Source organism: Lithobates pipiens, unplaced genomic scaffold, assembly GCF_037356315.1.
Source record: "Lithobates pipiens isolate NorthernLeopardFrog02 unplaced genomic scaffold, aLitPip1_a1.2 Scaffold_19, whole genome shotgun sequence".
Taxonomy (NCBI): Eukaryota; Metazoa; Chordata; class Amphibia; order Anura; family Ranidae; genus Lithobates; species Lithobates pipiens.
In genome coordinates this window covers 332,765,956-333,054,313 of record NW_027507764.1, presented here as the reverse complement: position 1 = coordinate 333,054,313, position 288,358 = coordinate 332,765,956, and the positions used below count along the sequence as shown (strand labels likewise).

The window sequence follows — 288,358 nt, the reverse complement described above, 5'->3', positions numbered from 1 at the left end:
TTAAGGCAGACAGACTCAATAGAATAATGGGATACAGCCACACCTAACAAACTCATAGTGTCATGATCAGTATTATTGCCTGGGTCACCTGCTGGTGGCACTATTGCTTTCAGCACCAAAGAGTTTAATTCTGATAGCCACCAGCAGGTGTATCCCAGTAGATGGACTTTTCATTGATCAAACTGCACCTGATGTGAGCTGTTGGGAGTATATAAGCCCGCCCTTCACTGAGGCTCAGGGCTTTAGTATTCCCTCTGCAAGCCTTGTCCCTGCCTGATCTGATCCGTTGCCTGAAACCCGTTCCTGATCCGCTTCCTGCCCTGTCCTGGACTCTGTTTCCTTGATTCCTGCTTCCAGCTCCCCCTTGCTTCTGCTCCCTCTATCTGGCCTCCTGTTCTCCTTGTCTCTTGTCCTTGCCTTGTTGATGTATATATGTTCCCTTTACTTGTGTATGTATACTGTATATATATAATATAGTTAGTAGATTACATATTTGGGGTTGCTGTATATTATTTCAATTTCTTGCTTGTTCATGGTTGGCTGTGTTTGGTTTTGCCCGTGTGTCTTTATCTTTAATAATATATATATTTTCACTTACCTTTGTGCCTGATTCCTTTAGTGCATCCCACTGATCTGTTTAATCTGTGCTGGATGCCTGCATTAGGCATCTCTTCCATGACAGAATACTGAAGCCATACAAACAGATCGGCTGTACTTAGGAATTGGGTCTGGGTAATCGCTATTGCTAAAAAAAAAAAAAAAAAAAAAAAAAAAAAGAAGATATTCTGTATCTTTTGCTCCTGGCAACAGATGACAGAGATTTTTGTCATCAGAAATTAAGGGGTTGATTTACTAAAACCGGAGAGTGCAAAATCTGGAGCAGCTGTGCATGGTAGCCAATCAGCTTCCAATTTCAGCTCGTTCGGTTAAGCTTTGACAAAAAAAAAAAAAAAACGGAAGCTGATTGGTTTCTATGTACAGCTGCACTAAATTTTGCACTAAGTGTATACACTAGAGAGCAGCTGCTGGAATGAATCCGTATACCCTATGTTTTTGTTGATCAGGGCAGTTTTCTGTTTGAGGACGTGCAGCCATTGATTCGGATCTGTACAGAGTTGGCCCTGTCTGATGCCTCTAGTGGAGGTGATGACTATACACCCCCTTTTAGAGCAGCTCAGGTAGAGTCTTTGGCATGGCTGTTGGAGGATGACTCAGCCTTTTTCTTTGAGCAGTACTCAGCTTCTCCTAAACAGGTGCTTGCAAAATATATTAATTCAGTGCATTCTCTGGTCAGACAAACAGTGTGCAAACCTGATTTTGTGCAATCATTATTTCAGGCCTGGTCAAGTTTGTTGTACTAAGCCTCTGTCAGCTCCCAACCACCCATTTCTGTGTTTAGACACCAGCCTGCTGGGATGTCTTCCTCTCCTTTTACCCCAACTACCACAGTTGCTGACCAATACACCCTGCTAACAATAAAGTGCCAGTACCCTGTTTCCTTCTGGTGCACTTACCCTGCCTTTAACCCTTCTGCTTCTTCTCGGCTGTCTCCATCAGTTCCACCAAAATCCCCTTCAAAACCTGTGCCCTCTGTTTCACCATCCTTCCGTTCTTCACCTCTACCAGCTGCACCCATTATCTACAGCCCTGTATCCACATACAAATCTTCAGTGGCTAAAACCAAGAAGAAGCGGAAGTTTTTCCCAACCCATACCATCCTGCCATCACCCAATCCTGCCTCCATACCAGTTAATCCACTCCAGCCTGATGTTCCGATGCCTGCTGTTCAGCCTTTTGTGCCAGTGTCTCTGCCTGTTGTCCAGTCTGACATTCCAGTGCCCACTGTTCCATCTGGTGTGCCCGTTGTTCAGTCTGATGTCTCGGTGCCTGTGTGCCAGCTTGAAGTTCCGGTCCCTGTGTCCCGGCCCGAAGATCCGGTGTCCCAGCCAGATGTGCCACTGTCTGCTGCCCAGCCTGATGTGTTCCTGTCTGCTGCCCAGTCTGATGTGTTCCTGTCTACTGCCCAGCCTGATGTGGTCCTGTCTGCTGGCCAGCCTGATATGGTCCTGTCTGCTGGCCAGCCTGATGTGGTCCTGTCTGCTGGCCAGCCTGATGTGTTCCTGTCTGCTGCCCAGCCTGATGTGTTCCTGTCTGCTGCCCAGCCTGATGTGTTCCTGTCTGCTGCCCAGCCTGATGTGTTCCTGTCTGATTCCCAGCCTGATGTGCCAATGCCTGTGCCTGCTGTCCAGTTTGAGGTCCCAGTGCCTGCTGCTCAGTCTGTAATACCAGTGTCCATGTTCCAGTCTGATGCTCCAATGACTACTGTCCAGTCCGATGTACCTGTTGTTCAGCCTGTTGTGCCAGTACCTGCTGTTCTGCCTGTTGTGCCAGTGCCTGTGCCTGCTGCCCAGTCTGAAGTTCCAGTACCGGCTGCCCAGTTTGAAGTTCCAGTACCTGCTTTCCAGTCTGATGCACCTGCTCTTCAGCCTGTTGTGCCAGCACCTGCTGTTCTGCCTGATGGGCTAGCACCTGTGCTTGCTGCCCAGTCTGAAGTTGCAGTACTTGCTGCCCAGTCTGATGTCTCGGTGCCTGCTGTTCAGTCTGATGTCTCGGTGCTTGCTGTTCAGTCTGATGTGCCTGCCTTCCAGTCTGATGTGCCTGCTGCCCAGTCTGATGTGCCTGCTGCCCAGTCTGAAGTTTCAGTACCTGCTGCCTGGTCTGATGTCTCGGTGCCCGCTGTTCAGTCTGATGTCTCGGTGCCTGCCTTCCAGTCTGATGCGCCCACTTTCCAGTCTGACATGCCTGCCTTCGAGTCTGATGTGCCCGCTTCCCAGTGTGATGTCCCAGCACCCACTGTCTTGCTGGATGATTTGATCTCTGATCTGCTCAGTGATCCCGTGCCTGGTATCCAGACAATCCAGTTCCTAATGGTCCCATTCTGGATACCCTGCCTGGTGATTCCTTTACCGCTGCCCAGCCTGATGAACCAGAACTCGCTGCCCAGCCTGATGACCCAGAGCTCGTTGCCCAGCCTAATGTCTCGGAGCTCGCTGCCCAACCTGATGACCCGGAGCTCGCTGCCCAGCCTGATGACCCAGAGCTCACTGCCCAGCCCAATAACCCGGAGCTCACTGCCCAGCCTGATGACTCAGAGCTCATTACCCAGTCCGAGGACCCGGGGAGCTTGCTGCCCAGCCTTATGATCCTGTCATGGTACCTGCTAAACCAGTTCCTGGTACTCAGCTTGCCGCTGATTCTCCCCTGTTTGATTATAAGCCTGACTGTGATGCTCTGTCTACCCCCAATAGATTCATGCATGTTGCCCTACCTGTTTTCCTTACCTCTCTAGATCCAAACTTCCCGACCCTGGTGGTGGGGTGCATGTTCCATTTTCGGATTTGGGTGACACTCAGCCCATTAGATTAAGAGACTCTGGCCGGAAAAGCACAAAGAAGTCTGCAGTCACAGGGAAGACTTTTTGGGACTTTTCTGCACCTATATGCACTGCCAGGTCATGGGCAGAATGGAGTGTCCGGAGGCCACTCCTTGGGGGGGGGGGGGAACTGTCATGATCAGTGTTATTGCCTGGGTCACCTGCTGGTGGCACTATTGCTTCCAGCACCAAAGGATGTAATTCTGGTTGCCACCAGCGAGTGTCTCCCAGTAGATGGACTTTTCATTGATCAAGCTGCACCTGATGTGAGCTTCTGGGAGTATATAAGCCCACCCTTCACTGAGGCTCAGGGCTTCAGTATTCCCTCTGCAAGCCTTGTCCCTGCCTGATCTGATCCATTGCCTGAAACCCATTCCTGATCCGATTCCTGCCCTGTCCTGGATTCTGTTTCCTTTACCCTATTCCTGTGACTTGTCCCCTGTTTCCTGCTTCCAGCTCGCCCTTGCTTCTGCTCCCTTTATCTGGCCTCCTGTTGTGCACGTGTCTTTATCTTTAATAAATATATATATTTTCACTTACCTTTTGTGCCTGATTCCTTTAGTGCAGCCCACTGATCTGTTTACTCTGTGCTGGATGTCTGTGTTAGGTATCTCTTCCTTGACACATAGCAACCCCGCCCCACCTAAAACAATCTAACAATGGTCTTTGATGAACGGTGGACTTTATCTTCATATATTCTTGAGGTTCAGACTGGGGTTCTCAGTAACCCCTAATAGACACAGCGTGACTTACACATAGGAGGGGCTGGAGGGAGCTGGACAAGGAGCTTCTGGTGCTCTCCAAGGTACCCTGGGTTCCCCAAGCCCCCTGCCCAAAGTGGCTCCCGTCACAAATTTGTTTGGGACAACCATAAGCAATGACAAGTTTCTGGAGCAATGGAAGCGTTGCAGTTTGATCTGCATGTTTGCAAGGAGGAACAAGTCAACTTCAGTCCATTGTTTCCCCAGGACAGGGGATCAATGAAGTAAATCTGTTTCTCTCCCCTCTTAATCAACCAGGTGGAGTACTTTTGCAATGGCCATTGTGACACTTCTCGACACACTGTACAGTTTCCTATTACAGTCTTTATCTTGTCCTTGGGTATAAGCAATCCTCTCTGCTGTGCCCATTCATACATTGCTTTCTGCCCCAAATGTCCAGATTGCTTGTGGGCCCCATTGGCCAAGTTCATCAAGACAGGATCAATTGGCACAACTGCATTCACCTTGGCAATTTCGTCTGCCACTCCGTTATAGTTCTCAAAGTCTGGGACTAGGGGCACATGTGCATCAACATGCCCCACTTTTATGGTGAACTTCCTTCCAGATGTAGTCCCAAACTTCCATGCCTCCACACACCACCTTCCTATGAGTCATCCATTCATTGGACTTCCACATGAGCATCCAAGTTGTCAGTCCTTTAAAGACCGCCTAGCTATCAGTGTATATAGTGACATGGGAAAAAGGATCCTCCTGAAGAGTAATCGCTACAGTTTTCAATTGCATACTCTATACAATAATGCATACTGGCTCAACCCTCCAATTCTGGTCTCCTGCAGGACTGTGTCTGTACTAGGGTTGTAAGCTGCTGCTGTCCATTGGTGCCCAGACGAGGTGACTGTGGCTGAATTATCAGTGAACCATGCTGACTCTTTTATGTCTTCTGACAGAGACTCAAAGGGTGGAGCCTCTTGAATGGGGGCTGACTGCAGCACAGGCATTTCTTCTTCTGGCTGGGTGCTGTTAAAAGTAACAAGCCCTGCCAACTGTTTTGACATCCTCAGCTGCAATACACCCTCTTTCTTGAAGGTACAACTTCCATTTCATCAGTGTCTGGCTCTGAGCTACAGTTGCCCTAGTGGTCAGTCCATTATCTCTCATCCTGCTATTGGCAATGCAGTATGGATGGTGACTGTGTCCTTTCCTGTAATGGTCACTACATGTTGAAATGCTGTGTAGGCCCCAAAAAGGTACTTCTCTAGGGGAGTGTATCTCTTCTGTGTCCCTGTCAGTTGCTTGGACCAAAATCCAATGGGAATCGCTCGCTGTCCCTTCTTTTCATTTGGCTGACCATACTGACCGCAGATACCTTCCTGCACATTCCTACCAAGTGGGGGGCAGGGTCTGGCTGTCATCTCGCAGTGGCTTACGGTTTAGACCTTTCTTCTAATACTGTATGTGTATTTCAAATGTATTTCATGTCTTCTTATTAAAACCTTTGGTATGCAACTGCTTTACCACCTTGGTACCATATCCTCACTCTGTTCAGGTTGAGAACCATGAGGAGTATGGGATACAATCTATCATTGATTCCTGTTGGTTACATGGGGGCATACAGTACCTGGTTTATTGGAAAGGGTATGGTCCGGAGGAACTCTCTTGGGTCTCATCCTCGGACGTATATTCTTCTGTCCTTCTTGCTTTCCATAGACGTTTTCCCCTCAAACATGGTGGTCCCCTGAGGGGGGGGGGTCGTTGAGGAGGGGGTACTGTCAGGGATGGTCTCAGCCCTTCCTTCTCAGAGCTCTGTGCTCAGCTGTCCATTATTTGCCAACACTCTTCATTCCACAGGGACTCACCTGGTCTTCATTTCCTGCTCGTCAGCTAGCTATTTAAACTGCATGCATCAGATCTACTGTGCCTTTGCCTTGGTCAACATATCCAGACTCTCACTGCTGTGTTTTCCCATGAAACACTTTTGCTTTGCTGACTTTCCTTCTAGTTCCTAATCCTGTTTGTTGCACCCGACTTCGCTGATCTCTGGACTCCTGTTTCTCTGGCTTGTTCTGACTACCCATCCTGTTTACCAAACTCTGGCTATGTTTTGACAACGTTTGCTCTGTTTATACAATTTTACCACTTTATTAAATAGTGTGATTTTTACTGCACTTCTGTCTCAGTCTGATTCATGGTTCCTGACAGTAGGTCAGTGTAATGGTCAGGTAGGTCAGTGTATGCTGCACACAGTATATGTTGCACAGTGCATTCTGAGCATAATGCATTCCTGAACCTTGCATTCTGAGCGTAACGTATTCCTGAACCCTGTATTCTGAGCGTAACGCATTCCTGAACCCTGTATTCTGAGCGTAACGCATTCCTTAACCCTGCATTCTAAGCGTAACTCACTCCTGAACACTGCATTCTAAATGTAACGCACTCCTGAACCCTGTATTCTGAGCACACCTCCTTCCTGAACCCTGCATTCTGAGTGAATGTGGCAGAATCGTACGTTTTTGGTCCCTTAGGGCTCATTCAGAGGGACGATCAGTCTCATTCTCTGTACAAAGCCACTGGTAGGTTTAATTCTGTGTTGGAACTTTGAAATAAATAAGTTGGTTTTGTGTCACTGTTTGGGCACTGGGGCTCAAAAAGGTTCGCCATCACTGGCCTGGGCCATCTTTATGTAGAGCAATAATTCTTTTTTTCAGATCCTGTGAGCATGGGCGTCCGCAGAACTTTTTGCAGGGGGGGGGACATCATTTTAGGGTAACTCATGCACCGCCCCTTTTCAACAATGTTATTCACATTATCATGGTCATAAACTGCAGATGTAGTACAGTCAATAGGATACCAGACCCCGCAAAACTACAGCAGTGTTTCCCAGGCTGCAGTCTCTCAATCTCTCTCTTGATTGAGCTGTAGCCTCCTCCCTGTGGAAAATGGGGCCGCCAATCTTTGGAACTACATGTCCCATGATGCTCTCCTCTCCTAGTCTCCTTTGATAGCCTCTCAGTTATGGCCAATAGGGAGGAAACAGAGTGGGGGAAACCTCTGATAGCCGGCAGCTCACCTTTCTCCTGTCACATCGCTGCCAAGTTCTCTGCTGGACTGAGCATGGAAAAGAGCCCGAAGTCACACTACACTAATGAGGGGGCTTGATAGCACCTTGATGGTGTCACCCCACTGGTGGGTGGCACCTGGGTGCGGACTGCCCACACGCTAATAGCGACGCAACTGTGCTAAATTTAAGATCCAATCCCTGATTCCAGGGGGGGGCACTTGACCCCCCTTGCCCCTACCTGCGGACGCCCATTCCTGTGAGAGTTCTTTGCCATGAGGCGCCATGTTGAACTTCAAGTGACCAGTATGAGAGAGTTTGTGCTAGAGGACTCTGGGAAGGAAGAAGCAGTAAGAAGACTCCATCACCAGGAAGAATCAAGTCAAGTAACTGTTTAGTGTATGCTTATCACATGCATTGTACATGCTTGTTTGCTAGGATAGATAGCTTGTGCATGTTGTAGGCATATTTTATGATACTTGTAGTGAATTGGTTTCCCTACAGTTGTATGTGCAACATTTCTGTTTAGTAAATCATATAAATACACTACAAAGGATTTATTTGCTTCTAACGCAAAAAGCCTTAAAAGATGCAACACAAAACAGTGTTTTGCAAGATGGGATGAATGGGATTAATGGGATGAATTTTTTCTCCATAAATATATATCTGCCCACATAACCCCAAGGGGCTTGAGGATTTTGAAGACTTGTTCATTCTTAGATCCTGCGCAAAAGAAGGAATGGTCCTCAATTTCCGAACTTTGTACAAATAAATGGATTAAAATAATTGCCACACAAAGACGTATTAGATATGAACAATTAGTACATCAAATACAGATAATTTTTTCCCAAATTTCCGAGATTACTTCACAGTTACCATCTTTGTGGCTCTCTATTATTACTAATAAAACCAATAGGAAAGAAGACCTACTTATTAAAAATAAATTAGGAAAGTTTCGTAGAGATTTGAAAGATTATAGCAATGATAGAATTTTTTCATGGAAACGTGGATCTATCACTGATCCACCACCCCTTATGAGCATCAACCCATTCGCTACTCCGATTCATCGGCCTATAGATCGCGCACAAGAAAAAACATGCCCCATATCATTTAAACAAGTGAGACCATCTAAAAAGGTGAAGACCAACACTGCGCCTTCCCCACCGCCAGTTGTGTCACTAATAACTGATACAGATTCCCAACCCAAGATTTCACAGGAGATCTCGTCTGCCGCATTGGCAAATAGTAAGTCCCCACCTCATCCTTTGGTTCCCCATCCGGTAGCCCCCTCTCCCCTTTCTCCTTCCCATACCCATTTAAATACTGGTGCCTGTGATGGTGCTGCATCTGTTGATGTTGCTAGTGGAGTATTACCTGGTCCATCAGTTTCATTTGGTCCTAATTCTCTACTTGCGACACTAACTACTAGCACTTACTCTCTTGACCCTTCTGCGGTCTCTTTTTTAGTGCCCGACCTCCCTCGGTCCAAGCCCCTAAAAAGAAAATACGAACTAGAGGCTGCCGAGGTAGAGGAGGTTGACTCAAGTCCAGACCCGAGGAGAAAGAGAATACTATAAAAATCTTTAATCTTTCTACCCATCTTCTAACTAATGATGAGATATCATTACTTAGTCGCGGTCTTAATTTTGCACCTTCTGCTCAGCCCAATCCTTTTCTCCTTTTCAAGGATTTAAATAAATTTGTTCGATGCCTTACTCTAAAAAGATTTTACGACATTCAGTCTAAGAAACAGAATCGCAGTTACCCTCAGGTTAATTCTAGTTCCATTTCTGTAAATTTTTCTTGTAATGATATTGTAACTTCCAATGATCCAGATTGTCTTGCTGTTCTGGAAGAACTATATGCTTATAGTACAGAATCTAGTAATCGGTATAATATTCCTCCTTTTCCGTTTGACGGCTCAGAAACAGATCAAATTCTGTATACCCAACACCTTATGACTTCTCCACCTGTTAAGAATACAAATTTTAGACCTACATCAGTGTTCTACCCTACTTATTCTAAGGGCTCCTGTATCTATGCTTTTTATCGTATTGTGTATGCAGAGATACAGGATATGTGCAATTCAGCAAAAAATAAAAATAAGACCCATTCCAATCTCACGTACCCTGAAAAGAAAGCTCTAGATGCTCTAACTAAAAATTATGATATGGTCATTAAAAGTGCAGACAAAGGAGGAGGCATAGTTGTACAAAATAGAGCTGACTATGTTAATGAAGCCAACAGACTCCTTTCAGATACTAATACGTATGTTAAACTAAAAACTGATCCATTGCCCAGGTTTACATTGGAGGCTACTGCCCTTGTTAAAAATGCACTTAGTGAAAAAATTATTACTCCACAGGAAGCCTCTTTCTTGATTAAGGATGTACATTTTACCCCGTACCTATATCATTTACCTAAGGTACATAACAATTTGACTAATCCCCCTGGACGTCCTATTGTGGCAGCCATGGGTAGTATTACCAGTGGCTTGTCACAATATGTCGACCAGTTTCTTCAGCCACTTGCCCAATCCCTCCAGTCCTACATTAGAGATGGCACCCATTTGCTGGAATTGCTTTCTCCCTACTCTTGGGAGCCCAGTTATCTCTGGGTCTCCCTAGATGTCCAATCGTTGTATACTTCCATACCGCACGATGTGTGGGATTGAGCGCCATACAATCCTTTTTGTGTCAGGACCCTATGCTGAACCTCCTTTATTGTTGAGGCTACCTCTTTCTGTCTCACTCACAATTATTTTAAATTTGATAACAATTTTTTTCTTCAAGTGAATGGGACTGCTATGGGGGCAAATTTTGCACCTTCATATGCCAATCTTACTATGGAGCATTGGGAATCCTTGCACATATGGCAAAACAATCCTTTTCTCTCCCACATTGTGTTCTATGGTCGTTACATAGATGATGTGATTATTATTTGGCATGGCAGTGCATCTTCAGTCTTAGATTTTGTTACACATTGTAACCATAATAATATGGGCTTACAGTTTACCTCTGTTCTGGATAAAGATAAGTTAGCTTTCCTTGATTTGGAATTATTTTCTGTTGGCAAAGATATTCATGCCAAGAATTTTACCAAACCTACTGCAGGGAACTCATTTCTCCACTATAAAAGTTGTCATCACCCCCAATGGCTCAACAATATACCTAAGAGCCAATTTTGCAGACTGAAAAAGAATTGTACTAGAATTGATGATTACGATAATCAGAGTAAGACTTTAAAAGCAAAATTCCTTGATAAAGGGTTCCCAGTAAATCTTGTGGAAACAGCATGTTCTCAATACAAAAATACAACTCCCTCTTCATATACCTCTATCCGTGGTAGTAAAAATCTTAATGATTTACGCTTCATCACTCAATTTCATTCTCATCACAAACAGATGGAGAGTATTGTACGGAGACATTGGCCCTTGCTGCTTCAGGATGAGCATCTCCTTCCCGTTGTTCCCAATAGGCCAAATTTTGCGTACAGGAAAGCACCTAATATTAAAGTGGTTCTGCACCTAAAAAAAAAAAATTAAAATCCAGCAGCTACTAATATTGCAGCTGCTGACTTTTAATAAAATCACACTTACCTGTCCCGGGGTCCAGCGATGTCGGCGGCAGATGACGAGCGATCGCTCGTCTCGCTGCTGCCCCCGCCGCCATCCTCTGTCAGGGAATTGGGAAGTGAAGCATTGTGGCTTCACTGCCCGGTTCCCTACTGCGCATGCGCGAGTCGCGCTGCGCGTCTCTTCTGGTCCCCGCTGTGTCCTGGAAACGGTGTGTTTCCCAGAACACAACGGGGGGGGGGGCGTCTGCGGGGGTCTGCGGCGGTCTGCCTGGAAGTGGGTGCAGATACCTGGATTATCCCTCCCCCTGAAAGGTGCCGATTGTGGCACATGAGGGGGGAGGGATCAGATTAGCGGAACTTCCCCTTTAGGGTGAAGAACCGCTTTAAGAGCAAAGTGGCACCAAGTAAACTTAAAGAGAAACCTCCTCCCCCTGGTAGCTCTATTCCCACTTTTCTAGCTATCTCGGGTATGCACCAATGCCGCAAACCATTATGCAAAACCTGCCAGTGTGTGAGACATGGCCAGAAGGATTTTGTTGTAAAAGGAAAAACATACCCTATCAAGGGTTTTCACACATGCTCCACTGACCATGTGGTATACTGTCTAATATGTCCTTGTGGCCTGTTTTATGTAGGGAGAACCATTAGGCCACTCCGCAAGCGTTTCGGCGAGCATCGCCGTTTCATCTCCGGTGTATTAGATAATCACAGTGTTCCTAGGCATTTTCTCAAGTACCATCAAAAATCTACAGATAGTTTAAGGGTCTGGGTCATTGAGACAATGCCAAAGAACCTCCCCTCCGCCGAAAGTTTCAGAAAACTCTGTCATAGAGAAATGTTTTGGATTTTTACTTTAAATGTTCTTGCCCCTGGAGGGTTGAACGAGGACTTTGAAACTAGTGCCATTCTCTAGATTCCTCCTTTCCTAATATATTTGTGCAAGATTTTTTATTAGTATATAATTTTCTATTAAGTATATTATTTTAAATATGGTAAATATTTTTAAATAATTTTAACCATTTTGGGAAATATATATATATATATATTTTTAAAAACAAATTATTTTTATTTTATTTTTTTAAATATATTTAGCTAATATATTTATACATATTTTTTGCCCTAGATATTTTTCAAAATATTTTCTCTTTGTCCCTTTATTCCCTTTCTTCTTTTGCCCCTCCCTTTTTTTCCCTACTCCCTCCCCTTCAGTCTTATATATATATGCCTAGTCTTAAGCATTATTGATGATTGTGTAAAAATATTGATTCTCATTTTCATTTTATGTTTTTTTGTATTTTTAAATGTCGCTTATTGGTTGTTGTTCTGTATGAAATCATATATTTTTTTGTTTGGATAGGGATTTTGTTTCTGTTTCTCCTCCTGTCCTATACCTTTTATATTGTGATAACGCTCCATTTACATATTCCCGCCCCTAAGGTCCACCCAGGTAGTATAAATTAGTCCCATACACACACAGTCATCAGGTTGATAAAGGAACCAATGAGATGTTCCGAAATGCGTCCCTCTTTGATGACTGCTTCCTGTTTTGCTTCCTGTTTGTGGTCCACGCTGGTTGCTGGTTATTGTCTTCTGCCGCTGACGTCACTTCCAGGATCCTCATGTTTTGATTGGTTTCTCATTGGTTTCTGTGATTGCGGGCTGGCCTGTCAGTTCTCTTGGAGCTCTTTGCTGTTTTTCCCGTTGGCATCCCCTGGACCTCCCTGCTACTGGACACACACAGCCTAAAGAACTGGTATATGCCAGTGACCACTGCATTCATGCCGGACCACCTACATGGATATTAATGATATGCTCTGCCAGTCTACATATCCTGTAAGTGTTTTTAACCCTTTTTGGGGAAATTAAAACTTTAATTCTACACTTAGAGGCGCCTTTTCTTTGTTTTTCTGTTTCCTATTCAGAGATTGCTTCTCTCCATAAGTGCAGCCCTAAGTGTGGAAGATACCCTATTATAGACTTTCTGGTTCATAGAGACATCTGTTTTTGCTTGGTCCTGAAGTTCAGAGCGCCCTTACAAACTGTATCTGCAAGATAGTGCCAGAGAGTTTTCCACAGGACACAGTTGAGTACTTCTCATCCACTGTCCTGAGATTCTACCCAGTGGTAGAACTGGCAAAATGCATGTAAGGATAAGAAAGAGAAATTTTGCCCATACACCCTGGTTTTATGTAAATCATGACTGACAATACCACCTGGGAATGTGGCAGTGTTTGAAGTTTACACCTTTACCACCAGTCTGTGAAACAGTACAATCCTTGAGAGTTGCACCTAGAAAACCTAGAGGGGCAACTCCATGTGGAGGAACAGACTGAGGCCATGGTGATGGTTCCTTGCTCTTCCTCCTATACCTTTTGAGAGCTTTGGTTTGTTTTCCCCTCTATCTTTAGTTTGAAATGTCCACAGGGACTCATTGGTCTCCTTCCTTGCCACTAAATAATGCGATGCCTGGCTGGCTAAACTACTACTAAACGAATCTACTAGTGATGGACGAACTTCCGACGGGACTTTTCGCGAACGCGGCCGATAGTTCGCGAACCGGAACGTTCGCGGCGGGCCCCGTTGACTTCAATGGGAGGCGAACTTCGCAAACCTACAGGTCAAATTTGCAGCCACAAAATAATTAATAGCTGTGCAAACATAGTCCCACCACATGGCCAATGACATAACACATGTATGAGGTGAATCTGGGATCGACAACTACAAGCATTCTTTTTTTATATGGGAAATTGTTGTGACAATTCAGGACTGTGGAGCGCATGAAGGCAATGGAGGAGAGGGAAGGTCAGGGTAGGCAAAGAGGGTGCAGGAGATGATCACCAGCAGCGTGACATACAGCAATGACACCTGCACCGTGATACAGTCATCTGACAACAGCACCGTGATAGAGAGCACTGACATCAGCAGCGTGACATAAAGCACTAACACCAGCACCGTGATATACAACACTGACAGCAGCACCGTGATAGAGAGCACTGACATCAGCAGCGTGACATAAAGCACTAACACCAGCACCATGATATACAGCACTGACAGCAGCACCGTGATAGAGAGCACTGACATCAGCAGCGTGACATAAAGCACTAACACCAGCACCCTGATATACAGCACTGACAGCAGCACCGTGATAGAGAGCACTGACATCAGCAGCGTGACATAAAGCACTAACACCAGCACCGTTAAATACAGCACTGACAGCAGCACTGTGATAGAGAGCACTGACATCAGCAGCGTGACATACAGCAATGACACCTGCACTGTGATAGAGTCATCTGACAACAGCACCGTGATAGAGAGCACTGACATCAGCAGCGTGACATAAAGCACTAACACCAGCACCGTGAAATGCAGCACTGACAGCAGCACCGTGATAGAAAGCACTGACATCAGCAGCGTGACATACAGCAATGACACCTGCACCGTGATAGAGTCATCTGACAACAGCACCGTGATAGAGAGCACTGACATCAGCAGCGTGACATAAAGCACTAAACACCAGCACCATGATATACAGCACTGACAGCAGCACCGTGATAGAGAGTACTGACATCAGCACCGTGATATACAGCACTGACACCTGCACCGTAAGCAGCCCCAGGAGGAAGTCAGCATAGCACATGGATGGTGGGAGCCCCTCATAATGAGCATAGCACAGGGATGGTGGGAGCCCCTCATAATGAGCATAGCACAGGGATGGTGGGAGCCCCTCATAATGAGCATAGCACAGGGATGGTGGGAGCCCCTCATAATAAGCAGCCCCAGGAGGATGTCAGCATAGCACAGGGATGATGGGAGCCCCTCATAATAAGCAGCCCCAGGAGGATGTCAGCATAGCACAGGGATGGTGGGAGCCCCTCATAATAAGCAGCCCCAGGAGGATGTCAGCATAGCACAGGGATGGTAGGAGCCCCTCATAATAAGCAGCCCCAGGAGGAAGTCAGCACAGCACAGGGATGGTGGGAGCCCCTCATAATGAGCATAGCACAGGGATGGCGGGAGCACCTAAAAATATGCACAGCAGAGGTACAGCCCCAGGAGGAAGTCATCACAGCACAGGGATGGTGGGAACCCCTCATAATATGCACAGCAGAGGTACAGTCCCAGGAGGATGTCAGCACAGGGATGGTGGGAGCCCCTCATAATAAGCAGCCCCAGTAGAAATATGACACCGCTCAACCTCTTCAAAGAGGAGGGTACGGGCATATAGTACGGTGTGCTTTTTTTGGACAAGGAAGTGAGCCAAAGAAAGAAGGTCTCTGTGCTCAATTAAAAAAATTGTTTATAGACATATACATGGTCTACTGGTCACATGTGTTGAATTCCTCCGAGATCCATGCCTCATTCATTTTTAGAAATGTGAGGTAGTTAACACTGTCGTGAGCTAGGCGAGTACGCTTATCGGTCACGATCCCCCCTGCTGCGCTGAACGTCCTTTCGGACAGGACACTGGATGAGGGGCAAGCCAACAGTTCAATTGCAAATTGGGCAAGCTCTGGCCAGAGGTCAAGCCTGCCCACCCAGTAGTCCAGGGGTTCATCACTCCTCAGAGCATCCACATCAGCCGTTAACCCGATGTAGTCGGACACCTGACGGTCTAGGCGTTCCCTGATGCTGGATCCGGATGACACCTGTCGATGGGTCGGCTGGAAGAATGACCTCATATCCGAAGTCACCAACACATCTTCAAACCGGCCTCTTCTTGCAGGCGCTGTTGGATTGGTACCCGCAACTCCTTCTTTGGGAGTGGGAATTGCTCCTCTGCCAGCGCACGCAAAGGCAGAATGCAGCATTTCTCGAAGCAAGGCCTGGAAGTGTTCCATTCTGCCAGCCCTCTGTGATGGCAGTAACATTTCCGCCATTTTGTGTTTGTACCGGGGGTCTAAGTACGTTGCCACCCAGTACTGGTCCTTGACCCTTATGCTTTTTATACGGGGGTCCCTATTAAAACACTGGAGCATGAAGGCCCCCATTTGCACTAAAGTGGAAGCGGTGTGGTGGCCTGGCTCCTGCTCATCATCCAGGATAATGTCGTCCTCTTCATTCTCCTCTCCCCATCCATGCACAACAGGGATCCCAGAAAGGTTTAAAGCATGCTCTTCTTGCTGCTCCTCATCCGCCCCGGCACCATCCTCCTCTGACTCCTCTTCAGATTCCTGTTGCTGACTTGTCTCAGATAGAGTAGCCCCCCCTGGGAATTCATCCAGCATTGCGACTTCCTCATCTTCCCGCTCCTGCTCCTCCACAGCTTGATCAATGACACGACGCAATGCACGCTCCATAAAGAAGGCATAAGGTACCATGTCACTGATGGCACCATGGCTGCGACTGACCAGTTTGGTGATCTCCTCAAATGGGCGCAGAAGTCTGCATGCGTCGCGCATGAGCAGCCACTGGCACGGTGAAAAAAAAAACAGCTCCCCAGAACCTGTTCTTCCGCAGAGTTCATACAGGTAGACGTTAACTGCACGTTTCTGCTGGAGCAGCCTATCAAGCATATAGAAGGTTGAGTTCCATCGCGTCGGGCAATCGCAAATAATAAGTCTGACCGGCAGATTGTGTCGCCACTTAATGTCAGCAAGGCGAGCCATGGCCGTGTAAGATCTTCTGAAATGGGCCGAGATTTTCCTTGCCTGACGCAAGATGTCCTGGACCCCAGGGTATTTGACAAGGAATCACTGCACGACCAAGTTTAAGACGTGTGCCATGCATGGCACGTGCGTGATTTTGCCCTGTTTCAATGCGCTAAGCAGATTGGCACCATTGTCACACACCACTTTACCAACTGTTAAATTGAGCGGTGTTAGCCACTGATCTGCCTGTGAACGCAAAGCTGAAAGGAGTGCCGGGCCAGTGTGGCTCTTGGCTTCCAGGCACAACAGACGCAGCATGGCATGGCAACGTCTCACCTGGCATGTTGAATAGGTTCTGGGGAGCTTGGACGGTGCAGCAGAAGAGACGCTAGCAGCGGAAAAGGAGGAGCCAACCGAGGAGGAGAGGGAGGAGGATGGAGTAGGAGGAGGAGGAGAAGAAGAGTCAGGCCTGCATGCAATCCGTGGCGGTAAAACCAAATCTACACGGGTGCCACGGGTTACATGCTTGACGGCCGTCAGAAGGTTCACCCAGTGAGCAGTAAAAGTGATATACCTTCCCTGCCCGTGTTTGCTAGACCACGTGTCTGTGGTCAGATGTATCTTGGCACCGACACTGTGTGCCAGAGATACATTCACTTGCCGCTGAACATGGCCATATAGCTCTGGGATGCCCTTCTCTGAGAAATACTTCCTTCCTGGGACCTTCCATTGTGGTGTTCCAATGGCCACAAATTTGCGAAAGGCCTCCGATTCCACCAGTTTATATGGCAGTAGTTGGCGGGCTATGAGTTCTGACAAGCCAGTCGTCAACCGTTGGGCAAGAGGGTTATCCGGCGTCATCATTTTTTACGCTCGAACATTAGGCCCACGGAAGCCTGCCTTTTTGCAGAAAAACGTGAGCTTGGCGTGATGGAAGGTGGAGTGGAGGACAATTGTGAGGAGAGAGGAGAAGGAGAAGTAGAAGACGAGGCTGGACAGTGAGAGCCTGGAGTGTGGCTTTGTGTGTTCCGTTGCTCCCACTCGGCTTGGTGATGGCTGCTCATGTGCCTTCTTAAGGCGGTCGTCCCTAGGTGAGTGTTGGGCTTACCGCGACTAATGCGTTGACTGCAAAGATTGCAGATGGCAACGCTATTGTCAGCAGCGGACACGTTAAAAAAAGCCCACACTGCGGAGCCATGTGCCGGTGTCCTGGGAGCGCCAGATGTGACCGTACATGGTCGATGACTCGCTCCTGATACATTTGCAGTCTGCTTTGTCCCTCCTGTGCAATGTAAGTTATTCCTGCTTCTCCTCCCTGTCTGCTGGTCCATATCTCCCTCTGAACTCCCCTCCTCTTCCTCTCTTGTGGGAACCCACGTGACATCACTAGACACGTCATCGTCGATGTCACCTTCTCCACCGCTATAAGTAGAGATCTCGGAGTAGGCAGCAACACCGGGGACCAACCTCCTCCTTGGGCTGATCTGGGTACTGTCGTCAGACTGCTGAGTAGCGGTTGTTGCTACCTCCTCTTCCTGATCCAATACCAAGAGTGGCGGCGCATCAGAAATGTCTTGATATGAATCGGAAAATAATTCCTGTGACTCAAGCGGAAGGTATGTGGTGGTGGTGGTGTTGTTGGTGGTAGTGTCTTTGGGGGTGCACATAGCAGAGAGTGAAGAAGAGGGTGCAGATCGAGAGGATGAGGAGGGTGCAGAAGAGTAAGGCTGAGTGAGCCACTCAACCAAGTCTGGTGCGTCCTTTAAAGTAATTGAACGCACCTTCTGCAACTTCCCACTTTGGCTCAAGCCTGTTGCTCCTGCCCTATCCCTACCACCCCTGCGGAAGGGCCTGCCTCTTCCTCTGCCTGTCATTTTTTAAATGACCCTGTGACAAAACTCTCAGTCCCTATACCGATGAAGGACTGCTGCAGTATAGGGCAGCGGTCAGCAGTAGTGCACCTCAACCCTATGCATTGTGGACCTATACCAGTCCTTATAGAATGGCAGACTGTACCTCACTCAACCCTATGTACTGTAGTACCCTATACCTTACCAGTCCTTATAAGGACCTTTGTGGAACAAGTAGGTTGTGTGTGAGTGATTAGTAGACTGTACGTCAGTCCCTATACCGATGAAGGACTGCTGCAGTATAGGGCAGCGGTCAGCAGTAGTGCACCTCAACCCTATGTATTGTGGACCTATACCAGTCCTTATAGAATAGCAGACTGTACCTCACTCAACCCTATGTACTGTAGCACCCTAGACAGACCAAGTTACCAGTCCTTATAAGGACCTTTGTGGAACAAGTAGGTTGTGTGTGAGTGATTAGCAGACTGTACGTCAGTCCCTATACCAATGAAGGACTGCTGCAGTATAGGGCAGCAGTCAGCAGTAGTGCACCTCAACCCTATGTATTGTGGACCTATACCAGTCCTTATAGAATACACCTAACACCTAACACATATACCAGTCCTGAAAAGAACTTTTGTGTACCAAATAGCTAGCTATTTGGGTCACTGCAATCTCTCCCTGCTCCACACAGCAACCTCTCCCTATAGTGACAGAAGAAAGAATGTAAAATGGCCGCCAGATCGGGTCTATTTATAAGTTAGGGGGAATGTTCAAGTGTCCATGTGCTGTAATGTCTCAATTGGCTGTCCTGTACCCCATGATGGATGTGTCATCATAGGTCAAAGTTCTTTTACACAGTAAACACGGAAGTCCGCCGGGCGAACGGCGCCAATAGTCCGCCGAACGGGCGGACCGTGAACAGCCGAAATTCGCCGCGAAACGACCGCCGGGCGAACCGTTCGGCCATCACTACTATCTACTACTACTATTAGGCCTCTTGCACACAGGAGTAAAAAAACACCACTTTTTACTGTTCTGGGCACAGGTGCATTCTTGTCTACAGAACAATGCACACAGGGGAAGGTGGCATATGCAGAAATTTTGCACATGTACGCATGGAAAAATCACTGACTGGCTTGGAAAAATGTGATATTAATGCCAATGGGACGTGAAAACAATATGGCTCTGACAATATGGCTTTTCACGGGCCTGCAGTAAACAGGGCTAGATGACTGCATGAGGTGGTTATCATCTGAGCAGTAGGGCTCCTGAAAATATTCAACTGCCCTCCTCACCTGACCAGAATAGGGCCAGAAGGGTGATGGATTGGATGGACATCTGCTCAAAGGAAACTCAAAGTTGAGCCTGGGAGAGGAATAAACTTTTGTGACCTTTGGTTCAAGATACCTTCCACAAAGGATCCAGGACATGATTTACTGGGACCCATTTTGAGGGTGGGTCAATAATGGAGGAGAGGCCTTGGTGTGTGTGAAAGAGTCAGAGAGGATGTGTGTATGATAACAGACAGAACCCTTCCTTCCCCTGTCTATCTCCATCCCCAGTGTTGTACTATAACTGTAACTACAGAGCCTTGAAAAAGTATTCATACCCCATTTTGTCATGTTACAACCAAAAATGTAAATATATTTTATTGTTTTTTTTGTAATGGACCAACACAAAGTGGCACATAATTGTGGAGTGGAAGGAAAATTACAAATGTTTTTCAAAATTGTTTTCAAATAAATATCTGAAAAGTGTGGCATGCATTTGTATTCAGCCCCCTTTACTCTGATACCTCTAACTAAAATTTTGTGGAAGCAAGTGCCTTCAGAAGTCACCTAATTAGTAAATAGAGTCTACCTGTGTAATTTAATCTCAGTATAAATACAGCTGTTCTGTTAAGCCCGCCGAGGTTTGCTAGTGAACAGACAGCATCAGGAAGGCCAAGGAACACACCAGACAGGTCAGGGATAAAGTTGTGGAAAAGTTTAAAGCAGGGTTAGATTATAAAAAAATATCCCAAGCTTTGAACATCTCATAGAGCATTGTTCAATCCATCATCCAAAAATAGAAAGAGTATGGCACAACTGCAAACCTACCAAGACATAGCCATCCACCTAAACTGGGACAACTATTAGGACAACTATTAGTTGTGCACTCCACAAATATGGCCTTTATGGAAGACTGGCTAGAAGAAAGTGTTGAAAGAAAGCCATAAGCAGTCCTGTTTGCAGTTTGCGAGAAGCCATGTGGGGGACACAGCAACACGTAGGAGGTGCTCTGGTCAGATATGATTGCAGCGAAAGGTGGTTCTACAAAGTACTGACTTGTGGGGGCTGAATACAAATGCACAACACACTTTTCAAATATTTATTTGTAAAACAATTTTGAAAATCATTTATCATTTTCCTTCAACTTCACAATTATGTGCCACTTTTTGTTGGTCTATCACATAAAATCCCAATAAAATACATTAAAGTGGAGGGCCACCCTGAAAAAAAAAATATAAAAAATTACAAGAAAATCTAAAAAAAAAATGAAAAAATATTTTTTTTTTACTTACCAGAAATGCCTGTTGCTAGGCACATAATCCTAATTTTCCTCTTCCTCCTCTGCGGAGATCTTCTTTCTTCTCTCCTCGTCGCGTTGTCTTCTGGGTAATGGGTCGCGCTGTGTTCTGGGAACTGTGTGTTCCAGAACACAGTGCGTCCCATTCACAAAGCGCTGCGTGACTCACGCATGCGCAGTAGGAAACGGGCAGTGAAGCCGTAAGGCTCCACTGCCTGTTTCCCTTAAAAGGAATGGTGGCGCCGGGACCCGAAAGCCGAGGGACGGGTCGGCCTCGGGCGGCCGACATCGCGGGCGCCCTGGACAGGTAAGTGTGCTTATTAAGTCAGCAGCTGCAGTGTTTGCAGCTGCTGACTTTTAATTTTTTTTTTTTTTTTTTAAACGGCCCTCCTCTTTAATGTTTTTGGTTGTAACATGACAAAATGTGGAAACTTTCAAGGGGTATAAATACTTTTTCAAGGCACTATATATCTCTATTTGTAAATAAATCCAACCCTTATTTTTAGGGCCGGTTCACACTGCGAGGCGAGGCGAGGCGACACGGCTCGCCTCGCCTCGCTCCCGCAAGTCGCCCCCATTCAGTACTATGGAACCGTTCTGAGAGGAGCGACTCAGAAAAAAGGTTCCTGTACTACTTCGGGGCGACTTCGGGGGCGACTTGCATTGACTTCTATGCAGAAGTCCTCTGCAAGTCGCCGCTGACCCCCCCTGCAAGTCGCGGCGAGGAAGTCGGAGACGCCTCGCCGCGGCTCGCTGTGTGAACCGGCCCTAAGAGTTAGTAACCCTTCTTTGGAATCAAGCTTCCCCCGAACACAGCACATTTTACACAATGCAGATTTTTGTTTTTCTTTACTAATCTAAGAAAAATGCCAGAACGCCTAAAAACTTGGTGTTTCCAACTGTTCTGTATGTAAGAGGCCAAGACGCCAAGTTTTTATTCCTTCAAGCAGTATTTTTTACTGATGTAAATACTTTCTATTGTTTTTAATAGGCCTGTACACACAGGGGCATAAAATAGATCACATGTGCACCTATACCACACTCCCTTGATCAAAATAAAGCTAGAAGAATTTTTACATGTGTGTAAGCATGCAAGTGTTATACAGCCCATACGTGCATTTTTTTTCTGCCGGGAATGTCTGGTGTTCATACATCAGTACCCCTTGCAAGTACCCATAAGAGCAATAATACAGCAATGAGTACAGAGCCACAAAAAAAAATAGAAAATTTTACGCTTGAAAGCAATAATTTACACATATACATGCACAATGATAACTTAGGGGTGAAGAAGAATTTAAGGCATGTATGCACATACACACGTTTACATGTTTTTACACAAGGTCTTTAGGAAACATTTTACTCAAGATCGTTCTGACAAGAAGAATCTGAGTCTAAACATCAGTAATTTTTTACGTCTGCATGCAAGAGGCCCTTACAGCGGGATTCCAAAGGTTGTCCGCTTTCCTGTGGGAGAGCAAAGTTGTAACCAGTTTCCTGTGGAGAGTGGAATTGTAACCAATGTTCCAGACTAGGGTAGTGGCCCAGCACCTCCTGAAGAAGTGAGGGAGCCCTTGGAGGGCTTGACTGATATGTTTTGAGGCGGGATATTCACTGCTTGCACAACTTCAGTTGGGCCAAGTAGAAAATTCCCTTATGTCTTAGAGGGGATATGCGTTTACACCAAACAAGACTGGATTAATCTGTATGAACAGGCAGTGTAGGAATTCCTGGGTGTCCCCTGCTAGCAATGTATCAAATCTGAGGAAAACTCAGTAATTCGATGTTACCGGGAATTCAGCTTTGGCCATCATATTTTCTTTTCTCAGATTAAGAATATTTTTAGTAAGTACAGAAAATACCTATTGATCTTATCAGACATGCAAGGTCCTTGTCAATTTCTGTTGAGCTGAGCATAAAGCACAAAAAACTCTCTTTTTTAATACCAGATATAGTGAATGCAGGGTCCTGGGTTTAGTAACACTTTAAAGATTGCCACATAGCAGTTTTACTCCTCTCCTTCAGTAACTAGACAAACATATTCCACAACGTCCATGCTTATGCTGTGCCGTGAGGTCTAGATTCTCCATCTTATTTATTTCTTCCACTGTGTTAAGCCAGAGTCCAATGATCGGTGGTTGCAGGCATTTCCAAGTAAGAGGAATGCAAGGTTTGGCAGTGTCGATCAGGTGAAAAATGATATATTGTTTTGTATGGTTAATTGTATTTTAGCTGGGATGTTGGAAACATGGAAAAGAAAAAAGGCTGGATCATCCAGGACCTCATGATTTGTAAATTTTTGAACAATCTTCTGAACCTCTCATCAGAAATGATCAAGTTTGAGGTGGGCTGACATTTCACCTCAGGATAGAGTCCTTGGGTTTTAGTGAGAGTGTGAACAGATGGGTGTCAGTCACTTTAAAGTCAAAATTTAGAAAATCATGCTTACAGCCCTGACGGCTGGGCGGTGGTTGTGTTATCCTTACTGAACTTCATATGACGTCCAGCAGGATAAGCTACGATCGCGCAGCTCGGAAGTCGGTGGTGTGGTGTGTCACTCTGACACATCGCCACTCCGATCATGGTAAAGAGCCTATGACATAGGCTGTTTACCATGTGATAAGCTGTGACTAATCACAGCTGATCATAGCGTGTAACCAGGAAGTGCCGGTAAATGGCTTTTCTCGGTTCGCGCTGACAGGTAGAGCCGATCAGCAGCTCTCCTGCCAGAGGGGGGTCTGCGCTGATAATCAGCGCATTGATTATCAATGCAGCCCCCATCAGAGGTGCCCACCATAGCTCCAAATTAGTGCCCGTCAGATGCCAGTCAGTGCCCATAAAACTGCAATCTGTGCCCACCAATGTGCCAATCAGTGCACATTAGTAATGCCTGTCAGTGCTATAAACAGGTGCCAATCAGTGCCCATCAGTAATGACTGTCAAAACCTCATCTTCAGTGCTGCCTATTAGTGCCATGTATTAGAGCCCATTGGTGCCGCATGTCAGTGCCAACCAGTGCCGCCTATTAGTGCTGCATATCAGTGCTGCCTATCAGCGTCCATAAATTCTACATATTAGTGCCTACTCATTAGTGCCACCTTATCAGTATTGCCTCATCAGTGCTCGTCAGTGCAGCCTCATCAGTGCCCGTCAGTGAAGGAGAAAACAAAATTGTACAACAGAAACAAAGAAAAACGTTTTTTCCAAAATTTTGGTCTTTTTTAGTTTGTTTAGCAAAAAATAAAAACCCCAGGAGTTGATCAATTATGACCAAAAGAAAGTTCTATTTGTGGGAAGAAAATGTTAAAAATGTAGTTTGGGTACATTGTTGTATGGCTGCGCAATTGTCATTTAAACTGTGACAGCGCTGAAAATTGTCCTGGGCAGGAAGGGGGGAAGTGCCCTGTATTGAAGTGGTTAATGCACGACGAGCACATCACTGTGCATATTGCTCTCTGCTGCAGTACTTGCCAGACTGCTGAATAAAATAGGGCATAAAAAAATAATTATTACCCTTTTAGAATTTGATGATTTTGGAATGAGCAGGATGTAAATTAATTTAGATCTTTTTTAATGCAGATGAGTAAAAAGCACGTTTCTTTGTTACTCCTAGGTTAGTAATTCAAGAGAGAGTAATGATAACTACTGGGTGAAGAGCTCATTGTTTCTATGGGAACAAAAACTCTCACTTTGTGAGAAACGAAACTGAAACCTATCTACCAATAATGACAGTGATTCTGCTGTCAGTGCCAGTGGTAGACTCATTTCTCTGGAAACAAAACTAAAGATTGTATCTGATGTACAACCTTTCACTCAATTGTTTGGGCAAATAAAGCTTGTGTAATTATATTTTTGGCATATTACTAATAGCATGGGTCCAGTAATTATGCACAGGATGATTATATTTTAGAACACAGCAAAATAACCTTATCTCAGACTTTTTTCCCTTTTTTTTCTTTTTTACACAAACTGGTTACTCCCTTTTCTTGTTTTTTTTTTTTTGTTGGCTGTGAATTGCACTGAGTATTAGTGATGAGCCGAACACCCCCCGGTTTGGTTCGCACCAGAACCTGCGAACGGATCGAAAGTTTGCGTGAACTTTAGAACCCCGTTAAAGTCTATAGGACTCGAACGTTCAAAATCAAAAGTGCTAATTTTAAAGGCTAATATGCAAGTTATTGTCCTAAAAAGGGTTTGGGGACCCTGGTCCTGCCCCAGAGGACACTGACTGCATGGTGTGAACTAGAGCCATTGGAATACATGGAAAACACTGTGCATACATTTTTGGTGCAGAAAAAAAGCACACGGAATTGAACAGAACTGTAGCTGGTGTGAACTGGCCCTTAATGATGCTTAAAGTGAAATAAAAAGTGAAATATTCCTTTAAATATCGTACCTGGGGGGGTGTCTATAGTATGCCTGTAAAGTAGCATGTGTTTCCCATGCTTCGAACAGTCCCTGCACAAAATGGCCTTTTTAAAGAAATAAAAGTCATTTAAAACTGCTTGTGGTTTTATCCACTTCAGCCCCAGAAGGATTTACCCCCTTCCCAACCAGAGCGTTTTTTGCGATTCGGCACTGCGTTGTTTTAACTGACAATTGCGTGGTCGTGCGACATGGCTCCCAAACAAAATTGGCGTCCTTTTTTCACCACAAATAGAGCTTTCTTTTGGTGGTATTTGATCACCTCTGTGGTTTTTATTTTTTGCGCTATAAACAAAAAAAGTGCGACAATTTTGAAAAAAACGCATTATTTTTTACTTTTTGCTATAATAAATATCCCCCAAAAATATATAAAAAAAATAATTTTTCCCTCAGTTTAGGCCGATACATATTCTTGTACATATTTTTGGTTAAAAAATCGCAATCAGCGGTTATTGATTGGTTTGCGCAAAAGTCATAGCGTCTAGAAAATAGGGGATAGTTTTATGGCATTTTTAGTAATATTTTTTTTTTTACTAGTAATGGCAACCATCAGCAATTTTTATCGTGACTGCAACATTTTGGCAGACACATCGGACAATTTTGACACATTTTTGGGACCATTGGCATTAATACAGTGATCGATGCTATAAAATTGCATTGATTACTGTAAAAATGTCACTGGCAGTGAAGGGGTTAACCACTAGGTGGCAGTGTAGGGGTTAAGTTTTCCTAGGGGCATGTTTCTAACTGTATGGGGGTGTGGCTGTGTGTGTCACCACACTGATCGCTGTTCCCAATGACAGGGAGCAGACGATCAGTGTGCTGTCACTAGGCAGAACGGGGAGATGTTGTTTACATCGGTATCACCCCATTCTTGAGCTCCGTGACACAATTGCAGTTACCCCCACAGCAATCGAGTCCACGGGACCCGCGACCATGGTCACGGAACTCTCAGCAGGCGCGTGCGCACACCGCCGGTGGGAAATTCAAAGTAACGTATGGGTACGTGCCATTTTGCCGTCGTATTTATACAGGAGACGGTCGGAAACCGGTTAATGTAATGTCTGGTCCCGGCAATATGGATGAAAATCAGTTAGACAAACGGCATGGGTACCCCCCCCGCCTCCCAGTCCATTACCAGCCCCTTTGGGTCTTGTATGGATATTAAGAGGTGCCCCGCACCCAAATTAAAAAAGGAAAGGCGTGGGGCCCCTAGGCCCTATATACTCTGTCTGAACAGCAGTATACAGGCGGTGCAAACAAGACAGGGACTGTAGGTTTGTTGTTAAGTAGAATCTGTTTGTAATTTTGAACTGGTACATTTATAAAGTGTAGCTGCAGCCAAAAAATCTATTTTTAAGCTTTTTGGAAAACATAGAGAAGGGTTATCACCCCTGTAACATTTGTTTTACTGTCTGTGCATCTCTTCAGAAGATTTCACCTCACTTTCTGTCCCAATGAAAAGTGTTTTTTGTAAATTTGGGGTTTTTAGTGAATCAAGGATTGGTGATAAAGCATCAGTGGAGAGGAGACACGTTTTTTCCCATGTCAACTCTTACAGGAGAGATTTTCCCTTCCTAGGGGTAGATTTCATCTCACTTCCTGTTGTCTCCTTCTGTTTGCAAGTAGGAGTCGTTTGTAAGTTGGATGTTTGAAAGTAGGGGCCTGCCCTATATGCTCTGCAGAAATTTGGGCCTAAGGTGTTGGTGTTGCCACAACACTGTAACCTCTCACAGTTACTCTTGGTGGGCTCTGGAATGCCATGCTGTGAAATATTATATCAAGAATTGTAATTACATGCCATTGTTGAACAGTGGTAGAAAAATTGGGCCTTTGGTGGTGGTGGTGCTAGTGCCACAACACTGTAAGTCCTCACAGTTACTCTTGGTGGGAGCAGGAATGGGCCCTGCTGTGAAATATTAGATCAAGAAATGTAATTACATCTCTCTGTTCAACAGGGGCAGAAAAATTGGGCCTTAGGCACTGGTGCCACAACACTGCAACACCTCACAGAAACTCTAGTTGGAGCGCAGGAATGAGCCCTGCTGCAAAGTATTGCATCAAAAATTGTAATTACACTCCCCTGTTAAACAGATTAGGCAGTTCTTGGGCAGGTTAAATTCCTTTGGAAGGGCAACCTGCTGATCACTGGCATTATATGACCGCCAGAAATGCACACAGACATTCCTGGCCGGCCTCAGGACATCCTGTAAGCCCAGGTACCTGCCCAAGAACCACTGCACCACCAAGTTAAGGACCTGAGCCAAACAGGGCACATGGGTCAGTTGTCCCTGTCGGAGGGCGGAGAGGAGGTTGGTGCCATTGTCGCAAACTACCATTCCTTTCTTAAGCTGGCATGGCGTCAACCACCTCTCAGCCTGCCCCTGCAGAGCTGACAAAATCTCTGCCCCAGTGTGGCTCCTGTCCCCCATGAACACCAGCTCAAGCACCACATGGCATCTTTTTGCCTGCGTACTTGCGTAGCCCCTTGAATGCCTACGGAGCACTGCTGGTTCTGAGGACAAAGCACAGAAAGAGGCCATGGAGGAAGAAGAAGAGGACAGGGTGAAGGAGAGAGGTGTGTCACAATCGCCAGTAGTAGTATTTTGGAGGCGTGGTGGCGGAACAACCTCCAACACTACTGCACCTTGTCCTGCATCCTTCCCAGCTGCCAGCAGAGTCACCCAATGCGCCGTGAAAGATAGGTAATGTCCCCGTCCATGCCTGCTGGACCATGAGTCACAGTAATATGCACCTAATATGCACCTTACCACTGACTGCCCTGTCCTTCAAGGCCAAGACATTGCCTTCCACATGCCGGTAGAGAGCTCGAATCGCCTTCCATGAGAAAAGTAGCGCTTGGGAACCTGCCACTGAGGAACCTCACATTCCACAAACTCACGGAAGGGGGAAGAGTCTACTAACTGAAAAGGCAGCAGGTGAAGTGCTACCAATTTAGCCAAGCTAGCATTCAACCGCTGGGCATGTGGATGGCTGGGAGTGAACTTCTTTCGGTGGTGCAGCAACTGGGGCAGGGAAATTTGCCTGGTACAATATGACATCGGTGTACAGATAGCAGATTGCCTGCAAGTGCTTGGCTGTGGCACACCTAATTCTACACCTTCATTCTTCTCAGTGCAGGTTTCAGAGAGGACTGAAGGTATAGTGGGGTTGGAGATGCCAGCTTATGAGGAGCAAGGAGAGGTCCGCTTTGTTCTTTGGTGTGGGTCTTTTAGGTATGCTTGCCAATGAACTGCATGGCAGGACGACATATGTCTGGTCAAGCATGTGGTGCCCAAGCGGCTGATGTTTTGGCCACACGAGATACGCTTGAGACATATGTTGCAAATAGCAGCGGTGCGATCTGATGCACTCGTCTCAAAAAAGGCCCACACCAAAGAACTTTTGGAATAATGTGCAGAGACAGCAGCGCCCTGCACATGCGGAGTTCTGCGGTGTGATGCACTCAGTGTGCTGCCCTTAAGCTGGCCCCTGGAGGGCATCCTGCCTCATTGTAGATGTGCCTCCTCCTCCTCTCTCCTATCAGGCACCCACGTGGAGTCAGTGACCTCATCATCCCCTCCCTCCTCATCACTGGAGCAAACCTGGCAGTATGCTGCAGCTGGGGGAACATGACTGCCAGATTGCTGTCCTTCTTGGGCATCCCCTCTCTCTGGTTTCACGTTACTGCCTTCCTCTAGCTGGGTACCATCATCAGAGCCTTCAAAACGCAGGGCATGCTCCTGGAGAATGTACCCAACACTGTGGTCAAACAGTTCGGGGGACTCCTCAGTAGGACATGGTGGGGCTAGGGAAGGAGTGACTGATGCCACTGAGCTGAGGGAAGAGGCCGCGTTGGCAGCTGCTTTGCCAGACAAAGTACCCTGAGCTTGGGTGAGAGGATGAGGATGGCTTGGTCATCCACTCTACCAAGTCTTCTGCATGTTGCGGCTCAACACAGCCAGCTGCCGAAAAAAGGACAAGCATGTCCCATGTGTCAGGAACCATGAAACAGACAGACAGAAGTACAATCAAATCACACTTGTTTATTAATAAAAATAAAAAGGTAAATAGAAAAAAGCGTAGTCAAGCATAGCCATAGTCCAGTAGCCAGATCGGGTAGTCAGCCAGTCCAAAGTTCATAAACCAGATAGGGTAATCAGTCATTTCAGACGTCAGGGATCCAAGGAGAGCAACTGCAAGCAGGATAGAAGCCAGGAGGGATGTCAGCAAGCCAGTCTTGAAACAAACAGCAGGAGATGGTTCCTAGTGATGTGACCAACGCGAAGGCAAAGAAAAGAGTGAGCTGGAAGGCTTTAAATAGGCAGGTCAGACAAGCATCATCGGGAACAGCTGGTAACTGTGGAAAGAGAACAGAGCTGGCAATTAGCCAACAGCTGAGCGGCCAGCCCAGAGGAGGAAGGGCTAAGCCAGCCCTGACAGTACCCCCCCAATGACCCCTCTCCCTCGGAGGGCCACCGGGCTTGAGGGGAAACCGTCTATGGAACTCGCGGAGGAGGACAGGGGCATGTACGTCAGAGGATGAAACCCAGGATCATTCCTCCGGACCGTACCCCTTCCAATGCACCAGGTACTGTATGCGCCCACAGAACCTACGGGAGTCAACAATGGATTGTACCTCAAACTCCTCATGGTTCTCAACCTGAATAGGGTGAGGACGTGGCACAGAGGCGGTAAATCGGTTACAGACCAATGGTTTCAATAAGGAGACATGAAACACATTTGAGATGCGCATACTAGGAGGAAGGTCCAACGCGTAAGCTACTGGGTTAATCCTGCGAAGGATACGGAAAGGCCCAATAAACCGAGGTGCAAACTTCAGTGAGGGAACACGAAGCCGGAGGTTGTGAGATGACAGCCAGACCCTGTCCCCAACCTGGTAGGAAGGCGCAGGCAGGCGTCTGCAGTCAGCATGGAGTCTGTACCTATCATTAGCATGACGCAAAGCCTCCTGGACTTGTACCCAAGTGGAACGAAGACCATGGAGATGCTCCTCTAACACAGGAATACTCTGCGGAACAAACGAGTCAGGCAACATGGGAGGTTGGAAACCATAATTCACCATAAATGGAGACAATCGGGAGGCAGAATTCGAGGCACTGTTGTGAGCAAACTCTGCCCAAGGTAATAGGTCAGACCAGTTGTTATGATGGTCAGAAATATAGCAACGTAGGAATTGCTCCAAGGACTGATTGGCTCGTTCTGTGGCCCCATTAGACTGCGGTTGATACGCAGAAGAGAACGCAAGCTGGATTCCCAACTGTGCACAAAAGGCTTGCCAGAACTGGGAGACAAACTGACTGCCCCTATCTGAGACAATCACCTTGGGTAGCCCATGTAAGCGAAAGATCTCCCGAGCAAAAATGGAAGCCAGTTCCTTAGAGGTGGGCAACTTCTTAAGTGGAATACAATGACACATCTTTGAGAACCAGTCAACCACCATAAGGATAACAGTGTTGCCTTGGGAGTTGGGCAATTCCACAATAAAATCCATAGACAGGTGAGTCCAGGCCCTCTCTCCATTGGGTATGGGTTGTAGGAGGCCCACTGGAAGGTGTTGTGGAGTCTTACTCTGAGCACACATGGGACAGGCAGCTACGAAGGCAGTAACATCAGCCCGTAGACTAGGCCACCAGAATTGTTGGGAGATGGCCCAAATGAGTTGATTCTTCCCAGGACGGCCAGCTGCCTTGGGAGAATGGTAAGTCTGGAGCACTGCAGTACGGAGACTCTCTGGGACAAAGCAGCGGTCACAAGGTTTATCAGGAGCAGCATGGACCTGAGCAGCAAGAATTTTGTCACCCAAAGGAGAAGTAAGACTGGTGCGAACCGTAGCCAAGATACGATCAGGAGGAATCATAGGAACCGGAACCGACTCCGACTTGGAAGTGGAGGAAAATTGTCGTGACAAGGCATCAGCCCTTAAATTCTTAGTACTAGGTAAGAATGAGACAATGTAATTAAAGCTCGACAAGAAAAGAGCCCATCGTGCCCTTCTGGGAGAGAGTCGCTTAGCCTCAGACAAGAATGTAAGATTCTTATGGTCAGTAAGAATAAGAACAGGCACAGTGGTACTTTCAAGGAGATGTCTCCAGTCTTTCAGGGCTAAAATGATCGCCAACAGCTCTCTGTCACCAATCTCATAATTGCATTCAGCAGGTGACAATTTCTTGGAAAAGTAACCACACGGATGCATAGCGCTCTCAGAGTTAGGACGTTGAGACAGAAGGGCGCCAACTCCAGTCTCAGAAGCATCAACTTCTAGGATAAAAGGCAACGTAGGATCAGGATGTGCCAACACAGGAGCAGAAACAAAGGCAGCCTTGAGAGTCTCAAAGGCCTTAATGGACTTCGGAGACCAACTCTGTGGGTTACCGTCCTTTCTGGTCATATCAGTCAGAGGCTTGACCAGAGACGAGAAGTTACGAATAAACTTCCGATAGTAGTTGGCAAAGCCCAGGAAACGCTGCAGAGGACGTAAACCCACGGGTCGAGGCCACTGTAGGACTGCCGACAGTTTCTCTGGGTCCATCGAAAAACCAGCAGTGGAAATGACATAGCCCAGGAATGTAACCTGTTCACGATGGAACTCGCACTTCTCCAGTTTACAATAGAGACTGTTCTCCCTTAGTTTCTGAAGTACACGGCAGACATCTGTGTGGTGGCTCTCCAGGGACTTGGAAAATATGAGGATATCATCGAGATAAACCACCACACACAATTGCAACAAATCTCAGAGGACATCGTTAAAAATTGGAAAACTGCCGGGGCGTTACAAAGGCCAAAAGGCATTACCAGGTATTCATAACGGCCTGTTCTGGTATTAAACACAGTTTTCCACTTATCACCCTCCTTAATGCGCACGAGATTGTATGCCCCTCTCAGGTCAAGCTTTGTGAAAACCGTTGCTCCCTTGAGGCGGTCAAATAATTCTGAAATAAATGGAATCGGGTAAGCATTCTTAATCGTGACACGATTGAGACCCCTATAATCTATACAAGGTCTCTGTTCACCGCTCTTCTTTTTTACAAAGAAGAAACCAGCACCAGCAGGAGACGAGGACTTGCGGATGAAACCGAGAAAGTGCGTCAGCAACATACTCCTCCATGGCCTTATCCTACAAGACCGACAAAGGGTAAACCCGGCCACAAGGAGGTATGGCACCAGGTTGAAGGTCAATTGCGCAATCATAAGTCCGGTGTGGAGGCAAACTACCGACTTGACCTTTATCAAAGACATTGCCAAAATCACGGTACGCTTCCGACAGGGAGGGGAGAGAAGCGGTGCACAGGACCTTGGATACCTTCAGGAAGCATGTCTCACTGTATTGTGGTGATCAGGAGAGAACCTCAGCACGGAGCCAATCAAAAGAGGGGTTGTGCCTCTGTAACCAAGGATAACCAATAACAAGCAGAAATCTGGGTGAGGAAATAACTTGGAATTGGATTATCTCATGGTGAAGAGCCCCTACGGCCATGGACAAAGGAACCATCTCATGAGTCACATGGGCAGGCTGTAAAGGTCTTCCGTCAAGAGCCTCAATGGCAAGTGGAGTGTCACGCAGCTGCAGCGGAATCGAGTGCTGCGAAACAAATGCAGAATCAATGAACAGTCCTGCAGCCCCAGAGTCGATTAGCACCTGTATCTCGATGGATGACTCAGCCCAAGAAAGGGTGACCAAAACCAGGGGCTTATCCTTCTGGATAACTAGGGACGAAACAACGCCACCGAAGGTCTGTCCATGACAGGACCTCAAGGTTCGGGCGTTCCCTGGACGGGTAGGACAAGACTTCAAAAAGTGACCTGCCTGGCCACAATAAAGGCACAATCTCTCCCTCCTCCTAAAGGCTCTCTCATCCGCGGAGAGACGTGTGAAGCCCAGATGTATGGGTTCATCTTCACTGACCAACTCTGTACCAGGAGGCATGGGAGGTGAGGAAGGCATGGGTGGGACTACAAAGCTTGGAGGCAAACATACAGGAGGCTTCCGCAAGCGCTCCTTAAGAGAAAGTCTTTCTCTGAGTCTGGAGTCAATGAGGATGGCAAACAAGATCAAGCTCTCCAACTCAGTGGGTATATCTCGGGCTGCTATCTCATCCTTGATGGAATCTGAGAGACCATGAGAAAAAGCAGCCACGAGGGTCTCATTGTTCCAAGCAACCTCTGCTGCCAGAGTACGGAATTCAATGACGTAGTCGGCAACAGTTCTCGTACTCTGTTTGATGGACATGAGGCACTTGGCAGCAGAAGCGGAGCAGGCGGGAACGTCAAAACCCCTTTTAAAGGAGGCCACAAACTGAGGGTAACAGGTTTTTGCGTCTCCCATAGAGGGTTAGCCCAGGCCAAGGCTCTCTCAGAAAGCAAAGATATCAGGAAACCTACTTTGCTTCTGTCCGTGGGAAATGCCTGGGGCAGCATTTCGAAGTATATCTCAACCTGATTGGGAAACCCTCTGCATTGAACTGGATCACCCCCAAATCGCTGAGGAAGCGGAGCAGAACCAGACATATCTCTTATAGAGGTAATACTCGAGGCAAGTGCCTGCACAGAGACTGGTGCAGCAGCAGGGATGGCCTGTGACTCAGGTTGTACCGGAGCAGCCACCGCGGGGGATTCCAGGTGAGCCGTGCGATTCAGGAGCGTTTGTAACGCCAAGGCAAACTGATCCATGCGGTGATCTTGCTCATCCAATCTGGAAAAAATATTACCAACAAGTGAATTGACTGTATCTTCTGAATTCATGGCCTTCGCGTACTGTCAGGAACCATGAAACAGACAGAGACAGAAGTACAATCAAATCACACTTGTTTATTAATAAAAATAAAAAGGTAAATAGAAAAAAGCGTAGGAACTACAAGGAAGGACTAAGCCAGCCCTGACACCATGGCCACGTGCTGATGAGGATGCATCGTGTCCACGACCAGCACTGTTGCCTCTAGACACAGAGCCTGTTTGCCCTCTTTTATTGGCTTGTGACTGTCTGCCTCTCCTTGTTGGCCTTCCAGACATACTAATGGCCTGCAGGGAGATTTATCTGCACAAAGCTGGGACATATATATATTAGACATGTGCGATTCGTTTCGTACGAATCTCAAATTCGTACGAATTTCCCTAAATTCGTACGTACGGGAGGATCCGAAATACGAATTGCCATGCGTCCAAATTTTGTACGAAATACGAACTTTTGTTTACGAATCCCCAGGAGGAAATCAGCACAGCACAGGGATGGTGGGAGCCCCTCATCTAACGAAAATTCGTATTTCGGATAGGAAATTCTTCAACGGAATTTCGTATTTCGGATAAAAACCAAACTTTCATCAGCATCGACTGTCATATTGAGGTATATTTTTGCCTTTAAATTCATCGTAACGAACGTTCGTACAAGTTAACGAACCTAACAACAATTCGTATTTCGTACAAATTGAAATTATATTTCGGACACGAAATACGAAGTACGAATTAATTTTAATACGAACCGTAACGGAACAGAGTGAAACGAATTTATTGAAGGTGCCCATGTCTAATATATATACTGATTATACTGCAGCTAGCAGAATCAATTGCCTGTGTTTATTATTAGACATGTGCATTCGTTTTCGTCCGAATGCATTTTCGTCCGAATTTCAGCTATTTTCGTTTTCGTTTTGCCAAACGATAACGAAAGCACAAAATCCGAAAAACGAAAGATCCGACATAAATAAATGCTTTATTTTCGTTTTCATTGTTACAACAGTTCGATATAGAATAGGAGATTCGATGTGACTCTGACAACGTGTCTATAGAACCTGTGTTCGAATGTGCCTAACCTTACCTCTATTAGTCCAAGATTATATAGAGAAAATATTCGACAGAGAAAAAAGATTTGACAGAGAGAAAAGATTCTGCAAGATACTGTCCTAAAAAGTGTTTGGGGACCCGGGTCCTGCCCCAGGGGACATGTATCAATGCAAAAAAAAGTTTTAAAAACGGCCGTTTTTTCGGGAGCAGTGATTTTAATAATGATTAAAGTGAAACAATAAAAGTGTAATATTCCTTTAAATTTCGTAGGGGGGGGGTTGTCTATAGTATGCCTGTGAAGGGGCGCATGTTTCCCGTGCTTAGAATTGTCCCTGCACAAAGTGTCATTTATGCAGGAAAAAAAGTCCTTTAAAATCACTCGCAGCTATAATGAATTGTCGGCTCCCGTAATACAGAGAACACTCATTGAAAGTCATTGATAAAAAAATAAATAAATAAATAAAAAAAAAGCGTGGGGGTCCCCCAAATTCAATTACCAGGCCCTTCAGGTCTGGTATGGATATTAAGGGGAACCCTGCCTCAAATTTAAGAAAAAATTTGACGTGGGGTTCCCCCTAAATATCCATAACCAGACCCTTCAGGTCTGGTATGGATATTAAGGGGAACCCCGCGTCAAATTTAAAAAAAAATTGACGTGGGGTTCCCCCTAAAAATCCATACCAGACCCTTTATCCGAGCACGCAACCTGGCAGGCCGCAGGAAAAGAGGGGGGGACGAGAGAGCGGCCCCCCCTCCCTCCTGAACCGTACCAGGCCACATGCCCTCAACATTGGGAGGATGCTTTGGGGGTCTGTGACCCCTCAAAGCACCTTGTCCCCATGTTGATGAAGACAAGGGCCTCATCCCCACAACCCTGGCCGGTGGTTGTGGAGGTCTGCGGGCGGGGGGCTTATCAGAATCTGGAAGCCCCCTTTAACAAGGGGACCCCCAGATCCCGGCCCCCCCCCTGTTTGAAATGGTAAGGGGGTACAAAAGTACCCCTACCATTTCACAAAGAAAGTGTAAAAAATGTTTAAATAAAACAAACACACTTTTGAAAAATTCCTTTATTAAAAATAAAAAAATACGGTCATATCTCCAGCGATGTCTAATATCATCCAGCGCAGCGCAGCATCCTTCTTCTGTCTCCGTGGAGGAGACACTACAGGCATTCCGGCGGCTGACGTTTGTTATATACGGAGGGCGGGGCCACCCGTCACCTGACCCCGCCCCCTCTGACGCAAGGGGAAACCCGGGGTTCCCCGTGACGTAGGGGTGACCCGCACCCCTCTGATGTAACACAGGCAGGTTTCCGTTACATCAGAGGGGGGCGGGGTCACCCATACTTTTTTTTTTATTTATTTATTTATTTTTTTATCAATGACTTTCAATGAGTGTTCTCTGTATTACGGGAGCCGACAATTCATTATAGCTGCGAGTGATTTTAAAGGACTTTTTTTCCTGCATAAATGACACTTTGTGCAGGGACAATTTTTTATTTTTAATAAAGGAATTTTTCAAAAGTGTGTTTGTTTTATTTAAACATTTTTTACACTTTCTTTGTGAAATGGTAGGGGTACTTTTGTACCCCCTTACCATTTCAAACAGGGGGGGGGCCGGGATCTGGGGGTCCCCTTGTTAAAGGGGGCTTCCAGATTCTGATAAGCCCCCCGCCCGCAGACCTCCACAACCACCGGCCAGGGTTGTGGGGATGAGGCCCTTGTCCTCATCAACATGGGGACAAGGTGCTTTGAGGGGTCACAGACCCCCAAAGCATCCTCCCAATGTTGAGGGCATGTGGCCTGGTACGGTTCAGGAGGGAGGGGGGGCCGCTCTCTCGTCCCCCCCTCTTTTCCTGCGGCCTGCCAGGTTGCGTGCTCGGATAAAGGGTCTGGTATGGATTTTTAGGGGGAACCCCACGTCAATTTTTTTTTAAATTTGACGCGGGGTTCCCCTTAATATCCATACCAGACCTGAAGGGTCTGGTTATGGATATTTAGGGGGAACCCCACGTCAAATTTTTTCTTAAATTTGAGGCAGGGTTCCCCTTAATATCCATACCAGACCTGAAGGGCCTGGTAATTGAATTTGGGGGACCCCCACGCTTTTTTTTTTATTTATTTATTTATTTTTTTATCAATGACTTTCAATGAGTGTTCTCTGTATTACGGGAGCCGACAATTCATTATAGCTGCGAGTGATTTTAAAGGACTTTTTTTCCTGCATAAATGACACTTTGTGCAGGGACAATTCTAAGCACGGGAAACATGCACCCCTTCACAGGCATACTATAGACAACCCCCCCCTACGAAATTTAAAGGAATATTACACTTTTATTGTTTCACTTTAATCATTATTAAAATCACTGCTCCCGAAAAAACGGCCGTTTTTAAAACTTTTTTTTGCATTGATCCATGTCCCCTGGGGCAGGACCCAGGTCCCCAAACACTTTTTAGGACAGTAACTTGCAAATTAGCCTTTAAAATGAGCACTTTAGATTTTGAACGTTGGAGTCCCATAGACTTTAATAGGGTTCTAAAGTATGCTATATACTAGCTCCGTCGAATCTTCTTTATACATTCGACAGACACCATAAGCCTTCAAAGACAGATTCGACCGTGATTCATGTGGATTTTCGGACGAATGCAATTTTTGAACGAAAAATGAAATAAATAAAAACGAATTTCGGGAGTAACTAAATAAATTAAGTTTTCAGACGAAAACGAAATTCCGAAACGAAATATTTTACTCTGCACATGTCTATTTATTATTATTTGTATGAGAACACCGGCAATTGTATTCAGGTAAAGCTTTAGGTGCACACTGTGCAAAGGACACTAAAACAAAATACTGCAGCTCCCTGCCTGTATTTGTATGAGAACACCGGCAATTGTATTCAGGTAAGCTTTAGGTGCACACTGTGCGAAGGACACAGTACACTCAGTGAAAATACTGCAGCTCCCTGCCTGCCAGTATATTATGAAGAGAATAACAGGAACAGATCTAGCTAAACTGAATACAGTGTATAAATATATATACAACACACCTGGGATGCATATATATCCTCTACACACTGTAACTGAAGCTAACTTACTCGCCTGCCTACTCTATCTAACTCAAATTAAATTACACTGTCTCTATCTCTCTATGTCTTTAACCACCACCGCAACACACTACACAAGGCCGTCACGCAGGCGGCCTTATATAGTGTGAGGCATGTACTAAACCCCCTGAGACATAATTGGCCAAAGCCACCTTGCGATGCCGCAGTGAATTATGGGCCGTGACGCACCACTCGAATTTGGCGCGAATGGCCCATAATGTTCGGAATTTGCCGAACAGACGATGTTCAAGTCGAACATTGGTTCAACTCAAACTCGAAGCTCATCCCTACTGAGTATGTGCACTGGGACACAGTTAACAATAAAAGCCATTGTACCACAACACACATGCAGTGCAAGGTCAGGCCTTACTGTAACACTGTGTGTTGTGGTGTGAATGAGCCCCTAGAACACATGTCAATCACAAGGCCGCATGTCAATTCTGGCCTGCCAGGCCATTTCATGTGGCCCTCGCAACCAGGGCTCTTGTTTCAGCTGGAACGTGGCGGGACTCCATTCCGTCACCTCTAGCATTTGCCCTCTTCTTACCAGTGTCACTTGTAAACACAGAAGCCTTCGGGGTTTACAAGGACAGCTTTCCTCTCTGTGGCTCTCACAGATCCCTGCCTGCCCTGCACAACAGAAACAAGGAAGCTGCAGGTGCAGTGTGGGATAAGGCATCACGTGGTAAGCTGTGCATGGGGGCACAGAAGCCGGCCAGTGATCTCCCTGCAAATGAAAGAGGCAGAGTTGCCTACATTGCCGCGAGGTACTTGACCTGGGTCAGGTAGGTGAGATATGAGGAAGCCTTTGGGATGGAGAGAATTGCATTTTGTGCATAGGGCATCCTTGAAACTGCACTCTATACATAGCGCACCCCTGAACTTTGCACTCTGTACCTAGCACATGCCTGAACTTCGCTCGTAACATACTCCTGGTATTTATTGCATCTTTAAGAGCCTCCTACTCAGTGGCTGCTGGTGGGCAAAATTTTAGGGGGAGGGGCGCAAACAAACTGAAAAATACAGAAAAAAAAATTAAAAACAGCCACTGTGCCATCAAATGCAGCCACTGTGCCATCAGTTGTAGCCACTGTGCCCATAAAATGCAGCCACCGTGCCATCAATTGCAGCCACTGTGTCCATCAAATGCAGCCACTGTGCCCATCAAATGCAGCCACTGTGCCCCATCAAATGCAGCCACTGTGCCCCATCAAATGCAGCCACCGTACCCCATCAAATGCAGCCACCATGTCCCATCAAATGCAGCCATTGTGACCTATCAAATACAGCCACTGTGCCTATCATATGCAGCCACTGCGCCCATCAATCCAATAGGATCGCCTGTACCTTGAGCCAATCAGGTGACAGGTATTAGACCCGCACTTCCTGGCGGACAGGTGGTTCGGTTCAAATGAATATTTGCTTTTCTAAAACATCTAGGTGGGCTCATATTACAATGTTCTGCTCTACGAGTGGGTGGGCTCATATCACAATGTTCTGCTCTACGAGTCCACCTTTTTTGAAGCCTATTATAGCCTATGGCTATAATCAGGTGCTTAAAAAAAATACACCCGCCACTGTAATTCAGGTGTTGGGAGATTCATGCAATGTATCCATTCTACATATAGGACGCCCCTACTCCTACTGTTAATGCAATTTGGTCACACCTGGTCTTCCTTCTGGTTTTGTTATGACTGATTTCTGATTGGGACTCTAAAACAAAGTTAATACTGCAGCTGCAGGAACAGATTCACAGGACTCAATCACTGTGTTTAAAATGTCCGTTCAGTGTCAAAATTTATTATTACATGTTATTTTATACATAGATAAGAAAGGGGTGGTGTGAGATGTTATTAAAAACTAACAAATAGAAATATGTTATTAAGAGCTAAACAAATAGAAATATATTATTAAAAGCTAGCGAATAGACAATTGCAAAAGTAAAACATTGAGAAGGGAGGGGGGAGTAGAGAGTGTTTAGTAGGAGAGGTTTCTGTGTGTTAGGTGAAGGTTACAGAACACTAAAGCAGAGGAGGACAAAATGGAGTCTCTTGTGCTTAAATGAACAGTACAGTGAATGTCCATGTCATTTCCCTCCTTTTGTTTATTTGACACCATTCTTCTCCACGTTACATTCAGCCGATTGCTGGTAACTCCTGTTACATTGGCGCAGAGAGACGGCGTCCTGTTCAGCTCTCTCCTAACTTTCTCACAATAATGGGTTCATCAGGGCTGGTGGACCATTTGTCGGTACAGCGGGTAGTCACACGGAGGCACAGCCTGATGAGGAAGTAAATGACAAATATGAGAAATAGGAACATCGCAATGTAAGCGCCTAGTTTCTGTAACCATGTTGCTATACCATATAAAAAGTCACCAAAACCTCCTAAAGCCTTAAAGGGGTTCCATCCATCTTTAGCAATATCTCTGGCCTTATTCTGTAGTTCTCTTATCTTAGCAAGATGTCCTTTTATAATGTCCTCATTATCAGAAATGTATATACAACAGTCGGTGCGAAATAACTTACACATCCCACCTTGAGCTGCAGTGAGAAAATTCAGCGTTAATCTGTGCTCTAATACTACTTTTTAATCTGAGCCATTTCTTCACTTAATAAACCTATATCAGTGGTCAGTGGCGGAACTACCGCCATAGCGACCCATGCGGGCGCTATGGGGCCCGCAGCCGATCGAGGGCCCGGTGAGTGGCTTTGCTGCGCGGGTGCGGGCCGCACCGGGTGACACCCGCCAGCGGGGTGACACCCTTGAGTAGCGGCAGCCGCACCACTAGCACCTGTGCCTTCGGTGCTCGAGCGCAGGCTGAGGGACGCAGCAGCGTGGACCTAAGCCTCCTCCCCTCCTCTCTGTTTACATGCACAGAGGAGGAGGAGCCTGCGCTCGAGCCTCCAGGAACACACACCGCTGTATGTGGAGAATGTCAGCGCTGTTGTGAGGTATGTAAGGGGGGGGTCTGCTCTGCACTACTGAGGGGGGGGGTCTGCTCTGCACTACTGAGGGGGGGGGGTCTGCTCTGCACTACTGAGGGGGGGGTCTGCTCTGCACTACTAGGAGGGTCTGCTCTGCACTACTGAGGGGGGTCTGCTCTGCACTACTGAGGGGGGGTCTGCTCTGCACTACTGAGGGGGGGTCTGCTCTGCACTACTGAGGGGGGGGTCTGCTCTGCACTACTAGGAGGGTCTGCTCTGCACTACTGAGGGGGGGTCTGCTCTGCACTACTGAGGGGGGGGGGTCTGCTCTGCACTACTGAGGGGGGGGTCTGCTCTGCACTACTGAGGGGGGGGTCTGCTCTGCACTACTGAGGGGGGGGTCTGCTCTGCACTACTGAGGGGGGGGGGGGTCTGCTCTGCACTACTAGGAGGGTCTGCTCTGCACTACTGGGGGGGGGGGTCTGCTCTGCACTACTGGGGGGGGGGGTCTGCTCTGCACTACTGAGGGGGTCTGCTCTGCACTACTGAGGGGGGGGGGTCTGCTCTGCACTACTGAGGGGGGGGGGTCTGCTCTGCACTACTGAGGGGGGATCTGCTCTGCACTACTGAGGGGGGATCTGCTCTGCACTACTGAGGGGGGGTCTGCTCTGCACTACTGAGGGGGGGTCTGCTCTGCACTACTGGGGGGGTCTGCTCTGCACTACTGAGGGGGGTCTGCTCTGCACTACTAGGAGGGTCTGCTCTGCACTACTAGGAGGGTCTGCTCTGCACTACTGAGGGGGGTCTGCTTTGCACTACTGAGGGGGGTCTGCTCTGCACTACTGGGGGGGGGGTCTGCTCTGCACTACTGGGGGGGGGGTCTGCTCTGCACTACTGGGGGGGGGTCTGTTGTGCACTACTGAGGGGGTCTGCTCTGCACTACTGAGGGGGGGGGGGTCTGCTCTGCACTACTGAGGGGGGATCTGCTCTGCACTACTGAGGGGGGATCTGCTCTGCACTACTGAGGGGGGGTCTGCTCTGCACTACTGGGGGGGTCTGCTCTGCACTACTGGGGGGGGTCTGCTCTGCACTACTGGGGGGGTCTGCTCTGCACTACTGAGGGGGGGTCTGCTCTGCACTACTAGGAGGGTCTGCTCTGCACTACTAGGAGGGTCTGCTCTGCACTACTGAGGGGGGTCTGTTCTGCACTACTGGGGGGGGGGTCTGCTCTGCACTACTGAGGGGGGGGGGTCTGTTCTGCACTCCTGGGGGGGGTCTGCTCTGCAATACTGAGGGGGGGTCTGCTCTGCACTACTGAGGGGGAGTCTGCACTACTGAGGTGGGGGTCTGCACTACTGAGGTGGGGGTCTGTACTGAGGTGGGGGTCTGTACTGAGGTGGGGGTCTGCACTACTGAGGGAGGGCCTGCACTGCTTGGGGCCCTGCACTACTGAGGGGGAGTCTGTGCTGGGGGGGTCTGTACTGCTGGGGGGGTCTGTAATGGGGGGTGTAGGTACTAAGGGGGATGTCTGCATTGGTGGGGGGTCTGTACTGATGGGGGGTGTCTGCACTGAGGGGGGTCTGTAATGGGGGGTGTCTGTACTGCTGGGGGGGTCTGCACTGAGGTGGGGGTGTCTGTACTGCTGGGGGGGTCTGCACTGAGGTGGGGAGTGTCTGTACTGATGGGGGGGTCTGCACTAAGTGGGGTGTATGTACTAAGGGGGGTGTCTGCACTGCTGGGGGGTCGGTACTACTGAGGGGGTCTGCACTGAGAGGGGTGGGTTTGCACTGCTGGGGATGTCCTGCACTGAGGGTGGTGTCTGCACTGAGGGGGGGCCTGTACTGATGGGGATATGCATGTGTGTCCTTCAGGGGCTGCATACAGTATACTGCATACTTTGTTGGATGAAATTAATATAAGCTGTTGCCTGGGTACTGTGCTACATGAGTGTGGTAATCTGTTGTTCAATGGCATTAGTTCATTTTTTATTGTGGGGGGGGGGGGGGCCCATGCAACATTTTGCTATGGGGCCCTGTGATTTCTAGTTACGCCCCTGTCAGTGGTAGTAAGGTTAATAATCTCATCTACAATTCTAGTGTAATTATTTATTCTTTTCATTGCTTCAATTCCCCATCCTGTCCAGGAAGGGAACCATGACCATGCCATGTCACCTTCAGTGAACAGCTCTCTTTTGAACACTAAAGGGTATTCCGGACTTTGATCTGCTCGCACTGTATCTTTGCGAACAGCCAAAGCAGGTGCTAACTTCCCAATATAACATGTACCTGTAACATTAGCAGGAAGCCAGGCGTAAGCTTTATTTCCACATATATAATATAACCCTCTACGTATGGACGGTATGCCTGCGCCTAAGAAACTGGAAGCAATAACATGGAATCTCAGGTAACCGATATTTTCACATATTGGGAACTGTGAACAATTTGTACTATAAAGGGTTCTATTTAGTTCTGGATCTGGGATATAATAATATTGACCATGGTTTCCTCCATAAACTGTAATCTTTGCCCTGGTGCAATCTGAATTGCCCAACCGTGTACATTTAGTGTTAAACAGGCATGTAATGTTTAAACAAATCTGTGGAGTGTCTATCTGTTTCGAAACCATCAAAGTTACTGATCTGTGCTCATTAGCTGTGGAGACTATGTATGAACCATTTATTCTGGTCCTGTTTAGATCAGTGAATTTGAGAGGCATTGCTATCATGGGTATTGTTCCTGTTTGGGGATGTAAGTGAGAACACACCCAGCAGTCACTAGCGTTGCTATGGGTTGCATACAATTTTAACATTTGTATGAAAGGGTTATGTTTCCATGTCTCAGTTCTCACAAACAACAAAAAGAAAAAGAACAACATCATCAATTTTTCAAAGGATATCATCACTTCAGGATTTTCTTGCAGTGACTGGCGTGAATCCAGGAGGGCTTTCCTTCCAACTTGACTGCGGAACCGGTTGTCAAAAGCACCAAATGTGGTCCGTCAAATTTTGGTTCTAGCGGCTTTCTGACGTGTCGCTTGACCACCACCCAGTCACCTGGTTGGATTCTGTGAATACCTGAAACAGAATCTGGGTCGGAGATAGATTTATAAACACCTTCATGTATTTTATTCAAAGTTCTTTGCAAAATCTGAACATATTCTAACAGACTAGAGTGAGAAGCCTGCAACTGTTGGGGAAAATATAGCCCTGTTTTGGGTGGCCCTCCAAATAAAATCTCATAGGGGGACAGCCCATGTGGTTGTTTAGGGGTAGTTCGTACAGAATATAGGGCTAATGGCAAAGCTTCCACCCATCCTTTTCCTGTATCTGCTTTAATTTTTGCACATCTGTTTTTCAAAATTCCATTAAGTCTCTCAACTTTGCCACTACTTTGTGGATGATAAGGTGTATGGAAAGCTTGCTGTATGTGAAGGGCTCCCATTACCTCTTTCATTACTTCCCCAGTAAAATGGGTTCCTCTGTCACTCTCAATAGTTTCAGGAACTCCATATCTACAAACTACTTCATTCAAAATTTTCTTTGCTGTTGTTTTTGCATTTGCTTTGGCTACCGGCCAGCACTCTGGCCAGCTTGAAAACATGTCAATACAAACTAAAGCGAACTCATAGGTGCCTATTCTGGGCATCTGAATGTAGTCTATTTGAATTCTTTGGAAAGGGAAATCTGGCCTAGGAGAATGCTTTTGGGGAACATGGACAGGCCTCCCTGCATTGTACAGAGCACAAGTGAGACATGAAGCACAAAACCTGGCTGCAAATGCACTAAATCCAGGTGCTATCCAATAGCAGTCAGTAAGTGCCACCATCGCGCCCTTAGCAAGATGACTGACGCCATGTGCCAGTTGTGCTAAAACTGGGTACAAACTCCTGGGTAGACACCACCTGTTGTCAGCGCTCCACAGGCCCTGCTGATTTTGGGTAGCATTACATTTTGTTCCACTTATCCTTCTCTTCATCAGGGGCCTGGTTCTGCAACTGAATTAGAGTTTCTACATCCCACTGCTCTTGATGAGGGGAATCTGTCCCCGCTACCTGGGCAACCCCTACAGTGGGTGTGACTCCCAATGCCATAAGGGCAGCATCCTTTGCCGCTTGGTCCGCTAAAGCGTTTCCTCTGGCTGTCATGTCATTTCCCCTTGCATGCCCTTTTACCTTCAAGATGGCAACTTCTGCTGGTTTCTGAAAGGCCTCAAATAGCCGCTCTATGAGTTTTGCATGTCTCACTGGCTTCCCTGCACTAGTCAGGAAATTCCGTGCTTTCCAAATAGGCCCAAAATCGTGAGCGATTCCAAACGCATATCTGCTGTCAGTGTAAATGTTTCCCCTTTGATTCTCTAGGAGATGACATGCTTTGACTAGAGCACACAACTCCGCTTCCTGTGCTGACATCTGGGGTGCCAATGCCTCCTGGTGTAAAATGGTGTCTGTAGTAGTTACAGCAAAACCTGTGTGTGGCTGACCATCATCGGTGTAAAATCTGGAACCATCTACAAATAAGTGTGTGTCACAATCTGATAAAGGCTCATCTTTTGCTGGTGTGACAGAGGCCCTTTCTACCTCCATCAGAGCCATACAATCATGAGAAAAACTCTCTGATTCTACATCAGTACCATTTGTTGCATCTTCCTCATCAATTATAGGAAGAAGAGTAGCCGGATTTAAAGTAACACACCGTTTGATTGTTAAATTCGATGGAGCAAAAAGAGCAGACTGGTACTTGTCAAATCTACTGGCAGACACATGTCTGGTATTTACTTGATTCATGATTTCCTGTACTGCATGTGGCACATACAGGATCAGAGCAGAATCTAGTACAAGCTCAGTTACTTTGTCTAGCAGCAAAATGCAGGCTGCTATGGCTCGCATACAACTGGGGGAGCCTTTAATGACAGGGTCTAATGAGGCTGATACATACATCACAGGCCTCTGTTTGTCTCCATGTAGCTGGGTGAGTACACCTGCAGCAAATCCATTGACTTCATGACAGAACAACGAGAAAGTCTTATTATAGTCAGGAAGTCCAATGGCGGGAGCTTCAGACAAAATTTTAATAAGCTCCTTCATCTGCAATTCATTTTCCCATGTGAGGTCGAAAGGGTTTCTAGTGGTAGCCTCATATAGAGGAGCCATAAGTTCTGATGCATTTGGAATCCAGTCCCTACAATATCCCACTAACCCCAGGAAGGCACGTAGTTGCTGTACATTTCTTGGCTTTTCAAATTTTTGTAGAGTTTTAACTCTATCTGGGGTTAGGTGACGGATTCCATGTGAAATGCAGTGACCCAGGAAGATCACTTTCTCTTGGCAGTATTGTAGCTTATCTTTGCTAACTTTGTTGTTACTGTTATAGAGAAACATGAGAAGGCTTACGGTTTCTCTGCTACAAATGTCTTTTGTATCAGAACAAATAAGCAAATCGTCTATGTACTGAAGCAAGACTGTGTTTGGGTGTGAGGGGGACCATTGGTCCAATACCTGCTTTAACGCAGTATTATATTCAGAAGGGCTACTCACACAGCCTTGGGGCAATCTTGTCCATGCTAATTTTTGGGCGTCATTGGTAAAAGAAAAAATATGCCAGCAATCTGGGTGCAGAGGCACCGAAAAGAAAGCATTTGCAAGATCAATCACTGTAAAGCAGGTGCTGGAGGCAGGTATTCCACTTAGTAAAGTGTGGGGATTGGGCACAATCGGGGTATCTGCCTCAATTATTTTGTTAATGGCTCTCAAATCATGCACCATGCGGTATGTCACCTGCCCACCCTTCTTGTCTGGCTTCTTTGCAATTGGGAACAGGGGTGTATTGACTTGGGACTTAATTGGTACAACAACCCCTGCGGCTTTCAGTTGAGTGATTTGATCCTTTATCCCCTCAATCTGAGCAATACTCAGTGGGTACTGTTTAATCTGTGGGAGATGGGCTCCTGGTTTAATTTTTATCATGACTGGGGTGCAATCCAGCAGACCTACATCATATTTGCTGGTGGCCCATAATTCAGCAGGAATCACTTTCAATTCTGGTGGAAATGCTTGGTGGAGTCTTGAATTAAAAATACTCCACACGCGATATTTAAAACTTCTCCTGACAGACTACTGACCACTTGGACTCCTGTAGGAGTGTAGTCTATGTTTGCTAAAATTTGATTCAAAATGTCAGCTCCCAAAAGATTGGTAGGAACTGTGTCTGAAACTAACACTTTAGTGACAATTTCTGTTTGCTGTCCTAGCCTGAGTTTAAGTGGCTTGGACTCAACCAAATCAGTAGAGGTCCCGGTTAGGCCAACACCAGAGATAACATTTGTAGATAATAATCCTGGAGGTAAGTCCTCTATATTAAAAACACTTCGGCTTGCACCAGTATCTATTAAACAGGTTAATTCTGTTTCTCCTCCAGGATAGGGGAGTTCTCGTAAAAATACTTTTACTCTGGCCTCGGGACCATTGTCTCCCCTATTTAACATGATTGATACTGGCATGCCATTTTCCTATGCCTGATCCACTGCTTTTGGCAGAGAACTGGGATCAGCATGAGGTGCCTCTGAGCTCTTTTCCAGTCTACGGTCAGGAAGATGGCAGTATTTGGCTATGTGTCCTTCCCCATCACAATTGTAGCATATGATTGGTCCCCGATTGCCACGATTTCTGACATTGCCTTTACCTCTTCCTCTACCTCTCTGCTTCCCCACATACATAACCTTGGGTTTGCTGTCTTTTTGGTTAATCCTGTTTTCTATGGATAACAGGATAGGCAGGACGTCTCGAATAGACATATTGCCTGCCTCAGGCCTTGCTGTGAACAACTTTTCTTTCAACTGGGGTATTAAACCATCAAGAAACCTTTGTTTCACCAGTTGTGTAGATGGACTTGCAGTTTCTCCCACCTTCTCTTCCTCTATTTTAATGCCTGCTTCCTCAGCCATATCACTTAACCTCCTCCAATAAGCCCCTGATGCCTCCTCTTTCCCTTGCTTGGCATTCATAAATTCAGCATGTCTGGTTTGTCCATATATTTGGGGCAATTTTTCCTTCAATTTCTCACAAACCTCCCGTCCACTAACCATCTTACCTAGATTTTTGATGTCTACACCACATTCTTTAAGTATATAACCAGACATGTTGCTTCCCACTGCTTTAATAAGAAGCTGATGAATGTCAGTAGCAGAAGCCTCATATGCTTCCTGTGCAGCGCTAAGTTTGTTTGCAAACCCAATTGGATTCTTTCTAGGGTCTCCCAATCCCTCTAATATGGATCTCATATCTTGGGGACTAAAAGGTACATGCCATTTAATTTGAGACTTACTGTCAACAGCATTACCTTCAAAAACGAATTGGGTTCCGACAGGATAAACTGCAACAGATTGATCTATGACCGGGGCAGAAGGGGCGGCATCTCCCTTCTTTCTCTCTTCATCTTGCTGCCACAATTTGGAAATTATGGTTTGCTCCGGAAGTTCAGACTCTATCTCTCTTTGTCTGGCCAAAGCCTTAAGTTCAGAGAGATCTAGTTTTGCATATGTGCCTTTGGATTTATGCCAATCATCTGTTTCTAAGATACGAGCCAAATCCCTCTTTGTAGGTTGATATGGGGCTGTTAAACCTCTGCTCTCTACTATATTGCCCAGCTCATCTTTTGTATGTTCCATGTAATCTAGTTCTTTTGCTTTTGTACGTGGACCCCTTAAAGCCAAACTGGCAGCCACATAAGGTGGGGGGTCCTCCTCTACAGAGTCTTCTGGCCAAACGTAGTAAATTTGGGCAGTACTTTTATTAAACATCTCCATCAAGCCAGTTTGATTTGCTACTTTAGCTTCTGTCTCCCATGTGCAAGCTATTCTCCACGTTCCTTCACTGCACAGTAGTGGGCCATAATCGTGCAGAAAAGTTTGCCATACTTGTAAATCAAAAGTCCCTTCAGATTTTAAAGGTTTAGCTGTTCCTTTTGTCCATTCTACCCATTTATCTAGGGGCTCAGTATAGGCGGAACCGTACCTTCGGTTCATATATTCTCTAGCGCTCATCTTGCGCTGGGCATTTTCTGAAGGCTTCTCTCCCTTCATTCTCTTACTTAAATTAATGCCCATAATGACTGGCCAGTCTTCTCTATCTGTGCCTATACACTCTTGCCTCTAAAACAAATAGTACAGCAAATCTGCAGATTTACAAGAAAAGTCTCCACTTATCTACGTGGATAGAAGGGGTTTATGACAATAGACAAAACACTCATTAAGAGACCCTCCTCGTCTCTTCTCTTCTCTGAGTTTTATCTGACCCTACCATGCGCCTCTGACCCAGGTCGCCCACAAGGAGTCAACGCAGGGAACTGCAGAGGATTCTCCCTATCCACACACAGTCCAGCCCGTGAAGGGGGACACAAACACATTCACACACACACGTTACCCAACCAGAAAGGTCCGAGAGTGGTCTGGTTTCCTTGAGAACCGACAGATAGGATACATAGGAAAGGCAGAAATATAGCAAGCTTAAGGACAGCTTACCTAGCCGGCGTTTAGATGTCTGCGTTCCCGATGATCCAGATCAAAGCGCGGTTCCTTCTGGAAACTCTGCCAAGCTCCTGGCTGGCTCGCCAAAATTGTTATGACTGATTTCTGATTGGGACTCTAAAACAAAGTTAATACTGCAGCTGCAGGAACAGATTCACAGGACTCAATCACTGTGTTTAAAATGTCCGTTCAGTGTCAAAATTTATTATTACATGTTATTTTATACATAGATAAGAAAGGGGTGGTGTGAGATGTTATTAAAAACTAACAAATAGAAATATGTTATTAAGAGCTAAACAAATAGAAATATATTATTAAAAGCTAGCGAATAGAACAATTGCAAAAGTAAAACATTGAGAAGGGAGGGGGGAGTAGAGAGTGTTTAGTAGGAGAGGTTTCTGTGTGTTAGGTGAAGGTTACAGAACACTAAAGCAGAGGAGGACAAAATGGAGTCTCTTGTGCTTAAATGAACAGTACAGTGAATGTCCATGTCAACGGTCTCCAGACACTTGAATGGCTAAGCCACAATGATGTCACTCCTGTGCATGCACATGGGAGTCATGACCACAGCACAGAGCTCTGAACAAATGCCATAAGTATGCCAAACTATTTTATAATTGTGCCATTTTATTTTCCTGTGTAATATATAAACTCCAAATAAATGATGCATGAAAAATAATGTGTCGCCCCGCCAGCCAATCACCATCCACATAAAGTGCATCTTAATCCATCTGCTCCTTATGGAGCTCAAATCCAAAGGACGTGCCACCGCAACATGCTCCCCCTTTAGATGTATTCTCACCTTATACTGTACAATATAACCTCACACCTAAATTTGGTCATATAGTGCTTTTTAGCCTCTCCAGGGCTAAAATCAATACAGTCTGGGTTTCCTCAATTCTCTCCCTTTGTGACATTGCCTCACAGTATGCTGGTAACATCAGAGTGCATTTAAGCAAAGAAAACTCCAATAGTGCTTATACAGTAAAAAAACACTGGCTTTTATTAAAACATAGAAGAATTAGGTACTCACAGTACACTCACAGACTATACATGCTATGTGCTCTATTTGGTATCTCCATTCAGTTATACAAGCCACATACATTTTTTACTGTTCTTTTACTGTTTTGCAACACAGATATATTTGTTATTTATGAAAGTAAACATAAACTCAACTGATAACATTTTACAAGATTGTAAGTTCTAACAAGCAGGGCCCTCTGGTTCCTCTTGTACCAAATTGTATTGTAACTGTAATATCTGCTTTCATTTTGTAAAGCGCTGTGAAAACTGTTGGTGCTATATAAATCCTGTATCATAATAATAAAAGCATTAAAGTGGAGCTAAGCTCAAAAGGTAAAGATCTGCTGTATTATAAGGAAAACATAGAAATGTTAATTGTGCCTAACAACACCCTAAATGACCAAGTCTCTTGCTCCTTCACCACATCACATTGTAGTGCAAATAGCCACAGACAACATGCTGTTTTGAATGCAGTATAAGTGCATGTATGTGTATGAGTTGGCAGCTGTTGCTGCGATGTGTCATTGAGCTCACTGAGCTCAAATCAGGCTCTTTGCTGCCACCTTTGGAAACTTCCTGCATGTGCACCCCTCATGTGTGCTACCTGTAATGTATCCTTGATCTACAGATCCTTTCTGTGTCTCAGCCACATGTGGAAACAAGAGCTGGGACTAGGAAGACCACCTTTCAAGTAAAGGCTGTTGTACAAGTGAAGGGGGGGGGGGGGGGTGTACGTGTCAGTGTGTGTACATGTGTGTATATGTATGTGTGTGCATGTGTGTACATGTCTGTGTGTATACGTGTGTGTGTGTGTGTACATGTCTGTGTGTATGTGTGTCATAAATACACGTGAGGGGGGCTGGGGGCATACAGATGTGGAGGGGGGCTGAGAGTGTACAGGTGTGAGGGGGGCTGAGAATGTACAGGTGTGAAGGAGGCTGGGAGCGTACAGATGTGAGGGGGCTGAGAGTGTACATGTGTGTGGGGGGGGGGCTGAGAGCGTAAAGGTGTGAGGGCGGGTGAGAGCATACAGGTGTGAGGGGAGACTGAGAGCATACAGGTGTGGGGGAGAGCTGAGAACATACAGGTGTGGAGGGGCTGAGAGCATACAGGTGTGAGGGGGGCTGAAAGAGTACAGATGTGAGATGTGAGGGGGGCTGAGAGCGTACAGATGTGAGGGGGGGCTGAGAGTTTACAGGTGTGAGAAGGGCTGAGAGCGTACAGGTGTGAGGGGGGCTGAGAGCGTACAGATGTGAGGGGGGCTGAGAGCGTACAGATGTGAGGGGGGCTGAGAGTGTACAGGTGTGAGAAGGGCTGAGAGCGTACAGATGTGAGGGGGCTGAGAGCGTACAGGTGTGGAGGGGCTGAGAGCGTACAAGTGTGAGGGGGGCCGAGAGCATACAGATGTGAGGGGGATTGAATGAATGCTTGGTTTTAATGCTAAGAATCACATCTTTATACAAATTTTGGACAAAGTATATTGCACAACTTAAAGACAAAACAGGGAGGGAGGACAGAGTTCATCACATGACACATAATTCCTATACAAACATATGTAGCATCTCAGACATAGTCTAAACTAGTATTATAGCTGACAAGGGATATTATCTAAAAATATAATTGAACTATTTAATGCTGACGTTCTGACTTTGTCTGAAGACATCATTTGAGAACCAGTTTTTACCAGACCTTATCTATGCTGTGGTCATCATGCATAACAAGATCCCTAAAATAAGAGATATTCTTCTATCAGCTATATTAAAGTTTTAATCATGTTAACTCTTTCTCCTCCTTTAATCCCCTCTTATATCACAAACCGCGATATCACCATGTTCACTGTGTGGGGTCATTTCATTTCATTGTATAATTATAGATACATTGAATAAGCTTGAATAATATATAACAAGGATAAAAACCAGAAACATTAAAATTAATATTCTTGCCTGTCGAAACCAAGAGAAAATGGAACCAAAAAAAATCAACAAAACTTCCTAGTCCTTTAAACGAGTTCCACCCATCTTTGGCAATATCTCTCGCTTCAGCTTGGAGGTTTGACACCTCCTTTCGGTGTTTATCAATTATATCATATCAATCAGGTATTTCAATACCGGTATTATGAATCCATGTGCAGCACTCCGTTACTTCAGAGTCCAATCAGCGCAGCACTGGATTTGATAGCTTCTTCGTGCATATCTAGTTGTTTACGAATAGCCCTTTGTTTAATACTTAACAATTTGATGTCTACAGAATTATTCATCCATATTTTTGAAGTAGTTATTCAGTCTTTTCAATATTTCTTTTCCTCATCCTGTCCTCGAGGGAAACCATGCCCAGGCTTGGTCTTTATCAGAAAGCAACTCTCTTTTCTCTATGTGTTTAAAGGGGTACCCGGGGTATGCGCTAGCTTTCAAAAGATGTCGGTGCTTTCCTTTTTCATCCCCTATGATTCCTATAACTGGAATCAATGAGGCCAAATAACACCACCCATGGGTACCAAGCGGTATCCATGGATAGGATTCTTTGCCTCAACATACATATACATTATCCCCCCAGGGAAAATGATGATTGGCTTATAGTATCCTGAAAACGTTCAGAAACGGCGGCAATGTCCAAAATGTTCAAAACAAAACTCACAGGGTTGTTGATACCAGCTCCCTGATTCAAGACGGCATTTAAATTTGTATTAAGTTCTGGGTTTTAATTATAGGGGCAGCTAAGAGAGGAATTTGGAGTGTGCTTGGATGCAATTTACTACATACCCAACATTTGTTATAACCTGACCTCTGAGGAAAAGAATACTTATACTGAAGTAATAACATTTTATCAGTAGGAAGTTTGAGTCCTTTGGGCCCTCCACTATGGATTCCCTCCTTTGCCTAGTTACTGTTTCATTAGAAGGGGGGCTGCATATGGTCTTTAGGGTGCCCAAGTCCTCAGGATGATAGATACAGTTAGCGATGATCCATGTGGGCAGAAACGCCATCAGTGTCAGCATAAAGAATAGTCACAAAGCTTTCCGAAATGTATGTTGTGAGAGAAGTGAGGTTGTCTTTTTCAGTCTTATTATCACGTTTCACTCACTTTTTAAGGATTTGCATTACTTGCTTGACCTCCTTTATCTGTGTCTTGCTTCGGGGTCCTTTGTGGTACTTTCTTTACCCTTTCGTCATGGATTCAGGCTCCGGATTGTTCTGTGAGGACAGCAGTTCAGGTCACTGCTACTACGCAAGTGGGCGGGCCAAAAGGGTAATCTTGCTTCTTGGTCTGGTTCAGCTGGCGAATTATGACCACATCTTCGGCTTGGAACCTGTGTGTTGGTTCCTGTGAGGGTAATGGAAAAGAATACTTTACCGTAGGTGCCATTCAACTTCATAATCAAGCTACTACAATATTCTTCCTGCATCAAACTCAGATCTCCCCTCTCTATTACCAAGGGTTTCTTAATGCAGGGTGTGGGAAAAGGTCGACCCACCAGGATCTCAAAAGGGTACAAGTGATTGGTCTTGGAAGGGTTCATTCTTATTTCTGCTAAAACCACAGGCAGCACAGTTTTCCATTTGGCAAATGTGCCACCTGTAGCCTTCCCTTATTTTATCTTTATGTCCTATGCCATGTTACTATGAGGTTAATAAAGGTGCACTTGCTTTTGGTATGCCTGGTTTCCCCTCTTTGGCAATGAGTTCTGTCTCAAGGGTGAGCTACTGCACATACTTTCAGTTTATCCGGCCTGATCGTATATGAAAGGATTTATCAAAAAATATACTCTGACCACATAGTCTTTACATGTCTCTCTGGTATTAGGTGAGGGGTATTCTTTACTTTCTCCCTCACCCATTCTTAATTTGGTTACAAACAACATCGCCTAGAGGCGATTCAGTTCGCATTGTGCGCTATACAAGTATTTCATTCATTCATTCAACAATTTATACAAACTTACCAAAGGGTCGTTGTCTTACCTTACAAGACCCTCTTGCAATGTACAACAATAATATAAGCTCTAAGCAATATTCTTATACAGTACAATATTCTTATACAATATAATATTCTTATACAGTACAATGCAATATTCTGCGATAGAAAGAGAAAGCGAAAGGTTGGTAGAATTCCACTGATTGCTCCTTCCTTAAGAGCCTCTATTTTAGTCTCCCAAAGACTAACATTAATGTGCTTGCCAAAAGCACAGCAGTTTACAATTAACCTCTCTACAATTTTGCACTATTAGTCTACCAAAGATGGGGGGATGGCAGAGAGCATGGGGGGAGGTGGAGAGTATGGGGGATGGCAAACAGTATGGGGGGAGGTGGACAGTATGGGGGGATGGCAGAGAGCATGGGGGGAGGTGGAGAGTATGTGGGGATGGCAGAGAGCATAGGGGAGGTGGAGAATATAGGGGGATGGCAGAAAGCATGAGGTGGAGGTGGAGAGTATGGGGGGATGGCAGAGAGCATGGAGGGAGGTGGAGAGTATGGGGGATGGCAGAAAGCATGGGGGGAGGTGGAGAGTATGGGGGATGGCAGAGAGCATGGGGGGGAGGTGGAGAGTATGGGGGGATGGCAGAGAGCATGGGGGGATGAAAGAGAGCATGGGGGGAGGTTGAGAGTATGGGGGATGGCAGAGAGCATGGGGGGAGGTGGAGAGTATGGGGGGAGGTGGAGAGTATGGGGGGGTGGCAGAGAGCATGGGGGGAGGTGGAGAGTATGGGGGGGGGGTGGCAGAGAGCATGGGGGGAGGTGGAGAGTATTGGGGGATGGCAGAGAGCATGGGGGGAGGTGGAGAATATAGGGGGATGGCAGAAAGCATGGGGGGAGGTGGAGAGTATGGGGGTATGGCAGAAAGTATGGGGGGAGGTGGAGAGTATGGGGGAATGGCAGAGAGCATGGGAGGATGTGGAGAGTATGGGGGTGGTAGAAAGCATGCAGGGGAGGTATAGAGTATGGGGGGATGGCAGAGAGCATGGGGGGAGGTGGCAGAGAGTATGGCTGCGGTGGAGAGCCCAGGGGGGAGCAGCAGAGAGAAGCAGGATAGGAGGAGGGGTGGGGGCAGCTGCATATAGAAGAATAATTATCTCCATCCTCCTCCTGCAGTCTCTGAATGCCTGCTTCTCCTCTACCTCTCGCAGGCATTCTGCAGGTGGAAGATGGAGAGAATTATTCTTCTATATGCAGCCACCCCCACCCCTCCTCCTATGCAGTTTACAGGGGGGGGCTGAACTTACATTTTCTTTTCCGGCACTTCTCGACAGAAGACCGGCTCCAAGATGTCTGCTCTGGCTCTCCTCCCGGCACCAACGGCTGACCTATACGGGCGCCGTGCAGCCGCACAGAGGCCGAAGGCATCTCATCTAGCTCCTCCCCCCGGAGCAGATGGCTGAGCTTAACTGGCAGCCGGGCAGCCGAGGAGAGGCTGGATGAGTGGCGCAAGCTCAAGCCTTGAGCCCCGCAAGGACTTGCAGCCTGGCAGCCGCGGCTAGTGCCCGGTTTGCCCTATGGCTAATCCGGGCCTGGTTGAGAGCGTACAGGTGTGAGAGGGACTGAAAGCATACAGGTGTTGGGAAGAGCTGAGAGCGTACAGTTGTGAGGGGGGTTGAGACACTGAAGGACTTGGTGGACAGGCCCAGGGGGGCCCAGGCCTAAAGATGCATAAGGGGCCCCACAATTTCTGATGGCTGCTCTGAGCAGGATCAATAGGTATTTGTGAGACTTTTCCAAGGGACTAATGAAAATGATAAGTGCTGATGCACTTACAATTAAATGCTGCTTCAGTTTTTTGTTTTTTTTTAACAGAAAAATATAGTCTTTTTTTATTATAAGGCCGCGTACACACGGGCAGATTGTCTGCCCAACTTAGTCCGCTGAACCGTGTTTCAGCGGACAATCCGCTCGTGTGTGGGCTTCAGCGGACTTTTTCAGTGGACAGTCTGACGGACTTTGTCTTTCGGAATTTCCGTAATTTTGTCCGTCCAAACTTGGTTTTGTCCGTCCAAACTTGGTTTCAGCGGACAGTCCGCTCGTGTGTAGGCAAGTTGGACGGACTAAGTATGGCGCATGCTCAGAAAGGATTTACACGGCCGAAGGTTGCATTGCAGTGTATTGGACGTCGTTTTTCTAGTCCCATCGTATGTGCTGTACACGTCATCGCGCAAGTTTTCAGCGGACTGTCTGTTCATCGTGTGTGGTCAAGTCCGTTCATTCAAAATTTGGACGGACTGTCTGTCTGATTGTCTGACGAACTTAGTTGGGCAGACAATCCGCCCGTGTGTACGCGGCCTAAGGTGTTTTTTTTTTAGATTGTTGTATAGAAAAAAAAACACAGAGTATATAACAGCCTCTAAGCTGGATACAAGTCAAAACAACACATGTATGTTAGAGTAAAGATGAAACTCTAGTTAACCACTTGCTTACTGGGCACTTAAACACCCTTCCTGACCAGACCAATTTTCAGCTTTTAGTGCTCTCACACTTTGAATGACAATTACTCAGTCATGCAACACTGTACCCAAATGAATTTTGTGTCCTTTTTTTCCCACAAATAGAGCTTTCTTTTGGTGGTATTTGATCACCTCTGGGGTTTTTATTTTTTGCGCTATAAATGAAAAAAGACAGAAAATTTTGAAAAAAAACGCATATTTCTTTGTTTCTGTGACAGAATTATGCAAATTATTAATTTTTCTTCATAAATTTTGGCCACAATTTATACTGCTACATATCTTTGGTAAAAATAACCCAAATTAGTGGATATTATTTGGTCTTTGTGAAAGTTAGAGAGTCTACAAGCTGTGGTGCGAATCGCACAAAATTGATCACATCTGATGTACTGGTGGCCTATCTCGCTTCTTGTGACCCGAACAAGTCAGGAAAGTACAAATACCCCCCAAATGACCCCTTTTTGGAAAGTAGACATTCCAAGGTATTTAGTAAGAGGCATGGTGAGCTTTTTGAGGTTGTCATTTTTTTCCCACAATTCTTTGCAAAATTAAGATTTTTAATTTTTTTTATTTTTCTCCACAAAATTGTCATTGTAATAGGTTATTTCTCTCACATGGCATGTGTATACCACAAATGACACCCCCCAAAACAATTCTGCTACTCCTCCTGAGTATTACAATACCACATGTGTGTGACTTTTTCACAGCCTGGCCACAACATGCAGGGAGCGCCATCACGTGTTCTAGGAGCATAAATTACACATCTAACTTGTTGACTACCTATTACACTTTTGAAATACCAGGACAATGACACGTGACACTGATGACAGATGGCACTGATACGTGGCAATGATGACACGTGGCACTGATGACAGATGGCACTAATATGTGACACTGATGACAGATGACACTAATATGTGGCACTGATGACACGTGGTACTAATACGTGGCACTGATGACACGTGGCACTAATACGTGGCACTGATGCCACGTGGCACTAAGACGTGGCACTAATACGTGCCACCGATGACAGATGGCACTAATACGTGGCACCGATGACGCGTGACACTGATGACAGATGGCACTGATAAGTGGCATTGATGACACGTGACACTGACAACAGATGGCACGTGACACTGACAGGTGGCACTGATGACAAATGGCACTGATACGTGGCACTAATACGTGGCACTGATGACAGATGGCACTATGTGGCACTAATGACTCGTGGCACTGATGACAGATGCCACTTATACGTGGCACTGATGACAGATGGCACTGGGGACAAATGGCACTGACAACAGGTGGCACTGGGGACAGATAGCACTAGGGACAGGTGGCACTGGGGTGGGGTGGATTGCACTGGGGTGGATTGCACTGGGGTGGATGGCACTGGGGCAGGATGGCACTGGGGGAGGATGGCACTTTTTTTTTCTCTGTGCACTGACGGCTGCTGCAGCCGTTCATCTCTCCCCTCTCACACGCTGTCTGTGTGAGGAGGGAGAGCGGCGCTGAGAGATGATCTCATATGTTTACATATGAGATCATCTCCCATTGGACACGCCGATCACGCTGTAAACGGCCGCTGTGATTGGCCGTTTACAGCGATCTGTGTTTGCCTGTCCCCGGGGGACACGGCGAACACAGAACTTCCGCGATGCGCGCCCGCGGCGGCGCGCATTGCGGAAGTAAACAACAGGCCGTCCAGGGACAGCCAGTTGCAGGAAAGCGCCTGCTCTAAGGCTGTAAATCGGCTATAGGGCGGACGCGAGGTGGTTAAAGATGGAACTCATAGTTAAACAGTACCAAGAATGGCATTACATAGTCTGAGTTACAAACAAATCAAGTAAAAATTATGAACAGAACTCAACCATACACACACCCCTCTCTTCCCCCAAGTGCATTCCAAAATTTGAGCAGTGCCTGGAACAGTGCTCTAAGAAATTTCATCCAAAGAGGGCACCTCCAACATAGTTATCTTTAACTATTTGTTGTCCGTCTGCCTGTTGTATTAAACAGCCAGTAGGCTCCAACCTGAGAGCAGGGGGCCATCTTAGAGTGGATACTTCTTGTGCATTCCCTGTGATCGCTGAGTCCATTGGACAGTGCAGATCGAAAAGCAAATGCTCAGCCAATTAAATTGGTCCTGTACCACATATTCGCTGTGACCAATTACATTGATTACAAAGTTAAACAAAGGCTGCATTTTGCACCCACCTCTCTGTTTCCTCTCACACACTAATCAGCTGTGAGAGGAAAGAATGTTCCTGACCTGTGGTTGCCAGCCACATATTTACTGTGTCACCAAAGAAAGCACAGCCAGTCATAGAATCCCTGATCACTAGCCACACCAGTCCCAGTGTCACCAGATAAGTTTAAGCCAGCACCAGTGTTCCTGATTAGGGATGAACCGAACACCCCCCGGTTCGGTTCGCACCAGAACTTTCGAACGGACCCCAAATTCGTACGAACTTTAGAACCCCATTGAAGTCTATGGGACTCGAACGTTTGAAATTAAAAGTGCTAATTTTAACGGCTAATATGCAAGATACTGTCCTAAAAAGGGTTTGGGGACCTGGCTCCTGCCCCAGGGGACATGGGTCAATGCCTAAAATGTTTTTAAAAATGGCCGTTTTGGCGGGAGCACTGATTTTAATGACGATTAAAGTGAAAAAAAAGTGAAATATTCCTTTAAATATGGTGCCTGGGGGGTGTCTGTAGTATGCCTGTGAAGTGCCACGTGTTTCCTGTGTTTAGAACAGTCCCTGCACAAAATGACATTAAACGGAAATAACATCATTTAAAACTGCTTGCGTTTTTAATGTTATATCTGGTTCCTGCAATATGGTTGAAAATCATTGAGAAAAATGGCATGGGTAGCCCTCCCTGCCCATTACCAGCCCCTTTTGGGTCTTGTACGCATATTAAGGGGAACCCAGTACCCATATTAAAAAAAGGAAATGCGTGTGGCCCCCAGGCCCTATATACTCAGAACAGCAGTATACAGGCGGTGCAAACAAGACAGGGACTGTGTAGGTTTGTTGTGTTAAGTTGAATCTGTTTGTAATTTTCAACTGGTACATTTTTAAAGTGTAGCTCCAGTCAAAAAAACGATTTTTAAGCTTTTTGGAAAACATAGGGAAGGGTTATCACCCCTGTATAATTCGTTTTGTCGTACATCTTTTTTCATCTCACTTGCTGTTGTCTCCTTCCGTTTGCAAGTAGGAGATGTTTGTAAGTTGGATGTTTGAAAGTAGGGGCCTGCCCTATATGCTCTGCAGAAATGGCGGAACAAGGTGTTGGTTTTGCCACAACATTGTAAGCCCTCAAAGTGACTCTTGGTGGGCGCTGGAGCGCCCTGCTGTGAACGATTATATCAAGAATTGTAATTACATGCCATTGTTGAACAGTGGTAGAAAAATTGACCTTTGGTGGTTGTGGTGCTGGTGCCACAACACTATAAGTCCTCAGTTACTCTGGGTGGGCACAGGAACGGGCCCTCCTGTGAAATATTATATCAAGAATTGTAATTACATGTCCCTGTTAAACAGTGGCAGAAAAATTGGGCCTTAGGCACTGGTGCTGGTGCCACGACACTGCAACCTCTCCCATATGCTCTAGTTTTATTGCAGGAATTAGCCCTGCTGCAAAGCATTGCATCAAAAATTGTACTTAAACGCCCCTGTTAAACAGGGGCAGAAAAATTGGGCCTTAGGCACTGGTGCCACGACACTGCAACCTCTCCCATATACTCTTGTTTTATTGCAGGAATTAGGCCTGCTGCAAAGCATTGCATCAAAAATTGTAATTAAACACCCCTGTTAAACAGAAAAATTGGGCCTTAGGCACTGGTGCTGGTGCCACCACACTGCAACCTCTCCCATATGCTCTAGTTTTATTGCAGGAATTAGCCCTGCTGCAAAGCATTGCATCAAAAATTGTAATTAAACGCCCCTGTTAAACAGGGGCAGAAAAATTGGGCCTTAGGCACTGGTGCTGGTGCCACCACACTGCAACCTCTCCCATATTCTCTAGTTTTATTGCAGGAATTAGCCCTGCTGCAAAGCATTGCATCAAAAATTGTACTTAAACGCCCCTGTTAAACAGGGGCAGAAAAAATGGGCCTTAGGCACTGGTGCCACGACACTGCAACCTCTCCCATATACTCTTGTTTTATTGCAGGAATTAGGCCTGCTGCAAAGCATTGCATCAAAAATTGTAATTAAACACCCCTGTTAAACAGAAAAATTGGGCCTTAGGCACTGGTGCTGGTGCCACCACACTGCAACCTCTCCCATATGCTCTAGTTTTATTGCAGGAATTAGCCCTGCTGCAAAGCATTGCATCAAAAATTGTAATTAAACGCCCCTGTTAAACAGGGGCAGAAAAAATGGGCCTTAGGCACTGGTGCCACGACACTGCAACCTCTCCCATATACTCTTGTTTTATTGCAGGAATTAGGCCTGCTGCAAAGCATTGCATCAAAAATTGTAATTAAACACCCCTGTTAAACAGAAAAATTGGGCCTTAGGCACTGGTGCTGGTGCCACCACACTGCAACTTCTTCCATATACTCTTGTTTTATTGCAGGAATTAGCCCTGCTGCAAAGCATTGCATCAAAAATTGTACTTAAACGCCCCTGTTAAACAGGGGCAGAAAAATTGGACCTTAGGCATTGGTGCTGGTGCCATGACACTGCAACCTCTCCCATATACTCTATTTTTATTGCAGGAATTAGCCCTGCTGCAAAGTGTGACGAACGCGGGTGTCAGATCCCTGCCCTCCTCGCTAACTGGTGACAAAGGACTGGCCAACCTCACACCCCGCTGTCACTTACGTAACAATGCCACACTCAGCTGCACCCAGCACAAAGATCTTCCAGCTTGCGGGACCACAATCTAGGTGCAGGCAGCCTGGGAGCGATTGTCACTGGGCTAATTACACAATTAGCCCCTTAACTGCCACCACCCCCGTTTAAGAACAGAGACGGGGGGACTCGTAATTTTAGCAATATCAATTATAAGTTTAGAATAAGCGCCTCAAACACACACTGCCACCAGAGACAGGTCTGCTCATCGCCACAGTAGCGCCCTTTTAAGAGACAGGTTCGTTTATAGTTTGCATCAAGAGCTTTAAAGACAAGGTTAACACTTTTCAACATAAGGGTTTATTATGAAAAGGTCAAGGTTGGTGCGAATAAAACATTTACAGAAAAAGGATGTTTCAACAAATAAAGACAATATACAGCCACAAAGAAATAAGGTAGAATTGAGAAGGAAGAATACTTGCAATTAATGTCCGAGGGTTGATCAGAGTTCGATCGATGAGCAAAGGTAATCGGTTCTCATACTTGGCAGATGTTTTTGCTTGGATGGTAAAAGGAGAACTGACCATTGCCTTGGCCTCTCCTCTTTTCTGTCAAATCAAAGGGGGTGTTGACAGCGACCAGTGACCAATCGTCTGGTCATCTTGTTTAGGGGTTGGTTGCTGGGAGGTGTCTACACTCATGACCCTGTCCCAGGTACACTTTATGATACATATTCATATCTCTGCCTCTCTATTGTTTATAGACTGCAGATATCCATTTTAGTGATCAGCATGATATTTGCTTCAAAACAAGCCCACACATGACAGGTTTCCCATTTCAGGGTTACCTAGGAGGAGTAAGGGGTCCCAGTGGCTTCCCATATGACCTGACATAGGGGTGTCTAGACTTGAAATGTTAGAAATGATCTGAGGAAACTAAATATATCCATATTATGGCTGTGCTATGATGGCTTTGAAAGTTATAAAAAATTTTGAAGTTTCAAAACTTTACTAATCTGTCTGCACGCTATGTGGTCTGAGGAATTTATGGCGGGTATCTGTTGGTTCTCTGAATGGAGAGGGTGACAGTTTTACGACAGGCCGGAATATCTTGCCAGGCCACATGAGCCTTGTTTATTGACCTAGCCTGGTTCTGCTTCCTTTGCTGAGATAACCTTTCTTTCCTTTTGAAGATTTTAAAAGCTTTGGAATTCCTAAGACAAGGGAGGGGGGAGTTCAGATTCTTCTGTAAGTTTACAAGGTAGCCAAGCTGTCATGGCTGCGTTCCAAACAACATGGCGACTAGTTACAATATATCCTGGCTCAGACGTGATATCGTTAGACCTCCCTCCTTAGGTGGTTGCATGGGAGGGAACTACAATTTCCCTCCTGACGCAACCGACTCTTGCAGGCTCGGCTTGTCGCGACAGCCCATCAGCATTGCCATGGGTGCTGCCTTTCTTATGCTGGATGGTGAAATCGTATTGCTGTAGAATTAAGCTCCACCGATGTAGTTTGCCATTCTCCCTAGCCACACGATTTAGCCAGCTCAAGGGATTGTGATCTGTGATCACAGTGTAGTGCCGTCCATAAAGGTACGTTTGTAACTTCTGGAGAGCCCACACGATCGCAAGACACTCCTTTTCAATCGTGGCGTATGCTACTTCCCTGGGAAGCAGCTTACAGCTCAGGTAGAGGATGGGATGCTCCTCTCCGGCATCATCCACCTGGCTCAGGACTGCACCCAATCCATAGGCAGAGGCATCAGTGTGCACTAGGAAACGGCGGGTGAAGTCTGGAGCCTGTAGCACAGGGGCGCTCCTTCAAGGCCTGAAATGCTTGATCACATTCTGGTGTCCAAGACACCCCCTTGGGCAGTTTCTTTTTGGTTAGGTCAGTCAGAGGTTTAGCCAGGCTACTATAGTTACATACAAACTTCCTATAGTAGCCAGCGGTCCCCAAGAAAGACATAACCTGCTTTTTGGTTTGGGGGGTAGGCCATGCCAGGATGGCATCAACCTTCCCTGTCTCGGGTTTCAGGGTGCCTCCTTCTACCTGGTGTCCCAAGTACTGCACATCAGTCATGGCAATCTGACACTTACTGGGTTTGACGGTCAGATTGGCAGCTGTCAGTTGGTCCAGGACCAGTGACAGGTGCACCAGGTGTTCTTCCCGCACAATTTCCACAAGTGTCTCCATCTTATCCCTGAATTTTAGGATGTAATCTACAACAGAGACCTCTGGGTCGACAATCTTGCCCTCCCAGGTCTCACGGATTAGGTCCAGCGGCCCTCTTACCCTCCGTCCGTACAGAAGTTTAAATGGCGAAAAGCCTGTGGACTCCTGAGGCACCTTTCTGTAAGCAAACAACAGATGAGGCGGATATTGTTTCCAGTCCTTGCCCTGAGAGTGCACAAAGGTGTGCAACATTTGTTTCAAGGTGCCATTGAAGCGCTCGCACAAGCCGTTTGTTCGTGGGTGATAAGGACTGGCCATGATATGCGTCATCTGTATTTGCTGACAGAGAGCTTGCATCAAGTCAGACACAAACTGAGGGCCTTGATCGCTAATGAGCTTGGCTGGGAATCCCACTCTTGTGAAGATTCCCAGCAGAGTATCAGCGACCTTGTCTGTCCGGAGGCAGGAGAGAGCCACCGCCTCTGGATAACGCGTGGCATAGTCGACAACTGTAAGGATATAACGTTTGCCTGAACTGCTAGGGATGGCCAAAGGCCCAACGATATCCACTGCCACCCTCTTAAAAGGTTTGTCAATCACAGGCAAAGGTTTTAGTGGAGCCCTGTGGACATCCCCTACCTTGCCAACTCGCTGGAAGGTAACACAGGACCGACAGTAGTCAGCTATGTCTGCAAGCATCCTGGGCCAATAAAAGTTATGTATCAACCGCCCTCGGGTCTTAGTGATCCCCAAGTGCCCTGCGAGGGGAATCTCATGGGCCACTTTTAGCAGCTGTCCCCTAAATTGACTGGGTACCACTAGCTGTCTGCCACCTATGTCAGCCTCATTCCCCTCTGCAGGCAAACTTTCTCTATACAGTTTCCCTTTGTCCCAGTAGACCTTTTGTTTGTCATTCTCTGCAGGGGGGCGATCAGCTAGACTTCTGAGCTGTGCTAGTGTTTGGTCTGTCTGCAGTGTTGTTTCAAAAGCGGGACCCCAACTCTCAGCCAGCAGTCCTGTGGCAAACAAGGACGGCCGCTGAGGCTCAACAGAGGTGGAGTCCACTGGGTCAGAACAGGGAGAGGGCCCCGAGACCTCCTCCTGCTGTTCTGCGATCAGTGCCTGCACCTCAGCTGCCTTTGCAGCACTGCGAGTGACCACCAATACTGGCAATGCATCATCATCATCATCATCATCATTATCGTCATCATTGTCATCATCATCATCACATTTAACCTTTATCAGTTCAGCAACATTGGAACATACATCAGGTACCTTCACTAGCAAGGGGGTCTCCTCTCCTGTCTCTGAAGAAGGAGGACCTTGCACTTCAACTCCACCCTCCCCCTCCCTCTGTCCATCCACAAGTTGCCCAGATATTACCCCAACATCTGTAAACCGTACCTTGTTAGGTCCAGAGAGTTCCGTGGGAGCATCCTGGGTGCTCTTAGCAGGGGCATAGTAAGAAACAAGGGTACCTAAATCAGAACCCAACAACACAGCAGTGGGGATCTCCTCCAAGACACCCACCTCTCTCATCCCACTTCCGGCACCCCAATCCAGGTAAACATAGGCACGGGGTACATGGGAACAGGTTCCCCCAACTCCAGTCAGGGTAAGGTACTTCTCTGGGAGGATGTCTGTTTCTTCTATCACCTCTGGTCTGACCAAAGTGACTTCAGCTCCAGTATCACGAAAGCCTGTTACAGTTCGGTGGCCTACAATGACTGGCTGCAAGTTGGCATTAGTTCCTGGAGGTTTTCCACCGACGAGCAGCACAGCAGAAGGGTTGCTGGCTGGATGGCCAGGGGTTGTCATCTTCTTCTGCTCAGGGCACTGTGTCCGGAGATGTCCACCTTTCCCACAGTTATAGCATTTGCGGTTGTCAGTCACAAAGGCTTTGGCTCCAGGAGCTGCAAGTTCCGACCGCTGAGGAACTTGGTTGGTAGGCAGAGGAGGGGTTGCCATGTGTGATTTCCCTCCTTTCCAGCCATTCGGAGGAGCCTTGCGATGGTCAGATACCCGAGAATGGATATAGGTATCTGCCAGTTCTGCTGCTGCTTTGGCAGAGGTTGGCTTTCGCTCCAGCACAAACTGTCTGACGTCTGTAGGACAGATGTGCAACAGTTGATCTTCAATCATAAGATCTTCCAAGGACTCAAAAGAATCGGCTTTCAAGCCTTTAGTCCACTGCTGGAATGAGGTCCGTAAGCGACCTACCACATCCAGGTATGAGTCCCCAGGCCCCTTTTGCAAGGACCTAAAACGCTTCCGGTACACTTCCGGGGTTAGCTGAAACTTTTGGATGATTGCAGCCTTTAGGGCCTCATAATCACCTCCTTGCTCTTCTGACAGTTCTACATAAGCATCCAGGGCCTTGCCTCGTAGCCCTGGCGTCAGGTACCGGGCCCATTCTGCTGGGGGCAGATGGTACTGACGGCAAGTTTTTTCAAAGGACAGTAGATACACGTCAATGTCACTGTCCTTTTCCATAACTGGAAATTTGGCTGCCGGGGTCACTGGCAGAGAGGCATCCCTGTGCTCTAGGGATCAGAGGTTCTGAGCCTGTCGCTGCTGCTGGAGCCTAGCCATCTCCAGTTCGTGCCGACGATCAGCCTCCTTCTCAGCCTGGCATTACACAGCCCTGCGTTCTGCAGCCTCTCTGTCAGCCTGTCGCTCAAGAAACTGCAGGTATACCACAGGATCCATCTCCCTGAGGTGTTGTAGCGTTTCCTGCATTTGAGGACAGTCTATTCTGGTTCCAGGCAATCTGATGCTGGCCTGCTCTGGCGGTGGCTTGTAGGTAACAGTCCGTGGTATTCCAGTGTCAGTCTCTGCTTGCCCATCTGGTGAGGCCGCCTCTGAAACACTGGGCTCTGGAGTAGCGGAAACCCTTTCTGGTCCAGTTTCCCCCAGGTTCTGTTCTGCACGGATATCAAACTGCTGTAGGGCATGTATCAAGCCATCACGATTTTTGCCACCGACATCAATTCCTCTTTCTGTGCACTCAGCAGTCAGTTCATTTTTGCTCATCTTTTTATATGCTGATACCCCAGACATGTTGCAAGCAGAAAAGATAGAACAGAAAGCAGAGATAGGAAGAAGGTATAGAAAGGAGCTGTTGCTGTATATCTCTCTTTAAAAAAAATAAAAAAAATGTGCACCAGCTTGTCTCTAAGGACTGTTTCCACAAAGGTTACAATCCTTCAGTGCAGAGCTAATTCCTAACAATGCACTGAATGCTCTTAATGCAAAACTATCCCGCTACGCTGCCAGCCAATATGTGACGAACGCGGGTGTCAGATCCCTGCCCTCCTCGCTAACTGGCAACAAAGGACTGGCCAACCTCACACTCCGCTGTCACTTACGTAACAATGCCACACTCAGCTGCACCCAGCACAAAGATTTTCCAGCTTGTGGGACCACAATCTAGGTGCAGCCAGCCTGGGCGCGATTGTCACTGGGCTAATTACACAATTAGCCCCTTAACTGCCACCACCCCCGTTTAAGGACAGAGCCGGGGGGACTCGTAATTTTAGCAATACCAATTATAAGTTTAGAATAAGCGCCTCAAACACACACTGCCACCAGAGATAAAGACAATATACAGCCACAAAGAAATAAGGTAGAATTGAGAAGGAAGAATACTTGCAATTAATGTCCGAGGGTTGATCAGAGTTCGATCGATGAGCAAAGGTAATCGGTTCTCATACTTGGCAGATGTTTTTGCTTGGATGGTAAAAGGAGAACTGACCATTGCCTTGGCCTCTCCTCTTTTCTGTCAAATCAAAGGGGGTGTTGACAGCGACCAGTGACCAATCGTCTGGTCATCTTGTTTAGGGGTTGGTTGCTGGGAGGTGTCTACACTCATGACCCTGTCCCAGGTACACTTTATGATACATATTCATATCTCTGCCTCTCTATTGTTTATAGACTGCAGATATCCATTTTAGTGATCAGCATGATATGTGCTTCAAAACAAGTCCACACATGACAGGTTTCCCATTTCAGGGTTACCTAGGAGGAGTAAGGGGTCCCAATGGCTTCCCATATGACCTGACATAGGGGTGTCTAGACTTGAAATGTTAGAAATGATCCGAGGAAACTAAATATATTCATATTATGGCTGTGCTATGATGGCTTTGAAAGTTATAAAAAATGTTGAAATTTCAAAACTTTACTAATCTGTCTGCACGCTATGTGGTCTGAGGAATTTACGACGGGTATCTGTTGGTTCTCTGAATGGAGAGGGTGACAGTTTTACAACAGGCCGAAATATCTTGCCAGGCCACATGAGACTTGTTTATTGACCTAGCCTGGTTCTGCTTCCTTTGCTGAGATAACATTTTTATTTCCTTTTGAAGATTTTAAAAGTTTTGGAATTCCTAAGACAAGGGAGGGGGGAGTTCAGATTCTTCTGGGAGGCTGGGTTCACACCGCTGCGGGTGGGAGACCCGGATGTGATTCGCACCGCAATGCAGTGCAAATCACATCCGATCTCTGTGCGATGCGAGTTCAGCCATACAGATAGTATGGCTGAATTCACATCGCACCCGCCGCAAACTCGCACAGGACCCTTTTTTTGGTCCGCAGCAGAATCGGATCGCATGGGTGTTCACACCATGCGATCCGATTCCTGTCCGAGTTTGCAGATCGCACTGCGATATGCGGACTGATCTGGGGGTGTCATTAAGATTTCATTGACACTCCCAGCAGTACGCATAGGGCAGTGTGAACTGCCGGCGGGAGGCATGCGATGCGGGAAACGCCGCGGATTTGTGGCGTTCCCGCATCGCTCCGGTGTGAACCTAGCCTAAGTTTACAAGGTAGCCAAGCTGTCATGGCTGCGTTCCAAACAACATGGCGACTAGTTACAATATATCCTGGCTCAGACGTGATATCGTTACACAAAGCATTGCATCAAAAATTGTAATTAAACGCCCCTGTTAAACAGGGGCAGAAAAATTGGGCTGATGGCATCACCCAGAACCAGAAATGTTCTTTCAACATATCAGCGGAGGAGGAAGAGGATAGACAATCAACATAACAGGACAGTCACTCAGCATCAGCATAGGCAGTCTTGAAGGGATGTGATATTTCAAAAAAAATTATTCGGTTACATCAGCTTCAGGTGCTTGGTAGCTGTGGGTGATCCAAGACTGATTCATCTTGATGAAGGTCAGTCTATCAACTGATTTGGTGGACAGGCGCACCCTGTGATCGGTAACAAAGCCACCAGCAGCACTGAAGGTGCGTTCCGAAAGAACGCTGGATGCAGGACAGGCCAGTAGCTCAATTGCATACTGTGCAAGCTCTGGCCAGTGATCCATCCTCAAGACCCAGTAAGCCAGAGGATTTTCGGTGGGAAAGGTGTCCAAGTCTGACCTTGCCCCTAGGTATTCCTGCACCATGTAAATCAGACGCTGGCGATGGTTGCTGGAACCGATCATACCTTGGGGCTGCGGACTAAAAAATTGTCTGAAAGCATCAGTCAGACGGCCACCTTCTCCACCGCTCCTTCTGACCGATGCCTCAGCAACACGTTGTCCAGGACCAGGAGTTTGTAACCTCCCAGTCTCTGGGAACGCGTTGCACAGACCTTTCTGCAAGGCCTCCCGGAGATGTCTCATCCTCTGCTCCCTCTGCGATGGCAAGATAAGGTCGGCAACCTTACCCTTGTACCGTGGATCAAGGAGAGTGGCCAGCCAGTAATGGTCCCTCTCCTTGATCCGAAGAATAGGAGGATCCTTCCGCAGGCTTTGCAGGATCAGGGAGGCCATGCAGCGTAGGTTAGCTGAGGCATTCAGTCCGGAGTCCTCTGGGTCACTAAGGACAACATGATCCGCAGCTACCTCCTCCCAGCCACGTACAAGTCCACGTGTTTCTTGGGACTGTAAATCATCCCTACAAGACTGCTGCTGCTGCTGATGCTGAGTACCAGCCTCCACCCCCATGCTGACACAATCATCCTCCTCCTCCTCTTCCTCTTCCTCATCCTCTTCCTGTGTGATGGGTGGCACAGCAGGAACACTGTCTGGATAAACGGGGCCTTGAGAGGCAAGGAAGTCCTCCTCTTCCTGCCTCTGTTCTGCCTCAAGTGCCCTGTCCATTATTCCACGCAGCGTATGCTCCAAGAGGTGGACAAGAGGTACAGTGTCACTGATGCATGCACTGTCACTGCTCACCATCCTTGTGGCCTCCTCAAACAGTGACAGGACAGTGCATGCATCCCTGATCATGCCCCACTGGCGTGGTGAGAAAAAACCGAGCTCCCCTGACCCTGTCCTGGTGCCGTAGTCGCACAGGTACTCATTGATGGCCCTCTGCTGCGTGTGCAGCCGCTGCAGCATGGCCAACGTTGAGTTCCACCTGGTGGGCATGTCACATATAAGGCGGTTCTTGGGCAGGTTCAATTCCTTTTGGAGCTCAGCCAGCCGAGCACAGGCATTAAATGATCGGCGGAAATGCACACAGACTTTCCTGGCCTGCTTCATCCTGTAAGCCCGGGTACCTGCCCAAGAACCGCTGCACCACCAGGTTAAGGACGTGAGCTACACAGGGCACATGGGTCAGTTGTCCCTGTCGGAGGGCGGAGAGGAGGTTGGTGCCATTGTCGCAAACCACCATTCCTGGCTTAAGCTGGCGTGGCGTCAACCACCTCTCGGCCTGCCCCTGCAGAGCTGACAAAACATACACCCCAGTGTGGCTCCTGTCCCCCAAACAAACCAGCGCAAGCACGGCATGGCATCGTTTTGCCTGCGTACTTGCGTAGCCCCTGGAACGCCTACGGAGCACCGCTGGTTCTGAGGACAGAGCACTGGAAGAGGCCATGGAGGAAGAAGAAGAGGAGGGGGTGGAGGAGAGAGGTGTGTCACAACCAATAGTAGGATTTTGGAGGCGTGGTTGCGGAACAACCTCCAACACTACTGCACCTTGTCCTGCATTCTTCCCAGCTGCCAGAAGAGTGACCCAATGGGCCGTGAAAGACAGGTAACGTCCCTGTCCATGCCTGCTGGACCATGAGTCAGCGGTAACCTTACCGCTGACCGCCCTGTCCAGCGAAGCAAGGACATTGCCTTCCACATGCCGGTAGAGAGCCGGAATCACCTTCCGTGAGAAAAAGTGGCGTTTGGGGACCTGCCACTGAGGAACCGCACATTGTACAAACTCACGGAAGGGGGCCGAGTCTACCAACTGAAAAGGCAGCAGTTGAAGTGCTAGCAATTTAGCCAAGCTAGCATTCAACCGCTGGGCATGTGGATGGCTGGGAGTGAACTTCTTTCGCCGGTACAGCAGCTGGGGCAGGGACATTTGCCTGCTATAATCGGACGTGGGTGTTCTGCTAGCAGAGTGCCCGGAAGCACTTGGCTGTGACACACCTAATTCTACACCTTCATTCCTCTCAGAGCAGGTTTCAAAGAGGACTGAAGGTCTAGTGGGGTTGGAGATGCCAGCTGATGAGGAGCAAGGAGAGGTCCGCTTTGTTCTTTGGTGTGGGCCTTTGAGGTACGCTTGCCAACGAGCTGCATGGCAGGTCAACATATGTCTAGTCAAGCATGTGGTGCTCAAACGGCTGATGTTTTGGCCACGCGAGATACGCTTGAGACATATGTTGCAAATAGCAGCGGTGCGATCTGATGCACTCGTCTCAAAAAAGGCCCACACCAAAGAACTTTTAGAGTAACGCGCAGAGGCAGCGCCCTGCACAGGCGGAGCTCTGCGGTGTGATTCAGTCGGTGTGCTGCCCCTAAGCTTGCACCCGGAGGGCATCCTGCCTCGTTGGACATGTGCCTCCTCCTCCTCCTCCTCCTCTCTCCTACCAAGCACCCACGTGGAGTCAGTGCCCTCATCATCCCCTCCCTCTTCATCGCTGTAGCAAACCTGGCAATATGCTGCAGCTTGTGGAACATGACTGCCAGATTGCTGTCCTTCTTGAGCATCCCCTCTCTCTGCATTCACGCTACTGCCTTCCTCTAGCTGAGTGTCATCATCAGAGCCTACAAAACACTGGGCATCCTCCTGGAGCATGTACCCAACACTGTGCTTAAAGTGTTCAGGAGACTCCTCAGGAGGATGTGGTGGGTCTAGGGAAGGAGTCACTGATGATGACATTGAGACGAGGGAAGACGATGCGTTGGCAGCTGCTTGGTCATCCACTCTACCAAGTCATTGGCATGTTGCGGTTCAACATGTCCAGCTGCCGAAAAGAAGGACAAGCGTGTCCCATGGCCACGTGCTGATGACAATGCACCGCGTCCACGACCAGCACTGTTGTCTCTAGACACAGAGCCTGCTTGCCCTCTTTTATCGGCTCGCGCCTGTCTGCCTCTCCTTGCTGGCCTTCCAGACATGGTAATGGCCTGAAGGGAGTTGGGTAAAACAGCAGTTGGGTAGTGTATATTGTGCTGGAGTCACACAACACCCACTAACTCCTGCAGATGCCTTTATTATAGAACACCAGAGATAAAGGGGTATACTGTAATGGAGTCACACAACACCCACTAAGCCCTGCAGATGGCTATATTAGAGAACAGCAATAAAGGGTAGATACAGGTGTTTATTGTGCTGGAGGCACAAAACACCCACTAACTCCTGCAGATGCCTTTATTATAGAACACCAGAGATAAAGGGGTATATACAGATGTATACTGTGCTGTGCTGGAGGCACACACAACTTCCAATAACTCCTGCAGATGGCAGATGGCTCAAATAGAGAAGAGCTATGTAGGTGGATATAGCGGTGTGTACTGGGTACAGAGCATGCAGACAGCATGCACAATCTCCTAACACTACTGACTGCAAGCTCTATTATAAAAGATAGATCACTAGCTATATAAGTGAGGTGAATATAGCGGTGTATACTGCGGTCAGGGCACGCAGACAACAACCACTACAGAGAAGCAAGATCGAAAATCGGCCGATAACGATCGGTGTATACTGTGTTGAAGGTACACAGAACACCCACTAACTGCTTCAGACGCCAACACACTACACAAGGCCGCCGCGCTGGCGGCCTTATATAGTGTGGGGCGTGTACTACACAGCCTGAGCTATGATTGGCCACAGGCATCCTGCCTGTGGCCAATCATGGCTCTCCTCGCTGCTGTCGCTGTGATTGGCCAAGCATGCGGGGTCACAGTGCATGCTTGGCCAATCATGAGCCAGCAATGCACTGCGATGACGCAGTGCACTGTGGGCCGTGAGCGCCACACGAATTTGGCATGAACGGCCCATAATGTTCGGAATTCACCGAATGGGCGAACAGCCGATGTTCGAGTCGAACGTATGTTCGACTCGAACACAAAGCTCATCCCTATTCCTGATCACTAGCCACACCAATGCCAGTGTCACGAAAGCCAGTGAAGCCAGCAAAAATGTCCTGATCCCTAGCCACACTGGTGCCAGTGTCACCAGAGCCAGTAGTAATGTCCTAATCAAGGCCATACCAGTACAGTGTCACCAGTGTAAGCCAGCATCAGTAACTCAATCGCCAGCCACACCAGAACAGGATCATCTAATGCCATTGTTAATCATGTCCTGATCGCCAACAAGCATCAGTACTAGTGTTATCAGGTGCTAGTACAGCCACTGCCAAAAATGTCTAAAAAATGTACACTAGTTAGGAGACATTTCAAACTCTGATTATGACTGAGAACAGTGGGGAGACCTCACAGTCAGATTAAAAGTATGAACCTGTGGAAAACAGCAGTTCATTATTGTCCACTTCTGATTCAGAGGATGAAGTAGTCCCTGCTAAGAGCCATGTGTACTACGTTACCAAGTACTGAACATCCTATTGAATTGCAGCAGGCAAGCACCAGAAATGCAGTACATCCTGGTGAAGTGTCAATCACAATTAATGGGGTGTAACAACCTCAACCACAAAGAATTAGGACCCATACTGGTGTCTCAGAGGCACTTTTAAATCTCATGTGGTTAACCCCTACCTATGTAGCACCTGTCATTCCCCCATTTACAACCCAACCAAGTATTCTGGAGGAAAGACAAAATTTGTGTTCAAAATCTCTTTGTTTTTCACTGAAGAATTATTCATTTTATTGGGAAGCAATGTACAATGTTTGTGCAGTGGTTAATTGCCAGTATCCCCAATTCCTTTTATGCCCAACCATTTGAGTGGATACCGGTCACTGTTTGCAAATATAAAAGCTTTACCCTAAACATGGGAGTCACAAAAAAAAGAACTGCCCTGTTTGCCATATGCCAATATATACTTCAGTTATATCCAGGGCATGCTATAAATGAAAGGGTAGCTCCACTTTTGTGGGGAATTTTTTTTAGCAAATAAAAATTTTTATATAGCATATACAATTGCAAAATGACCTTTCCTTTTCTTGTCAAAAAGATTTTATTGAAGATACAATAGAGTATTTGACAATAGGTTAATTACATTATATACAACAGAAGTAATGAAGCTCAGAGTTATATATTCAATACAATGTAAATGATATATTGAACTATAATTACTACTATAACAATAACGCATATTAATGGTATGGTTTATTAGAGCAATTAGCTTCTGAAGTAGGAAAGAGACCTTTAAAATCATAATAGGAATAGATAGAGAAGAAAGGAAAGATAGGAAGAGAAGAAACTAGGAAGGGAAGAAGAGAGGTCCGCAGGGTCGAGTTGATGGCCGCCATATCACTCAGAATCCATATACTGTAATCACTTACCCATCAGGTCAGCTACCATGGTAATAGAACTTCTTTGTTAAAATTTGATGGTAAATAATTTTTTATCCATGGATGCCATACGTTTTCAAATTTGATAAACGTGTCAGCTTCAAGAGCTGCCATTTTGGCTTGCGTCATAGTGTTGTTCATCCTATTCACTACCTCATCCACAATCAATGAAGGGGATTTCCAGGCTCTTGCAAGTGTTTGTTTTGCTGCAGTGAATAAATTAACAATTCATTTAAATTGGGTGTGTGTTAGAAAGTCTGGCTTTCGATTGATGAGTGCCATTGAGGGTTCTGGGGTAATGGATATTCCTAACATTTTAGATGCTATAGTAAAGATCTCATTCCAATAAATTTGAGCCTTGCGACATGACCACCAAATGTGGAAATGTGTTCCTGAGGGCCGGTTCACACAGCGAGGCGATGCGAGGCGACACGACTCGCCTCGCCTCGCTCCCGCAAGTCGCCCCCGTTCTGTACAATGGAACCGTTCTGAGAGGAGCGACTCGAGTCGCTCCGACTCAGAAAAAAGGTTCCTGTACTACTTCTGGGTGACTTCGGGGGCGACTTGCATTGACTTCTATACAGAAGTCCTCTGCAAGTCGCCGCTGAGGTCCCCGCAGGTCGCGGCGAGGCAAGTCGGAGACGCCTCGCCGCGCCTCGCTGTGTGAACCGGCCCTAACTCAGCGCATCCACGGTAACAATCTGATGAGTAGTTATGCACATATTTCGCTATTCTAGCCGGTACAAGATACCATCTTATTAGTACTTTATAATTCGCCTCTACCGCTAATATATTGGGAGAGGCTGTTTTGGTTGTTAACCAGACTTGATTCCATTCTGTGGTTTCCAGTGTTTGTTCTAAGTCCACCTCCCATTTCTGGACATAAATTGGTTTCACTGTTTCAGGTTTAGCTAACAATTAAACATATAAGGTTGAGATTATGCCCCTAGAATGAGGGTCATTTTTAGAATATTTTTCAAAGTTAGTTATATTAGTTAGTGAACTGTCTGTGGTTAAAAGAGGCATAAAGACATTTTTGATCTGGAGGTACCTAAATAGTGTTGATTGCGGTATTCCATAATTATCACAGAAGGTGGGAAAAGGGATAAAGGACGAGGAATTCACAAATTTGCGCATTTGCAGCATATCACTTCTAGCCCATGCTCTGAAATATCTAGGAGATACCCATGCTGGGTAAAATGCAGGGTTTTTGTAAAAAGATAGTAGAGGATTATGTAATGATTGCAACTGATTTCTGAATTTGTATCTGTCCCATAGAGAAACAAAATGTTTTGTAATTGGATTACCCAACCCTCTACGATCTCTTTTGGTGAGAGCCAAATCAGGTTTGCCATTGACAAGGGATCACATTCAGCAGCTTCAATCGATTCTTGTAGTGCATGATATTTAGTTAATGATGCTATATGTGCTGCTCTATAATAAGATGTGAAATTAGGACAACCTAGACCTCCATTTAATTTAGGGAGGTAAAGTGTGTGTTGCTGTGTACGTGGTCTAGAAGAACCCCATATAAATGCATTTGCCTTTTTCTGTATAATTCTCAGGTAATAGGCAAGGTAATAGGCAAGAATTGGAATTGGTAAGACTCTGAAAAGGTACAATAATGCAAATTGAAATTATATCATATGCAATATGGAAAAAATAATGAAATTGGCTGTTTGTTAGGTGCATAATAAGAAACCACAGTTACTTCTGTGTCCAAAATGTGTCCCGTAAGGATTAGATATCTTCCTTCCGGATCCTTAATTTCCAAATTAATTGTAAATGGAGTGGACTGGTGGAAAGCCACAAGAGTTCCACGTTGTTTGGTATTGGCCGAGGCAGTGAATATTTGTGGATAGGATGAACTAAAAAATGTAAGCATTGATTTTACTGTAAATGAGTCTCTTGCAGGCACACAATGTGTGCATTTTTTGCTTGGAATGACCTGAACGCTTTAGTGCGTATCTGTGGTACATTGAGTCCCTGTACGTTCAGTGATAAAATGTTTAAGGGGGCCATGGTAGCTGAGTCAATAGGCAGCACTCACCCTTTTTTTCCGACCTGACAATTTCTCAACTCAACCCATACGGACTTGAAAAGGGAAAAAAGAAAGAAAAGTCCAGTGTTATCTAGATTAGGAAAGAAGAAATATACAGATACGTTTACATTACCTAAGCTTAAAGCGGGAGTCCACCGGGACTCCGCGTTTTTTTTTTTTTTTAAAAGCCAGCAGCTACAAATACTGCAGCTGCTGACTTTTAAAATAGTGACACTTACCTGTCCAGCGTGCCCGCGATGTCGGCACCCGAAGCCGATCTCTAGGTCGTCTGTCGGGTCCTGCCGCCGCCATCTTGGGTATGGGAATCAGGTAATGGAGCCTTTCGGCTTCATTTCCCGGTTCCCTACTGCGCATGAGCGAATCGCGCTGCGCAATAAGGACGCTCCCCGCTGCCTCTGGGATCTGTGTGTTTCCCAGCAGGCAGCGGGGCACTTGCGGGAAGGGGCGGGCACTTGCGGAAAGGGGCATAAGTTACGCCCCTTTCCGCAGAGAGCTATCCCGGAAGTGGGTGCAGTTACCTGGATTATCCAGGTAACTGCACCCCCCTCCCCCCTGAAAGGTGCCGATTGTGGCACCGGAGGGGGGGAGGGTTCCGATGAGCGGAAGGTCCACTTTAGGGTGGACCTCCGCTTTAACCACTTAACAACCGCCCATTGGCGATTAACGGCTTCAGGGCGGTTGTTTAACTCTGAGAGGCCGTTAATTAACGGCCTCCCAGAATTCTGCTCTTGCGCGCGCCCCCTGGGGCGCGCACACGAGAGCATCCGTGACCGCCGGGTCCAGTGGACCCGGCGCATCACGGATCACCGTAAACAGCCGCTCATCGCAGCCGATTACCACGTGATCGCTCCGTCAAATGACGGAGTGATCACCTGTAAACAAACCGGCGTCATGTTATGATGCCGGTTCCTCCCTCCCCCTCTCTGTACCGATCGGTACAGCGGAGGGGGAAGAGATCGGTGTCAGCAGCGCTGTGGGCTGCATCTGCAGTGCCCACATCGCTGCTCACCGAAATTTAACCCCTCAATTCCCTGCCATTACTCTGCAATATCCCGCAACACTCTGCAATACCCTGCAACACCCCACAATACCCTGCAATACCCTGCAACACCCTGCAACACCATGCAATACCCTGCAACACCCTGCAATACCCTGCAATACTCTGCAACACTCTGCAATACCCTGCAACACTCTGCAATACCCTGTAACACTCTGCAACACTCTGCAATACCCTGCAACACTCTGCAATACCCTGAAACACTCTGCAACACTCTGCAACACCCGCCAATACCCTGCAACACTCTGCAATGCTCTGCAACACCCGCCAATACCCTGCAACACTCTGCAATGCTCTGCAACACCCGCCAATACCCTGCAACACTCTGCAACACTCTGCAACACCCGCCAATACCCTGCAACACTCTGCAATGCTCTGCAACACCCGTCAATACCCTGCAACACTCTGTAATGCTCTGCAACACCCGCCAATACCCTGCAATGCTCTGCAACACCCGCCAATACCCTGCAACGCTCTGCAACACCCGTCAATACCCTGCAACACCCGGCAATACCCTGCAACACTCTGCAACACCCGGCAATACCCTGCAACACTCTGCAACACCCAGAAATACCCTGCAACACCCGGCAATACCCTGCAACACTCTGCAATGCTCTGCAATACCCTGCAACACTCTGCAACACCCGCCAATACCCTGCAACACTCTGAAATGCTCTGCAACACCCGCCAATACCCTGCAATACTCTGCAACGCCATACTCTGAGATACCCAGCCATAGTCGGTGATACCCTGCAATACCCAGCCATAGACACCCCCCCTCCCGCCGCCCTCCGGTGCTTCTACCGACTCGCCAATACGATCAAAGCCAGAATCTTTTTTTTTTTTTTTTCAGAGATGAGATGCGGGGTCTTATTGACCCCATATCTCACTGTAAAGAGGACCTGTCATGCCATATTCCTATTACAAGGGATGTTTACATTCCTTGTAATAGAAATAAAAGTGATCAAAAAATTTATTTTTGGGGAAAAAAATGTCAAACTAAAATAAATAAAGTAAAATGAACAATAAATTTTTTTTTTTTAAAAGCGTCCCTGTTCCCATGTGCTCGCATGCAGAAGTGAACGCATACGCAAGTCCCGCCCACATATGAAAACGGTGTTCAAACCACACATGTGAGGTATCGCTTCTAGCCCTAGACCTCCTCTGTAACTCAAAACATATAACCAGTAAAAAAAGATTTAATCGTCGCCTATGGGGATTTTTAAGTAGCAAAGTTTAGCGCCATTCCACGAGCGTGTGCAATTTTGAAGAGTGACATGTTAGGTATCTATTTATTCAGCGTAACTTCATCTTTCACATTATGCAAAAATTGGGCTAACTTTACTGTGTTTTTTTTTTTTTAAGCACAAAACTATTTTTTTTCCAAAAAAAGCATTCGAAAAATTGCTGCGCAAATACCATGCGAGATAAAAAGTTGCAATGACCACCATTGTATTCTCCAGGGTGTTTGCTAAAAAAAAATATATAATATTTTGGGGTTCTATGTAATTTTCTAGCAAATAAATGATGATTTTTACATGTAGGAGAGAAATGTCAGAATTGTCCTGGGTGCTCCAGAACGCCTGATGGCGCTCCCTGCATGTTGGGCCTCTGTATGTGGCCACGCTGTGTAAAAGTCTCACACATGTGGTATCGCCGTACTCGGGAATAATAGCAGAATGTGTTTTGGGGTTTAATTTGTGATACGCATATGCTGTGTGTGAGAAATAAACTGATAATATGACAATTTTGTGAATAAAAAAAATCTTGATTTTGCAAAGAATTGTGGGAAAAAATGACAACTTCAAAAAACTCATCATGCCTCTTACTAAATACCTTTGAATGTCTTCTTTCCAAAAAGGGGTCATTTGGGGGGTATTTGTACTTTTCTGGCATGTTAGGGTCTCAAGAATTGAAATAGGCCGCCAGTACTTCAGGTGTGATCAATTTTCAGATATTGGCACCATAGCTTGTGGACTCTATAACTTTCACAAAGACCAAATAATATCCACCAATTTGTACTTATTTTTACCAAAGATATGTAGTAGTATAAATTTTGGCCAAAATTTATGAAGAAAAAATTACTAACCTAAATTTTATAACAGAAACAAAGAAAAATTAATTTTTTTACAGAATTTTCTGTATTTTGTCTTTTATAGCACAAAAAATAAAAAACCCAGCGGTTATTAAATACCACCAAAAGAAAGCTGCATTTGTGTGAAAAAAAGGACAAAAATTTCATATAGGTCCAGTGTTGCATGACTGAGTAATTGTCATTCAAAATGTGAGAGCACCGAAAGCTGAAAATTGGTCTGGTTATTAAGGGTGTTTAAGTGCCCAGTGGTCAAGTGGTTAATAATATAATATGAAGGTATTCAAAATGTACCCGTGGTGAAGGGTAAAACCCCCCAACAGGGGACAAGAAGCCCTCGTCGAGTCCCCCCATATTATGGGAGGGGATCCGAGGAAGACTAGGTGAGGCATACGGAACTTCCATGAATAGTAGAACCATTTTGTTAAACAAGAAACAAAAAATATAAGTTAAAAAAAACAAAAAACTTTTTGCATTGCTAGGATACATATTTATAGCCCTTATGGCTTAATAAAAGTATTATCTATTTTCTATAATAGGTTTCCCAAGAAAAAATAAACAAAATAAAATAATTAAGTTTTGAACCCCAAATTTCCACCGGGTATGTCGAACACACACTTTATGCTCCTGTGGGATTCCGGGAACGTCACGGCAGCTGGATTTGTAAAAGGGGATAGATGGCCCACCATTGAGGAATTGTTGGACACTACTGGACCTTATAAGCTCACATTTTGGACAGCAGTACAACTGTATCACTTTCTCCAGACATTGAAAGATCCCCAGGCATATACCAGACACCTCACCTCATTTGAGGAATACTGTTCTGGATTGGAACCACTCACAAACGTCATTTCCAAAACATATACCTTGCTCAACACTCCACCGGAGCAACCGAACCTCAGCTGCATAGCGAAATGGAGTATAGATCTTCAACGCACTTTTTTTTTTTTCAAATAACAATTTATTTATTTTTCGTAGTCTCATGAAAGAGAAAGCAGTACAAGCATTCAGTAGTAGCAGTATGGCTCCCAAATTGTGAGAGGTCAGAAGCAAACAAGCAGTGCAAAACGACACAGTATGGGGAGGTGCAGCAAAATTAAGCGGTCTGACCAGGGGTGCGCAGCCGGACAGAAGACACCATAAGTCAGCTATCCATGCCAACAACCGCATGGCCACCCAAGGTCTGCTACTCAGCCTATACGCCTAATTCGGAACATAGCAAAGACCATCAGCATTATGAACAAAGAGAAAAAGAGAGGAAAGGATAGAAAGAAGTAAGGTAAAAGAAATAGAGCACCAGTGGTCTACATCACCATGCCAGCATCGGTTCGCCATCAGTCCTCCAGTAGCCGCCATCTCCCCCAGTAAGTTTTGTAAGAGTTCTCTTTGTACAGTGTACACAGAGAGGACTGCGTCATACCCCCTGCCAAGCCTCAAGGGGGAGCGCCTCACCCAGTTCCCTCTCTCAGCGCTTCATGTATGTGTGTTTACCCTTCGTTTGGAAATGGTGTGTGTTAAGGATACGATAAATATCGGAAATCAGCCCCCTGCGATTCCGTCCTTCCAGGATTATCTGTTCGAATGGGGAGGGCAGAGAGAACTGTAGGTGTGGGGCTATGGTCTGTGCAAAATGTCTGATTTGTAAGTAGCCATAGAACGTCTGTCGGGGGAGGTCGTGCTTAACCTGGAGCTCCGAGAAAGTCAAAAGCCTTCTCGTTCTGGGGTCCACCAAGTGCCCCAAATGGAACAAGCTCCGTGAAGCCCCATGGCCAGGACATCTGGTGGGTCAGACTAGTCGGCAACTTAGGGTTACAGAGAAAAGAGGTCATCAGGGAGAACTCCGAGTGGAGACTGCGTTCACGAGACAGCTTCCGCCAAAGCAGGCGGAGCTGAACCATCGGCCCCAGTAACCGACCCGAATCTATATCTACGCTCGCACCCCATAGGAAACTGTTCGGGTGTACCGGAGCTAGCCAAATTTTTTCAATCTCTGACCACTTATTATAGGACCTCTGTGGGAACCAGGAGACTATGGCCCGTAGCTGGGCGGCCTGATAATAACGAACCAGGTCAGGGAATGCCAAGCCGCCATTTGAGCGTAAGGCTGTCATGACAGAGCCAGGTACCCGGTGTTTTTTATAATTAAAAAGTCCTTCTGAAGTGTGCGTAGATGCGCGTATGGGACTGGAATCGGCAACGTCTGAAATAAGTATAGGAGCTTAGGGAGGATCACCATTTTTATAGACGTGATCCGTCCGAGGAGCGATATGTGGTGTGCCTTCCATTTGTGGACTAGTTCCCTAATTACCCGGTAGAGGGGGGGGAATTGGCCTGGTATAAAGTATGAAACGATGGTGTGAGAAAGACCCCCAGGTATTTAAGGGAGGAGCTTTCCCATTTGTAAGGGAACGTGGAACGCAGGTGGGTTGTCTCGTCCGTCGCCATATTAAGCGGGAGGGCCACCGATTTGGACGCGTTAATCTTGTATCCCGAGAGCTCTCCATAGCGGTCCAGCTCAGAGTGGAGGTTGGGTAGTGAGATCCTAGGCTGAGTCAGGGTGAGGATGACGTCGTCCGCAAAGAGCGATATTTTAAATTCCCTGCCCCTGACCGGGATCCCCCGAATGTCTGGGTTGCCTCTAATGGCAGCCACCAGGGGCTCTACACACAGCGCAAAGAGCAGAGGGGACAGCGGACAGCCCTGGCGGGTGCCATTAGCAATAGAAAAAGTAGAGGACGTGGCGAAGGGGGTCTTAACCTGTGAGGAGGGAGTAGTGTAAAGGTGCTGTACTGCGCACAGGAATGGGCCCCGAAAGCCCATACGGTGTAACGTAGCCGTCATAAAGGGCCAGCTTAGGCGGTCAAACGCCTTCTCCGCGTCCAAACTAAGGACCAGAGACGCTAGGTTGTCCCTGTTCGTAACATCAATAAGATCAATGATCTTCCTGGTGTTGTCTCCTGCCTGTTTCAGAGGGACAAAGCCCACTTGATCCTTATGTATTAAGGAAGGGAGGATTGCATTTAAGCGATTTGCTAAAATTTTTGTGAAAATTTTTGTGAAAATTTTTAGATCCGCGTTCAGTAGGGCTATGGGCCTGTAACTAGCGCAGGAGGTCGGATCTTTATCTGGTTTAGGAATAAGGGAAATAAATGAGCCCAGTATTTCGGTCGGGACCGGGGACTGTTGGAGAAAGGCGTTGAATAATTTGGTTATATGTGGGCTCAGGAGAGGCAAGAACGCCTTGTAATACTCGTAAGGGAGCCCATCCGGCACCGAGGGTCGGGAGAGCCTTCACGGTCGCTAGTAGTTCCTCCTCAGTGATAGGGGCATTCAGTTCTCGGAGGTCCATGTCCTGCAGTCGGGGTAATGCTATATCTTCTAAGTACTGGGTTATATGGTCAGTCAAGCCCGGGGTCGGGGGATTGTGGGGAATATCCAGCTTATTGTACAGATCTGTGTAGAAATCTGCAAACGCGTCCACTATCGCCTGGGGGTGTGTCAAAAGGTCTCCCCTCCTATTTTTTATTTGGGCCTGCGCGGAGGTCAGTGTGCGGTCCGCTAATTTCCGGGCCAACAGCGACTGCGCTTTGTTGCCCTTGTCGTAGTAGAGTTGTCGCAGGCGGATTAGTGCCTTTTCTACTGATCCCAACGCTAAGTTCCGGAGTGTCTGTCGAGTCTGGACAATTTGCTTAAGGATAGGGATAGAAGGAGATCCCTGAAGATGGGCCTCGAGGGCCTTTAGCCGCTTTTCGGCCAATAGTCTGGCGGCTTGAGCGTCCAGGGCTGAAGATAGGGCGATGCAGCGACCCCGGATAACCGCCTTGTGGGCAGCCCACAGGGTGGCGTGCGAGATGTCTTTTTCAGCAAAGTAGTGCCGGAGTGAAGACTCCAACTCTGCCTTCGCCAAAGAATGCTGCAGGAGATAATTATTCAGCCTCCAAGTACAGGGCTTACGGAGGGGGAGATCTAAATCTAGAGTTAAAGTTATGGGGGCATGGTCAGACCAAGAGATGGGCAGTATGCGTGCAGATTGAGGAGCAGAGTAAAAGGTGTACTGGCGGTCCTGTGGGTGCAGGACTCGCCAGGCATCAAAAAGGGCTCGTCTTCTGGTGATCTGGCGGAAAAGCTTGGAGTCCCTCAGGGCCCCGGCCTGAGGCGCCCGGGAAGTCACCGCCAGGAGATCATAGAATATGGATTGAGTAAGGTTAAAGTCCCCCCTATCACCAGAAGCTCGGGGACATTTTAAACAGGCGAGAGACAGAAATCAGTGCTGGCGAACATTAGGGGCATAGAGGATGCACAAGGTCATGGCCCGTGTACGCCATAGGCCGTGGAGAATGATGTAGTGGCCCAGCGGGTCTAGGTGTACTGAGGTACAAGTAAAGGGGGCCCCCTTCCAGAAGAGAATGGCTACTCCCGCCCTCTTACATGGGTTAAAGGCCTGATAGATCTGAGGAAAATGTCTGGAGACAAATGTGAAGGAATCTCCCTGGTTAAAGTGTGTTTCCTGAACCATCACTATATCCGCCCCTGTCTGTTGGAACTCCCGGAGTTTTGTTGGAGTTCAAGCCATGTACGTTAAGGGACAGGATCTTAGCTATGGTCAGATGGGGGAGTGTACAAGTTATACTTACCTTAGTTTGTTGGAGGCGTACGCGCCTCAGGAGGGGTGGCGACCACCGGAGGAGGTGAAAAATCCCTCTTTGGAGCAGGACCATGATGTGGACAAATACGCAGAGACAAGGGTACAGAGACATAGTTTGACCTACCGACATGGCGCACCCAGCTTGCCATCCTCTCCTCCTCCTCTCCTCCTCCCCTCTCCCCTACTTCCCTTTCATACTTTCTTCCTACCTGCACTTTCTTCTTCTCTCCTCCTCCTGAAAGGTTTACTCTATAACTATCTAGAGGAAGTTACGGCGGATACACACAGCAGTCCCTCAGACACAGAAAGGAAACGGACATACATAGGCCTCCTTATACTTACCTACGGTAGTATACCGGAAGAATGACCCTTGATGTATGACCTTAGTTATAGCACTGTGGGACATCTGGCAGACTTGATTGGAATTATTCCCATTTTAAAAGCAGTATCCATCCATTATATTTTTGAGGCTGTGACATATTTCCACGTCATGTACAATGTAAACCTGTTTTGCACCCTTCTTTTTGTTTTTTTATGTATCTTCTTTGTAATGTTTCTTAGAAAAATTTATAAACCGATATTTGAAAAAAAAAAATTAAGTTTATTAAATTCCTGCAATACTAGAAAGAGTAGTCTATCTAATCTAAAAAAGGTAAATGGGATATGTCTTTTATCAAGAACTTAGACTTCTCTAAAACTTTGTTTCTAAAGCCTATATAAATACATCAACCCTAGAAATAATTTGTATAATTTCAGTCATGAATGAGTCTCCTTATTTGTTAAATGATAATATTATGCAACTCTATGTTGCAAGTAGTAAATAAGGAGAGCTCTTTTAACCATTCTATTTAGGTAAAGAGAAAAATAAACTTTGTTTCATATATTGGAGATAGCTGATGAAAATGAAGTTCCCATATGATTGTGCTTTGCATATTCAGGAGTAGCCTTAGTAGGTAATTTCCCTTGACCCATAATGTATTCTATTCATAGGATACAGGTGCAGTATGCAATTTTTAGTCAAATGAGCATAGTTAATGAGTTCAGTATGTTATAGTTCCTCTGGGAACATATCTCCCATATTAGCTTATAACTGTATTTTTTAAAGAATAGCCTGTAAGTCCATTGGATCTTCTTGGCCCTGTGGAGGGGAAACATAGCGACCCCTTTTATGTGTGTGATGAACCCCATTTTTCCTGGTTGCATGGGATGAGTTAGGTAGGGAAGAGGTAGATGCTGTTCTTCTACATGAGGTTGTAGCTGCAGATGTTCCATCGATCAATTTAAGGTCAAGTAAGGCTTGTTGAAGTTCGTTCGGTAATCTACAGATGTGTTTGGTACCTTTGTAGCTGAAGCGTATGGAGAATGGAAAACCCCATTGGTATGTGAAGTTATGACGTTGTAATTCCATTAAATATGGTTTCATGGCACGTCTTTTAGAAATGGTTACTTGAGAGATATCAGCGAAAATCTGAAAATTGTGACCCTGGAAGGTTAGGTTGTCTTTCTCTCTGGCTGCATTTAAGACTTGTTCCTTTGTGCGATAAAAATGGAAGTTTGCTATGATGTCACGTGGGGGTCCATCTGCCTTTTTAGGCATGAGAGCTCTATGCACCCTGTCCATTTCCAGCCTTTCAATCGGTATTCCTGGTTGCAATTCTTGGCATAATGCTGTTATTGTGGCAGGTTAGTCAGTGATCGATTCATGTATGCCTCTGAATCGCAAACTGTACCTTCTTGCACGGTTCTCATAATCTTCCAGTTTATTTTCTAGTATAATGTTTTCTTCTTTAAGAAGATCTATTTCGGGGCGTGGCCTGGAGCTCGGAGCGGATGGCAGCAGACTAGGTGAGCTCCGCTAAACCCTCAGCCCCGATAGCACGTTTACCACCGTAACCACCGGCAAACATGAGCAGGCTCACCCGCCACAACTCAGGCAGCCGCCCGAACCGTCACACACCGACCTCCGGAGCCAGGAACATCCCGGACATTTTTAAATCACAGCCTCGCCGCACTAAGGCCTTGCCCAAGATGGCGCTGCCTCGTGGAGAGGACGAGCTCAGTGATGATTCGCAATCCGCTTATGAGGAGGAGGTAAGGGAAGCGCAAGCCGAGCACCCCCTTACACTGACTGACATGATGAAAATAGCGGCGGACATAAAGGGCACATTTTCATCCGCCATTACCGAGCTGAAGGCAGACATTCTCTCCATATCAGAGAAGCTGGAGGGGGTGGAGAGGGCAGGCTCCAAACGGGACAAAGCCATCACGCGCCTGGAAAGAATATCGGATTCCCACACAGCCCATCTCATTGCGATGAACAGGCAATTAGAGGACTTGGATAACAGGGGGAGGAGGAACAACGTTAGGGTGAGAGGCATACCAGAATCGGTGGAGCCCGATAACATCCCCTCCGCCCTTCAATATGTATTCAACGACCTACTAGAGAGACAAACCGACACGCCAATAGACTTTGTCCGGGCACACCGTGCACTGAGGGTACGACCCGCAGATACAGCACCACCGAGGGACGTAATATGCTGTCTCTCTGACTTCAAGTTGAAGGAGGACATTATGGCCAAAGCAAGGAATGCTGCACATATTTCGTTTAATGAAACTGAACTTTCCATTTTTCAAGACCTCTCGCCCATAACTCTGAGTAACAGGCGTGCGCTGCGTCCCCTGCTGGAAGCCCTACGCAGGCAAAATATCCCATACAAATGGAAGTTTCCCTTTGCCCTACATGTCACTTTCATGGGCAGGCAGCTGTTCTTACGCACGCCGGATGACTTACCGGATTTTTGCCAGGCAGTTCAAATTCCACCGATCGATCTCCCGGATTGGTACAAGGACTTTCACTATGTCCCAGCAACTCAGCCCTCACCGGATTCCCCCAATTCCACGCCCTCTAAGCCCCCACACAAGAAGGGGAAGTTCCAGAGGCTACCGACACCGGGCCGGAGCACCACACCCAGGCACTCCTCCGCTCCGAGGGCATTACAGATGAATCCACCTCAGGAAGGTTGAACGGTCGGTAAGATGACCTCTTATATCACCCTTAGGATCTTACAGGCGGTTATGCTTGGAATAGAGTAGTGGTCCGAACGGCCCTCCTTCTCTCTTCTTTTGTACACCGTTCGTTGGTTCGCTTCGTACCCAGTTTATACCTTTACGTTGTTGCGGTACCTGCATGTTTTTGCGGACCTTACACGGACGCACCCCTGCGATGGATTGGACGGATCAGCCGATCGATTTCTACGCCTCCTTCTTTGTTAAGGTGTCTACAGGCTTCTTCGGAACTCACACGGACGCGCTCCTGTTACAGACCGGGCGGACCGTCCGACCGGTTGTTATGTTCCCTCTTACCTTTTTTTACTCATCGCAGGAGGACAATAGCTGGCATGTAGCTGTGACTGAACTGCTTTATTCTAGATAAGTACTAACACTGTGATATAAGGTTTTTCTTTTTTACACCCAACGAATGGGTTGGTTACGGTTGTTAATTTTATTATGCACGAATATAATTAGGCTTCATATTAAGGGGCTGGGGGGATGCGGAGAATGATTGGCAATTGCAGACGGATTAATCACCCCGGGTTGACTGGGTTTCTGTCTGTTGGCATTGCTTTGAGTGCTCTCCCACTTCCCCCGCAAGGGGTTTCGTGGCTTGGTGCCCTGGGCGGCTTCACTGGGGCTCTCTTTTGCCCTGGGGATTGTCGCTGGGGGGACCAATCTACGGCCCCCACTTTTGGATATTGCCTCTGGGGGACACCCCCCTGGAGGTTGTTAACTGAATTTTCTTGACCCACTCTCTTGGTGTCAGTTAGTGGGCTTCTCTACTCCCCTTCTCTCCCACTTCCTCCCCTTTTCCCTTCCCTCTCCCTCCCCCCCCCCCCCCTCTCTCTCCCCCCCAATCCCTCGTGCCTCTCTGGGCCTCCCCTAAACCTACTCCCTTTCTTGTTCCTATTCTGATCTATTTCCTCTTCTTTCCCCTCCCTCCTCTATTTATTACATAATGATTTATTCTGCTCTAGGCCAGAACCCGACTGTGGTCTCACACAATGTGCGCGGTCTCAATATACCGCATAAAAGAACGCAACTGCTCTGCCACTTGAGGAAGGGGAGGCCGTCCTTCGTGTTTCTGCAAGAAACTCATTTTAGGGCTGATTCCATTCCTAAAATGACTGACAAATTCTTCCCTAAAGCCTTTCATGCGGCTAACCCTGACTCGAAGACTAAAGGGGTCTCGATATTGTTAGGGAGAGACTCTGGATTCGAGCTCACACGGCAGCTGGCGGATCCGGGGGGACGGTACCTATTCCTCAAGGGCACAGTCGGGAAGCTCCCTGTTACGTTAGCATGCGTTTATTTTCCAAATACAGCACATGTGAGTTTTTGCCAAACTATGATTGATGAACTTGCTGGGTTTGCCGCCGGGTGCATAATCCTGGGTGGGGATTTCAATGTTCCGTTGGATCCCCTCCAGGATACCTCGGACGGCAAGTCCGCTATCACTTATCGTAAGCTCAAAAAGATTAGAACTATCTTGAACTCTCTAACATTGGCGGACTCATGGCGAGTTTTGCACCCACTGGACAGAGATTACACCTACTTTTCCACTGTACACGACAAGTATACTCGTATCGACTTTCTATTTGTGACACAAAGGGACTTGAACAACCTTAAAGAGGCGCATATCGGGACGAGATCGATCTCGGATCACGCACCGATATCTTTGAACCTCGCATTACAACCTTCACGCCCACAGTCGAGCGGTTGGAGACTTAACCCAACACTACTGACGGATCCTACAATCCTAGACCAGATCAGAGAAACTATACAACACTACTTTAGTGAGAACACCACTGAGGATGTTTCCCATTTAACTGTATGGGAGGCACACAAGTGCGTGCTCAGGGGCAGGCTGATAGGCTTGGCAGCACAAAAGAAAAGAGCGACGGAACAGGACTTGAAAGAGGCTTTTATAAAAGTGAGGGATTTAGAAGCTCAACACAAACGATCGATGGCGATTGCTCGGGCTGATGACCTGCTTCTTGCGCGCAAGGCGCTCCAGGATAAACTGGACTTACAAGCTAAACGGATATTATTTTTTCGACGAGGATTCTTTTATGAACACGGGAACAAAAATGGCAAGTTTTTGGCACGAGCTTTGAGGGGCGTACGGTCTTCTAACACCATTATCCAGATTAGAAACAAGGAAAACAGGCTCATACACGATACGGAAGGCATTGCGGCGGAATTCCATAGGTTTTACTCTAAGCTTTACAACATCCCACCCTCACACAAACCGGCGACGGTGGATGGGCAGAGATGTGCGATCATAGACCAATATCTACGTAACAGCGGCATGCCAGGCCTATCAGTGGGTGACGCCACAGAACTAGATAAACCCATTGAGGAACCGGAACTAATCCGGGCTATTAAATCCTTGAAAACGGGCAAGAGTCCGGGCCCAGATGGCTTTTCCGCTATCTACTATAAGACCTTTATACCCTTATTGACGAAACCATTGCTCCGCGCTTTAAATTCCCTCTCAGCACCCCAGGAACCCTCACCTTCCTTTAATTTAGCGCACATCACAGTGCTCCCTAAACCTGGGAAAGACCCCAACTCCTGCTCCAGTTACCGACCGATTTCGTTGCTCAATTTAGACATAAAGCTCCTATCGAAAATTATTGCTACCAGGTTGAACACTCTGCTACCCGATCTAATCGGGCCGACATAGGCGGGTTTTATGCCAGGGAGGGAGGCGCGGGATAATGTGGTTAAGGCGATAAACCTTCTCCATTGTATGAAGGGAGATGCTGTCGAGGGCCTTCTCCTGTCCACGGACGCGGAGAAGGCCTTCTACAGAGTGGCATGGGACTTCATGTTTGCAGTATGCAGGTGGGTGGGTTTCCAACCAAAATTGATGGCCTGGATCTCCGCACTCTATCGCAGCCCGACGGCCCGGCTCAAAATCACTGGAACCCTTTCGGAACCAGTACTTATACGAAACGGCACGCGTCAAGGGTGCCCTCTATCCCCTATATTATTTATCCTAGCATTAGAACCCTACATCCGCACAATCAATGCCAATCTGTCGATCAAGGGCCTTACGTTAGGACAAACGCAATTCAAAATAGCCGCTTACGCGGATGATCTCCTATTTGTCATAACCCAACCCCACATTTCAATCCCTAACCTCTTGAAGGAATTTGAGCTATTTGGATACATCTCCAACTTTAAAATTAATTACGAAAAATCAGAGGCTCTGAACATCTCCCTAAACCCTACCCGCCTGCTGTCTGCCAAAGCTAACTGCCCCTTCAAGTGGGTGGACCACAGACTTAAATATCTGGGGATCTGGCTAACACCCGACCTGGACAACCTATATATACAAAATTTCCAACCCCTCCTAAATGAACTCCGCACAGATCTTCAGGATTGGCACCGTCACCCACTGTCATGGTTCGGAAGGGCGGCGGCGGTCAAGATGACGGTTTTGCCACGGGTACTGTACCTTTTTCACACTCTGCCCATCAAACTACCTAGGCGGTTTTTCGCACATCTGACAGCGTTAATAAGGGACTTCATTTGGGCCGGGAAAAAACCCCGAATTAGCTTATCGACCTTGACATTGCCAAAAGTTAAGGGGGGGATTAATCTACCGAACTTCAAATATTACTACTATGCGGCACACCTGGTTCGTATCCTAGACTGGAATTGCCATGCAGCATCCAAAGACTGGGTGGGACTGGAAGGACGACTGACAGAGACTCCCTTGCGGTTTCTGCCTTGGGTCACCAGGGAGGCCCGTTCGACCTCACTGTCCTCACACCCCCTGATAGGGCCCACCCTGGAGGTCTTTGGAGAGGCTTCACGCCAATGTGGACTGGCCTCCGACCCGGGCCCTTTGACACCCTTAGCCCACAACCCTAGCTTTGCATCAGGACACACTACGGTTTCGTTCCCGCACAGAAATGATGGGACGCCTGTGACAATAGCACACTGCGTAGAGGCAGGCAAGCTTAAGTCTTTTCAGGACCTCTCTGGAGACTTAAGAGCAAAACATTTCACACACTGGCAATACCGACAACTGCACGACTTTGTACACTGCCCGACCAACAGACCGCATGTTTTGAGGGAACAGACATGGTTTGAGCAGCTGTGCATCACGGGAGAACCAGTCCGGAAGACGACCTCTCTGATTTACAGTTGGCTACAGGCGACCAGGACAGACCACTCGACCAAACATAAACGAGACTGGGAGAGGTTCCTCTCCACAACCTTTACTGATGAGCAGTGGAAACATGCCTGCATATTGGCGCATAAGTGCTCCATAAGCACTAGTTCCCAAGAAACAGCATACAAAGTCTTGTCAAACTGGTATTTTACACCAGTCAGACTTAGCAAATGGTATCCAGGCACGTCAGAACTCTGCTGGAGATGTGGAGGGGCAGGGGGTGATATGATACATATTTGGTGGGATTGTCCACAGTTGCGGAATTTCTGGATTGAGATCGGTGCACAGATCAGGGCCATCACCGAAACCAAAATTACTCTCACACCTGAGTGCTGCTTGCTCCACATCTCCAACTACTCTTTGGGCAGGTACAAAAGATCAGTGGTACGCCATATGCTGAATGCGGCTAAGACAATCATTCCTCGGCACTGGAAATCGCCTCACCCCCCTTCACTGCGGGAATGGCTATTAGAAGTAGACTTTCTATATAAGCTAGAAGAAACCGTGGCGATGGCCTCGGAAAAAACCGATAAATTTCACAAACTATGGAGACCCTGGTTTATTTTTAAACTCACAGATGGTTATGCAAAACTCTGTACTGGTTGATTTGTGACAATCAGCTCGTCTACCTATTTCTCTGACTAATTGTAAATGTGATTCTGCCGAAGCTGGCTATTATGATGTTCGAATATGCAAAATGGTATCTCTGTCCACCCCTCGGGTTCGGGGCCAATGGAATTGGTACCCCTCGAACTACCCCCCCTCCCCTCTATCACCTATTCTCCTGTCTTGATCCTTTACTTCCCTCTTCTAACCCTTTTTCAGACACTTCAAAAATTCCCACCCCCACAAATGAAAACATTATTCTGTACGAGTCTCAGGGGGTTTTTGACTTTGACACTGATGTTTTATGTTGAGATTCACGTTTCTATGGAGACCCTCCTATGGTTTGTTTTTCTTATGTACCAACTTATAACACTGGATTGTGCGGTGCTCTATAGCGAACTTATGTAATAGAACAACATGTTTTTTCCTTTTTCAATGCCATGTGGGCTGAATGTTGATGGATATACTTGTTCTTTTTTTACAATGTATCAAGCTGTCAATTGTTCAATAAACTATATTGTTCATAAGAAGATCTATTTCATTCAAGTATTCAAGTGTTGAGTTTTCTATTTCTTCAACTTTAATTTCCAGCACAGCTGTGCGATTTCCCAATTCTCTGATTTCTTTAGTCAGATTACTGGTTATTTGTTCTGAGGTAATCTTTAATGCTTTGTTCAGCATCTTCTCAAATTGTTTCATAAGGCTTGGGGATGCAGTTAATTCATGTGAAGATTTCTGTGACAGAAATAATTCAGTGTCAGATTCTTCTGAGGAGACTTGCTGTGACCGCTGTGTCTTTATCACAGGAATGTTCAGACAGAGTTTTTGTAAGAAATAATTTGGAATAAAATGCAATGCAATATGGCTACCTGGAGGCATTCTGTACACATTTGTACACATTTGGTGTACAGAATGCCCCCCAGATATGTAATTTCTTGCTTGTGTGATTGGCTCACTAATTTTCCATGAAGTCTGCACTAAGATACAAGTCCAATTTCTGGCACCCCCTGCAATGAAAATGTCGTTTTTGGTTTGATACTCTCAAAGGAAAATCACGTTTAAAGGGATGCAGACCCAGCAGCTTTCCTCATTAGAGCCCTGCATGTGCAGCAGCTGATTGAGAAATATAATACCACTCCCATGCAGATTCACTCTGCACATGGACACAAGCAAACAGCTATTTTCATTAGAATAACAACTGCAACAAAGTTTGTTAAAATCCTTGTTATGTACATAGATCATTCAGATGGGAATATTTTTTCTCAACAAAAATAAAGTTACTTTTTATTAATATGATTATTGCATTTCACAAATCTCTGTGCCCTCTCTGAAGTGATGCTGCATGTGGTAGGCTCCACAAAAATAGGCCACTTATTAATGTATATGTAAAATGTATATCCTCACAAAAATATCTGCAATAAGGAGCCCTTTATACATCTCAATGGTACTGTAGACTTAACATCAAACAGTATCAGAGAGATAGCTGGAGTCCCCTGGATGCCCATTTTAAATGGGTAGCAACATAAGGATGGTGTGGGACTCTGTCACCCTTATTTCGTATGTGGACAATTTCTATTCCAGAGTGCCACCTTCCAGACACATATTTCTCCAAAACAAACTGTAGCTTATGATACAATGCAACCAAATCGCAAAGTCTTTCCACAAAGACTTTTCCCCACATAGCTGAAAATGGGGCAATCAGCAAGTTTGCGTCATGAGGAACTTTTGGCAATAAAATGGAAGGATAAGCAGAATGTTTTATGTTCTTTCATTCAGCCACCCTCATACCTCAGTACAAATTCAAGGAGGGTCTGGTCTGGTTCAAAAACCTCTTTGGGCTCATGAGTACAATCTTTATTTGGGAGTAATGGATTTCAACAACCAGCTGATGAAGCTGGCAACCCAAAGATCAATTTACTGGTACAAAAGAGTGGTACAATTAGCCTTGTACAATTCATATGTCATCTATAAATTTGCAGGAAGACCTGACTTCTTCCTAAAATATCAAGAAGAAATTTTAACTGCCGTCAAGGCTTTGATTTTTTTTATATAGTATAATTATCATACTGCTTTAAAAATAGTGTAAAAAAGACAGTTCTTTATACAAAGACTTCTTTCCAGTGGAGGATGAGGTCAGTTCCAGCATGACATTCAGTGTTGTAAACCACCAACGTGCCCATGTTTTCCTCATCTGTGCCTCCTTTACATACAAAAAGGAGACATTTCTGATGAGATTGCAGGGACATTTTTGAATGAGTTTTACAGTAGTGTAGCAAATTGAACTCTCTTTTTTAAATCTATTTAGCTGGTATGAACTTTACATAGAACAGTGCAAAACACTTCAGAACATGCAGGGCTGTTTTTTGGTAGGAACGCAGGGGAACGCAGTGAATGCATTTAATGGCAAAGGGTTCTGGAATGTGGAGGAATGTGGAATTATTGATGCTGGCTGCTGGGTAATCTATTGCTGCTGGAAGGGATCTATCTTATGTTGCTGAGGGACAATCCTTCCTGGGAAGTATCTACTGTTAAGGGAGGGGTCTATTGTTGTTGACTGATGGAGGGTCTATTGATGCTGGCTATTGGGAGTCTATTGCTGCTGGGGGGATTTGTTGGTGCTGTGGGTGTTCATTGTTGCTAAAGGGGATCTATTTAACTGTCTTTCTTGTTATCAACAAATTATATACAAATTACTTAGCACCACAAAGTTATATTTGGTTCTGTATTTTCTAAAAGGGGCATTACTGGGCAGTGGGTAGGGGGTGGAACCATTGAGTGGTGTTCTGAGGCGGGTAGGGGGTGGAGGCAAGAGGTGGCTCGGAAGGGGGTAGTTGCTGTACCTATTCGCTGAGAAAAAAAGCCCTGAGAACATGTAAATACGGTATGTATGTTTGATAATCTATTTATATGACACGATGTATGATGCTAATAGAATTTTACAGTTTCATTCCTAGAAGGTTAATTAATGTCAAATAAACCGATGACATAACCTGGGGTATGTTCTCTGGTGGGTCTGCAAAAGCTTGGTAAGTAGATCTCAGTAGACAGCATCTGTGTGGTATTGTCCCCCCCAATGTTTATAATATATTTATTCTTACATGTATAGCATTTACATTATGAATGCCTTTGTAGCAACTGTGAGCATACGCTTCACAAATGTAAAAAATATTTGCTAGAGCTAGACCATAGTAGATAAACACTGTTTTTAAACCCAGAGCAGGATTCCAAGGAAACATTTAAACTAAAACAAATCAACTGCTGTGATCCAGAGTGTCTTCATACTGTTCTGTTTATGCAGCGGATATGCTCTTGGTTTGCATTTAATGGCAGTCTTTCACATATTTCCAGTGCATTGTTAGTCACAGCTGCTTTCCACTCCAGTAGATGCTGCCAGTACATTCTTCACAAAATACTAGTGAAAGGTTTAGCTCACTGTACTATTAAGCAAAAATACACTATTCTACAAAGATATAAAAGCTGTTCCTATAGCATTGTAACAAACAGTAGATTACATTTACATGTTACTGTTTCTCCCTATAAATGCATATTTTATTTAGAAATCATAGCTTTAGAAACATTAGGACATTAAAATATCTTTGTAAATGTGGTAATAGTAACTCAGTTTGAAAAAACATTTATTACCTATCCACCCCTCTCTTTTTGGTGGAATGAAGTTAAGACTTATGCCTGGTACACACTGTAAGCTTTTTTATGAACAAAAAAACCCCCAAAAACTGAAGCGTTCGGAAGGAGATCCTGTACAAACAATCCGATGTTTGTACAGCAATATCCCTCCGCTGATCTATTGTGTTCTGACGACAGGGAGACGCCCCCCGCCAGAACACACCAGTCAGCGCTTTCAGCCATTAGCTCAGTCTTTTTGGTGGAATGGAGTTAAGACTTACTGTATGCCTAGCACATACTGTAAGCTTTTTTTTTTCGTTCAATCCCAGCAGGGTGAACAAAAAAAATGGAAGACTTTGGGAGGAGAGACTGTACAATCTGATGTTAGTACAGCGATATCCCCCCGCTGAGCTATTGTATTCCGACAATAGGGAGACTCCCCCGCCAGAACACACCAGTCAGCGCTCTCAGCCATTGGCTGAGAGCACTGATCGTATGCCGATCAGCAGACCTTTTTTAGTCATGCCCTGAACGTCCAGCTTCTGCCGTACACATGGGCCGAGTGTCAGATGATTTCTATTAATCTAGCCAATGCTGCCTGATATTCGGCCCGTGTGACATCTTTGCGCTGTCCTGTTGCCTGACAATTTCAAAGCCTTGTGCCATAGGCTTGCAGGAGCAAATGGAGTTGTCTGCAGGGTGTGATATGGAGCTGTTTAGCTCAGTGGTAGATGTAGTTCAATGAGTCCACACTAATCCGAACTGTAGTTAAGGACTTGCCAGCCCACTTTTATTACTGCTTGCTGGCCAGCCACAGTGCATTTACTGCAGCAGGGCAGCAGGGCCAGGCAGGATCACGTACATGTACATGATTCTGCCTCCCGGGTTAGTTGCACGCAGCATGCCTTTTCACCGGACACAGCAGATTACTTCTAAACCTGGTTAATGGACCCTACAAGGACATATAAGCATGGTTACCTTAGCTGATTTCATACCAAAGAAATGTCAGCTGTTACCAACTAGTCCTCTGTGGCAGAAAAGGCAAGCTCTATAGCTAAGTATTGTTGTTACATTTTTCATTATTCCATTTGTCATCTGTATCTGTCGTTACTTATTTAAATGTTATATCTACTCTTTGCACATCTGGAATAAAACCCCAAAAATGTAAACTATCACGTAACCTTGATAAAACAAGTTGTGTTTCCTATAGTGATGCTGTTATTGTCACACAGCTATCACATGGTACCTGGCCCAATCACAGCACCCTGTACCATGTGATAGCTGTGAGCCAATAACAGCACACAATAGAAAAATCGCAGCTGTTATGAATATAACTCATTCATGAAAGTTTAAATATCACTGCAACAGCAATCAAAATGTAAAACAAAAACCTTGGTTTTTGGTTCCCCAACACCAGTAATAGCGCTAGGCTATTAGCCCTCAACCACTCATGGGAAATGTGATTTTTTTTTTTTTTAATCAGCGGTTGTGCAAAAACCTACAATCAGAATAACCCCTAAGTGTACAAAAAATGTGCATTTGAACACACAACAAAAGTGCACTCTAGGGTGTGCTTTAGTCCACCCCCCGAAGGAGGTACACTGACCCCTGTGGCGCAAGGTCGTACCTTGATGGGGGCATAGGTTTACATTGTCCGCCTAGCCAGGAGGCCTGGCAGGCCCTGTACTTCTTGAACAGCCAAAGCGTCCTCGAATACTAGGTCAGGGGAGCTCTCCCGAAGAGAGATCCCCCAGAGGCAGGGGAGGAAGGAACCTGAGGGCGACACATCCTCCCCCTAGATGTCAGGGTAAGCCTGAGGACTCACACCCTTCATCCAGTGAAAAACACACATAAAAGTGAAAAGGTGACAAACGTGGGAGAAAAATAAATAAAAATAATAAAGTGGCCATGTCAAATAGTGCACTGGCAGGGCCCTGAGGTCTCATGGAAACGTGAATGATGCAGTTAAAAAATTATCCATAAATAAAGACAACTAATACAAAACAAAATTGGGGGGGGGGGGGCTTTATGATCAGGTAGCCCCTATAGCTAGACAAAAGGAACTGAAGACCTAGGGGTGCTGTTGTCAAAACAGGGATTGGGCTCCATCTGTAAAACAAAGACAGGGGAAGTGAGGGAGACAGAGCGACCACTCTGGTGTAGTAAGTTTGAAGAAGGTTTGTTTATAAAGAGTTAAGAAGTTAAAAATGAATATTCACAAAGTATAAAAACCTTACATGTATTTATGGGAGTACAAGGGAGAGTGTAAGGCTGTGGTGGAGGCACAGTCCTAAAAGGGTGCAGCTAGATGGATGGATGATAAGCTGCTACAGGCACAAAGTCCGGATCTCTGTGCCACTGGCTGTTAATGGGGAAATGGCTCTGATAGCCCAGTAAGCATGTGTAGTGCCACGGCTTCCTCGTTCCTGGTGGCAATGGCCAATGGATAGTAATGTCCACCTGGAGTCCAGGGTCAGAGGACACATTTCGAGGGACCGCCCTCTTCCTCAGCTGACCCCAAATGGGCTACCCACTCTGTTTAAGTAGCCCCCCCCCAAAAAAGAAACTACCCAGGAGTCCAGACACCTGAATGAGCTGTCTCAATTACTGAAGCTCTAGGCTAACTACAAGATGCAGACTGGAGCAATCCATCCTAAGCACAGCCTGTTCAGGCAGCCATCCAGTCTCCCTACACCCTTGGCAGCGCAAAGGTGTAGGGAGACTGGGTGGCTGCCTGGACTGGCTGTGCTTAGGATGGATTGCTCCTGTCCGCCCCAATGCACCCCCCCATGTTGAGGTCATGTGGCCTTGTATGGTTCAAGAGGGGGGGTGCTCATTCGTCCCCCTCTTTCCTGGCTTTCCAGGCTGCATGCTTGTATAAGGGTCTAATATGGATTTTGGGGGGGACCCCATGCTGTTTTTTTTCACATTTTGCTATTGCCTGCAATTGGTTCTTATTCATTCAGGTGTCAGCAGGGAAGCCCATTGACAGCTGTTGAATCATCTGTTAAAGACGCAGTGGTCGGCTTCCTAGTCCCACTCCTTAACAACCAGCTACTCACTATGCCCAATCAGGTCTTAGAATGCACTGTGCAGCGCTCAGTTTATTGTAGGGCGCTCGGCGGGAGAATTTGGGTGTTTGCTGAAAGGCCATTCATTTCTATGGGAATAGGAATGCACCAAAAACACGCACATATGCCCAATTTAAACTACAGAAAAAGCTCCCGAACTTTTTTTTGAGCTTCAGGCATTTGGCTTAAGGCGGCTTGGACTGGAGATGAGAACCAACGCCATCGAGAATAATTGATTTTTTCTCCTCCATTGTTTTGGAGCTTTGAACCTCAAGCTACAAAATGCTGAGGTGTGAATGGGGCCTCAAACATGACTGCAGTTTTTTGGAGCCCTCTTATGGAAGTTATTGGTATTACATCATTTTCTTTTTGTAGCAAAGAAATTAAATCATGGCATACCTTACCTAACTTCACAAGTTTACAGGGATCAATCGTGACCTGGCATAACATCCAGTAACATTATCATTTTTCAGAAATGATATGGTCATGTGGGCCATTCTGAAATGATAGGTTAAAACTGGCTGTATAATTGCCACAATTGTCACACATTCTTTTTGTGTTTCAAGTAGCTAACGTCCCTTGTCTTTTTATACATGAAATATTTGTTTAGTTCTAGTGACTGCTGTCTTTGGGCTCTTCTATTAGTATTATATTAATATTATATAGAAAAGGGTAGGAGTGATGCCATGTAAATAACTTCAGAAACCTTCAAAGTCACAAATAATTCCCAACATTCAAAAATATATACAAATGTAGCGATGTGGACTGTAACCAGAAAGTTTCGTACCTTCCAGTGTTTTGAATATTGTTTGCCCAGTGATTATTCCGCAGTCGGTGACCTCATACCTGTGTGCCAACGGAGTGAGTTATGGGACATATAGTCCTTCTGGAATCTGCTGTTATACATTCCCGTACCCTAAGACTACAAATCCCAGGGACCTTTGTAGTGGCCTGAAGGTTGCTGGGAGCATGGGCGTCCGCAGAACTTTTTTCAGGGGGGGGGCATAATTTTAGGGTCACCCATGCGCCGCCATTTTTCGACAATGTCATTATCACATTATCATGGTCAGAGACTGCAGACGTAGTACAATCCCTATGATAAGTAATGGATAATGGCAAACAGGCCCTCTTACCAAACCCAGCGAAACTACAGCAGTGATCCCTCCGGTCAGTGGTGTAGCATTTCTGTACCCTGGCAGTGGCTTAGTCTTTCTCTCTCGTGCTGGCAGCGTGTCTCTCTCTGTTGGCGCGGGGCAGTGTAGCTCTCTCTCTGGTGGCGCTGAGCAGCGTGGCTCTCTCTCTCTCTCTCTTTCTCTGGCTTCTGACCAGCACACTCCTCGTTTTTTTCCTGTAGCGCTCTCTCGCTCAGCTTTTTTCCAGGCTGCAGTCTCTCAATCTCTCTCTTGATCAAGCTGTAGCCTCCTCCCTGTGGAAAATGGGACCGCCAGTCTTTGGGACTACATGTCCCATGATGCTCTCCTCTCCTAGTCTCCTTTGATTGGACCTCAGTTATGGCCAATAGGGAAGGAACAGAGCGGGCAGGAAGCTGGGCGAGGAACCTGGTGGTAGCCCGCAGCTGCCTTTCTGCTGTCACAGCATTGCCAAGTTCTCTGAATGACTGAGCAGGGAAAAGTGCCCGCAGTCGCACTACACTGATAGGGGTGCTTGACAGAACCTTGATGGTGTCACCCCACTGGCGAGTTGCACACGGGTGTGGGCTGCCCGCACCCCGATAGCGATGGAACTGTGTTGAATTTAAGATCTGATCCCTGATTCCAGGGGGGGGCACTTGACCCCCCTTGCCCCTACCTGCGGACACCCATGGCTGGGAGGAATGATAAAAGGAGCTAAGGCAGCCGGGCATGCTCTCTTCCTCCTGGGCCTGACATGAGATTGACCTCTCTTTGTGACAGAGAGAGAGGTCACGGCCTACCATGCGGAACATTACTTCCACCACGAGACCTGAGAGGCCGGGTCCTGTTACTCACTGACGGATATCCTGTTACTTGCATCATCTACAGCGCCTACCCAGCAGTGTGGAAAATGCGATCGTGTATATGCTCCATCGGACTTTTGCTGGCCAAACTTCATCCAGCAAAAGATTGAGAGCATGTTCTCAATTTTTCAGTCGGAAAAAGTTCCTATCCAAAAATGCGTTCATGTGTATGCAATTCCGACCCGCAAAAACTCACGCATGCTCAGATTCAACTACGAGAGGGAAGCTATTGGCTACTGGCTATTGAACTTCCTTTTTCTAGTCCCCTCGTACGTGTTGTATGTCACTGCGTTCTTGGCGGTTGGAATTTGGTGTGACCGTGTGTATGCAAGACAGCTTGAGTGAAATCCCATCGGAATTCTGTCAGGAAAACCATCAGAGCTTTTTCCGACCAAAATTCCAATCGTGTGTATGTGGCATCAGGCCTACACTACTTGGAATCTATTGTTTCATCTGCAATCCTATGGATTACAATTAACGAGCTCCACCTAGCTAGTGAAGAATAACAGATCTGCCACGTGGAACTCTACTGTCATAATTTATAGGAAACCTGTATGCATATGTATACATATATATATAACATCAGTGGGAGATTAGCTCTCCCATGAATATAGCATTGGCTGTTTAGATTGCATTTATCTCAGTGTGGCCACAAGTGTAGTTAACTGAAACAGCCATTAGAAGGTGACCTAGGATCTGAATATAGTGTACCTCTATGTATATACTATTATTCATTGTTCAACCATTGTGTTTAGGAGAAGTCTGTTTGCTGAGTTGGTGCTGTTATCACAGCTCAGCGGATTTACTCCTTTCTTTGTGCAATAACTTTTACTATTTGATTCAAATAAAACATTTCAGAACCTTATACTATTGAGTTGCTTGATTCTTGCTTTATAGGTATTAACAGGATGTCTGAACCCAGAGTGTCAGGTGGGTTAGAAGGTTCACTTGGTCATGGCTGTGCAGATGAGCAGGTAATTCTTTGCAGTCCTGAAGGGGGCAGTGCTACACAAAAAAGTATACTTAAAAAAACAAAACACTATGCTATTTATTGCTAAAAAGCTATTTTTGGACTCCAGTTAAATGATTGTGCTTAGGAAAGGTGTCTTCAGGTCTATCGAGGAAAAGCATTTTGGGAAAAAGATGTCTTCTCGGTCTTGAGTAGGCAGTATGTATTCTTTTTCTCCCCATTGATCTGGCTGGCAGCTGTTATGTCTTTATTATGGCTGGTCACATGGTGACAGGTAGAAGGAGTGCTAAGCTGTATGAGTGGGGTAGATGTTCCTGCTGGCTGTTCATACGGTGAGCAGGGGCACTAAGCTGTGTAAGTGTGATTCTAAGCTGCGTAAGTGTGGTTCTAAGCTGCGTGAGTGTGGTTCTAAGCTGTATGACTGTGGTTCTAAGCTGTGTGAGTGTGATTTATTTTTACAAAGGGTGAGAGGCAGTAGATAGACTGAGATGTGTGAATATGGCAGATTTTCCATTGGCTGGTAATAGAATGAGAGACAAAAAAGGGACACTGAGCTCTATAAGTGTGATGGATTTTTACACTGAATTTTTAGTACTTACTTTCTTGGAAACCACTGAATATCGATCTACGAGGACTTCACATCCTATAAAACTATTACGTACTGATACTTAACATAATAAGAACCTCCTAAAGAAATTACTGACTTTTTGTAACTTTGGAATGTATTTTTTTATTATCTGTACTTGAAGTTGACCAATTTTGTATGCACATATTGGACTCTATTTTGAAGTTAATGTGGTTTATTTTGCAATGTTATCGATACAATTTTTGTATAAGAGAATTCAAGACCCAAACTGCTAGCATAGATTGATGATGTGTCCCTCCTCTGATTCACTGAGCTGCGTGAATTTTTCAATCCTTTCTTTTCAAATCTCTTCCAAGTGTAGCATCATCCTTGATAGGTTTTAGGTTAGGTAAATTTAGTTATGGCCCCCTGTATTCAGTGAAGCTGCATTTTATTGCTAGACAAATTTAGCTCTGGCTCACTAGGGATGGGGGGGGGGGGTAGCCATATGGAGGCTGGGAGTGTTTATAAATTGTCACATACTGTACCTGACTGGAGTCTGAGGTAATGTGAGGGCTCTGCTTGCGGCTGAATGCAGTGTACCCCTAAAGGTGGTGACAGAGGGTGCTATGCCCAAAGAAAAACACGATCTGCTGTTGGTTAAGCTGCCTAATGGTTCCAGAAGAGAGGCCACCCAAGAGCAGAGAAGTAGACACAGCAGACGATTCTCTGGATTAACTGATGGATCTTGACAGATGGCTAGAGCAGAAAGCGAAGTCAGAAGTCAGGGCCGAGGGGCAAACACAGGATGTCAATCAGGAGCAGGTGCAAAAGCATGGTCAGGATCAAGCCAGGCTCAAACACGGGATGTCAACCAGGAACAGAGGCAGGACTAGATTCGTGGAGCAAGCTGGGGTCCAATCCAGGAGAGAAGCCAGAACAAGTCAGGGTTAAGCCAGGTCGGTAACAGGTAATCGCACAGAAGCACAGGGTAAAGGAACACAGGATACAAAGGCTGATGATAATCTAGCAAATGATGAGGAGACTGCCATCCTTATATAAGCCACAGGACACTGGCAAGTATCGTACTTTACGTGCGCCTATGCGCACGCAGATTTACCACTACGTGTCCTGTGCTAATGCACAAATGCAAATTAGTGCGGCCATACTAGCTATTGCCATATTTGCCAGGTCTTCTCCAAATCCTTCCCTGACATAAATGCTCTGAGACTAAGAGCAATGGGGTATTTTTCCCTAAGGAGGAGTTCACAGCCTATTGAGGATTGTTTTCAACAGGCAACAGGGCCTAAGTTGAGCTAGCTGGAGGCCTACTTTGCTGAGAGTTTAGTGAAGCTTCCCGAGGGGCTGTTGTCACAGGATCTAGTATAGTATCACGTGATGAAAGTGTATTGGAAGGAGGCAACCGATCATCCAAGGACATTATTGAGCACAGGCTAGTATGAGAGATCCTAGAGACTGTGTGCTGCTGCCATCCCTCTTATAACAGACGAAAAATAAGCTCTGGACTGCCGCACTCTTCAGAAAACCACTTTCTTTTATTGGAAAATCACATCACAGCTCAACAAACACAGCGAACAAGGAAAAATTGCTGACGTTTCGCACTAGCTTTAGTGCTTAACCAGTTGCCGACCGCCGCACGCCGATGTACGTCGGTACAATGGCACGGGCAGGCATAAGGGCTTACATGTACGTCCCTTGCCTCCCGCGGGTCGGGGGCCCGATCGGGCCCCCGCCCGGTGCCTGCGTCGGTCGGTATTCGTTCGGGAGCGATCCCGGACGAGGGGACGGCCATTCATTCATGGCCACCCCCTCGCGATCGCTCCCGACGAATGAAAATGCTCGGTGACATCACTTCCTCTCCTGTAATGTAAACACAGGAGAGGAAATGATGTAATCTCTCCTCGTGTCGGTCTTTTTCGTTCCGGCACGGAGGAGAGAGGATCGGTAAGTTGCACCCAACACTACACTTACAGTAGAACACGCCAGGCACACTTTTCACCCCCCCCCGATCACCCCCAATCACCCCTGCCCCCCCCAGTCACAGTGACACCAAGTGCATTTTTTTTTTTTTTCTTTTTTTTTTTTTTTTTGCATTGGTGTCATTTGTGACTGTAATAACTGTTAGGGCAATTAGGGCTAGCCCCCTTTAGCTCTAGGGTGCCCCCCTAACCCCCCCCAATAAAGGTTTAACCCCGTGATCACCCCCCGTCACCAGTGTCACTAATAAGCGATTTTTTTCTGATCGCTGTATTAGTGTCACAGGTGACCCTAGATAGGCAGGTAAGTATTTGGGTTCGCCGCAGCTTTTTATAGCGTCAGGGACCCCCATATACTACCGCATAGCCCCCTGATTGCCCCCCAGTTAACCCTTTCACCAGTGATCACCATATAACTGTTACAGGTGACGCTGGTTGGTTAGTTATTTTTTTTTTGTTTCAGGGCACCCGCCATTTATTACCTAATAAAGGTTTAACCCCCTGATCACCCGGCGGGTGATATAAGTTTTTTAGGGTCAGATAAGGCCTGCGTCGCCCCAGCGTCAGGTTAGTGCCAGTACCGCTAACACCCACGCGCAAAGCATACACCTCCCTTAGTAATATAGTATCTGATCAGATATATATTATCGTTGCCAGCATTTTAGGTTTCCCAAAACGCATTGTTAGCGGGATCAGCCCAGATACCCGCTAGCACCTGCGTTTAGCCCCTACGCCAAGCCCAGCCCAGCCCACCCAAGTGCAGTATCGATCGATCACTGTCACTTACAAAACACAACACACATAACTGCAGCGTTCGCAGAGTCAGGCTTGATCCCTGCGATCGCTAACAGTTTTTTTTGTAGCGTTTTGAAACAGTCGCTGACAGGCTAGGTGCTTTTTTACCTGTGAGTCTCACTAGTGTACCCCTAAATTTAGAGCCCAAAATGGCAAAGCGAAGGTACACTAGTGATGAGGCCTACACGTTTCTGAGCATGACAGATAGTGAAGAGGACGTCACTCATCTGTCAGATTCAGGCTCAGAATACGATCCTGTAGAGGACAGCGGCTCCATGACAGATAGCTCTGACGACGGAGATGAGGCCGCTGCTAAGAACAGGTGTGCCCAATCCCGTATGTATTCTGTTGTTGAGGTGCAGGAACCGCAGGTCACTCGTATGGAGCAGAGACGTACTAGAGCCGCTCAGCCTTCTGGTGAACTGGCAAGCACCAGCGGCCTAGTACACCCTGGACCTACATCCAGCACTGCAGTAACACGTGGTGACGTGGCGAGTCCCATAAGTGCAGTTCAAGCTGGCGAGGTGGCAAGCACAAGTAGTGTCCCGCTGCCACCAAGAAAACAAAGACAGGCCCGTCGTACCCATAGTGCCCTTCCTGCAGAATTCGCCAATCCTATTTGGGTGCCCACCACTTCTGCAGAACCCGTACTTCCCCCATTCACTGGCCAACCTGGCATTAACGTGGAAACAGTTGATTTTACGACACTTGACTTTTACTCACTGTTTTTCACCGAAGATCTCTATAGATCTATTGTGGACCAAACCAATTTGTACGCTGCTCAACACATCGCCACTATTCCCCAGTCCGCCCTTGCCAGACAATGGAAACCAGTTACGGTTTCCGAATTTAAAATCTTTCTGGGCCTCTCCCTCAACATGGGCATAACCAAAAAGAGTGAGTTGCGGTCATATTGGTCCATTGACCCAATTCACCATATGCGCGTGTTCTCTGCTTCCATGTCCAGGGCACGATACGAGATGATTTTGCGGTTCATGCACTTCAGCGACAATGAACTCTGTCGTCCTCGTGGAGACCCTGAGTACGATCGGCTCTACAAAATTCGGCCCCTCATAAACCACTTCAACCAACGTTTTGCAGCCTTGTTTACTCCCGATCAAGTTGTCTGCGTTGATGAGTCCCTGATTAAATTTTCTGGTCGCTTGTCATTCAAACAATACGTCCCCAACAAGCGTTCCAGATACGGGGTCAAGATGTATAAGCTCTGTGACAGGGCCACAGGCTATACACGTAGTTTCATGGTTTATGAGGGAAGAGATAGTCACGTAGAGCCGGAGAACTGCCCTGACTACATAGGAAGCGCTGGCAAGATAGTGTGGGACTTGGTGTCACCCTTATTCGGAAAGGGGTACCACTTGTACGTGGACAATTATTACACAAGCGTGCCACTGTTTAGTCACTTGTTTGATCATCAGATTGGAGCATGTGGCACCGTGCGACCTAATCGCCGGGGCTTTCCCCAGCGGCTTGTAGAGTCCCGTCTTAGGCTGGGGGAGAGAGCCTGCTTGCGCAGTAATAATTTGCTCGCTATGAAGTGGAGGGATAATAAGAATGTTTTCGTTCTTACCTCCCTTCATGCAGACACGACGGTCCAAATTCCTACGGCGACTGGTATTGTGGAGAAACCCCTCTGTGTCCACAAATATAACCTTAACATGGGAGGGGTGGACCTCAATGACCAGTTGTTGGCGCCGTATCTAGTTGCCCGTAAGTCCAGACGCTGGTACAAAAAAGTGTCTGTTTATTTATTCCAATTGGCTATACTGAATGCTTATGTACTACACAAAGCTTCAGGACGGACTGGATCCTTCCTCAAATTCCAGGAGGATATCGTCAGAGCCCTTCTGTATCCAGGCGGTGCTCCACCTCACCTTCCCCTACCAGATGCAGTAAGCCGGCTGCATGAGAGGCATTATTCTTATGTCCTCCCGAGTACCCCTACCCAACGAGCCCCCCAAAGAAAATGTCGTGTCTGCAGAAAGCGCGGATTTAGGCGTGACACCCGTTCTTATTGTCCCCGCTGTCCTGGCCAGCCTGGTCTTTGTCAGGGTGAGTGTTTTGAACGCTACCATGAACTAGTTGAGTATTAGCGTAGGGTACAGCATTGCACAAGCTAGGCACACGTTCACAGGGTCTCCCAAGATGCCATCACATTTTGAGAGACCCAAACCGCTGGAACCGTTACAACAGAAGTGTTAAAGTTACATAAAAAAGTGTTAAAAAAAAAAAAAAAAAAAAAGTAAAAAAACCAAAAAAACCAAAAAAAATATAAAATAAAAAAACCAAAAATAGTTGTCGTTTTATTGTTCTCTCTCTCTCTATTCTCTCTCTATTGTTCTGCTCCTTTGTACTGTATTCTATTCTGCAATGTTTTATTGTTAACCATTTTTTGTTTTCAGGTATGCCATTCAGCTGTAGCGTGGATTTATTTATCTTGACAGCAACAGCGTTTGCTCCCACGATACGTAAAGCCACGACTCCAGCGCTGTCGGAGGTGATTTCACCACCACAGTTAAAAAAGAGCATATATGCCGAAGCATGGGGGCATAAGGGGTGGAGGAGCGATTTTGTTCCTAATGCCACGTACATACAGTCAAAATTCCGACGGAGGGCTTGCCCGTGGAAAAGTTTGAATGTATGTACGCGGCATAACTTTTTTGCGGGAGGATGCCCCCATGCTTCGGCATATATATATTTTAGGCACAGATTGTGTTAAATGTGTTATTTTTTGCGATTTTTTTTGTATTTGCTTTGCAGGTATGGTAAGTCCTACTGTTATACTGTAATGTTACTTTGTTTTATTGTTAACCATCATTTGCTTAGCAGGTACGCCATTCTGCTGCAGAGCGGATTTATTTATCTTGACAGCAACAGCGTTTGCTCCCATGATACATAAAGCCGCGACTCTAGCACTGTCGGGGGTGATTTCACCACCACAGTTAAAAAAGAGCATATATGCCGAAGCATGGGGGCATAAGGGGTGGAGGAGCGATCTGCTCCTACCTTTTGCGGGAGGATGCCCCCATGCTTCGGCATATATAAATGGTGCATGTATGCCCACCATTAGAAAGTGGGTGGATGAAGGGTGGTATCTAATGGTGGGCATACCCACCGATCAATATTTTTTTTTCGTTCAGCCCACAGGCTGCATGAAAAAAAAAATACAATATATGCCCAACCAGTTCCAGCAACATACTGGTATGTTGCGGGACTTTGAGTGCTTATACCAGAATGATGCCTGCAGGTTTAGGTATCATCTTGGTATCATTCTTTTCAGCCAGCGGTCGGCTTTTATGTAAAAGCAATCCTAGCGGCTAATTAGCCTCTAGACTACTTTTACAAGCAGTGGGAGGGAATGTCCCCCCCCCCCCCGCACCATCTTCCATGGTTTTCTCAGGCTCTCCTGTCCCAACAGGGAACCTGAGAATGCAGCCGGTGGTTCCGCCAGCTGACCATAGAGCTGATCAGAGACCAGAATGGCTCCAATCATCTCTATGGCCTAAGACACCGGAAGCTACGAGCATTTCATGACTTAGATTTTGCGGGATGTAAACAGCGCCATTGGGAAATTGGGAAAGCATTTTATCACACCGATCTTGGTGTGGTCAGATGCTTTGAGGACAGAGGAGAGATCTAGGGTCTGATAGACCCTAATTTTTTTTAAAAAGAGTACCTGTCACTACCTATTGCAATCATAGGGGATATTTACATTCCCTGAGATAACAATAAAAATCATAAAAAAATATATATAAATGAAAGGAACAGTTTAAAAAAAAAATAAAAAAGCAAAAAAAATAATAAAAAAAAAAAAAAAAAAAAAAAAACACCCCTGTCCCCCCCTGCTAAGGCGCAACGCGGAACACAAGCGTTGGTCTGGTGGCATATGTAAACGGCAATTGCACCATGCATGTGAGGTATCACCACGAAGGTCAGATCGAGGGTACTAATTTTAGCAGTAGACCTCCTCCGTAAATCTAAAGTGGTCACCTGTAAAGGCATTTAAAGGCTTTTAAAAATGTACGTAGTTTGTCGCCGCTGCACGTTTCTGCGCAATTTTAAAGCATGTCGTGTTTGGTATCCATGTACTCGGCCTAAGATCATATTTTTTATTTCATCAAACATTTGGGCAATATAGTGATTTTTAGTGCATTAAAATAAAAAAAAGTGTGTTTTTTCCCCAAAAAATGCGTTTGAAAAATCGCTGCGCAAATACCGTGTGAAAAAAAAAAATGAAACACCCACCATTTTAATCGGTAGGGCTTTTGCTTTAAAAAAACACTTCATGTTTGGGGGTTCAAAGTAATTTTCTTGCAAAAAAAAATATTTTTTCATGTAAACAAAAAGTGTCAGAAAGGGCTTTTTCTTCAAGTGGTTAGAAGAGTGGGTGATGTGTGACATAAGCTTCTAAATGTTGTGCATAAAATGCCAGGACAGTTCAAAACCCCCCCAAATGACCCCATTTTAGAAAGTAGACACCCCAAGCTATTTGCTGAGAGGCAGGTTGAGTCCATGGAATATTTTATATTTTGACAAAAGTTGTGGAAAAAATACATTATTATTATTTTTTTTTTTTTTTTTGCACAAAGTTGTCATTAAATGATATATTGCTCAAACATGCCATGGTTATATGTAAAATTACACCCCAAAATACATTCTGTTGCTTCTCCTGAGTACGGGGATACCACAAGTGTGAGACCTTTTGGGAGCCTAACCGCGTACGGTACCCCAAAATCCAAGCACCACCTTCAGGATTTCTAAGGGTGTAAATTTTAGATTTCATTCCTCACTGCCTATCACAGTTTCGGAGGCCATGGAATGCCCAGATAGCACAAAATCCCCCCAAGTGACCCCATTTTGGAAAGGAGACACCCCAAGCTATTTGCCGAGAGGTATGGTTAGTATTTTGCAGACCTTCATTTTTGTCACAAAGTTTTGAAAATTGAAAAAAAGAAAAAAAATATACATTATTTTTTTTTTCTTCATTTTCAAAAACAAATGAGAGCTGCAAAATACTCACCATGCCTCTCGGCAAATAGCTTGGGGTGTCTACTTTCCAAAATGGGGTCATTTTGGGGGGTTTTGTGCTATTTTGGCATTTTATGGCCTTCAAAACTGTGATAGGTAGTGAGGTGTAAAATCAAAAATTTACACCCTTAGAAATCCTGAAGGCGGTTCTTGGTTTTCGGGGCCCCGTACGCGACTAGGCTCCCAAAAAGTCCCACACATGTGGTATCCCCGTACTCAGGAGAAGCAGCAGAATTTATTTTGGGGTGTCATTTCACATATGTCCCTGGCATGTGTGAGCAATATATCATTTAGTGACAACTTTGTGAAAAAAAAATAAAAAAAAATAAAAGTTTGTAATTTTCCCGCAACTTGTGGCAAAATATAAAATATTCCATGGACTCAACATGCCTCTCAGCAAATAGCTTGGGGTGTCTACTTTCTAAAATGGGGTCATTTGTGGGGGTTTTGTGCCATCTTGGCATTTTATGGCCTTCAAAACTGTAATAGGTAGTGAGGCGTGAAATCAAAGATTTACGCCCTTAGAAAGCCTGAAGGCGGTTCTTGGCTTTTGGGGCCCCGTACGCACCTAGGCTCCCAAAAAATCCCACAATGTGGTATCCCTGTACTCAGGAGAAGCAGCAGAATTTATTTTGGGGTGTCATTTTACATATGCCCATGGCATGCGTGAGCAATATATCATTTAGTGACAACTTTGTGAAAAAAAAAATAAAAAATAAAAAGTTTGTAATTTTCCCGCAACTTGCGGCAAAATATAAAATATTCCATGGACTCAACATGCCTCTCAGCAAATAGCTTGGGGTGTCTACTTTCTAAAATGGGGTCATTTGTGGGGGTTTTGTGCCATCTTGGCATTTTATGGCCTTCAAAACTGTAATAGGTAGTGAGGCGTGAAATCAAAGATTTACGCCCTTAGAAAGCCTGAAGGCGGTTCTTGGCTTTTGGGGCCCCGTACGCAGCTAGGCTCCCAAAAAGTCCCACATATGTGGTATCCCCGTACTCAGGAGAAGCAGCAGAATTTATTTTGGGGTGTCATTTCACATATGCCCATGGCATGCGTGAGCAATATATCATTTAGTGACAACTTTGTGAAAAAAATAAATAAAAAAAAAAAAGTTTGTAACTTTCCCGCAACTTGCGGCAAAATATAAAATATTCCATGGACTCAACATGCCTCTCAGCAAATAGCTTGGGGTGTCTACTTTCTAAAATGGGGTCATTTGTGGGGGTTTTGTGCCATCTTGGCATTTTATGGCCTTCAAAACTGTAATAGGTAGTGAGGCGTGAAATTAAAAATGTATGCCCTTAGAAAGCCTGAAGGCGGTGCTTGGTTTTCGGGGCCCCGTACGCGGCTAGGCTCCCAAAAAGTCCCACATATGTGGTATCCCCGTACTCAGGAGAAGCAGCAGAATTTATTTTGGGGTGTAATTTCACATATGCCCATAGCATGTGTGAGCAATATATCATTTAGTGACAACTTTGTGAAAAATTTATAAAGTTTGTCATTTTCCCGCAACTTGTGGCAAAATATAAAATATTCCATGGACTCAACATGCCTCTCAGCAAATAGCTTGGGGTGTCTACTTTCTAAAATGGGGTCATTTGTGGGGGTTTTGTGCCATCTTGGCATTTTATGGCCTTCAAAACTGTGATAGGTAGTGAGGAGTAAAATTACATATGTATGCCCTTAGAAATCCTGAAGGCGGTGCTTGGCTTTCGGGGCCCCGTACGCGGCTAGGCTTCCAAAAAGTCGACCACATGTGGTATCCCCGTACTCAGGAGAAGCAGCAGAATGTATTTTGGGGTACAATTCCACATATAACCATGGCATGTGTGAGCAATATATCATTTAGTGACAACTTTGTGTAAAAAAAAAAAAAAAATTTTTTTTTTGTCATTATTCAATCGCTTGCGGCAAAAAAATAAAATATTCAATGGGCTCAACATGCCTCTTATCAATTTCCTTAGGGTGTCTACTTTCCAAAATGGGGTCATTTGGGGGGGTTTTGTACTGCCCTGCCATTTTAGCACCTCAAGAAATGAGATAGGCAGTCATAAAATAAAAGCTGCGTAAATTCCAGAAAATGTACCTTAGTTTGTAGATGTGACAACTTTTGCGCAAACCAATAAATATACAATTATTGACTTTTTTTTTACCAAAGACATGTGGCTGAATACATTTTGGCCTAAATATATGACTAAAATTGAGTTTATTGGATTTTTCTAATAACAAAAAGTAGAAAATATCATTTTTTTTCAAAATTTGCGGTCTTTTTACGTCTATATCGCAAAAAATAAAAATCGCAGAATCAGTCAAATACCTTTAAAAGAAAGCTCTATTTGTGGGAAGAAAAGGACGCAAATTTCGTTTGGGTACAACATTGCATGACCGCGCAATTACCAGTTAAAGCAGCGCAGTGCCAAAGTGTAAAAAGACCTCTGGTCATTTACCAGCAAAATGGTCCGGTCTGAAAGTGGTTAATCATAGCTATGAGTCCAGAGCTTGTCCAGAGCTTGTTTTTCGTCTGTTGCTAGTGGTAATAGCCAGCACCTGTGGCTTCCCAGCCGAAGAGACAGTTTACAGCCTGCACGTGTGCTCCTGGAGCGGTGAGATCCCTTCTCTGGCATCCCTCTTATGCTAGAGTCAGCGTGTTTAAAGGGGACATTGCGTCTGGTGTCCTGAAGAGTTAATTCTTAGGGAATGGACTCTGCATGGATTTCCAGGAGGAAGAATAATCTCCTCAGGTTGCTACTACAAAGTTCAGTCCATCATTTACTTGTGAAAGGACTTGGCTCACAGTTCTAAAGGAGAAGTTTAGTGTCCTCAAATTACTACTAAAGGTTACTGGAGTATCCCACAATTATGCACTACCTATCCACATTCACATTTTTATTTAGGCTACTTCACACGGGGGCGCTGGGGGCGTCGGCGGTAAGGCCGATTTACTGTCATTTTAGCATCACTATTCGGCCGCTAGCAGGGTGCTTTTAACCCACGCTAGCGGGTGAAAAAGGATTAAAACCGCCAGCAAAGCACTGCTGCAGCGGCGGAGCTGCCCATTGATTTCAATGGGCAGAGGTGCTTTAGGAGCGGTGTATACACTGCTCCTACAGCGCTGCAAAGATGCTGCTTGCAGGACTTTTTTTAAAGCGGCTCAGTGTGATAGCAGCCTAAAGCACCCAAAAAGCATACCTCTAGACCAGTGTTGCCAACCTACCAGATTGAAATTTACTGACATTTACTGAAATTTACTAACGCAGCCAAGTTTTTACTGACATTTCTAAAAGCTACCAAATTGAAGTTTTAAGTGCAAATTTCAGTATTTAGGCTACAAACAAACAATATGCAATTGGCAATGTGATTTAAGGTAGATATTAAAGGCATATAACATATTTTCTATTTTATTTTCGATCTAGTAAGTAGCTCAGGGACAGGACTCAGAAGGGCAAGAAATTAGAATGGGCAGGCACACATAAAATGTACTTTCACAGTAACACTGACTCAGTGTGAAGCCGCACAGATGATGATGACACCTCACCGACATGACATGTCCCCTCCTGAGTCACAGCGACAGTCTCTCTCAATGCCAGGTGGTCCCTTCAGTCCACTCCAGTCCTAGAAGCACTGACAGTCCCACTGCTGGCTTGCCTTGGTCCTGTCCCACAGACCCACACACAAGGTTCCAACCACTCTGCTTTAGATCAAAACATATTCATGTGTTAGAATGGCCCAGTCAAAGTCCAAATGAGAATCAGTGGTAAGACTTGAAAATTGCTGTTCACAGACACTCCCCATCTAATCTGACAGAGCTTGAGCTATTTTTCAAAGAAATATGGGCAAACATGTCACTCTCTAGATGTGCAAAGCTGGTAGAGACATCCCAAAAAGACTTGCAGCTGTAATTGCAGCAAAAGGTGGTTCTACAAAGTATTGACTCAGGGGGGCTGATGTCACGCCACACTTTTCGCATATTTATTTGGAAAAAAAAATTGAAAACCATTTATCATTTTCCTTCCACTTCACAAGTTTGTGCCACTTTGTCTATCACATAAAATCCCAATAAAATACACTTACGTGCACATATTTTGGTCCTGTTCAAAGCTATCCTATTTCTGGTGTACAGTCAGGACCATTATTCAAAAGTTCACAGAGTACGTCGTCCCACATGACCCGGCCTTTTTCCTCCTACATGTCAACACAATGTCCACTAAACGATACAAAAATTCGGTAGTATATCGCCAGACCCCGCCCTCAGTGGCATCCTGGATCCGGAAAGTTGAGGACATCAGTAGAATGGAGGACCTGGAGCTCACCGTGAAACACCAGCAAGAAAAATTCAAAAAGACTTGGGCACTGTGGCACCAGTTCATCTTTTCGTCGGAGGGTGTCTCCCTTAGAACTCCGTGTTGAGGCCCTTAGTTTGGCAAACGCAAGCATTAGGCCTCCGGGTGGGGGGTTTGTGGGTTTGGGTTTTTTTTCCTGCTTCTTCTTCTTCTTCTTCTTACTCCCCCCCCCCCCTCCCTTGCCCCTCATGGGAGGTGGGAGATGCCTATGACCTTCCCACATGAACCGCCTCCCCAGGGAGGACCATCTATTCACGAGGGTTTAGACCTCATGATGTCAGGTTGAGCGGGATCTCCTATCCGACGTCTATTGATATATTTGGGATGTATGTGTCGTCTGCCTTTCCTCCCTTGCATGTGAGGGGGGTAGCATGCTTATTGTTTATTTATGTATGTTTTCCCTCCCCCCCCTCCCCGCTCCCCTTCTGTAAATGTATTGTTGTGTTAACACCCATGTTGGGTATCTATAAAATGAATAAAGATTATATTTGAAAAAAAAAAGACACTTACGTTTTTGGTTGTAACATGACAAAATTTGGAAAATTTCAAGGGGTATGAATACTTTTTCAAGGCGCTGTATATTACAAACCATGTTTGTAATACAAAACATTACCTACTTTACTGCTTCTGTCTTGAAAATTCAAGATCCAGAAAGCATAAATCCACACTGACCAACATTTTTGAACAAAGCTTCCCTCTGCAGTAGCCTCTGGATAAGAATGTTCTATGTTAGATAGATACAATGGTAATGTCTTCATATGCTGGGGATGATGATGTAGTCAAGTTTTTTGCCACTAGATGTCCTCAACAGATTGAATTATGATTTGTTACATTGTTACATTTGAATTAAGGTTGATATAATTGAAAAACAATATCTCTATAACCCACTCCATGTGTTACATGAAATGAAATTGCAGTTTTGATGGTTACCAGCTTTAAAGGGCGATCTGCAGTACATTAAAAAAAAATGTTTCAGAACCTGGTAAATTTCATGTACACATTTGTTTTCAATTAGTGTAAAGGAGCTTTCACAAGGGTGGCAGCTGTTTCAATCAGCAGGTGATCCGTAGAAAAATTCCCTGCTGAATCAGAGCAGAACGGAATGGAAGACAGTTTTGTGACCTCTGTATCCATTCAGTTCTTTTCTCACAAAGCATAACAATCACCTATTTACATCCACCCTTAAATTTTTCACTCTTTGTTATATTGCAGCCATTTGCTAAAATTATTTAAGTTAGATTTTTCCTCATGAATGTACACGCAGCACTCCATATTGACAGAAAAACACAGAATTGTTGACATTTTTGCAGATTTATTAAAAAAGAAAAACTGAAATATCACATGGTCTTAAGTATTCAGACCCTTTGCTGTGACACTCATATATTTAACTCAGGTGCTGTCCATTTCTTTTGATCATCCTTGAGATGGATCTACACCTCCATTTGAGTCCAGCTGTGTTTGATTATATTGATTGGACTTGATTAGGAAAGCCACACACCTGTCTATATAAGACCTTACAGCTCACAGTGCATGTCAGAGCAAATGAGAATCATGAGGTCAAAGGAACTGCCTGAAGAGCTCAGAGACAGAATTGTGGCAAGGCACAGATCTGGACAAGGTTACAAAAAAAATCTGCTGCACTTAAGGTTCCTAAGAGTGTCCTCCATAATCCCTAAATGGAAGATGTTTGGGACGACCAGGACCCTTCCTTGAGCTGGCCATCCGGCCAAACTGAGCTTTGATGAGAGAGGTAAAGAAGAACCAAAAGATCACTGTGGCTGAGCTCCAGAGATGCAGTCAGGAGATGGGAGAAAGTTGTAGAAAATCAACCATCACTGCAGCCCTCCACCAGTCTGGGCTTTATGGCAGAGTGGCCCGATGGAAGCCACTCCTCAAGACACATGAAAGTCTGCATGGAGTTTGCTAAAAAAAAAACACCTGAAGGACTCCAAGATGGTGAGAAAATGGAAAATTGTATACTCACCTTTCTGTACTTTTCCTTTCCTGATGCATCCCCATGGCAGCACACACTGGGTTGTGACTCCCTCCCCCCCCACAACCTGACGGGAGTAGTTAGCTATAAATTTGAAGGAGAGGCACCCCACTTTAACTATCATCCTAAAGAAGGGGTGGGATGCTGTGTGCTGCCATGGGGATGCGTCAGGAAAGGAAAATTACGAAAAGGTGAGTATACAATTTTCTGTTTTCCTGACGCATCCTGACAGCACACACTTTGAAAATAACTTGCCAGTCGGGTGGGTGCAAGTTAAAGTAGTAGTGTTTCTTATATAGCTGAAGAATTGGCTAGAACAACGGCTCTTCCAAAATCTACCGTTGATAACTGAGCCGAATCCACTCTATAGTGGGAAATGAAAGTATGCCTGGAGGACCAGGTAGCTACCCTGCAAATTGTCTCGGGGGACACTCTACAATACGCTTCCCAGGAAGCTGCCACTGCCCTTGTTGAATGAGCCCTGATGCCTCCGGGTACCTGCAGATTCTGAATTTCATAAGCTTTCTTGATTGTCTCGACCAACCAAAATGCGATGGTGCAGGAGGATGCCATCTGGCCTCTTCTCCCCCCATGGGGAATCACTAATAGACTCTTGATCTTCCTGAAAGAGACGATAGTGTCCATGATGCTTGGAATTGGTAGATTTAGACCTGGAAGGGCTACCAGAAATCACATGATTAGCGAATATGCACTCTTTTTTCTCTCCTCCATACCTACCATGAATGCTGGCACCTCTTACCTCATATAATGTGGATGGTCTGCTTGGGCAGTGGCTTCCATGAAACTGCATCAGAAGACAGTATCTAGAAAGCATACAGTATAGGATTGCACAAGTATTCACAGATATAAAAAGATCACTTATTAACACAAGCAAAAGAGATGTGGATTTACCTGAGACTGAGGGCAGCAAAAACGCCAAGGAACCTTTTGTAATATACCTGTAACCATTACAAAAAACTGACAGATTACAAGGCTTTTTACATTTCCCTCCTCCATCGTGCTGGAAATGACATCACCGCACATGTGCAGTAGTGCATACATACAAAAATGAAAGGAAATTACACACTTACAGGAGTGGAGAAAGATAGGAAGCCACTACAATTTTTTTAAGCTTCTTTAACCACTTAACAACCCGCCCATAGCTGATTAACGGCTTCAGGGCGGTTGTTTAACTCTGAGAGGCCGTTAATTAACGGCCTCCCAGAATTCTGCTCTCGCGCGCCCCCTAGGGCGAGCACACGAGAGCATCCATGACCGCCGGGTCCAGTGGACCCGGCGCATCACGGATCATGGTAAACGGCCGCTCATCGTGGCCGTTTACCACGTGATCACTCCATCAAATGACGGAGTGATCACTTGTAAACAAACCGGCGTCATGTTATGACGCCAGTTCCTCCCTCCCCTCTCTGTACCGATCGGTACAGCGGAGGGGAAAGAGATCGGTGTCAGCAGCGCTGTGGGCTGCATCTGCAGTGCCCACATCGCTGCTCACCGAATTGAACCCCTCCATACCCTGGCAATACTCTGCAATACCAGCTAATACTCTGCAATGCCAGCTAATACTCTACAATACCCCCCCAATACTCTGAAATACCCCCCAATACTCTACGATACCCCCCAATACTCTAAAATACCCCCCAATACTCTGCAATACCCGCCAATACTCTCCAATACCCCCCAATACTCTCCAATACCCGCCAATACCCTGCAATACCCACCAATACCCGCCAATACTCTGCAATACCCCGCCAATACTCTGCAATACCCTGCCATAAATTGCCATACCCAGCCATACTTGGAGATACCCTGCAATACCCAGCCATACACGGAGATACCCAGCCATACTCTACAATACCCCCCAATACTCTGCAATACCCCCCAATACTCTGAAATACCCCCCAATACTCTCCAATACCCCCCAATACTCTGCAATACCCGCCAATACTCTCCAATACCCGCCAATACTCTCCAATACCCCCCAATACTCTGCAATACCCCCCAATACTCTGCAATACCCGCCAATACCCTGCAATACCCACCAATACCCGCCAATACTCTGCAATACCCCGCCAATATTCTGCAATACCCTGCCATAAATTGCCATACCCAGCCATACTTGGAGATACCCTGCAATACCCAGCCATACACAGAGATACCCAGCCATACTCGGTGATACCCTGCAATACCCAGCCATAGACGCCCCTCGCCGCCAGGGCCGCTGATAGAAATCATGGGGCCCCGTACAGCCTACCCGATGGGGCCCCCTTCAGCTCCACCCTGGCCCCGCCCCTGGTCCCTCCTTCAGCCACGCCCTGCCCCTGGCCCCTCCCCAGACCCCGCCTTGAAACAAAGTGCAGGTTTGTCTACAAGTGATAGGCATGGGTGGCACTGTCTGCAGCACATTACAGCATTGGCGGCATGGGTGGCACTGCCTGCAGCACATTACGGCATTGGCGGCATTGTCTGTAGCACATTATGGCATTGGCGGCACTGTCTGACACTGTCTGTAGCACATTACGGCATTGGCGGCAAGGGTGGCACTGTCTCTGCAGGCAGCACATGCGTTTTGGGCCATAATGCATGTGCTACCGGCAGACAATGCCGTAACGTGCTGCAAACAGTGTCAGCCGTGACACTAATGGCATAACGCATGTGCTACTTGCTGACAACGCCACCCATGCCACCAATGCCATATTGTGCTGCAGACAGTGCCACCCATGCCGCCAATGGGATAATGCCATTGGCAGCATGGGTGGCACTGTCTCTGCAAGCATCACATGCGTTATGACATTAGCGTCATGGGTGGCACTGTCTGCAGCACAATATGGCATTGGCGGCATGGGTGGCACTGTCTGCAGGCAGCACATGTCTTATGTGCCATAACGCATGTGCTAACTGCAGACAGTGCCACCCATGCCACCAATGCCATATTCTGTGGCAGACAGTGCCACCCATGAAGAGGCATTCTTTCGCACCCAAAATAGAGGAAATAGTCCCTCTCCTGCCGCCACCTAGTCTGCGGATAGCTATCTGCACCCAAAAAAAACAAAATGTAAAAATAACCGGGGGGTGGTGGGGGCTATTTGGTTGGTAGTTGATTCAGACGGACCCTGATCGGCCATGGCTGGTGGATTTCTTTTATATGAATTATTTATCTGCTCAGCTTGCCCGGGCCCCCCTGCTGGCCGGGCCCGGTACAACAGGGCCAGTTGTACTGGCCTATCAGCGGCCCTGCTCGCCGCCCTCCGGTGCTTCTACCAACTCGCCAATACGATCAAAGCCAGAATCTTTTAATTTATTTTTTTATTTTTATTTCAAGCTTCCCAGCCTAGAGGTGAGATGTGGGGTCTTATTGACCCCCAGATCTCACTGTAAAGAGGACCTGTCATCCCATATTCCTATTACAAGGGATGTTTACATTCCTTGTAATAGGAATAAAAGTGATCAAAAATTTATTTTTGGGGAAAAAAATATCAAACTAAAATAAATAAAGTAAAATGAACAATAAAAAAAAATATATATTTAAAGCGCCCCTGTCCCCATGTGCTCGCATGCAGAAGTGAACGCATACCTAAGCCCTGCCCACATATGAAAACTGTGTTTAAACCACACATGTGAGGTATCGCCGTGAACGTTAGAGCAAGAGCAATAATTCTAGCCCTAGACCTCCTCTGTAACTCAAAACATGTAACAAGTAAAAAATTTTTAAAGCGTCGCCTATGGGGATTTTTAAGTAGAGATGTTTGGCGCCATTTCACGGGCATGTGCAATTTTGAAGAGTGACATGTTAGGTATCTATTTACTCAGCATAACTTCATCTTTCACTTTATGCAAAAATTGGGCTAACTTTACTGTTTTGTTTTTTTTAAAGCACAAAACAGTTTTTTTCCCCAAAAAAAGCGTGAGATAAAAATTTGCAACAACCACCATTGTATTCTCTAGGGACTTTGCTAAAAAAAATACATAATGTTTTGGGGTTCTATGTAATTTTCTAGCAAATAAATGATGATTTTTACATGTAGGAGAGAAATGTCAGAATTGTCCTGGGTGCCCCAGAACGCCTGATGGTGCTCCCTGCATTTTGGGCTTCTGTATGTGGCCACACTGTGAAAAAATCTCACACATGTGGTATCGCCGTACTTGGGAGTAATAGCAGAATGTGTTTTGGGGTGTAATTTGTGGTATGCATATGCTGTGTTTGAGAAATAAACTGATAATATGACAATTTTGTGGGGGAAAAAAAAAGGAAAAAAAATCTTGATTTTGCAAAGAATTGTGGGAAAAAATGACAACTTCAAAAAACTCATCATGCCTCTTACTAAATACCTTGGAATGTCTTCTTTCCAAAAAGGGGTCATTTGGGGGGTATTTGTACTTTTCTGGCATGTTAGGGTCTCAAGAATTGAAATAGGCCGTCAGTACTTCAGGTGTGATCAATTTTCAGATATTGGAACCACAGCTTGTGGACTCTATAACTTTCACAAAGACCAAATAATATCCACCAATTTGTACTTATTTTTACCAAAGATATGTAGTGGTATAAATTTTGGCCAAAATTTATGAATAAAAATTACTAATCTGCTAAATTTTATAACAGAAACGAAGAAAAATTCACTTTTTTACAGAACTTTCAGTCTTTTTTCTTTTATAGCACAAAAAATAAAAAACCGAGAGGTGATTAAATACCACCAAAAGAAAGCTCTATTTGTGTGAAAGAAAGGACAAAAATTTCATATGGGTACAGTGTTGCATGACTGAGTAATTGTCATTCAAAATGTGAGAGCACCAAAAGCTGAAAATTGGTCTGGTTATTAAGGGTGTTTAAGTGCCCAGTGGTCAAGTGGTTAAAGCTTGTATGTGGCAGAAATCCTTGCCCCTGAGACCACCAGAGTGGGGCTCTCTCCATAAAGACTCCTTTAGAGGCTGAACAGGAGAGAATTCCAGCCAGGAGAGGCTAACCTGGTGGGGCAAATATGGTAGAGGTGCAGTCTTGTCTTTCCAATCTTGTCGGATGAAGAAAAAAAAGAGAATGAAGTGGGGTGCCTCTCCTTCAAATTTATAGCTAATCAATCCTGTCAGGTTGGGGGGGTGGAGTCACAACCCAGTGTGTGCTGCCATGATGCGTCAGGAAATAAGACTCTTTGGTCTGATGAGACCAAGTTCGAACTTTTTGGCCTTAATTCTAAGCGGTATGTATGGAGAAAACCAGGCACTGCTCATCACCTGTCCAATACAGTCCCAACAGTGAAGCATGGTGGTGGCAGCATCATGCTGTGGGGGTGTTTTTCAGCTGCAGGGACAGGACGACTGATTGCAATCGAGGCCAAGTACAGGGATATCCTGGATGAAAACCTTCTCCAGAGTGCTCAGGACCTCAAGCTGGGCCTAAGGTTTACCTTCCAACAAGATAATGACCCTAAGCACACAGCTAAAATAACGAAGGTGTGGTTTAACAACAACTCCGTGACTGTTCTTGAATGGCCCAGCCAGAGCCCTGACTTAAATCGAATTGAGCATTTCTGGAGAGACCTAAAAATGGCTGTCCACCAACGTTTACCATCCATATACAAGTAAATGCGCAGTGAACCAGATCACTAAGAACTTTTTTACACACACAGAGCAGGTAGCCTGAGATTATATACACATGCTGTTTAAGCAAACAGAGTCCATATAATGTAAAGTGTCCATAAAGGATTTTAGTTAGAGATGAGGATCCGGGGGCAGGGAGTTCATACACACAGGGCAGCCCCAAAGGAAACAGAAACCATGTTCCAAACTGTAAAAGATACACAAAAGGAGAGGCGCCTCTGGGTGTAGATCTAAAAATAGTTTTAATCACATAAAGTTAAAAAATTCACATTTCAAAGGTTAAAAAAGGTGCGATGGATAAAACAACGTTTACCATCCAACCTGACAGAACTGGAGAGGATCTGCAAGGAGGAATGGCAGAGGATCCCCAAATCCAGGTGTGAAAAACTTGTTCCCAAAAAAACTCATGGCTGTATTAGATCAAAAGGGTGCTTCTACTAAATACTGAGCAAAGGGTCTGAATACTTAGGACCATGTGATATTTCAGTTTTTCTTTTTTAATAAATCTGCAAAAATGTCAACAATTCTATGCGTTTCTGTCAATATGGGGTGCTGTGTGTACATTAATGAGGAAAAAAATAATTTTAGCAAATGGCTGCAATATAACAAAGAGTGAAACATTTAAGGGGTTCTAAATACTTTCTGTCCCCACTGTAGTAGCAATAAATTCCTCATTATTCAAATGTAAATTTGACCAGTGTGGGAAGGGGACCTCATTTTACATGCCAATGCTGAATGGACACAGCAGGGCATCTGGGAAAGGTAGAATTATTTAAAATAGAATAATAAAAGCATTTTTGTCTGTTTGTGTCTATTTTTCTTACCAGAAGGACTCTGAAACTAGTTCACAAGAGGGAGACAGGTGGGTGGTGCATAAGTAAAGAATACATTAGATAACGCTTCAATACAAAAATGTCCATAACAATTTGATGGCTTTTGTCATAAGTAAAGTTATCAACGCATTTGTGGTCAATGCTGCTTCTTCAGGACTTCATATTCACATATGACATGTGCCTTGTACATACATAAAAAAAAATAAACACAAAATGCATAGGTCCAATCTAGGACCTGCATCAATATGCAAACCAACTGCTGAGCACCGATGTTACAACCCCTGCGATGTAACAAGTCACATGGGGGTGTTTCAGGAAAATCTCAATGGATCTGCAATATTGTGAGATTGCAATGTTGCTGATGTGCTGATGATGGAGGCATGGCAGCAGGATGAATGGACTGACAGCATGCAGCGTTTTCTGTCAACGTCATCAAGTCAATTAAACTCCTGGAATATTGATCTGATCTGATCTGGTCAGCAACAGATGCACTAGATGGACAATAATGAGATGGCCTCCAAAACAGGAATGGTTTTACAGGTGGGGGCCACTGACATTTTTTTCCCTACGCTTTTGACAGTTTTTTACTAGTTTTGGTTGGGGTCAGTGTCACTACTGGTAGCATGAGGCAATACTTGGACCCTATAGAGGTTGCACAGGCAGTCCAACTCCTCCAGGATGGCACATCAATATGTGTCATCGCCAGAAGGTTTGCTGCGTCTCCCAGCACAGTCTCAGGAGCATTGAGAAGATTCCAGGAGACAGGCAGTTACTCTAATGCCGTGTACACAGGACCAGACTTTGACGGACTAGGTCCGACGGTCTTCCCGATGGACTTTCAGCGGAGGTCTGACGAACTTTCCAAACAAACGGACTTGGCCACACATGAACGGACTAAGTTCATTTGAAAGTCCATTCGTTTTGAACGTGATGGCGTAAGATGGGACTAAACAAGGAAGTTCAATAGCCAGTAGCCAATAGCTGTCCTTGCGTCAAATTTGGTCTGTCGGACTAGCATACAGATGAACGGATTTTTCGACCGGACTTGAGTCTGTCGGAAAAATTTGAAACATGTTTTATTTCTAGGTCCGTCTGACTTTTGGGAAAAAAGTCAGCTGGAGCCCACACACGATCGAACTGTCCAACAGATTCTGGTCTGTCGGACCTAGTCTGCCGGAAAGTCCGATGTGTGTACGCGGCATAAGAGAGCTGGACAGGGCCATAGAAGGTCCATAACTCATCAGCAGGACCGGTATCTGCTTCTTTGTGCAAGGAGGAACAGAATGAGCACTGCCAGAGCCCTACAAAATGACCTCCAGCAGGCCACTGGTGTAAATATCTCTGACCAAACAATCAGAAACAGACTTCATGAGGGTGGTCTGAGGGCCCAATGTCCTCTAGTGGGCTTTCGATGTTGGTTTAATTGATTGCTTACAAATTTTTGGAATTTCATTTTTAATTATTTTCATATGCATTTATCTATATCTGATTTATGGAATGTTGGTTTGATAGTAAGAGAATGATTTTACACTAGAGGACAAATAGCCCCACAGCTTGTGTTGAACAGGTTTAGCATTCTTCCTAGACAATCATGAAATTTGTAATTAGAGGGGAGGTAAATTGACAACAATTTACCTCCCTTCTTCTTACAACTTTCATACCAACTCAACATAGTGAAGATTTGGGGGGTAGGCAGCAGCCACACCTGTTTTACCACAGCGCGGAAATTAACAAACTCCTTCCAATCATGAAATTGCAATAATTCTGCTGCTTAAAGCGGAGTTCCAACCACAAATTTCATTTTTTTTTTAAATATATCTGTTACTATCATATGATATTGTTTTTGCATTGGCATGTGTTGTTAATAGCACCGCTTTAGTTACTGTTTAAATTAATAACTCACCTTTATATTCCTTATGAACAGGCATACCCATCTTGGTTGTGGACAGCGAAGTACACAAGCCTAAACTTCCGAGTTTCAGTGCTGATGAATAACCAGCATGCACCACCCGTTCTCGCGCATGCACAGTAAGCTCATTTAGCAGCGCAGGAAACTTCTCAGGTTGCCAACACAACGGGCAGCGTCGTCGGAAGTGCCCACCCCATTGTGATAGCAACCATGATAAGTCTATCAAATACTGGGATTCTAGCCTTCAGCGCTGCCCAGTGACTCCTGGGAAATGATGACACACATCTCCCAGGAGCACTAGCGAACACAGGCGTTGAGAGAAGTGATGTCAGGCACTGTGGTGAGGAAGGGGGCAGATTACAAGAGACCCCATAGCAACAGCCCTGAACAAGTATGTAAAAAAAATTAAAAATTACTTGTTTTTTCTGATGTTTTTTTTTTCCAGTTAATTCATTTGAAGTTGATTTTGTGGGTGGAACTCTTTAACAGGCAAACTTATAATAGGCTGAGGGAATGTCAGGCAAATTTATAGGAAAAGTTAGTTGCTTTTTTTCCTACATAGGGTGTATGTTACATAAAAGATCCTTTCCTACTGTATTGAAAAACAATAGTTAGGTAAATGTTGGAATACATTTAGCTACTTTGGATTGATCCGTAAGGTAAATATCAAATTTTGGGCCAATCTTGGGTGAGTACTGGGCTAAAAGCATTGATAAATACACCCCCAAAGTTATACAGGGGGCCATTATAATTGCTAATTAATTGTTTTCCTCATCTAGAGCTTTGCACACTTTGTGAATCATTGCCTTATACTAAACTTTATGACATGCATTGGAAATTAAAAATGTACATTTATGTTTCTATCACTAGGGTTACTGGGAATCTTTTTTTTTTTGTCCTGCTTCCCTTCTAAATGTTCTTTTCCTGAAAGGCTCCATGGCAGCATACGTGTGGGTAGCCCCGCCTCCACGATTACCCAATAGGACCCAACTCCCATAAATCTTTGCTCCTGGCTACTATCAGTGTTCCTTTTTTGTCCTCCCCAGTAGGACCAGATGGTTTCTTTCCTGGAAATAAAACTTCACGACGATCGATTGGCTGATTGACTGAGAATTTTTCCTCCGATAGGCCCTGACTGTTAAGCAGGGTATGGAGAGTATTTGCAGAGTAGCGCTGAAGAAAGGATTTCCTACCTGAGTGCGCACGGTCTGTGTCCCGTTGCTATGGGTGACCATTATCTGCTGGAGGTATGGCGTGTGTGTTCCAGTCCGTTCGGCCAGGTGATCGTTGGTGGAGTGGTGAGCCTTTTATCTATCCATGGCAGCATTGTATTTGTGTGTATTTCCTTTGTTTGTCTTGCGGTCTCCTCCATGCCGTTTGCGTTCGCTTCCGCGTTCCAGCAAACCTCTCTCCTACTTCCGGGTTATGCAGGCGTTCTGCGCATGTGCGAACCCGGTATGAGACCGAGGCTTGGTTCCCGCGCATGCGCGCGAGCGCCTCGCGTCTGACGTCGGCGATGACGTCACGGGCGCCAAATTTAAAAGGCTTTGGAAGCTGTCAGAACCCTGGGAATGTTTGCAGTGGTCGCAGCGACTTCCCGGGGCTGTCAGCGCGGCGGTTTAAGGTAAGAGCATGTCCCTTAGGCTGGGGAAATGCTTTTAAAAAAAAAAAATGTGTGTTTTATTTTTCTCTTTGGTTGCAGTGTTTCTTAAACTGTGGGTTTATTGTGAATATGGACGCCTTACTGCCTCCTAGTGGCCAGCCCGCTCATGTTAGGTAGGTCTTTAGTATTTATGCTTTTTATATATTGGAGAGAGTGTTTGGCATAGGTAGGATTGACTGTTTATCCTTTTCTCTCTCTGTCTGTTTTACCCTTACAGCCCTTCTGGGTCTGATCCACAACCTATCACTTCTAGACGCAGTGGATCATCAAGATCACACCGCCATAAATCCTCCTCAAGATCTAGCCAGCATAGGTCAAGATCTGAACAGCATAATTATTCTCACCCCCCTGCTGCTCACTCCAGCAAGCGTACGGAAAAATCATGCTGGGGGTGCAGGATGCCTGTTCCTTCGGACGTATCCTTATGCGATCATTGCTTCTCCAAAGCTGCAGATGAAAGGGATGATGCAGACCAGCGTTTGGAGTCAATAGTAAGACGGGTTGTGAAGGAGTCTCTGCAGGAGAGGGATGCTCTACAGCTGTGTGAATCCCCGTCAGAATTATTGGCTCCTCCACCTGGAGAGAACCCATTGCAGGAGACATGGGAATCCTCTCAGCCAAGCCGCCTATCTGCTCCCATCTCAGATAGTGAATCTGACTGTGAGGATCCTGGTTTAGGTTTTGACTATGGACTGGTGCCTTCATTGGTCAAAGCAGTGAGAGAGGCTCTGAAGTGGGAAGACCCTATTACTTCCCCACCAAAGCAGAGAAAGTTCTTTAAACAGCTCAATAAGGAGCGACAATTTTTTCCCTTCCTTTCAGAGTTGGGTGACATTATTACCGAGGAATGGAGCAAGGTGGATAAAAAGGGTTCCATGCAGTCAAAAATCCTGAAATTATATCCCTTTAAAGAAGAGGATGTGAAGCACCTGGAGTCAGCACCACTGGTGGATGCAGCACTCATGCGTTTGGTGAGATATGTAACCCTACCCTTAGAGGATACGGTATCCTTTAAAGATCCTTTGGAAAGGCGGATCGATTCAGACCTTAAGAGGATATATCTGACTTCTGGAATGGCTTGCAAACCAGTGCTTGCAATGGCAGCGGTATCCAAGGCCATAGAATCATGGGCTGACTCTGTAGAGGAATTCCTGAGGGGTATTTCTATTGAGTCAGCAAAAGACTCCCCTATTCAAGAAATCAGGATGGCGTCTGCCTTTTTGGGGGAGGCATCTATTGATGTTATCCGCCTGATATCTCGGGATATGTTAGCAGCAGTCTCAGCTCGCCGTGCGTTATGGCTCCGTCCATGGCTGGCGGATCCAGCATCCAAACAGGCCTGGTGCCGTATTCCCTTTGAGGGGTCATCTTTGTTTGGTAACAAGCTGGATACTGCCATATCCCGGGCTACAGGTGGGAAATCTGGGTTTCTTCCCCAGGACAGACGTCTTCAAAATCAAAGGCGTCCATTTCCTAGAAGACAAGGCCCTGATCGTGCCAGGGAGGCGCGGAGCTATAGACCTGGTCGAGAATTCTCAAGGTCATGGAGATCCAGGCAATCTTCTTTCAAAAATACCTCAAAAGGGGGTTCGTCCGGCAAGCAGGATTCCGCGAAATCCTTTTGAAATTGGGCCCGCTCAAACTTGTCAGGTGGGGGCTCGTCTTCTCCACTTCAGGCATGTTTGGGCGGCCTCAATTCGGGATTTTTGGACTGTAAAAACAATTTCCTCAGGTCACAAGTGGGGTTTTATCAGCACCCCAAAGCTAAGATTTATTCCCACAAATCTTCCAGAATCAAAAGAGAAGAAACAAGTCCTATTGACCTACGTGAACTCTTTACTGGATCAAGGCGCAGCCGTTCCCGTTCCAGAAGAAGAACGTGGAGAGGGCATGTATTCCCCTTTGTTTCTGGTTCAAAAGAAAAACGGCACATGGAGGCCGGTAATAGATTTGACCCATCTCAATTCCTTCATTCGCAAAGAGAAGTTCAAGATGGAATCTCTGCTTACCATCCAGCAGTCCGTGTATCTGGGGGACTGGATGATATCAGTCGATTTGAAGGACGCTTACTTCCATGTTCCCGTGGCAAAGGAGTTTCAACAATACCTCCGCTTTGCAGTAGGCATTCAACATCTTCAATTTACATGTCTTCCCTTTGGGTTAACAACGTCCCCACGGGTCTTCTCCAAAGTTCTTTTGGCAGTTGTGGCCTTTCTCAGAGTCAAAGGTGTTCGTCTCCATCACTATCTCGACGACCTTCTTCTGCTATCCCAGAACAAAGATCAGCTCTTGGAGCACAAAGACCTAGTCATCTCCACTCTACAGGAGTTCGGGTGGCTTCTGAACTTAGAAAAGAGTCACCTAGATCCAACTCAGTCTCTTGTTTTCCTAGGGGCACAGTTCAACACAGCAGAAGGTACTATCGCCCTTCCAGAAGAGAAGGTTGGAGTCATACGAGACAGGATTCATGCAGCCCTTGCAGCATCCCATCTCTCGGCTCTCCAATGTCTGAGGGTGATTGGCACTATGTCAGCCACCATTCCCATGGTAAAGTGGGCCCAGTGGCACACTCGTCCCTTTCAGAAGGGGTTTCTACAACAGTGGGACTTATCCAGCCAGATACAGCGCATATTCCTCACTCCAGCCATGAGGACGTCTCTTCTTTGGTGGCTACAGGGGAAGAACCTGCGCAACCACCATTCAATCATTCCCATCTCATGGGTCACGGTAACTTCAGATGCCAGCAACCGAGGATGGGGCGCTCACTGCCTTTCGGAGGTCGCTCAGGGCAGGTGGACGTTTCCATCACAGAGAGTCGTCTCCAATGTTCTGGAGCTAAGAGCGGCCTTCCAGGCGCTTCGGTCATTCCATCATCTGACAGCGAATGCCTCGGTCATGCTAAGGTTGGACAACACAACCGCGGTGGCATACGTAAAGAAGCAAGGGGGAACTCGCAGCTGGTCCCTGTTACAGGAGACGGAGCCAATAATGAATTGGGCTCAGAAGAATTTGTCCAACCTTTCTGCAGTCTACATCCCAGGGGTGCAGAATGTTCAGGCGGACTTCCTATCGCGTGTCGAGTTGGACAACAACGAGTGGTCTCTACACCGGGAAGTATTCGATTGGCTCCTGACCTTAGGATTGTCCCTGGAAGTCGACTTGTTCGCTTCCCCGTGCAATCGGAAGCTTCCGAAATATTACTCAAGGTTCAGGGATCCCCAGGCATATGGGATAGATGCCCTCACAGAACATTGGAAGTTTCAGACAGCTTACGCCTTCCCTCCAGTTCCGGTGATCCTGCAATTCCTTCGGAGACTCAGGTCAGAGAAGGCGGAGATTCTCGCAGTGATTCCTTTCTGGCCCAACAGACCTTGGTTCCCTCTACTGCTGCTCCTCAGTTTTCAAGAGCCAGTTCCCCTGCCTCTCAGGTCGGATTTGCTATCTCAAGGCACAAGGTTACATCCATGCCCATCATGTCTGAACCTCAAGGTATGGTTTTTGAGAGGGAAAGGCTAGAAGCTCTTGGTTGTCCGGAAGAGGTCATCCCAACCCTTCTCAATTCCAGACGTGGGAGTACTAATAGGGTATATGAGCGTATATGGTCCAAGTTTTCGGCCCATATGTCCACCAGAGAAAATTCTTGCAGTTCTCCAACAATACAAGACATACTAAGCTTTCTTCAAACAGGCCTTGATTTACCTCTAGCTATCAGTTCATTGAGAGTCCAAGTATCGGCTATTTCAGCCTTTACGGGTATTTCCTGGGCAAACCATGCACTGGTACAACAATTCTTCAAGGGAGCTACCAGGCTCAGACCCCAAAGAAAACCAAGGTTTCCTAAATGGGACCTCCCTTTAGTGCTGGATTTTCTCTCAAACCTTGGAAAGGATTCTACGGAACCTCTGTCCATAAGGGATCTCCCTCTCAAGACCATCTTCTTGGTAGCTATAACCTCAGCCAAGAGAGTTTCTGAGATTAGGAATCTAGGTTCGGAAGAACCCTTTCTGACTTTCTTTCCAGATAGGGCAGTATTGATTCCCATGTTGGGATCGCATCCCAAAGTAACCTCGGTCTTCCATGAGAATCAGGAAGTTGTGCTTCCCACTTTCAAAAACTCAGAGAGTCAGGATGTTCATCCTCTGGACGTAGGACACGCGCTTAAACAATATTTGGAAGTCACAGCTCCCTTTAGACAAACGAAATTTCTTTCTGTTCTCCCTCATGGCAAGAATAAAGGATTGCGAGCTTCGGCTAGATCTATCTCTACCTGGATCGTTCAGATCATTCAGAGGGCGTACAGAGCAAAGGGCTTGGCTCCTCCTGAGGCATTAACGGCTCATTCAACACGGAGTATTTCAACATCGTGGGCAGCTTCTCGCCATGTGGCGCCTGAAGTTATTTGCAGAGCGGCCTCTTGGTCTTCTATTAATACCTTTGTTTCTCATTACTGTGTAGAGCCAGCGGCTCTGTCTTCTGTTAATTTTGGTTTGCAAGTTTTGTCGGTTGACAATGCTAAATAAACTTTTGTTCTTTGCTCGACATTTTGCCCACCCGGGTGTGTTTGGCGAGTTATTTCCCACACGTATGCTGCCATGGAGCCTTTCAGGAAAACGGAAAATTTATATCAAATACTTACCGTAATTTTCCTTTCCTGATAGGCTCCATGGCAGCAGGAGTTCCCTCCCAAATGTCTGGAGTCGGCTAGTTACGGAACACTGATAGTAGCCAGGAGCAAAGATTTATGGGAGTTGGGTCCTATTGGGTAATCGTGGAGGCGGGGCTACCCACACGTATGCTGCCATGGAGCCTATCAGGAAAGGAAAATTACGGTAAGTATTTGATATAAATTTTCCGTTATCCAAGAAACACTAGGGGGCACCAATGTCATAAAAATTGTTGGTGTAATTTGCAGTAACAAACACAAAACCTTAAAAAAATCATCTTTTTAACATTTAATTTCCCTGAGTATAAATGAAAACAAATTATACAAAACATTTACAGTGTTTACATTTCTATATAAATTTGTACAAAGAATTGTCATTAAGAACAAATATGCTTGCGCAAATTAAATGAGTAGGTTTGATACAATGATACATTTAAATAACGTATGTGTTTAATTGCTACAGTGCAAACCAGGCACTGCTTGTTACAGAATGCACTAAAACTTCAGGGAGGCACATTAAAGGCCATTGGCCACAATGAGAGGCAGATACCAGAGCAGAAAGAAAAATACATCTGCCTGCTTGACATATATTTACAGCTAGAATTCTATTTTTACAGAGGGGCTGTTATTTTTGGAATCCCTAGCATAAACATTTTCTCTGTGTAAGGGAGGATTTGCAAGGAAAGATATACGTTTGACAATCATAAATATTAGTATGCCACAAACTGAGGCCTCCATTTTGTACAACGGCTTTCTACAAAAAAATCGTAAATGCAAAAAAAAAAAAAAAAAAAAAAAAAGAAGAAAAAAAAAACCACAATATTTGCTCAATGTTCTTGGCTATCTCTGACTATGATGTGATGTGAGTTATTTTAAAAGAAAGTGCATGCAGACAAAAAAATACTAAAAATACTAGTTCCCTTACCAACATGCTGATTCAGTGCAGATTAGGTGTTCTGATTTTCTGATGCTTGTTCCGGGCCTGTGCCATCAAACACTAAACCAGAAACTACCAGGCAACAGGCATTTTTAGAAGAAGTCAGTGATGACAACGGCATTTTTTTTTTCGTCTCAAGATATATCTTTAAAGTGGAACTTCAGTCATTTTTTCATCTTTCCATCTATTAAATCTTCTGCTCTTGTTGTTTTAACTTTGGAATAGTAAATGTCTTTCTGACAGTAAATACCTTATACAGCCCACTTCCTATTGCTTGTCTGGTAAAAAGCTAGGCTTATTACATCATGCACAGCTCTCTTTCTCACTCGAGAGAGAGTTTGCCAGGAAGGGAGGGGGAGGTGAGTCATAAGAGGGCCAATGGGAGCTGCAGAGCTGGAGGTGTGTGTCTGTGTAAATCCAGGAGGTTAACAGGCAGAAGCTTTAGCTGCCCACAATTGGGTCTCAGGAACTGCTTCCTGATTGGCTGGGAGGACGAATGTTAATTCTCTATTGTCACACAAGTGGGTGGGTTTGGGTCCCAGTGCTCTGGGCCCCGAGCCCACCCTTTTTTTGAAGCCAATTGGAGCCTCAGGCTCTTATCATGTGCTTAAAAAAAAACCCATTGAAATCCATGTGTCCAATGCCCTGCATGTAGATTAGGGGGCCGGACACATGCGCCCCCTATGGATGGGCCACCACTGTTCTGTTATCAGCATGATAACTTCTGACAAGCTCTCCGACACAGGAGATAAAAGCAGCTGGAAATTTGTGTCAAGGAGGTAACTTAGAGACAGATAAGCAGAGAGCTTGTCTATTCACAGTACAGCTCTGCAAGTTTTTATGTTCCTCTGCCTATGTGGAGGGGGATGTGTCCCTTTCCTACAATCAGTTGTCACACCGTGTATGCCCAGACTCCCCTCCCACTGCTGAAACAGGAAGAAACATTTCTAACACAATGCGCACTTTCTAAAGAATGTAGAAAGCTGAAGACAGCAGCTATACATGTAAAACTTATGTAGGGAGATTAGTTTCATCCCTGTGCATCATCTGAGGCTGTTTACTTCATTGAGTATAGGTTTTACATCCACTTTAAATAAGGATCAGCCATCCATCAAATAACAATCTGAAATCTAGGACTACAAAAACTTCTGCTGCATTTGTGATACTAGCAATTTCTACCTTCATTGTGTAATAATTCCAATTAGTTTTACCATTTCAAAAAAAGACTACACCATAAAATAATAAAGACAGTTAATAAGGCTTTCCTGCATCTCAAGGACATACATCTCACTTAGCCCTTGTACACACAGTCGGACATTCCGACAACCAAATCCGTCGGATTTTGTCCGACCGATTTTGTCCGAAACTGTTGCATACACACAGTCGGACAAAGTTGTCAGAAAATCCGATCGTACTGAACGTGATGTTGTTATTTCGTTAGGACGGGACTACGTTCAAGCTAGTAGCCTATAGCTTTGGTCTAGGAATTTGATCTGAGCATGCGTGGCACTTTGTCCGATCGGAATTCTCTACACATGATCGGACAAAGTTTGATCGGATCATATTGTCGGAAAATTTTATAGCCCAGCTGGAAAACTTGGTCCGTCGGAGTATCAGTCCGATGGAGCCCACACACTATCGGATTATCCGACAACGCGGTCCTATCGGACATTGTCCATCGGAATGTCCGACCGTGTGTACAAGGGCTAAGACTTGTGAGATTAGTAGCTACAATATTCTCTTGCTGGTAGAAAGGCTGCAGCCTAAGGACTTGTTCTCACGGGTGGGCCGGAGGGATGTTAAAGCAGGAGGTTGAGCCATGGTTTTACTCCATTTATTAAAATGTTTTTAGATAGAGTGGTGAAAAGTTAAAAGTTCCGTCAAATTTTTATTTCGGTCATCAACAGTGTTGGGGAGATTTTACTTCACTTTCTGTCCGTGTGAAAAAATAAGGGAGCTGTTTCACCAGGACAGGGAAGCATACACAGCAATAAAAACATTATCAGCAGTTCTAACCCTTTCCCAGTATACAGAAAATATATTCTTGTTTTTGTCTGTGTCCCCCCTATGGGGAAAAATCTCTCCAACAGGGATACAGACAGCAATGAAAACCTGATAGAAGCTCTAACCCTTTCCCCTCACTATCCAAAACAAAATAAAATGTTTTGGTTGAAGTTGGGCTTTACCAATTCCACAGTTAACAATTCCACGCTTTTATATATAATTTCCTTTTAAAAAATGCAGAAACTTTTTGAAGAATCCTCATATTGTTTTTTAATGTAAGAGCTCTTATCCAGGGGTTACCTTTGTGAATTTCTTGCATTCTCAGCAATGTAATTGACCGTTTTCAGTCTGTTTTTGATACAGAAGATCCACTGAGAGTTAACAGTACAAAATACTTTTATAGTTGAGGGAGAATTACTGAGTGAAGGCCCAAATATGATGAGAGATAACTGATGTTTACGGAGTTACATTCAGTATTCTTGTAATATTATAGTGAAAATAGATGCATCTGCTTATTGCTGCTGAAGTTGAATTCCAGGTATATTTTTTTGATCCAGCTTGGATCAATGTAAATATACATGTTCCATACCTGTGGGAAGCATGTGGAAGTAGGCAACTACAGTGATCCTCACGTCTTTTGAGTCCCGTGCTAAGTGACTGACCTTCATAGGGGACCTCTGTCTTGCCTAGGTAAGAAAGGTAGCAATATGGACTGTATTCCACCAAAAAAAAGGCAATTTTCAAAAAAGATTTTATGTCTACAATTTAAATGAGGGGAAGGAGAAACGTTCTTCAAAGTTGGGGTGCAGGTCCACTTTAACTAAGAATTAGGCTCCGTAATAAAGTGACATATGCCAGAAGTTTGCACTGGATGATGCTAGTTCCATAGTACAAAGGAGAGCAGCACTGTGCAGATTTATTTTGTTCCCTATGCCTCAATGGTGGTAGAACTTGTAGTAGCCTGCTCATTGTCATTTATCTAGTAATATCATACTTGCACACCAACACATTACTGCCATCATTATTGAATCACTCAAGCACATTTCTCTTTTTTATTAGAAATGTCTAAAAAAGGTCTGATCGAATTTCTACAGTTCCCTTTATTTCTACAATAAAGGGAACTGGAAAAGGAAAAATATAATATAAGGGACCTTAGACATCAACATGTTCCTAACTAAACACTGGAATCATTTTCCCACAGCCACCAAATATATTTAATCTTTCAAGGAAAGCCTGGTGCTGATTGATGGCTAAGCAGTAATTCCTGTTTTTGCTAAGAACATGTTAATACATGAGGGCCCATAGTACAGTACTGTAAATTTCAAAGAAATGTGCACTCACAAAACAGTGAGAAGAGCAATGCGCATTAGCAGATAGTAGCAGATCTTCAGTTATCATTTTCATGCTTTCAAGGTTAGGCAACCTGTCATACTGTCAAAACGTTCTCTCCCATTTTGGGAGGAACAACTTTTCAGCAATGCATTGTAATGTAATAGTCACTGAATGTAGACATTTCACCAAACATGGGGACAAATCACAGCAAAATAAATAAGAATAGTATAGAAGAATCCCCAATAAAGGCAATGGAATTCCAGATCATTTACATGGCTGACCATAGTTCATTTGTCAGACAGTTCTCTGGCTCTGTAGTCAAAAAAGAGCCTATATATGTTCCCTTTACAAAGTTTTATGGTGACAAAAATGTTTTTAATTTGTTGAAAAATTTATATAACTTCTATATGGTAAAATTCCGGCTTTCCTTCCTCTTGTACAGGTAGAAAGTCTGTGTTTTGATAGTACATAATATCACTAAGGTCTTGACTGGACGTGACCGGACAGTTGGAGTCTCTCAGGTTAACCTCAGCTTCTGGACAGTCTGTATCTGGCATTGAGCAGCAGGGAATGTCATTGTAGTTGTACAGTGGTGTGTTTGCTACAAAGCTGTCACAATGGTCCTGCCTTTCTTCTTGCATTGGACGCTTAATGTTTTCTTCATTTTCACAAGGTGCATGAGCGTCCTGAGAGACTCCGCTGTAATAGACTACTACCATATCTGTTTTAATGTTCATTACTGGAGCACTTGAAATTACCGTTGTGTTGTTATTTCCGGTCACATTTCCTGGGTTGAAAAAAAAAAGAAGGAAATGTAATTAATTATTAATTTATTTGGCCAAAACGAAATTCCAAATTCACACATTATTCCAAAATGTCAAGTGGCCCTACAGTTGTAATGTATAAATATAATTTATTACAAAGGGGGGTCCAGCCTGTCAGTACTCAGGCCATACGCCACACACTGCATCAAATTAGTTTGCATGGCTATCATCCAAAAAGGAAGCCTCTTCTAAGATGATGCACAAGAAATTCCGCAAACAGTTTGCTGAATACAAGCAGACTAGAGACATGGATTACTGAAACCACATCCTGTGGTATGATGAGACCAAGATATACTTATTTGGTTCAGATAGTTTCAAACTCGTGTGGCGGCAACCTGGTGCAGAGTACAAAGACAAGTGTGTCTTGCCTATAGTCAAGCATGGTGGTGGGAGTGTCATGGCCTGGGGTTGCGCGAGTGCTGTCGGCACTGGGGAGCTACTGTTCATTGAGGGAACCATGAATGCCAACATGTACTGTGACATACTGAAGCAAAGCATGATCCCTTCCCTTTGGAGAATGGGCAGTATTCCAACATAACGACCCCAAACACACCTCCAAGACAATCACTGCCTTGCTAAGGAAGCTGAAGGTAAAGGTGATGGACTGGCCAAGCATGTCTCCAGACCTAAACCCTATTGAGCATCTGTGGGGCATCCTCAAACGGAAGGTGGAGGAGCGCAAGGTATTTAACATCCACCTGCTTAGTGATGTCGTCATGGAGGAGTTGAGGAGGACTCTAGTGGCAAACTGTGAAGCTCTGGTAAACTCCATGCCCAAGAGGGTTAAGGCAGTGCTGGAAAATAATGGTGGCCACACAAAATATTGACACTTTGAGCCCAATTTGACCATTTTCACTTGGGGGTTTACTCACTTTTGTTGCCAGCAGTTTAGACATTAATGGTTGTGTGTTGAGTTATTTTGAGGGGACAGCTAATTTATTTACAAAAATGTGAGGGGTGTACTCACATTTGTGAGATACTGTATCTTCAGATATTTCACTTTTTTATAGAGCACTGTAAACATCTTCCCCTGCAGATGGCCACAGTGACGGTTCCATTGGGGCCAATTAAACCTGCCATGCAGGGATCTGTAACCTATCTATTGTTTGTATTATTCAGTGCAATGTCATGTTTTTAAATATTACAATAAACAGCAATACATTAGCTGTTTGCCTCTGTTCTGTTCCATATCTATAAGACAAGCTGTTCTCAACCAAGATTTCTCCGGAGATTACTAGGGGTTCCTCGAGCAATTTCTGACTCTTAGATAAGTAACCAACCATGTTTTTAGTTGTCGGAAAGTGGTTATTCATCCCACTGTCTATGATTGTAAAGCTGCCATAGATGGCTTGTTTTTTTTCTTTTGATCAGCCAACCAGCTGATCAAAAAAAAAAAGCCAATTTCCCCATCCACACATTCAAGGTGGATGGGGGAATCCTCCTTGCTGCACTCAGGATACACCGATCAGAGCTGCAGCTGATTGGACCTAGGGTAGTAGGGGCCCCTGTTAGGAAGGCTATTAAAGAAGACAAATGTGTTAAATTGTATTTTTTTTTCTATTTTTGAATTTGCACCTTTGCAGCCACATTGGGAATACGCCTATTTTTTACATGTGCTCATTCACATAACATAGCAAACATTTGCATTTTACCTTTTTATTTGTTCTTTTATGAAAAACTCCCAAACATTTCCCCTTCTAGGTAGTGTTAGGGAGGGACTGGGGAGTTATTTTTGCCCTGCTGACAGACCTGATTATCAATTGTAAACTAGATCTGCACACCATGGGGGAGAATTACTAAAACTGGAGCACTCAGAATCTGGTGCAGCCGTACATGTTAGCCAATCAGCTTCTAACTTTAGAATGTTCAATTAAGCTTTGAACTGATTGGTTAATCTGCAGGAATCTGTATCTTGCAATTTATTCATAACAATACAAGTTGTCTATATCCCTGTTCCAAAGAAAGAACTAGAAAGGTAAGAAATATATATATTTTTTAGATATGCTGTGTGAATGGGATCGAATAATAAACATATGGGGAGGGTGTTTTTCAAATTTGACTGCAAAAGGTGGAAATAAAGCTTAGGTTCCAGTATAGAAAGGCTGACGTCAGACCCAAGTAAAGTCCATAGCCACGGATCCCTAGAAGCATTTGCATAGCTGTCTTTGTATTGTAGATTTATTGCCCTTTGAACTTCTGTTACATACTTAAATGAATTCTGTATGCCTAATGCAGTCACAAATTCCAGGGTTTCACCTCAGCTAAAATTCTATAAAACAGCCAATATCATAGTTTTATGGTTATTGTTATTTATGGTACTACAACTTTTATCAACAACCCTGGTCCCTTTTAGCCTACTGACAAAGCTGACTGTTTTCTAGCTTCCCATTTTTGATTTTGGTATACTTTGTCAAGATCAATAACATGTATTGCCACAGCTGAGGGATAGCTTATCAAAATGTTACTATGGGTTACCATGATTTTAAGTTGCGCCTCAATCTCATGTATTACATATGAAGATACTATTAAAGTTAGCAGACATTTTATAAAGGTTTCTTTTGAAATAAAAGTAGATACTTCCTCACTTGACTCCCTTCCAGGTGGACTATCTGTTATTACCCACCTTCTTTACCCTATCCTAAAGAGCAGATGTTTTCAAGCTTTATAAAATAGCCTCAAGACCCCTACACTTGGGGCTGCTCAACCCTGTTTGCTTACAGCACAGCCACCTGTGTGAAGCTCTTTAAAAACAATATGTTCCAAGGAACTGAACCAAGTTAAAAAGATGTTTTTGTGGATAGAGTGAAGAAGGGTTCAGAGTTTCTGTTGGCTTTTTATTGCTGTCATTGGTTTTCCTTCACTTCCTGTCTAGGACACATGATAGAAAATTAAAGCAATTCTCTCCAAAGTGAGGAAAGTCTCCCTTTTGACATCTGTCACCAGAAAAGTTCCCATCATCTCCTTATCCAGGGACAGTTATCAATGGTAGGATTTTTCTCTTTGGTTTTTGGTCCAGTGACAACTGTGAAATGGACTATAAATGAGGACAAATCTCCTAAAATTGACACTGGGGTTGAATTACTAAAAGTGGAGAATACAAAATCTGGTGCGGCGGTGCATGGTAGCCAATCAGATTCTAACTTCAGCTTGTTCAATTAAGCTTTGACAAAAAACATGGAAGCTGATTGGTTTCTGTGCAGAGCTGCACCAGATTTTTCATTCTCCAGTTATAGATAAGCAACTCCACAGCCAGCAGTAAAGTTTTGACCGATCTTCTAACCTTTCCATACTCTAACCAAACGAATAAAGCTTTCTATAATAAGATATATGTTCTTGAAACACTGTTAGCAAGAAAAGCTTTTCTGCCTAAATGACATTTGCATGTATTTCCTGACATAATACAGTTGAGATTCACAGATCCTGAGTCCACTATGTTTCCTATATGCATAAAATAAATCTGTTACAAATATAGTTTTTAATTACTCTATGTACTGTTTCTCAATAGTGGATGTAATATTCAACTGCCAATAGGTTACATTTGTGTTTAAATCTGCAGGCACTGGTGTGTGTCTATAAAAGCAGTATGGATTCAATATGCAGTTCCTCACCTGATGGCGTTGGTGGCGTCTCTGGAGACGACATGTTGTCAGTGCTATTTTTACTGCTGCTTCTTGTGTACTGAGCATTGGTGAAGCAGGAACATGGCTCCTTGTCAGTATTTTTCTCCGGCATATGGTAATATGGTTGTGGGTAAATATGGAATTCATGACGAGAGCTATGTTGACCATAGTTTTTGTCCACTGGATCAGGGATGCAGTATTCCTCTGTCCGATTCCTAGGAGCCTCTTTTGCAGACTGACTACAGTGATGTTCTGGGCATGGTAGAAATGTGACCTCTTCATTGGGAAACAGCAACCTGTCTGAGCTAGTGTCTGAGTAAGCATGGGAGGTTCCCAAAGAGCCACTCTCCAGGTCTGATAATGCCTCCATGCCAGCAACCATGCTTCCATTTTCAGGCTCAGATGATCTTCTCTGGTCCAGGTATTCATCTTCCGTTGGGATCAGTCTACCTCTTGGGGTCTCTATTTCTTTTACATTTCCAGAATTTATATTTTCCACTATATTTCTATTTGTTATTATAGTGTAAATAGGCTTAGTAGTATTTGCTTCCCTGTATTGTGATTTTTTCTAGAATAAATAACAGACAAATTATGATCACTAGACAGAAGACGCTCTGTATAGCTCAATTTCAGCCAACATAACATACTGTACATTGTGTTTCATTTCTCCTAGTGCCTTCACCAACCAGACAACACTGGGTGGAATGTATAGTACTATATCATGCAGGCTCATCTAAGATATTTATACAATAAATGATGACATTTCTAAAGAACTAGCCAGGTTACTGACTGTTTTGGGCTACTACTGTAGCTTTCCTTGCAATATTTTGCTTTATATACACATTTGCATATGATCTAATTATATTTAACCACTTCCCGCCCAGTCTATTGTCAAATGATGGGCGGGCGGGATATTTGTCATTCCGGGTAGATGTCAATGGCTTTCTCTTAGGCCACGCAGTGGAATTTGTCACTGGCTGTGTTCACCGGACACAGGCGATGACTGACCAGTGTACCAGCCAGATGCATTACCATGTGATTGCTGTGACCAATCACAGCAGATCACATGACAATTGTACACAATGGATGTCCTCCTTTCATGCCATTCATTGTGTACAATTGTGTTGCTATCTGTGATTGTTCACAGTAATCACATGGTACATACAGGGCCAATCACAAAACTTTTTTTCAAAATAATTAGCTCTGGACAATCACAGCTAATCACAACAAAACACACTGAATGAATCAATTTCATTCAGTAAAAATGGTTGCTTATGCCAGTGTAATTCACTGGTATAAGCAATCATAATGTGTAAAAAAAATAAAAAAATCCTGAGCACTTCCCTAGAGTAGTACAGTGTTACTAGGGGGACACTGTATTGCTCTGGTCACAGTGTTTAACAAAAAAAAATAAAAAATCATAAAAAAAGAAAAAATGTAACATAAAAGAAAAAAAATTGAAATAAAAAAAATCTATCTATCTATCTATCTATCTATCTATCTATCTATCTATCTATCTATCTATCTAGCTATCTATCTATCTATCTATCTATCTATCTATCTATCTATATATATATATATATTTATTTATTACTATTTTTTTTTTAAAAGGGGTAATTTGAGGGTATTTGTATTGTCCTGCCATTTCCAGGCCTCAAGAAATTATATATATATATATATATATATACCATAGTTTATGAACTCTATAACAATTTTCATATTTTTATGTTTATTTAGCAAAAAATAAAAAAACAGCATTAAAAGGGGTTAAATATGATTCACACTTTAGAATTATAATGGGTGTTCAGGGCAGACTGGAATTAAACAAAATAGCTAGCTGACATTTGTATATGTCAACAAAATTTACCAAGCTTGATGCAGCAGTAAAAAATAATTACAACATTGTCTGATCCACATCTGTAAAATATTTAGGAGTTTGAGAAGAGGGGGGATTCTTTAATCCTAACGCACTATTTGTCCTAGGCTAACAATGCTGTTCTTCCATAGTGTTGTCACCCTGGACAGGGTGTGTTACTGGCAGGACCACCAAGTGAAAATTAAGGAGAAAACAACTGGTGAGCCATACAGTATCTATTTTAATGGTGTATTTGTAATTGTTCACCTGCTTTCAGCTTTAATATTTACATATTAATTATATGTAAGTAAAAATAAAATGAAGGATTTGGTTTTCATTATCCAGTACTGCAATTGATATTTACTAGTTTATAGGCTTATCCTGCTTTGCTCTGTGTTACTAATAAATTGGAAGGAGAAAAATTAGTGGAAAATTGATAAAATCCTTACCTCTGAACCACTTAGCTTGTCACAAGTTTCTCGTATATAATCTTGAGGTGCTATAACAGACAAAAGATTATATGAATACTGGTTTCTACGAGTTCTAAGATTGAATTCTAGATTATTGCACTCTAAACCATACAGAAAGCTAAGTTGCCTATATTAACCAACTTTTTTAAACTAAATAGTGACTTAAATTACACAAGATTGTGCATATTACCATTCTAAAATACAGCCGCGGCCAAATGTTTTGAGAATGACACATATTAAATTTCACAAAATCTGCTGCATCAGTGATTTTAGATCTTTTTGTCAGATGTTACTATGGTTTACTGAAGTATAATTACCGGCATTTCATAAGTGTCAAAGGCTTTTATTCAGTCAATATTTGCAGTATAGACCCTTCTTTTTCAAGACCTCTGCAACTCACCCTAGCATACTGTCAATCAACTTCTGGGCCACATCCTGACTAATGGGATCCCATTCTTGCATAATCAATGCTTGGAGATTGTCAGAATTTGTGTTTTTTTTTGTTCACCTGCCTTTTGAGGATTGACCACAAGTTCTCAATGGGATTAAAATCTGGGGAGTTTACTGGCCATGTACCCACAATTTCGATATTTTGTTCCCCAAACCACTTAGTTATTACGTTTGCCTTATGGCATGGTGCTCCATCATGCTGGAAAAGGCATTGTTCATCACCAAACTGTCCCTGGATGGTTGGGAGAAGTTGCTCTCAGGGGATGTTTTTGTACCATTCTTTATTCATGGCTGTGTGTCTCAGGATGCTTTACTGTTGGCATGACGCAGCACTTATGGTTCATCTTTTCTTCTCCAGACCAGGTTTTTTTTCAGATGCCCCAAACAATCTGAAAGGGGATTCCTCAGAGAAAATTACTTTACCCCAGTCCTCAGCAGTCCAACTCCCATACCTTTTGCAGAATATCAGTCTGTCCTTGATGTTTTTCCTGGAGAGAAGTGGCTTCTTTGCTGCCCTTCTTGACACCAGGCCATCCTCTAAAAGTCTCTGCCTCACTGTGTATGCAGATGCCCTCACAACTCTGCACTGGTGGTGCCCCGATCCCACAGCTAAATCAACTGTAGGAGATGGCCCTGGCACTTGCTGGGGACCCTGAAGCCTTCTTCACAAATGCAGTAGAAATGTTTTTTTATGGGATTAAGTTCATTTTCATAGCAAGGAGGGACTTTGCAATTAATTTCAATTCATCGGATCGCTCTTTATATCATTCTGTAGTATATGCAAATTACCATAAAAAAACGGAGGCAGCAGACTTTTTGAAAATGTATATTTGTGTCATTCTCAAAACCTTTGGCCACAGCTGTACATGTATTTTGTTCTGCCCCATCAACAGTGGCAGTTGGTGCTCCATTTTTTTGAGGGGGGCGGCAAAGAAACCTGGCCCCCTCACTACCACCCCCCAACTTCGGAGGCTTCCCCCCTGCATCTCCTACAGAGTCCCGGCGCTCGCTTCTCCTCCCAACCAATCGAGTCTTAGGACTCCCGGTCAATTGGGTCTTAGGACCCGCTTCCTGATTGGCTGGGAGGAGACGCAGTAAGACTTTAGGGAATATTAATTTACTAATGTCACACAAGTGGGTGGCCTCAGGGCACAGTGCTCTGCGCTCTGAGCCCACCATTTTTGAAGCCAATTAGAGCCTCAGGTGCTAATCATGTGTTCAAAAGAAAAAACCCAATTGAAATCCATGCATCCAGCACCCTGCATGAAGATTAGGGGTCGGGTACATGGATTGGGGGGGCGGTGCCCCTGCGCCCCTTATGAGTGGCCTGCACTGCCCACCATCATGTCATTTTTTGTGTTGCATTGAACTGCATTAGGCTGTTTTTGTTTTGTGGTATGCTGACATTTAATGGCTGTTTTGGGCCATTGCAACTTGTTTACTAATGTTATTTTGGTATCTTCCTCTGCCCTCCGTCCTCCCTCCCATTTAGGGCTAGTTAGTTAAACCCTTCCTATTTCCTTCATGTTCCCTCACTCAGTAATAGTTATTCAGAGAGACAGGGCTTAAAAATGTCAGTGTCTTCTTAGCCCTTGTACACACGGTCAGACATTCCGACAACAAAATCTGTCGGATTTTTTCCGACGGACTTTGTCCGAAAGTGGTGTTGCATACACACGGTCGGACAAAGTTGTCGGAAAATCCGATCGTTCGGAACGTGATGCCGTTCATGCCTTGCGACGGGACTACATTGCGGCTAGTAGCAAATAGCTTTGGTGTCGTAATTTGATCTGAGCATGCGTGGCACTTTGTCCGATCGTAATTCTCTACAAACGACTGGACAAAGTCCGATCGGATCATGTTGTCGGAAAATTTTATAGCCCAGCTCTAAAACTTTGTCAGTCGGATATTCCGACTGAAACTGTCCAATGGAGCCCACACACGGTCGGATTATCCGACAACACGGTCTGAGCGGACATTTTCCGTTGGAATATCCGACCGTGTGTACAAGGGATTACACTTCAAAAGGCTGGAAAAACATTCTCTGTACTGCAATTAGCTGAAGTAAAAGCATTGAGTTTAACTTCTGTGTCTTACTGAGGCGTTAAAACGGTTGTATACCACTGGCCTTTTTTCTCTTCCCCCCCCCCCCAAGGTAAAGCGCATCGCATACTAGCACATTATGTGAAACTTGTCTTAGAACAAAGTTTTTTCCAGCACCACGATGTCAGCGCTGCAGCCACTTCCATCTTCACCTGTCTTGCTTCCACATGTGTGTGGGAGCCACCGTTCACAGGGCTCGGAACGGCACGGGTGGCTGTTCCTTCAGAGCATATGCGCCAGTGATGTCACTGGCTGCATTTAATGTAAATATCTCCTAAACGGTGTATGTTTAGGAGATATTTACACTACCTATAGGTACGCCTTATTATAGGCCAGTGATGGCAAACCTTGGCACCCCAGATGTTTTGGAACTACATTTCCCATGATGCTCAACTACATTGCAGAGTGCATGAGCATCATGGGAAATGTAGTTCTAAAACATCTGGGTGCCAAGGTTATAGGCTTACCTATAGGTAAAAGTCAGAAAAGGAAGTTTACTTCCTCTTTAGGCTGGTGCCAAGTCAGTGAGTGACCATACTGTGTGGACAGACTGGGTTTGAGGACATATATGCATAAAGGAGCATTTGAAAAGAACATAGTTAATATATTATCTATTTCTATGCAAAATTAAACAGTATTTTCATGTTTACACTGAATAAGGCTAGGTTCACACCTCTGTGGCTGGGGAATGCATGCAAATTTGGAAGTGTCCCTAACTCATAGAAAAGCGCTGCACTTTAACGGTTGCATGGATATCCATGGTACGTTTCTGCATGCTCCGCACAGTGCTGCAGTCTTTTGATGAATGGGCTGCCATACCCACAACATGCTCATGCAAATATGCTTGAACATATCTGAATGGAGCCTAACACACCTCTTAACATTGAAATTTGAAAACAAATTCCTAAAGTTAGTGTATGGATCTTGAGCATATGGAAGAAGTGGGTGCTGATTTACACAAACTGAAATTACACAGTGTTGTCTGCAGCAAGCAGTCATGTTCCATTGGTCAATTCCTTGAGAACACTTATGCCGCGTACACACGAGCGGACTTTTCAACATCCAAAGTCCGACGGACTGAGTCCGTCAGACTATTCGATCGTGTGTGGGCTGCAACGGACTTTTGATTCACCAAAGTCTGACGGACTTTAGAATATGGAACATGCTTCAAATTTTCCCGACGGAACTCCGCCGGACCCGGTCCCCTTAGAAAAATCCGCTCGTGTGTATGCTATTCCGACGGACTAAAACCGACGCTAGGGCAGCTATTGGCTACTGGCTATGAACTTCCTTATTCGAATCCAGTCGTACGTCATCACGTTCGAATCCGTCGGAGTTTAGTGTGATTGTGTGTGGCCAAGTCCGCTCCGCCGAAAAGTCCGTCAGAACTCCGTCGGAACTCCGTCAGAACTCCGACGGAACTCCTTCGGAAGTCTGTCGGACATAAGTCCTCTCGTGTGTACGCGGCATTAGAAAGAAAGCAAGCATCTATTTTAGTTTCTAAGGAGTGCCCCTTCTTTCTCCCTTTCCTCTAGATTCTATACATAAGGCCTGAGAGATTTGCTATCTCTACTTTCTGCAACTTAATCAATGAACAAACTTGATCATAACTAAAGTCACCTATAGTTATCAACAATAACCATTTTTTAAAAATAATTATTTCCAACTGAAACTGGAGCTTTGACACGTGAATGAATTCACAAAGCTATAATGCTTGTGTTATATGCGGTGGTTTCAGCTTTCATTCACTATCATTGAGAAGAATTAAAATTATTATGGCAACTCCTTATTAGAATGTATAACTTAATAAATTGAAGCTGGTGTGTCACGAATAACAAAATTGTCTATGTGGCTGATCACCAAAGAAAACTGCCTATACATTCTTTCAAAATACCAAATTCAGATGTACTTGATACATTCATCAAATCCCTATATTATTCAAAGGGTACGCATGCTTTTAATAACAGAAAACACTAAGCTTCTCTCCTTATGATTTGTTATATAAGTAAGTTTGGCAGCATAAGTAGACAAACCAGACTTACTATAGGAAGTGTAATGCAAAAGTAGCCAGGTAGTATTGGACTTTTAAGGGGAGGCTGAGCGCTGCTGGGTACAGACTCCAGCTCTGAGAAAAGCTCACTGACGCTGCTGTGAGCTATGCGAGCTATGCGATGCACTGAATTTGCACTGCATCCCCTACCACAGGTCCTTTTGTTTACCTTATTGTGATAATATAGGATTATAGGTGCACATTAAAGTAAACCTGTAAGTCATTTTATTAAATTTAAAGTGGAGGTCCTGTCTCTGAGACTTCACAAGATTTTGTTAGATCTTAAAGGCTAGCAATACATTATACAATTTTTCTTGTATAATTCTCCTTTAATCCGGCCATTGATGGTTCAAATCTTGGAGATTCGAACCATCTGTGGGCAGGCTGATTGTACCTAAGTCAATCTATTGAGCCACTTGGATAAAACCAGCATGTCAGATTTATACATGCAATTATTGCTATAGCCGGAAGCAATTATCACTGTGTTCTCCTGGTTACAAGAAAGAAAATCACACCATCTATAGCAGGCTTTAGATTTACCAAAACCATATAATATAGCTATGAATAATTGCCAGAACAAGTCATGGCTTGTTTATGCTGTTTTTCCATTTTTGATATGTGATTGTATTTCCATTGCCATTTCTCTGACGTGTGGCCATACAGGAACTTTTTCTATAAAAAAGCCCCACCACCTGCTATTCCCCTGTACAATGACAGCACCCTTACTGGCCATGCAGGCACTCTCATTAGATAGGGGATGGCATTTGGCAGGTCTTTGCCCTGAATGCAGCCCCCTGTAAAACTAAGCACACTAAAGAAATGTATTAAGCTAGCAAGGGTCATAATACATCTTAAAGCGGAGGTCCACCCTAAAGTGGACCTCTGCTCATCGGAACCCTCCCCCCCTCCGGCGCCACAATTGCCACCTTTCAGGGGGGAGGGGGGTGCAGATACCTGTACAGTACAGGTATTCTGCACCCACTTCCGGGATAGCTCTCTGCGGAAAGGGGCATAGATTACGCCCCTTTCCGCAAGTGCCCGCCCCTTTCCGCAAGTGCCCCGCTGCCTGCTGGGAAACACACAGATCCCAGAGGCAGCGGGGACCATCCTTATTGCGCAGCGCGATTCGCGCATGAACAGTAGGGAACCAGGAAATGAAGCCGAAAGGCTCCATTTCCTGATTCCCATACCCAAGATGGCGGCGGCAGCACCCGACAAGACGATCTAGAGATCCGCTTCGGGTGCCGACATCGCGGGCGCGCTGGACAGGTAAGTGTCACTATTTTAAAAGTCAGCAGCTGCAGTATTTGTAGCTGCTGGCTTTAAAAAAAAAAAAAACGCGGAGTCCCGGCGGACTCCCGCTTTAATGTCTGTTTTTATTGAGGACTTCTACTTTAAAACATAGCAAATGGCTGACAGTTGTCATCTAATGCAAAACTCATATGTTACTTCTTATTAGTGAGCTGAATCATTCAGTGGCTTCCTATATCTTTCATGGAATACAGTCATGAACTTCCCCAATAGAGTTCCCAGCTCTGCCCTCCCACTATAAAGAGTATGTCCGCTTAAATCAGTGGTTCTCAACTCCTGTCCTCAGGACTCACTAACAGGCCAGATTTTAAGTATTACCCTGGGGAGATGCAAACTAGAATACTGCAATCACTGAGCAGCAAATTATATCACCTGTGATGTATTTCAGATATGTTGCAAACTAGACATGGGCATTCGTTTTCGTCCGAATGCATTTTCGTCCAAATTTCAGCTATTTTCGTTTTCGTTTTGACAAACAATAACGAAAGCACAAAATCCGAAAAACGAAAATCCAACATAAATAAATGCTTTATTTTCGTTCGTTTTCGTTGTTACAACATTTCGATATAGAATAGGAGATTGGGTCCTGCCCCAGGGGACATGTATCAATGCAAAAAAAAGTTTTAAAAACGGCAGTTTTTTCGGGAGCAGTGATTTTAATAATGATTAAAGTTAAACAATAAAAGTGTAATATTCCTTTAAATTTCGTAGGGGGGGGTTGTCTATAGTATGCCTGTGAAGGGGCGCATGTTTCCCGTGCTTAGAATTGTCCCTGCACAAAGTGTCATTTATGCAGGAAAAAAGTCCTTTAAAATCATTCGCGGCTATAATGAATTGTCGGCTCCGTAATACAGAGAACACTCATTGAAAGTCATTGATAAAAAAATAAATAAATAAATAAATAAAAAAGCGTGGGGGTCCCCCAAATTCAATTACCAGGCCCTTCAGGTCTGGTATGGATATTAAGGGGAACCCTGCCTCAAATTTAAGAAAAAATTTGACGTGGGGTTCCCCCTAAATATCCATAACCAGACCCTTCAGGTCTGGTATGGATATTAAGGGGAACCCCGCGTCAAATTTAAAAAAAAATTGACGTGGGGTTCCCCCTAAAAATCCATACCAGACCCTTTATCCGAGCACGCAACCTGGCAGGCCGCAGGAAAAGAGGGGGGGACGAGAGAGCGGCCCCCCCTCCCTCCTGAACCGTACCAGGCCACATGCCCTCAACATTGGGAGGATGCTTTGGGGGTCTGTGACCCCTCAAAGCACCTTGTCCCCATGTTGATGAGGACAAGGGCCTCATCCCCACAACCCTGGCCGGTGGTTGTGGAGGTCTGCGGGCGGGGGGCTTATCAGAATCTGGAAGCCCCCTTTAACAAGGGGACCCCCAGATCCCGGCCCCCCCCCTGTTTGAAATGGTAAGGGGGTACAAAAGTACCCCTACCATTTCACAAAGAAAGTGTAAAAAATGGTTAAATAAAACAAACACACTTTTGAAAAATTCCTTTATTAGGCCGGGTTCACACCGCTGCGATGCGGGAACGCCGCGAATCCGCGGCGTTTTCCCGCATCGCATTACTCCCGCCGGGAGTTCACACTGCCCTATGCGGATGGCTGGGAGTGTCAATGATATGTTAATGACACCCCCAGATCCGTCCGCATATCGCAGTGCGATCTGCCGACTCGCACAGGAATCGGATCGCATGGTGTGAACCCCCATGCGATCCGATTTTGTTGCGGACCAAAAAAAGGGTCCCGTGCGAGTTTGCTGCGGGAGCGATGCGAATTCAGCCATACTATCTGTATGGCTGTACTCGCATCGCTACGGAGATCGGATGTGATTTGCGGTGCGAATCACATCCGGATCTCCCCCCGCAGCAGTGTGAACCCAGCCTTAAAAATAAAAAAATAAAAAAAAGATTCCAGCGGCGGTAATCCACTCTTGCTATCCAGCGACAGACGGTCATCTCTCCAGCGATGTCTCATCTCATCCAGCGCAGCATCCTTCTGTCTCCTCCACGGAGACACTACAGGCATTCCGGCGGCTGACGTTTCTTATATACGGAGGGCGGGGCCACCCGTCACCCGACCCCGCCCCCCTCTGACGCAAGGGGAAACCCGGAGTTCCCCGTGACGTATGGGTGACCCCGCCCCCCCTCTGATGTAACGTAAACCTGCCTGTGTTACATCAGAGGGGTGCGGGTCACCCCTACGTCACAGGGAACCCCGGGTTTCCCCTTGCGTCAGAGGGGGGCGGGGTCAGGGGACGGGTGGCCCCGCCCTCCGTATATAAGAAACGTCAGCCGCCGGAATGCCTGTAGTGTCTCCGTGGAGGAGACAGAAGAAGGATGGATCGCTGCGCTGGATGAGATGAGACATCGCTGGAGAGATGACCGTCCGTCGCTGGATAGCAAGAGTGGATTACCGCCGCTGGAATCTTTTTTTAATTTTTTTATTTTTAATAAAGGAATTTTTCAAAAGTGTGTTTGTTTTATTTAACCATTTTTTACACTTTCTTTGTGAAATGGTAGGGGTACTTTTGTACCCCCTTACCATTTCAAACAGGGGGGGGGCCGGGATCTGGGGGTCCCCTTGTTAAAGGGGGCTTCCAGATTCTGATAAGCCCCCCGCAGACCTCCACAACCACCGGCCAGGGTTGTGGGGATGAGGCCCTTGTCCTCATCAACATGGGGACAAGGTGCTTTGAGGGGTCACAGACCCCCAAAGCATCCTCCCAATGTTGAGGGCATGTGGCCTGGTACGGTTCAGGGGGGAGGGGGGCCGCTCTCTCGTCCCCCCCTCTTTTCCTGCGGCCTGCCAGGTTGCGTGCTCGGATAAAGGGTCTGGTATGGATTTTTAGGGGGAACCCCACGTCAATTTTTTTTTAAATTTGACGCGGGGTTCCCCTTAATATCCATACCAGACCTGAAGGGTCTGGTTATGGATATTTAGGGGGAACCCCACGTCAAATTTTTTCTTAAATTTGAGGCAGGGTTCCCCTTAATATCCATACCAGACCTGAAGGGCCTGGTAATTGAATTTGGGGGACCCCCACGCTTTTTTTTTTATTTATTTATTTATTTTTTTATCAATGACTTTCAATGAGTGTTCTCTGTATTACGGAGCCGACAATTCATTATAGCCGCGAGTGATTTTAAAGGACTTTTTTTCCTGCATAAATGACACTTTGTGCAGGGACAATTCTAAGCACGGGAAACATGTGCCCCTTCACAGGCATACTATAGACAACCCCCCCCCCTACGAAATTTAAAGGAATATTACACTTTTATTGTTTCACTTTAATCATTATTAAAATCACTGCTCCCGAAAAAACGGCCGTTTTTAAAACTTTTTTTTGCATTGATACATGTCCCCTGGGGCAGGACCCGGGTCCCCAAACACTTTTTAGGACAGTAACTTGCAAATTAGCCTTTAAAATGAGCACTTTAGATTTTGAACGTTGGAGTCCCATAGACTTTAATAGGGTTCTAAAGTATGCTATATAGTTAGCTCCGTCAAATCTTCTTTATACATTGACAGACACCATAAGCCTTCCAAGACAGATTCGAACGTAATTCATGTGGATTTTCGGACGAATGCAATTTTTGAACGAAAACGAAATAAATAAAAACGAATTTCGGGAGTAACTAAATAAATTAAGTTTTCGGACGAAAACGAAATTCCGAAACAAAATATTTTACTCTGCACATGTCTATTGCAAACCTCGCCTGTTAGTGGGTCTTGAGGACAGGAGTTGAAAACCACTGGCTTAAAGAGAACCTGACCTGACCTGAATTGCCTTGGTAACATTGATACCGAAGTGCACACTCTCTAAGTACCTATGTCACCATTCAAACTGATACCTGTGTCCTAAAGAAGCACCTTGAATAGATCCAGGCTGCTCATGAACCTCAACGTTGTTTAAGGCTGCTCATGGGACCTCAATGTTGTCTAAGCATAGCTCGCAACTGTCCCTGATTTTGAGGGACTGCCCCTTATTTGAAACAAAGTCTCCCTCTCCTTCTATACTCCTCATTTGTCCCTCATTTTGGTCTGATCTATATAGTTGTATATAAAATACACTTTTTATATTTTTCAGTGGTAAACCTTTCATCCAATTTATAAATGGCTGCATTTGTAAATTTCAAAAGCCAGTATAACGGAACAGTAGTGGTAAAAAAAAGCACTTGTGGGCTTAACTAATCATTTTTTTTTGTATAATTCTCCTTTAAGGGAGTATGGCAGGTGAGTATCCTATGCCTACATGCTTTTGATAATAGGTGTCCCTTGTTCCCATCTCAAAAGGTTGGGAGGTATGCTTAAGTAATGTGCTGTAGAAGCTCTCACATTTGATACCTGAATGACTGGGCGTGTGGCTTGGCATTGGGAGAGGGCATGGCCTAATAACAACTTGGGCAGATGCTGAGGCTTTATGTAAATCCTGGGTGTAGGATCCAAAGGTGTTCCAAAGGGTACACAGAGATCAGTTTGAAGACAACAGAACAGTAAGTGGTGTGAAATCTCCCCAACAGTAATACAGACAGCTAGGGCCAAATTTACCATTTGGTATAGAAGGCATGTGCCTAGAGGTGGTGGTGGCAAAGAGGTTGCTTTAACTTCATATTTATATGCCACACATTTATTTTTCATCATCAGTATAAATATAGTTTCATATACTGTAAGCTAATTCACATATTGTTACAAGCAAGGTTTGGACCATTAAAACATTGGATGAAGTTCTTCTTTAAAGTATAGCTAAAGGCAAAACGTCTTTTTTCGTTTTGAAAGAGTGGAAAGGGATTAGAACCAATGGTGGATTTCTATTGCTGTCTGTGCCTCCATTAGAGAGATTTATCCTCTTGATTTGTCCTGTTTACCATTATCGTTGAAAGTAAGCCCTTGTACACATGGTCGGAGATTCCGACGGAATGTGTCCAATCGGACCGTTTTGTCGGCTATTCCGACCGTGTGTGGTCTCCATCGGACTGTTTCCGTCGGAGTATCCGACGGACCAAGTTTTTCAACTTGTTGGTAAAATTTTCCGACAAAATGCTCCGATCGGACATACTCCGATCATGTGTAGAGAATTCCGATCGGACAAAGTGCCACGCTTGCTCAGATCAAATTCCTACACCAAAGCTATTGGCTACTGGCATGAACGTAGTCCCGTCGTAACGAAATAACGTCATCACGTTCTGTTTCCAACAACTTTGTCCGACCGTGTGTATGCAACAGTTTCGGACAAAATCCGACGGATTTGGTTGTCGGAATGTCCGACCGTGTGTACAAGGGCTTAGAGAAAATTCCAAATTTTGGGCTGTTGCCAGAAAAGTAAGAGGGAAAATCTTCCAATGGGGACACTAGTTCCTCTCACTTCCTGTTTTGGCTATGGGACAGGCAGTGAAGGTCAATCTCCCCAATTCGACACAATTGGCAAAAAAAAAAACTGACAGGAGTGATAACCCTCCCTTACTCTATCCAAAATTAGAAAAAAAATGTTTTGCCGATAGATACTTAAGTTTACCATGGTAAATCCTGATATATAGCTGACCTTTTAACTTTCTAAAGAAAGCATACATACCTTTCAAGGGACTGTATTTCGTCATACAACACAAAATAAAGATGAATAAAAACACAGCCAGTGTTACAATGAGAACAGAGATAAGAATGATCATCTCTACCGCTGTAAAATAAGGAGAAACAAAGGTGTTTATTATTAAAAATAGACTTGATTATATTTTTTCTTTAATCATATAGATGTGGTGTATAAACTACGTAGAGCCTCCATTAATGTGTTCCATTTATTTGTGTTTCTATACATACAGTATCTGTGAAGGGGGTAACATAAAAGTCTACAACATATGTGTAATACAAATATATGGGAATGCAAAGCTCACCGTTAAATAACGTTTTATGATGGAAGGATGACACTTAACACTATAAAAAACAAATTATCTCACAATTCTAAATCAATGACACACATGCTTTGTACATTTTCTTATCAATACAGGACACACCCTTACAAGTATTTTTGAGATGATCACAAACAGCATCAGATATGTTGGTGCCAGGTTCAATCTCTTGAAGTCCGAACTCAGAACAGCTGTAAAATTACAAAAAACAAGCTTTACTATAAAGATTGCTAATATTATAATTCTCGGCATACAATAATATTAATTTTGAGAATTTGTTCTGGATAAAACTTTCTTTAGAATGGAGGAGTATCTCTAATTGGTTTTTATTATTGTCTGTGCCTTCACTGGGGAGGTTTCTCACCACTTCCTGATCCAGTGAAACAACCGGAAGTGAAAGAAAATCTTCTTAATACAGTCACAGACAGGAGTAAAAACTTCATAGATGGTCTAACTCAGGGTCGGCAACCCGTTAACAGCCGGCAGGTAATGGGGAGATCACGAACGCGTCCCTGCTTTGCCATCCTTGCCCTCAGTCTCCGCCACTCTCATCCTCACAGCAGAGCTGAGAACGGGAGGCCGAACGGTTCTGGATAGAAGGAGCTGCCCCAGTTAACCATTCAATTTAAAGACAGGTAATTGGTTTCTAGGATGCAGGAGGTCCTAGCAAGCAATCACCAGCTTGTTAATATGATTAGTTAACTCTGGCAGCTCCGCTCCCACTTTTCATCCAGAACTCTGCTGCCTGGTTCTCCACTCTGCTGAACATCTGTGTAAGGTTGGAGAATAAAGCTTGGAGCTAGGACACTGCTGTGGGTGATTTGAAGGGGGCAAAGGACTCTATGGGGGGAGGGGGACTGCTACTGGGGTTAGTGGACATTATTGTGAGGGAAGCGGACAGAAGACAATGCTTTGGGGGGGGGGGCACAGGACACTACTGGGGGCAGAGAAAACTACAGTGGGGGGATGTGAAGGGGACAGAGGACACTACTGTGTGGTTGAATATTTGAAGAGGGTCAGAGGGACAAAGGGCACTACTGTATGTGTGTGTGTGTTGTGGGGTGGGGGGGGTGATAATGTGAAAGGGGGTAGAGGAAACTACTTTGAGGAGTGAAGTAAAGAGAGCAGAGAATACTACTGTGGGGGGAGTGTTGTGAAGGGGGGCAGAGGACAATACTGTAACACACTATAGGGTAGATTTACTAAAACTTGTGCACTCATAAAATGGTGCAAATGTGCATGGTAGCCAATCAGCTTCCAAGTTCAGCTTGTTCAATTAAGCTTCAGCAATAAAACCTGGAAGTTAATTGATTTCTATGCAGAAGTAAGCCTGACTTTTCACTCGCCAGCTTTAGTAAATAAACCCCTATGTGTTCTTCATTCTGTCTTATTATTGGGGGCTTGATAGTTTTAAAAAAACATTTTAGTTATTTTTTTTTTTTAAAAGGACACTGCATCCCTGTAATCTTTGATCTCTTCCATGTTGTCCAGGTATAGCTCCACCTCTCAAAGGTTGCCTACCGCAGGTCTAACTTTTTCCCAAATTATCTAAAACGGGAGCCAAACACGTGTGGCCTGGATTAATAAGGTCTAATAAGGGCTTTTAGTGAGAGCTAAAATATATGGCTTGCAAATAATATACTGTATATGTAGTGCGGAGCATTTATTGGGCATTACTTTTTTCAGTTAAGATTTAGCTAAGTCAAAAGACACTTATTCAGTGCATTCAATCTAATACAGAAATGTCATAATTGGGCGGCTTTTCCTTTGAGGTAAACCTGCATTATCCACTAATGTGTATACAATATTACTGCAAAAAAGGGCATCTTGGTAGGTGTAAGTACTTATCTTTGGAAAGGTTTCCTTGTCCATGGGGGGCACACTGTGTCCTAGGCACAGGCTGTAATGAGGGCTTCTCTCAAAAATCTTTAAAATTAATCACAACAGGCATGGGTGTAGCTACAGAGGTCCCATGTGGTCTCCCTGGCACATTAGATTTTACGAAACCTGAGCAGAATTGGAGGCAGCATTTACTGCAACCAATCCCCCATTCTTCTTACAGCAACTGAAAAAGACAGCTTCTCCTGCTCTCCCTTCTTCCAGCATTTAGATCACTCACTGTGTTCATTCATAACTGAAGCATAGTAAACTGTAGTAGACTATGTCTTCAATCTACTTTCTCTGCCTCAAAAGTGAGACATCACGAGTCTGTTTAGACCCCTAACATTTCACCAAAGCCCCCCCCCCTCCCCCAATAGGATGCTAAAAAAAAAAATAGTAAAAAATAACAAATAACTTAAAATTGTAAAAAATTATAATAATAAAAATCCAAAACTGTTGACACTGTCCACTGCTTTACTGACTTACACTGTCAACTGCCCTACTACATTAACCACTGCCCTACTGACACCATCCATTGCACTACTGACACTATCCACTGCTCCACTGACACTGTCCAATTTAAAGGTAGGCTAAGTTTATATTTTTACAGTGACAATTATATTATTATATATTTTTAAAATGTCCTTACGATTTAGTTAGTTATTGCTAGTTATTTCCAAAAAAATAAAAAAGGGGTCTGAACCCTGGTGATCTCTGATCTCTTTCACAGTATTCAGGTAGATCGCCATCTCTCAGAGGTTGTCTACCCCTGTTTTACAGTGTCTCTGAGGAAAAGGCTTTCCGTGTCACCCTGCATAGGTAACTCAGAGGGGCCGGGCCCTCTGAGTTTCTGGTTTTACCTACAAAGTTTGATGAGACAAGCCCTTTCCCTCGGCGGTTACTCTCTGCTCAGCCCCCCCACTCAGCCCAGTACAGCCCCTCACGCCCCACCCTGCTTGACTGCACACATGTACACAAGGTGGGGGCAGGCAGGCCACGCTCTAAGCTGGCAGGTAAAAGTGGTGGGTTTGTCTGTGAATCTTCGCAGGTAGTCATGGGAGAGCCCAGATCAACTTTTGCATCGGAGCTCACAAACTTCAAGTTACTCCTCTAACAACAGGGCTTAATGTGTTGTTCAAGGCAAGTTCACCTAACTGTCACCCTCCCCAGAAGCATATACTTACCTTTCTTTTCCTCCCATGCTATTCCATTTGGCTGTCAGGAGCGAACAAAGAAAGCTCAGCATAAGCTCTAAACGGCATAAGGCCAGTCACCAAGCAATGATGCTATCACATGGAGGTAGAGGGTGAGTCACATGCCCCTAATACTTGGAAGTAACAGAAACTTCTCTTCAATCATGGCAGATGTATTTGCAGGGGAGGGTAGCTATTAGGTAAACCAGTTACTTTTCATTGCCTTATGCAAGCATACTTCTGAAATATTTAATTTGGCCCTTTATATAGTTTTATTTTTGTGAGCTTGACATTTTGGAGGAATGTCAGTAATCAGAGGTCACCTCTTTACTTCCTGCTCTCACATACTCTTGGGTGAGAATAAGACTCAGTCATATTAAAAGAACTCCATGGCAAGAAATGTTCTCTCAAAGTCCTTGTTCACACCACAGTGTGCATTATTGTGTGCATAATGTGTGGGTGCTGCCATGCACTGCTTTGTTATAAGTTGCAGTGCTAGTTTTATTTTTCATTCCTTTGTACTTCTGTGTTAATCGATGCATTGCAGCCAATTCTAGCAGGTTGCAGCACATCAAAACATGCTGTGCAAAAATAGAACATGTTGCACACCACAGAAGCCTTAGGACATAAAGCAAATATCCTCATTCTTGCATTGAGCTATGCTGACCAGCGCAACGCAACAGGACTGGTAAGAACATACCCAAAGATTTTTCCCTTTTTATTTTTCAAAACTTTTATTGAAAATGAAAGCCAACACAAACCTGGCATACTCCATTATTTTAAATTGAGAGAAGTTCCAAGAAAGAGTGTCATAAAAATAGCAATGCTTGCACTTTTGCTACATTTGTGCTGTTCTTTCTTCACAAATGTTTTTGCAAATCTAAATTTTTACTTCATCAGTAATTTTCATCAGTAGATTGCACTTCAACACTACAACTTTCCTTGACAATCCTATATATTTAAGTGATAGTTTATGGCCAAAAGAAAACAATCATGTTGCCAAACTTTATAAAAAAGTTAATACTCTTGTTGCACTTGGTTACATTTGCATATAGCAAGTGTGCCCTTTCCTTTACACGAAGGAGTGCTTCGAAAATTGCTGACTGCCAGTTTAGCTGGGTAAGACATGTAGTATCTAGTGCAGGGTTTCTCAACCAGGATTTCATGGAACCCTAGGGTTCCTCCAGAGGCTACTAGGGGTTTCTTGAGCAATGGACAATATTTGATTTTCAGATAAGTTCCCGCTGACACCATTGATCTTTTTAGCAATCTGTAAGGGGGTAACTCTTTCCCATGACCACAAGTGTAAGTACTTCCCAATGACCATCACACTAATGTATCATGACTTGTAGATATAGTAATTTTTAGCGGGGGTTCCAAAGACTGGAAAGTTATTACAAGGGTTCCTCTGTGTTGAAAAGGTTGAAAAAGGAGGATCTAGTTGAAAAGGTGGCACTCCGAAAATGCAAAAGTGGTAAATGGTGCTTGACAACTGAGACCAGTTTATGAAACACTGACAGCTACACAATCAATAGCAGACTAACACTGGCAATTTACGTCCTGACTAATACAAACAAAAAGTTGGCCACAGATTTATTTTTATCCTTAAAACCTTTCTGATCTTTTATATTTAATGAATGATGACTTACTTTGTCCACGGATGGCATTGCTCTGTTGTTGAGGACGTGTTGGAAAAATATCCCTCTTGGCATTGTATGCATACAGTATTTTTATTCCGCTGAACTATGGGAAAAAAATAAGCAGTCTGTCAAATACAGATTTGGAAGACTGAATATGTAATAAGGACAGCTGCTATGAAACAGATGAGTGTCTCAAGTCAACCAGCTTACTCAATAGTAGGCGCAAATAAGATTGTGGGTCAAATTGAATGAAATTAATCTTCAAGGGTCAATATTATGTCTGCTTAGGGTCACATCAACTTTATTCCAGAAAGAAGAAGCACTTTAGTACTTAATATTCTAATAATAATTGCAATTTATATAATCTTATTCCAGCGAAAGAGAACTTTAAACCATTTTCTGATGCATTAGGCTGCATAATGACTTAAAGCGGAGGTCCACCCTAAAGTGGACCTCCGCTCATCGGAACCCTCCCCCCCTCCGGCGCCACAATTGGCACCTTTCAGGGGGGAGGGGGGTGCAGATACCTGTACAGTACAGGTATTCTGCACCCACTTCCGGGATAGCTCTCTGCGGAAAGGGGCATAGATTACGCCCCTTTCCGCAAGTGCCTGCCCCTTTCCGCAAGTGCCCCGCTGCCTGCTGGGAAACACACAGATCCCAGAGGCAGCGGGGACCGTCCTTATTGCGTAGCGCGATTCGCGCATGCGCAGTAGGGAACCGGGAAATGAAGCCGAAAGGCTCCATTTCCTGATTCCCATACCCAAGATGGCGGCGGCAGCACCTTACAGACGATCTAGTGATCGGCTTCGGGTGCCGACATCGCGGGCGCACTGGACAGGTAAGTGTCACTATTTTAAAAGTCAGCAGCTGCAGTATTTGTAGCTGCTGGCTTTAAAAAAAAAAAAAAAACACGGAGTCCCGGTGGACTCCCGCTTTAAGGAAGTGTCGTTTTTATTAAAATGGTAGTAATCCTTCCTTGGACACACAGATACAGGTAAGCTTATAATGAAGCTTACCTGTAGGTACAAGGAAACATACACCCTTGAGGAGATATTCACTGTGTCTGCAGCCAGTGCTATCACAGACGCACACGCTCTGAAAAGTCAGCATGCCATCAGAGCTCTGTTCCAGGGTCATGATTCCCATGAGCATGTATGGGAGTGACGTCATCATGGCTCTGCCATTCAAGCGGCCCAAGCTCTCGAATCCGGAAAGAAGACAGGGCGAAGATTGAAGCCCTGTCAGCAGTGACAGCGCACTGCTGGAGGGCTTCATCTTAAGGTATGCTTTGGCCGATCACAGCGTGATGTGAGAGCCTTGATTGGCCAAAGGCAGGGTGCCTTGGGTCAATCATGGCTCAGGGGCTAAATCCACGCCTCACACTATATAAGGCTCCTTACATGGTGGCTGTGTATAGTGTTATGAATGAAGAGAGATTAGACAGGTTATTTAGTGGATTGAGCGTGCAGTCAGTGTAGAATATATAAAGCAGTGCAGAGTATATAGTGCAGTCAATATAGTGTATATAACGCAGTGCAGAGCACATAGTGCAGTCAGCGTAGTGTATATAACACAGTGCACAGTATATAAACTATATAGAGTATGACAGAATTACGAAAAAAAACACATGCCCCCCCCCCCCCCCCAAAATCCGCACCAGACCCTTATCCGAGCATGCAGCCTGGCAGGCCAGGAACGGGGGGGGGGGGGGGTTTTGATGGGGACAAGGGCCTCTTCCCGACAACCCATGTGACGTCAGAAGGGGCAGGGTCACTTGGTTACATTACCAGATGGCCCCATCCTTGCTTATATAACAGCTGTTAAAGCAAAGAGACAAGAAAAATGACATATATATATATATATATATATATATATATATATATATATATATATATATATATATATATATTTTTTTTTTTTTAAATAAAGGAATTGTCAAAAACTGTCTCTTGTGGTTTTTACTTTTTGACACTTTTTTTGGTGAATGGGTAGGGGTACAATGTACCTGATACCCATTCACATAGGGGGTATGGATTTTTTTTTTATATGTTTTGACACCACGCCATTTTTTTCATCTATATTGCCAGGAGCCAGCAATATGTTACAGCCGCAAGCAAGTTGAAATTAAATTTTTTCCTTTAGAAATTTCATTATTGCTGTGGCATGTTCTATACATTGTACAGATGCGCCACTTCACAGGCACACCAAGGGGACCCCCCTAGGATATTTAAAGTGATATTTTATTTTTATTGTTTAACTTTCAGCATTATAAAAATCACTGCTCCTTTAATAATGATCATTTTAAAAACTTTTTTTGCATTTTTGTATGTCCCCCAGGGCAGTACCCCGGTCCTCATACACTTTACGGAAATTACTTGCATATAAGCCTTTAAAATGAGGACTTTTGATTTTTTATGTTCATGTCCCATAGACTTTAATAGGGTTCACATGTTCGCTAGAACTTTCTGCCTGTTCGAGGTGCTCTGGTGTGAACCGAACTGGGGGGGGGGGGGTGTTTGGCCCATCCCTACTGCCTGCCTATAGATGGATTGAATCTAGGACTGTCCCCACTGAACTGGTCGAGATTTGTTTCATCTATGGCCAGCTTAAGTTAAGGATTTTGCAGATGCTAAGTGCAGGAAGAAAGACTTTTTCAAACATTGCTGTGTGATGCATAACTGATGTATGACTTGCCAGTTCCAATTACCTGTACAATTTTACAGTCAATAAAATTAAGAAAAAACAAATCAGACAAGTGTCTTTTTTTGGGATCTCACTTTTTTAGAACAAATATATCTTTTATTATTCATTTTAATTCACTTTTGTTTATTTGTCATATAATCTAATTTCTACGTTGAGGACCCCTAAACTTGAAGACTTCCTAGGTCTAAATTTCACTGTAACTGATACCATGTGTAGCAATAGTGTGCTAACATTACATTCTGTACAGAATAAACCAGCATTTCTCCTTCCTTCACATCACTTTGCTCACTTTGTATTTGCTGTTTGCCTCTACAGTAGGCTTATAATAGGTGAACTAACTAAAAATATATTCATGTTAAAAAAAAAAAAAAAAAGATTATTCCTTACAGAACCGCACATTACAATACCCAACCTCCTCAAGGATCTAGACACATTTAAATACATCTCTAATTTACAAATCAATTTTAATAAATCCGAAGCTCTCAATATTTCACTCAGTAAAAACGCAGTAGAACAATGCCAAATAAATTTCCCTTTTAAATGGAGCAACTCGACAATCACGTACTTAGGCATAAAGCTACCCTCTAATATCAATGACCTATATTCATGCAATTACCTTCCTCTACTTCTGAACATCCAAAATGATCTTAAAAACTGGTCCACGGGGATTTTCTCGTGGTTTGGCAGGGCTTCGATTGTTAAAATGAATATCTTACCCAGACTTCTTTACTTGCTACAAACGATTCCCATAAAGCTTCCAGCGGCCTTTTTCAATTCCTATAAGTCTATCTGCACAAATTTCTTATGGAATGGTAAAAGACCTAGACTTAGCAACGATAGACTAACTCTACCTAAAGCGAAAGAAGGAATTGGCCTCCCAGATATTAAGAAATATTATTGGGCTTGCCATCTGTCCAGAATAGTGGATTGGAAAATACATGCCTCTACGAAAGCATGGGTACAACTGGAAAATACACTTTCCCTAGTTCCTACAAGACACTTACCCTGGTTAGACCAGAAACACATCCCCCAGATCTGTAAACAATACCCGTTAGTAGCTCCTACCTTACAAGTGTTTAGATCAGCATGCCAAACACATCATGTCTCCTCCCACCGCAGTCCCCTGACCCCCATCAGACATAACCCAGACTTCTGAACTGGCCAATCCGATACTTTCCTCAAAAACATATGGCCTCACCCAAATATACTTACCCGTAATTTTTTTGCCAATGGACATCTTTTACCGCTTTCGGGCGTTCCAAGTAGTGACCCCAGACATCCTATTCCACAGTGGGTGTACTTCCAAATAAGGCACTTCTTAACCTTTCATCAGCAACAGCAGGATTTTTCCAGAACACTCACTCCTTTTGAATCTCTCTGTGACATGACTGAACCACAAAGACACCTTATATCCAAAATATACACCATCTTCTTTTCGGAATGTAATCCCAAGTCTACTAAATCCTCTCGCAGATGGGAATCAGATCTAGCCTTGCCCTTGACGGACAGTGAGTGGGAAACCATTTTTTCCCATATACACAAGGGATCTATAAACGTGTCAGTTCAAGAAAATGGTTTCAAACTCGCCACAAAATGGTATAAAACCCCATCACAACTGCACAAATTTGACCCTAACACACCCTCTACATGCTGGAGGTGCTCCCAGGACGAGGGAACCCTCCTGCACATCTGGTGGTCCTGCCCCCGAATTCAACCATTCTGGTCAGAGGTCCACCGCCTTACATGCAAAATTACCACTCTCCCCATAGAATTTTCCCCAGCACAACTACTTCTCCATCATACCCCTATTTCAAGAGCAACATACCAACGGTCCCTAGCCCAACATCTTGTTAATGCAGCAAAAATGTGCATCCCGGTCCTTTGGAAATCCATTGCCCCTCCCTCCATTACAGACTGGTTCCAACATATCTCCAAAGTGGCTGAGATGGAAGAACTCATACATCAAACAAGAGATACTCCACTTGGCTATTGGAAAGTATGGGCATGTTGGCATCACTTCCGAAATTCACCGGAATATTCAGCGCTAATTTCCTAAACTTTAGCTTTTGCCTCTCCCCTTAGCTATTTCCTGGGTTCATGGTAATTGACACATACAACTCTGCTAAGTGTTACAGTAATCTCTCTTCCTTTCTAGGAGGAGACCAAAAGAGTATGAACATCAAGTTTCTCGGTACTTTGTTGGCCTACTGTTTTTACCATTGCGTTCTCCTGACTTTTTGACCATTCATAACTCTAAGTATAGTCAAGTTATTTACTATTATTGTAATGAGATAGGGGATTCAATCCCTACTATATTCATCGTGACCGAACTACTTATTTTGTATTTGGTACATTCTATTCCTGTTACTTGCTTTGTTGATTTCTCTTGATATTTTCAATAAACATTTGGAAAGAAAAAAAAATATATATACCGTATAAGCCGAGATTTTCAGCCTCTTTTTTGAGGCTGAAAGTGCCCCCCTCGGCTTATACTCGAGTCATCGCTGTCTGCCCGCTCGATCAGCGTGTCGAGCAGACAGACAGCGGCCATTCTATAATTCAAAAGCCGCGCCTCCGGCTCCGCCTTCGCCTGTGATAGGCGAAACACTGAATTTCCCAGCAGCCTGTGTTCCGCCTATCACGGACATCGTATCATCCTCGTACTACGGACGAGGATGATACGATGTACGTGATAGGCGGAACACAGGCTGCTGGGAAATTCAGTGTTCCGCCTATCACAGGCGAAGGCGGCGGCGCAGCTTTTGAATTTTACAATGGCCGCCGAGGCGCCGACGAAGAGGGCACGGGACGGAGGCAAGGCAAGGCACGGCACGGGACGGGACGGGACGGGACGGAGGCAAGGCACGGCGGCAAGGCACGGAGGCAAGGAGGCAAGGCACGGGACGGAGGCTCGGGACAAAGGCTCGGGACACAGGTAGGCTGGACACACACACACACACACACACACACACACACACACACACACACACACACACACACACGGATGGATACACACACACACAGGGATGGATGGATGGATGGAGACACACACACACAGGGATGGATGGATGGATGGATGGAGACACACACACACAGGGATGGATGGATGGATGGACACACACAGGGATGGATGGACGGACACACAGGGATGGACGGACACACAGGGATGGACGGACACACAGGGATGGACGGACACACACACAGGGATGGACAGGCATGTCTCACCCTCGGCTTATACACGAGTCAATAAGTTTGCCAGTTTTTTTGGGGGTAAATTGGGGGCCTCGGCTTATATTCGGGTCGGCCTATACTCGAGTATATACGGTATTCATGTTTATTGTACAGGTGCATAAAGTCAGAAATGGACCAGTTAAAGTCTGCATAATTATAAGGGGGCTCCAAATGTGAATTTGTCCTCAGGCTTTTGGGCTCTCTTAGGCTCTCTACAATCTATACAATCAGATCTAAAGGGCCGTTTCATAGTCTGGCTGGAGAGTTAATAAATAATTACCTGGGATCTGTACTCCAAATCCAGGAGGACAGTTTGTGTTTTCCATGCATATTTCTTCATTGGTATAAAAATGGTGTCCGTCAATGCATACACATTCTCGAGGATAAGTGCTGTTCCCATTGTGAAGCACGTGCAGGGCTTTTCCTATAAGAAGCAAACATATAGGGACACATTTTATGAAGGCCTGCAGACCAGGCTGGATTTATTGTACAGCCTACAAAGGATTAAGCAAAACTTATACATAGCAAAATACAGAGGCTATTATTGCTTACCTCCTTGAAAAAATGCTAGGAGCCTGACTGTCTGTGCCTTCGATATTTTAAAAGAGAGATGAAACAAAAATGTTGATCAGGATATTCAAAGGGGAATTCAGAACTAGTATTTCCAGAAGAAGAGGTAACTAATCACATTCTCCATACTTGCTCACTACAGGTTTCCTTCAATTCTAACAATGTAACATTTTAGAGATAACAGAGTGGCTTTTGTGTTAACCATATTGTGTTTTGCTATGTACAAATTCCAGTACAGATCATTTGCATTAAACATACTGATTTTACATATGGAATCCAGATGTTGGCAATGTGAAGAAAAGAAATGGCATTGAAAAATTAGGTTGGCTTTCTGTCTTTTATCATTCTGAACTAACCATTAATTTTTCACTAGTAAAGTATATTTATATACAGCTCTCTTCTATACCACTGCACTAAAGAAAACCTGCCATGATAAAATATGATAGTTGGCTGGCTAATATGCTGACCCATTGGATTCAGTATTTTCCAAATTACTGACCTAATATTCATGCTTGTTCTGATCAGTTCCAGCAGCTAGAGGGGCAGCATGTCAGCCAAGCAACTAGCATTTTGAAAAGGAAAAGCAAAGGCAGCCTCCACATTTTTCTAATTTCTCAAACTGTCGGTGGGAAGTGGTTGATGAACAATACTGGATTTCATTTGGTGCTGAAGATCTATGTTGAAAAGTATGATCTCCCTAGTGCAGTGACTCCGTTGCACAAAAGAGTCATAAGAAGGTGCTTTGGCCGGAATCCACGAGATGCATTTTTATAAACTTTGTATGCCTTTTTCAAGTGACTCTTAAGAATTGCAATGCAAATCCAAAGGACGCAGGAGATCTCTTCCAGCCAACATATACAAGCCAATTAAAGAAGCCAACAACTCGATGATCTGCAATCCTTTCTCTTTATTTAATATTAGCAATACAGGGGTAAAAATTCCAAGAACAAATGTTGATGCGTTTCAGCCTCAAGGGGCCTTACTCATACCAGTAAGACTCCTCAAAGCTGAAACGCAAAACTGTTTGTTCCTGGGGTTTTTACCACTGTATTGCTAATATTGGTAAATAGAAAGGTCTGCAGACCATCGAGTTGCTGGCTCCTTTAATTGATTTGTATAAGTTGACTGGCAAAGATCTCCTGCATCCCCTGGCTGGCAGAGGCTAAGAGTGGGGCATTGATACATGGATTCACTTCATATGATTAAACCTACAGGGTTGTAGCCCTGCCCGGTTTATATCATTACTCTGCCAGGAGAGGTTACTCTGCCACATGAGGTCCTGGGTGAGGAAATTGTGGAGAGCCTCAGAAAGCATCAAGATAAGATCATCAAGACAACTGCTGCTCCTACTGGAAATATTTGGTTAATAATGGGGACGGTTTCTATTAAGAAAATACAGATTGCTGAAATCAGTGGGCAGCTCTGCCCCAATTCAGTCATGTGCAGGAGAGCAGTGGCTCTCTTGGTTCTCTGCTGTCCTATTGGCTGAGACACATCAGTGGGAGACAGCATCCAGTGAGATGGGAGCAGGAGACGAGACTGAGTCACACTCTATGTGTCCCATAGACACACAAAGGCAGCTCAGGAGCAAGCATGCATGAATGCCCCTAGAGCAAGCCGCTTGTTCTGGGGCTTTCGGTAAGGGGGAGGAGCCAGAAGTGTCGGTGGAGAATCTGAGAAGAGGAAGATCAGGGGCTGCTCTATGAAAAATCATTACACAGAGCAGGTAAGTATGATGTGTTTATTATTTTAAAGAGACATTTTTTAACCTTTAGAACCAAGGCTTTAGAGCAGTGATTCTCAACCAGGGTTCCTCCAGAGGTTGCTAGGGGTTCCTTTAGCATTGGGCAATTTGTGCCTCTCAGATAAGTTCCCACTCACACCATTGATCTTTTTATCTATCTGTAAGGAGGTAATTTTTCCAATGACCACAAGTGTAAGGACCATTCTTCCCACTGACCATCACACTAAAATATCATGAGTTATAGATTTCTAATTTTTAGCAGGGGTTCCCCCGAGACCAGAGAACTATTTAAAGGGTTCCACTGTGTTGAAAAGGTTGAGAAAGGCTGCTTTAGAGATTTGACTTAAAGGCTTTTTCTGTACTGGTGTCTCTCTCTAGCCCCCGCTTCCAGGAGTTTTGAAACTTTTTGTTTGTACATGAAATGTCAGCCCATCCTGTTCTGGAAGTTACCACTGTGCTTCCATGGGCACGGGGGATGTTACATATATCAAACAGTACGATTAGTATGGGCAGTCTAATTTTGTTATTGCAATGTGTCTATAAATTACTTGGACCTGTGGCGGCCCTTCATTTATGAGAACCATTCCTGAACTTTAAACTCATTGGTTAAGAATGTCATACGATTCAATGGTACAATATGGGGCAGTGGGTCTGCTATTGCAGATGATCGTGTTGTATATTTTTTATTTTTTAATAAAAGGAGATTTTTTTTCAGCATCCACCAGCTATGGAGATAACTGCCTGCTGTTTCCAGAGCCCTCGCCGGATACATTTTGTGGGTTTTCTATACAATAAGAATTTAGTTTAATACTCTTTCCTTGGAAAAACAAGAACATTGAGAGTTTATGTGTAAATATAAACTACTTCCACCATTCATCATCAGAAAAGATTTGCCTTAGGAGGGTTTTCCATGTATAAACAAATTGGTGTCTTCCTCTAACAGTCCCCCCTATACTGCAGTGCCCCTCTACTGTGGATTTTCCATACACAATAAGAATTTAATTTTATATATTTTTTTTTCTTGAAAAAAACAAGGACATTGAGAGTTTATGTGTAAATATAAACTACTTCCACAATTCATAATCAGAGAAGAATTGCCTCATGAGGTTTCCCCATTTAAAGGCAAATTTGTGTCTCTCTGGCAGTCCCCCTCTACTACAAATGTAAGTGTTCTGTAATTACGTTTTCTAAGAAACTTCAGTCATTTTGGATGCTTGTTAAATGAAAGTAATAATAATGAAACAGAGGTGACCTTCCCCTTATTATTCTGTTAACCCCCATTTAGAATTCAGTCGGTGTCGTGGTTGCCTGTTTCTTAGCAATACCATTTTAAACTAAGATTTTACTAAAAGTGTTTCTCCCAACATTAACAGGGTTTCTTTTTAAAAGAAAATAAAACCATTTTACTTCATTTTTTTTTTTCCAGATTAGACTAGAAAACATAGGAATGAACAATACTACATAGAAACATTTTCAAACACAAATTACATTTCTTTGTTGGAATTAACATATTAAAGAATGCCTAGAAAATAGTTATAAAACATTTTTTCTAAAAATAAATACTGGTGATCTACATATTTTAATAAAACAGAAAAAATGTATAATTTATCATGCTAGTAAATCCTTTAAAATTAAAAAAGCCATAAAATATATCTATCAAAATCTTTTTTTTTTCTTTCGTTTTGGATAGATTGTGGAAGAATTTAAAAACCTGGTCGTGTTTTTATTGCTGTCTGTGTTCCTGCTTGGAAGATCCACCCCTCTATAATTGCCCTGATGACGATAGCCACTGGGATTGGAAGTGAGAGAAAATACATTTTGAATTGTCAGTGGAACAGGAAGAGAATAAATCTTCCAGTGGGGACACCCATTTTCAGAGCAAGCTGTGCAACAAAGGCTTATGCTTTCTTTGGAGGGACTAGCTCTCATTTTCTGTTTTGTCTCAAGACAGGAAGTAAAAGAAAATTTCCCCCAAAAAAGACAGGAACAAAAAAGAAAAAAAAAAACACTATTGGCCATAAATATATTTAATCCTTTCCTGCTTTACATTCTTGCTTTTAACCCTTTACATTCTCCAATACTCTGCTTTTAACCCTTTACATGCTCCAGAACTCTGAAAAATCAGACCATTAAAGTGTTTGTAAATGGAAAAAAAACAAAAACAAATATAATTCTATACTTACCCACTCTGTGTAATGGAAACCTCTTCTTCTTGGGTCCCTTGGGTCCCCTGCTGGCCTTCTTTACTCCCCCTCCCTGGCTAGTGGCCCATAGGAAGCTGGTTCCTTTAGGGGCACTCGAGCAGACTCACTCTGAGTCTCGCTGTCTGCATTAATTGATGCAGACAGTGGGACTTGCCCCCCTGCTCTGGCTTTGATTGACATCGGTTTGAGCCAATAACTCACAATTTCACAATTTCAGGCTATTCAAATGAACTACACCCAGATAGCATGTGAATCTCACAGAAACGCACAGCACAGCTTGCATGGCATGGATTCCCATGTGATTTATGGTGTAAATCAGCACTTAAAGCAGAATTTAATTCCCAAAAGGGAGTTAGTCCCCTCCCCCCCCCCCACACACACATACCCCCCTAGCAGAAATGCAGGAATTTTTTTTCTTACATTTTTTATTTGTGGCCCTGCCCCGCATCAACATTCCAGCCTAGACCAGAATAATGTGTCATTGGTCCTGCATCCTCCTGAGAACTTACATTACATCTCTAAGGAGGCTGCAGGATCGGCACCCAGAGCGGCCACGGGGCGAGCTCTGTGCATAATTGGAGCTGGTACCTTCACCCGGAAGAGCCAGCCAGCTGAATAGGTCCAAGATGGCAAGATGGAACCCGCTGAATGGCACCCGCTGCTGCATGGCAGGACAATGTTCGATTAGCTGTGCTGGTGTGTATGTGTTTTAAAAAGAACCCAGGAATACAGGTACGAGGGAAAAGAAAGATGGTGGTGGGGTGAGTTGAATACTGCTTCAACCCCAACATAGAGTCTTTGTTGTGATCTTTGAAGATCTTTGAGGATGAATTACTTTGCAAGACATGCAGGTAGACAGGTCAGGAAAAGCTTATTTTAAAGGTCTTTTTTGCCTGTTAAGTATATGTTGATACTTTGATGTCTATAGTCTTGGCACAAGCACACTTTGCCGTTTTAGTCTAGCATACTTAAACTGCTTTTGTTTTTAAAAGTCCCTCATAAAATAGCAGCAAATGTAGAGTAAATGCAGTACAAGCAGTAAATAGCTTCTTGTAATGTGACAGCTCTTTCTTGTACAGCAGTCTCTCGCAACACACAAACCAGATTTTCATTATGATTGCAAGTACAAACTATGCAAGGTGGGTCAGTCAAATCTCTACTTTAGGCAAACTTACTAACCAAATAGAACGAGGCATATTTTTTTACACAGGCTATTTTAAGGCATTAGCAATCAATCTTATTTATAGTCAGGAGCTTAATTAAAGAACAATAAATAGAAATGAAAAGAAGAACTTGGGGGGGGGGGGGGGGGGCTAGAACACAATATAGCAGCAGTTTACCTGCATCACACACCATATGAAGGGCACATTTCAAATCATCATTCCAGACACTCGTGTATTCATTAGGGCCACATGGGCTGCAAACGGTATCCCCACTGAAGGTGCACCTTTTAGTCATATATGTTCCTGAAATAATAAAAACATTTCCTTATGTACAGTCCAAGTCATAATAAATAAATGTTTCACAATTGCACACAATTCTGTAATTAGTAAAGTGTGTATGGTACTATGGAATTATATAGTAAATCATTTTAAATGTATACTCTTTATTTAAAATTATTCCTTTATCTGTCAAGAACTAAAATGCAGGCTAGATGGAGTTTTGCTTCATGTCCTAGCTATACTCAAATCTTCTGTGCTTTATAAGTAGATAAATTAAATATGTTTTTGTTATGTAAGCTTGTATAATGTATTTGTAAATTGACTGATGGTATGATTATGCCATTAATGTATGCATATTTGTCTATTTTTATAACAATTTTACAATAAAATTAAGATTAAAATAAAATAAAACAAAACAAAATAACATTAAAAAGAAAATGCTTTAAGGGCTCTGAAGCAACTGTATGATGCAGTACAGTCACATATGTGGTGATCAAACCTAAATACACTTGTTTTTAATTAGTGCAAAATATTGTAAATTAATGCAAATATGAATCATCTCTAACAATAATTAATCTAAAGAATGATTTTGTTGACATTAATTAAGTATGTTAAATAAGATACTAAGATAAGATACCGTATTCTCTCTCTATCCATTTGCTGACCAGGCCTTTTCTGAAACTTTTTGTTTACATTTGGATTTTTTGCTAGAAAATTATATGTATATATTTTTTAGCAGAGACCCTAGAGAATATTTGCGCAGTGGTCTATCAAAGCCAATTAGTTTTTTTGGAAAAAATACACTTTAATGAATAAAAAAAACCCACAATAGTTACCCCAATTTTTTGTATAATGAGAAAGATGCTGGTACGCCGAGTAAATAGATACCTAACATGTTATGCCTTAAAATTGCTCACGCTCATGGAATGGCGACAAACTACGGTACTTAAAAATATCCATAGGCAACACTTTTTTACGGGTTACCCGTTTAGAGTTACAAAGGAGGTCTAGTGCTAGAACTATGGATCTCGCTCTAATGATCACGGAGGTCATGTGTGGTTTGAACACCGTTTTTCATATGCGGGCACGACTTGTGGATGCGTTGACTTCTGTGCGTGAGCACAGAGGGATGGGGCAATTAAATTTTTTTTTTTTATTGTTATACTCTCCCTTTATTTTTATTTTTTTATCATTTTTATTCCTGTTACAAGGAATGTAAATATCCCTTGTAATAGAAACAAGCAAGATAGGCAAGACCCTCTCGTTTACCTTTAAAAGCAAAAGGAAAAAAGAACATTTTTTTTTTGGACCCTGATAATAAATTATTTCTTTATGTTTGAGAACCAGACGTGATGTCAGAGGTCGCTCCAGTCCTCCAAGGGCACAGAGCCAAGTGGGAGCCATCTTGCCCTCACTCGACTTCCTGACTAGACATTGGATCGCTTCCAGGTTTACTGACGGCTCCAGTAAACCTGGGAATGACCGGGAAGTTGTGGGAGGGGGGTCAAATTTACCACTGGGATCACATTTATCAGATGCTGAATCGCTCACAGATCAAATTGTCAAAATGGGCAACTCGTCAAAATCTTCAGCTACGTCACTTCCAGTAACTCTCCAGCAGAAGATTTCGACCAGTTGGCTCTACTGCCCATGCACCTGACAGAATAACAGAAACCCCTGGCAGTTGACGAGTTTTCAAAATAGATTAGGGATGTACCTTGCGCATGCGCACTGCTGCGATTGGTAGATCCGAGGAAAACTCGTCAAGATTAAGGAAATATCTCACTTCAGATGTTGTATCAGTAGTGCTTTTTCAAAGTTTATTATTCACATAAAAGGGGAAAGTAAAATTCTCCCTTTGGCCTCTGCTCAAATTAAAGTATATTTATCAGAATTGAATGGAAACAGCCCACAGGAATCTTCACAGCTTCTGGCCAAAATCTTCTTTCCCTTGCTATGTCTGCACAATCAATCCCCATAGACTCTTTGGGCCATCTCCCAGTAGAGGAGATGCTCAGGAGACAGGCTCACAGGAGTCTATGGGGGTCAGATGAGGCATGGCCAGGGGAAAGGAAGGTAACTTTTCTGAAGCAGGAAAATGGGTCGCAATGAAAATTATAGCAAAATTCTCCTACAAAAAGTCATTATAAAAAGAAGACAAACCTGGTTTGCATTTACTGCAGCATTTTCCTGAATGTGCATACTGTTTTTCTGGGTCACAGTAAGGAGTCTGAAATAGATATAAGAGAAGAAAATAGAGCTTATCAATTTAATCTGAAAAAGTTCCTGTGTATGAAAGCAATATGTAGTATGGTCTGCAACTTTTACACTCACATTGATGTACTACACATTTAAAGCTGTACTAAGCTTCCTCTGTCTGCTATCAACCACACATAACTGGGAACATACTCTCTAGAAAGAGGAAGAACCTTGATTTAAGTAGAACAACAGAGTTGCTGGCTCTACTTGAATGCCACCCTTGGCAGGAATGTTTGTTGCTAGGAATCTGAGGGAGCCTGGAGCTATTATAAGCTAAATATAATTTGAGAGTTACATTGCCAATAGGTAAAGTCCTTCAAGTTGAGTCTCAGCACTGTGCTTTCCCCCTTTTCCAGTGAACCTTCTCTGTGTTTACATTTGAGATAACAATGCTGCCTTGTCACTGATGGGAGAGGGTACCAAAAACAATTCAACTGAAAAAAGAAGTGATCAGCTACAGAGGTCAGTGAGATTGTGTAAACTAGAATACTGTGTATATTAGAATACTAGAATACTAGAATATATAAATATTTGAATGTCCATAATCTGGCCTTGGTTCTATTTCAAGTCACTGATCTTATGCTTACACACAAAATATGCCTACCCAATGGTACATATTTCTTCTTTTAAAACTACTATCCTCTTTGGAGTTTCTTGATGACTATCTGCAGCTCTCTGATGAATTATATATCAAGATGGTGCATCTGTGCTCAGCCGCAGTCCTACCAGTTGGGAAGTCCACCTAATAGGCATAAATACTTAGGGGCAGTTTATCAAATAAACCACACCACTGCTTTTATGGGCAAAGTAACCTTTAATTGTGATCTGTTCTTTGTTAAGTGAAAGGTACACAGAGGACTTATTAAAAATTATATTACCATTTTAGTGGTTGTGACTAGGAAAAATCCTTTGCTTGGGGTGGATAACACTGTTCATGTACGTACCATGTTCTGTTCAATATCAGCCTTCTCCAGCCTGGATCATACTTTTTAGCTCTTGTCATACACAAATGTAGGTGTATTTTGAAAATTGCCCCCCAGATGGGAGCAATGTCTAAAAATTGCAGGGAAAAGTCCCATGATTAGGGGAGATAAAGCAACTGTATACTTGCCCTCTTTTGTTCAGTTTCCGCTTTCACCAGCCAGACTAGTATACTTAAGTTCTTGTGTTGCTCTTCGAAATTCTACTTGGCATGGGGTCTACCAATAAACGTGAGCAATGTCAAAGAATGACAGCTAAATGTACCATGCCGAGGGATAGATAAAACTATTGTGTACCTGCCCTCTTCTCATCAGCATCAGCTTTCACCAGCCAAACTCCTACAATTTAGTTCTTATTATACACAAAAAAATTTTTTTAAAAACTCTACATAGGATTAGCTCTAACTTTAGTTAGGAGCATTGCCTAAGACTAGTTCTTATGAGGTTGAAATGTACGTTCTATATAGACATAGGGGTTGATTTACTAAAACCAGAGTGCAAAATCTGGTGCAGCTCTGCACAGTAGCCCACCAGCTTCTAACCTCCGCTTATTCAATTAAACTCTGACAATAAAACCTGGAAGCTTATTGGTTTCTATGCAGAACTGCACCAGAATTTGTACTCTCTAATTTTAGTAAATCTCCCTCATACAGCAAGTCAGGTAAAAAAAAAATAATCTAGTTCAACCAACTAACATTATCTTGCATACTCTTCTTCCTGGATAAATCTTGTTGCCCTTTAGGATGACTGCCATTTTCTAACAGTTATCTTTTCCTTACTTCCCTCCTCCCCTGCATGAATTCCTAAGGAGAGGCTGTCAATTATTGGCAATGGCAGTCATGAGAAATGGCTTCTTTGTGGGATTTTTTCTGTGCACATGAAGGGGAAGGAGTAAGGGCAGTTTGGGAAAGTTGTGAAGCTCCCTGTGGAACAGTGGTAAAGTATTTGGGGGCCCCACAAGTATTTTTTGTGACTTCATATGTACTGGAAATCTCCTCATGCATAGAGAAAAAATGTGAAGGTTACACATGTGTTGATACTGTCCATATTATAGCAGGCACAAACTGATTATGTCAGTAGTCACAGCTATTACCTTTTGTACCACCACCCCCTCCCTTTAGAATGTAATCTCTACGAGCAGGGCCCTCCTGTTCCTTTTTTGTATTGTACTGTAATTGTGTTGTCCCCCCTATACATTGTCAAGTGCTGCGTAAACTGTTGGCACTATATAAATCATGAATAATAATAATAATAATAGTGGAAAATATTATCACTTCCTAGTGCCTATCCAGCCCTGGTACCCAACCATAAGGCCCTCTGGTGGGTTATATGTCCTGATGGTGCTTCTGTGCTCATTAGGTCACGGTCCTACCAGCCTTCAGGGCTCTGTACATGATGGGGTGTCTGGAACAGCAAAAAAAGTACTTCTGTGGCTCTACATCATTTGACCAATTATGTAGGGAAAGCCTGGAAAAGTTTGTGCTGAAGGTTAGAGAAAGCTCTCTTTCATGTCATATACACTGCAAAAATTGATGGCTGCTGCAGAGTTCTATAGTAACTGCACTGCCAGAAACAAAGCTGTCAGTAAGGAAAAATAATAATTGCCTTTTCCAGGTAAACAGTTTGGTTTATTTCTTTCACATTTCTTAAATTTTCTCTGTTCTGTATCATTTTTTCTTCTTTTATGTTTTTTTTTGTTTTTTTAAATAATGGATCTTGCTGTGTGGAATATCAAATGTGCAAACAGAACTGATTAAGATGGCACAAATGTGACAGTGTTGACTTGTAGAGGGGCTCTAAGGTAAGTTGACCAGTTTTTTTTTAATATGTGTATGGAATGATTGTATAATATATACGTTATTTCTCAGATTTCATCCATGAGATAAAAAACTATACTACTTAGAATTTATTGGGATATGATTACCAAATGTTAAGAAGATAAGTTGGAGAAAAAACTTGGAAAGAGCGATGGGGCAGCAAAATTCTAATCCAATCCAGCCCGGGGACAAACTCAGACCGGAGATAGCGTCCTCAGTCTGGGGACTGCCCCCAGACACCATGTGGACTTCTGGTCACCCTACCCTGAGGGCAGTGATATGTAGCTTTTTTCATATCAATCTCAAATCTCTACTGTCTTCTGCAGAACCTGTATAATATCTGCTTTCGCTGACCAATTTCTGTCAGCAGTCTCTCAGTCTTCTGTAGCATTGCATACACAGAATTTTATGTACAAACCTTGGTGCTGTGGGAATGTGCTTAGGGCCCACTTCTGTACATAGATCATACAACAATTTATTAAGGGGGAGGGGCTCTTGATGTAATGGGGGATACAATTCCACGGATGTGGAAAAAAAAAAAATCGAAGGGTACTATGTGTCATTTATCTTATGCTCAAATGCAGTCACTGCACAAGCAGACATTACTGTTCAGTACTAGTCATTAAATGTGTGTGTGTGTGTGTATATATATCACACACACATACAGCGTAATATACAGTATATATATATATATATATATATATATATATATATATACATATATACACATACCTTAGGAAGAATGCACAGGAAAGCTTATCCAATGATAACCAAACATACACATTAATATAGTTGCTTACACACACATTAACCAATGCACACACATATTCATGTTCATGAACACAGCTGCCATATATGATATAACAGGTTTTGATGTGCATGTATTGGAATGGACATTCATCATGGGAACTAAAGTGTATCTCAGATTTTTATTGCTGTTGTTATTGTGTGCAAGACAGATTTAGCCTGTCTGCCCCAGTGATCATTGTCATGATTATATCCAAATTTTAACAGTTGTCACTGGAACAAGAGTTGACAGGAAAACTTTAAAATGGGACACCTGCTCTAATGACAACTATCTAAAGGTCCTTGCACATGGGCAACTGAGCCCATTCAACGTAAATTATGGCATGTTTGCCCTACCTGGGCTTCCCATAGACATGAATGTCTGTGCGCTGCTGTACTGGGGTAAACAGCGCGCTATCGTAACAACATGTATGAAGCCTACAAAAAAACATAGAAAAATGACAGGAGAAAAAAAAGAGTAGTCCATTGAGTCTGCCTGTTTTTTTTGTTTTTTTTGTTTTGTTTTTCTTTAACGTGTTTGCGCTGTACTCGTGTCTATGATAGCACTGCCATTTGTCCAAGTGCAGCAATGCACAGCCATTTGTGTTTACGGGAGGCTATTGCTGCACCTGGGCTGCCCAGGCTTGGGAAAGACGCCAACATGTATGTTGAACAGGCTCAGCCGCCCATGTGCAAGGCCCTAAAAGGGAATTTGTTTTCAATTTAAACAGATTTCCACTCTCTTCTTGTTCTGTCTCTGGGACAGAACAGAACATAATTTTTTTTTTCTTACTTCCAAAAGGCAAGCACCATCCACAGTCAGCACCTACTTCCTTAACTAAAATCATTCCGTTACATGACACAATCATATAAGTCATGTTGCTTGTTGTGGGCTATGTATACACATGTCTGACAGAAATCAGCATCTTTGCATCAGTTACGCTAGGGAGAGAGTCTAAGTATAGGTTCCTTTTGCCTGCAGCAGACTAATGACATCATTCTCCCAAGTTGCCCCTCTGGGGTCTAGATAATGGGGTTGATTTACTAAAGGCAAATAGACTGTGCACTTTGCAAAGTGGAGTTGCCTTCTGCAAGTGCAATTGCTCCAAAGCTTAGTAAATGACGCAAGGCTTCACTTTGCACAGAGTACCCAATCACATGCAAGGAAAATAAAAAAAATGCATTTTTGCTTGCACGTGATTGGATGATGGAAGTCAGCAGAGCTTCTGCTCATTTACATAGCTCTCGGGCAACTGCATTTTGCAAAGTGCACAATCAACCCCAAAGCATTTTGCCAAGAGTTGCTTTAGAATATAAAAAAGTACAGCTTTAAAAGAAAAAAAAAAATAATCATACTTTTGCTGTATATTGTAACATTGGTATTCATGAAGATTTTTACAGGAATGTAGTGGTTTTTAGAGCAATCCAATTCATGCACTCATGATTTAGAAATATTTGTCATGTACAGAACTGCTCAAATCCACAGCTAAGTAAACAAAAACTTGAATTTATACAGTTCAGTATAATGCAGTTCTCTACCCAAAGCTGTCTGCCAATGGTTTACTTACGCAGTGCAGATTAATACTAAGTACACACTGTCTCTTAGTTAGAAATGACTGTTATCTGATACAAAAAAAATGTGGACTGCAAACACATAAAGAAATTTTTCAAGAGTGTGAGAAATACACTTTTGCATACTCTAGGCATGAGTTTAGAGTAAGTTTGCATATAAAAGGCCAGAATACTGGAAAATATCACAATTTCTCCTTTTAGTAGGTATGAATTTTCATTTTGGTACTTGTTTTATTAAAGAGTTGCTACTTTTTCTATAATGAAAAGGAAACATGGCTTACACTGGAAGTCTAAGTAAACAGCTAAATTCTGTTTAAGTGCTCATGCACACGGACGTTTTAAAAAACTGGCTGCAAAGCTAGCTCCGACGCCTGGAAAAATCGTCGTTAAAAACTTGATTTTTACCGCGTTTTGCATTGGCGTTTATGCGCGTTTTCCCGCGATTCGCGTTTTTACAGCTCTAGCTCCACGCCACGGAACGCACTGGTCCTGGGTTTTTTTTACAGCTTAAAAACGCTTATGCCATTTGCAGCTCAAAAACGCCTAGGTGGGCATGAAGCCATAGACTAACATGGACAGCCGTTTTTAAGCTGCAAAAAAAGCTCAAAAAAGCGGCTGTAAAAACGTCTGTGTGCATGAGGCCTAAAAGTTTTTGTTCAGTTAAACATTGAAAAGTCAGATATAGTATACAGTACAAGAATAAACAATAAAAAGATATGCAAGTAACAGAGAACAGGTAAACCATATGAGCAGCAACAGGCTTCAAGTACAATCAGGAGGCCCAGCGGGCATGATAAAGATGTTGTTTCATATTGTGAATTGTAGTCAACATCTCAAAATGCCTAGCAGTAGGGACTACAAAGAGTTCCAGAACAGGTCCAGGCCTAAAAAGCAGTGTATAACAAAAAAAGGGAGAAGTGGGAACCAATAAAATATGGTACATTGATATACCGGCCAGTATTGTTCCACACACTAATATTGGGGGGGACTCTGTGACAAAAAGGCATATGAAGGAGTGTGCACTGTGTCAGAAATACGACTCAGTACTGTCACATGGATGAGCCCTGGGAAATAATTACTGGACTGATAAAGTAATGAATTAAATCATTTTATTGAAAAAATATCAATTATTAAAAATACAGCAAATCTACACCTGACACTAGGAGTAAACATAAGGGACAGACAACAAACACACATAAAACAACTATACACACCACCCAAGAAATTCATCAAATAGTACTATAAATACAAATTGCGGTAAACCACATCACCACCGAGCCTAATGAATTGTATAAGAAGGCAACGGCCATTGCAATTTCAGAGTGGTAGTATGAAAGGGTATAGCAATATATATGACAGTCCATGGTTGAAATACAGGGCAATATGACAAAGTCAGTCCAAGGGATTGGAGAAAAGGGGGAGATGAAGGCAGGGAGCCATCTGCAATTGCAGATCAAGTAAAGTCAACTGGGCTATAGATGATGATGAGAGCTATATGTCCACAGACTAAAATGTGATCCAGGTATATGAACGAATGGTCAAAAGAGCTGTTGCAATTAGCCAAAGTATTCAGCTGGAACAAATTAATGAATAATAGTCCATTCCCGGACAATGATAAAGTTCAAAGTTAGAATTTAACAAATTTATCAACAGACCTTGATAATACAGGCAAATCAATTACTCACTGTCTGTGTAGAACTTGTGAAAGTAGCACTGTGCAGCGCAAATGTGAACAGCTGATCTGAACTTTCATGGATTACCAAAGGTTCTCTTCATAGCTGTATAGGCTCATGCTGACTCTAGAAGTCACAAATGGTAAGTAGCGATGAAGCGCTATGTAGAAGACACAGCCAAAACCATGGACTGGCTAACCAGCGAGGTGGTGATGCAGGGACTCACGTCAACGCGTTTCACTGGGAAACCCCAGTTTCATCATGACTAGCGCCCCCTGAGGCCAGTTTAAATAAACAAAATTTCAACTCAGCTTCAATTAACTCACAAGTGAATCAAATATAAACATGTGTTTAACCTAGACCAACACACTATTTTCTAACCATATTAACCCCTAGGGTATAAAAACATCATAATGACTGCAGCATCTCCAAAGAAAAATGTAAGTAAAAAATGTGAAAAAAATATACAAAAATTTATAAACATTAAACAAATAAATGAATATATTATAAATTATAGTAGTGCACACACAGCATAATCTATTCAGACAAATGGCTATTTAGAGAAAAGCTCAATGCCCCAAGTCGCCATTCTCTAACATAAATTGTGTAGGGACCTAAATATGTATTATATATATATATATATATATATATATATATATATATATATATACACACACACACACACACACACAGAAAAGAGAGAAAGGATTGAAGATATTAGAATATATATATATATATATATTTAAGACATATACATTTACTAAACATATTTCCATAAATACTTCCAAAGAATAATTCCAAAAAGAAACAAAAATATTAGGGAAAATCACTGTTCCAGAAAAACTTGAAGATTAAATTCTCTGTTAAATCCATTTTGAATCATAACATTTAATTTATATATACTTTTTTTTTATTTTTTAAGAAGAACTCTATCAAAATCACCTTCTCCCTTCTCTCAGAGCATAAATTCCCTTAACCCTCAGCCCATCGGGTTTGGACTGATGGTGTAAAAGGAAATTCTGAGCTAATGGACTTTTTGGCTCCCATGTCCTGGGATGCTCACCAATATAGATGCGTAACTGATGCTTTTTCTTACCTATATAAATCTTATCATAGGGACACTGTATACTATAGATTACTTTGGCAGTAGCACAATTAATAAGGCTTTTAATCCTATAGTTTTGCATATTGTCTGCATTGGTGAACATCTCGGTATGCTAGACATAATGGCAAATCTGACAGTGTCCACAGGGGAACATCCCTTTTGATCTTGAAAAAAACATAAGCCAGGAGTCATCTGATGACCTGATATATTCAGACTGAGTGAGCATGTCTGAGAAATTTGGAGCTCTCCGAGCAGTTATACGTGGCTAATCACCAACTATCCCAGATAAAGTGGGACAGTGAGACAAAACTGACCAATACCTTTCGAGAATGTCCCTGACCTTTGACCACTGTGAACCAAACTGGGTAATAAATCTTACTGGTCCATATTGTGTGGCCTGAACAGATGGGGGCATGGGGGGAGAGGATAGTTCTATTAGGGAAGATCTATCTAGCCTCTTTGCTCTCTTTGCTGCTCTAAGTACTTTATGGCTATAGCCTCTCTCCCTAAACCTAGCATACATGTCATGGGCCTCCTTTTTCAATTTCACATCGCTTGAACAGTTTCTCAGAATACGGAGAAACTGCCCCATAGGGATGCCCTTTACCAGAGATTTGGTATGAAAGCTATCTGCTCTAAGTAGAATATTAGTGGCTGTGGGTTTTCAAAACGTTGAAGTGACCAAAAGGTCATACTTCTTGGTGTTCCTGAGGTCAAGAAAAAGAACCTATACCAAATCAAAACCGTATGCAAGTTTAATATTATGTGTGTTCCCAAATTAACTCATTTAGAGCAGTCTAGGTTCCCTTCCAGACCATCAGGACATCATCAATATAACATATCCATGTCATCACAAATCCATTGAATGATCCTAACGTATAAACCCCAGACTACTCCCACATACCCAAATGTAGGCATACATATGAGGGCGCCTGTATTACCTTTTGGTAATACACATCATTGAACTCAAAATAGTTGTTATTGAGAACAAAGTTCAAAAGGTCAAGTACAAATTCATTTTGATGTGCTATCTCAGGAAAATATTTCTCTAAGAAAAACTCAACAGCTTTTTGACCCCAGAAATGGGGGATCGATGCATAAAGTGACTCAACGTCAATGCCGGACCCATTTATCCTCAACTTTAATGTCCCTCAATTTGTTGAGGACATCTTTTATATCTCTTACATATGATGCAAAAGCAGGAACCATTGTTTTAAGAAGACCATCAACATATTGACTCACACTTTCAAGGGGTCCATTAACTGCAGACACTATAGGTCTCCCTGGGGGGTTTTGTAGATCTTTGTGAAGTTTAGGAATAATATAGAGGACTGGAATGTTATATGCAGAAATCCGGAGGTAATTTAGTTCTCTTTTAGATAAAAGTCCTTCTTCCTGTGCTAAAGTTAGTTTATAGTTTAATTCAACAACCAAATCAGAAAAGGGAGCGTTTGAAAGTCTTACCTATATAGATGTCTTGATTACCCAGTTGTGTCTTCACTTTTCTCCAATCCCTTGGACTGAGTTTGTCATAGTGCCCTGTATTTCAATCACGGACTGTCATATATATTGCTATACCCTTTCATACCAGCACTCTGAAATTGCAACGGCCGTTGCCTTCTTATATTTCATTAGGCTCGGTGGTGATGCGGTTTACCGCAATTTGTATTTTTCAGTACTATTTGATGAATTTCTTGGGTGGTATCTATTGTTGTTTTATGTGTATTTGTTGTCTGTCTTTGTCCCCAGACCCTTATGTTTCTTCATAGTGTCAGGTATGGATTTGCTGTATTTTTAATAATTGATATTTTTCAATAAAATTATTTAATTCATTACTTTATCATTCCGGTAATTATTTCCCAGGGCTCATCCATGTGACACTCAGTACTGAGTCGTCTTTCTGGCACAGTGCACGTGCCTTCCAAAAAGCAGTGTAGTAGGCAGAGGAGAGGAACGAGTAGGAAAGGGGATGAAACTGTACAGGTGCAAGGTAAAAAAAAAAAGCCTCATCAAACACTTCACATAAATATACAAAACTCATCACAAAGAAAAGAGGGTCAAAATCTGCAGGCAAATAGGTTTTTACCCAGGAGTCCCATATTGTGGATATATGGAAGTGAACAAGCAGGTCATGTTATCCAATAGGAAAAGATAAAGACTGGTACCTTTTGCAAACTGCAGAACCCCAAAAGTGGTATATTTAATTCTATGTGATTGTGGTTCCTTCTACATTGGTAAGATGAAGTTAGAATTTTTAGTAACATATGTACAGACACATTCAAAGTTGAAAAAAAGGAAATTTGGATTTACCAGTGGGACGACATGTTGCCATGTCAGTCAAGTTTTTTTTGCTTAACAGGGTCCATCCCAGTTCCAGGGGAGAGGACATTAGTAAGTCCCTTCTCCAGCAGGAAATTATGTGGATTCATTATTTAAATGCCATCATCCCTCCCAGCTTAAATTAAGTGGTAAGCTTCAAGCCCTTTCTAGAGGCCTTTAAATTTGGAGGTATGGAGAAATAAAACACCATTCATTACAATTGGGACATTGTAATGACAATAGAGTCAATTTGTGGTGACATTACCACGCAAACTGGCGGGTGGCATTGCATACCAGGAATCTGAGACAAATATGTTACTTATATCCTATAATTCAAAGGGTGCATGATTATATTATGATACCCCCCTCTACTTGGGGACAAATTCCAACTATGTAGTCTTATATGATTAATTTATTTAGGTGCTGTATTATACATTTTTGATGGGTCTTCCTTTTACTGCAGTGGCTGTTCTCCATAAATTAGCTTTAGAAACTTTCTACATATTTTATTAGCTGGCCCGTTTATTATTATTTTCTATTTTTCTACGCATTTTTGCCTCCTTAGCAGTAATTCCTGTGGTCTCAGTGTATGCTTGTCCCTCTCTGGGCAGGTACTGCTTGGCCTACTGACAGTTGAAGATGGAAAGATATTTTCATGCGCCAGAGGGTTTTAATGATTGGCTGGTTTACTATTGCATACACTTATATTGTATTTGTACTATGCTTGTCATGATGTGTTATATATCTTGTCAAACTATTACTGTATTTTAATTTGCAATTTTATTGTAGATATGTCGCACCCTTCTACCGATGAAGAAGAATTTTCAAAACATAGAGTTGTTGCATTTTTGTATACATACAATGTACAAGCCATTATATAGTTGTATGTTTTTTTTATGTTTTAAATAAAGATCGATGATTTAATTAATATGGTTTACAAAATATTTCCTTAAAAGACCCATGGGAATTTAATGTGGAGAATCTGCCTATAGCATGACATTTTATCAATTTATCTATTTTTTAGCACTGTTAATTTTTTGTATAGTATTTATAAGTATGCATTCGAGAGGTGTTCAGGAGGCAAACAGCTAAATTTACAGTTCAAAATACCTGCCCAAAATGTGTACCTTTGTTCAGTGTTCAACCAGTTTATAAATCTAGGCCCCTGCATCTGAGGAAGCCTGGGTGACAGGTGAAACTAGTAAGCAATTGAAACAGCATCATGCTGTATGGAAGATGAACACCGGTATTCTGAAAACTTCTATAGCGCTATACCTTTTTTCATCCAAACTCCACTACATGACTGCACTGAGGTGATGGACAAACTGGCAAGCATTCTAGGAATGGACATATCAATATAATTACCACCAAGTGACTGCATATGATGACCAGTATACAAGTATCGACAATATAGGTCAGCAATTTGATCCTATGTGCACGGACATTTGTTCTGATTCGACATTCAGGCCACTACCCACATGAGATGTGGACTTATTTGTAAGCAGAAACAAATACGAATGAGCAAAAAGGAACACAGTATAACAGGACATCAAATGGTGAGCTGTATCAAACACTATCTAAATGAAATGATTGCTTTAATCCTAAGTATCTGTTTGTTTCCCTGTTAAATCTCTCTATTTGTTACTTCTGCTGGGTAGAGGTGTGCTATCTGAAGTACCAGTCAGGACTTTACTATGCCCCTGCCAGAATATTGATATATTGTTGTATGGTTACTTGGCATTTGAAATGGAAATCTATGGAATCAATGGATAATGACTTTCCTTTAATGTCTGTCCTAGTGGAGTTAGGCAATACATTAATCTCATCTTGGAGGAAATTATTTACAGTATCGCCCCTTTTTTGATACATACATATATATTTTTCCATCAAATCTCACATGGCCATTGTGGGTATTTCTCTAGAGAAAACTAATATATGTGTAGATGGAATGGATGTGGTGCATGCTGATACAAAGAGAAGAGACACCAGTGTCATACTAAGACCTAGACTTAATTTTAATAGGTTTGAATTTATTGAGGGATATTTATCAGCAATTTTTGTATACACATGTGTGTGCAAAAGCTTTAATAAAATCTTGTTATACCTGGCTTGTCCTCGCTGATGAACATCTTTTTGAGATTCTTTCCATGCATGTTTATGCATTGGTTTGGTTCAAGAGGACTACAACCCCAGACGGATGTCTATTGTAAATTAATTAGACTACCCTCTGGCTGACGGGATTCACAGACTGCTTTATAGGGTGATAAAGGAGATGATATACATCCCCATAAACCTAGGCAATCTGTACAAGATAGAAAAAGCCATGGTGTTTTTTACTTCTGTCTTTTTACCCTGCATAGTTTTGTAGTAACCAAGCTTTCGCTATTGTTCCTTTGGTAACTATACCACGTGATCTGTGCAAGACATGCCTGCATCAAGAGCCAGCTCCAGACACTGGTCGGAGGGGAACGCTAACTTTAATAAATGTGAACACAAAAGCTAAACTTCGTGCACGCTCCCTTCCCTCCTTCCGTGTCTATTTCTCCTTCCATTGTCCAAAGCTAAACGAAACCACTGCTCCGGTTCACTACTTCTCAGCTTATGGTAATTCCAGAATTAGTTTGCAAGGGGTCCTGCTGAAACTCCAGGCCCACATGACCTGGAGGTTACAGGTTACCAGCTGCTTGGCACTACAGGGTGAACCTTCTTTTCCCTTTCAGGCAGGGTGACCCTCTTCTGCTAAGCCACCACTCATTTCCTGACCAAAACCCGTCAAAGTCTTTGCTCCTCTGGTGTAGGCTTAGCCTTCCCTTTCAAAAACAATACACTCAGGCCAATGTCAACTTGAGCTTTTTCTTTATGTAATAAAACATTGTACTTGACAGTTCAACATCCACCAGTAGTTTTTCTTTAAATCTTACCCAACTTTCATGGCTGAGTAACAGTGGTTATTTATTCCAAGTTTCTTCTCTGTATCCAGCTATCCTGGTGGGCTCTACATAGGTGAAAATACTCTGGCTTTCTCTGAACAAGAAGCCTCACAGAGGCCTTCACGTCCCCCAAGCTAAGCCCAGATACTTTAACTTTCTAGACACAAGCTCTCCTCCTTTTTTCACCATCCTGACACAGTATATTGCAAGGACCTATATTATGTTAGGTAATGATTAAGCACATCTTTGTTGTGTGAAACGCGTCTACCATGCAAATTGTTGGTGTCACCTTGGGATTTCTTAATAAAAGCATTTGGAATGAACTATGATGTGCAGCCACTTCTTCTTTTGATATTGCTTACGGAGGCGAGCCGGGGCTAGCACTCACCCACGGGTTCCATTAAGCTTATCCTTCTCACCTGGAGCAGTGAGTTCCCTTCACTTCAAGGACCTACAGTATATTAGTTCAGGTATTAGAACACTACCCATAAATATTGCCATATAGAAAGTGAACACCAGGCTAGCAGATTGAAAATTTAAAAAAATACAACATAAATGGCAGTAAGCCAGAATCCATGAACGGGTAAAGAATCCATTAAATTACAATAAAGTATTTGACATGAATACTAGGCAATGTTATAACAGGTATTCTAAACCATATTAATACTGAACCAAGTTAACCTGAGATACACCGCATTGATAAAGAACAGCATACACAGTGAAAAGAGCTCTCAATTGCTCAGTCCTCTGCCTCTGTACACACAGTACACAGCTCAGGTTCCTGCACACCAGCCCTTCATGGTTATCTCTCTGGTGGAGGCACTGGCACCCAGGTGAACAGGTCTGCACCCGGTGGCAACAGGAGGGGGGCTGGAGCCCCGAGTGGGTCCCCAAAAAGCCCCAGGTCTCGGGCATGCACAAATATATTATTAGCCCTGAGCCCCAGCAGGGACCAATCTCACTCTGAGCGTGGCTGAGTGACATAGCAGGTCCCGCCTTCTGGATCCTGCAGCGCCTATGATGGACGTCCCACTGGTCAGCACCATCATAGGCGCTGCAGGCTCCAGAAGGTGGGAATTACAATGTGGCCGCTGCACCGCATCACTGCGAGAAGATCCCCACTCAGCACTCGGGCAGGCGGATTTCCTCTCTTGTCCTGTTCTGGCTCTGCCTGCCTGGAGTGCCTGCTGTCCACTCTGCTGTGATGGGCCGCACACTACGGCTGAGCTGCAGGAGAAGGTCACATCACCTGAAGTCTGGTCAGGTAGGTCAGTGCACGTCACTGTGGGTCAGTGTATGTCAGGTAGGTCACTGTGTGTCAGGTAGGTCAGTGTATGTCAGGGCAGTGTGTGTCATGTAGGTCAGTGTATGTCATGTATGTCAGGTAGGTCAGTGTATGTCAGATAGGTCAGTGCATGTCAGGTAGGTCAGTGCATGTCAGGTAGGTCAGTACGCATCAGCTAGGTCAGTGCGTTTCAGCTAGGTCAGTGTGCTTCAGCTAGGTAACATCCTCCGCTACCAGGCTCAGACTTCGGGCTGAAGCCTCTGGTCTTTTTGCCACCTAGCAACACCCCTGTCTACAGAAATCCACGGGAAAGTTTGTTTAAAGTCTGATCGTGTGTATGAGGCTTAAGGGAAAGGTTAAATGTATTAGCAAATTTGAAACCACTAACAAATTGAAGCCAAACTCCAGCTCATACACACGATCGGACTTTGTACAAACTTTCCCGTGGATTTCTGTACAAAGGGCGTTGCCCGTGAACTTGTTAAGCATACACACGACCAGACTTTTTCAGCCAACTTTCACCAAATCACGTGGTTTTTCTGCTCTTTACCACCACCTTTGGTCAACTTCTGTATTGTTGTCTGATCTTTTGCATTGTTTCTGAGCATGCGTGTTTGTAAAGTCCGATGGTTTTCTGTACACATGATTGGACTTTGCTCCATCGGAACTTATGTTGTCAAAAATGTTGTCTGTTCGCACAGCCAACAAAAGTCCAATGAAAACCGAAAACGTTTGTCCGATGGAGCGTACTGTTGCCTTAAAACAACTAATTTGCATGTTTGTTGTCAAAACGTCTGATCGTTTGTATGGGCCTTTAGAAGCAGTTGCAGCAAACAGTTTTTTTCCTTTTGGGATAAATGTTTTGCATGAATGAATAAAGAAATAAAAGGTTTATCTCATTCATGTAAACTGATACATTCTGCTGGAGGATTTTGGATGTGAAAAACCAACAGACTTGCTGACTGGATTACCAGATGAAAATAGAAGAAGGAAAGCATAACAAATGAAAACCAATACAGCCATCACATCCAAGAATTGATGAGCTTCAATATAATAAATGGGTTTAATACTGCGTTAAATTGGAAAGTCTACTCAAAACATCTGCACAAAATCTACCGTTAGACCCTTTCACACTAGGGCTGCTTGTTTTAGTGATGCTTTACCGCTGTGTAGGGAGCACTTTTGCCACACTTTTCAGCCTCTAACGGCGCTGACCATTCATTGCAGTAGGCAGGGGCACCGCCCAAGTGTCTGAAAACACTCATTACAATGAATGGGAGACAGTTTTCAGGCACTGGTCTTAATGTGAAAGGGGTCTTAAACATTTATATTTTAGGTTGTGCAGATGCAGAAAATCAAGCAGTAAGATTAGAAGAAAGTAACGTAACTTTTTTTTTTTTCAATGAACCATATCATGGGAGAGATATGGAAGTTTTTTTTGCTGACCGAAAATGTTGTTGCCCCTAGGGTTGCCACCTCATCCCTTCAAACCCAAACACATATGAATTACACAGGTTCTGAGGCTAATTGAATGCAGGTAAGGCACAAAGTGAGTTTAATTACCATCTTAACCACTTCGGGACCGCCGTATTGCCAATGTACGTCAACACAATGGCACAGGCAGGCAGAATCACGTAAATGTACGTGATTGCCTTCTAGCGGGTGGGGGGTCCGATCGGACCCCCTCCCGCTAGATACGGCGGTCCCTTTCGGTGCCGGAGCGATCGGCGATGAGGGGATGGCCGTTGGTTTCCGCCCATCCCCTCTCGATCGCTCCTGGCCAGTGACGAACTTCCTCCCCTGTGAAAATGTAAACACAGGAGGAGGAAGTGATGTCACACTCCTCGTGGCGGTCTTTTTGAACCGGACAGCGAGGAGTGAAGACGCAAGTAAGTGCACCAACAGTCCACTGACACATAGGTACACACAGGCACACATTTCACCCCAGTCACCCCCCGATCACCCCCCCGATCGGCCCCCCGCCCCCCCCCAGTCACAGTGTCACTAATGCAGTGTTCATTTATTTATTGATCACTACATTTAGTGTCAGTTGTGACTGTAAAAAGTGTCAGGGCAGCTAGTGTTAGGCCCCTTTAGGTCCAGGGTAGCCCCCTACCCCCCCCTAATAAAGGTTTAACCCTTTGATTGCCCTCCCAGTTAACCCTTTCACCCTCTTTTACCAGTGTCACTAAGCGATCGTTTTTCTGATCGCTGCAATAGTGTCACTGGTCCCGCTAGGAAGCTAGTTTTTTTTTAGGTTCAACGCCAGGTTTTTATACCGTTAGGTACCCCGATATATAACCTAATAAAGGTTTTAACCCTTTGATTGCCCCTAGAGTTAACCCTTTCACCAGCGATCGCTGCATAAGTGTCACTGGTGACGCTGGTTAGCCAGTTAGTTATTTAGTTATTTAGGTTCCCCGTCAGCTTTTTATAAAGCTTCAGGTACCCCCATATAAATACCCAATAAAGGTTTTAACCCCTGATTGCCCTTAGTTAACCCTTTCACCAGTGATCACCGTATAAGTGTTACGGGTGACGCTGGTTTGGTAGTTCGCTTTTTATAGCATCAGGGCACCCGCCATTTATTACCTAATAAAGGTTTAACCCCCTGATCACCCGGCGGGTGATATAAATTTGGTTTTAGGGTCAGAAAGGGTCTGCGTCGCCCCAGGCAGTGCTAGGTTAGTGCCAGCACCGCTAACACCCACGCGCAAAGCATACACCTCCCTTAGTGGTATAGTATCCGAACAGATCAATATCTGATCTGATCAGATCTATACTAGCGTGCCCAGCAATTTAGGGTTCTAAAAAAACGCATTGTTAGCAGGATCAGCCCAGATACCTGCTAGCACCTGCGTTTTGCCCCTCTGCCCAGCCCAGCCCAGCCCAGCCCACCCAAGTGCAGTATCGATCGATCACTGTCACTTACAAAACACAACACACATAACTGCAGCGTTCGCAGAGTCAGGCCTGATCCCTGCGATCGCTAACAGTTTTTTTTGGTAGCGTTTTATACAGTCGCTGACAGGCTAGGTGCTTTTTTACCTGTGAGTCTCACTACTGTACCCCTAAATTTAGAGCCCAAAATGGCAAAGCGAAGGTACACTAGTGAAGAGGCCTACACGTTTCTGAGCATGACAGATAGTGAAGAGGAAGACACTGATCTGTCAGAATCAGGCTCAGAATACGAACCTGTAGAGGACAGCGCCTCCATGTCAGATAGCTCTGACGACGAAGAAGAGGTCCCTGCTATTGTCAGGCGTACCCGGCCCCGATTTTCTGATGTTGTTGAGGTGCAGGAACCGGAAGTCCCTCGTATGGAGTATAGAGCCAGTACTAGCGCCGCTCATCCTTTTGGTGAACTGGCAAGCACCAGCGGCCTAGTACACCCTGGGCGTACATCCAGCACTGCAGTATCACGTGGTGACGTGGCGAGTCCCATAAGTGCAGTTCAAGCTGGCGAGGTGGCAAGCACAAGTAGTGTCCCGCTGCCACCAAGAAGAAGAAGACAAAGACAGGCCCGTCGTACCCATAGTGCCCTTCCTGCAGAATTCGCCTATCCCAATTGGGTGCCCACCACTTCTGCAGAACCCGTACTTCCCCCATTCACTGCCCAACCCGGTATTCAGGTGGATACAGATGATTTTACGCCACTCGATTTTTATTCTCTGTATCTCACGGAAGATCTCTATAGATCTATTGTGGACCAAACCAATTTATATGCTGGTCAACGCATCGCCGCTAATCCCCAGTTGCCGTCTCTTGCCAGAGATTGGAAACCAGTTACGGTTTCCGAATTTAAGTCGTTTCTGGGCCTTTCCCTCAACATGGGCACACACAAATTTATGCGGATGCGGGCTTATTGGTCCACGCATCCGGCTGACCACATGCCCCTGTTCTCTAACTCCATGCCCAGGGCACGATACGAGCAGATCTTGCGGTTCTTGCACTTCAGTGACAATGAACTTTGTCGTCCACGTGGAGACCCTGAATACGATCGGCTCTACAAAATTCGGCCCCTCATAAACCACTTCAACCAACGTTTTGCAGACTTGTTTATTCCCCAAAAAGTTGTCTGCGTTGATGAGTCCCTGGTTAAGTTTACTGGTCGCTTGTCATTCAAACAGTACATTCCCAACAAGCGTACCAGGTACGGGGTCAAGCTCTATAAGTGCTGTGACAGGGCCACAGGCTATGCATGGAGCTTTATGGTTTATGAGGGTAAAGATAGTTACGTAGAGCCGGAGAACTGCCCTGATTACATAGGAAGCGCTGGCAAGATAGTGTGGAAATTGGTGTCACCCTTATTCGGAAAGGGGTACCACTTGTACGTGGACAACTATTACACCAGCGTGCCACTGTTTAGTCATTTATTTGATAATCAGATTGGAGCATGTGGCACCGTGCGACCTAATCGCCGGGGCTTTCCCCAGCGGCTTGTAGATTCCCGTCTTAGGCTGGGGGAGAGAGCCTGCTATCGGTGTAATAATTTGCTCGCTATGAAGTGGAGGCATAATAAGAATGTTTTCGTTCTTACCTCCCTTCATGCAGACACGACGGTCCAAATTTCTACGGCGACTGGTATTGTGGAGAAACCCCTCTGTGTCCACGAATATAACAAAAATATGGGAGGGGTGGACCTCAATGACCAGATGTTAGCGCCGTATCTAACTTCCCGTAAGACCAGACGCTGGTACAAAAAAGTGTCTGCTTACTTATTTCAATTGGCTTTGCTGAATGCTTTTGTGCTATACAAAGCTTCAGGCGGAACATTAACCTTTCTTTTCTTCCAAAGAGAGGTTGTCACAGAGCTTCTGTTTCCAGACGGTTCTGTACCTCACCATTCCCAACCAAATGCAGTAAGCCGGCTGTATGAGAGGCATTATTCTTATGTCCTCCCGAGTACCCCTACCCAACGAGCCCCCCAAAAAAGATGTCGTGTCTGTAGCAAGCGCGGATATAGGCGTGACACCCGTTCTTATTGTCCACGCTGTCCTGGCCAGCCTGGTCTTTGTCAGGGTGAGTGTTTTGAACGCTACCACACACTAGTGAAGTATTAGCGTAGGGTACAGCATTTCACAGGCTAGGCACACTAACACAGGGTCTCCCAAGATGCCATCGCATTTTGAGAGACCCGAACCGTTACAGTTACAGTTTACAGTTCAAAAAAAAGTGTATAAAAAAAAAAAAAAAAAAAAAAGTAAAATAAAAAAACCAAAAAAAATATAAAATATAAAAACCAAAAATAGTTGTCGTTTTATTGTTCTCTCTCTCTCTCTCTCTCTCTCTCTCTCTCTCTCTCTCTCTTCTCTCAAATTTTTTATACTTTACTGTTTACTGTGTTATTGTTAACCATTTTTCATGTTTTCAGGTACGCCATTCAGCTGCAGCGTGGATTTATTTATCTTGACAGCAACAGCGTTTGCTCCCACGATACATAAAGCCGCGACTCCAGTGCTGTAGGAGGTGATTTCACCACCACAGTTAAAAAAGAGCATATATGCCGAAGCATGGGGGCATAAGGGGTGGAGGAGCGATTTTGCTCCTAATGCCGCGTACATACGGTCAAAATTCCGACGGAGGGCTTGCCCGTGGAAAAGTTTGAACGTATGTACGCAGCATAACTTTTTTGCGGGAGGATGCCCCCATGCTTCGGCATATATATATTTTAGGCACAGGTTGTGTTAAAAAATGTTTTATTTTTTACTGTTTTTTTTGGCAATTGCTTTGCAGGTATGGTATGGTAAGGTTTTACTGGGATGTTACTTTGTTTTAACGTTAACCATAATTTGCTTAGCAGGTACGCCATTCAGCTGCAGCGCGGATTTATTTATCTTGACAGCAACAGCGTTTGCTCCCACGATACATAAAGCCGTGACTCCAGTGCTGTAGGCGGTGATTTCACCACCACAGTTAAAAAAGAGCATATATGCCGAAGCATGGGGGCATAAGGGGTGGAGGAGTGATTTTGCTCCTAATGCCGCGTACATACGGTCAAAATTCCGACAGGGGGCTTGCCCATGGAAAAGTTTGAACGTATGTACGCGGCATAACTTTTTTGCGGGAGGATGCCCCCATGCTTCGGCATATATATATTTTAGGCACAGGTTGTGTTAAAAAATGTTTTATTTTTTACAGTTTTTTTTGGCAATTGCTTTGCAGGTATGGTATGGTAAGGTTTTACTGGGATGTTACTTTGTTTTAACGTTAACCATAATTTGCTTAGCAGGTACGCCATTCAGCTGCAGCGCGGATTTATTTATCTTGACAGCAACAGCGTTTGCTCCCACGATACATAAAGCCGTGACTCCAGTGCTGTAGGCGGTGATTTCACCACCACAGTTAAAAAAGAGCATATATGCCGAAGCATGGGGGCATAAGGGGTGGAGGAGTGATTTTGCTCCTAATGCCGCGTACATACGGTCAAAATTCCGACAGGGGGCTTGCCCATGGAAAAGTTTGAACGTATGTACGCGGCATAACTTTTTTGCGGGAGGATGCCCCCATGCTTCGGCATATATAAATGGTGCATGTATGTCCATCATTAGAAGTGGGTGGATGAAGGGAGGTATCTAATGGTGGGCATACCCACCGATCAATCTCTTTTTTTTCGTTCAGACAACATGACTCTCAGTAAATAGCTTGGGGTGTCTACTTTCCAAAATGGGGTAATTTGGGGGGATTTTGTGCTATTTTGGCATTTTATGGCCTTTGCACCCTTAGAAATCCTGAAGGTGGTGATTGGTTTTCGGGGTGCCGTACGCGACTAGACTCCCAAAAAGTCCCACACATGTGGTATCCCCATACTCGGGAGAAGTAGCCGAATATATTTTGGGGTGCAATTCCACATATAACCATAGCATGTGTGAGCAATATATCATTTAGTGACTACTTTGTGCAAAAAAAAAAAAGTTTGTAATATTCCCGCAACTTGTGGCAAAATATAAAATATTCCATGGACTCAACATGCCTCTCAGTAAATAGCTTGGGGTGTCTACTTTCCAAAATGGGGTCATTTTGGGGGGTTTTGTGCTATTTTGGCTTTTTATGGCCTTCGAAACTGTGATAGGTAGTGAGGGGTAAAATCAAAAATTTGCACCCTTAGAAATCCTGAAGGTGGTGATTGGTTTTCGGGATGCCGTGCGCGACTATACTCCCAAAAAGTCCCACACATGTGGTATCCCCGTACTCGGGAGAAGTAGCGGAATATATTTTGGGGTGCAATTCCACATATAACCATGGCATGTGTGAGCAATATATCATTTAGTGACAACTTTTTGTACATTTTTTTTTTTTTTTTTTTTTTAGTCATTATTCAATCCCTTAGGACAAAAAAAATAAATATTCAATGGGCTCAACATACCCATCAGCAGTTTCCTTGGGGTGTCTACTTTCCAAAATGGGGTCATTTGGGGGGGTTTTGTGCCATCTTGGCATTTTATGGCCGTCAAAACTGTGATAGGTAGTGATAGGTAGTGAGGAGTAAAATAAAAAAATTATGCCCTTAGAAATCCTGAAGGCGGTGCTTGGATTTCGGGGTCCCGTACGCGGCTAGGCTCCCAAAAAGTCCCACACATGTGGTATCCCTGTACTCAGGAGAAGCAGCAGAATGTATTTTGGGGTGTCATTTCACATATGCCCATAGCATGTGTGAGCAATATATCATTTAGTGACAACTTTGTGCAAAAAAAAAAAAGTTTGTAATATTCCCGCAACTTGTGGCAAAATATAAAATATTCCATGGACTCAACATGCCTCTCAGTAAATAGCTTGGGGTGTCTACTTTCCAAAATGGGGTCATTTTGGGGGGTTTTGTGCTATTTTGGCTTTTTATGGCCTTCGAAACTGTGATAGGTAGTGAGGGGTAAAATCAAAAATTTGCACCCTTAGAAATCCTGAAGGTGGTGATTGGTTTTCGGGATGCCGTGCGCGACTATACTCCCAAAAAGTCCCACACATGTGGTATCCCCGTACTCGGGAGAAGTAGCGGAATATATTTTGGGGTGCAATTCCACATATAACCATGGCATGTGTGAGCAATATATCATTTAGTGACAACTTTTTGTACATTTTTTTTTTTTTTTTTTTTTAGTCATTATTCAATCCCTTAGGACAAAAAAAATAAATATTCAATGGGCTCAACATACCCATCAGCAGTTTCCTTGGGGTGTCTACTTTCCAAAATGGGGTCATTTGGGGGGGTTTTGTGCCATCTTGGCATTTTATGGCCGTCAAAACTGTGATAGGTAGTGATAGGTAGTGAGGAGTAAAATAAAAAAATTATGCCCTTAGAAATCCTGAAGGCGGTGCTTGGATTTCGGGGTCCCGTACGCGGCTAGGCTCCCAAAAAGTCCCACACATGTGGTATCCCTGTACTCAGGAGAAGCAGCAGAATGTATTTTGGGGTGTCATTTCACATATGCCCATAGCATGTGTGAGCAATATATCATTTAGTGACAACTTTGTGCAAAAAAAAAAAAGTTTGTAATATTCCCGCAACTTGTGGCAAAATATAAAATATTCCATGGACTCAACATGCCTCTCAGTAAATAGCTTGGGGTGTCTACTTTCCAAAATGGGGTCATTTTGGGGGGTTTTGTGCTATTTTGGCTTTTTATGGCCTTCGAAACTGTGATAGGTAGTGAGGGGTAAAATCAAAAATTTGCACCCTTAGAAATCCTGAAGGTGGTGATTGGTTTTCGGGATGCCGTGCGCGACTATACTCCCAAAAAGTCCCACACATGTGGTATCCCCGTACTCGGGAGAAGTAGCGGAATATATTTTGGGGTGCAATTCCACATATAACCATGGCATGTGTGAGCAATATATCATTTAGTGACAACTTTTTGTACTTTTTTTTTTTTTTTTTTTTTTTTAGTCATTATTCAATCCCTTAGGACAAAAAAAATAAATATTCAATGGGCTCAACATACCCATCAGCAGTTTCCTTGGGGTGTCTACTTTCCAAAATGGGGTCATTTGGGGGGGTTTTGTGCCATCTTGGCATTTTATGGCCGTCAAAACTGTGATAGGTAGTGATAGGTAGTGAGGAGTAAAATAAAAAAATTATGCCCTTAGAAATCCTGAAGGCGGTGCTTGGATTTCGGGGTCCCGTACGCGGCTAGGCTCCCAAAAAGTCCCACACATGTGGTATCCCTGTACTCAGGAGAAGCAGCAGAATGTATTTTGGGGTGTCATTTCACATATGCCCATAGCATGTGTGAGCAATATATCATTTAGTGACAACTTTGTGCAAAAAAAAAAAAGTTTGTAATATTCCCGCAACTTGTGGCAAAATATAAAATATTCCATGGACTCAACATGCCTCTCAGTAAATAGCTTGGGGTGTCTACTTTCCAAAATGGGGTCATTTTGGGGGGTTTTGTGCTATTTTGGCTTTTTATGGCCTTCGAAACTGTGATAGGTAGTGAGGGGTAAAATCAAAAATTTGCACCCTTAGAAATCCTGAAGGTGGTGATTGGTTTTCGGGATGCCGTGCGCGACTATACTCCCAAAAAGTCCCACACATGTGGTATCCCCGTACTCGGGAGAAGTAGCGGAATATATTTTGGGGTGCAATTCCACATATAACCATGGCATGTGTGAGCAATATATCATTTAGTGACAACTTTTTGTACTTTTTTTTTTTTTTTTTTTTTTTGTCATTATTCAATCCCTTAGGACAAAAAAAATAAATATTCAATGGGCTCAACATACCCATCAGCAGTTTCCTTGGGGTGTCTACTTTCCAAAATGGGGTCATTTGGGGGGGGTTTGTACTGCCCTGCCATTTTAGCACCTCAAGAAATGAGATAGGCAGTCATAAATTAAAAGCTGTGTAAATTCCAGAAAATGTACTCTAGTTTGTAGACGCTATAACTTTTGCGCAAACCAAAAAATATACGCTTATTGACATTTTTTTTACTAAAGACATGTGGCTGAATAAATTTTGCCCTCAATGTATGACTAAAATTTAGTTTATTCGATTTTTCTTATAACAAAAAGAAGAAAATATCATTTTTTTTCAAAATTTTCGCTCTTTTTCCATTTATATCGCAAAAAATAAAAATCGCAGAGGCAATCAAATACCATCAAAAGAAAGCTCTATTTGTGGGAAGAAAAGGACGCAAATTTCGTTTGGGTGCAATATTGCATGACCGCGCAATTACCAGTTAAAGCAGCGCAGTGCGAAATTGCAAAAACACCTCTGGTCCTTAAGGTATTTATTGGTCCGAGGCTGAAGTGGTTAATCACCCACAGAACCTGTGTAATTAATATGTGTTCGGGTTTAAAGGGATGTTTAAAGGGATGAGGTGGCAATTCTAGCTGCCCCCCTTTGCTCAAAGCCCAACTCTAGTCTGTGGGTTCTTTAAAGTCCCCTCATGGCAGGAATTTATAGTTTTTTATTTTGAATTCTTACCTTACCTTGGCTTCAGGATTAGCAGGTGAAGGGCGTGGTCTCCTGACGGTGGGCGCTCCCTCATAATACACAGAGCAGCTATGAAGTAATGACATCGGTACCACAATAGGCATCAATACGTTGTGAGTGCAGGGTGCCATAGGAACATATTCTCAGGGGCAAATCTATGATGTACTTATAGTATATCCTCAGTCTACTGGGTTTAATGAAGCTTGAGGAGAAAAGGTACTGCGGAGGTAGGGTTGCCACCTCATCCCTTTAAACCCAAACACATATGAATTACACAGGTTCTAAGGGTTAATTTAATGCAGATAAGGCACCAAATGAGTTTAATTACTGCCTTAATCAGCCACAGAACCTGTGTAATTAATGTGTTCAGTTTTAAAGGGATGAGGTGGCAACTCTATGCGGAGGGGACATCTCTAGGTCGAAGGAGAGTTTTGGACCCAAAGCTGTTTTTTTTAAAAAAAAAGTAAACCTCCAGGGGATGTAAAAAATACACTAGGGTTGGGCTTCAAATAGTTACCAGGAATGAAGATAAGGAGTTTAACTTTTTTGCCAACTTTGCTTATTTGCATACTTTTTCCAGAACAGTTATTTAAAAAGTATTGACGTCAGTAGCAGCCCTGTTTTTTTATTATTTGACGTCAAATCTGTACTTCAGTCAGGCAAACAGCTAAATACACAGGAAAAATATTAAGAGAAATGTTTTATTTGCCAAAAGATTTCTGTTTTATCCAGAGTCAGACTAGACACCAGACTTTTCTCTACTGCATTAAAGTAATACAACTAGAACTTGTCCTGCGCTCAGTCTGTAATTGACTAGTGAAGGAGAAAAAGCAAAATGATGAGCTCATTCTAGAGAATGTTTCCTATTAGAACATGAGCAATGCAACACAATTAACTTACATCTGCTTCTTGTCTCTCTTCCAATCTTTGCTCAGCTGCTGGGGTTTTAGGCAAAGCTCCCAACTGTCCCTGATTTGGAGCAATGTCCCTCTGCTCTGTCCCTCATTCCTCCTCATTTGTCCCACATTTTGGTCTGATCTACAGTATATAGATGTATATAAAATGTACTTTTATCTACCAAAAAGTGTTTTCCAGTGCTAAACCTTTCATTCAAATTCTAAATTTCTGCATTTGTAAATTCCAAAAGCCAATATAAAGGAATAGTAGTGGTCAAAAAAAACAAAAAAAACACTTGTGGGTTTAACCAATCTTTTGCTGATAGGTGTCCCTCATTCCTTTCTCAAAAAGTTGGGAGGTATGGTTTAGGGCTGATTCACACTTGTGCAGGTTGTAGTTTGCATATTGCAGGTACATTTTGTGTTTTTCAATACACATCTGTAACCACTTCAATACAGGGCACTTTTGCACCTTCCTGCCCAGGCCAATTTTCAGATTTCAGCGCTGTCACTTTTTAAATGACAATTGCGCGGTCATGCTACACTGTACCTAAACTACATTTTTATCATTTTGTTCTCACAAATAGAGCTTTCTTTTGGTGGTATTTGATCACCTCTACGGTTTTTATTTTTTGCTAAACGAATAAAAAAAGACCGTAAATTTGGAAAAAAGTAAGGTTTTTTTTTTTTTTTTTATAACATTTTGTAAATAAGTAAGTTTTCTCCTTCACTGATGGGCACTGATAAGCTGCACTGATGGATACTGATAAGGTAGCACCAATGAGGCGGCACCAATGAGATGGTACTGATGATGGGCATTGATAGGTGGCACTGATATGCGGCACTGATGGGCATTGGTAGGCAGCACTGATGGGCACTCATAGGTGGAATTGGTAGGCACTGATATGCGACACTGATGGGAAATGAAAGGCTGCACTGATGGGTACTTATGGGTGGCACTAATAGGCGTCACTGATGGGCACTGATAGGCATTGATGGGCACTTATGGCTGGAAATGATATTTCACTGATAGGCATCACTGGTTTCACTGGCAGGCATTTTTCATTGGCACTAATTGGCAGCTGCCTGGGCACCGATTGGCATTTCCCTGGTGGTCTAGGGTGGCATACCTGGTGGTGCAGTGTGGTGCCCATCCCTGGTGGTCCTGGCAGCATCCTGGTGGTCCTAGGCGGGCATCCAAGGGGAGGCTGTGCTGATAAACAATCAGCACAGACCCTCCCTGTCAGGAGAGCAGCCAATTGGCTCTCCTCTACTGGGGTCTGTCAGACACCAGTGAGGAAAAGCCGATTAACGGCTCTTGCTGTTTACATCAGCCATGATTGGACACAGCAGATCATGTGGTAAAGAGTCCATGTCAAAGACTCTTTAACTAGATTGGAGTTGCGGTGTGACAGACTGACACGCCACAACAACGATCACCGCGATGTATCCAGCCAGGATATCGCAACCACTGTGCCAATGTCATTTTGCTATATGGCAGGCAGCAAGGGGTTAAACCATTGATGTCTATGAAACTAAAAAAACTGAAAAAAAAAAAAACCTGCCCCTTCCCATAAAATGCACAGATGTGAACTACATCCATAGGAAACCATGTTAAATGGACTGTAGTGTGCTTCTGCAAAACTGAAAATGCGCTAAAAAAAAGGTATAGGCGTGAACCAGGCCTTAACCACTTACAGACCGGACCATTTTGCTGGTCAAAGACCAGACCACTTTTTGCGATTCGGCACTGCGTCGCTTTAACTGACAATTGCGCGGTCGTGCGACGTGGCTCCCAAACAAAATTGACGTCCTTTTTTCCCACAAATAGAGCTTTCTTTTGGTGGTATTTGATCACCTCTGCGGTTTTTATTTTTTGCGCTATAAACAAAAATAGAGCGACAATTTTGAAAAAAACACAGTTTTTTTACTTTTTGTTATAATAAATATCCCCCAAAAATATATAAAAATTTTTTTTTTCCCTCAGTTTATGCCGATACATATTCTTCTACATATTTTTGGTAAAAAAAATCGCAATAAGCGATTATTGATTGCTTTGCGCAAAAGTTATAGCATTTACAAAATAGGAATAGTTTTATGGCATTTTTATTAATAATTTTTTATTATTTTTTTTTACTAGTAATGGCGGCGATCAGCGATTTTTATTGTGACTGCGACATTGTGGCGGACACATCGGACATTTTTGACACATTTTTGGGACCATTGTCATTTATACAGTAATCACTGCTATATAAATGCAGTGATTCCTGTGTAAATGACACTGGCAGTGAAAGGGTTAACCAGTGGGTGGCAGTGTAGGGGTTAAGTGTTCCTAGGGGTGTGTTACTAACTGTGGGGGGGTTGGGCTTTAATTTAGTGAACACTGATCTCTGCTCCAATCACATGGAGCAGAGATCAGCGTCACTAGTTGCTAGGCAGAATGGAGAAATGGAGAAATGCGGCGATCGAGTCCGCGGGACCCGCGACCGGACTCACGGGGGCCCCGACCAGCGCGGGAGCGCGCCGCCCGCGGCGCACTCCCGATGGCAGGGCGGCAAATTTAAAGGGACGTACAGGTACGCCCATTTGCCTGCCCATGCCATTCTGCCGACGTACATCAGCGTGCGCTGGTCGGCAAGTGGTTAAAGAGGCTAAAACCAAGGTAAATTCAGGTACTTACCTTGGTTTCTTTTAAAATACACTCAAGGGTTATTTAATGAATACATACATGTGTAAATTTGTTTTTATCATCTTTCCGAAGTTCATTTTTAAAGAATATATGGGAATATTTCAGCTAAAGCTGTTGCATCATTTTGAATTAATACTGGTATAACCTGGACTGGTATAACCTGGACTCTGGAACTTCTTCCTTTGTTGCTGCTGTATTATCCTTCTGCAATGTGCACAGGGTTCAACTGAAGGCTCATTAACGCAGAAGTGCAACAGCCATCTTTAAGGAGACCACATTGCAATGATTGTCTGTGAAGTGTATCCAGTGCAGGGGGTAGATAGCTTGGCTGGGTCTGATTCAATCATGGAGGACGCTGATTGGCAGATGCAACAAAGCAAGAAGAGGTGGGTCAGCAGGCAGCTGAAAGGAAAAGTGAGGAGTGTCTTGAAGCAAGCAGAGGTGTGGGGAAGAGACTGAGCTGCCACTGCTGGCTGGACATATCTCGATCATAGATGACCACCATTGGGTGAGAACTCATAGAAGCAAAGAGACCAAGAATCTTCTCACTGGGAGGGTGTGAGGTGTGATTTGAAAAGGTGGTGAAATCAGATTGTACTAGAGAACACGCCTACTGCTTGCAAAGAAGGAAAAGAGGGACTGTCTTAGCAGGATCAAAAAAGACATCACAGCAATTGCTATCCCTGTATGAAGACTTGAACTGAATGAGAGCACGTGTCTGGAGACCCAGAAAAGGGGACTCTGGGTCTAGTAAGAGACTGACATTGCACAAGTAAACTTTTTTGTCTGATAGGAACTGATGCGCTTTCTTCAAGGGCCCCAACATTGCCAGCCAATGATTGTTTTTTCGTCATTCGACTGGCCAGAGTGAGAAAATAAGGTCTGGTATAGCAAGTTAGGACTGCCTTAAAATACTGTTGATATGTAAATTCAGTTTAGTTCTGTTCTTTGATGTTAGTCAGAATACTACAGGTATTAACAATGTCACTATCTTATTGATTGTTGTTAAAGTAATTTTTTTCAACTTTCCATCTATTAAATCTTCTGCTCTTGTTTTAATTTTGGATAGTAAAACATTTTTTTTCTGCCAGTAAATACCTTATACAGCCCACTTCCTGTCTTGTCTGGTCATTAGCCGAGGCTTATGACATAATGCACAGCTCTCTCTCACTCTCGTGAGAGTTTGCCAGGAAGGGAGGGGGGATGAGTCATAAGAGGGCAAATGAAAGCTGCAGGTCTGCGGAGCTGGAGGAGTGGATTTGTAAATCTAGGGAGTGAATAGGCAGCAGCTTCAATTAAAATGGCTGCAGCCAAACTCAGTGGAGGGAGATTTCTGCAGCATATTTGGCAAGTACAGAATAGTATATATAAAATAATATGCAAAGTGGTTGGAGGGAAGCTTCAGAATGGCAAAGATGTTTTAATTACAAATTATGTGAGCTGCAGTTCCTCTTTAAGTACACTTTCTAATCCTCTCTTTTCTTCAATCCAATGGGTTGAATGAAAAAAAAACAACTTTACAAAATGTGTACTAACACAAGTGATGAGAGTGTGTCAATCTCCCCCCTTGGAGCTATTGTGTTCTGACAGGGGACTAACCCCCCCACCAGAACACGCTGATCAGATGCTAGTTCTCCAGCATACCTGTTGGTCAGAAGTCGGTCATGAGACCGGCTTCTATAAGCCTGAAATATGTACACTAGGGTTGCTACCTCATCCCTTTAATCCCAAACATCTTTGAATTACACAGGAATTACACAGGTTTTGAGGCTAATTAACCGCTTGCCAAACACCACACGAACATTTACGTCAGCAGAATGGCACGGCCAGGCAAATGGACATACAGGTTCGTCCCTTTAAATTTGCCACTGCATGGTCGCGTGCGTGCTGCCAGCCGCGAGCTCCGTGAGTGTGATTGCGGGTCCCATGGACTCGATGTCCACGGGGATATCCTGCGGGGATACCTGCGATCATCTCACAGAGAGGAAGAACAGGGAAAAGCTGATGTAAACAATCATTTCCCCATTCTGCATAGTGACACTGACACTGATCACAGCTTCCTGTGATTGGGAGCGGTGATCAGTGTGATGTCACACGTGGCCCCTCCCCTCCACAGTTAGAATCACTCCCTAGGAAACACTTAACCTCTGCAGCGCCCCCTCCTGGTTAATTCCTGCACTGACGGTCACATTTACACAGTAAGCAATGCATTTTTAATAGCACTGATCGCTGTATAAATGTGAATGGTCCCAAAATAGCGCCAAGTGTCTGATCTGTCCGCCATAATGTTGCAGTTACGATAAAAATCGCAGATCGCCTCCATTACTAATAAAAAAAATAGTACTAAAAATGGCATAAAACTATCCTCTATTTTGTATACGCTATAACCGCTTATTGCGTTTTTTTTTTTACAAAAAATATGTAGAAGAATACGTATCGGCCTAAACTAAGGAAAAAAAAATGTTTTAGATATTTTTTGGGGATATTTATTATAGCAAAAAGTAAAAAATATTGAGTTTTTTTCAAAATTGTCGCCCTGCTCAAAAAATAAAAACCGCAGAGGTGATCAAATACCAACAAAAGAAAGCTCTATTTGTGGGGAAAAATGTTGTTTGGGAGCCATGTTGCATGACCCGCCCCCTAGTGGTTAACCCCTTCACTGCCAGTGTCATTTTTACAGTAATCAATGCAATTTTATAGCATTGATCGCTGTATTAATGCCAATGGTCCCAAAAATTTGTCAAAATTGTCCGATGTGTCCGCCATAATCTTGCAGTCACGATAAAAATCGCTGATCACCACCATAAGGCTGCTTTCACACTGGGGCGGTATTCAGGCGTTACAGCGCTAAAAATAGCGCCTGTGTAACGCCTGAAAAAAACCGGCCCCTTTAACTCCAGTGTGAAAGCCGGAGGGCTTTCACACTGGAGCGATGCGCTGGCAGGACGGTGAAAAAAGTCCTGCCAGCCGCATCTTTGCAGCAGTGAAGGAGCGGTGTATTCACCGCTCCTAAACCGCTCCTACCCATTGAAATCAATGGGACACCGCGGCAATACCGCCGGCAAAGCGCCGCTTTGCGGCGCTTTGCGGGCGGGTTTAACCCCTTTTCGGCCGCTAGCGGGGGTTAAAACCACCCCGCTAGCGCCCGCACACCGCCGCTAAAACGACGGTAAAGCGCCGCTAAAAATAGCGGTGCTTTACCGCCGACGCTGCTCCCACCCCAGTGTGAAAGCAGCCTTACTAGTAAAAAAAAAAAAAAAAAAAAGATTAATAAAAATGCCATAAAGCTATCCCCTATTTTCCCCTATCCCCTGCTATAACTTTTGCGCAAACCAATCAATAGACGCTTATTGCGATTTTTTTTTTTTTTTACCAAAAAGATGTAGAAGAATACATATCGGCCTAAACTGAGGAAAAAAATGTTTTTATACATATATTTTGGGGGATATTTATTATAGCAGAAAGTAAAAAAATTATTTTTTTCAAAATTGGCGCTTTTTTTTGTTCATAGCGCAAAAAATAAAAACCGCAGAGGTGATCAAATACCACCAAAAGACAGCTCTATTTTTGGGAAAAAAAGGATGTCAATTTTGTTTGGGAGCCACGTCACACGACCACGCAATTGTCACTTAAAGCGACGCAGTGCCGAATCGCAAAAAAAACGGTCCGGGGCTTAAGCGGTTAAATGCACATGAGGCACCAAATGAGCTTAATTACCACCTTATTCAGCCACAGAACCTGTGTAATTAATATGTGTTTGTGTTTAAAGCAATGAGGTGGCAACCTTACTGTACACACAGGCCAAAAGTCAGCCCGTTCCTACTGAATTGACCATGTTTGGCCGACGTGTACCCAGCATTAAGCTGTGTTTGACCTTATAAATCCTTCGAAATACCTCAAGTGTGTTGGTAAGTGCTGGTGATTAGGGATCTACACGTGCAGATCCCACCAGGAAGTTGGCACGGCACTGCGCTAATCACAGGCAATGAGACATTTCCCCGATGTGCGGCTGCAGAGATCGGGAAATGTCTCACTGCCTGTGATTAGCGCCGTGCCGACTTCCTGGCAGGCTCTGGTGTGCGAACACCTCTGAGCCCATCCTTACTGGTGATCAAGGTGTGCCAGCTTCAGGTGTGCAGAGAAATGACAAAACAAATAAGCGACTCCTTTGGGAGAAGCACCACATGGGCAACCACTGGCAAGTGTATTGATATACATACAACACAAAGGCACTGTGTATATTCAGCATATTGTAGAAACTGTTGAATGTCTTTTGATTCTCTAGTAACAGAAGTCACGTTACATTAGATACATTACTTAATGACAGCAAATAGCAGTGCAGTAGGGTATTTCCATATCACAATGACACATAGGCAAAGTCCCTCATGCAGAAAATATAATATATGTAGAAGCCTGAAAAGAGAAACCTTTCTAAATTTCATGTCATTTTTGATGTACGGTTGACTGCTTTCCATTTATTTCCCACATAACCGATGCAGAGGAAAAAAAAAAAGAAAGAAGGGAAAGCAGACAAAAAATGACCATGGGAAGCACAAATTACATTTCCCTCAGGACAGGCTCATTGCACAACTCCACATATTTGGCAATTGCAACAACGAAAAGTTAATGTTGTAAGTGTCCCAAAAAAATAAGCATTAAATGCTGTTTTCAATAAGCATGATTTTAAAGTGGACCTAATGTCAAAAAGTGATTTGCTGCAGTTATAGGAGAATACCTAATGTAAATGTTAATTGTACATATGTAGCTTTATAACAAATGTAGCTTTTGTTTGGAATTCCCCCCAGAAAAGTAGCAGTGCCCTTCTTGGTATGTGAGCGTGCCTAGGTACTCCTATGCCTACATCTCCATAGCTGTATATCTACAGTAAGAAATCTAAGGCACTGCTGCCTCGAACTGCTAGTCTCACAAGATTTTGTGATATCTTTATTTTGCTGCTCACCATTTGCCTTACTGGACGCTCTGGCATAAGGGAGCAAAGCCCTGCATCTACCAAGATGGCCACCAATTTTCAGAGACACAGTACAGAACAAGACAAGTTGAGGAAGTAAAGGGCAAAAGATCAGCTGCAGGGAGAACACAGGCTGTGTCCTCAAGCACACGTACACCTTCTCCTTTATACATGGTGACGTGACTATGACTTGTAACGCGTAGGGTGGAGTCAGAGTGGCATTACTGCTAATATAGGGCGAGGTGTACATGCACTTCAGGACATAGCAGCTGGGGTGTTCATGCCTGATTAGGAGAACACAGATTTAAAGAATATGTAAACCCAACATTTAATATTCCTGATATGTGCCAGCTGTACCACATACATATGAAAAAGTAACCTGTTCTCTTTGTATTGCTTCCTTTGTGTGAAATCCCTGAAGTTTCTGCCAAACCCTCTGCGTTCCTATTAAAAACGGACCACACTAGGCATGAGAACACAGCGTTCACAAGGGACATCTGTGTGCTGCTGTTTTTCCTCCCCCAGCTCTCTGGGCTCCTTATGCTGTTGAAAAGGTAAAAAAGATATTTGTAATGTATATAGATATATACACACACACACACAAAAGTTTTGCCTTTTATTTCCTTTTTCTAAAACTGAATGGGTTGTTTTACAAGGTGAAGGTTCACATGTACCTTAAGCCCTCAGTGCAGGGATGTGGTTGCACCTGATAATGCGTTTTAATCATTGTTTTCCATAACAAATTTTTGATTAAAAGCACTTTAGATCTGTTTTATGTTTTGTAGAGCCCGAGAGATGCATTTAACCCCTGAAGGAGAAAAAGCACAATAAGGCCCCTTTTACACATGTGCAACTTGTCCTGAGACTTGGGACTTCAAGTCTCATGACAAGTCGTACCCCATGATTTCCAATGAGTACCATTCATATCTGTGCTACTTCAAGCCGCACCAACTTCAAAGTAGTCCTTGTACTACTTTAGTCCCTAAGATCGCAGCGAAATCTTGCGACTTTGAAGTCGCGGTAGTGTAAAAGGGGTCTTAGACCTTCTTATCTCTAAAGGCCCGTACACACGGTCAGAAAATCTGAAGATAAACTTCATCCGATGCCGATTTTATGATTGTTAGTATTCTGCTTTTGACAGCCAATTAAGGATTTTTGGGACACAAAAACTGGATGTGCATGCTTGAAAAATGTTGTCTGATGTCACCATGTGACCAACGCCCGATTTTCTTTTCATTAGTATGGTTTTCTGACAAAAGAAATCTGAAGAGCAACACTAGGCATGCTCAGAAATGAAAGAACACATACAAAACAATTCAACACATTACATCACTTCTGACGTTGAATTCTGTCATCAGAAAATTTTCTGATGGTGAGTATACTCTTCACTTTCGATTTGAGACTAGCATCAAACAAAAAACTGAAGAAAATCCAATAATCTGAACATGTGTACAAGATTAAGATATAAGTCCCCCATGATTTTTTGCTATGTGTACAAGATTTTAGAAGTCCAACCCAAAAGGCGAGAGTGTACTTTGAAGGTTGGAATACACAAAGTGATACAACTGATTACGTGAAGTGGATACACCAGTGCAAATTGCAGTAGTGGACATTAGAATGACCACAGAGGGAATCAAATTGCACTGTGTGTAATAATGAGAGCGATATTTGAATGCACTGACCGCACTATAGAGCTTTGGATGGAGATATTATTTGCTTACATTTCAAACACTATAGTATTTTATTGTGTTGCACTAAAGTGTATGGTGTGTGTTAGTATTTTAGTAACACATTAGCTCTTTATACTTTTGCACTAGGACATGCATTAGTGTGTTAGGTGTGTATATAGAGAGTTAACATTAGCACTGCACACACTGGGAAAGTGTTTGTTTCAAGGGTGTGTGAATCACAGAGGAGTACTGGCAGGCTTAGATAGGAACTATATAATTATATTACCAGTGTGAGAATATCATTACAAAGTATTTAATGTGTTGACTGAAACTTTTCTGGGTAGCTGTGCCCTTATACCTTGTACCTAATAGGAGACTTGCTACTCCCAATTCAATGGTGCTCAACGTACAAATGTACAGAGCTGCATAGCTTAGTATGGACAGGTGTTCATAATGTTAGCTTCACCGAATTTACTGTTAAGCCTCGTACACACGATCGGACTTTAAACAAACTTTCCAGTGGATTTCTGTCCAAAGGGTGTTGGCCGTGAACATATATTGCATACAGATGGCAGGACTTTTTCGGTGAACTTTCACCAAATCATGTGGTTTTTCTGCTCTTTACTGCCACCTTTGGTCAACTTCTGTATTGCTGACTGATCTTTTGCATTGGTTCTGAGCATGCGTGTTTGTAATTTGGACGTAAGTCCAATGGCTGTCTGTACACATGATCGGACTTTGCTCCATCGGACTTATGCTGTGGAAGAGTTTGTCTGTTTGCAGAGCGAACTTTTGTCCAATGAAAACCAAAAAAGTTTGTCCGATGGAGCGTACACACAGTCGGATATTGCCTTAAAACAGCTAATTTGGATGTTTGTTGTCAAAAAGTCAGATAGTGTGTACAAGGCTTTAGAGCAGGGGTCTCAAACTGGCGGCCCTCCAGCTGTTACGAAACTACAAGTCCCATCATGCCTCTGCCTGTAGAAGTCATGCCTGTAACTGTCAGCCTTGCAATGCCTCATGGGACTTGTAGTTTTGTAACAGCTGGAGGGCCATCAGTTTGAGACCCCTGCTTTAGAGAAAGCAAAATTTTCGTTTTATCATCATTGACTCTGGTGAGTTCTCCTGGGCAGGTCCCGTTCTGGAACTGTGCTTTAAAGTGTTACTAAACCCACAACAGTAAAATCCTCCTACGAGCTTTAACCAGACACTGATAGAAGTCGCAAGACTTCTCTAACTGCTAATGAGAAAAGGTATTTAGCAGTTTATATTTATTTAAAAATTGCATTTCCATGTTCTGTGTACTGTGGGAGGTCAGATATCGTAAATGCAGGGTCCTGGGTTTAGCAACACTTTAACACCTAACGCCAATGCATACATTGTGCCCTTCACAAGTCTTGGCAATTTACGTAAATTGAGCACACAAAGAAAAAATGCATCTATGGCATTTTTTTCAATAAATCTCCCTACTGGTAAAAAAAAACTGTCCATAATGATATGGCTTATAGGAAAAAAGAGAGTGCGGTCAAGCTTATCCTCTACAGCAAATGTGGAAATAAGCGTATAACCTCTCAGTTGCCCATATCACTGGATGTTTCTGATGATTCAACATTCACTGAAGGTAAACTGGTATTATATATTTTTTTTTATCATACAATAAGTCTGAAAGATTAGAAAAAAAACAGATAATGTTCTATGGGATGTTCTGTTATATTCTAGCTCCCAAGCAGTCGCATCATTCACTTAAGCTAGAAGACATAGAAGGTGGGTATTAAAGCAGAACTTTACTCTCCCACAGCAACTTTATATATTTTTTCCCTCACCCCTACTCTAATAGAACTGCATTTTTTTTTTAATCTATTGGGGTGATGGTGCAAGACTTTTTTCCTTGGACTCCAAGCCTAGGCCAGAATTAACTTTCTAAGTTTTTTATATTTTTATTATTTTTCAAAAAACAAGAACAAATGCGATACATCAAAATCAAGATGCGATGCACCATAAAATACCTTCTGGTAGCGTGGGATGGGCATATTCACTTACAAATATGAAAAGCACTTGAGGCAAGTTCTGGGTCATAATTATGATTCGGTTGAGAAGGAACCTCACAGTACACGTGCCTAGAAATACCTGGTTCCGGAGGCCCTGGGGAGCTCCCCGGGACCCCTAAAGGGATCATGCTGTGCCGGGACAGCCACCCCAGGACACCCGGAGTATAGCCAACTCCACTGATGGACAAAGAGCACTGTGTGTGTTGAGTTGATATGTGCGCCTAGCCTATGAGCCCCTGGGGGGGGCTCTAATACTTGAGAGCCTGGAGGCACTAATGCTTCACTGTCGAACAGAATGTTGTACACATTATATTTTTGATGGGTCAAAAGAAATAAATAAAAGAAGAAGAGGGGGGAGAAGAGGGGAATGAACAAGGAGCCATTAAGCAGGAAGTGGGTTGGAGGGATAGTGTTGAAGCTTACTTGTTATGCTTGCATCCCGGGGAACAGGGAAATACCCACATTTGGCCCAAGGTTCCCAGGTGGATTCAAACTGTGCTTTTGAGTCTAGCAATACACTGGTCAATTTCTCTTGGGACATCATCCACAATATTTTACACTTGGCAGCTGAGAAAGAGACCCCGGGCTGTTTCCAGGCCTTGGCAATAGGTTGGTATTTTGAGACACATACATCATGGGTCCCAGGCCGTGGGTACACTATGGTGGTTGTAATGTGCCCGGTCGCATCATCGTATGTATTTTTGAAGCCACTTCCCTAATGATGAGGTTCTCCACATACAAAACATCATGGGGTCACTATACAACCCGGAACAGACAGCTGGCTCGCTGAAGACACCAGGAAAAGATGGTGGCATGAGACTAGATGTGCTGCAGTGAAGAGGCAGATCCTAAGGAATACCTCTGGATTGCCAGGTTTGTAAGTATGGATTTGGAGAACAACGTAGCTATACAGGTAAGAGGTGATGGGGGCCGGGGGCAGTAAGTTCTTCTCAAAGCTGCTCTGAAACAAGTCAGCAAAAGAAAAATGGGGTTGATATACTACAAAAGTAGAAAATTGCCTTAGCCCAGTGAACTAGTGTTCACCTCTAACACCCAATTACATGGAGGAGAATTAAAAAGGAACTGGACTTTTTCTTGGACATGATTGGATGATAAATTGAACGCACCTTAAAGTGGAATCTTTGCTGACTAAGGGCCCCTGCGGCTCTCACATTATGGAACATTTAACTTACTAGAATGCTTACATTGCACAATCATTTTAGCTTTATTTTCACCTGGTGATACTGCCAGTAACACACTTCCTGTCCTAGAGTGACAATGGCTACTCATCAGACTAGAACACTTCCCCTCTCCCCTTTTTCATAACATAGGGAGAAAGTTTTCTGTAGCCCTCAGAGGGGTAATGGAACTATACTAACTGACAACAGTTAGCATAGACAATGAGCACAGGAGGTTATCAGCTCAAAAGATTTCTGGAAGGATAAACAGTTTTTTTCTTTGCACTTATCAAACAGATAAAACAAAACACTTATCAGATCAAAAGGGAGCAAATGAGAGACATTCATGGTTCATGTTGACATACTCTTTAACACCCAACTCTGGAAATTCCAAATAAACTACTCTTGCAGTGGGACCTCCTGACCTGCTGGTTAAATGCTGGTTACTGCTAATTGAGGCTCCTTCCATCTGTGCCACCGGCATACCAAACGATCTTCTATAAAACACTTCAGGCTGCGATCGTACAATGAAGCCATCAAGTACAATAGCCTTACATTGTAAATGACTGAGGGAATACCCACAAACTACAGTGAGGAAAATGAATGCTGCTGACGGTTGTTATAATTCCCACCCCAAAGGAGCTTTTGCACCAGATCAGACACAGATATATATATATATTTTTTTTACAAACAGTTAAAGGCACTTTGGACTCTTTCACTTTGGTGCCCATTCTTACACTTTGACAGAGAGACGTAAGGTACATTTATTATTCAACAGTTAGAAATACCAAGCATTTAAAGTGGTTGTAAAGACAGACGAGTTTTTATCTTAATGCATAGATGCATTAAGATAAAAAAAAAAACTTCTGTGTGCAGCAGCCCCCCTAATACTTACCCGAGCCCCATCTCGATCCAGCAATGTTGCAGGAGTGTCTTGGCTGCCTGGGACTCCCCTGCTCATTGGCTGAGACTGCAGCATGGCACCACTGGCTCCTGCTGCTGTCAAAGTCAGTCAATAAGGAGAGAAAGGGGGCAGGGCCAGGCGGCAGCTCCGTGTCTGAATTGACACAGGAAGCAGAGGCTTGGCTTGGGTGCCCCCATAGCAAGCTTCTTGCTGTGGGGGCACTCAACGGGAAGGAGGGGACAGGAGCACAGAAGAGGGACCCCAGAAGAGGAGGATCTTGGCTGCCCTGTGCAAAACCAACTGCACAGAGCAAGTATGTATAACATGTTTGTTATTTTTACCTAAAAAAAACAAGACTTTAGTATCACTTTAACCTTTGCAGTGCAGGGAGGCCTCTCTGTAAGGGTAGTTTTTTTTGTAATTTGTGGAGATGATTTTAAACTCAGGGTGCAAAATTACCAATCCAGTAATGTCTTTTTGGCTTGTATCTCCAGCACCATTTGCAAAGCCTCTGACTGATGGCAGGCAGCAGATAAAAGCTGCTGCTCTCTTTACCAAGGATTGTTTTTAACAACCTGGGTTTAACTGTTTCTTTTTTTTGTGGAAGTTACAGTTGGGCTGTAAAGGGTTAAATATATCATGATATTTTACATACAAGTGCTCTTTCTAAACACTGCTGACGTGTCTGATTTACAGTATTTAAAAATAAAGTAGTGCTGGCTTCAAAATATTTATGACTGTTACGTTTGTGAGAGGATCATAATAAGACCTTTCTTTTGAAAACAAGTACTAATTTGTTTAAGGTGGGGCTTGTCAAATTATGATAGATTATAGTAGAAAGAACATTATATCTGGCATACACAGTGTTTGTATTATGAGGGTATCAATTCTAATCAGAAAAAAAATCTTTTACAATATCTGCAGGTGCTTGTTTTTTAACCACTTCAGCTCTGGAAGATTTACCCCCCATCATGACCAGGCCATTTTTTGCCATACGGCACTGCGTTACTTTAACTGACAATTTCGCAGTTGTGCAAAGCTGTACCATAATAAAATGTATGTCCCCCTTTTTCCCCACAAATAGGGCTTTCTTTTGGTGTTATTTGATCACCTCTGCGTTTTTTATTTTTTTTGTTTTGTTTAAAGACAATATTTTTTACTTTCTGCTCTAAAACATATTCAATAAAAAATAAATTCAAAAAAATCAAATTTCTTCATCAATTTAAGCCAATACTGTATGTATTCTGCTACATATTTTTAGTAAAAAAATATCCCAATAAGTGTATATTGATTGGTTTGTGCAAAGGCTATAGCGTCTACAAACTATGGGATATACTTATGGAATTTTTTTTCTTTTTTTAATAGTAATGGCAGTGCTCAGCAATTTATAGCAGTTATGTGATATTGCGGCGGACAAATTGGACATCTAACTGATACTTTTGACACTTTTTTGGGAACTAGTGACACTAATATAGTGATCAATGCTAAAAATATGCACTGTCAATGTACTAATGACACTGGCTGGGAAGGGGTTAACATCAGGGGCAATCAAAGCGTTAACTAGACTAGCTGGTGTTTCAGTGTAGTGGAGTAGGTGCTTTTACTAGTGAAAGATATGGATTAGTGTTCCTGCTTTACAGGCAATCTTCCTTATTTACATAGGCATATTTCTGTTTTGCCTGTGTACAGAACAATCAGTGGGTGCCAGCCGACATCGGGCCCGTGGGACCCGCTGATCACAGTGTTGCCAACTGCCCATAGATTTACGGGCAGCCCGTAAAAATAGGGCACTTTTCCGGCGCCCGTAAATGTCTGTGGGTGCCAGTAAAAATGGCTGTGACAGGCTCATATGAGAACTGCGCATGCGCAGCGCCAACTCCGGACTGGTGTCCAGAAATCCCAGAGATTGTCCGATCATGAGCCGGCCACACGCCACCTGGCTCGGCCCCGTGCCCGCTGGTGATGTCATACCACAAGCCGCGCACTCGCGCAGCCGAGCGGGAAATCCGAGTGGACTGGACACTGACATGCAATTGAGGCTGAGGCACCAGCAGCACCGTGAGACGGCGAGAGATGGACAGCGCAGGGCACTGCAGACCCGGCTAACCCCCTGGATGGACACACAAGTGACCAGTGCCACTAACCAGCACTGAGCGCCACACCCTGCCCTGGCTGCAGCCCCCTGGTTAGTGAGTAGCGTGTAGCTGTGCATGATGCATTGCATACATAGTAGCCAACTTGTTTTGAACTGTCCGTAGCCTCTAACCACCTCCTGTATTCTGTCCATGTGCTCTGACCACCTGTGCCCTGTTCATATGCTCTGACCACCTGGGCCCTGTCCATATGCTCTGACCACCTGTGCTCTGTCCATATGCTCTGACTACCTGTGCCCTTTCCATATGCTCTGACCACCTGTGCCCTGTCCATATGCTCTGACCACCTGTGCCCTGTCCATATGCTCTGACCACCTGTGCCCTGTCTGCAATCTCTGCCCATCTCCTGTACCATGTCCCCAGTCTCTGACCATCACCCGTACCATGCCTGCAGTCTCTGACAATCTCCTGTACCATGTGTGCAGTCTTTGACCATCTCCTGTACCATGTCTGCAGTCTCTGACCATCTCCTGTACCATGTCTGCAATCTCTGACCATCTCATCTTTTATCATGTCTGCAGTCTCTGAGGGGGATCCTGGAGAGGAGTCAAGAGTAGGAGCGCCGCCAGATTGGGCATCACGAGAGAAGTTGTGATGCGGACTGTGTAGCGGAGACTATAGGATAAAACCAGAGCCGCCAAGCTGGAGTTGCCTGACTGAGCCCTACACGGTGCACCTGAGAGGAGTTCAGTCTGAGGGGGGGGGTCACTGATGTAAGGGGGGGAGTGAACACAATAATGTAAGGGGGCACTGAAATAAAGGTTAACCCTTATATCAGTAACCCCCCCCCCCCTTACCTTAGTGTATTCACTCTGCGGAAGGTAAGCTCTGGTCACCACAGTCCCCCCCTCTCAGAGTTCCCAATGTTCTCCTTTACAACAGAGTCTGTAGGATTTCCTCTTATAGTGCAAGGGAGAACTCTGCGGACCCTGGTGTAAAGGACAATGCTGCAGAGTGCTGACCCTGATGTAAGTGGGAACTCTGATGTAAATGGGAGCGCAGAGCCCCCCCCTTACATCAGAGTTTCCCCTTAGATCATGATCTGTGGCATCGTCCTTTACATCAAGGTTCGCAGAGTTCTCCCTTGCACTGTAATGGGGAACTCTGTGCTGGCTGTGTTATATTAACCTGACCTTCATGTAAATAGAGAAATTTTGTTTTTGACTTTTGTTTAACTTAAACGCATTGCTAATAGCACAGGCTATATGTTTATAGTTTAAATACTAATAGTTGCACAGTTTAGCACAGAAAACAGCCATTTTAGGTACTTTTTTGAAGTGCCAGTAAAAAATGAGTGCCGTTTGTAATTTTTAGCGTCTTACCAGTAAATTTCACTTGGTGGGGTTGGCAACTCTGGCTGATCACAGCAGAAAGGAGCCGTGCACAATTGTGCCTGATACCCAGAAAGTGATCCTGTGCAGCGCAGTTACCCTGTAGTAGTAAATCTGCTATAGGGCGGTCGGTAAACAGTTAAAGGAACACTTTTTCAATGTGTTTCTACAGCACACAGACACCAATGTTTTAGCTAGCTAGTGTGAAACAGGCTGGAGAATATCTAATCAAATGGGTTAGAAATAGATAAAAAGTGTATAATGCCCTTGCCCGTTCTAATTTGTACATGCAATCAAAATTCCTTGTAACATGTACTAATATAGTCCTAAAATCAACTAGACCAACTTACATATATTTAATTCAAGAGCCCCCTGCCTTTTTCCCCCTGCCTATTTAATGCCCATTGCTTGGCTTCACTGCAGTCAGTGAAGCAGTAATCAATTTTGTCTGCTCAGGGTTTCCTAAGCTTAGTGTTTGATTTCTCCTACCTTCTTCTGGAAAAGAGAGCGAAATGTCCAGAATGAATATTTAGCATGCCCCAGCCAATCCCTGGAAGAAGGCATCCAGAAGGGAATACGGCCATCCAGTGGAAGTGGTCCACCATGCCCCTAGCCTATGACAGCACAGCAGGCCTGTGTCAGCACGCTTATAAGCAGGAATTTATAATAAGGGTAGCTGATCGCAGTTTTGTACCCACAGCCCTACCCAGCAGTGAGTTATTGGCAGTACTGCTTATGCTGTATAGTTTCCTCTGCATTCTAGCATGAAGAGGAATCCTCAAAACAAAGCAAGGAACTGGCAAAGGAGCATCACAATAAGTACCCAGGCCACAAGGGCAACTGGATAGTTAGCATGTGCAAAACCTAGTGAGTGATTCCACATGTATTCCTTTCCTTTAGAATGCAAGCTGTATGAGCCAAGCCCTCCACAGTAAAAAAACATGTATATTATATAGTACAGCTGCCAGTGCAAGGGATGGGGCCATCAATGCTGGAGCAGAATCAGGGAATAAGGTAGGTAAAAAAAAATATGAAAATGGCTAAAAAAATTGGACAAGAGTCACCACTAAACAACTGACTGATCTATTTACAAGTGGGTGGTAGAATTATTCTTTAAAGTGTATATAAATTAAAATTTGTTTCCTTCTTTTAGTTTTAGAGTGGTGAAGGGTTGACCCCCTTTTTATAGGGGACAGTCATGTGCTCTATTTGTACTGGTGTACTCTTTATTAATAGTATTTACTTATAGGGAATGTGAAGTAGGTACTCCTGCGCTAAAATGAAATGTAAGTATAATGTATAGGTGCTGCATCCAAACTATTACCCAAATATATGAAAGATTAGAGTAGTAAGTGGTGTTGCGCTCCTAGAATTATTGTTGAAATCAATATACACAATTGTCATACATCCAGGTGAAAATAAATACAAATAAAATATGTAATATCCAGTTACGTCTCTCGCAATAAAGTGCTATTGTACAAAATCGGGACAGATCTAATCCACAATGTGCAAAAATAAAAACAGACGTAATCAACATTGTTACTGAGTGCAAAAAATATATGTGCAAATAAATAGAAGATATGTGCAAATATGCAGAATAAATCACCGAAAATGGCATGGATAAATAAAGTCCAAAGTGAGATATTGGACGCTTTTCAGGGTCCACTGTGCAAAATAGTGCAAGTGTAGCAGTGTTTCACAGGGACGCTGAGTGATAATGCAATAATATCCAGTGTCACTGTGACTTTTAAGTGCAGCAAGTGTCTTCAGTGTCACTGACACCTGTGGCTGTGCAAAATTATTACCTTACTTCTGTAAGGTAAACAGCATGTAGAGGAGGTAGGGGGAGTTGAATCCCTTCGGATTGGTATATTCCTGCGCGTTCCTACTATGTATGGAGCAGAGCCAGAGGGGATCCTTTCCTTTCCTTCCGCTGAGTAGGTGTCTGTGATCACTCACATGTTCAATGTATCAGGGTATAGAAAGGGGATAAAGAGCCTACCATGGTGTAGTATATTTTCAATAAAGGTGACGTTTATTAATCAAGTAGTAATAAACTCACATTTCCATGTGTAGATTGCACAATGTAAAAACGAGCGCCGAGCTCGTACCTGACCGTCCTTAGAGCCATACAGACGCTGGAAAAGACCACCAACTCTTGTGGTGTACTTATGGTAAAATCTTAAAAAAACTATTTAAAAAAAGCTGCCTAAACTATTTTTATGTGTATAGTGAAAACAAATACTGCGTTAAGTTAAAACATATTCAAAAAACAGCTGCAACATACTATGTGATATATAAATATAGCATATGAAATTAGATAATAAAAAAACACTCTATAATCAAAAAAATTGACCAACTATCACAAACAACAACAACAACTATCAAATATAAGGAAAAAAGGAAAAAAAGAGAAAAAGTCCACAATGATCCAAGCGATTCAATCCAGTCTCGTGTACAGTGACGGGTCACAAGTGCAAAAAAAATTCCACCAGACATCCACCCAGTGATCAAACACAAGGCTTACCAGACAGAATTGACCATCCACTACAGATAGGTCAATTAAAGCATGTGGTATGAGGATATCCTCTAATACTCAATGTGAGTACACTAGAGGTCGACCGATATATCGGCCGATATTTGCCATTTTTTAAATAATCGGCATCGGCCGATTGTGCTGATAAAAAGCCGATTTAGAACTACAGCGGGACTTTGAAATGACTTCTGTATAGAAGTCAGTGTGTTGCCTGAGTCGTCATAGAAACACTTGTCTCCTCTCTGGGCAGACTGCCAATTAAAGAACAGAAAGATACAATGTTTACACTTGAATGAATGAAGTCATCTCTGTGTGTAGAAGTTCTCAGTTTAACCATTTAAAGACTAAATCTTTTCAAAAATCCTGTATTTTCTGCCAGAAAATCACTTAGACCCCCCAAAAATTATATATATATTTTTAGCAGAGATCCTAGGGAATAAAATAGCGGTTGTTGCAATATTTTATGTCACACGGCATTTGCACAGAGGTCTTTCAAATGCATTTTTTGGGAAAAAAATACACTATTTAAAAAATAAAAATAAAATAAAAAAACAGTAAAGTTAGCCCATTTTTTTTTTTTCATCCAAAAGTTTTGACTACCTGTTTTTATTTAATATATATATATATATTTTTTTTTTATCTAAATCATACATACAAGTAAACTGATTGGAGGTTTGTTTTGTTTAATAAATGTTTAAATGTAAGAAATTTTCTGTATCACTTATGAAGACTGCTTTCACACTGGAGCGGGCAGGCGTTGATGGCAAAACACAAGTTTTAGCGGCTCTTTACCATCATTTTAGCGGTGCTATTTGGCTGCTAGTGGGGCACATATAACCCAGCTAGCGGCCAAGGAAGAGGTTAAATGCGCCCATGAAGCACTGCTGCCAAATCGCATTGCATGCGCTTCGGCAGTGGTGCCCATTCATATCAATAGGCAGGAGTGGTGGAGGAGCGGTATACACCACTCCAAACGTGCTGCTTGCAGGACTTTTTTTTTTTTAAGATCCTGCCAGCGCATCGCCTCAGTGTGAAAGCACACTGTCTTTCACACAGACTGCAGCGGAGCCATTTTGCAGGCACTTTACAGGCGCTATTTTTAGCCCAAAAGCGCCTGAAAAACGCCCCAGTGGGAAAGGTGTGTTAGGGGGGATTAAAAAAAAAATAATAATAAATAAAAAAAGAAAAAAATAAATAAATAAAATAAAATCGGCCTAACATATCGGCCCAAAAAAATCGGCATCATATATCGGCTATCGGCCGCCATGATTTCTAAATATCGGCATCGGCCAGAGAAAAACCCATATCGGTCGACCTCTAGAGTACACCATCCTGGGCAGTATTGCAGTATGCCCTAGTACTGATTTATCCACAATAACTATGTTAGGGTTAAAAAGAACTACCCCTCATTGTGTATTTCTGTATAAACATATTTTTTTGAAAATAAAATCATTACACTCCCATGATCTCCAGATTAAAAGCGCTTATCTCAGTTAAAATCTGCAGGTATACAAAAAGATAGCTTCCCGAATGCTTCCGATATTGGGATAGAGATGTCACACCTGTCTCCTCCCTAGGCGTTTCATCATATCTGACGTCATGTCGTTCCCCTGATGATGTCAGATTTGATGAATCGTGTAGGCTGGAGCCAGCTGTGACATCACTACATTTTAATGTTTATGCTGATTGATACAAAAAAAGAAAATATATAAAATATATTTATATATTTTGATATTTATATATATGAAAGTATATAAAAATATACAAACATATACCAATAATGCATTCTATGTCACATACGTTAATACAAGGTCCTACGCAAACTTTTTTGTCTAGGTCACAGGTGTCAGCCAAAAAAGGAAGTGGAGGATATTCTATTCCTAAAGGAATCACATACAGCATTTACACTGACGAGTTATAATTCTTCCACATCTATTGGGTTTTAATACATTGTACAATCAGATCATCATACAATCAGGTAAGTGTGACTGTTATTTAAAAGGAAGCCTTTCCCAGCTGCATAGTAAACACAACACGCCTTGGTCAAACTGCCATTGGAAAGTTGGTAAGGTTTTGTAGACTACGTTAATGGTGTTAATGTCTGCACGTTTTCTAGGTATCAGATATGGCTTGTTGGAAGAAATAATGCCTCTTTTAATATATTATTAGGGATGATGGTAATCACATTGGAGTTCTGTCTGCTTTATAAATATACACTGCACTAAGGTTATCATTAGTTGCCATTTCCTGGGGACATTTCGCATTGTGAGGACTCTGTCTTTGGGAAACAGACATCCCTGGAACAGTGCCTGGGAGCCTAGCAGGGTAGGCTAAATCTTGAAGTGTGCAGGAGTTGACTCTGGTCACACTGCACCAATGGCAATTGAAATGACCGCAGCTGGAACAGCCTGTGCATGCGTCGCAGCCTAGGTTGCTGCACACATTTGGGCGATTCTTGCTGCTCTATTTTTAATTGACATTCTTATTTTTGAAATGATTGTCGATCTTTTGGGCAGTGGGAAAGTTAATGGTTGGAGGCAGTGGAGGACAAAGATGAGAGTTGAAGGTAGAGACTAGAGAAGAGTTGACAGGGACTGGATGAGAAGGTGTTAATGAGAGAAATAAAATAGGTCTGCTTGGCAGTAAGGAGGCAGGAATAGTATTTTTGGAGGGCAGATTTACTGTATATATATTGGTTGAAGTCTTTCTGGGACTTTGTCTTACTCCACAGGCGGTCAAGAGTGTGGCTTTGTTTTATGAGACTTCTGGTGTCATCTGTTTGCCAAGGTATTAGGGGTCGGGCCTGATTGTGTGTATAATGAGGGGAGCGAGCTTGTCTAGGGAGGATGACAGTGAGCTGTTGTAGACAGACATGGCTTGGTCTGACCAAGCTACATTGCTAACCTTGTCTCAAAATACCAACCAAATCGTTCCTCTCAAGACCTCCTGCTCTCTAGCTCCCTTGTCACCTCCTCCCATGCTCGCCTCCAGATCTTCTTCAGAGCCTCTCCCATCCTCTGGAACTCCCCACTCCAATCTGTCTGACTATCTCCTACTCTTTTCTCCTACTACACTTTCAGACAGTCGCTGAAAACTCATCTATTCAGAGAGGCCTACCTGGCCTCCACCTAACAACTCTACTTTTATTTCCTCATTAGCCCACCCCTCACAGTTATAACCTTTTGTAGCTCTTGACCCTCCCTCTTCGATTGTAAGTTCTACCGAGCAGGGCTCTCTGATTCCTACTGTGTTGTATTCGTACTGCCTGCCCTCATGTTGTAAAGTGCTGTCTAAACTGTTGGTGCTATATAAATCCTGTATAATAATAATAATAATTTGCTGAGTTGGTGCCTGTTTACTGCATAATATAGGCCAGGGCTCGACAAAACCTGGGCGCCAGGTCGCATTGGCGACTAGAAATAGCGACCTCGCGCCTGGGGCAGCACAGCTGGGGGTATCCTGTCTCTGTGGACCCCCCCAGCGTGATCGCGTCGGGCCGTTCCGCCGGCGGCCGAAAATTTAGGCCGCGGCTTTGAGGCCTTCTGCGGTCCTATGATTCCTTATGGAATCTGGCGCCCTCTTGTGGTCGCCGTTGGTATGACAAACCAGCAATGCTAATGAAGCTTCCTCTGAGTGTTTTATATTACCTGCCTCTTCTTCCCTTTATTTAGAACCCCCTAAACATTATATATATTTTTTATTCTAACACCCTAGAGAATAAAATGGTGGTTGTTGCAATACTGTCTGTCACACCGTATTTGTGCAGCGCACTTACAAGCGCACTTTTGTTGGGAAAAATAATTTAGTTAATAAAAAAATAAGACAACAGTAAAGTTAGCCCAATTATTTTTTATATTGTGAAAGATAATGTTACGCCGAGTAAATTGATACCCAACATGTCACGCTTCAAAATTGCACCCGCTCATGGAATGGCGACAAACTTTTACCCTTTAAAATCTCCATAGGCGACGTTTAAAAAAATTCTACAGGTTGCACGTTTTGAGTTACAGAGGAGGTCTAGGGCTAGAATTATTGCTCTCGCTCTACCGATCACGGCGCTACCTCCTATGTGTGGTTCGAACACCGATTTTATATGCGGACAGGACAGGGCGCGTTTAAAAATTATTATTTTTTCTTATTATTTTAACTTTTTTTTTTTTTTTTTCCACTGTTCTTTTAAAAAAAATGTTGTGTCACTTTTATTCTTATTACAAGGAATGTAAAAATCCCTTGTAATAAAAAAAGCATGACAGGTCCTCTTAAATATGAGATCTGGGGTCAGAGAGACCTCGGATCTCATATTTACACTAAAATGCAATTGAAAAAAAAATTGTCATTTGAAATAAATAAATAAAATGTCCCTCTAAGAGCTATGGGCAATGACTTGGAGACGGGGGGGGGGGGGGGGGGCGGCGACGGCGCTGCTATCTTCCCCTCACTCGTCTCCATGTCAGGCCAGGGACAGGTCCGGATCGCCGTCACGGACCTGGCTCCTAACTTTTTAAGCTGGCTCCTAGATTACAAGCAAATTTGTCAACCCCTGATATAGGCTACTCTGCCGAGGATTCAAGGGAAGATGCCGAGGGGGAGCATGCAATAGAGAGGCAAAGTATCGTAAGAAAAGATACCAGGGATTATGACAATGCACAGCACATCATTCTTCTATTCTTGGTATTTCAACATTAAATGTCTTGCCTCTTGTTCTCAAAAATGGTGACTAATTGTTTAAGGCAAGGTTAAAATGGGCCCATATTTTTTTTGGGGGGGGGGGGGGGGGTGATTTTAAAAGTGGGCATGGTCAGCAGGTGTGTCCCCAGATTTCACTTTTAAAATCAGGTAAACTAACCCTGCACACAGCCTTGTGCATTTCTATCCTTAGTAAACTAATCAGTGAATCCCATACCAAACAGTAGTACTGCACTTGCATACTCTATTAAATATTTAGCAAATGCACAAGTAAACTCATAATTCCCAGCCCAGGAAAAACATATTCTAAAGTTAGTGGACTAAACTGGCTTCCAGGAATACATTCTTTAAAAATGTTTTATTATGTTTCTGTATTTCCCAGCTGCAAAACAGATGTACAGCAGGCTATGCATTTGCTTGCCAAACTCCACTTTGTTCTCCCACATCCGCTGCTAAAAATGTATTGCCATTGTAGACGAGCACAGAACCCTTGTTCCTGTTTTACAACAACGGTCATTTTCAGCGTGGCCAACAGAAAATGGACATGCACGCTCTTTATACAGCTAAACATAAATGTAGAAAGGCTGTATTAAATAAAATGTTTACTGTATATTATACTTTATATATTAGGTATGTTTTCTAATTCAGAAAAAAATATTAGTTTGATTATCTATAATTATAATAAAGTACAACTGGAGTCGACATGCATGAGCTTAACATTCTGCCATGTAACTAAAGAACATGATGCATATTTTGCTCAATCCAATAGCTTCCGCAATATATCATGCTGACAGTTCCCATCAGCACTGCCTGGAACCGAAGGATGTGCAAGATGGGGTTATCTGATGCTTCTCCTTGGTATCTGAAAGCATCAAAGGGGAGTAACAAAACAACACTTTCCAGAATTCTTTGCTGTTTCTCCTTATGATGGGTCATATTTGAGAGAGTGGCTTTTGCCGACCTGTGCCTTTTATGGATGTGTAAAGGTGCCTTGTACCACAACTGCTGTAGTCTGAGCTCACACAGTGAACACAATGGTGCCAGCAGGGATTTAGGTGAGAGGCAGAAGCATCATTACCACGGCATAAGGGTCCCTCCCCCAAAATCTATACCATACCCTCATCCGAGTTGTCCGTGTTGATGGAAATGAGGGCCTCTTCCTGACAACCGGAGCGGTGGTTGTGAGGGTCTGCAAGCAGAGGGCTTATCAGAAATTGGAAGCCCCCCGGTAACGTCATCCAGGGACCCCACCCCCTTGTGATATCACCGTCCGGGGCATAATGGGGCGATGATGTCACAAGGGCACTGGGTCTCTGGATGATGTCACCAGATGGCCACACCCCATGGCTAAATAAGGAATCGCAGACAGCAGGAGCCAACACAACAACGGGAGCTAGCATCGGGAAAAGACATCAGGGGAGGAAGATAAACCAGCAGAAGAACCAGAGGAAGAAGACATCAGGAGCAGAGGGAGAAGAACCGGAAGAAGAAGACATCAGGAGCGGAGGGAGAAGAACTGGAGGAAGAAGACATCAGCAGCAGAGGGAGAAGAACCTAAAGAAGAAGACATCAGCAACGGAGGGAGAAGAACTGGAGGGAGAAGACATCACCAGAGAAAGAAGACACATTGGAGCTATGACAGGGGACATTCTTCATTTTAATAAAGGACTTTGTCAAAAACCTTTGTACTGTTTTTATTTATTTTTTAACACTTTTTTGGGTGAATGAGTACCCTTACAGATTCTGATAAGCCCCTTGCCCTCAGACCCCTACAACCACTGCCCACAGTTGTTGAGAAGAGGCTTTTGGGCAGGGGCGCAGAACCTGGTATGTGAGGCATGTGGCCTTGTATGGTCCAGGAGGAGGGCACTCCCTTGTTCCCCCCCCCTTTCCTCACCTGCTGGATTGCATGCTCGGATAAGGGACTGGTATGGATTTTGGCAGGGGGCCCCAGGCATTTTTTTTGCTTTGGGGTTCCACTTAAAATCCATACCAAATTTAAATGGTCTGGTATGGTCTTGAGGGGGAGCCCATGCAGTTTTAAAGAAAAATTAATATCAGTCTCAAAGGGCCTGGTAGAGTCGGATCAAAGTCGAATCCCATTCATTGAAGTTGCATGGAAGTCAGACATGAAGTCGTGGGGCAAAGTCAGATAGGAAGTCGAGCAATATGAACCCGGTCCCATTCAGAATCAGTCTGCAAAGACATGGTGAAACAAACAACTCGTTCTTTAGAGCAAAAGGTAGGAATCTGCTACAAAATTTGCACTGGTCACCCAGAGGGAATTGCCTTTTTTCCTCGTCAAAAGTGGAGTTACTCTTAAACATTAGTTGTCCATTAAAAAAAAGATGCATGCAAGTATTATCGGGTGCGTATGCCTACTTACAGCTTACAGGAGTCCATGGATGAAGCCTGATTCAGTGGTGATCCTAAGGTCATTCATTTTTACATTAATTCTAAATGGCACCCCAGCACACCAAAGCACATCTACACAGTGCATCAAAAAGCACAGATGTGATTATCTGTTCAAATTATGCAGGTACACTATATCCTAAATGTAGTGAGTAGATGGCCTATTCAGTATGAATTTATATAAAGCCCAAAATGTATAAATCTGTGCTATGCTCTCTCTGTTTGTTCATCCAGAAGCAGAGCACTTTTTAGGATTATATTTTCCTTGGAATTGTGCTACTTTGAACTTTTACTTCACTGGAACTTTTTCATTTTCTTGTGTCTGACTATGCACAGGAGTCAATATGAATTATGTACACATATGTATTTATACCTATTAAGTATTTTAATCGCTTAGAATTCGATATAAACGTAACATGAAATGGTCATATGTTTATGCACTTATTAAAGTTGTGATTGCTTTTTCACTGAAGTCTGTAATTTGAAGGGACAGCACACCTACAATTGGTTTTTATTCAGGATGAAAATTTTTAGAGATCCAACTGAGAAGACTCAATGACCCTGACCCCGATGTTGATTATGATGTGTGACTTTGTCTCATTATAGAATATCAATATAGCAGCACTACCCCGCATGAAATGCCCCTGAAGAAAGGACTCTACATAGGTCCGGAAATGCGTTGGATTTAATACTGAAGTATTTGTATTTATATTTGATATATGATTCTGCTCTTCATTGATGGTGATGTATTTACCACATATTTTATATGAATACATTTCTATATACTTTTTTTCTAAAAACTTGCTGATCAATTGCCTTAAAAGTCCCTTAGTATTTCCTTGGGGGGTACTTCATATATAATATTATTCAGGATGAATGACTTATCCTAGCGCAACACATATAAATGAGCAAAATATTACGAGTTAACACATGTGTGCTTCCACACCACAACTCTACACCTGGGTTCAAATCTGGCCACCAGGGGTTCATTGTCACCCTGGTAAAGTAAACCTGTGTTTGTTTCGATAATCAAATGCTCTGTGCTCAAAAGTACAAGAAAAAGTCTGTATAATACTGCAATACCTTACGTACATTATTAAAAATATATATAATTAAAAAGCATACTGGAAAAATAAAGATGGCTGAATCTCCTGCAGGCAGAAGAAAGTATGTCTGTCAAATGTAAAAAGTGCAGGCAGCAGCACATACCTATAGGAACTTTACAACCCTACAGATAGAACTGAATGTTGACAGGCAAAACACTTTTCCTAACATTGCCCACTCCCTTTCTCCCTCCTGTGAAATCTTATTGGCCAAAGGGGCAGTTGACCATAGTATTGGATCAACAGGAATGTGCAGGGACAGAACTTTACACGGTGCTACCTGGTAGTTTTGGAAATATTCCTGTCAATGGCAATTGAGGGGTTTTTGAAGCGGCTTCAAGAAAAGTATATTCAGATGCCCATTAGGGACCTGTACTCTATACCTGCAAAAGTTTTTTTTGCTTTTCTTCTAGAGAATAGTAATAATTGTCTGACAGTTACTGATTTATCACATACATAAAAGAAAGCAATTATTTAGGTCAGGCAGGGGCTGTTGTCTGGTTTTACTGCAGTGCTGCATTTATGAGGCAATATAATCATTGGTATTTTAAGGTTAATACCACTTTAACTAAAATGGCCCAGCATTAATTCAAGCATTTCTTGGCCATTTGCCTAGTAACAAACATGTAATTTTGAATACAATTTTTTTTTTATATCGTCAAAAAATTAATTATGCCCTAGACTATAAGAATCTAGATTCATGTTTTAATGTAACACTTCATAAACTTAGTATTTTGAAAAGGCACCAAAACCACAGATTTTCTGATGCAAAAAAGTGGAAGTGATTTGTTCACTGCCTCCAAATGTTCTACAATCCTAGAGCCTGTCACAAAAAAAGGCAGAATTCTAAAAATAACATGTATATCCTATGTAGCACTACCCCCTAAGGGGCCACTTGGTAATATGGGTCCTTGTTGTGCTCCTTGACTTCAAGAATAACCTCAGCACTTCTCATACCTGGTTGAGTGAAAGTTACTGCAAGCACTTATAAGAACACAAGTGTGGATACCTTTTCACTTGGTTGTGAATTAATATCAGGAAATAGACTGAAGACCTTTTAATGGTAAATGAACTCTATGTATTGGTATAGGTTAGAATAAATGGTGGTTTGAGCATAAATGAACACACAGAAGGTAGCTTCAGACAAAGTCCCCTAGACAGTACAATCACCATGCCAATGTAACTTACAGTAGAATAGAGTTCTGTACCACTAGACTGGGATCAACTCATAAATCAGCAAAGACAGCAATACACAGTGCATATAAGCATTAACTTTAATGTGAATAATACTATGACCAGTTTAGCGTGCAATCTAGGGGAATGGCTAGGATATGGTGCACTGTCCCCTGAGAGGTACCGCTTTTCATAAAGAATACGTAAATATCTTTATTTAACAGCTGTAAAGGGACAGTCTTTAGTTCTAACTCTTCATCCAGCTAGCGTTGGGCCCTTTTGTACCATTGGTGCACATGGGAATAGTCCCAGTAGAGCCTGTGGGCAGCAATAAGGCTACTATATGGCTACTGTGAAATGACTTAGTCTCTCTAGCAGCAGATAATAACTCCCCACAGCAGCAGCTCATCAGTCCCAGCGATATTGCAGTTCACCATTCAGTCACTCAGAGTAATTAGTCCAGTCTCTGCTCTGCATTCAGGTGACTCTGGCTGTTGGCACACCTGGACTCAGTACTCCCGATCCTGTTCAGGCTGCTATTTTGCAGCAGTAATGGTGGACACTGGACAGCGATGTGCACTCTCCGGGGTTTCCTCATGGCAAGAGGAAGCTGTGTCCTGTACAGCCTGAAAAAAAAATTCAGCTCTTTCCCCTCCTCCTGGCAATCACCCTCTGGAAAATGCAGTTCAAAAACTTTTGATTACAGTAGAGTCTCTACTTACTCAGTCTATTTAACTCTTCCTGCTCAGCAGCTCCCTTCTCTTACTGATACATCTGTTAATTAATTCAGCACCAAAGGGCAGTAGCTATAGAGAGCAGCTGCAGCCAGTGTTTCTCTCACTCTTAGCCAAGTACCTGGTCAGAAGGAGGTAATCCGTAGGTCAAATTAATTCTGAATAATCTCAGGAGCTTCTCAAAGTGATGTCACCAACACAAGCCCATCAACACAAGCAATAAACAGTCACAACACATGCTGGTAGTGTTCCAACTCCATGCAGACTTGATTCATATTATTTGGATATGTACAGTCAAAGCTACATACTGGTCTTTCACTACACTTATGAAGTAACTGCTATTCAGGTACTGCAAGAAATTGGGTTTTGTCTCTTGGGTCTTGTGAAACCCCTAACCCTAAAAAAATTTTTTAAAAAGGTGAACGTTACCTGGCATATTGCTCTATTTTGCCAAGAATTGTACTTTAATGGAATTCTCCAGGTGGAACGTTTTGTTTAATGCAGATCTTCCTTTCTTTAAGGCTACTTACAATAGCAGAGGATGTTCCTCTAATGGAAATAGTAGTACAAGGGCACTTGTTGTCTTAACTTAACACCTGCTCCATGCTGCTTGGTCAGCTTTACATAGGACACATCCTCTACTGTTGTGTAGCTACATAATTTTATTTGGCCTTCGTTCCACATTTGCAGCCCTGAGCTAAATATGTTGTTGATCTTTGCTGGCCTCAGTCATTCGTTTTTATCCTATTACTTTTATCCTATTTACTTTTCAACCCAATAGAACACCTTTGGGATGAATTAGAGCAGAGGCTGTAAGCCAGGCCTTCTTGTCCAACATCAGTGCCTGACCTCACAAAGGCGCTTCTGGAAGAATGGTCAAACATTCCCATAAACACACTCCTAAACATTGTAGACAGCCTTCCCAGAAGAGTTGAAGCTATTATAGCTGCAAAGGGTGGGCCAACTCCATATTGAACCTTATGAACTAAGACTGGGATGCCAATAAAGTTAATGTGCATGTAAAGGCAGGCATCCCAATACTTTTGACAATATAGTGTATGTGCACTAGGCCCAGACAGAATATAAGATATTCAGATATTACAGCCTGAAACTTTTGGAGGTTTCAGTTATTAACAATGCCCATGAAGCACCCTCCTCTAGTTAGGCTGCTAGGCTTAATTTAGTTTTTTGGCTTTACTGCAGTCAGTGAATCACCAATTGATTGTTTTTGTCTGGTCAGGTTTTCCAGGCTGGATGTTTGATTTCTCCCACCTGCTTCTGGAAGAAACTTCCAGCATATATGGCAGGGAGAGTCAGATATCCAGTAATGAATGTCTATCATGCCTCAGTCAATTCTCCTATTGATTGCTGATATCGGCTTCGAGTATCCTGTGACTCTAAACCCCTCTCCTGTTTCAAGTTCTGGAGCAATACATTCTAAAAAGACATCCCCTAGACTAAGCCACTACTGTCGGTGTGCATAGAAAACCCGTCTATTTTCAGAGGGCCCATCTGGGAGTGATCCCTACACTCATAGCTATAATTTTCCTCAAAAACATATTTTTCCTGGGTCAGGTAAAGGTGTTTAACAATTTTGTGTTGTAAGATAGCCTCAGGCCATGGAAAATAATGCAGATACCCCACTGCTGCTTCACAAGCATCTGCTGTCCATAAAAATATGCAATGCAAAATTATTGGAATATACTACAATATATTACTTTCCTCTACAAATATACTTTTATTGGACTCATTCACAAGGTTGCAGCATGTAATGACTTCTTGAGTGATTACATGAAATGGTCATAAATATTGTAAGCCTGTTACTAATTTTTTAGGCTTCCTGTTCAAACTGAACATAACGGTTTCCCAATGTAGGAACAGGAAGCCAGAGGCAGGCCCCACTGGACCATCTTCTCTGCTGTTCTGCCAAAAGATCCACAGCTATTAACCCTGGTAGTTTAGAGACAGGAAGAGGACCGGTATCCCTGCATATAAGATTTCTACGGGATCCAGCTACCTGCATGGCATGGGACATACATCATAACTGGTGGTAGGTAATGTTACTAAAGCTGTACAGAATTTTTAAGCTAAATTTTACCTTTAAAAGAGAAGTATGGGAATATATATATATATATATATATATATATATATATATATATTTTTTTTTTTAATCATACTTACCTAGGGGGATGCTGCATTCCGCCCCCCCCCCCCCCCCCCCCGTTGAGTAACTGAGAACCGAGCGATCAAGCACAGCCAATCGCTTGGTCCTCACAGCTCCCTCAGCAGCTCTCTGCTCTGCCCCCCTTCCCCTGCGCTCACTGGAGTGCTGGGCTCTGGAGGGGGCAAGAGCTTCTGGCTCAGGCTCTCAGCGGCTCACTGAGAAGCTGAGCCGGGTGCCAGTCCAGGCATATGGGCGGATCCCGACCATATGATATTGCCTGAGCCTGGGTCAGCTCTGTGACATCGCCTGACAGTGGGCTTCAGCCTGCTGTCTGCTGAAAACGGGTCACAGGAGTGCAGAACGAACTGAACTTATGTGATCCACAGGAGAAGTACAGCCAAACAAGCTTTAGCACCAAAAGAGGAAATAAAAACTTTAATGCTGTATTTTTCCGCTCTTTATTGCATTGCCATCTCTGTGCCATTTCTTCCACCATTTCCTCACAAACCATTACAAGTAGAACATTTTTTTAAAGCATAATTTATATTTTAGTTTTGCTAGATCTCGGCAGTAATAGTCACAACAGGAAACCATTGTATGTATGCTACCCTTGGCTTTGCTAGGCATTTCGTAACTTCACTTTCTCAGGGGCAGCGTTGATTTAGGGTTAAATTTTCTCTGGCAAATGCTATAAATTCTAACTAAAATATACATTTTAAAATTCTACAAATCTAATGTTAGACTGCAACACAGGCTAACATTGGAGCAATTACTAAAACCACATTCTTAGTGTTTATTCCAATCCAAATAAGGATACAACCTTCTAGGAGATATTCTGATCCAAATATATTAGGATGCTCCAATTTTTCCCCTGCATACATACTAATTATTTCATATGTACTAATTATTTCTTCCCTGCACACTGGCTTTCTCTTAAAATAGAAGTGTAGTATAGAGAAATGAAGGCTGCACAGTTCCCAAAAAGAACCAGCAAAGCATAAAGCTGTCCTTTTTCATGTATATGCAGCACTCTTTAGTGTTCCTAGAAAGTGTAAATGTTTTTTTTTTGATAGTGTAGATAAATTCGGCCTGGCTAAGAGCCAGGCTGGGTTGAATCTAGGTCAGGGTGAGTGACTCAGGAAGGCTGGATGACTCATCAGGCAGCACCTTTGGTGCCTCCTCCTACTTGAATCTAGAATCTTGGAGAAGCTTCCAGAAGAATGGGAGGGAGGGTAGGAGGGGCTGCTGCTGAGGGAGCTGTGAGGACCAAGCGATTGGCTGTGCTTGATCGCTCGGTTCTCAGTTACTCAACGGGGGGGGGGGGGGGCGGAATGCAGCATCCCCCTAGGTAAGTATGATTAAAAAAAATATATATTTATATATATATATATATATATATATTCCCATACTTCTCTTTTAAAGGTAAAATTTAGCTTAAAAATTCTGGAGTACTGAGGAGGGCCCCAGAGAATCCCCAAATGGAGCGCTGAGAAGGCTGTCAGTGGCCCTTGAGTGTAGCCCCCAGTCTTGGGGGTGACCTCGGGCCTGGGGCTCAGGTGCTGGAGGGATTCTCTCAAGACACATGGAGGAGAGTCCTGTCCAGTGGCACAGACAGAAGAGTGAGGACAGCAGGAGCCAGCGAGCATGTCCAGGAGGTCTCCAGGAGAAGTCAGCCAAGTGGGATGGAGAGTGTGCAGTCTGGGAGGACTGTGGGATGTAGCCAGGAGGGCTAGTGAAAGGGGCTGCTACAGCCAGGGGGGCTTGCAGAGCCTGAAGAGGTGGTGCAGGGACCAGACAAGAGGAAGTGCAGTGAAAGTGCTAGTGGTGTCCCTGCCTGTAAAAGGCCTTTGCTAGAGATTTATTTTGGGTGACACCTCAGTGGATCTGCAAGCAAGATTGTGCAGGAGAAAAGAAAGGAGTGTATATAGTTGAATGGTCCCTGAAGAAAATGTATTCCAGTAAAGTTGGCATCCCACAATACCCCTATCCCCATCCAAATGTATTAACCCGTAAATAAGACACAAATACAATGTTGCTGGACTGTTTCCTGTCTCAAGTGAGCCTGTGGAAATTCGGTGTGCCTAGCTGTGCTGGGTGGGGAGATCCCTATTCACCAGGGGATCCGCTACATATAGTTTGTGTGTAAACATGTACATCTGTCAGGGACGTGCTGGCCTTAGCACAGTTAAAGTCCAGAGGCAGAGGCGGATATGCATGCGCCTGTCTTACCGGGCATAGGCAAACGCTATGCGCATGCGCAAACATATTAGCACACACAGGCAAATGCATATCCACATGCGTGTGTGTTAGCCATTGATGCTTGAGCCAAATGGCCTATATAAGGGCAGCAGCTGCACTAGTGCTTTGCTGTCTGATCTGCAGCTTTACCTGTATACCTGTTCCTGTGATCTCTGTTTGATGCCTGTGTTTGACCCGGCTTATCCTGACCACACTTGCTCTCCACCTATCCTGACCTCAGCTTGCCTTTAACCCCCCTGACGGTCTTCCCGAGTCTGGCTCGGGGTGGAATTTTTGTACCATTAGCGGTAACCCCGAGCCAGACTCGGGACTGCATCGCTGGATCCAGGAGGAGGTTTACTTACCTTCTCCCTCTGATCCAGCGTTGTCTCCCCGCTGTACGAGCGAGCCCTGTCTCACTCAATCTATCACATCGCCGATCTCCGTTCCCTGCGAGCGTTGCGACGCATGGGGACAGTGATCGGCGCCAAATTCAAAAAGTGAAACACACAGTATACATACAGTATAATGTAATCTTACAGATTACATTGCTGTATGTAAATATTTCACATCCCCTTTATCCCTAGTGGTCTGCCCAGTGTCCTGCATGCAGTTTTATATTATAAAAACTGTTCTTTATGCCTGGAAACTGGAGATTGTCCATAGCAACCAAAACTGTTCCTTTTTCATCAAAAATGATTTTAGACCAGCTAGAAAACAGCGATAATAAATTAGAATCACTCGCAGAATTGAGCGACAGCAATTTGTGGGGAGATCCGTCATCAAATATTGAAAAGTAATGACAGTGACAATTCTGCAACTGAGCAAATTTCTGTGTTTTTGATTTGATTACATTATTGAATAATTTTTATTATTGTTATATTATTATTTGGTACAATTATTTATAGTTATTTATTATATTATAATTTATGATTTCATTTTTCAAACTTTATTATACCCGGGATGTCTGCTAGACTCTGGTTTAAACAGATTTAAGAGAGTTATTCCTAAGAATTACAGGACTACAATATAAAACGCCAAATTTTCATGAAAAATAATTGTACCGCTTTTAGCACCTAAAATCCGAAATAATCGTACCGCCAGAGAGGTTAAGACTTTTTTATATCTTTCATCTGCCTGATATCCTGTTGCCAACCTCTGCCTGCACATTGACCATTCTCTGCCTGCCATTTATGCTTGTATCTCATCATCCTTTTCTGACCTGGCTTGTCTAATCTGGATCCAGTCATCCGTGTGTCCTGCTCTGCATGGTGCCTGGTGACACTGGTCCTCCATTCGCTGTGTGTCTGCACATACTGTTCCTACTGCCGCCCGCTACTACAGCAATTCAGCCCAGCTCTAGTGATACACCTGCCAAACACCTCTGCGACCAACAGAAGATCTTGAAGGCACTCAACTCAACACTACTCAACATTACTTCACTGCACTTTCACGGACACTGTCGTAACTCCAGTGGCCCTTAAATCGTGGGCTGTACGAGAAGTCTCCCTCTACACGACAGGCTCTGCCACAGGGTTTAGTGTTGCTTGCCTGTAATCAGTCTAAGCTGAGATTGAAAGTTCTGTGTTCACATGGTCTTTCCTAAGCTCAGTGTTATCATTTGCCTTTTCCTACTGCTGGAGAGCATTGTAATCCAAGGATTCAATAATGCTACTGTAGCTTATGAATATTTATATTCCCCCTGGCCAACTATTAGAAGGTTTATGGCCAGTGGTGCAGAGAAGATAAATATTTAGGTGTAATTTTGTGGAGCTCCCTTTCCCCAGGGGCTCCTGCCAAGGGGCGTGTGAATGTTGGATGTCTCAAGCTACTAGACCAGTGATCTCCAAACTGTGGCCCTTCACTTGCTTTGTCTGAAAACATGGAAAAATTCCCCAGGGGGCTTTGTAGCAGCAAAGATAGATGATTATTTTCCTTAAAAAATTGTTTTATTTTGTGAAAATGATTCAATTGTACAAAAGATTAAAATATGAGCTCTGGTCAATACACATGTGTTGAGGTACATAAATTGATGATAACATTATACATCATAGAAACAATGTGTTACAAGTTACATTACACCATGGAATGCACAAGAATACCCCTATTATTCTTGTGCATCCCATGATGTAATGTAACATGTAACACATTTTTTCTATGATTTATAACGTCAATTTTTGTACCTCTCCACATGTATATTGACCAGCGCTCATATTTTAATCTTTCGTACACTTGCATCCTTTTCACAAAATAAAACAATGCATTTTTTAAGGAAAATAATTGTCTATCTTTGCTGCTACAAAGACCCGTGGGGAATTTTTCCATGTTTTCCATTTTTTTGGGGTGTGCAGATCCCCTGACTCTCATATGTGTTTTTTCTACGCTTGCTTTATCTAACCCTTGGGGCAATATTCCTGCCACGACACCAACAATGGGGCACTATTCCTTCCACTGACAACAACAATGGGGAATAATTCCTTCCATTGGCAATAAAAATGGGGCACTATTCCTACCACTGACACCAACTATTTCTCACCCTAATACGAAAGACAGGCCATTACTTAATTCCTCTGGGCATAGTCTGGCCTCCCTAAAGTCTAAAGGACAGTAAACTGGCCTTTTTTTTAGAAAGTTTGGAGACCCCTGTCCTAGACCAACTGTCTAGGGAGGGCTTCCATGTGTTTAGAAGTCTAGGCCAGAGTTTGAGGCCTAGACTCACACTGCCCTGCTGGATGTGGTCTTTTTAGGGGAAGTGGAACTGTGTCTGAGCAAGGAACACCATGCAGGACCTCGCCTGAAGTATAGTGGCTTGACTGAGAGTTTACTGATACTTCACTTACTCTATAGCCATCAAATCAAATTCACTAAATCAAATGTTAGCTGAAAGAGTAACTCCACTTTTGTTGAGAAAAGAAAAACATTCCACCCCGGGTGATGTGCATTGCAAGGATTTAAAAAAACTTTGTTGCAGATTCCTACCTTTTGTTATTCTGAAGAAATCCCTGTGTGTGTTCGTCTGTGTCCAGGTGGGAAAGTGAGTCTAATGGGAGTAGTTTTATAATTATCAATCAGCTGTAGCACCTGCAGGGCACTAATAAGGAAAGCTGCTGGGCCTACATCCCTTTAGACATGATTTCCTAACCAAAAATGACAAAAATCTGACTTAGGGCAGACTTCTGGGAAAATCAGTGAGCCAATCACACAAGCAGGAAATTATGTTTCTGGGGTGTGTTCTGTACACATTCTGCGTACAGAACACCTCCAGGTAGCCATATTGCATTGTATTTTCATAAAATGACAGAGCTGCAGATTGAAAAGGAAAGGTAATTTTTAATAACATTCAGTTACAATTTGACTTGTGTTGTAACTGTATACGCTATATTATTTTTTCTTTATTTGATATTTTTTTCCCACGAAAGTGGAGTTACCCATTAAAGATTATTTTCCTGTGGAGGGTTAGTATGCTTTTTGTCTAATCACTGGACTGCTATGACCTCAGGGGTTTGCTGTCCCCTAATCCTCTCTCCCTCAAAAGTTGCTGATTAAATTCTCTGCAAGCAAAAATTCAATCATGTGAAAGTCAATGTATTGCTTACCAGTACCACTGGTATGTTCTGAAGTGTTATGGGACAGCTATTATTATTATTATACAGGATTTATATAGCGTCAACAGTTTAAGCAGCGATTTAAAACATGAGGGCAGGCAGTACAGTTACAATTCAATTCAATACAGGAGGAATCAGAGGGCCCTACTTGTGAGAGCTTACAATCTAAGAGGGAGGGTGAAGTGATACAAAAGGTGATACAAATGGTAATAGCTGTGGGGGATGATCTGATGGAGAAAGTAAAAGTACAGTTGTTAGGTGGGGGCCGGATAGGCTTCTCTGAAGTATAGGAGATAGTCGGACAGGTTGGGGTCGGGAGTTCCAGAGGATGGCAGAGGATCTGGAAAAGTCCTGGAGGCGAGCATGGGAGGAGCTGACGAGGGATCTAGAGAACAGGAGGTCAGGGTGTTTGACTGATCCCTATTCAGTAGTAAGTGATGCAAAGGTTCAGGAATCATTTCAACAAAGTTTCCAGAAGCTCAACAGCAATTCCACAAACCCGATTGTGTTTTCTCAATCACAGTGAAATCCCTTCTTTCTGAGATTGGTAGTGCCAACCAAGCGAGTCATCTTCCTCCAGATGGTGGACCAGGCTAGCAGGACTGTGATTGGCTTTAGCAGTGACTAATGACAGTCCTCCTCTTCCTGGAAACAGGGACCGCCCCCCCTATAGAACTGCACCCAATCTCTTCCCCATTACAAAAGCTGAAAGAACCAAACAACGTTTCCCATCTTTTACAATGTGTGCCTCCCCCTAACTGCAGGTGTAGCGTAGGGAATTGTGAAATTGGAATGCATTAATGTCTCATCAACACTTACCTGCTCTGCTCTGCTGACGGGGAGGGAGTCGAGTGCTGGCAAAAGAGGCTTTGTGTGCCACTTGCGACACCCGTGCCAGGGGTTGCCCACCCACTAGGCTGTGCAAAGAAGTAAATAATTATATAATTTTACAGCAAACTGCAAAAGTTTTCAAACCAGGTATTGAAATTAGTCTTTATTTATTTTTATTTTTTTGTTTGTGTCAGGACAAAGGGATAGATTAAAAAACATTTAATTTTTCGGCTTTGTTAATAAACTGTGCACTGCTGGTGATGGAGTGCTGTCGCTGGTGATGGAGTGCTGTCCGTGAGAGAGGGGAGGGACCCGATGACGGTGCCAGCGTGAGCAGATGGGGGCGGTCCTAACGATCAGCTGGAGCAGCGCGAGGGGAGAGGACGCCGAGCTCCATGCATGAAGCCGCCCGACCCGTACCACCTCATCCCTCCCGTATCTCGACGCACACGGCGGGCATGAGCAGAAGAGTACAACCATAGTGTGGCGGAGCCTTAACGGACCGGCAAGAAACCGCCGATTTCCCCCTCCACCTCCCCGCAAAGGGCGTGATGTACCTACACAAAGAGGAAACGAGATCAGCCATGCTCCAGGAACAGAAGGAAAGATAAATCAAACCAAAGCCTCAAGTTTACCCTGAAGCACTGGAAGACAGCGGAGCCCTAAGTAGACACTTGCTGCTTACCGCCTTCCGGACAAGATCCCCCTTCCTCCCCAGGTATTTATTTTTCTGATTACTATTCACTCTGATTTTTAGTTGCTGAATATTTGTTGAACTTTACCTGATCCTCTCCCTGATTGTCTAAACCTGTTGAATGCCCACGGAACCTGGGCTGGTGAGATCCTGGGGAGTGAGGAGAGGAACAGCAGGGGCTCAGCGAACTGATGCCAGAGGATTACATATTAAAGATCAAGATGTAAAACAGGATCAAACGGAATGTAACTATAAAGGATGTGTAAGAGGTAATATACCTAAAAATTGATGCAGCGGTTCTGAGCACAAAGTACAGTGGTCAAGTGCCGGAAGGCTAAGCGGGTTAAACGTGTGGCCCTTGCCGTGGAATCGCACTGCAATTTTTATCTTGAGAGCGTGTGAAATCGCAGCAAAAGCTATATGGGAGAGTTCACCCCGCTTAAATTCATAGAGCAGGTGAAAACGGATCTGAGGCTGGAGCCTTCAGCGCAGGACAGGTGCCACAACTAAGGAGAGACTGTACAAAGAATTGTCGCTTTTCTTTTTTGTGTGTTGTTTTTTCTGCCCTAATAAACCTGGGGAGGCAAAGGACAAAAGGGGTAAACATGAGGGGAAGAAATCAAAAGGCGAACGATCCAAAAGAGAACCTGAATACAAGCACGATTCAGAAATATCTGAAGGAAACCAGTTTAAAAAGCCCCGGTATAGAAAAAAAACAGCAGGGAGTAACGGAGAAAAAGAGAGAAGGATCCAAGACAGCAGGGGCCCTGGGAGCTAATTCAGGGGAGGATACGGACCCAGAAATAGATGGTAATTCGCGGGGGCAGAGGGACATCGCCCAAATCCCCACTAAAAGTGAAATGTTGGAAATGTTCGCCAAACTTGAAAACACCATCAAAGTTGAAATCTCAAATGTCAGGATGGATATGGGCCATTTACTGAGGAGAGTGGAAGAGGCAGAGGAACTAACAGGAAAACAGGCCCACGAAATATTAGAACTGCAAACGCAAGTAAAGAAATTGCAAACAGATCAGCGGGACACTTTGTATAAATTGGATGAACAAGAAAACCAGAATAGACGGCAAAATCTGAGGGTCAGAGCATTGCCGGAACAACAGGGAGAAGATCTAGAGGCTAAGATGGGAAAAATTTTTAACCCCATTTTGGGAAAAGCAATAGGAGAGGTCTTACAGATCGATCGGGTACATAGGGTGAGGAAACCCCCAGGTCTGAGGGAAGAGGTCCCGAGAGACGTAATCATCAAATTCAGCCACTATGACGACAAAGTTAAGATATGGAGCAGGCTTAAGGGGTCGCCCCCGTTAATATACGAAGGGGTCTCTATACAGATTTTCTCTGACCTGTCGGCAGGTACACTGGCCCGGAGGAGACTTTTAAAACCTTTATTAGAACTATTGAGAGCGGCAAATATCAGATACAGCTGGGGATTTCCTGCGGCCCTATTGGTTCAAAGAGATGGACGAACATTCAGATTAAAATTCCTCGATGAGTTGGAGGTTTTCTGCAATAACCTAGGGATCCCAGTACCAACGAATATCAAAGTTCCCTAGTGGATGGACACGGGGGTCTTGGACGGGGGAGTATGACTTTTGGATGGTTATTTTCTTGCAGGGTGGAAGGGGGGAGGGGGTGAGAGGGGTGGGAGGTGAGGGTGGCGGAAGGATCATGTGGGACCCCGGGATATCATACCCCATCTGCGAGGGGACCCCCTGCCTTCTTAGGGGAAGGAGGCAGGGGGGACCCAGACACGGGGGGCCTTAGTCGGAGTCACACCCTAGCGGGAGAAGTCTGCAGAATGGAGGCGATCCTCAGCTGCAGAAAAGAGGCCAGGAATTGGCCAGGGGATGGGAGGGGGGGAGGTCGGGAGGGAGGGATGAGGGAAGGTAGGGACGGGGGGAGGCTAGGGGGGGGGGGAGGTGTCTTGCAGAGTCAACCAAGGTGTCATAGATCACGCCTTTTTCTTTTTTCATCTTATCTGGAAAAATTTAAATGTTAGATGTAAATTTCTTGTCTTATAACGTAAAGGGTCTGAATTCTGTGGGTAAGAGGCACAAATTGTTAAAGGAACTACAGCTGTACAGAGCAGAGGTGGTATTTTTACAGGAGACTCACTTGTCGCAAGACTCAAATATTAAACTATATTCGGCTAACTATCCAAACTGGCTATATGGGGACTCACCGATAAAAAGGGCTAAGGGAGTGGCAATCGGGTTTGAGAAAGGCATAAAGTTTACAGTGACTGACAGGAAGACAGACCCTGACGGCCGTTACATGTTTGTAAAGGGAAAATTAGGGGACAAGATCCTCACCCTAGCAAATGTATATTGCCCCAACAAAAACCCTACAAGATATTTGAAGATAGTGCTGGGGAAGTTAGAGGAATTTAAGATGGGGGATGTGGTCCTTGCAGGAGATTTCAACTTTTGTATGGATCCATCTTGGGACAGTACGTCTTGTGCTAGGGGGTTAAATACGAAGGCTCGGAAGATGATTAAACTTTGGCTGAAACAACACCAAATGATGGATGTATGGAGGTTACAGCACGATAAAAAAAAAGATTACACCTTTTTTTCCCACGTACATGGGACGTACTCCCGGTTGGACCACATACTAGTCGACCACAGGTTGTTGGATCTCGTAACAGAATCCAAGATTGGAATAGTTACACTGTCAGATCATGCTCCGGTGTCGGTGAGGATGAGGATACTCGAAATGCAGAGGCTACCGTTCACGTGGCGCCTGAACGAGAGCCTATTGCAGGACGAGAAAATTGCGGAGGCAGTACTAAGGGAAATTGAATTTTATTTCTCTGTTAACGATACAGAAGAAATTTCGGGTGCCACTCTATGGGAGGCACATAAAGTATATATCAGAGGTATCCTCATCTCCATGGGCACAAGGAAAAAAAAAGAAAGACTAGAAAAAATTTAAAGTCTAAAAGAAGAGGTTTATAAACTAGAACAGGCCCATAAAAAAACAGGGGGGCAACAGCAGAAATATTTCCATCCACTGGTGACTAAACGAGATGAACTTAAAGATATGATGGAACAGGATTCAAAAAGGACATTGGATAGGAGAACCAGAGAGAGGTACTATCAGGGAAATAAAATAAGTAGACATCTAGCTAGGCAGCTGAAAAGGAAGAGTGGGAATAACTTTATAGATAAAATTCAAGATAAGGATGGAAAGATGACCCACACATCCAGGGAGATATCGGAAGTGTTTAAGCAATACTACGAAGCTCTGTATAACATAAGCCAGAAAGGGGCAAAAGATGTAGGGAAAAAAGAAAAAATTAAGGAATTTCTGAACAAAGTGAAATTACCGACTCTAGACGAGAACGATAGAAGCAACTTAGACAGACCCATTACAGAAGAAGAGATTTACAAGGCGTTGAAAGATACCGCCTCTGGGAAAAGCCCGGGACCAGACGGTTTCACGATTTCGTATTTGAAAAAATACAAAGAGACGCTGGTCCCCAAGCTTTGTAAGCATATGAATGGCTTAGGTAAAGATTTTGCGATGGGAGGTGAGGCCCTGCGGGCTTCTATCACGGTATTGTTAAAGGAGGGTAAGGATAGTACGCTGTGCTCTAGTTACAGGCCAATAGCCTTATTAAACGCTGACACCAAATTATTCGCCAAGGTCTTAGCATCGAGGCTGAAGGACAGGATGTCCGACCTGGTGCACCCGGACCAGGTTGGATTTATCCCTGAGAGGGAAGGTCGGGATAACGGAGTACGCTCGCTGCTCCTGCTACAGGCCTTAAAAACGAATGGGTCCCCAGGACTACTCCTGTCGATAGATGCCGAAAAAGCATTCGACAGGGTAGACTGGGGACTCATGTTTGAAACTCTGAAAGTGATGGGTCTGGGACCAAGACTGATCCAATGGATCAAGGTGTTGTACAATCACCCTCAGGCGTCAGTAAAAGTGAATGGGCTGTCTTCCTCCCTCTTTCAAATGGAGAACGGCACCAGACAGGGGTGTCCGTTGTCCCCTCTTTTATTTGTCCTGTCTATGGAACCTTTATTGGCCTCTATCCGAGAGAACCCAGACATAAAAGGGATCACGGTCGGAGAGGAAGAGCACAAACTCGCAGCTTACGCGGATGATGTGCTGTTCTATATCTCCAACCCAAGGATCACGATTCCGAACTTGTTGAGGCTACTGGAAAAATATGGGGAAGTCTCGAATTTAAAAATAAACCTCAACAAGTCCGAAGTCTTAAATATCAACATTGAAGGACAGGAAAAGATTAGACTCCAGGAGGAATTTAGGTTCCCATGGCGAAAGGAGATCAAATACCTAGGAGTCTACCTCTCCAATACTATCAAGAAAATATATGTTAACAATTACATCCCCCTACTAGAGGAAATAAAAAGAGAATTTAAAAAAATTACAATTAGCCACCTCTCCTGGTTAGGGCGGATCAATGCAGTCAAAATGGTTTTGACCCCAAAGATTCTATATAAGTTCCAAATGCTGCCCATATCGCTCCCCCCAGTTTTCTTCAGGATATTAAAGGGGTTGATTTCAAGGTATATTTGGCAACATAAAAAACCAAGGATAGCCTTCGCGGTACTGAGCAGAGAAAAAAAAAAGGGGGGCCTTGCCGTTCCGGATTTCAAAAAATACTATAACGCGGTAGTACTTACTCGAGTGGTGGAGTGGGGAAAAGAGGTAAATAATAAAAGGTGGGTAAAAGTAGAAAAGGCAATGAGTCAAGCACAGTTAGGACGAATTATCTGGAACCCCCCTCAATACAGGACAATAGGGCCAAACACACACGAAATAACACGGATTGCTCTTAGATTATGGGACAGAACACATGCACAAAATAAATGGAGTTATAATTCACCTTTGATTTTTTTAAAAGACAATGATTTTTTTATGCCGGGGAAACAGGAGGTGGGGGGAAACTGGATAATAAATAATAATGCACAAGTAAAAGATATTATTTACAGAGGTAAAATAAACACGTTTCAAGCACTAAGAACGAGCACGGAACTTATGAGTATAGACACTTGGAGGTATCTTCAGTTAAGACACTTTATATTAAAATTGCCCCATCCAATTAGAGGCGAGGAAGACTATAGGCCTCTCGAGCAGCTTTGCCGTAGAGAGAAATCAAAAAATAACATAGGTCGAATATACAAAATTCTATCTGCGGTGGAAGGTCGGGAGGGTCCACCTTACATTAAAAAATGGGAAAGAGAGCTGGGGACTCGATGTTGTACACAGACAATGGAGAAAATAATGAAACTAACACATTGTGCGACGGTTAACCACAAGTTGACGGAATTAAATTATAAGTGCCTCGCAAGGTGGTATGCGACCCCAGACAAACTAGGTAAATTTGTAACCGCGCAATCCCCAGAGTGTTGGCGGGGGTGTAAGACAATAGGAACCATGGCTCACATCTGGTGGGACTGCCCGAATATTAAAAAGTATTGGAAGGAGGTGCTAGAGCTAATAAAAGTCGTTACAAATAAAGACATAGCAGAAGACCCCTGGACTGTATTGTTTCACGGGACCGAAAGCTCTGTGAGACAATATACGTCCTCTTTAATCCCTATACTGCTCAGTTCCGCAAAAAGTCTAATCCCTAAAAAATGGGGGGAGACGGACAGTCCTAAGATACGGGACTGGATACTCAGGGTAAATGAAATACAGAATATAGAATGTTCAGAGGGAGAGGAGGAAGAATGGGTAGCTGATGAGGGGCGTAAGGATAAATGGGTAGCATGGATAAAGTTCAAAAAATCATGGAGGTATGTTGAAGAAATAGTAAAATAAGTCTGGGTAAGATAAACATAGGGTTGGCTAGGGAGGATATTTCTCCTAACCCACTGCGAGGCAGGGAGGGGGGGGGGGGTAGAAGAGGGAAAGGAAATGTTTATTTTGTATGTATGTAAAAGATTTTAAGAAAAGAATGAGATATGGATTGAATGTATTTTCATTGTACCCTTTGTCTTATTCTATGTGTAAGGGGAAAAAAAAATAAAAGAAAACTAAATAAAGAATTAAAAAAAAAAAAAAAAAAACATTTAATTTTTCAAGCCCAGAGATGAATTAGGGCAGAATAGAACCCCAGGCAAGGTAGCAGCTTTGTCTCCCCCATCCCTTTGACTGATACAGATCAGGCCTGCAATTGGCACTGAGAAAATAGTGGGAAAACAAAACAAAAACTAAAAACAATTGTGTGATTAACACACACATACACACATCTTTATTATGTGCTTTTATGCATGATGTGCGTGTTTTTTGCTGCGGTGCATTTTTGCATGTTTTTTAACCACTTCCGCCCCGGAAGGTTTTACCCCCTTCCTGACCAGGACTTTTTTTGCGATACGGAACTGCATTGCTTTAACTGACACTTGCGCGGTCATATGACACTGCACCCAATAACATTGATTTCTTCATCAATTTAGGCCAATATGTATTCTGCTACAAGTTTTTGGTAAAAAAAAATCCCAATAAGCGTATATTGATTGGTTCGTGCAAAAGTTATAATGTCTACAAAGCATGGGATCGATTTATGGACTTCTTAATTTTTTTACTGGTAGATATATATATATATATATATATATATATATATATATATATTTAAACATATACATTACCTAAAAATAAAATATATACACCTAGTACAATGACTACCTGAATAATCATAGAATAGCTAAATGTATAAATATGTATGTAGGTGGTAATGTACTAATACAATATTAATAAAAATAGTAAAAAAGGCTATGAGTGGGCTAAGGGCACATATCAAATCAAACTCCTAATGTGCCCAAATGGATATACTATAATCCCTGGAAATAAAGAGACCCAAGATAGCACATAAGAAGGGACTAGATCGGCCAACAGAGGTCAGAAGGGTAAAGACTCCCCAATCGGTACATCCAGAATGTCCAGCCTCAAGTCCAAGGAGTTGGTTCTTTCTATGCTTGTGATTATTCTTGCTTTGTGAGAATTAAGTATTATTTAATTGATATCTATTAAAAGTTTTTTATGGTGATACATTAGGCTGGGGCACCTCCTTCCTATTTTTCATGATAGCTCCTGGCCTACAATACCAGGAAAGTCCCCCAGATATGAGAGTGTCACCAGTTCCAGCTAAAAGCTTAAGCATTCTTGCATGCCTCCCAACAGTCCCAGATTCTGCGGGGCAGCCCCAGGTTTTTTTTTATTGATCAAAGGCTCTCATTCACAGCACAGTGTTATGGAGTATGTTGTGGGTACAAGGACCGCAGACTGAGTACAGTGTATACCATATGTAGGTTAAGCCTGGTTTCACACTGCCCGTGACTTCAAAGTCGCATGACTTTGGAGTTGTACTCCAGTGTGACTTTGGCAGGACTTGCATGTGACTTTTTGCAAGTCGTACCAAAAGTAGTGCAGGAACCTTTTTCTAATGCCGCGTACACACGAGCGGACTGTATGGCATACTTAGTCCGTTGAAACACATTTCAGCGGACAATCCGCTCGTGTGTGGGCTTCAGCGGACTTTTTCAGCGTGCAGTCCGGCGTACTAAGAATTTAGTTTTTTTCGAAATTCTGTCTGTCGTACTCGCATTTCGGCGGACAATCCGGCCGTGTGTATGCCAGTCCGCCGTACTTTTGAAATGAGCGGACTTTTCCCGCCTGGAGAAAAGTCCGCTCATTTCGAGCGGGTCTCCAGGTAGGCGGGGCCCGCGAAGGAGACGTCGCTGGCCCCGCCGCCTGGTATGGACTTAAAGGGGAACCCCAATGCCGAAAAAAATCGGCGTGGGGGTCCCCCCCAAGTCCACAACAGACCCTTGTCCGAGCACGCTACCCTTCCTCGCCGCAGGCCTCTTCTCCCGACTTCGGGGGTCTTGTCCCCCTCTTCGGTTCTTCTGCCGGGCCACCGCGCCTTCTTATAGCTCTTTTACAGGCGGTGGCCCGGTCTTCTGTCGCCGCCGCCTTCCGTTCTTCTTCTTCTTCTTCTTCTCCAGGAGATGTTGACTCGACGCTCTCTCCGGCCACAATGCCAGGGACGCACTGCGCGACCACTTATATAGGGACAAGGGGCGGTGTCACATGGCTTTATGTCACATGGGTTGGTGTCACATGGTGACCCCGCCCCCTTACGATGTCACAGTCCCCATGTGACATCAACCCATGTGACCAACCCATGTGACATAAAGCCATGTGACACCGCCCCTTGTCCCTATATAAGTGGCCGCGCAGCGCGTCCCTGGCATTGTGGCCGGAGAGAACGTCGAGTCAACATCTCCTGGAGAAGAAGGAGAAGAAGAAGAAGAAGAAGAACGGAAGGCGGCGGCGGCGGTGACAGAAGACCGGGCCACCGCCTGTAAAAGAGCTATAAGAAGGCGCGGTGACCCGGCAGAAGAACCGAAGAGGGGGACAAGACCCCCGAAGTCGGGAGAAGAGGCCGGCGGCGAGGAAGAAAGCCGGACTCCTCCGCTAGCAAAAGAGCTACAAGAAGATAGCAGGGGAGTCCGGCGAGAAGACCCCCGAAGATGGAAGACCCCCGGAGCTGTGCAATAAAGTATTTTATTTCGTGTGTTGTGTTTTTTTTGTACTTTTTTTTTTACAGGTGAATGGGTAGGGGTACATTGTACCCCATACTCATTCACATAGGGTGGGGGGCCGGTATCCGGGGGCCCCCTTATTAAAGGGGGCTCCCGGATTCCGAAAAGCCCCCCGCCCGCAGACCCCGACAACCAACGGCCAGGGTTGTCGGGAAGAGGCCCTTGTCCTCATCAACATGGGGACAAGGTGCTTTGGGGTGGGGGGGCCGCGCGGCCCCCCCTTCCCCAAGGCACCCCCCCATGTTGAGGGCACGCGGCCTGGCCGGCCGGGTAGCGTGCTCGGACAAGGGTCTGTTGTGGACTTGGGGGGTACCCCCACGCCGATTTTTTTTAGGCGTTGGGGTTCCCCTTTAAGTCCATACCAGGCGGCGGGGCCAGCGAAGTCTCCTTCGCGGGCCCCGCCTACCTGGAGATACGCTCGAAATGAGCGGACTTTCCTCCGCGTGTGTGGGCGAGTCTGTTCATTTCAAAAGTACGGCGGATAGTACGGCGGACTTAGTACGCCATATTAGTCCGCTCAAAAAGTGCCATGTGTGGACAAGTAGCCCGTTCGGAAAGTCCGACGGACAGTCTGGCGGAAAGTACGCCAGACTAAGTACGCCATACAGTCCGCTCGTGTGTACGCGGCATAAGTCGGAGCGTCTCAAGCAGGGGTGGATCCAGGGGGGGCAATGGGGCAATTGGCCCCCCCCCCCCGAGATATTAGTGATGGGCCGGCGGGTGAGGGGGCAGGCCAGTCAGTGAGTGAGTGGGCGGGTCAGTCAGCATGTGTGTGTGCAGGTGGGTTAACGAGTGGGTGGGCCAGTCAGCAGGGGTCAGCAGGTGAGTAAGTGGGTGGGTCGGTAGGTGAGTGGGGGGGGGTCGGCAGGTGAGTGAGCGGCCGGGCAGGGCAGTCATTGGGTGAGTGAGCGGACTGGCCGGTTGGCAGGTGAGCAGAGGTGCTGGCCAGTCAGGGAGCCGGCGGGCATGGGAGCAGAGAGATGACATCATCTCTCACCGCCCGCCCTGCATCACTGCAGTTCCGCGCTCCCTGTGCTGCCGCAGGCAGCAGAGAGATTACATCATCTCTCTACTGACCGTCTTCACTCTGGCAAGTGACAATCTGCACCTTAGCAGGCAAGTGACTTTCAGCAACGTGTGGCAGATGACGTGGAAAGTGACAATCAGCAACATGTGGCAGGTGACGTGGCAAGTGACAATCAGCAACATGTGGCAGATGACATGGCAAGTGACAATCCGCAACATGTGACAGGTGACGTGGCAAGTGACAATCAGCAATGTGTGGCAAGTGACAATCCACATCTGTTGGCAGGTAATGTAGCAAGTGACAATCTGCAACATGTGGCAGGTGACGTGGCAAGTGACAATCAGCAACATGTGGCAGGTGATGTGGCAAGTGACATTCCACAACATGTGACAGGTGACGTGGCAAGTGACAATCAGCAATGTGTGGCAAGTGACAATTCACATCTGTTGGCAGGTGATGTAGCAACTGACAATCTGCAACATGTGGCAGGTGACGTGGCAAGTGACAATCAGCAACATGTGGCAGGTGATGTGGCAAGTGACATTCCACAACATGTCGTAGGTGACGTGGCTAGTGACAATCATCGTGTGACAAGTGACAATCTGCATCTGGTGGCAGGTGACGTGGCATGTGACAATCCACAACTTGTGGCAGGTGACGTGGCAAGTGACAATTTGCATCTGGTGGCAGGCAAGTGACAATCCACAACTTGTGGAAGGGAAGTGGCAAGTGACAATCCGCATCTGAAGGCAGGTCAACATGGAAAGTGACACACTCAGGGCTCCCACTGATTCTGCATTATGGTGAGTTGAACCATTCCATTTTATATTACAATGTAATAATAGAAATAATAAGCTTCATGAGACACCATATCAACCATGGTGCAGTGAAGATGAAAGTGCTAACACCAGCCATTGCCCCAATAAATTGCCCGCAAAAAAAGTATTTTCTGGCAGTGCCCCTCCTGAGACTAGACGCTGGATCTGCCCCTGGACTCAAGTCGCACTGAATAGAATGATTCCATTGCACAGAATGGGGTCCTACTGGGGTCCGACTTCTAATGCAACAAGTGCTGCAAAGTCGGAACCTTAGGGTACGTTCACACTGAATGCAGGTTTGAAATTGTGCGAGTTCAGCTGAACTCACATGATTTCAAACCCACATTTCTGTGTGACTTTGGGGGAAATTTGAAAGACATCTGTGCGGGTTCATGCCCAGATGTCTTTTGAAATCGCCCCTGAAGTTGCCAAAAGTAGTGCAGGAACTACTTTTGGAAATTGGGGCGGCACCACAAAGTCAGCGTCCCACCGATTGGGACAGTGCTGTTACCGGTGTCCTGTCAAATACTTTCCCCCGTCGGATAGTGTCCGCTGTGTACTGCGCATGCGCAATACACATGACAAGCAGATTCAAAGACACGAAGATGAACGCCGCGAGTCCAGGTTCAGGCCCCACCATCCAGGTGGACATAGAGTTAGAATAAAAAGAGCCGAGCGAAGCGAGGCTGTGCCCGAAGCCCGCGAGGGGCCCTCTAACTATGTACAGCCCTATGTCCACTTGGATGGTGGGGCTTGCACCTGGACTCACGGCACAGTCGCCATTAATCTTCGGAGATTTTCCGAATCTCCTTGTGCTTTCGCTTGCGCAGTACAGGGCGGACAGTATTCGATAGGCGGACATTTTTGGACAGAACACCAGCAATAGCCTGTGATTTGACATGTCAAATCACGCCAGTGTGGACGGTGGCTTAGACTATTTAACAATGCTCCTTTGAGCCACACCCAATATTTAGCACAATTTTGTCATGCTCATTTTCGCCAGGTCACAAAGTTGGGAAGTATGTTCATATCATGTCTATTGGCTTCTTTAGTGGTTGAAGGAGTAAAATACAAAAAACACAGTTTTGTTCCTCCATTTCTATGTGCTTGTCTCCAGCATTTCATCGTTTTATAACAATACATTTCTTTTATGTTATGTCACATAACTTATTAGCGTTAAAACAAAGTACTCCACCCTGGAGATGTTGAATGGAGGTCATAGGTGAGGGGAAACCAGGAAAACAGGAAAACGTGTTCCTTGAGCAGGAAGGACTTCTGAATCACTCACTAGATTGCTTCCCAAATGCAACAATTTATGTTTTCCTAAGAATAATGTGTGCAGCTGCCTCCCACTGCCACATAGTTACTCTTTTTGCCATTGCAATTACAACACAATAAACAATGTTAAAGGGAACCAAGCAAATCGTCATAGTCTTCTACAATATCTAATTCATACATATTGCTAATCTTGTTTTTAAACCGAGTTGCCTGCTGTCCTTAGTATAAAACTTTCATTACTATTAACACATCCATCCATATCTGTATACATGGGCATCCGCAGGTAGGGGCAAGGGGGGTCAAGTGCCCCCCCCCCCGGAATTGGGGACCAGATCTTAAATTTAGCACAGTCGTGTCGCTATCGGGGCTTCCTGCCCGCTACATCCCTTCCCTATTGGCCATAACTGAGGGTCAATCAAAGGAGGCCAGGAGAGGAGAGCATCATGGGACATGTAGTCCCAAAGATTGGTAGTCCCATTTTCTACAGAGAGGATGCTACAGCTCGATCAAGAGAGAGATTGAGAGACTGCAGCCTGGAAAAAAGCTGAGGGAGAGAGTGGTACAGGACAAAGAATGAGGAGTGTGCCGGGCGGAAGCCAGAGAGACCAGGGTACAGACGTGCTACACTACTGACCAGAGCTGCCCCTGGGGGACCCAGAGTGATCAATCGTCCAGCCGGAGGGATCACTGCTGTAGTTTCGCTGGGTCTGATAAAAGGGCCTGTTGGTCATTATCCATTACTAATCTTAGGACCTGTATTGCGTCTGCAGTCTCTGACCATGATAATGTGATAATGACGGTCGAAAAGTGGAGGTGCATAGGTGACCCTAAAATGATGCCCCCCTGACCCCCCTGAAAAAAGTTCTGGGGACGCCCATGTCTGTATACTCACCCTTTCTCCATTTCCCTGTTGCCCTGTACAGGTGTCAGGAGACAAGACAATATTTGACCACTCATGCACACAGACAAATTTGCAGGTGTATGGCCATACAGTATAAAATATGTTTGTATTTGCAAAAAAATCCGCATGTGGAGCAGCTGGGGCTTCTACAGTATATGCTGTATGGCCACATGCCTACAAATAGTTCTGTGTGCATAAGCCCTAAAGCCTGGTGCACAGGGGTCTTTTTTTTTTCATTCAACCCAGCGGGCTTATGAGGAGCTCACTGTACTAACTATGCAATGTTACTACAGTGGTCTCCCCGCTAAGCTATTGTGTTCTGACAGGGGCGCTGCCCCCCACCAGAACACACTCGTCAATACTTGCAGCTAGGGCAGCCATCAGAAATTTTGCAGCCCCTTACACAGCTTTAGACCTGGGCCTGACCCCCCCAACATTCCCCATCCACCCAATGGCCATCTCACTGAGCCCTTCAGTGTACCCACTTTTATTTTAACACTCTTACAACTTAATATATGTCCTCCTCCTCCTCTAGTCCGATCTCCTCCTCCTTCAGTCCAATCTCCTCCTCCTCCATCCCACAGGTCCTCCCATCGTTTTGAGATAAGACCAAGGGACACCTATTAGCAAAAGTATGTAGGCAAAGGACACACTCCCTGCCAACTGAATGATTAGTTGAACCCACAAGTGCTTTTTTACTACTACTATTCCTTTATATTGGCTTTCAAAATTTACAAATGCAGCAATTTAGAAATTGGATGAAAGGTTTAGCACACTTTTTTAAAGATAAACAGTGCATTTTATAAACAATTATATAGACTGGACCAAAATGAGGGACAAATAAGGAGGAAAAAGAGACAGAAGGACATTGTTCCAAATCAGGGACAGTCACTCGAAATCAGGGACAATTGGATCCTCCAGTTCCATATGCTCCATCCCATGTCCTCCTCCCCCAGTCCCATCTGCTCCATCCCATGTCCTCCTCCTCCAGTCCCATCTGCTCCATCCAATGTCCTCCTCCTCCAGTCCCATCTGCTCCATCCAATGTCCTCCTCCTCCAGTCCCATCTGCTCCATCTCATGTCCTCCTCCTCCAGTCCCATCTGCTCCATCCCATGTCCTCCTCCTCCAGTCCCATCTGCTCCATCCCATGTCCTCCTCCTCCACTCCCATCTGCTCCATCCCATGTCCTCCTCCTCCAGTCCCATCTGCTCCATCCCATGTCCTCCTCCTCCACTCCCATCTGCTCCATCCCATGTCCTCCTCCTCCAGTCCCATCTGCTCCACCCCATGTCCTCCTCCTCCAGTCCCATCTGCTCCATCCAATGTCCTCCTCCTCCAGTCCCATCTGCTCCATCTCATGTCCTCCTCCTCCACTCCCATCTGCTCCATCCCATGTCCTCCTCCTCCAGTCCCATTTGCTCCATCCCATGTCCTCCTCCTCCACTCCCATCTGCTCCATCCCATGTCCTCCTCCTCTAGTCCCATCTCCTCCTCTTTCTCCATCCCATTTCCTCCTCCTCCAGTCCCATCTGCTACATCCCATGTCCTCCTCCTCCAGTTCCATCTCCTCCTTCTTCTCCATCCCATGTCCTTCTCCTCTTCTTCCTCCTCCAGACCCACCTTTCCCATCCCATGTTCTTCTCTTCCAGTCTCATCTCCTCTATCCTTATGTCCTCCTCATGCTCATTAACATAGGTGCTGTGGCCTGTACAGTGTGAATCAGCTTTTTTTTAAATGTGGCTATTGTTGTGTACAGGTAGCCTATGTTACGCTATGGAGACATAGTAGCTGTACGAACCCAGCCACGGGTCGTAATTTGACATGTGTGTGGATGCAGGTGCACAGTCCCAAACACAGACAGTATTCATTCATGGCCACTCACCCACACCTGCACACCTGCCAAATTAGGGCCTGAGGGCTGTGTTCATACAGCTGCTGCATTCTCATATAGTAACAGGTGGCTCCAGCAAATCACTCATTCACGATGTATGGGCTAGAGAATCTGTGTGAATGACTACTTACATTTTTAAATTATTTTGTATGATTATTTTTGTACAATTTTTTTTAACGTTTTTTTTTTACAATGTTTAAAAAACATTTTTACAATTCATTTTTTCAATTTTTAAAATTATTATTTTATTGGTGTTAGCGCTTTCATCATCACTGCACCATGGTTGATATGGTGTCAGGATGATTGAAGCTCATTATTTCTATTATTACATTGTAATATAAAATGAAAATGGTTCAACTCACCATAATGCAGAAGTAGTGGGACCCCTGACATCTCACTTTTAAGACAGAGAAAGGGATTGAAGCAACATTCCCCAGTCCCTTTCTCTGTAGCCTCAAATGCGCTGCAGATGAATGAACAGGAGACAGAGGCTCCTGTTCATTCATAAACCGAAGCATAGTAAACAGTTTACTATAATTTACTATGCTCAGTTATCTATAGACACAGGAGCATTCAGTACCAATCACACACTATGTCCATTCAGTCAGTAAAGGGAGGAGCCATTATATGACATATTTACCAGCCCCTTAGACTGCGCTCCATCCTGACAGATGCCCCTGTGTACCTGCAGCCACTGGCAGGGCAGGGAAGCCACCCAGCAGAGCACGGGGGGCACACAGAAGGGAATCCAATGTAAGCAGAATTGGGGGGATCGGTGTGGCAGGACGGGGAGGCTATGCCTTGTGTGTCTCTCCCTCCAGCAGCTGAAAGCCGACGGGTGGGAGAGGGGAAGGAACTGTCTTGCAGCTGCTGCAGAGAGCCGCACAGGGCATTGTTACTGTAGTTATCCCCTGTCCCACCAAAACGATACCCCTCGATGTCCAGGCCCCCCTGTGTGCCCTAGGCCCCCTACAAGAGGATTGGTGGTATCCCCTGTCAGTGGCCCTGCTCACAGCCATTGGCTGCGAGTGCCGATTGGATGACAGGTGGCTTCTAGTTTACCAGCAAGCCCATTTGACAGAAGCTGAATGTTAGTCCGGCTCCTGTCAGACAGGCTGCTGTACACACTGGCCAAATGTCAGCCAGTTTCTGTTGAACAGTCCGATATTCAGATATTAGGCCCATGTGTACCAGCCCTCAGGCTAGGTTCACAACTTTTTGTTTCTGCTTTCCAGTGTTCTTTGTGTTTTTCAATGCTTATTGATGCAAACATTGCACATGCACATTTTGCACATGATGTCTATTTTTAATGTGTTTTCCCAAGCTGTGTGATTTTCATGTTGACCTGAAAAAAAATATTTAGACTTGTTACCAGGGGCTCAAAACACATGCATGGATTTTCATACATTACATTTGACTTCCATGGGTCTCAAATGCATGAAAAACATGAACCTGAGCTATTTTCAAATTAACACCACAGCGCAATGCACAAATGTGTACTTTAGCACGTTAAAACACAAATGTTTTAAATGGGGGCCCAAGGAAGTATGTGACAGTGCTGTAATAATCACCAAGCAGCAGAACTATTATGAGGAGAGTCCATCCGTGGCATCACTAGGGTTGGTGTCACCCGGTGCGGTAAAACATGGTGTCACCCCCCTCCTGCCTAGGTTTCCCGCACCCTGCAGGCGCAGTCACGGGGCGCACCCAAAACCAGCCCCTGTAAATGATAGTATAGGGTGGTATAGTGACAGTATAGTGACAGGTTAGGGTAGTATAGAGTGGTATAGTGGCAGGTTGGGGTGGTATGGGGTAGGTTGGATTGGTATATTGGCAGGTTGGGCTGGTATAGGGCAGTTTGGGGGTGGTACAGAGCAGGTTGGGGGTGGGACAGGGCAGGTTGGGGTGGTACAGGGCAGGTGTGGGTGGTACGGGGCAGGTGGAGATGGCACAGGGCAGGTTGGGGTGACACAGGTTAGGGTATTATAGAGTGGTATAGTGGCAGGTTGGGGTGGTATGGGGTAGGTTGGATTGGTATATTGGCAGGTTGAGGTGGTACAGGGCAGTTTGGGGTGGTACAGGGCAAGTTGGGGTGGTACAGGGCAGGTTGGGGTGGTACAGGGAAATTTGAGGGTGGTACAGGGCAGGTTGGGGGTGGCACATGGCAGGTTTGGGGTGGTACAAGGCAGGTAGGGATGTGTGACAGTGTGTTGTGCAGTGACTTATAGCATATCTCTAATTACCTCATGCTTGCAAATGAAGACTCCAGCGGGTGGGCGGGGCTGCTGTGTCCTCGGCACTATCTCCTTCAGCTGTGGGATCGGCGTGAAGGGGTCTGTGGGAGGAGTGGAGGAGGCAGCCACACCCCCAGCTCCACCCACCTAATCCGGCTGCCACAGGAGATATTAGAGATCCTGGCGTGAGTGACATCTGGAGAGTGTTATAGGCAGCCTCCCCCTGTCCCCTGCATGGCTGAATGCCCTGCTCGCGCCGCTCCAAGCTATAGCGTTTAGTGGCGGCCCCGGTGTCACCCCTCTGGTGGGTGTCCCCCGATGCGGGCCGCACCCCCCACACCACCATAGCAACGCCACTGTGAGTCCATAACTCTGTATTCCAGGTCAGGGCACTTTCCCAAGACAAAATGAGTGCAGAGAGACAAAAGGCTGACATATCCCCCTCCAACTGCATTCCTCTTAAGAAACTGCTGTGAGCCAGGACAAGCTGCAGTTATGACGAGTCTGTCACCTTCTTAGCTGTTGTCAATTTTGCTGCAGGGGGAGGCAGGTTAAAGCGGTGTTCCACCCAAAAGTGGAACTTCCGCTCATTTGTCTCCTCCTCCCCCCTGTTGTGGAAAATTTGATTGTATAACATTTTATTCTAGGATGTGTGTTTTATAGTTTGCCATCTGTCTCCCTGTGTCCGGTTTGATCGAGGAGCACTCTAGCAGAGCGCACTTGGGTCAAATCGAGACCAGTGGTAAAAAGTCAGTATGAAAACCTTCTCATCGGATTTGAGACGTGTTCTCTGTGTCTGTGGATGTTTGTAGGCATCAAGCGCAATGCGCTGGGCTTCTTGCCTTCAAATGAATATGGGCATTAGAGAAGCGAGGTCTACATAACAAGATAGACATATTATTTTATCTCTGTGTGTCTACGTTATCCTTTTTGGATACATATCTGCTTTAATGAGAGGATATTGGTATCTGCCTTGTTAATATACTTGTACCGTATGTCCCCGCAGATTGTCTCAAGCTTTTAAGAATCATAATGAGCTCACCCCATACTGTTTACTTTGAAAGCACTATGGTCTGTGCTCCATTCTGACTAAAAGGGGGCGTGTGCATTTCCTCTTGTGAATGCCCTCCCCTTTAATGTATGTCATTTCCTGTGATGTCATTTTCTGTACTAAGGGAGTGCCTGCCTATTGGGGGCAGGACTTCCTGTTTGTCATTCTTTGGGAGATAATAAAAGGCACTGTTGAGCCCCCGGGGGGGGGGGGGGGGGGGGGCAGAAGCATGGAACTGAGAACGTAGAAGGATGATTGAGTCTGTTCATTGGGATGAATGTGTTGGAAGGTAACCTAAAGCATTATATCATTAAGACGGAAATGGGTGCTTATTGGAAGCACAGCGGTAGATGGGGTTGTGTGCATAGCATATAGCCAAATTTCTACGACACCCCCTCCAGTGCCACATTTGGCACCTTTCGGGGGGGGGGGGGGGGGTAGCAGATACCTGGCAGGTATCCTGTCCCCACTTCCGGGGGTCTCGGCCACGGCCGTTGACGTCACCGCTCAGCTCCCTTCTCCTCCCCCCGCCACCGGGCCAGTAGAAAAGTGCAGCAGGTGCCTCGTGCATGCAGAGTAGGGACCCAGCGTGAAGCATCAGCTGAGGTGCCGACATCGCTGGACTCCAGGGCAGGTAAGTGTCATATTATAAAAAGTCAGCAGCAGTATGTGTAGCTACTAGCTTTTAATTTCTGCAGCAGTGGCCGGACCTCCGCTTTAAACTTCATATCTAGGCTTAACCTGGCTATACACGATTTTCAAACAGATGTTCATACAAATATACATACAAACATATACGAAAATTCTCTGTACACTCATTGATCGAACAGATGTCATTCAAAAGTACTTTAAAATTGTGTTTGCTTTTAACATTCGATTTAAGGATCAAATGTAATTTCTTGAACAAAAACCAAATTGACTGTTAAAAATTGTTCGAGAAAAAATTTCCATCTTGAAAAATTTTCTTGTTATTACAAAAATGTAAATTTGACCCGACTATAAGAAAATCGAATAAACATTCTTAAAATAAAACATTTTCAAACACATTACTACTAGCCTATAGTCAGCTTTCGGAATTACCTAGCAGCATGGGAAAGTATTACACACCATCATGTACTTTGTTGGTAGAACAGTGTAGAAAAATGTTTGACTTCCCTGCTTTATACAAAATTATTTATTGTATAATGCCTGCAAGAGCGTGTTGTTGGCTGATGCTGCTACTGCTCAAGAAGGTGTCAGCACGGAATGTGAGACAGTAAACTACTGTTCATTAGTCATTAAAGTATACAGTATGTAGATTGTAAGCTCCATGAGTAGGGCCCTCCTAACCAGTGGTGTAGCGTGGGTTGTCAGCACCCAGGGCAAGGCAAGTAATTTGCGCCCCCTAACCTGTAGGCTTTTAGCTACCCTACCCGATTCCAACACTGACTTACCTTACCACCACACTAACCTACCTGCTTCCTATACTGGCCACTACACTGACCTACCTGTCCACTACACTACCTAATTCCTACACTGTCCATTACACTACACTGACCTACCTGACCACTGCACTACTATGTCCACTACACTGTCCATTACACTACACTGACCTACCTCACCACTACACTACTCTGTCCGCTACACTGTCCATTACACTACACTGACCACTGCTCTGTCCACTACACTACACTGACCAATGCTCTGCCCACTATACTCCACTGGTCACTACACTGCCCACTGCTCTGTCCACTACACTGACCACTGCTCTGTCCACTACAATACACTGTCCACTACACTATCCACTACATTACATTAACTACTACACTGACCACTGCTCTGTCCACTAAACTGGCCATTGCACTGACCACTACATTACACTGTCCACTACACTACACTGACCACTGCTCTGTCCACTATACTCCACTGATCACTACACTGCGCACTACACTGCACTACACTATCCACTACACTACACTAACTACTACACTGTCCACTACACTACACTGACCACTGCTCTGTTCACTACACTGTCCACTACACTACACTGATCACTACACTACACTGACCACTACACTACATTGACAACTGCTCTGTCCACTACACTGACCACTACACTACACTGACCACTGCTCTGTCCACTACACTGACCACTACACTACACTGACCACTACTCTGTCCACTACACTACACTGACCACTGCACTGACCACTCCAGTATTCCTATACTGACCAATACTGACTCTAACGGGTTGTCTAATCTCTCTCTCTGGCTTGCTGCTCCTTCTCTCCAGACTGTATCCACAACCCCCGGGGCCAGCAACACTATCCGGCTCTTATGACCTAACCTGTAGCTTATGTCTTCCATCAGTCTGAAGGAGGTAAAGACAGCACAACAGTCTGGATGAGAGGGGGAGCCTGGAGGAGGAGACTTTACAGAGGTCCAGAGGCTAGGCAGAGGCGGGACTCCAGGAGAAACCGCAATCGCGGATAAGCCAGCCACGACCGCCGCACATGACACTATTTTCCGAATCACAGGGCACCAGCCACAGGGACAAGGAAGTAAACATTAGGGGGACGGAGCCAGCAGTGACACACACTACCTGCCACAGGATTTTGCCCTCCTAAATGTTGCGCCTGGTGCCACGCCCCCCCCATGCTACGCCACTGCTCCTAACTCTTCTGTATTGAACTGTATTTGAATTGTACAGCCCCCCCTTGTATCATAAACAGCTGCTCAAACTGTTGGCGCTATATAAAACCTATATAATAATAATATAATAATAATGTGAACCTTTACCTGTATGTGTATAAAAGTACAGTATAAAAACAGTGTGAATTTTCTGTCTCCTCAAAATAACTCAACACGCAGCCATTAATGTCTAATCCACTGGCAACAAAAGTGAGTACACCCCTACACACCTGGGACCTTTTATATATATATATATATATATATATATATATATATATATATATATATATATATATATATACACATACAGCATCTCACAAAAGTGAATACACCCCTCCCATTTTTGTAAATATTTTATTATATCTTTGCAGCAATGCTGGCAGCACTCATACGTTTATTTCCCAAAGACAACCTCTGGATAAGAAGCTGAGCACATGCACTCAACTTCTTTGATCAACTTTGATCCATTTCAGGGTCCTGGTAATCTTCTTATAGCCTAGGCCATCTTTATGTATGGCAAAAATTATTTTTTTCAGATCCTCAGAGAGTTCTTTGCCATGAGGTGCTGCCATGCTGAACTTCCAGTGACCAACAAGAGCAAGTGAGAGCGATAACACCAAATTTAACACACCTGCTCCCCATTCACACCTGAGACCTTGTAACACTAACGAGTCACATGACACTGGGGAGGGAAAATGGCTAATTGGGCCCAATTTGGACATTTTCACTTAGGGGTGTACTCACTTTTGTTGCCAGCGGTTTAGACATTAATGGCTGTGTGTTGAGTTATTTTGAGGGGACAGTAAATTTACACTGTTATACAAGCTGTACACTCACTACTATTGTAGCAAAGTGTAATTTCTTCAGTGTTGTCACATGAAAAGATATAATAAAATATTTACAAAAATGTGAGGGGTGTAATCACTTTTGTGATATACTGTATATACACACACATTATCCACTTGACCTCTGGAAAATTTACCCCCCTTCATAAACAGTCATGCAACGTTTTACACGTGAGGTTTGTGGCATTTTTTTCCCACGCTTTCTTTTGGTGGTATTTGATCACCTCTGGGATTTTTTTTTTTTTGCCCTATAAACAAAAAAAGAGCAACAATTTTGAAAAAAACAAAACAATATTTTTTTACTTCCTGCTATAAAACATATCCAATAAAACAATGAAAAAATCAAATTCCTTCATAAAATGTATTCTGCTACAAATTTTTGGTAAAAACAAACATCCCAATAAGCGTATATTGATTGGTTTGCACAAATGTTATAGCGTCTACAAACTATGGTATATATACTAGAATTTGTACTTATTTATTTATTTATCTTTATATTAGTAATGGCAGCAATCGGCAACTTATATTGGGACTGCGATAAAATTAAATTAAAATTAATTAAAATTAAATTACTGCCAACTAGTTAGCCTCACCCACATGCCTAATGAAGAAATTTAACACATGGTTTCAAAAGCTTTTGAAGGGTTTCATTTACCCTGTCACTAGACCATTTATTTGAACAAAAATGTCCATATCATATGTGGATATAAGGGATTTAAAGTAAAACTTTACGTTGCTAGGTTTAATAAATAGATAGAAAGGCATTCTATATATTATTTGTTTAAACTTTTTTTGTTTACACTATTTCAGTTGCTTTTAGGTTTCTATTTTAGGCCACAATTCTGTCATACATCCCAGGAGTTTTTATGGGCATTTTTTTTCCTTTCATTGGGAGGAGGGGTTTTCTCAGCTAAGCATACCCTCCTCCGTCTGCATGCCTGAGCTAAGGGCAGATGGATTCCAGGAAGTAAATGCTACATGAATCGTCTACCCTTACTCAAGATGGCTTTGGCTAGAATAGGGGATGTTCTTCAAAGTGATCTCTTGATCAATGGCTAGCACAGTACAGAACTCTACTATTGCTAAAAATTTAAAATAAATAAACAAGCATAAAAGAACCTAATAAATCCAGTTAATGATTCATCACTAATCAAATCTGAACTCTTGCGGCAGTTATATTGTTGGCAAAGTTGTGTGCGGTCAAAAAATGTCTGCCAAAAGTTATGTCCCTTTTCAATGGAAAAGTAAACAAATCCTGATTATATTAATAGATATGTTAAAATGATCCAACATATGCTCACTTCTCTGTACTGCCCTGATAATGATTCAGTGGAAAAAGAGCTTGAAAAAAAAAAACACAATATGCAGTATCCAATAGTAACATCAGATTTCACTATAATGTTTCAGATCAACAATGATATTGGCTTGTTCGGAGTTTCTAGTACTTTTAGATATGCGTGAACAAAGTTTTTCTTTTTTTCCTGTAGCGCCCCCCTGAACCCCAGTATCAGAGAGGTCTGACATTTCACCACAGGGTGCTGGTTCTTAGGCATGGTAGGTGTGTATGGTTGCAAAAGAGATGGGCGCCAGTCACTTTTAAAATGAACAAGGTGAGTTTGTTGCTCACAACAACAAAAACATGCAGGGAGAGAGGATTAGGGCATATGACACCCTTAGGACAGTAGGTAAACAGATTAGTAGACTTCAAAAAAACAAAATCCAGCCAGTTAGACAACAATACAGAACAAGGGCCTTAGGCCTGCACCCAATGTTTTGTATGTACATAGCAACCACTGTCTTCTATAGCAACCAAAAACTCTCAATAGCATGCAGGGTTTGGAAGAGTCCCTCTTGATGCTTTTCTAGCCTCTCCACAGTCCCCAGCTTGTGGAAGAGTAACCTCTGGTATTTCATCTCAGAACTCCATCACTTTCATCATAACCAGGCAACAACCAGACTCTCTCTGTCTTCCAGAGAGAGTCTGGCTCTGTGCCTACCTCAAGCCTCCAGGCAATAAACAGGCTCTCTCCCACAGAACCTCAAGCACATGGCCAGGCCTTAGCCCCTGTACACACGGTCGGACATTCTGCCAACCAAATCCGTCGGATTTTGCCTGTTGGATCTTGTCTAAAACTGTTGCATACACACGGTCGGACTAAGTTGTCGAAAAATCCGATCATTCAGAACGTGATGACGTAATTTCGTTACGATGGGACTAGCAGCCAATAGCTTTGATGTAGGAATTTGATCTGAGCATGCGTGGCACTTGGTCCGATCAAAATTCTCTACACATGATCGGAGTATGTCCGATCGAACCAGTTGGTCGGAAAATATTTCCAACATGTTGGAAAATTGGGTCCGACGGATATTCCGACGGAATCAGTCCAATGCATACCACACACAGTCGGATTATCCGACAACACGGTCCGATAGGACACATTCCGACGGATTCTCCGACCGCGTGTACAAGGGCTTAGACTCCAGGCCTCATCCAACTTTACTGTTCCTTGCACCTCCACACCAGACCAAGGTCTGAGTGGGAGGACCCAGATAACCGGACTTCCTCAAATATATACTCTCTCCCAGCATGCTCAGTGGTCAAGAAACTCCTGCTGATTGGCTGAGAGAAATATGCATATTCATAACTTAGCTTCACTGCAGCTCATCATACAAATGCCAAAGGCAACAGTGCCACTTATTGACAGAAGAGAGGAACCACAGGTAAACAAGGCTTAGGAGAAAACCAAATGATCATAAAGACTATAAATCAGCCAGGTTAGTTACCGCCTAGCACAGCTAAATTTACTAGTAGCCCCTGTATAAGACAAGGGGGCTACATTCCTTTCCTCTCATTTTTATATAGAGTATAATTATCTGTGGAGTTTGCTCTAAGGAGAAGATAAGAGGTAGCATTCAACAAGCACAGCCAGGCAATTACTCTTTTTTTCTTTTCTAAAACTTAAAAAATGTAATTCTGTAGAAATAGGAAGAAACGTGGGGGGGCATGGTCTGGATGAATGGAGCTGAGGCTGTTTTTACTTGCTAACCACTCAGGCCGGACAAGGTGTGCGGCGGCCAGGCTATCTCTTTCTATTTCTACAGTGTACTTTGGATCTGGAGGAACTTTTCCCCAGCCTACACCCTTATTAGTCAGTGGCATCCAATTCATTAGACCTTGTCAGTCTGAGCGGGGGCCCCTAAGCATTTAAAAATGAAAGCCAAAATTGTGGGGAATGATTAAAAGATTTTTTTGCTGTCTGTGACCATGATGGGTAGATTCACACACTATTTGTCCAGGTAACCATTGTCTGCTGCACAGAATGTGATAGTACAGAAGGACAACTGTCCAAGAGGGAAATTCCCTTCCCTTTGGAGAGATTTCCTCCCTGAGAGCAGGTTCTCTATTTTTCTGATGGAAAAAGTTCCGATCGGAAATTCCGATCGTCTGTAGCAATTCCAAAAATGTATAAGCATGCTCGGAAACAATTCAACGAATGCTAGGAAGCATTGAACTTTCTCGGCTTGTCGTAGTGTTGAACGTCGCCGTGTTCTTGATGGTCGCAAGTTCAGAGAACTTTTGTGTGACCGTGTGTATGCAAGCCAAGCTTGAGCGGAATTCCGTCGGAAAAACCATCCAAGATTTTTCAGATAAAAACTCTGATCGTGTGTACGCGCCATTGCTGTATTTTTCCTTTCCTAACGTATCTCAATAGCATCATACATGGTTTATGTGATGCTATGGAGATGTCAAGAAAACAGAAATTTGATTACCAATACTCGCCAAATTTTCCTTTTCTGATGTAGCTCAATGGTATCATACACGTGCATGTGTGACCCCATGAAGATGTTAGAAAAGCAGAAAATTAATGAACAATACTTATTATAATATTCCCTTACTGACTTCATGGCATTATGCAAGGGCACATGTGATGCTCTGGAAATGTCAGGAAAGTGGAAGATTGATTACCAATACACATAGAAATATTCTTTTCCTTATATATCTAATTGGTATCATACACTAACCCGAGTGATGACACAGAGATGTCAGGAAAATTGAAAATTTATCACCAATACTTACCGTAATTTTTTTTCCTGATGTATCTCCATGACTTCATAAATAGACTTGTGTGATGCCATGGAGATGTCAAGAAACTGAAAATTGATCACCAATAATTGCTGTAATTTTATGTTCCTGACGTATTTCATTGGCATCATCAGACATCACCATGGAGATGTCAAAAAACTGAAAATTGATTATAACGCTTACTGTAATTTTCCATTCCTGACACAACTTAATGGCATCATACACAGGCTTGTGTGTTGCCATTGAGATGTCAACAAAATGGAAAATAAAATTACCAATACTTGCTTACCAAAATTTTCCTTACCTGACTTATCTCTATGGCATCACATGAGCTAATGTGTGAAGCCATGGCGATATATCAGGAAAGGTAAATCTCTCCAGGAAGACACAGACAATAACAAAAAAATTTAAACTGCACGACTGAAAACTGCAAAAAAAAAAAGATAAAATAGAATGAGTCTAGAGGTGTAACAAAAATGGTGAAAAGTCTGGAGATAAAACATGGAACTTAATATGTACAGTCTGGAGGAAAGAAGGGAATGAGGAGACATGATTGAAACCTTTAAATACTTCAAGGGGTTGAATAAGGTTCAGGAGGGCAGTTTTTTCAATATAAAACCAAAATTAAGAACACCAGGAACATCAAGAAAATCGTGACCTCAAACTAACTGGAGGAACGTTCAAAACGAATCTCAGAAAGTATTATTTTACTGATAGGATAGTTGATGCTTGGAAAAAAAATTCCAGCAGAGGTAGTGAGACAGTCAACATTAAATGGCTTCAAACATGCTTGGGACAAACATACCTGTAGATCTATACTCAGATGATAAAGTAAACAGAAAAAAAAGGGCAGAATTGTTGGACTACTCTGTCTTTTTCTGCCGTCACTTTTCTATGTTTCTAACTAAAAAAACAAAACAAAAAAAATGTTGCTATGTACATTGTATGCTTTTAATCAATCAGTGCAAGTGTAAATCATGCTGTTCAGGTTGAATGTACTGATGTTGATAGATTATGTGACCAGAGGCAGGGGTTTTAACATCTCGAGGCAGCTTTTGCCCTTCTCTCACCCTGCCTAGCACAAAAGGCATTGCATGCATGCTGCTTATCAAAGTGAACCAGAAAAACAGGAGATGTCATTTTTGACTTATCCAATGCAAGCCTGAGGACTGGCAGTAACTGACTTGGTAATGAAGCAAAAATCAGGAAGATAGCCCTGAAGTCTGGGCCTCTAAAACAACTCAACAATGACAGCTTTCATATTGCTGTTCACACAGTTTTCTTTTAATTCATACTGCTCACTACGGAAATGGTGCTCAGAACCAGTTACAGATCACATAGTGTAACATAAAAAAATGAAACCTGGCCTTTAACTAAAATGAATCCAAGTCTGTTACATAAACACATCTGTAAGTGTGACTAAGTACCGTATTTATCGGCGTATAACACGCACATTCATTTTAAGAGTGAAGTTTCAGGAAAAAAACTTAAATTTTAAATAAGGAGCTTTGAAGAAAAATAAGGGTCAGTGCCCATCTGCAGCCTCACCATTGCCATCAGTTCAGCCTGATCAATGCCCGTCTGCAGCCTCAAAAGTGCCATCAATGCAGCCTCATCAGTCCACATCAATGCAGCAGCCTCACCATTGCCATCAGTGCAGCAGCCTCACCACTGCCATCAGTGCAGCAGCCTCACCATTGCCATCAATGCAGCAACCTCACCATTGCCATCAGTGCAGCCCGATCGATGCCCATCTGCAGCCTAGAGGGGGCAGGGAGGGGGGGCAGGATGAGTGACGACAGATTACATACAGTGAGAATCTGTTATGATAGACAGAACAGTGGTCAAGTGGCAGCCCAGGAGATGGGACTTCCTAATACAGAGGCCACCAAGTTAACAGGAGATTCTCACTGTATGTAATCTGACGGAGCTCATCCCGCCCCCTCGCACGCGCTATTTGCACCCGATTTTCATGGTGAAAAAGTGAGTGTTATACGCCAATAAATACAGTACATAGTCTTCTGCCATTGTGGTGTTTATGAGCAATTTCTGTGCCCATTCGATCAAAAAACTCTATCAAGGGTCTGTTGTATATTTGATCTTAGTAGATGTGTAGATTTGCAACCAGAAATGTGGATTGTTTAGCCACTATTGAACGAAAATTTCAATTGAAAAGGAAACTACTCATAAGCTATAGCAACCAATCAGATTTTACCTTCAAAATAATAGGTTAAATGTATTTACCCCCCTGCCTCTTTGGTGTGAGATTGGATAATATGGTCATATATTTTCTTAAAATTTTTTATTGATTTTAAACCAGTTGTTGCTCTTGCTAACCTGCCCCTCAATCCAAGTTCAGAGATAAACAAGGGTTTCCTGATTTATACATATCTATATATAGAGTGTAAATAATTGATCTGTTCAGGCTGTAGGTGCCTCAACAATATTTACCCTGAGCCAACCAGACGGGGAAGTGAAGTGGTCAGGGTGAATAGGGGAAAGTCAGAGATTCTATATTTACTTTAGAAGATCCCAAAGACCTGTGCTGCCTAAAACCCTAGCTCACCTCTTCAATCTGCAGTGAAGCAGGTGTAGGCCTCAAGATTTCTCTCTGCTCTGCATCCTCAACAATCATCCATGAAAGACCACACATGGATGACATCACTCCATTGACGTTTTTTCCAACAGACTAACTTACTGCAAGTCCCCACCTGTGGCCACACTTAATGCGTTTTACACTTATCGGGCTTGTCTGACTATAAGAGGAGATGTAACCTATGCAGAAACGTTATGTTATTTTAAATGACAACCAATGCACCCCAACAGTCCTTTTAAAGTAGAACAATGGCCATTAAAATAATGTGCTTTAACACTTTATTAAAATGCATCTTGCACTTACAGTTGTCTCTTTGTTCACTTGCAAAGTCCTAACTTTTGATCCTACCAATGAAGTCTGCCTAATGCAGCTTTCTTTGAGGAGATGGCAACAATGCTGCACTGCTCCGGAATTTAAAGCATCTTTGCCACCCTCTAATAGGCAGAGAACATGCCATTTTTGTCTAGGCTGTGACATGATGCAGCTCAGAGTGTTTTATATATTACATGGCAAGACAGCAGTACTTAAAGCGGTTCTTCACCCTAAAGGGGAAGTTCCGCTAATCTGATCCCTCCCCCCCTCCGGTGCCACAATCGGCACCTTTCAGAACCGCTTTAAAGTGTTTGTTATGGCACTCATATAAGACTATGCCAGCCCCTCTATCAGAGGCTGGCATAGCACACTGTGCAAGTTGTTTTTAAAAACTAGTGTTCTAAATACCGTATTTAAGCTGTTTTCAGGCCGGTCAGATGACTCGCAGCTGCTTTACAGCTCCGATGGATGTCTTCTGTGGGAGGGGCTGTGATCTCCCTCTGAAGTCAGCTGGGCAGATCACATGGCCGCTCGTCTCTTCCACAGAAGACATCCATCAGAGCTGTAAAACAGCAGCGAGTCACGTGACCGGCCCGAAGACAGCTGGCATTCGGTATTTAGAACACCCGTTTTTAAAAACAACTTACACAGTGTGCTATGCCAGCCTCTAATAGAAGGGCTGGCAGTGACAAATTTTTTATTTTTACAAAAATAGCGGTGAGGGAGGGGCTGGGCTGGGCCAGAGACAAACAGAGAGGGAGATGACAGGCAGGAAGGAGGGGGTGAGGGGGGAGAGAGGAGAGCAGAGTAGGCAGTGTATGATGGAGGGACACACTTTGACCACGGTGATCAGGGCGGAGCAGCCCTGGTTATCGTGGTCTGTTTAGAGAGGGCATACAGAAAGTGGCAGATTCAGTTTTTTTTTTTTTTTTTTTTTACAGTTTAGAGGGGGGCAGAAAGGCCTAGGTAAAGTGTCGCAGGGCAGGGCAGGGCAGGATGGGTTAAAAATATAACGTTGTTTAGTAATGTTTAAATTTGCCATATTGGTTCATGTGAAATGTGTTTTTTAATGACAAGTGAAATTTAAGGCTAAGGTGGCTGCTTGAGTGAGCTCTTACAAAATTGTGCAATTATGCACAACATACTTGCACATCATGGATTACTTACTTCTGTTTGCACTCCACAAGCGATTTCCAGATCCCCCTCCCTGTTGCCAGTGTTGCCATTTTCTCAGCTGCTTCTTTCACGTTCGGCACCTTCTTTCTTCAGCCTTTGGGTGACCATATATGACTTGACTCCCATTTATGCACGCTGGAGTTACATTATCCCAGAACTCTGTTCAATTCTCTGCATCTTACAGATGCTGAGAGTAGACTAATGCCCCGTACACACGGTCAGACTTTCCATCGGAAAATGTGTGATCGGATCTTGTTGTCGGAAAATCAATCGTGTGTGGGCTCCATCAGACTTTTCCCATCGGAATTTCTGACCCACAAAGTTTGAGAGCAGGATCTAAAATTTTCCGACAACAAAATCCAATTGTTTAAATTCCGAACGTGTGTAGACAAAGTTCCACGCATGCTCAGAATAAATTATGAGACGAAAGCTATTGGCTACTGCCCTCTTTATAGTCCTGTCGTACGTGTTCTGTGTCACCGCGTTCTGAACAATTGGATTTTACAACAACTTTGTGCGACCGTGAGTATGCAAGACAAGTTTGGGCCAAAATCCGTTGGAAATAATCTGACAGATTTTGTCATCGGAATGTCCAACCGTGTGTACAGGGCATAAGAATTTACACTGCACTAAGCATAATGGGAGCTTAGAAGGTGCTTGTTCTAGGTCTGTGACTCACTATGGTATTCTTAAAATTGATAGGGAAAGGAAAAGGCTTTTTGGTAGAAGAAACATACAACGTGTCTCCTACTAAAAAAATATACCACCTGGCCTAATTATTTAAGCTTCAATTTCAATTTAAAGCGGTAGTAAATGTAAGAGTAAAAAAAATTACAAATCCCTGGCAAGGCAATGGCATAATATGCTAGTACACATCGCATACTAGCACATTATGATAACTAACTTTACTTTAGCCAACACTGATAGGGCTTCCATCTCCCCTCAGTCTTCCTACTGGGTTCACAGGCTCTGGCTGTATGAATGGACGAGCCAGGACGATGTCATGCCTGTGCATGCATGTGGGAGTCAGGACCCTGGCAGGGAGCTCTGAACATATGGCAAGGGTATGCCGTCCCTTCAGAGCACATGCTCTGGTGACCTCACCGGCTGCATCCTGTGTGAATATATCCTATACAGTGCAAGTTCAGGAGATTTTCTTTGTACCTACAGGTAAGCCTTATTACCTGTAGGTACAAGTTCAAAAGTAGAATTTAGGTGGCAGGCAGAATATGGGCCTGATTTTTGCCAGTTGTTCTGTGCTTAAATGCAAACCAAAATCACAGCATACAGTATTCTGAAGCAAACAGTGAGATCTTAATTCCCTGCTATGACTGAAAGTCATGGGTCAAAGGGGACACGGATGGCTTTCCAAAAATGTATCCACGTGGCACATACAACGTTACTGTTATCCAGATGTGATTGGGAACATCACTACTGTTCAGATATCATTTTTTTGGTGATGTCACATCATTCAGAATTTTATATTTGACTTTATAAGCCATGTTGTAATGTTGTTCTCATGTTGAAAAGCTCCGTGCAAACTGTTGGCGCTATATAAAAACTGTATAATAATAATAATAAGCCATGCAATCATGTCAGTTGTGTGATATATTTAATAAGGTTTACACTGTAGTGCGGTAGTGCTAGATCCTGTTCATTCTTAGCACACAATGATAGGATGTAGGGAGTTTCCGTAGCCATAGCTTTCTTGTAAAACATGTGTCTAAACACCAGTAGACAGCAGATGAGGGGAATCTCCATTAACTCAGCTCCCTTACTACTAGATGCATGTCTGTACACACCCCGTCAGGGTATGACATATTGATCCAATTTCTGTCAAACACATATACCAATGTATGTGTCTAATCTATAGACAGAGCAACCAATCAGAAATGATCTTTACAAGCTTTAACCAACATGAACATTTTACCCTTTGTAGGACTTCCAGTGTAGCCGGTAGGAGGCAGCAGAGGGTGGCTGCATGACCGCAGATGGGACCCATATCCATTATTATATTAAGGCCCCTAAACCGTACCCCCAGTTCTGACCAAACTTTTGACATTGGAATCTGATTGCTAGGTATAGGTTAGTGAACATATTTCTTCCTTGTACTTTATTGCTTTATATTTTAGGACTGACTGGTAGGATTTGAAAGAGCAGTGCGGTGCCTTAACCTATAACAACCAAACAGACACCGTGTTTAACTATCTGGTATATTGGTGTTTCATGACATCAAGAGCAAATGTAGACTCGTTGGCCATAGCAAGCAATTGTAATTTTCCTTCATTTGAATGATAGCAACTATTTGGTTTCTATAGGCAAAAGTTGCTTATTTTTTCATATCTTAATATAGACTCCACATTTTTTACCTAGAAATCGATTTTCTCTGCATCCTAAAAGAACAATTGAGTACTGTCCGTGATACTTTTTTTATTTGTACTAACATGCCAATTTTCAAAACAAGCTATCAGTGTGTGCCCCCTTCTTCAAGGTCCAAGCAGTACTAATACACAAAGTTTTAGCAGAATATTAAGTAAGACAATCTCTGCAGAAAAAAAACAAAGGAAAAAAGAAAAAAACACACAGCAATGGTAATTAAAGTGGTTGTAAAGGCTAAAGGATTTTTATTTATTTTTTAACCTTCATGCATTCTATGCATGAAGGTAAAAAACATTCAGTATGCAGCTCTCCCCATTCTTACCCAAGCCCATTGTGATCCAGCGTTGTGCATGAGAGCAGTGGCTCTCCTGGGTCTCTGCCTCCTTATTGGCTGAGAGATAGCAGCAGAAGCAATTGGCTGCTGTCAATCACAGCCCACGACAGTGAGGAGGGAGGGGTTGGCAATGCCCATTCTGTGTGTTTTATGGACACACAAAATGGAGCTCGGGAGCAAGCACACAAGAGTGCCCCCATAGCAAACAGCTTGCTATAGGGGCACTCAGAGTAGAAGAGGGGCCAGGAGTGCTGACGGGGGACCCGAGAGGTGGAGCATCAGGACTGCTCTGGGCAAAACTATTGCCCAGTGCAGCTAAGTATTACATACCTTTAATATCACTTTAAACTTGAGTAGTTAGTGAGATAAGGCAGGGAGAGAGCTAGGAATTGGGAGGGGGAGTAACAGTCATGGAGTGGGGGTGTTGTAAATATGCATCCTACATAAACATTCTCCAATATCAAGTGAATTTTGCAAAGAAGAGACTTACGGTTTCTGCTCCAAAACACCAGAAAGTGATATAGAGTGTGCCAATAATCCATAATTTGATCATGAAGGCTTCCATTCTGCGTCTACTCCTCAAATGCCAGATGATTTTAGTGTGCGGTGCCTCTTCTCTGTCCTGGAGGTAATCTGCTCATCTATCTGAGATGAAGATAATCTGCTCACCTATCTGAGATGGAGAGAATCTGCTCACCTATCTGTCCTGGACAAAATATGTTCACCTCTGTCTTGGAAGTATTCTGTTCACTTCTCTGTCCTTTAGGTATTCTTTTCACCTATCTGCCCTGGAGGTGATCTGTGCACGTCTCGGTCACTGAAGGTAATCTGTTCACTTCTCTGCCCTAAAGGCAATCTGTTCACCTCTCGGTCCTAAAGGCAATCTGTTCACCTCTCTGCCCTAAGGGCAATCTGCTGACCTCTCTGTCCAGAAGGTAATCTGTTCAGGTCCAGGAAGTAGTCTGTACTGAAGGTAAATTGTTCATCTCTCTGCCCTAAAGGCAATCTGTTCAACTCTCTGTCCTAAAGGCAATCTGTTCAACTCTCTGTCCTAAAGGCAATCTGTTCAACTCTCTGTCCTAAAGGCAATCTGTTCAACTCTCTGTCCTAAAGGCAATCTGTTCAACTCTCTGTCCTAAAGGCAATCTGTTCAACTCTCTGTCCTAAAGGCAATCTGTTCACCTTTCTGTCCAGTAGGTAATCTGTTGAGGTCCTGGAAGTAGTCTGTACTGGGTGTAAATTGTTTACCTCTCTGTCCTGGGGGTGTCCTGATCACCTCTCTGAACCTGTAGGTAATCTCTGCTCCACGCCAATCTGTATAACCTCCCTGCCTGTCCCCACCACTTGCACAAACTTCTTAGTAAATTGCAGTAACAGGAATGCAGGAGTCCCAATTATTCCATTTTCCTCCGCTGCAATCTCAGAATGTACTCCAGTCCTGAAATAGAATACTGGTCATTTCCAGCATTCATTCTTCCTAAATCCAAACATTTGAAGTGCTCCTTTTGTATTGTTGTCTTCCAGGAACCTTTCATGCAGCCAGTCACTGGATAATGTCCCAAGTGTGTGACTTTCGGTTCTATCTTGTGTCTGTGCTCTGTTACTTCCCTCTCTGTACAGTGTGTGGCTCCCACATTCTTTGCTATCTTCCCAGATGTAAAGCCAGCCCTCTGCTCCTCCCTTACATAGCTGCACACAGCATTTCAGGATATCAGACAGCTTTGATCGAGATAAAAGACAGTTACAATACATAGTAGGCATGCAGTTATTTAAAGCGCCCCGTTCGCTAGGCTGAAAACAGAATCGACTAGGGGAAGCCTGTAGAAAAGGATGTTAGAGCATAAAAATAATAAGATAAACATAAATAGCGTATTAAAAGATAAGATAACAATTCCAGCTTGTGCTTTAATTTTCAGCATCAATCCAGAGATTTCCATAACTAGATGTCCCTGCTGCTAGATTTCCTTAATCTGATGGCTTGCATCATTCCACTCACTTTCTCTGAGCCCAAGTGGTCCTGGACCCACCCCAGTTTGTGACTGGACAGTGAAAGGAGAAGCAGCACAGTCATGGGCATCCGCAGAACTTTTTCCAAGGGGAGGGGGCATCATTTTAAGGCCACTCATGCTCCACCCCTTTTCGACAATCTCATGAAAATCTTTCCACTGGTAATACATATGTGTTATATAACAGATAATTCACCTTCACTTTGTATTGGAAGTTACTCTGGCAGCTGTGTTCCATGCCCATATAGCCTAGAGAATGTACATCTTTTTACATTACAATACATCTGTTGTGGCCATATTTTGATCTCATACTGTCACTGTATAGGCTGTTTTCATCAAGATAAAAACATGGCAAAAACAGATGTATTGCAATGTAAAAAGATGTACATTCTCTAGACTATATGGGCATGGTACACAGCCACCTGACTAACCTTGTGGACGCCCATGCTTTCAAAAACCAGCCCTGGAAAAAATTTCATACCAGCCTCACAGCATTATTATACCAACCCAACAGCATTATTATACCAGCCCAACAGCATAACGTCATTATTTTCTTGTTCATGAAAGGGAAAACCATACATTTTACCAGTTAATAGTGGTAAGTGATCAATCATCAAGGGGACCCCAGGAACTCAGAACGTGGGGGGGGGGACCACCTTCCGCAGAAAGAATACTCAAAGGTAAGGGGGTGGGTTATTAATATAAGGAGAAAACCCTTTATATCAGTGCCCCTTACATTATCGTATTCACTCCCCCCTTACATCAGTGACCCCCGACTGGCCTGGTGGTGCTTTCACTGATCTCCTCTCAGGTGCACTGTGCAGGGCTCAGTCAGTCGGCTCCAGCTTGGTGGCTCTGGTTTTATCCTATAGTCTCCTGTCCACAGTCCACACAAGTCTGACTTTTCCCATGACCCCCATCCCGGCGGTGCTCCCACTCTTGACTCCTCTCCAGACTCCCTCAGAGACTGCAGACATGCTACAGGAGATGGACAGACTGCAGACTTGATGCAAGAGCTCAATGCAGCCTCACCAGTGCCCACCAAATGCAGCCTCACTGTGCCCACCAAATGCAGCCTCACTGTGCCCACCAAATGCAGCCTCACTGTGTCCATAAAATGCAGCTTTACTGTGCCCATCATTGCAGCCCCTCCTGTGCCCACCAAATGCAGCCTCACTGTGCCCACCAAATGCAGCCTCACTGTGTCCATCAAATGCAGCTTTACTGTGCCCATCATTGCAGCCCCTCCTGTGCCCCATGTCCCAGTCTGCAGTCCTTGTCTGTGGGAAGGTGTGTTGTTGATGCTTGGTACGGTACCTTGCATGCCAGCAGGATATCCATGATGGGCAGCAGCAGGCAGGGTCTGTTCTCGTTTTGGATGGGGACGGTGCTCCTTCCAGAGGATCTGTCTGCTGTGAGATGGAGTGGTCCCTGGCCAACTGCACCTTCAGCCATCCTCATTTTCCGGCCCCAGTCAGCCTGTCCTCTGGTCCTGGGGAAGTGGAGAGCACTGGGTGGGAGTTGGAGAGAAGGGGGAGCGTACTAGAGAGTAGAGAGTACTGGCGGGGTTGAAGAACACATGGATGGGGGCAAAGAGCAAGGGGGAGTGGAGATCACAGGGGTGGGGAGCAGAGAGCGCTGGGGGGGCCAATAAGAACAGGGGTAGAGAGCACGGTAGGCTGAGAGCACTGGGGGGGCTAAGAGTGTGGGGCGGTGAAGAGCACTGGGGGGGCAGAAAAACAGGGGTGGAGAGCACGGGGGCTGGAGAGTACTGGGGGGGGTACAAAGAGCAGGGGGGAGTGGAGAGCACCAGTGGGGGCCAGAAAGAACAGGGGTGGAAAGCACTGGTAGGGTTGGAGAGCACATGGGTGGGGGCAAAATGCAGGGGTGGAGAGCATGGAGGGTAGAGAGCACTGGGGGGAGGGCTGGAGAGCACCAGGGGGGCAGAAAGGGCAGAGGTGGGGAGAATGGGGGGCTGGAGAGCACTGGGGTGGGGGCTGGAGAGTGATGGGGAGAGCTGAAGAGCACTGGGGGGGAGAGCACGGGGGGAGCACTGGGGGGAGTGGAGAGCACTGGGGGGGAGAGCAGTGGGGGGAGTGGAGAGCACAGGGGGGGAGAAAGAACAGGGGGGGGAAAGAACTGGGGGCGAAAGAACAGGGGGGGGAGAACAGGTGGGAGAGCACTGGGGGGAGTGGCAGGAGAGTGTGGTGGTGGAGGAGAGCACGGGGGGCAGGAGAGTGTGGTGCGGTGAAGAGCACTGGGGGAGCAGAAAAATAGGGGTGGAGAGCACGGTGGCTGGAGAGTACTGGGGGGGTACAAAGAGCAGGGGGGAGTGGAGAGCACCAGTGGGGGCAAGAAAGAACAGGGGTGGAAAGCACTGGGGACTGGAGAGCACTGGTAGGGTTGGAGAGCACATGGGTGGGGGCAGAATGCAATGGGAGTGGAGAGTACAGGGGTGGGGAGTGGAGAGTGCTGGGGAGAGCCAAAAATAACAGGGGTGGAGAGCACTGGGGGGCTGGAGAGCACCAGGGGGGACAGAAAAAACAGGGGTGGGGAGAATGGGGGGCTGGAGAGCACTGGGGTGGGGGCTGGAGAGTGATGGGGAGAGCTGAAGAGCACTGGTGGGGGAGCACTGGGGGGAGTGGAAAGAAGAGGGGGGAGAAAGAACAGGGGGGAGAGCACTGAAGGGAGTGGAGAGCACTGGGGGGGGGGGGAGAGGGGGGAGAGCACGGGGGGGAGAACGGGGGGAGAGCACGGAGGGGAGAGGACTGGGGGGAGCGGAGAGTGCTGTGGGGGGGGGGGCGGGGGGAGCACTGGGGGGGAGTGGAGAGCACTGGGATGGTGGCTAGAGAAGCATTGGGAGAGCTGGAGAGTTGGGGGGGGGGCAGCAAGAACAGGGGAGGAGAAAACTGTGAGGGGGCAGGAGAGTGTGGTGGAGGAGAGAGGGGGGAGGCAGGAGAGTGTGGTGGTGGAGAAGAGCACTGGGGGGGCAGGAGAGTGTGGTGGTGGAGGAGAGCACTGGGGGGGGGGGCAGGAGAGTGTGGTGGTAGAGGAGAGCACTGGGGGGGGGGGGCAGGGAGAACAAGGTGAACTGGGGACAGTAAAATAAGTTGGATACCCCCCCCAAATCCTCCTATCCAGGCACTGTGGCACATAGGGCGTGCTGTACCTGCAGCATCTCCTTCTCTTGATCATAGTGCTGGATGGCTCTGTGTACTGCAGCCGCTCTGTAACATGGCCCCGCCCCCCCAGACCGGCTCATGTGATAGGCGGAACGTTGATTCTCTTTACTATCACACGAGCTGGTCTGAAGGGGCGGGGCCATGTTACAGAGCGGCCGCAGTAAACAGAGCCATCCAGCGCTCTGATCCATAGGAGTCGGAGAGGGCGGAGGATGCAGCCGCCAGCGGACAAAAAAATTTAAAAAAAAAAGTGAAAAAAAAAATGCAGCATGGCTATGGCAGACACCTTGGGGATTCCAGGGGGGGGGCACTTGACCCCCCTTGCCCCCTGCTGCGGACAAGGATAAACTCAGCTCTCTGTCACTCTGCTTTCTCCTCCTGCACGCTTCCTGTCAGCATATGAACTGATTGGCTCCTCGTGCTGCTTCTTCCTTTCATAAATAAATCTGAGGTAAAGAAAAAATCACCCCATTCAGTGGGGCTTTCCATACTGCAGGGGTTAAAGCGGAACTAAGGTCCACAATACTTACTTTTGCATCAACAGTTCAATGCCGCAAGGTCTTTCACCAGCATCTTCTATCCAGCTTTCAGCTCTTCTGTACAGAGACAGTGAAATTCAGGTACTTACACTGCTTGCATTTAAAATAAAACTGTAATGATGTTCATGATTACAGAGCTGCATTCATTTATGTCTCTTCCATCGGCCAAGAGATCAGCTTTAAAGTGTTTGTAAAGACTAAGGTTGGGTTCACACTAGCTGCGCCTGTGGCTAGCAGCAGGGGTCTGGTGCGTCCCTGTTCTCTGTTTCAGGTGCTAATCAGGTCCAAATTTTTGCCTGCATTCGAACCTGAAACAAAGCCAAAGATGCACAGGACCTTGTTCCAGTGCGGACCCCTGCTGCCCCAGAACTGTGTGAACAGGCTCCATTGAGAGCCAGTCACAGTCTCCTGTCATACGACTGGGATTCGGGGAAATCCGCATGCAATTCGCATAAGTGTGAACCCAGCCTGAAAGTTTTTACCTTCATGCATTCTATGCTTGATGGTAAAAAACCTTCAGTAAACAGCTTCCCCCTTTGCCCCTAATACTTATCTAAGCCCGATCTCGATCCAGCGATCGAGATCGGGTAATTGAAAAATACTGCTTTTCTTTTTAATGTGTTGCCACACATAAGATTACTACAGTGCACTTTCCATATGTTTCGGCTTTTTTCAGACAGGTCTGGACTTATTTCTGTGCAATCAACAAGAGCTGGATATAATGGAGCTCTTGGAAATGCAGCCAAATGCATGCAAAGGTGTTTATTATGTATTTCACATGCATTGTGGGAAATCAGTTGCCTGCTGAAACCAGGTTGGGTTCTCTTTGTAATAGCATGTGATTATATAGAGAAAATGCATATTACAAACATCAACATACACTGGACAAAACAAATGCATTTAAACTACCTAACTACCTAACGTGTTGGGGATTTTGAAATCCATGACTATATCGGGGAGTTGTGTATATATGTATATATATATATATATATACCGTATATACTCGAGTATAAGCCTAGATTTTCAGCCTCTTTTTTGAGGCTGAAAGTGCCCCCCTCGGCTTATACTCGAGTCATCGCCGTCTGACTGCTCGATCAGCGTATCGAGCAGACAGACGGCGGACATACTACAATTTGAAAGCCGCGCCTCCTTCTCCGCCTCCGCCTGTGATAGGCGGAACACTGAATTTCCCAGCAGCCTGTGTTCCGCCTATCACGGACATCGTCTCATCCTCGTCCGTAGTACGAGGATGAGACGATATCGGTGATAGGCGGAACACAGGCTGCTGGGAAATTCAGTGTTCCGCCTATCACAGGCGGAGGCGGAGGCGGGGCTTTTGAATTTTAGAATGGCCGCCGAGGCGATCCTGGCAAGGCACGGGACGGAGGCAAGGCAAGGCACGGCATGGGACGGGACGGGACGGAGGCAAGGCACGACACGACATGGGACGGAGGCAAGGAGGCAAGGCACGGCACGGGACGGAGGCAAGGAGGCAAGGCACGGCACGGGACGGAGGCAAGGAGGCAAGGCACGGGACGGAGGCTCGGGACACAGGTAGGCTGGACACACACACACACACACACACACACACACACACACACACGGACACACACACACGGACACACACACACAGGGATGGATGGATGGAGACACACACACACAGGGATGGATGGATGGATGGAGACACACACACACAGGGATGGATGGATGGATGGAGACACACACACACAGGGATGGATGGATGGAGACACACACACACAGGGATGGATGGATGGATGGACACACACACACACACAGGGATGGATGGATGGATGGACACACACACACACAGGGATGGATGGATGGATGGACACACACACACACAGGGATGGATGGATGGATGGACACACACACACACAGGGATGGACGGACACACAGGGACGGACACACACACAGGGATGGACAGGCATGTCTCACCCTCGGCTTATACACGAGTCAATAAGTTTGCCAGTTTTTTTGGGGGTAAATTGGGGGCCTCGGCTTATATTCGGGTCGGCCTATACTCGAGTATATACGGTATATATATATATAGATATAGTTATGTGTATGTGTGTATATATATATATATATATATATATATATATATATATATATAGATATATATAATGTATATGTGTGTGGATGTGGATGTGGGTAGAGGTTTTTACTGGAAGACGATGTATGTGTGTGTATATATATATATATATATATATATATATATATATATATATATATATATATATATATATATGTTTGTGATATCATGATAAATTACCTTTTAGAAATACAATGTCTCCTATCTCGTGGGAACCATTGAATGTCCCCAGCTGTTAGGTGAATTCCCTTTTGTTTTACCAATCGTCTTTGCAGACGTCAAGGCTCCATCTCCCTAGGGGTCATTAAAGAGGGATTCCGCCAAAAAAAAAATATTAAAAGCCAGCAGCTATAAATACTACAGCTGCTGACTTTTAATAAATGGACACTCACCTGTCCCGGGTTCCAGCGATGCCGGCAGCCGAGGCCGATCGACCGCTCGGGCCTCGGCTGCTGCCGCCGCCATTCTAGGTGAGGGAATCAGGAAGTGAAGCGAATCGGCTTCACTTCCCGGTTCCCTACTGCGCACAATAGGAAATCTCCGCGCTGTCACTGGGACCCGTGTGTGTCCCAGCAGACAGCGCGGCAGGGCAGGAAATGGCGTAGACTCCCGTGGGAGTCTATGCCCGGAAGTGGGTGAAAATACCTGTCTTTGACAGGTATCTCCACTCCCCTCCCCCCTGAAAGGTGTCAATTGTGACACCGGAAGGGGGGGGGGGGGGTTACGATCAGCGGAGGTTCCACTTTAGGGTGGAATCCCGCTTTAACATGCTAATGTCGGAACTGTTTGGGCTGAGGGATCAAAGGAGGTGGTTCATTAATTCATAGACTGAGTGGCACCGGAAGTTTAGACCTGAAGCATGGACATTTCAGTGAGCTTCAGAGTTAGCCAGTCAGAATGTGAGCCAACTAGAACCAATGAGCATTTAGAATTCAGAATTAGCGAATCAGAAGTTGATGCAAACTCAGAGCCAATGAATGTGTTCCATCTTCGGATTGGCGGAGAATGCATATAAAATAGGGGGAGAGCTAGCGGATGGCCTGTTCAGTTCCAGACCATCGGGGGGAAAGGATGTCCATGTAAAGTATACTTGTATCTCTAACCTATTTCTATCTCTAACCTATTTCTTTCCTAGGACTTGTCTTGAAATATTGATAACCATATTGATAGTGTATGTCCATTGTAACCATATGGCCTAAATTCTCTTTGCAGCCCAAGCAACACTGTACCTGTAACACCACTTGAGATATATGATACGTTCTAATTATTCTAAAGTTTCTTTTCTGTATAAATAAATGTAATTGTTTATCTTTTCGCACTGTTATCGTTCGTTTTTATTCTTATATAGACAAAGGCTTAATTATTTATTTTTTGTATCGTTAATCATTTAACCACTTAACAACCGGCCCATAGCCGAATGACGGCTACAGGGCGGTTGTTTAACTCTGGGAGGCCGTCATATGACGTCCTCCCAGAATTCTGCTCTCGTGCGCCCCCTGGGGCGCGCACTCGAGAGCATCCGTGACCGCCGGGTTCATAGGACCCGGCGCATGACGGATCACGGTAAACGGCCACTCATCGCGGCCGTTTACCACGTGATCGCTCCGTCAAATGACGGAGTGATGACTTGTAAACAAACCGGCGTCATGTTATGACGCCGGTTCCCCCCCCCTCTCTGTACCAATCGGTACAGCGGAGGGGGAAGAGATCGGTGTCAGCAGCGCTGTGGGCTGCATCTGCAGTGCCCACATCGCTGCTCACCGAAATGTAACCCCTCAATTCCCTGCCATTACTCTGCAATACCCCGCAATACTCTGCAGTACCAGCAAATACTCTGCAATACCCGCAAATACTCTGCAATACCCACAAATACTCTGCAATACCCGCAAATACTCTGCAATACTCTGCAATACCCGCAAATACTCTGCAATACACGCAAATACTCTGAAATACCCGCAAATACTCTGCAACACCCACCAATACTCTGCAACACCCACCAATACTCTGCAATACCAGCTAATACTCTTCACTACCCTCCAATACTCTGCAGTACCCGCCAATACTCTGCAATAAAATTCCAGCCAATACCCTGCAATACCCTGCCAATACTCTGCAATACCCTGCCATAAATTGCCATACTCGGAGATACCCAGCCATACTCGGAGATATCCTGCGATACCCAGCCATAGTCGGTGATACCCTGCAATACCCAGCCATAGCCACCCCCCCTCCTCCCGGCGCCCTCCGGTGTTTCTACCGACTCGCTAATACGATCAAAGCCAGAACCTTTTTTTTTATTTATTTCAGGCTTTCCAGCCTAGAGGTGAGATGTGGGGTCTTATTGACCCCATATCTCACTGTAAAGAGGACCTGTCATGCCATATTCCTATTACAAGGGATGTTTACATTCCTTGTAATAGGAATAAAAGTTGTCAAAAAATTTATTTTTGGGGAGAAAAATTTCAAACTAAAATAAATAAAGTAAAATGAACAATAAATTTTTTTTTTTTTTAAAGCGCCCCTGTCCCCATGTGCTCGCATGCAGAAGCGAACATATATGTAAGTCCCGCCCACATATGAAAACGGTGTTCAAACCACACATGTGTGGTATCGCTGCGAACGTTAGAGCGAGAGCAATAATTCTAGCCCTAGACCTCCTCTGTAACTCAAAACATATAACCAGTAAAAAAAATGTAAAGCGTTGCCTATGGGGATTTTTAAGTAGCGACGTTTGGCGCCATTCCACGAGCTTGTGCAATTTTGAAGAGTGACATGTTAGGTATCTATTTACTCAGTGTAACTTCATCTTTCACATTATGTAAAAATTGGGCTAACTTTACCTATTTTTTTTTTTAAGCACAAAACTGTTTTTTTTTTAAAAAAAAGCATTCGAAAAATTGCTGCGCAAATACCGTGCGAGACCACCATTGTATTCTCCAGGGTGTTTGCTAAAAAAACATATATAATGTTTTGGGATTCTATGTAATTTTCTAGCAAATAAATTATGATTTTTACATGTAGGAGAGAAATGTCAGAATTGTCCTGGGTGCTCCAGAACGCCTGATGGCGCTCCCTGCATGTTAGGCCTCTGTATGTGGCCACACTGTGTAAAAGTCTCACACATGTGGTATCGCCGTACTCAGGAGTAATAGCATAATGTGTTTTGGGGTGTAATTTGTGATATGCATATGCTGTGTGTGAGAAATAAACTGATAATATGACAATTTTGTGAAAAAATAAAAATAAAAGTAAAAAAAATCTTGATTTTGCAAAGAATTGTGGGAAAAAATTACAACTTCAAAAAACTCATCATGCCTCTTACTAAATACATTGGAATGTCTTCTTTCCAAAAAGGGGTCATTTGGGGGGTATTTGTACTTTTCTGGCATGTTAGGGTCTCAAGAATTGAAATAGGCCGTCAGTACTTCAGGTGTGATCAATGTTCAGATATTGGCACCATAGCTTGTGGACTCTATAACTTTCACAAAGACCAAATAATATCCACCAATTTGTACTTATTTTTACCAAAGATATGTAGTAGTATAAATTTTTGCCAAAATTTATGAAGAAAAAATTACTAATCTGCTAAATTTTATAACAGAAACAAAGAAAAATTCATTTTTTTACTGAATTTTCGGTCTTTTTTCTTTTATAGCACAAAAAATAAAAAACCGAGAGGTGATTAAATACCACCAAAAGAAAGCTCTATTTGTGTGAAAAAAAGGACAAAAATTTCATATAGGTCCAGTGTTGCATGACTGAGTAATTGTCATTCAAAATGTGAGAGCACCGAAAGCTGAAAATTGGTCTGGTTATTAAGGGTGTTTAAGTGTCCAGTGGTCAAGTGGTTAAGTGAGATATACATTTTTCCAACACATGAATCAGCCTAATAAAGCAGACAACAAAGATTAAAGTTGTTATAGAGATAAAAGCTGTGTGCAGTTCCCCCTTATACGGTACTTACCTGAGACTGATACAGCTCTGTGCCCGAGAGCAGAGGCTCTCTTAGCTTTCTCTCTCCCCACTGGAGTTCGAGACAGCAGGAGGAGCCATTGCTGATAATTACAGCCAGTGAGAAGAGAAGTGGGAGCGGGGCTGAACCATGCTGTATGTGTCAAAGGATACACAGTGGATGGCTCGGGAGCGAACCTGCACAAGTGACCTCATAGTAAAGGCACTTGTGGGGGGGGAGCCAGGAACGCTGTTGGAGGACCCCAGAAGAGGAGGATTGGGACTGCTCTGAGCAAAACCATTACACAGAGCTGGTATGACATATTTATTATTTAAAATAATCACTTATAATTCTATTTGTAATCATGTTCCAAATAAAATTATTTAGAAATTTGAATAACTCTCCAGGCACAAATGAATGGTAAGTTTACCTTTCACCCCTTTTGGCCGGTATAACCTCCATAAAGTAATCCAAAAGAAGAGCTCTGGTGGCTATATTTGGAGTATATAGCAACATTTCTTTGATGGCTTTGAGTATTGGATAACCCATTTTCCTGAACTTCTTGGTATCCACCATCTCCCCTGTGGTTGATGTGGCCCTGGGTTCCTCTGTTGTTGGCCCTGGTTCCTCTTTTTTTCCTATCATTTATTGCAATAAACCACGTTCACCACCTAATGGCTGACAGTCTTGATGTTTTATACCTCCTAAAGAAGCTTTCATGAGAAACTCATTGAGACGACCCTCCCCACACTTCATCAGCATAGTATCTTATCAGTATAACTGGTTACACATTAGGCTGATAACTGATAACTGTTACTTTATATGTGTAACTCCTTGTGGCATTAAAACATTTTTTGTGTGGCGCGGGGTGGGGGAGGAAGGTCATAGACATGTGCAAATAATACCCATTTATTTGGTGTGACTTTATAATCCAAGCTCAAGCTTTAATGTGAAATATACAATAAAAGTAACATTCTTTTAAATATTGTGTTTGTTGGTTCCTTCCTGAGAGGTTCAGCACTCGGAAAGTCCTAGATTCTTTCTGTACCTTTATGCATTTTGTGCACTTTTATGTAATATACACAGGTTAATGTTTAATTGAATTTAATATTTAATCAGAAAAGAGACAAGGGCAGGCACCCAGTGTTCTGCACATGCAATTCTTGCCAAATGACCAACATTTTCCATCCCTTACAGATTCTCTGCCCTAGTCTAAACAGGCATAAGAACACATGAAAAAAGTGACAACACAGCAGTTAAGCTAGCCATACATGTACAGCAGGGGCGTACATACAGGGGTTGCAGGGGTCGCAATTACGCAGTTCAGGCTGCAGAGATGGAGATTGAGGACTGTGTCCTTAATCTCCTTTCTCTGTCTCAAAGGTAAAACATCAGAGGTCTGTTTAGACCACTGATAGTTCACTAAAGCTCCCCTTTAGTGAATTTTTTTTAGTTTACTAAAAAATGTAAAATAAATAAACAAACAAATAGAATAAAATGGTATAAAAGAAAAGAAAAAAAAACTACTCACGCCAGTGGTGGAACTTCCAGGGTCGCAAAGGTCACACTTGCAACTGGGCCCTGGCATTCTGTTCAGGGGTTCAGGGGGGCCCTTAATGTTTTCTTCTAACTGAAGGTTCTAGTTACACCTCTGATTTATAAAAATCAAACAACCCTTCCATCAATGCTAAACAGCGTAGATGGAGGTGTTATGGGAATATTTCAGATTGTAACTCTAAAAACAAATATTAATACTGCATTTGCAGAAACAGATTCACAGGACGTAATCACTGTGTTTAACCACTTCAGCCCTGGAAGGATTTGCCCCCTTCCTGACCAGGCCATTTTTTGTGGTATGGCACTGCATCACTTTAACTGACAATTGCGCAAACAAAATGTATGTCCTTTTTTCCCACAAATAGAGCTTTCTTTTGGTGGTATTTGATCACCTCTGCAGTTTTAATTTTTTGCGCTATAAACAAAAAAAGAGCATCAATTAAAAAAAAAAAAAAACACAATTAAAAATGTCTTCATCAGTTTAGGCCGATATGTATTCTGCCCTGTACACACGATCGGAAACTCCGACGGAATTATATTGTCGGAAAATCCGATCATGTGTGGGCTGTATCGGACTTTTTCGGAAAAAATGTCAGAAAAAATTTGAGAGCAGGATCTAAAATTTTCCGACCAAAAAAATCAGATCTGACTTTTTCTGATCGTTTATAGAGAATTCCGATGGACAAAGTGCCACACATGCGCCGATCAAATGAAGAGACCAAAGCTATTGGCTACTAGCCTCTATGTAGTACGAAACGAACATCACCACTTTCCGAATGATCGGATTTTCCGACAACTTTGTCCGACCGTGTGTATGCAACACCAGTTTCGAACAAAATTAGTTGGAAAAAATCCGAAAGATTTTGTGGTCGGAATGTCCGACCGTGTGTACAAGGCATTCTTCTACATATTTTTGGTAAAAAAAATCGCAATAAGCGTATATTGATTAGTTTGCGCAAACATTATAGCATCTGCAAAATAGGGGATAGATTTATGGCATTTTTATTATTTATTTATTTTTTTACTAGTCGGCGATCTTCAATTTTTATCAGGACTGTGACATTGCAATGGACAGATTGGACACTTTTGACACTTTTTTGTGACCATTGACATACCCACTGTACCAACAGATGGTGGACCATCTGTTGGTACAGTGGGTAGTCACACAGAAGCATAGCCTGATGAGGAAGTAAATAAGTAAATAACAAATATGAAAAATAGGAACATCATAGGCGCTGTGAAGAGCTTTGATCATCAGCTAGAAGAGGAAGGTCTTGAGTTTTTTCCTAAAAGCCAGGTTTTCTTCCAGGCGGATGTTGGTTGGTAGAACATTCCACAGCCGAGGTCCTTGGACAGCGAATCTCCGATCCCCCTTAGATTTGTACCGGGATTTGGGCATGAGGAGGAGGTTTTTGTTGGCTGATCGAAGACTGCGGTTTGGTGTGTAATGATTTCTTTTCTCAGCTAGGTATTGAGGAGCGTCTCTATGTACGCATTTGTGTGTAAGGCAGAGGGTCTTGAATGTGATCCGATTCTTTATGGTTAGCCAATGTAGGCTCCTCATGGAAGGAGAGATTGATTCCCATGTTTTTTTTTCTGTTATCAGCCTTGCCGCGGTGTTTTGGATAAGTTGTAATAGCGCAAGTTGATATTGTGGTAATCCTATGTAAAGTGAGTTTGTGTAGTCCAGTTGTGAATTAATGATTGTTCCAACTACCACTGCTTTGTAATTTTGTGGGTTAAAAGGGATGAGTCTGCATAGCATGTGTAGCAGATGGTGAGATCCACTGACTACTGCTCCTATTTGTGCATCCATTGACATTTGTGAGTCTAAAACAACCCTGAGACTCTTGGCCTTGGTTTTAGGGGAGATGGTCTGCCCAAAGACGGTGGATGTTGTCCAGGAGGTTTTGGTTACGGAATTATGATTTGGGTGTAGGATAAGAAGCTCTGTCTTTGATTCGTTGAGTTTGAGGGAGTTGGTGGTCATCCAGTCTTCTATTGAATTGGGGAAATTTTCTAGTTGTTGGTGGTGATCTCTTTGTCCAGTGATACGGAATATGGGGATGATGTCAATTGGTGATGTACTGTCACGAAGTTTATTGATGTTTTTTGTGGTGTCCGCGGTAATTGGGGTCAGTGAAAACTTCGGCGGTTGTGGAATGTTGGTATAGATATCATCTTTTTGTTTTTGATGGCTGAGGTTGGCTGTTTTTTCTGACAAATTGTTTTCCTGATGGTTTCGACTTTATCGATGAAAAAAATCAGACAGTTTGTCACAGTAATCTTGGGATTCATTTGCTGGGGGCTCTAGGCATACCGGTTCATTGATTGATTGACTATTTTAAATAGTTCCTGAGGGCGGTTTAAGGCCGTTGAGATTGTATATGAGAAATGATCCTTTTTAGCTTTGAAGATTGCTTTGTGATAATTCTCCGTGAGTCCTTTGTAGTTTGAGTGATTTTCCCTGGTGGGATTTCTTCTCCAGGTTCTTTCCGCTCTTCTGCGTTCTTGCTTTAGTAGAGAGAGGGAGTCATTAAACCATCCAGAGTTTTTTTTCCTGATGAGAGTCCTGCGTTTTGGGGCTACCGAGTCTGCCAATTGCAGTAATGCCTTGTTCAGGGAGTTGAGTGTTTGCTCCGCAGAGTGGCTTAAGTTCATTGTAGTTATCCTGTTGGATAGAGTGGTTTTGAAGGATTCGGAGTACAGTTTTTTCTGCGATCTGGTCCAATGCGTTGTTGTTACAGGCTTCCGTTTTTTGTGGGTGATGTTGGAGGAGATTTTGAATTTGATGGCGTGGTGGTCCGTCCATGACAATATCATGTTGTCGAGTATGTTGATGTCAAAGTTTTGTTTAAAAATGAGGTCCAGGGTGTGTCCTGACCCATGTGTGGGAGTCTTTATCAGTTGCTGGAGACCCAATTCTTCCAGTTGATTGATGCAGGTGGTCACGATGGGGTCTTGGGGCTCATTTGCCCAGAGGTTGAAATCTCCGAGTGCCAGGAAATTTTAGAATTTTAGGGTGTGTATTGCGATTAATTCCATGAGGGGTGAAAGAAGATTGGTCCCAGCGGTCTGTAGCATAGTAGAATATGAGTTGTGTTATGGGGTGTTGATTGAAGATGTAGCGTCAGGGTCTCCATAAAAGGCACTGGGTTCTGTGAAGATCGTTTGGTGAGCCTCAGGTGAGATTTAAAGATCACTGCTAGGCCTCCTCCTTTTTTCCCTTTCCGGTGCTCGGTTAGGATCCTGTAGTTTTTCGACACCAATTTGGTGAGGATGGTTTTGCAGTCAGGGGTTAGCCAGCTTTCGGTGATGAAGAGGCAGTCTACATTGTTCTCGGTGATGAAGTTGTGTACTTCCAGTCTGTGTTTGACTGCAGACCTGGCATTAATCAAGGCGCAATCTAATTGTTGTGGTTGAGTAGATATCTTCCTGTGCTTGATGGTTGCTTGTCATCTGGTCTTTAGCAGTTGTTCTTTTTGAAGGATTTTTTGTATGGAAGATTGTATGTTGTGTTGATGTTCCTTAGTCTATGAAGAACTTCTGCTGAGTATTTGAAGTAGCACATGATCCGTGAATGAGGTTGATAGTACTAGGGGCCTAAGATGATGATCCTGATCAGGGTTTTAAACCTGAGGACGGGCTAGTTATCAGACTTGCCGCCTTGCTATGGCTATTAGTAAGCGTGCAAGTTGATCAGGGGACGCCTATGCGGAAGGAGTTGTTGTATTGGGTTTCTGGCTGTTCCAGCTACATTTGCTTGAGGTGAAGATCCCCACTCAGAAAATAAATCTGGTGGTGATCCAGGATAGTAGTCCTAAAGATGGTGTGAAATGGATATGGAGGCCAGAGATAGGGGTATGCTAAACCTACGGCCCTTCCGTTGATCCAGAGGAAGGCCAAAAACCCCCTGGTAGTGGCAGCCAAATGCACCAGTGGGGAAAAAATTCCTTCCTGACCCCCGGAGGCGGTCGGACGCAGTCCCTGGATCAATCACTAGGGGGGTGCGAGCTTACCTGGTTGCGGTGGCCCCAGTTGGCTGTGAGGTGGTCCGGTTGTGGTGGTCCTGGCTTGCTGTAACACCTGGCGCTTCTGGTGAGTGGTCTGGTTGCCACATGCAGCGGAGTCATTAATATGGAGGGGCCCTCTGACCTGCTGGGCGGATGGAGGTGGGATAGCTGGAAGGAGAGTTGTGTGGGCTGGGGGTCAGCTGCAGCCACCAGTCTGCTTTGTCTAAATAATTAGCACATTGGGGGCGATCACAAGGTGGCTGTGGTGTTGCCCACCTTAAGGCCGATGGGTAGGGGCACCGGGTTCCTTAGGATCTGCTGGAAAAGGGGGGTTAAGTAATTTTTTTTTTTTTATAGCCTTTTATATGGCTATAAAAAAAAGTTATTTAAACCACCAAGGTTGGGTGGACCAAGATGGCTGCCGGCTAGGCTGGAGCCCCAGGCTTTCCTAATCCCACGTCCCGGGGCCCGGTACCAATGAGGGTCGGGATTCGGGGGGGGGGGGGGCCGAGCGGCATGCGAGCCCGGGTCTGCCGCGGCTCAAGGATGGAGTGCGAGGTGGCTATCAGGTGGAGGAGGGCGTGATACAGGGGTGGACTAGGCCGGAGCCGCTGTGTTGCCTAAACACCTACCGGGAGCGGGTGACGGGTAGTCCGCGGCCA

The 288,358-nt window shown here is 44.2% G+C and overlaps 1 protein-coding gene across 1 annotated transcript; it reads right to left on the bottom strand.

Annotated features, from left to right (window-relative positions):
- Positions 1-135,461: 135,461 nt before the first annotated feature.
- TNFRSF11A (TNF receptor superfamily member 11a) lies at positions 135,462-271,985 on the bottom strand. Its single transcript, XM_077492059.1, has 10 exons — positions 270,825-271,985; positions 173,125-173,191; positions 170,860-170,985; positions 165,282-165,425; positions 159,074-159,167; positions 154,462-154,541; positions 154,020-154,121; positions 142,504-142,553; positions 140,188-140,767; positions 135,462-136,542 (listed from the first exon to the last, which is right to left on the bottom strand). Exons 1-10 carry the CDS (start codon positions 270,897-270,899, stop codon positions 136,148-136,150), a joined length of 1,713 nt encoding a protein of 570 aa, XP_077348185.1. The 5' UTR covers positions 270,900-271,985; the 3' UTR covers positions 135,462-136,147.
- Between the last annotated feature and the right edge of the window lie 16,373 nt (positions 271,986-288,358).

Bases quoted from the DNA above. Each gene is read 5' to 3' on its own strand.
- TNFRSF11A (XM_077492059.1), bottom strand. From the start codon at position 270,899: ATGGAAGCCTTCATGATCAAATTATGGATTATTGGCACACTCTATATC. The intron at 170,986-173,124 runs GTTTGTCTTCTT...TTATTATTTCAG, and splicing joins CTGCAGTAAATGCAAACCAG to GAACATATATGACTAAAAGG. The intron at 159,168-165,281 runs GTAATTATTTAT...TTTTTCCCATAG, and splicing joins ATTTGGAGTACAGATCCCAG to TTCAGCGGAATAAAAATACT.